The 222,189-nt window shown below is 41.8% G+C and overlaps 12 protein-coding genes and 1 long non-coding RNA gene across 23 annotated transcripts; 5 read left to right on the top strand and 8 right to left on the bottom strand.

Annotated features, from left to right (window-relative positions):
• Positions 1-21,423: 21,423 nt before the first annotated feature.
• LOC6558930 (ammonium transporter Rh type B) lies at positions 21,424-30,914 on the bottom strand. The gene is given in 9 exon segments (XM_032742736.2): positions 21,424-21,701; positions 21,763-21,856; positions 22,119-22,313; positions 22,951-23,141; positions 26,349-26,610; positions 26,947-27,112; positions 27,816-27,984; positions 30,449-30,554; positions 30,556-30,914. Coding segments are annotated over 9 exon segments (1,359 nt in total). The 5' UTR covers positions 30,628-30,914; the 3' UTR covers positions 21,424-21,597.
• Positions 30,915-36,476: 5,562 nt separating this feature from the next.
• LOC6558983 lies at positions 36,477-38,535 on the bottom strand. Its single transcript, XM_001983195.3, has 3 exons — positions 38,417-38,535; positions 37,101-37,184; positions 36,477-37,032 (listed from the first exon to the last, which is right to left on the bottom strand). The coding sequence occupies exons 1-3, from the start codon at positions 38,460-38,462 to the stop codon at positions 36,677-36,679; spliced, it is 486 nt and encodes a 161-aa protein (XP_001983231.1). The 5' UTR covers positions 38,463-38,535; the 3' UTR covers positions 36,477-36,676.
• Positions 38,536-38,746: 211 nt separating this feature from the next.
• On the bottom strand, positions 38,747-40,289 carry LOC6558993. The gene is made up of 2 exons (XM_032742922.1): positions 40,212-40,289; positions 38,747-40,040 (listed from the first exon to the last, which is right to left on the bottom strand). Exons 1-2 carry the CDS (start codon positions 40,287-40,289, stop codon positions 38,817-38,819), a joined length of 1,302 nt encoding a protein of 433 aa, XP_032598813.1. The 3' UTR covers positions 38,747-38,816.
• A 1,891-nt stretch (positions 40,290-42,180) lies between these two features.
• LOC6558889 (dynein axonemal heavy chain 3) lies at positions 42,181-80,519 on the bottom strand. Of its 2 annotated transcripts, XM_001983197.2 has the most exons (53): positions 80,225-80,519; positions 79,967-80,170; positions 78,547-78,588; positions 78,170-78,439; positions 77,934-78,085; positions 77,458-77,555; positions 77,244-77,391; positions 76,420-76,536; positions 75,277-75,443; positions 74,917-75,208; positions 74,286-74,708; positions 74,059-74,224; positions 73,790-74,004; positions 72,339-72,529; positions 72,003-72,187; positions 70,984-71,101; positions 70,771-70,918; positions 70,556-70,713; positions 70,059-70,125; positions 67,818-68,708; positions 67,655-67,759; positions 67,428-67,598; positions 66,904-67,051; positions 66,738-66,836; positions 66,476-66,590; positions 64,707-64,875; positions 59,925-60,118; positions 59,041-59,243; positions 57,973-58,160; positions 57,045-57,215; positions 55,762-56,970; positions 55,560-55,703; positions 55,281-55,463; positions 54,820-55,025; positions 54,436-54,750; positions 54,110-54,341; positions 52,366-52,491; positions 51,235-52,298; positions 50,868-51,179; positions 50,657-50,804; positions 49,305-49,515; positions 49,115-49,249; positions 48,824-48,996; positions 48,066-48,233; positions 47,056-47,615; positions 46,813-46,987; positions 46,559-46,731; positions 45,522-46,004; positions 45,285-45,464; positions 45,070-45,229; positions 44,355-44,764; positions 43,757-43,967; positions 42,181-42,926 (listed from the first exon to the last, which is right to left on the bottom strand). In XM_001983197.2, the coding sequence occupies exons 1-53, from the start codon at positions 80,451-80,453 to the stop codon at positions 42,603-42,605; spliced, it is 13,146 nt and encodes a 4,381-aa protein (XP_001983233.2). In that variant the 5' UTR covers positions 80,454-80,519; the 3' UTR covers positions 42,181-42,602. The 2 variants fall into 2 exon arrangements, with proteins under 2 accessions (XP_001983233.2, XP_043071483.1); XM_043215548.1 differs by lacking the exons at positions 42,181-42,926; positions 43,757-43,967; positions 44,355-44,764; ... (40 more) ...; positions 74,917-75,208; positions 75,277-75,443 and adding an exon at positions 76,278-76,373.
• A 9,448-nt stretch (positions 80,520-89,967) lies between these two features.
• Positions 89,968-92,193, top strand: LOC6559010. The gene is given in 3 exon segments (XM_001983198.3): positions 89,968-90,084; positions 90,144-91,888; positions 91,890-92,193. Coding segments are annotated over 3 exon segments (2,166 nt in total).
• An 11,148-nt stretch (positions 92,194-103,341) lies between these two features.
• Positions 103,342-105,384, top strand: LOC6558963. The gene is made up of 2 exons (XM_001983199.3): positions 103,342-103,636; positions 104,979-105,384. The coding sequence occupies exons 1-2, from the start codon at positions 103,487-103,489 to the stop codon at positions 105,288-105,290; spliced, it is 462 nt and encodes a 153-aa protein (XP_001983235.1). The 5' UTR covers positions 103,342-103,486; the 3' UTR covers positions 105,291-105,384.
• Positions 105,385-110,224: 4,840 nt separating this feature from the next.
• LOC6558961 (leucine-rich repeat-containing protein 49) lies at positions 110,225-113,872 on the top strand. Its single transcript, XM_043215506.1, has 3 exons — positions 110,225-110,248; positions 110,287-110,695; positions 110,805-113,872. The coding sequence occupies exons 1-3, from the start codon at positions 110,225-110,227 to the stop codon at positions 113,870-113,872; spliced, it is 3,501 nt and encodes a 1,166-aa protein (XP_043071441.1).
• A 176-nt stretch (positions 113,873-114,048) lies between these two features.
• Positions 114,049-117,452, bottom strand: LOC6558956 (probable leucine--tRNA ligase, mitochondrial). Its single transcript, XM_001983201.3, has 4 exons — positions 117,259-117,452; positions 115,410-117,201; positions 115,102-115,343; positions 114,049-115,033 (listed from the first exon to the last, which is right to left on the bottom strand). The coding sequence occupies exons 1-4, from the start codon at positions 117,346-117,348 to the stop codon at positions 114,542-114,544; spliced, it is 2,616 nt and encodes an 871-aa protein (XP_001983237.1). The 5' UTR covers positions 117,349-117,452; the 3' UTR covers positions 114,049-114,541.
• A 216-nt stretch (positions 117,453-117,668) lies between these two features.
• Positions 117,669-135,921, top strand: LOC6558005 (dynein heavy chain, cytoplasmic). 9 transcript variants are annotated; one of them, XM_032743442.2, is made up of 15 exons: positions 117,701-117,967; positions 119,098-119,672; positions 119,731-120,565; positions 120,792-121,395; positions 121,458-121,563; positions 122,106-122,144; positions 122,295-122,450; positions 122,509-126,567; positions 126,650-126,676; positions 126,749-127,904; positions 127,967-130,075; positions 131,150-131,348; positions 131,787-131,904; positions 131,961-135,568; positions 135,631-135,921. In XM_032743442.2, the coding sequence occupies exons 1-15, from the start codon at positions 117,724-117,726 to the stop codon at positions 135,794-135,796; spliced, it is 14,001 nt and encodes a 4,666-aa protein (XP_032599333.1). In that variant the 5' UTR covers positions 117,701-117,723; the 3' UTR covers positions 135,797-135,921. The 9 variants fall into 9 exon arrangements, with proteins under 9 accessions (XP_032599341.1, XP_032599333.1, XP_032599334.1 ...); XM_032743443.2 differs by lacking the exon at positions 131,150-131,348 and adding an exon at positions 130,239-130,434; XM_032743447.2 differs by lacking the exon at positions 122,106-122,144.
• A 1,171-nt stretch (positions 135,922-137,092) lies between these two features.
• LOC6558890 (platelet glycoprotein V) lies at positions 137,093-139,356 on the top strand. 2 transcript variants are annotated; one of them, XM_032743045.1, is made up of 6 exons: positions 137,093-137,835; positions 137,899-138,209; positions 138,260-138,408; positions 138,475-138,734; positions 138,789-139,071; positions 139,135-139,356. In XM_032743045.1, the coding sequence occupies exons 1-6, from the start codon at positions 137,126-137,128 to the stop codon at positions 139,216-139,218; spliced, it is 1,797 nt and encodes a 598-aa protein (XP_032598936.1). In that variant the 5' UTR covers positions 137,093-137,125; the 3' UTR covers positions 139,219-139,356. The 2 variants fall into 2 exon arrangements, with proteins under 2 accessions (XP_032598936.1, XP_001983239.1); XM_001983203.2 differs by having other exon boundaries at positions 138,789-139,356.
• A 7,110-nt stretch (positions 139,357-146,466) lies between these two features.
• Positions 146,467-175,540, bottom strand: LOC6558161. Its single transcript, XM_001983204.2, has 5 exons — positions 175,089-175,540; positions 150,789-153,895; positions 150,325-150,720; positions 148,601-148,828; positions 146,467-146,911 (listed from the first exon to the last, which is right to left on the bottom strand). Exons 2-5 carry the CDS (start codon positions 153,855-153,857, stop codon positions 146,780-146,782), a joined length of 3,825 nt encoding a protein of 1,274 aa, XP_001983240.2. The 5' UTR covers positions 153,858-153,895; positions 175,089-175,540; the 3' UTR covers positions 146,467-146,779.
• Positions 175,541-177,434: 1,894 nt separating this feature from the next.
• Positions 177,435-211,147, bottom strand: LOC116805536. The gene is made up of 4 exons (XR_004365232.2): positions 211,129-211,147; positions 189,769-189,809; positions 177,638-177,774; positions 177,435-177,567 (listed from the first exon to the last, which is right to left on the bottom strand). It is a non-coding gene; the product is annotated as an uncharacterized LOC116805536 (long non-coding RNA).
• On the bottom strand, positions 184,768-185,136 carry LOC6558062. The gene has a single exon (XM_001983205.2). It carries the CDS (start codon positions 185,134-185,136, stop codon positions 184,801-184,803), a length of 336 nt encoding a protein of 111 aa, XP_001983241.1. The 3' UTR covers positions 184,768-184,800.
• Positions 211,148-222,189: the final 11,042 nt, after the last annotated feature.

The following is a 222,189-nucleotide window of genomic DNA, read 5'->3' as shown; positions in this document are numbered from 1 at the left end:
ACTAAATTTCATTATTGATCGATTTATGAGGGCGTGTTGCAACTACTGCATGAGGCAGAAGAAGAAGAGGGGCATACACACACTCAACCCACACACACAGATTACTCATGCACCTCGGGAATAGGCCACCAATCGCCTGTTTGCCACTTCATAAATGGATGATTGCCTGAAGAGGGGGAGTGAGGGTTAAAAGGGCGTGGATTGTACATATGTGGGCGTGTCTCACTCTCTCTCTGTGTGTGTGTGTGTATGTGTGTGGTTATAAAACGAGCAGCAGTCTAAAGTGAAAAGTCGTCAAAGTGATAAATTGGATTCAGACAGTGGAGCAGATTTATTGATTTCATGTTCCGCGAGAGAAATCCCCGTCAAATTGAATATGCGCCAGCAGCGACAAAAATCAAAAACAGATATGCAAATACAGTTACACACACACACACAACCACACACACAAACACTTGTTAAAATATGGCGTTTACTGTAGAAAAATATTGGTCGCATTTTTTCTTATCTCTTTTTTTTAGCCAACGTGTCAAATTTTTGCCACTGATTATGCCCAGAGCATTAGAGAGAGTGTGCGTGTGTGTGTGTTTGTATGGGTGTGTGTGTGTGCGGTTGCCAGACTCGTTGCTAGACGATAATATCACATAAAACCTCAATAACAATAACAACAACCTATGTTGCTTGGTTGCTTTTGCCTCAGGATAAGGTTGAAGCTGCTTGTGGAGCGTGAATCAGCAGAGTGTACTCCAAAGAGAGAGTGAGAGAGAGAGAGAGACAGAATCATCGCCATCCTCATAACCTCCTCTCTGGCCCAACAAAACTAAAATATTCAATCATGGATCGAAATGCACTGCAAACAAAACAACAAGCAAACAAAAACCAAACTGAGCAAATCCTGGCAGCTCAACAGGCAGGCAGAAAGCAGACAGAAGTCTTCCAATTGCACACATCTTCAATAAATATCATAGTTTCTATGAAAACTATAGGCTATAGTTATTCCATGTGGAAAAAGAAAGAACTACTATCTATGGCAAGCCAATGATTAAGTAATCATATAAATCGAAGTGAAATCACTTACAAGACAATAGTATACGAAAATTGTTGGGCTGTGTGTAAAACTAGATAATGACATAGAAAATCTACCTTTAGAGAATATCAATAATTGAACAAAAAGAAATTTGGAGTTGGACAAATTTTATAATATATATGTATGTATAAAATGCCTTCCTACAAGATAATTTGAACAGGGCAAAGCACGCAGCTCATGTCGAAAACAAGTAGTTTTATTTGCGGCTGTGTATCTGTCGGGCATGTTGTTAACCTATCGCTCTTGGCCAGGTACTCCCTTCAAGGCTAGGAGAGAGGGGAAGAGGGGGAACTGATGTGGCGACTCGGTTCTCCACTCAGTCAACGAATATGATTGACAACTTCTGTCTTTGTTTTTTGTAACATCTTTTTTTTTGCCCGCGAATTGGAAATTGCAAATTGCATTCTATATGGCAGGAGTGTGGCAAGCAAGTTGCAAGTTCCAAGCTAATCAAATACAACCGACTGTCGTCATCGTATCAATAACTCTGGCGTGGCATGTTTTTGTCCTCGAGTTGGTCTAATAAAGTTAACATGGCCAACAAGCTGGCTGATGTTGAATTTTTGTCGTCAACTTTATGCGCAAGCCAAATGTGTCCTTTGATGATGCAACCAAGGATCGCAGAACGAGGCGAATCATGCTCCACCGACTACGTCCAGCTAAAAGCTTTTGGCAACAAAAACTCAGGGTGGACAGGTAAATATTGGCCAAATGTAACAGGCCAAGTGAAGCGTATCGCAAAAAAAAGAATGGTGGAAAAAACTAAACACGAATAGCAAGTTGAAAAATGTCAAGTGGAAATTTGGCTTAAAAAATCTACTGTTGCGCTTATCATTCAATTATATTCAATTATTCCCGTCGAACTTTTTCAAATCGGTTATGCCTCTAATGGACATCGAGCAAAATATCCAATTTGATTGCGATACACTCTTTGAGATTGCCAGCTTAACAGTTTAACGCTTTAATTGATTGCCAAGCACACCCAGAAAAAAGTTTATACTTTTTAGAAATGCACTTCATAATAATATTTCTAAAAAAAAAAGTATAAATGAAAACCGCATTTTTGAGATTGTCGACTTAGAGTAAGTCTTTCAAATTTTACTTTAAAAAAAAACAACAAAAGCTTTTTATTGTTTGGGTAAATTTTTTTCTGAGTGCTCCAGCTTTTGGGTCAACTTTTCATTGTATACCCTGGAAACATACAAAAGTAGAAACTTTGAATTTGGAATACAAGTTTCGGTTTACCCGAGGCAGCTCGAGTTTTTCCAATTTAATAAAATACACAGTTGCCAGCCCTTATATATTATTGATTAGCTGTAGGTATTCTACCAAGCTCTGCTCAGCAGCTCTACTATCCATTTAACAGCGTATCTCCCCATCGAACCGACTCTTGTCTTATTTTCTAGACTTTTAACGAACTTCAAACTATTAATCTTCACCTACAGTTTCTATTTTTTGGCATTCATTTTAGTTAGCTGCAAACTTTGCTCATTGGGCTTTTGTTTGAGCTGAGACTATAAACCGATTTATTTAGAAATTTGGCAAACTTGTCAAAAAACTTCACTGGAGCTGATTCGTTTTGTTTTAAATGGCAACCGCAAAGTGCTTTGGACCAAAGTCCAAATAAACTGAAATGGAAATGAATCAAAAGCAAAACAAAACACGTTCGGACATGTTTCGAAAAATGCACAAAACGACAAAATACATTTTTGACCACAATTCAAAATGTGGCCAAAAGCAACAAGCAGACTGAAGACGGACTTTCAGACGGACAGAGGACAGAGGACAAGACAGGCCAATAAATAACAATGTAAACAAAGTGTTTTGGCCACTTTACAGTTTGTGTTTATACAACACTTGCCAAATAACAATTTGTCAAAATTCTGCAATACACTGTGCGAAATGTGTGAAATTTAAAGTTTTGTTCATTATGTATACGATTACTTGATTTTGTCGCGACAAATGCTAAACACATCTCAGCTTTTTCTTCCCATTTTTGTAATCACCTTTCTCTATCTCTCTCTCTCTCTCTCGCTCTCTTTGCATATGCTAATATGGAGAATTTTGAAAATTTCAAAGTCGCATTTTATTTTAAGCTCTTTCTGACAAAATCTATATATAATTATTTGTCTTTTCATTTTATGGCTCCCCACCCCTCCCCAGGCCACATCAAAATCCGCTACAACCAATTGGCAGGTATTATTAATAACCTTCAGCTTGTTTTTCTTACTCTTCCTCTTTGCAGTTGCCAAGCAGCAAACCGAAACTGGCATCTTAATTAGACACCAACTGGGAGGACAGCTGATTTGCGCATTGGAAACGCAAGCGAAAGCAACGGCAGCTGCCAGTGTTGCTAATGCTGCCCAGTGCTGCAAATGTATCTAATGAAGTCCTTGCCTGATTGATTGCCAGACATTTCTGGCAGGGCCCTCCCAAAACTAATAGATGTGACTCAATATGTCAGTTGGTGCCCCAATTGGAGTCTTGCCGAAAACTAACAGAAAGCCAGAGAAATAGAGACAGAACCAAGAAGCATTCTCGTTCCAGTTTAATGGTCTGTTCAGTGGCCAAGTTTATTACTTTAAAATCGCAAAATGCGCCATAACATTAACTGATCTGAAAGAGGAAACGTAGGAGTGGGTTGTGGGGGGTTGTGGTGGTGCCGGGGTCGTGTCGTGAGCTTGCCAGCTCATAAAATGTCTTTAAAAGGTCATAAATATAAATTGAAATTGCGTTGACAACAAATCAAAAAAAAAAAAGATGAAAAAATATAGCAAAAGGCAAACAACAAACTTTTATTAGTCAACACTGGCGCTGTGCATGTCCTTTGACGATCGCCTAGAGCGTGACATTAAATATATATATTATATTCGTGTATATTATATTTAATTATATTTTATATTATATTATTTTGCACTCTTTTCTGCCATTATTTATAACTGAAAACCTGATTGATACAATTTTAAACATTATCTTTGCACAACAATTTAATTTTTCTATAAGTTTATGTTTATTTAGGTTAGCTTAAGCAATATTTAACTTTTAATAAGATGCGATTGTTCCAATAGTTGGTCCAATATAATTCTTTTAGCTGCTTAAGCTGCTTATTAAATCGTCTTTTAGCTAGTGGCACTTGGATTTTATTTTATTTATTTTTTCCTTATCAATAAGCCCAGACAAATAACAACATAGAGAATGAGAAAGAGAATGGTATAGGAAATGAGAAAGAGGGGAGGTGTAGGAAGAAGGCTCAAGCAGAAGCAATGAAGCTTGCTGTGTGATTTTACGCAGTTACCCAACACAAACACACCTCTTCTTACGCAGTTACCCAACACTTCACCCCCTATAAGCATCCGCAACAACTGATCCGTGGAGCAATCATTTCAACGGTCATTTGGCGACTCAGCCTTAAAATTGGAAAAAAAATGTGTAGACTCCGATTCCGACTACGGCTCTACGACTACGGCTTACTGCTCGTCGTCGCTTTTTATGAGTGGCGTTAAAAATGTGCAGCAAAGCAGAGCACAGCAAAGCAGAGTTGTTGTTGCTGCTTCGTCGGCAGCCCAAAGTGCAATAAAAGTAAAACCCACATTTTGCCATAGCGCAACTTGCAGCAATATTTGCGCAATATGGCAACTCCCACCTGCCCCCCCCACCCTTCCACACTCTGGCCTAACTATTCTTCATTCCATTGCCAGACACCTTTCCATTGGGTTGGGGAGTTTCCGTACTGTTTTCTGGCATCGTTCGGTTTGCTGCGTTCATTATTTATTTTATTTTATTAGAAATTATTTAGTGCAGTAGCAGTTCCCATCTCTCTCTCTCTCTTTATTTCTCTTACTCATTTTGGCTTTTATTGTTATCTCGGGCATTCTACAGCCGGATGAGGAGGTGGCGTCCAAAATGCATTAAAGCTGATTAATTTTATTATTCTCACACTGGCATCAACTTGAGTAAGCCAAGAGCCTTTAGACTTGCAGTTTAAAACAAGACAACAAATCAGCCTTAAATTGTCATTTTATTCTTTTGGCAAACAGGAAATCATTGAGTTAGCAACTCCCTTTATCGGTCGTCCACCATAGTATAACATAGTATCGATAAGTTATTTTAATTAAACATGTATCACAAAAAATATTTAAGATCTTAAGTTTAATATAATAAATCGTTAATATAAATAAATAATGCAAGTTCAAACCAGGACAACAAATTTATTATATAGGCAGTCAGGAAGTGATTCTTCTATTTATCGATCGTCAGCCATACACCCTTAACGAGCGCCTTACCGCCACAATTGCTTATCACACTGCCTTGCCATAAATATCGATACAGTATCTATACTCAAATATGTTTATTTTACAATTATTTCTCCGCTCAAGTTTACTTATAGACTGCTTTTAAGACTGATAATTTATTTAAACAGTAAAAATGTATTCATTTTCAGCCCATTCACGTGCATTACTTATATTAAAAAATTCTGATTGATCATATTAAATTAAATTGATACACTCGAAAATGTGCTTAAATTGAATGCATATTTGTGCACCTGCTTAACATTTAAGTATATATGAATGTTTATATATGTATTGACAGACTGACTGGGGATGAGTCGTAACCGGATCAGACCATAAAAATGCCTTTCAGTCAATTTGCTGCCTTTGAGAAATATTTAAAATGCCATTCACAATTTGCATGTAATTTTCACTTAACCGCGCAAAATCGCGTTCTGTGGAAGAAGCCCACGGCAAGTGATGCCACATCATAAAAATGCATGCAAGCAGCAGAACAGAGAGTCGCCTGCGAGTCTGGCCACATTTTGTTGTTGCTGTTGTTGTTTTCGTTGTTGTTGTGCATTTTGGCAAACGCGCTATTTTTGGTGATTGTCATCGATACGGATGCACATCATGCCGGTTGCGGGTGTAACCCCACCCTCCCGCCTGCTATATTACCCTCTCTTTGTAGCCAATCAGCTGGCGGAAACAGCAATTGCCAATTGGGCGCCATTCGACAACAACACCAACAACAACTACAAGAAAACCTCATCATTTGTTTCCATTTGTCTGTGTGATCGGGGAATTCAGGCAGAGTGGCAACGCTTATGCGTTGTTTGCACTTTTGCATTTTAAAGCTTTTTACTCTACACACTTCCCACTCTCTTCACTGCCCAGCAGCGAAAAGATCGCATTACGTATGCGATTCTTACTATGCACTTTGTAAAGTAATTACCTTATGTATTGCGTTACTTTGTAATGCAGTAAGTATGCATTGTCAAAAGCTATTTTACAATTAGTTTCCAATACGGAAATATTTGTAAAAAGACTTAGGATAGATATAGATATACTGCTAGCATTACTAGTTAATGAATTTCAAACGTATGCAAGGAGAATGCATTCCGTAATGAAATGCCAGTCAAAATTTTGCAGCTGGGTCTTTCCACGCAATCCATTGCATACATTCGCGCTGAAAAGTATGCAATACTCGTAGGCAAAAGTGGCGCCGCTTTGTTCCCCTTTTGACGTTTCTCGGTTTGGGTTTTGTTGGCTTGGGGTTTTCTGAGCACCTGAAAATGACCATAATTAATTGCATGTACAACTCCACATCGACATCGACATACAACTGGCGGCCCTTTCTGGGCACCGCCATCGGCTGCCAATTAGCGACAGTTGAGTGGATTGCTCTCCCTCCCTCTCTTTCTCTATGCGCACTGATTGATGGCTGCCACTGTTTTGGGTAGATTAAAGTTAGTCGCGACTGCAGCTGGCAACTCATTCAAATAGTATATGCATCATTAGCGTTCCCACATGCAACTAGTTAGAGTATTGCCATATCGGCCAATTGGAGCAAAGCTCTACACTCTACCACAGAGATGAGTAATTGGCTTTTTTCTTCATGTATTTTAAGTGGGTTGAGCCGAAAGCTATTAAAAAGGCTGCGTGCAGCTCTTAAGAATGGGAATTGATTTAAATCGGCTCAATGCTATAATCAGTTGACGTTTACAAGGACATGTGAGAGCTGAAATTATCAAATTAAATTTAAAAACAAACATCAGATAAACTTATGCTTTTCATTTGAGGCATTTTCACTTACAGCGTTAGCTACTTTTCTGCTTTTTCTCTCTGTTTTGGCAACACTTATGGTACGCCTTGGAGTTTGTTTTTTTTTTCGCAATGTTTACAACTTAACGGCACTTCACTTGGCCACACTTTAGTTGCCTGCATATTTTCATTAAGGCAAGTGGCTGCCACTTGGGCGCACTTTTTTGCTGTTGTTGTTGTACGTGTTGTTATTGGCAGCACTTGAGCGTTATTATCAGGAGCAGCAGCAGCAAATCGGTTTCGCATGAAACGCCATTGTCTATAATTACATTATCCCAACTATCAATTAAACCAAATTGTCTGAATGCCGCGTTGGGGCTCTCAGACCGGAACTCCGGCAGACGACACACACACACAGATACGGTCACACTCACGCATCTGCTCTCCCCAATCTCCCTCAGCAGCTGCACGCAGCCATTTAATGGTAACAGTTTTATATGTATGAGTGTGTCAGTGTTTTTGTGATTGTATAACAAGGCCCCTGTGCGTGTGTATTCTTCTGAGCTTTCCCGTCTGTCTGTCGATTGGTGCCTGTGTGTGTGTGCGTGCGTACACTCGTAATTCCCTCACACACATACACACACGCACAGACAAAAGCATTTAAATAATTTTACTGGCGCTGATATCGGAGAATTTTTCAAGTAATTGTTATAATAACAAACGCAAAAACAACAGCAACAACAATAACAACAACAACATCAATAACGGCACATTCTACAGCCATGGCAATTCACACACACACACACACAAACATTCGCATTGAAATATGGAATTTACAATTACATTTAGGCAACGCACACACACACATTCAGGCAAAAACATGAATTTTGGGTTTATGCGCTCCTTGAAATCGTGAATTAAAATTTGCAAACAAAAATATTATAATACAAATTGTAAGAGTACAATAAATGAGTTCAAATAATAAAATAAATACACACAACTGAACTATTAAGCAAACAAATATATTATTATTTAATTTTTGTTGATTGTATATTGTAGCTAAATACAACCAATCCAATTTAATTCAAATATATCAATGAATCATTAAGCATAGTTCAATACATTAATTAAATGCTTAGCCCCAAAAATATATTAGCAAAGCTTTGTTTAGTTAGATATCGATATCGATAAGCGAGTGTGGCGGTCAAGTGATCGATCGATCAATAACGATAAGGGAGATCGATAGAATCAGTAAGTCGAGCAGCTTATCTCAAATTCCAGAATTTTCAGCCGCATCAACTAAATTTGGAAAGCATTTTTCCTCGAAACTTGTCGAGTGGACGAATGGACGGAGTTAAAATTTGTTTTGCTTTCACATTTAATTGAAATTTACGCCGCTTTTGTCGGCGTCTCGCTGTCGCGACATGCGGCGACTTTTATCATTGAAAAGCGCGCCCGCCCGCTGCTACTGCTGCTGCTGCTGCTGCTGCTGCTGCTACTGCTGCTGAAAGTGCTGCCTCAATTGAAGCTGACGCTAACGGTGCCGCTGCGGCTGGAGCCGGATGAGAGAGAGAGAGAGAGCGAGAGTGGGAAAGGAAGCCAGAGGCTTGACAGCCACTTTTGCAGCAATTGAAATGCATTTTGCACACGCACGCACACTTGTACTGTATGTGTGTGTGTCCGTTTATTTGTGTGTGTATTCCAGTTTGTCATTTAATTAAAAAAAAAAACTTTTTGCCGCTCGAGCGCCCGAATGACGGAAGAGTTTTAACACACACACATCTCCCCACTTTAATTTCACTTAATTGAGAAGTTCTGTGTGTTTGTGTGTGTGAGAGAGAGAGAGAGCCTTGAGGCTTCAGGTAAGTAAATTTTGCTGTCAGCGCAGTGCAATCAATAAAATATTTGTTTGCGCCAAAATCAAATTAAAAAAAGCAAAAAAAAGAAAAGAAACCAATTTGTCCTTGATTATTTGTGAATAATAAAGAATATATTTCTATAAACAGTTACGATCGAGGCATTTAATAAAAGTATGACTACTTTTATAGTGATATGAAGAGAAATTTATTTCGGCAAAAGAAAAAATGCTCGAATACTCATCTGGGAATGTTCTAAAATACTATTATTTTCCAAATACTAAACGTGGTAAGATATAATCACCCATCATATCTAGTTTTTAGAAATATTTTGTGTTAACAAATTTCAGAAGAATCAACTCCGGCGGTCTATTTAGCCATGTCCATCATCTATCTATATGAACTCGTCGATCTCAGAGACTATCAGAGCTGGAGACTTTAAATTTTGTATTTAAGTTCTTGTATAACTTGGGCAAGCCAAGTTTTATTAACCGATAATTGTAGTAGCTTAAGACAATTAGATAAGTAAATATTTAATGTATTTATATTGGTAGGTAACGGCATCTATAGAGGGTATCTCCTAGTTGAGACTCTGTGAAGAAACACAGAACACAAAAAAATAAAGATAATTAAAGTATTTCATATAGGGTATATCCTAATTAATATCTCTCTTCATCTTCCTCTACATTTCTCTCTCTCGCTCTCTCTCTCTCTCTCTCTCTCTCCCTCGTCTCCTCTGCCTTTCCTTCTCCCTTTCTCGCTTGATGCAATTCATCTAAATATTAAATAAATATTTTATAAGCCTTTGTATTTTTCGAAATTATTTCAAGCTGTGACACCAGAGCATAAAACCACCAAAGACTGCACAGTATGCAATAAAAGTCTACACACACAAACACACTTTCACGGAGAGCAGCAGACGAAGAGGAATGCAACAAAGGAAAAGTGCAATGTTTGTGGTCAAATACAAAAAGGACTCGGACATGGTCTCCTGACTACTGACTCTGCCTGCGGGGCTTCTAATGGGCGTGGACAGAATGAGATGGGGCGTGGTAATGGCTAGCCACATTTTACGCATTTGCACCGTGAATTTATGAAATTGCAAAAGGAACCGTCCAGCAAATCAACGCACAACTCGAAAACTGAACTAAAAACAAGGACAAGGGACAGAGGACTAAGGACAATGGACATTTATTTGTTAATATTAGCCACGCAGCGTCAAATATGTGAAGTCAACAAAAACCATTGGGTGGAGGGCTGCTGGGGCAGCAGGTAACAACAACAACAACTTGCCCCAAAGCGTTTTTAAGCTACTCGTTTGTTGGTTTTGCTTAATCCGCCCAAGCCTCAGTCATGGGCTTATTTACGTCTGGAACAGCTCTCTGTCTAGCTGGGTGTGTGTGCGTGTCTGTGTGTGTATGATTGTACTCTCTAGTTTATTAGTCCACAATGTGGCACAGCCTAATGATGCCTGTCCACAACAGTGCCGGCTGCGAAGGATTCCGCTTAAGAGTCCGTTTGATTCGGTTTGTCTGTATCTCTGTCTGTCAGCCTGTCTCTCTGCCTGTCTCTCCGTCTGTCTCTCTGTCTGTCTGTCTGTTCGACTGCCTGTCTATCGAGTCCTTGTGCCGAACAGCCCTTTTGCTTAACGCTACAATGACTAAACACGATACAGAGAATACACTGACAGAAAGTAGAGTCAATTGACTAACTAATAAGCATTCAACTGTATAATCTAGATATACATATATAATTTGTGTGAATTGACTATAGTTTTCCATTACTAATCGGCTATTTTTGTGTTTATTACTTTTGGTGCAGTTTTGACAAAATGGCTAAAGAAAGTTTAGGCCAAGAATTTACACTGCCAGAAAATAGAGTCTATTCACTAGCTGATAAGCATTCAAATCTGTAATCTGAAAACACGTAAATTTATGTGATATTTATATAAATCTACATCTACAACTGCAAGTTGAGTTTGTAACTTTCCTTTGTTAATTGTCCATTTTTTGTTTTCACTTTTGACAAAGATTTGGATAAAGAAAGTTTAGACTTATATATATTGTAGATATTTTTTTGGGTAGGACTTTGAGGTGATTGTCGATCTAGCATCACGATTTCAGATCCTAAATGTCAAATCATAATCAAATATACTTCTTTTGGTTTAGATTTGAAAAAGATATGGATGTGAGCAGTTTAAACCCTTGTCAATATTGTTTTTTTGAGTTGGAATTCTTAAATGATTTTTTACCCAGAATTGCTCTTTCATTTTGACCTATATCCTTTGGCTATTTTTGGGCAGATTGCACACATTTCCATATACCATTTTAGGCTATGATCTGCGACCCAATTTCACGTTGTCAGATTTGAATGCGGCATTATTACAGAGTCCAAACCATGATCCTTTCCAAAATCGGTCCATTTTTTACATAGTTGTGACAAGTTGAGACCTATATTATATGCATACAGTTTTTGAATCACGTTTTCAAACTTAAATGCAATATTATTCTCTTTTTAAACTCTGTTCTGTTTCGACAGAGTGATATCTAACAGAATTCTGGGCTCATTTTCAAAAGCGTTTTATTCAAGTCTCTTTGGGCAGAGTAGCTCACAGCCGCAGAAAGCCAACACAATTTTTCGCCTTTCCTTTTGCTTTTTCTTATATTTTATTCCTGTTATTTTTTTTTGTTAGATCCTGTTAACAAATGTTTTAACTTGTTGCCCGTTGTGCGCTGTTTTTAATTTACATTGGCATTGCATAAATATTTAGACAAGCGCAGCTGCTAACCGAGCACCCCCATGCACCCCATGCCACCCCTTCCCTGGCTCTGGCTGATTTATGCAGACTGTGGCGGTGGTTTTGCTGGAGGCGAAAGAGAGAGAGGGGGAGAGAGAGAGAGAGAGAGAGAGGGGAGAGAGAGAACCGCAAGACTCATTCAGTCGCATCTAATGTTGATTTTGCGTCTTTTTGCGCGCTCAAGGCGAGTCCAGCACTTGCCACACTTGCCACACTTGCCCCCAGTACCACAGCCGCCCCCTTGCCTTCCCCCTGCCAGCCCCTCGCCCTACTCGATCCTTACCTCGCTGTTTGTGTGTTGTGCAAATGCTTTTTCAACAATTGCATGCCTGGACTCGCTGATCCCCCAGAGATTAACGTGACTAGCACTGCACAAACACAAATACACGCACACACCAGTGAGTTGTGTGTGTGTAGTGTGTGTGTTAGATAATCCAATTAATATGCACACAAAAACGCAGCTAGACAACACACAACATACACTTACACACACACACACAACTCACACAATAACTAAGCACGGCGAACGCCATGTTGAATACATCTGGGCAACCGGAAGCGCGGCTCGAAGGATCTGCCCGGGACAAAAGGAGTTGGCAGCGGGGGGAGGGGTTGCGACTGCGGCCAGCGGTAAAAGCTGTTCAAACATTTATGAGCACAACGCTGCTTAACGGTAAACGAGACGAGACGAGGCAACGCCTCTGCACCACACTCAGAAAAAAATCTACCAATTTTGTTAATCAGAAAGTATTTTTCCAAAAATCGGCGAAAATAAGTTTTCTTGCGTTCTGGGAAAATTTTTCTAAAAGTTTAAAAATAATATTGAATATAAAGTGTGAGCTATTATGTATTGATTTTATTTTATTTAATTAAAAACAACTTTAATGAGAAAGCTGAGCCAGTTAATGGAAAGTATATCAAAAATATGAAAAGAAAGTATTTCAAAAATAATAATAACTTCCTTAAATTCATAACCATATTTTTCTGAGTGCACTCATATCCTTGCCGCTGAGGACCTTTTGCAATGCACAAAACTAATTTGCGGCCGGGGCAATTATGCAGCTAGGCATGACTCCCACATGCGGCAGGTAAACTCGCCGCCTGCCTCATGCTGAAGTTGCAGTTGCTAGCTGCCAGCTGCTAATTTCTTCATTAAGCCACATCAAGTTGTTGGCCTAAAAGCGAACCACAGTAGCAGCGAGTACACCCCAGCGAACCACCCAATGCCAAAACAAATATCTACAAAATAAACACATCGCTAAACTAAAGCTGCACTAAATTAGGCATATTCAACTACACTGTCCGAAATTTTGCTGTTGTTAGTTATATTTTAGATATAATTACAAAAAATAGTATTAGCCGTGTTTCAATTTACGGAAAACTCTCTCCTTTCTTTGCCACATACAACAAGTTAATATTATCTAGTCGAGTAGTTCGACTTATAATCTAAATTTGATGTTTCTAGCTCTTAGTCAGTCTTTGAGATCGGTTTATTGAATACAATTTCGTTTGCATTTCGAATTTCTCACAGTGTAAGAACATCTTTTAATTCTTTAATATCTGTTGCTTCCCCAGCTACAAATAAGTCGTTCTTTTATTTAATGCAATACTCCATTGCTCGCTGCTGGCTTATCTCGGCAGAGATACACCAATCAACCACCTTTTCACACACACACACACACACACTCACCCTGCCCACCCCCTTTTCCACTAGCTGCAATCCATTCAAGAAGTTAATTTTTCTTTCATTAGCGACTGACATCGTCAGCGTCACTTAAACCCCATATCGAGTTCCGTTTCTGCCACTGCGTCGCTATGAAACTTTCCTTATTATAACTATGTGCAAGTGTCATGCTGCCACAGCAACACACCACCCCCACCCCCCTCACATAGCATTCATTGAGGCATATTCTAATATCATGTAGCTTCACAGCTGGGGATGGGGCAGAAAGTCAAATGGAAAGCCGCACACGTTTTGGCGTCGAAACTTTTTATTAGTGTCGAAAGTGGGCATTGCAAGGATGTGCCACACCCCCTCATCACCCCCCACCCACACACACACACACATCAAGAAATCACAGAGCGAGCGAGGAGTGTTTAGCACAGCATTGCGTATGATTAATATGCAGGCCACGTAAAGCTGCCAATATTGATTTTTAAATAAGATGACGCCAAGAATGAACCACTCAACCAACGGCCAACCACCCAACTAGACTAAAGCCAAAGAAGCAAACAACGAAATTATATAATTTGCTGTGTAATCAGCTAAGTTTAAATGTGAAAAAGGCGTCGTGATTTTTAGCTGATGGCTCCTGTGGCGTATGAGTAATGCCCGCCTATAAGATTACTCATACATAAAAGCACGCCAGGGAAAAAAGGAAAAAACAAACAAAAAGTGCCAGTCATGCAGGAGCAGGGAGCAGAAAGCCAGGAGTTGGTAGCTGGTAGCAAAGAGTCGCTTCCAAGAGCCGCCAAGCACTTTGACAAATGAAACATGGCTAAAAGGCGAGCATGGAACTGGCTTGGAATTGGATTCAAGTGGGTGGCTGGGAGCGGATGACGGGGGGTGCAGGGGTTTGGTACGCGGGCATAGCTGTAAAAAGTGGGCCGGGGAAGGGGAGCCGCATTGGCGACGCCATCGCCGAGTTTTAATGCCATTGATGGCTTATTTCAGGTTTACGACTTTATTTTTGCTACCTAGCCAACGTCTGACTGACTGAAACAGTCAATCTCTCAGTCAGTCAGTCCCTCAGTCACCCAGTCTGATCAACGGCATTCACTCACTTTTGACTATGGCATCCACACCAAATACATCCACAACACACCACATACACACATCACCCCACACTCACACACCACAGCAGCAGCCGGCGAAAGTATGCTTGAGTGGTTTTTAGGCGCAGTTGTTTCTATTTTTATTGCAACGGCAAATTCCACGCTTTTTATTGCAAAACTCCTCCATTGAAGTCAGCCAGGCATTGAACTAACAGTTCCTTTTTCCTTTTTTATTTTGCTTTACTGTACCATATGCCCTGTAAGCCCCGGCAGAGGTATTAAAGTTACCACACAACCCCATAAGCTTATCGGGTGTAAATTTCCTTTGAGTTTTTGAAAATACATTTGGATTAAGATTGTAATTAAACCAAAAACAATAAAATAAAATCATATAATTACACAAATTATAATATATTTATTCAATATTACCTTTTATAGTTTGATCCAAGTAGGATTAATTTTATACATTACTAAATTTTATGTTTATCAAAAATGCAGTAAATTAATAAACCCAATTGCAAACTAAGAATGATTTTATTAGTACCAAATAAGATAAGAAATAAGAATTTTCAGTCTTATAGCTCAACTTCAACTACGCATATTAAATAATACATAATATTAAAATCTGGACAAAAGTAGTTCACATTTTATAAGAACTATAACAAAGTCAGAAAGTATGTCATATGAAAAAAATATAAAACAATAATGTATAAAAATTAAACATAAAAATTGTCAAGAGAAGTTTCTGAAGAAAGTACAAATTCTTTGTCTGATGTGCTAAACAAATTCCTAATATGTTTAATGGAGACTATAAACAAAATTCTTAGATATACTATATATTATTATATTATTTTTATTTTTCATTTTAAATTCAATTTATAACTTAAATTTTAATTTTAAATTTATATACAAATTTTATTTATACATGTATATATAGCAATAGCTATATACATAAGTTTATACAGCCATCCTCAAAAAATTCTCTCGATAACAATTGGTAATTGAATCTTGCTATAAAGCGTTGGATCAGTTAAAGACTAGTTTAACTATTAACTCGAACACTTGCCGCAACAACTTTCACAAAGCACGTCTGCAAAGAGTATAAAAACTTTACTATGCGGTAGTCAACTTTACCAACCCTCCTGCACCGCAACCCCCTTCCCAAACCCCACATACTCATCCTACACTGCCCGTACAATCATCCCCACACTCAATTTTCATATGCAGGTAAACTGTATTGGCAACTCTGTCTGTCTGTCTCTGTCTGTCTCTTTGTCTATCTCTCTGTCTGTTTATGTGATAGTCTGCCACGCTGCCGGCGGGCGTGCAACAGCATGTTGCATGCTGTTGAGCCGCTCAGTCGACAACAAATTTTTATTGTCAGCATATTTTTTATGTTTTAAGGGCAAACCAGTTCCGCAAGCCGCGCAACCTCCTGTCAGGCTCCTGTATGTGATGTGTGATGAACACACGGCCTGCGCATTGACATTGTCTGCCCCAACCCCAATCCTTGGGGCAACACCCCACCCCCCTTATCTACTTGTCTGGCGTTGTCTGCCGCTTGGCGGTAAATAAAATATCGTTGCTATAAAAATACAAGCGTTGCCTGCTTCCGCACTTCCGCTTCCCCCCTCCCCCTTCCCCTTCGCCCCTTTTCCCCTCTTGCATCGATTAAGCGTATCTAACAGACCCCGGATCCCAATCCTTTCGCTTGCAGTCAACAGGGCACCATTATTTTTTTTACTTTTTGAATGTTGAATTTTATGTTGGATTTTTTATTTTCTTTATTTTGTATTTTGCTTTGCTACACGTGTTGGTAACATATTTTTGGACATTATTACAATGGTTTCTTTTGCCAGTCCGCCCCTGCCCCAATCTACCTACAAGTGCCCCCAAACTGTCGGTATGGATTTTATGGGCGTATGTTTGTGTCTGGGTGGGTGGCAGGCGCCTCAATTTTTTATAGACACTTGAATGTATTCAAGTTCGCAGCGTGTTTTGAATGTGTTTTGGGTGTGCCACGCCTCCCGCCCAACATACTTTCATAGGGAAAGAAGCAGAGAAATATCAAATGCATTTTATTTACTGCATATTTATTCGAGCCAGAAAACAGAAAAATTCCAACGAAAAGTTGAAGTCAAGTGCGAAACAGCTTTCATTATTGAAATGTGGCCCCAATTCGAATGAAACATGGAACTATTGATGGGCTATCGGATTGACATACACATCAAAAAATATTGTATACATATTTTAGTTATTTGGGAGGCTTACTTAAATTAAAAGCTTTACGGGGATTAGAATGCCTTGTTATAAACTGAATCGATTTAAAATGGATAGCAAGAAGAATATACTCATTAATATTGTATTCATCATTAATGTGTACAGGGTATCTCCCGGTCGAGCGATATCGACTGGCGCCTTTAGAAATGTTGTTGTTATTTGCTGATATATGAAAAGTGAGGCTGCAAATGAATCCATAAAATATACAATTTTATGTACACAGCCTTAATGAAAAGCGTTTCAGCAACAGCCCGAGTGGTGGTGGGATGTGGTGGAGGTGAAGGAGTGGGAGGAGGAGGATTAGCAGGAGCAGGATGAGCAGGAGCAGGACTCAAGCACAAACCAAATTTCATGCTTAAGCTCTGTAAAATTAACATTTAATTGAAGCCTACATTTCGGCGCTGCTGGCAACATTAACGGTGGCAAGGGTGGCCGAATGGCAAGCAGGATGCGAGTGCAAATCCCTGGATACTGTGCACACTTGGGGGAATACAAGACAAATGCAGCAGCGACAGGATGGGAGAGTGCATGTTTTGATAGCGTAAATTATGTTATAAAATTTATTTAATTTCGCTCAACTGCAAACAGCCATCCTTGACTGGATGTCCACACATCCAGTAAACGTTTTGTTGCCATGCAAGCCAGAAGCCAGTAGCTTGCCACCTGATGGAGGCATGCACCCACATCCACTTTGAACCACTCACCCACCCAAACCACTCAGTTACTCACTCACATATGGAGTCCCAGGAGTATTGCAAATTGTGCTTGGTTCGACGAGTGGCAAGTTCAACTGTCCTCCTTGCTACTCCTTGCTACCGTCTTCTTTCTCCTCCCCTCCCCTCCTCGTTGCCCTATCGCATATTTATGTCTTCAAGCCAAGGCAGGCGAACATGCAAACATTTCGTTGCTGGCCAAGTGGTTGGGTGGAGCAAGATGGCCAAAAACGAAATGGAAAGCGCGACCAGGTGAACACACGCACATGTGTGTGAGTGTGTGTGGCAGTATGTGTGTATCGCATATGTTGGCAATCCTTAACAGCAATTCCTTTACCTTTCACCCACAAGCCACAGAGTTGGCGTCGTGCCTGGACGCATACTGATAGGTACCACTGTACAGCTTAGACTGCTACAGTAGACACTTACATGAAAGAAGGGCTTAGGTATGCTGAAGTATACAAGGGTATGTAATCCCTCGTAGACAGCAGTCAAATTGCCGTCATCTAAATTCTACTATAAATCTAAAAAGCCTAACACATTTGAATAGAAACAAGCAGACTGCCGGATATCGGCTATATCGACTCATCATACTATGCTGATAATGAATATATATACTATGTCTTCCTCAGTGCGTTACAGTCTTCATAATTTAATATGCTTCTAAATAAATGCTTGATAATTTTTGACCAATGCAACATCTGAAAAGGATTGCTATAAATTCTGGTTTTCAATTTTGAGACTGTAGCGCAATAAATACAATTTAGATTATTGCTTTTACTGAAATTCATTTTTTTTAGATGTTAGCAACACCCCAGATGATGTTTATTGTTAACTTCAATTTTAATTATTATATTTATTTTTTTCTTGGAACTAGAAAATAAACCCATATGATTTTTAAAATAAAATGAAAATTATACCTTACCATTTTTATGCTAATTCCTTTCCTTCTTGGAGTAAAAAAAAAAAACCATAAATGGTATTCAATATAAACATAATATTTGCTGACCATATTTATATTCCTATCCAAGAGTTTATTGTCACGCGCTCAACTCTAAGCCGGGCTATCTTTCATCTTTCTGTTCGCTGCCAGGCTATTGAAAAGGGCTCGAATAGTGACGGAGTGGGGGGCAGAGGAGAGTCAGGGGTGCTCTTGAGGGATTGGTGGTGGGAGAGGGGAGGTCGCACGTTACAAACTTAAACGACTTGGGATCGCTTAAATAATTAAATACCAATGACACTTAAACGTAAATCATTAATTTTGCAAGTGCGCTGCTCAGCCACGTGCCAGGACAAAGGACGAGGGATGAGGGACGGTGCTGCCTGCTCGCTAAGACATTAAGACGAGGGGGTGCGGTGGGGTGGTACGCCCGTTTCGCCGGACCGTAAACAAAGACGGCACAAAATGTCAACGTCACCGGAAACAACACCCAAAAAATTACTGTTGCAAAATGCTGTTGCAGTTTCCGTTGCTGAGCTTTTGCGAGCTTCCTGCAACTGCCTGCAACAAATTCCACAACTTAACCTCCACCTTCTCTCTCCCTCTCTCTCTCTCTCTCTCTCTCTCTCTCTCTCTCTCCTTCTGTCTCTTTCTAACAACTATGTATGTTCAACAATTTGTTGCCGTAGACAATTCAGAGACAGAGTCAGAGTCAATGTCGGGCCAGAGTTGTCAACGCTGTTTAAAGTTGCCTTAATTGCAGTTGTTGCTGCTGCTATTGCTGCTCTTTTTATGGCTGTCGTGTTGTTAAAGTTGCACATGCATAAAATATGCTGCATACTTTGTGGCACAACAACAACAACTACAATAAAAGGGTTGCCACTCGGCCAGCTGGCGTTGCCACCCTGTCCTTGTTGCTGTTGCTGTGGCTGCTGTCTTTCATACTGTTAATTATTATAGACGTGTGAGAACGTCCAACTGTCTGTTCTGTCTGCGTAGAGATGGCAACCACATGCAATAAAACAGCACTTAGACATCGACACACACACTCGCACAGCCAATCGCCACACACACACACACACACACTCAGAGAGACGTAGTCTGGTCCGTTTCGAACCATTGCCTTCTTTGGCAAAATAGTCAAACGGCGCACCGGGGAATACTTTGCCAAATTGCACTATCCTACCAGTCTAACCAGTCTCTTCCAATCCCCCCCGTTTCACTTCCCCTTTCCACTTCCCTTTCCACTTCCAATTCCGTTTCCAATGCTCGCTCCTTGGCATCGTTGGCCACTCATTTGACTGCTCGCTTTTGTCGTCCTTTCATCTCGCTCGACCAAATAGTTTTTGCTAATAGTCGGCCCAACACGTGTTCTCCCTATCAACGTCTATACACACACCCATATATACATATACAAATGTGTATTTAAATTAAGTCTTTCGGCTTTAAATTGAGTACTTAAATATATACGAAAATAAGCAAAAATGCGCGAGGCGAGAGAGCTCGGCGAGGCTGATAACCACATTGTAATTTCTAATTAATTTAAGTCTAAATCGCTTTATAAAGTATAAAGCTGCCCTGCCCATAGCTGGCTACGGCCTTGCCATGAAAACAGCTGTTGGTTCAATACAAAATTACGCTTTGGTTAACCAAATCTGTGTTTCTTTTAAGATCTAAGCTTTTAAGTATATCCGTTTTTAAAGTGTATAAATAAACTGTCAAGGTATCTTTTATATCAATTGGAAGTCTATATTTTAACAATTGAGTAATTCAGTGCTATCGTAAATTGATTAATATCGATATACTCGATCTCTTTGCACTTATCGATCAATTTAAATAAAATTGAGGTGTCTAAAATAAACGAGATTAGCTTGTGCATATAAACTAACAAGACAGAATACATATATTGTTATTATTAAAGACCACTTCATCGATGTGTTTCACACTTCAACACTAACTTGTAGTACACTCTTTTAACTTATTCGACAACATTTTATCTTGGCGCGATTCTATATATATTTATATAGATATTCTGTTTTAATTTTGAACCCAACCCTAGCTTCCTACCCTCCTTCCCAACTTTGCCTGTTGCTGCCAATCAAATTTGATGTTCGACCTTTTTTTGTTTTCGCCACGCTCGAATTACGTCTAAGAACTTGGCCAACAGCTTAATGTAATGCAGTCAAGACAAGGGCGTGGTAAGGGATGAGAGGGAGTGCACCTGCATTTAAAAAACATTATCGAGTTTTTGCCTTTGTTGTTGTAGTATTTTATTTAGCAGGTGCGCTAATCTCCGGCTTAGCTGTCGCCCGGAACCGAGCAAGTGTCTTGGCTAAAAGTCAGCTAATTAGTTGACACTTTGTCTTGGGCCACTTAATTAGCCCCAACCAAGCCCCCCCACTCCTTCGCTTTCCCCTTAGTGCAGCACACCCCGCACATACAAATTGTTGGCGGGCACAATTGCATTCCAGTTGCGTAACAAAAATGGGCGCCAATTAAAGTTGGCTCCAACATTTGCCGGCTCAAAGTTGGCGCCAGCCAAAAGTTCATGTGGCATATATAAACTTTTTTTATTTTGGCGTGGCATGATTTCAATTCCATTAAAATAAGCGAGTGCAGTCAGAAAAAAGAGGGATAGAGAAATAGTTGTCACAAATTAAAATATTTATCATTGCTAATACAATTTACATGCGTAAGTTTTTTTTATTCAGATTTTGTTCGTTTTCTATTTTAGCGCTAATTAAATGTGTAAATTTTTCGTTTGTCAACTTTTTAATTGAATGCGACACAAATGTCAGAAAAAAAAAATTAAGTGAAACAAGTTGTCAGTTGTCGATTAGGGGCTTTACAACAAAAGCTCTTCAGTAAATTTGAGTTCACTGCAAAAGAGGCAAATAAATCAAATAATAATCAGAATAGTCTACAAACTAGTCAAACAATGTGTGCAGGCAAACATGGCAAATAGAACAGAATATAATAATAAAAACGATTACAATACAATACAATAGTAATAATGATATAATATTTAAGCAAGACATATTCGAAACGTTCTGTGTGGATGTTTATGTGTGTGTTGTACAGTAAAGTGAAGACAAGGACAGTGAATCGGGCACTCAACTATTCCTCTTTGTTCTCCACGGCGGGCACCTCCCAATACTGCTCATCCTGATGCTGTTCATCCTTTTGCAGATTTCGGAAATTGACATACTTCAGCACAGCACCTGCAAAGATTCAACAAACTAAGTGAATGCTACTGGTTCTAATAAGGAATGCGAGACTCACCCGTTAAAATGCCGCCTCCAATGGCGATGACCAGCGTCAGTGCAATGCCAAACAATTGATAGCCAGCCTGTGTGCTCGCATTGCGTCCCAATCCCTGCAAGAGTTGCTCATTAGATTAATATATACAATTACACTCAGAAAAAATTTTGAAAAACGGAAAGATTCTCCATTTTTATAAATATAATTTGATATTAATATATTTTTTTTTGTAAACCCAAGTTTTTAGAAATCCACAAACACGTATTTTGGTAATATACTTTCTGAATAATATTGTGACCAATCATTGGCAGCAAAAGTGGAGCCATTTACTAAAATTTCAAGAAATTGTTTAATGGTTGCACAGTTTGCAAACTTACACCCATTATTTTGGTATCTGTGCTATTGCTGCCCACCATGGCTGGGAATATGTCCTGCAGATCCGATTGATAATTCTCTAGAGTGACCAATGAGGCAACAACGGCTGAGGCAATGGCCGAGACTAAGGCGGGCATTCCGTGCAAATTGTGTACGCCACAAGTGTCATGAAGACGGAGACTGCTAGTCATCCAGGGCTGTAAATAGTAATTAGTATTAAATAGGGATATAAAGTAAATTTAATATAAAGTAAATTATAAATTTCTCTCTCTCCCTATCTATCTGCTGTTGCCTCAAGTGTTAGACTAGCTAATACACTGTTTTATAAAAAGTTGGTTTTGCTTAAAGTACTTTCTTCAATATAAAAATACGTTTCAGCAAGTTATAATGAACTATATTTCTGATAGGATCGAAGGTGCCTCCTTTTGCCCTTGAACAACTTCATTATACCCTTAATGCCCTTTTTTAATGAGAGTGTGTAAATTTATTTACAACTACGCAGGTGAATTTAGACTCATCCTGCACCACTCGGAAGTCGTCGTCGTGTCCGCCAAAGGGGCAGACCAACTTTACTCATTAGCGTCAAAATTTTTGCTAGGCGCACTAATTAAAACGCAGCGCGTCCAGAGTGTGCAAAGTTGGACACAGGTGCTACGCCTCATCCGCACAGACTCCTAACTGCAACTCAGACTCGGTCCATTTGAATGGAGGGACGTTTGTGTGTTTTTTTTTTTTTTTGGGTTTGGATTAGCCACACAGGACTCGTTCGCCAGGATGTTGGTCCATTAGTGTGCACCAAGAGGGGGGAGGTGGTGGTGTAGTTGTTGAACTTACGGTTAAATAGCGATAGCCGAGCACCGAAATCGTGCCGGCGATAATGCCAATTAGGACAGCGCCATGCGCTCCGAGCAGCAAGTTGCAAACGGTGCCAACGGCAACGCCGCCGGCCAACGTCGAATTCTGCACGTGCACCATATCCAATTTATTATCATGGCTGACAAGCGCCGATACAACAAAGGTGGTCACTGCAAAAAAAACCAAGAAAAAAATATAGAAACACAAATCTACAACACACAAAAATCAATAGCAGCAGAGTTTTTTTTCTTTGTTATATATTCTATTAATTATTTTTATTTCATTCATCTATTTTTTTTTTTATTATATTTAACTATTTGTTTTCTCATCAAGTTTAAGATTCTCACGGCTTTTGGGTGCCCAAATATCCAATATCGATCATTGGCATCGATGTTTGGTTAATATTTTGGCACTTAACTATACTTATTTATAATTGAGAGGCAATTATACTTCAAGTACTCCTTCTAGTTATGTTTTAAAATATCAGCAATTCTGTTTTGCATATTGCATAAATTAGTTTTATCTTTTAAAGCTTACCTATTATTATTTCATTTTTGTTAATCTAACAATCGAAAAGCTTGCCTCTTATTGAAAATTATAAAAACTAGAAGGAAGCAGGTATGACAGTAAATGTGGCTAAGTCTTGGATTGTTCATTGAACATATACATATATGGGAATAATGGAATTGAGTAAGAATATTGCGTAGCAGAAAATAATGCATCAGTTGGTTTGCAAATAGCAATCACTGTCTGTAAATCATCCAAGCGAAAGCCAAATGGGATTCACACAGTATCCACAACCGCAGATCATAAACACAAAACTAATAAAAATGTAAACAAGCCAAGTGCTCTACTGTCCCGCTGTATTGTGTTGGGTTTATTATGCGGGCAAAAAAGCATAAATCTAGGCGAAAATAACACTAAATACTTACAAAATCTCCATTTTATGGTGCAACATATGTTGCAGCAATAATAATTTGCATAAATTAGTTAATACGCAGCTACGCTCGGTTTCTGTGGCAAATCACAACTGGAAGTGGAACCCACAACAATTTCTAAAAACAGCTTTTGACATTGTGTCCAGGCACAGGCTCAAATTCTGGCTTAAAAATCAATTAAACTGTATTTTTTTACAACCAGAGGGAGTTAAAGCAAAGCCAAGCCAAAAGCAGCCGAGATTTTGAGGGGCGTCAGCTGTTTCGAGCTGGCTGTTGTTGTTCTTGCTGTTGTTCTTATTGTTGTTGTTGTTGCACATTTAACAATTTAAATTAACGCCAATGGTGTCACTTGTGTGTGTGACTATAAAATGTGTTTTGTGCTTAACGTTGTTGCCCCTCCCCCTACACACCTCCCAGCCATCCCCTTCTCAATACGGGCAATGGCCACAAGGACACTGACCAGGACCAGGACGAGGCTCGTTTCGAACTTGGTGTGAAAACAGCAACAACAACAAAAACAGCAACTACAACTGGGGCGTATTTTGGACACCATCGTCGTCTGCTTTCTATGCATGTCGCACCCGCATCTGCACAACAAGCCAGGAGCGGAGCAGGGGATTAGAAGAGGGCAGGCGCGGCTAGTTGAAGACACCCCTGGATCCGCCTCTAATTTCAGCATTGAACTGAATCCCAGCTTTAGTTTAATTAAGGCAACACAACAAGGCAGACCAGTGCTGGCCCAAAGCGAGTCGAGCTCCACGTTGACTCAACTAATCGCACATCCTTCCGCATAAAATGTCTCCCTATCTTAATACCTCCTGAAAGTGGGGCATATTGCTTAGCGAGTGCAATTTGTCTAAATTTCTGTTTGATTTATGCTTAATTAAAGCTAGAAAGATCATATTTCAACGTGCTCTATGTCATAACCTGAGTTTGCTAAAGATTTTGAAAACAACAGAGTTTTTCCTACAAGAACTCAATTTTCAACCGAAAGTTTCTTAATGGAGAAAGGCGATTCTCATTACAATAATTTTCCCACATTAGTAGAAACTAGTCTACAAATCTTAGCCCCATAAAATATCATAATTCTAGAACAAAAAAAATAGATAGATGCAGATCTATTTCATACAGCCATAACTTTCTCAAAACTCAATCGATTTTCAAAAGCAAGGGAGTTTTGATCATGGCGCTATATCTAGAACAGTACTACACTTAAAATATAAATTGTGAACAGGGTTTTAAATTGGTTATGTTTATAAAAGTTTTAATTTGAAGGTCTCTTTGGATAAGTGCTCTCCTTACAAATCGATTATTTTCTACAATAACCTTTATTGTGGTGATTGATGTATGCACTAATTGTTATAAAGTAATGTTAATATAATAATTAAAGTATTTAATATATGTGTTGGTCATTTCTGTGAATTACTGTAGGGTATTTGCAACTCGATCACTCTCTGCAAAAGATCCCTTGCTCTAATTTTAATTGTTGTTCGAATTCGATTAAATGTAAAATGATTTTCCCATAAAAGTATATAACAAACACATGCCACAGCTCTCACATGTGTATTGACAAGCTCATACCTCAAACTACCACAGGGTATTCGCTAGTCGTTTACATTCCCACACCCTTCGTGCTTTTCTATTGCGCTATTTTAGGTGATGGCTTTAATATCATGGCCCAGTCTCTCTGGCCACAGACGCCCCAGTGTCGCCGCTGCCGAGCAGAGCCACAATTTTAGTACCACAACCAGACCTGTACCCCGCTTCCCCTTTCCGATCCACCCTGCACCAGACTACGCCTCTTAACCAGTCCCTGTTTGCCGCTTGCAGTTTGGCTTATCTCAGCTGCCTGTTTTTGTTGTTGTAGTCATTGCCTTGGCGCCCTTTGTATACATTTAATTTGTGTTTTGTTATTTACATTAACCGAGCAAGCGAGGCAACTGCACAGACTGTCCCATGCCACCTCTCCCCCTCACCACTGTACACCACGCCCCCTCTCTCTATCTATCTCTCACTGGCCTGGTCTATGTGCAAATGGTAGACTTGTCTTGTTGGGTTGTTTTTGCTTTTAGCACATGTAGAAACATGGCCATGGTCAGAACACACAGTTGACCCAAACACACACACATAGATACAGCTTAATGTTGGACAGGCTGCTCCTGCCCCTGCTCCTGTTTCAGCTCCGGCTCGGTTTTTATGTGTGCTACGTGCTTAAAATAAATTTTCAAATGTGTTAACGAAACTATTTGACATTTAATTAGTTTGTGAGTTGCATGCATAAGGAACTCAAAAACCAGGAGCAACCAGCAGCAGTTGCTCCGTATTCAATCCTTATTTAATAGATGAGTCCACATTACAATTAACGCTGTGCCGCAACCCTGGCATTTAAGGGCTGCACTCCAAGCCCAAGCTAATTGCCTTCGCTTTGACGTGACTCACCTGTTGCCGCCGCTAATGATAGAAACGTGTTCAAGATTGCCCGTTCGCCGCCGGCGCCATCGGCCAGCACCGAGTTGAAGCTGGGCCAGTAGACCCACAGAAAGGTGGTGCCGATCATTGCGAATATGTCCGACGTATAGTTGGCTCCCTCATGCTTACCAGCCTCATTCTGGTCACTCGCCGGACGCAGCATTAGAGCCACAGCCAGGCCAAAGTAAGCGCCGAAAGCGTGCACCGTGATGGAACCACCACAATCGCAGATCTGTTTGCATTTGAGAAAGGAATTTGGGTTTGGGTTATGTGAAGTGATAGATACTCTTTTAAATACTCCCAATATTTATATCCCAGGAGAGGGTTTTAAAGCTGTGTCACAAATGGTGTGACCTATTGAAGGAAACAGCTTTGAGAGGCTAAGCAATTTTCTATAATGATCAGCTAATTTACCAAAAAATGAGTTCTCTTATAAAAATCATGACTGTTTATAACATATCTTAACTAAATGCTAAACAAATAACTTCTCCACACCTTTATCATTAGCAGACTATCCTTATTAAAAGGCTCTCCTCTTTTAGAGAATTTAATTAGCGGTTTAACTTACGCTTAAAATATTTAATGCCAAATATTCATTGGCTGCGAACAGAGCGATCTCAAAAATGGACATGCAAAGCAATTGAATAGGAGTAGTCCTGCCCAGAAGGGCTCCCATGCTGATTAGTGGCACAGCGGCTGCAATGTCCGCATCAATGATGCTCTCCAGCGATAGACTGCAAATAGAAGCGAGAAGCACAGATTGAATAAGTGTGAGCACAATCCGATTAGAAAGCAGCAAATGCAGCATAGAAAGCAACACTCTTTAAAACTTGAGTAGTCTGTTTGTTTTTTTGTGCTGCGCCCACTTAGTGTAAGTAGTTGAGTCGAGTATACTCCACATCCCCTTACTCTGCAGCCCCCTCATCACTTTTCGTTTCTTATCCTGCTATTGGAGTTAAAGTAATTGATGAATTCATTAAAACTTGAGTGTATTTTTTCTTAAACTTATTTGTTTGGGCAATGCTCTGGTCTCTGAGTGAGTGTGCAGGATTTATCTGAGTGTGTAGAAAACTATACCTGAAGTGTTGAGAATTGCTTAGCTTATTATGAAGAAAGTCTGTTTTTAGTCAAGTTTCTGCCTTTCTAAAATAATAAGTGTTTTTTCAAAGTTTATAAAGTGTTTTTTTTTATTTAATAATCGGCCTAAATTCTATTAAATCGCTATATTTTTCGAGCCAGTTGTTCCTAAATTTCTTAAATTTCAGCATCAGAAGATAGTCCTATATTGTCTTTTTTGATATTTGTATTATTAATAAGCATTTGTATTTTTTGAGAATTTACTAAATTATTTTTAAAAACAGTAAATACTTTATTTTTTTTTTTTATTGGCATTCAACATTTGTTTTTTTCTGTAGTTTGTTGTTTCTATTTCCTCACCTGATCTTGCCAGCTTCCATGTGCAGGAATCCCTTCATGAGGATGGACCACTGTACCACCAAAGCGGACATGAACAGAGTATAACCTGTGGCGCTGTAACCATATTTGCGCAGGAAGGTCATCAGGAAGCCAAAGCCAATGAATATCATAACCTGAATGTCCTGGAACTCTGCAAAGGTAAGAAGGGGAAGGAAGTGGGTTAAACTTGGGCAAAATAAAAGGATGTAAGGGGGTGTAAGGGGTGGCTCTTGCGTGTGTGTGAGGGGAAGGCACCTTGGCACGCTTATTAATTGAGTCAAGTCGTTTCAATTAGTTGCCCAATTGTCTGCTGCCAAAAGTCAATTGCATTCAGATTGATGTCACCAATATCGAGAGAGAGAAACAGACCCGGATACGCAGCTGTAACCGGGCTCGTGCCACGTATGTGTGTATGTGTGTGTGTGTGTGTGTGGGGGTGCAATTAGTGTGAAATACGGCTTAATTTATTTATTATGAATTGCAACAAGTTGTTTACAGACGCATTTGCATAAATTGAAATTAATGACTTTAATTATTCATTGGTGTGTGTGTGTGAGCGGCCTCGTTATGTGCCAGTCCCATTCCCATTCTCATTCCGTTCCGCTCCGCATTCGGTTTCTGGTTCGGTTTTCGCTTTTGGACTTGTCGCCTTTGGCAAAAAGTAATTAATGCAATTGCTGCCGCGGGACTTGCCAAACTATGCGAAAAATAACTTCATTTATTTATGAGCCGCCAACACTTGGCACACAAAACAGGGGCAGGGTTCAGGGAGGTTGGGGAGAGGCCATAGAGAACAAAAGTCTCAGGTTGAGTTTTGTGAATTGGATGGGGTAATAGCAGCAGCAGACCCAAAAGCTCTTTTAATATGTATTAACGGTAGCTTCTTTATATGTATAATGAAGTTGTGGAAGAGTATTTAACAGGCAGAAGAAAGCATATACAACCGCATAAGGGATATATATGCCTGATCACCATCAATATTTGACTGTCTGTCTGTATGAACTTGTCGATATCAGAAAACATTGATCAACTTTAAAAATTGCATTAAGATTGTATAAAATCCATAGATTTTCTCAATCAAATTTGCTATTGCACAAACTACCATGAGCAAGCCTATCATCTATTTATTAGGGTATCTGCTAGCCGAGCTCTCTCGACTGTATCATTTTGACGTATTTTCAGCTACGTTTGGGCTTATGTTCCATTTAGGCGTACATAATTATATTCTGAAATCAATAAATCTCGCCTTTGCCTCTCTATATATCTCTCTATCTCTGTTTATCCCGTCTTCTCCGACTCTCTCTCTCTCTCTCTCTCTCTCTCTCTCTCTCTCTCTCTCTCTCTCTCTCTATCTCTCTTTGTTCGTCTTATTTGATGACACATCAAGTCACGCACTTATAAGCTTGTAAAATCAATTGAGTCAGTCGATTGAAAAGGATCATAAATGCTTATCAGTTGTAGATGTCACGCAATCTCATCAAGACATGTGACGATGATATTCACTCTCCTCATACCCCCCTTTACCTCTTGACTGACAGTTACCCAACCGATATCAAAGTTCGTGTCACAGTCACCGAAATAATGACAATATCGTGGGCAGGTTGCCTGCTGACCGACTGTCAGTTAGTTGGTCAGTTTATCAGTCAAATGGTGATGGGCTTTCCCCGTTCAGTCAGGCTGCTTGTCAGTTAGACGTGTTGATTACATCAAATAATCCATCCCCCTGACTAAAAAAAGCCCGTCTATTTATAGTCAGAATGGTAAAAAAATATTTCATTTAATTAATTAATGTAATAGCAAGTTTAAATATGATGCATTTTAAGCAATATTTGTTCATTGATTTTATTATTTATTTTTATAATGGCTGTTTACATTGATAAAAAAGTTTGTAAACATATACCGTTGCCTTATTGACTTATTTTTAATAAAGTTTTGTTCGCATATTTGTTTTCCTTTTAAAAAACTGGTCGATGTTTGCTATAAACATTATTATAAATATCTACTATATAAATATATATTATTATAAATATTTATAACAAACAACCATTAAGTTTCTGCCAATCAAACAAGAAGGGTGTCTTTAGTCTGTCTCTTGGGATTAGTAAAGCTTTCGATTTATTTACAGCTAATAATAAGTTGATAAACACTTTTGATTGTTTTATTGCCTTTAACTTATGTTTCTTTATTTTAAGAATTTTTTAAGTAGTTGCATAACATTTTAATACCAGGCAACTTAAATTATTTGACAAAGGCACATACTCGGTATCTCCCAGTCGCTCACTCGTGCCTATAAAAGCTGTTGATTGACTTAGGGCGAATCAAATATATTTAAAAATTTTTCACGGCCTCTTTGACTTTTTTCCATTTGTTTGTTAATATTTTTAAAATACACACACACATACAGGGTATCTGCCTGTCGTTCACTCTCGACTAGCACTCACTTGATTTAGCAACAGTCTTGGTCACATTATGTGACAATTTAAAGCGCACCAACTGATTTTAGAAGCAACAATGACAAAAGTTGCACAAAAATACAGGAAGGGGGAGGGAATGGGTTAAAGGGGATGGAGGCGGGGCAAGTGCAGGAAGAGCAATAGGAAATTATAGCTACTCACGCGGATATTTTGAAACGTGTTCGTTTGCTGATCCGTCGCCTTGGGCTGTGGCATAGACGAGGGGCGCGGGAAGAGCAGACTTTTCGTAACGCACGAAAAGCCAGAAAAAGTGCCAGGAAAATGATTTGCACAATCATCAGGCAAACGTAGCCCGACACTTTGCCCGTCGGCGTATGCATTGTGAAGCAGCTGAATTAGAAGAATGAACAAAAAAAGGAGTTCTCCGGGAGTCCAAGTCGGAGTTGGTGCAGCCAAATCCTTGACGTGGTCCGTGGAGCACGCGTGGAATTATAAGCTAGAAGGTGCCACAGACAGAGGAAGTTCGTCTCTATTTTTAGCTGTTTGTCTCTCTTTTTCTACTTTGATGTGCGTAAATATTTGTGCACTTTTAAGTTTGACACACACACACTCTCACACACACGCGAAAGGGAGTTTGATGGCACGTTCAACAATAACGATCTGTTGCCGCTGAGCGCAATGCTCGAACTGATGCCCAACGCCAACTGCGAGCAACGTAAGTAGAAAAGCTCAACGACAACGGGGCGTATGTGCGATGTGCTCTATATCAACAACAACAACAACAAAGACAACGACGATTTTTTATTCGCATGATATGTGTGTGTGTGTGCAACTATTTGATTTAATTTGCCTGCTGCTCTGCTGCTGAATTATTGAGCACTGAATTTCCCCCAACAGCAAACATTTTACCATTTTACATTCTGCAGCTCGTCTGCGGCATGCGGCATGCGGCATGCGGAATGCTTGGCCACCTACCTATTTTATTCAAATTGTTTTGTTTTAGTGATATTCTAATTTCAATTTGAAAATCGTTGCACTGAGGGAAAAAAATTGTAATGCATTTTCAGATCGGTTTATTACTCAGAAAGTATATTTCTGAAAGGAAATAATTCTGAATTCTAGGTTTTATTTACCTTCAATTTTCAAAGAGTTTTTTTTATTTGTACATTCCATTCAATATGATTTTTGTTACTTATATTATAATTAAAAATGAATATCGTAAGATTTCACATCTACACTCATTTTAGATAGTTTATAAATTCATATAATTTATGATTCAAACTCAGCGCAAGTCTAATATAAAAGTCGGGGGAGACTATAGTATTACTTCTTATTGAATTTCAGAATATATTTAAAAAAAATAATCGTATTACTTTCCATTCTTCTTTAAATATATGTCTTAATAAAATGTTTCTCACAAAGAAGAAAGAGGGTTTTTCGAATATTAAAAATAATTTCCGTATATTTAGAAATTATTTCTTAAACCAGAATTTGTTTTCTGTATTGAAAAATTTTCTCTTGTCCCGTCTTCCTTAGAAGTTTCTATATCATTTCTAAAAACCAGAATATTTTTCTAGTTTTCAGGACGGTTTTCATTATGGCGAGATTTTCTAAATTTCTGGGTGATTTTTTTGCTGAGTGTACTGAACGTATTGATTACTTGCAGCTATTACTATTTGATGTGACGTGCAACCTGCAATCTGAAACTGATTAAAGTATATAATTATATTTTGATTGCTGTCGCCGATGGACAAGAATTTATTTGACCGGTTAAGCGACACACCAAAACACTTGCTTATCTACAACTATATATATATATATATATATATATATATATATAAATATATACATATATATATATATACGATACGAATAATCGCATTGTTGTCTTTGCCTTCTCGCCACAAATTAATTAGCACGCTGTCAACACCAATTGCCCCTAAAGTGCTTCCATAACTACAAGTGGAACAGCTGATCAGTAGCGGATCATGGGGTTATCTGCGCCCCGAACCACCCGCCACGCATATCACTTGCATGTGGATTTTGTAGACTCAGCCAACAATTGAGACTCATTAACAGTTTTTAGTAGTTTAGTGCGAAATTAATGGGCACAACAAGTAACGACTCTCACATCTATGCAAAAAGCCGACAAGCTCATATTGTTTGAGCTTCAGTTTTGAGTATATCGAAATTCATGAAAATAACCGAAAATATCTGACAACCCCGCAAGCTAGCTAATCTTAAATACAACTTTGAAGCACCTTAACCTATGTCCAAACATTCTCTGCTTAATTGGGCTGGGTCTAGATGAGATAAGCAACTTAAATTGTGATTACTCTCTCTCTCTTTCTCTCCCTATCTCTCTCTCTCCCCCCAAACATCACTATCTTCTCTTTTTACAGTTTTTATATGTAGATTTCCACCTCGTTATCTACTCCAAGATGAGATTATTTTTGTCCGCAGAACCCATAGAAATGTGACATGAAATTGTGCAAGAGTGTGGAGCCAGCAGGAGAGAACAGTTACCACAACATAAAGTATATATATTCTCGATCACCATCAATCAATGAACCCGAAATCATACCTTAGGCAACTCAAGCTTCTCTCATTTTATCGATAACTGCAACTGATTTGCGACGGCAATAAAAGGTACAATTGTAAAGATATTCCCTTCTAATTGATATATATTATAGTTGGATATATTATTGATCGACTGTAGAAATTTTATTAACATCGGACAAGAAAAATTGAACAAACTACCATCAGCAATTCTTTAGAGTATCTCCCAGTCACGCACTCTCGGCTAAAGAGCAGTTTCACTTGTTGATATAACAAAGTGTTGCTAGAAGCTTTTATCTCTATATTTCTCACTTGTTTTTACCGATTTTAAACTGATATTTTTAGACACAGCTCTCTTGTTAACAGAAGCTGTTGGATGTTAAACTACATTACTATCTAATCAGTTAGTTTTCTTCAAATTTGTTTTCATATATGACCGTAATGAAAATCAACAGCGTTTTTGTTAATTGCCAAACAAATTATCATACCAAATTCATAAGTGAACGCAACCCAACAACAAAAAATATGCGAACTTTGAGGTTGCTGCTGCTACTGCTCCTATTGAGGCGTATGATTGATATTTATTTTTTTAGCAAACACAAGCACCTGTGTTAAAATTGAAATTCTCATGGCACCACGACAACAAAAAGAAGGCCAACCAAAGCAGAGTAGAGGAAAAGCAAAACCCAGGAAACCGACATAAGAAAATGTGTGAAGTTGGCGCAAAAACCGCAAATGTTGCCAGGCACGCGCTGGTAAACGCTTTCAGATCTGTGCAACCGACAACAACAACAACAAGAACAGCAGATAAAAAAAGAGAGAAAAGTAAAAGGGAAGTGGCTGGGGCACTTTGTATGGCTGCTACACAGCTGCCGCCTACTCTATGCTACATACTCGGCAAAAATTTGCATCCGCAATCACTTTAAATGTTTCCGTTTGAATACGCAAATAAATCGAAAAGGATTTCCAATGAATGCTTATGAGTGTCTCTTCCCCTTTGCCACTTTCCACGTGCCCCAGCCTCAAGACCCTCGTTAATGTTGTTGTTTACAACAAGTGTACATGGCTAAATCCGGGTCAAACAAAGCACAACAAACAACAAAAAAGAAAAGAAAATATTGATAACATTGTAAAATAGCTGCCAAACTGTCAGCTGCTTTCTGCTTGCATCTTGCAAGTTTCTCTTTTCTCCACTCTTGAACTCCATCCAAGTTGTGGTCAAGCTGAAATATATATGTGTGTATATGTATATGTATATGTATATGTATTCATGTACGTATACATGCTTTGAGCTTAAGCTGAGCCATAAATAAATATGAGCGAGTGCTCTCACTCTTTGGGCCAACGGACAGACGAGCAGCAAAATGTTGACGATATGTTGATAAACTTTAACACCACGCACAACACACGACACAGCTCAACAGACACACACAAAAGCTGCCATACAGAGAAGGCACGTGTGCTCAGTTTTCATTTCTGCTAAATATCTGCTTTTTTTCAATGGATAAATTGTATTTTTAATCCACGAACCCTAAAAACAGCTACAATTTTTGTAAGAGTGAGGAAAAATCTTTGGATATATATATACTTTATACAAACTTTATACATACTTTTTTGATCATCATCAACATCCAAGTCGATTTAGCCATATCCGTCTGTAATAGTTAGAGAATACAAGCTCTCTTTTACTGACATTATGCTTAGCTATGCTGTTTTATTGAGAACTACTATCTACAATTATGCTTATCCTATCTATTACCTTATAGACTGCTTCTAATGAAATTCGACTTATAATTATATTTGATTAATAGAATTATTATCGTATATAGTCTTATTACGGTCACGAAAGTTTCCATTGTATTCTCTTCTCGATAAGAGTCCTCTTCCACTATCTTATCATTGTAAGATTAAACACAAAAAGTTCGTGTTTAAATACAAGAATTTGAAAAATCAAACACATATTCAATGTATAAGTGAAGACATTATTTAGAGTACTAGCTATCAATTATAAGAGATGAGCAACTTATGCTACTCTTTATCAAAATCCAAAATCCTAAGCGAAATTTATACAATATTCATTCTGAGCACATATTTTGGCTATTTCTTTAAAAATACGCTGCAACGTCTCCAACTAAAAAAACAAGGAAAAAGCAGCCATAATAAGAAGAGTAGCAACAACAACGACAACAAAAATATCGTCATCGTTTCTCCTGCAGGAGTATCCCGGCTTTTCTGTGGTTTTGTTATGCTAACCAAAGCATCCTTCAGTCGGCTAGCTGGCTGGCTGGCTGTCTTCCTGTCTGGCTGTCTTTGCCTGGCATTTGTATTGCCGGCTTTGCCCTCTTTTGGGTATATGTTTTGGGGAACTTGGCTCCGTTACACATATTTTGAACCGCTCCCTTTGGCCCCATCTCCCAGTGGGTGGGTTGCGCCTAAACGATTTGCTTTTTGTCTGTTTTGCGTCAATTTGAAATCCGCTTTGGTTATGCGGCTGCAGCGCCAGCTGCCCCTCCCAATTTCCCCCTCGTTGTTACGTTGCTGCGCCAAAGCTTTGCTCTGCGGCAATTGTTGGCATTTTACAGCTACTTGGCTCGCTGCTTGGCTACTTGGCTGCCATGACAGCGGCCTCCTCTCTTCTGGATATGCCAGCAGCCCCTGTTCCAGCTTCTACTCCAGCTTCAACTTCGGCTTCAGTTGTGGCTCTAGCTCAAGTGTCGTCGTCGCTGTGGGATTTATCAATTGCGTTTATAACAAATTTCGATTTGTCAGCACAAAGCGGCCAACTTACGCTTCGCAAGCCAAGTGCCATCAATATAACAGTGTAGATGTGCCACTGTTGCTGTTGCAGTTGCAGTTGCAGTCTTGACTAACAAAGGAGCCAAATGCAAAGGATTTGGAGTTGGCATTCCAGTGCTATTGAGCATAATAGATAAATAAGATTATGTATTTTATATATATTAATATATCTATTTCTATATAGCTAATAAAACCCAGCTCATATGCAAGCCATCCCCATCATAATTTAGTCAATAACAATTTGCCATAACCTAGCTAAGGTGTCAGCAGTGACTAGCTATCTATATATAATTCCAAGTGTAAGTCCAATATCTAAAGTTGATCGTATAGAGTCTTAGCTTAAGTACAACAGCTCTCAAAATTAATCATACAACTGATCAAATCCCAGCACATATGCAAACTAAAAGTCCAAAAATGTTGGCTACATCCCCGCCAAAGCGTCAGCACTGATTAGCTAGCTGGCTGGCTATTATTTACAATGTCGCTCAAAAGTCTGCTAGGAATTGGATAAAGTTTAGTGCAATTCTAGCAGCCGCCTTAAGTTATGCCACACACACTGAGCGGCACCCCAGACTCGATGGCGGTGAAGTTGAGTTAAGACCAGTTTCAGTTGACAAGCGAAATAAAAACAAAACAAATCACAACAACAAAAAAAAAGAGCAAAACGCGCCTCGATTAATAGTTAAGCAACTTTCAAACTGACTGCTTGGCGGCGTCGACACATGTGCTAAGATTTATGCATATACATCTATATTTAAAAAAAGACACCGATTGGAATACCAACTGGATCACAAAAAATGGACGCTGTTAAACAGCAATACCAATAACAATCTCTAGAAAAAAAGAACAAAAACAAAGCGCCAGCTTTTCGATATCGACGTGAAATTTACATTTTATTTGTAACAAAATAAAAGTTGTATTCGATTATTGATAAGAAGATAACGTCTAGAAGCCGAAGGGGCTTTTTTTTAAGTAGTTGCTTGGTGGACGTGGCATTTAAATTAAGTTATTGGTATCGGTTATGGCCAACTCAATGGCAATTCACAACTCAGCTGCTGGCCGACTTCCGCCTTTTTAGACAACGGATGTAGCATGTGAAGGCGGCACGGGCTGTACGCCGGGGTATTGTACGGCGGGCTGTACTCCGGGGTATTGTACGGCAGGCTGTACGGCGGGCTGTATGGTGGAATGTACATCGGATGCGTCATCAGGGTGTACGGCAGGCTGTACGGCGGGATGTACAGCTGGCTGTACGGGCTGCACATTGGTCGGTGTGGGATCATGGGTGGGTGCTGGCGTATAAGTACTAGCCGGTTCCGGCTCCTTGTCCAGGATGACCTTGTACAAGATGAAGTAAAGAGCAGCGCCCAGCAGCAGCTCAGCAACAGCCACGACCGTTACCACTGCCCACCCGGGAATGGCAAGTCCATCTATGGTTTAATTAAATTAAAAATTTTTTAAATTTCATTTCATCTTATTTTATTAATTTTGTACTTACTAAAGTATCTGCGTGTTAGAGTGCGTCGGCCGCGATTTACACGCCGCGTTGCTTCTGTTTCCTGCAAGCAGCATGCCAAAAGAACTGTAAGAGCCAAAAATAGAAGCCAATTATTTATTTAACACCTTGTGAGAAAAAACTAAAGAAAATAAAAATAACAATAAAATATGTGAAGATCGCGCTGTGTGTGGCCCATTAAACAAACAGAGCGGAACGTGGCAAGAACGGAACTCGGGCCAAAAACAAAAACGACGTTAATCATTAATCAAACAGAGATGATGAGAAGCAACGAGTTGCTTAAATATTAATAATTAATTATTAAGAACTACAAAGCCAAAGCTCAACAACAAAAGACAACAAAAGAGCAGTAAAAAAATGAAATAAAATAAAACAAAAAACAGAACTCGCGCGCGCTGCTATCGATGATAAATCAGGTAAGCACTTGAGCCATAGCTTAAGGGGTGGGTGAGGGGTCCGGAGTCATAGATTGAGTGGTTCAATATGATGGCATATTAACTGGTGCTATTGTTTCATTGCGGATGTCAGTTTCGATTATTATTACGCTTTTGTCTTGGCCGATTTTATTTATCTGGTTGATTTAGTTGACATTCGGCATTTGAAATTTTTTTTTCATATTTTTATTTTATTTTTTGTGTATCAATTGAATTATATGCGCTTCAGCAAATAAATCGCAAGGAATCCCACAGAGAGAGAGAGAGAGAGAGAGAGAGAGAGAGAGAGACCACAACACTAGCAACAACAACAACAACAACATTGGGCGACCGCTAACCGAAATCTAATTGTATTTTCCATATTTCAATAATTCATACGGTGAAATAATTATTGAGCTTAGGCCACATCCGGCATTTGTGAGACACGGCGCAAATCAAATATTTAACAAAAATTGAAATTGAAATAATATGAAAATAAACAAAAAACACAAAATGTATTAATTGAAATTATCTGGCAAAATAATAAAATGTTTGACTTTAATATTTAACATTGATAATAATAAATAAATAAAATATAATGTTAAAATTAAATGTTGACCTATTACTCATTACTGGCACAAACACAACGATGAGTAAGCCAGGCTAATCAGCAAGGCAACTACTGATAAGACACATTTTTGTAGAGTTTCCACTGTTTATGACACACACACACCCACTCAGTTTTGTTACTCATACGGCTTTTCTTTTCGATTTAATTCGAGTTTAGTCATTCAACATTTTTACACAATTTTTAGTCACTTTGTTGCATATTAAAATTATGCTCCTTGCCATACACTCTTCAACTGTTATAAGCATTAACTTTACCCAGACATATCAGAAAATAGGTGGAGCATTTCTTGGACAACTTCATTTTATTTTTTCGTTAAATTTTCGTATAGTTGCTTAATTTGTAGCGTTTACGTCGCTGACTGCAAATTGGAACTGAAAAAGTGTGCTCGATTTTTGCCGAGCCGCAGGTGCGAGTATCTTATCATATCATGTTGTAGATTAGATACGAAACTGGGCTGTGAGTTTGCGCAAAGCTAAAGATAAAAGACGGAATTGTTTTTGTTTTTTGTTTTACATGTTTTATTGTGTCAGTTTGTTTTTCTTTTCTTTTTCATTTTTTTGTACTCGAACTATTCATAACTCGTTCTCATTGACTAATACGCTTATGTGTGGGTACCTTTAGATCGGCTCAGATCCTCGGGCTGGTTGGAACTTTTTAGTGGCGACGGTACTTCAGGCGACGCACAGTCTTGTAACGGTAGCCATCATCGGCAACGACTGTCTGCTCAGCGGGCACATCGATCACGGCCTGCTCAACTGGGGGCAGGTATTCGGACGAGAGCTCGTTGACGTCACGACGACGACGACGGATCACACGGCGGACGGTCTTGTAACGGTAACCATCATCAGCAAGGACGGCGCTCTCCTGGGCAGGTGCCTCAATGGCGATTTCCTGGGTGGCCTCACCAACTGGGGGCAGATATTCGTTGGACAACTCGTTGACATCACGGCGACGACGACGGATCACACGACGGACAGTCTTGTAACGGTAGCCATCATCAGCAAGGACGGCGCTCTCCTGGGCAGGTGCCTCAATGGCGATTTCCTGGGTAGCCTCACCAACTGGGGGCAGATATTCGTTGGACAACTCGTTGACATCACGGCGACGACGACGGATCACACGACGGACAGTCTTGTAACGGTAGCCATCATCAGCAAGGACGGCGCTCTCCTGGGCAGGTGCCTCAATGGCGATTTCCTGGGTGGCCTCACCAACTGGGGGCAGATATTCGTTGGACAGCTCGTTGACATCACGACGGCGACGGATGACACGACGGACGGTCTTGTAACGATAACCATCATCGGCGAGAGCAGCGCTTTCCTGGACGGGAGCCTCAATAGCGATATCCTGGCTGACCTCAGCAACAGGGGGCAGATATTCGGGTGACAGCTCGCTGACATCACGACGGCGACGGATGACACGACGCACAGTTTTGTAACGATAGCCATCATCAGCCAGGGGAGTCTCGACAGCGATCTCCTGGGTGGCCTCACCAACAGGGGGCAGGTACTCGGACGAGAGCTCGTTGACGTCACGACGACGACGACGGATCACACGGCGAACGGTCTTGTAACGGTAACCATCATCAGCAAGGACGGCGCTCTCCTGAGCTGGAGCCTCAATGGCGACTTCCTGGGTAGCCTCACCAACTGGGGGCAGATATTCGTTGGACAGCTCGTTGACATCACGACGATGGCGCAGACGGAGGCGACGCACAGTCTTGTAGCGATAGCCATCATCGGCGAGCACACCCTGTTCAACGGGTGCGTCCACAGATTCGGCAAGTTCGATGTTATTGTCGACGGGCGGCAGATACTCGGTGGAGATGGATGTGGCCGCAGCAGCTGCGATCACAGCGAAAGCAATAACCAAGAATTTCTGTAAGAAGAACACAGTGGATAACAGATTTAGTCCTGTGTGTGCGAGTGTGTGTGTGTTGAACTCCAAGCGAGGCTGGCCAACTAACCATGTTCAAAGATGTGTTCCCAGACGATGCGTGTCTATATGAGATTAATCCAAATTTGATTCTGATTTCAAACCAGACCTTACCACACTATTTATACACGAAGAGTTTGCGAAAAAGTTCTCGCCGACAGCAGAAGCAGCAGCAGCAATCAGTACAGCCATTCACTTTAGAGACGAGACGAGTCGAGCCAATCCATAATGAAACCGGTTGCTCAGATGAGAGATATCCATGCGGCAACTACCGCATCATAGTCGAGTTGAGTAGAATGATCGACTCGTCGCTAGTCGCTCGACCGCCACATCTTCAATCTTCATTGATGGTCGGCATTAGCCGCGCTTAGTGGTTTGTCTTGTCTACTCTGATCTTGTCCAAAATGCTGTTGTCAAAAGTATATCTCAAGTTGTGCACATCGATTGTACTCTCGGCTCGGCTCGACTCAACTCGGCTCTATCTAGTCTAAAAAAAGCATACAACTAATAATACCAAATACATATTTAGAGCTAAGACAAAACGAAAGTCAACAATAGCAGCTCGAAGACGCGCCACATTTGTTCAAAAACTTTTACAAAAGCAAAAACTAAAAGCATGTAAGAATGCTAGAGAGACGGGAGTGCTCTACTGGCAGATACCCAGTCCAGCTGTTAAATAGATCATTTCTATTAAATTGTGTTAGCTGCTGTGTATGAAAATATGTATTTTGGCTAATAAAAAGCTCCGTTTTTTTTTTATAAGTTTTTAATGAAATATTTAGAGTTGATTGATAATATGTCTATAAAAAATATATTGGGTAATAAAATTATACACAAATTTGAAGGCCGTTAGAATTGCTATTGTCCATTGATTTATATCGATATAAGCAATAAGTTGCAGTTATCGATAAAATTAAATAAGCAAGGTAAACGAGAACTTTTATTCCAAATTTGTAGTCTCATCTGCCAAGAATATATATTTCTCAAGGGTTCGTAAATGCTTCCCGTGCTGCCTGTTACATACTTTTGCCAAACTTCATAATACCCTTTGTAACCATTTTGAATGGGTTGTCGGCTATAAAAAACATCACCATGTTAAAAGTGGCGGCCACGATTTTTGGATTGTTTGTCAGAATTAACAATGGTCGAGGGCTCTTTGCATTCTTCGCGTGTGCTTTGATAGTCGTCTCGATTATTTGTATCACATTCAGTATAAACTGAATGATGCTTTATTGCATATGAATAGCTTGCTGACTGGCTGACTGGCTGGCTGGGGTCAACTTTAACGATACAACGACCCAACCAAAGATCGATCGATAGATTTCAATGCTGCCTACACGCCTGGTAATTGCAAGCGGAAGTTGTCGTTGTTGTTCTCGTTGTTGTTGTCGTTAATATTGCTATTGTTGTTATCATCGTTAGATGGAGGCTTCTTCATTTTATCGACTGATGGACAGCTGCGCATCTTTTTTATTTATTAATTTATTTTTGTTGTTGATCAATTTTTGGCGACTCTCAATCAACGCTTAAGGCCAAGTTGCTGTGTGTGTTGAAAGTGAGTGCTGTGATGAACACGAGGTGTTGAGTGTTGCTATTTTCGGTTATGCCACATTAGGCTGACTATTAATAGACAGATGATATAATAGTTTCATTTGTCTGTTTTTGCATACTTCAATTTGAGTCGGCTTATATGCTTTTTAATTTAAATTTAAAGCTTGAGTTGCTCCAATTTATGCACAAAGCACACAATAAATCTTTTCAAATGTTTAGATAACCTGGCTAAAACGGACTATCAACATCATCATCAGATTATTATGTAGGCGTCTGTTATTGCTTAGAATGTATGGACAACACATTAGTTTAGATTGTTTTATAGTTTAGTGAAGCTCGGATTCAAATCGATCTCGCTCTCAGATCTCGTTTAAGGGGTTTTTTTTTCTAATGGGAAGACCTTGACTAAAAACTGTCTATTCTAAATTGATGTTATGCCTTGCAATGCATATTGTATCAAATATCTTTATATATGTTTTTATTTATATATCGTTAAATTTACAACCAGTTTGCATTGATGAAAACATGCTCCCGTTTCATTTTGTCATTTATTCATTTGTAAATGGCGCACATAAAAAATATATATACATGTATACAATCGGTATTCTGCATATTTAATTTATATATCTGGCAATCAACATCATCATCAAAATGCCACTCGACCCACTTCCCGTTGCCGCATTCTCCGAAATGGGCGAAAAAATAAATACATAGAATTGCAATTCGCTTTTGGCCATTTCCCCATTCGAGCACACAGCAAAAAAAATAATACAAAAATCGAAAGTATATCTGCATACACATATATATGTATATATGATATGTGTATAATGTGTGTATGATGATTCCATACAGTCCAGCAGTCCTCAATTTCAGTTCTCCATACCCATATTCGCCATAAAAGTCTCGTTGCGTGTTGTGGCTCATCCGGCGCGGCGGATGCCAACGGGTCAATATTCAATCATCCAGCTGACAGAGGCAGGCAGTGCCTCGATTAATCCAATGCATCGGTGTCTGGGAGCATCTCAGCTGCAGATACATCACAAAATTCGTCGAGTGCCCCGTGGTGGAAAGGATGCCTCGACGTTCGCTCGTCTTGTAAACGGGACAATCGTAAATTGCCATTGGCTCAGCACCGCCGCTGCCACGCTTCTGCTCATCAGGCAATCTTAACACCGGACGCAGATAGATTACGGGCAGAGTGTCGAACAAGATTTTGGAGTAAGATTCATCCACTTCTTTTGTCTTGCGATTCCAACGTGCACCCTCAATGAAAATGCCCTGCGAGAAACGCAAAGCAACTGTTTACAACATGGCTAATTATGATATGGGGGCAAATGGATGCAGCTCAATCTACATGTTAAGCTACTTCAAATAATAATAATTCAAAGAAGAAAGACTTATTAAATACTCAGAAATAAAATGAAAATGCTCTGCTAGAAACCTAAAGCAACTGTTTAAGGTCTGTCTTAAATGATATAAGACAAATGCGTGCAACTTAACATACAAAAAGAAAGATCTAAGTGTTAAAGTGTTATTCATTAATTCAAGGAAAAAATTAATATGCACTTAAGTCAAAAATCGCACTGAATTTGAGAAAATCATTAAACTATACGTATATTTATATTGTTTATTTAATTATTTCTGGATTGCAAGATTGGATATTTCTAAAATATGGAAAACATAAATCCAACATCCAGAGTATTTTTTTTTGGGTGTAAATTGTATTACACATAAAGATTTATTAGCAATAGAAAAAATTTCTAAATAATAAAAGATGCTTTCTTACTTAAATCAATTTTTTCTGGTATATCTAGAAATTATTTCTGAAAAAACGGAACATTTTTCTTATTTTCAAGACGATTTTAATTTTGGGGTAATTTTCTATATTATAGGGCGATTTTATCCTTAGTGTAGATTGAATAGAATTAAATTATAAACGGAAATTTCGGCTCTACAGAATTGACGTAAACACATTCTCTTTCTTACTTGTATGAACTTGGTCTCGTCATTTATAGCTTTTTGTTCCTAAAAACAATTTGCATGTCAAATAATAAAAAAATTTTATCACTCAGTTTAATTTGTATTAGCTTACTAAAGCCATATCTTACCCTGATGTATGCGCCCACATCGGCTACTTGAGATGTTTGTGATTCGAATTTTGTGACCGCAAACTCAATGAAAATCATGTCGATTTGAAAGCGATTCTTGCGCGAATAGTTTTGTAGGACGCCCGTCACAAATGATTGGGTGAAATAGAAGCCAGAGATCCAATAAACATTCGGTTCCCCATTCTCGATCCAGTCCTGAAAGAAGGCCAAGCTGGTGTGGAGAACGATGTGGCAACGATGAGTTATCTTATTTTTCAATTTTGTTAATAAATATTAAATATCTGATCACAAAAGAACATGGGAGGGTGCGGTGGATAGCAGGAGCAGACAGCAGCAGCAGCATCATCCTTTGATGTCAATGGCAAATAAGATTTTGGTCATGAATGGCAGCATTGAATAACAACAAGTGAATGGGACAAGGGCAGAGAGAAGGAGAAGGAGAGTGTGTCACATGTGCAATACACATTTATTATATTTACACAATTGCATCTAGTAGGGTGCTCAACGGAGTGGGGGGATAATGCATGGAATACATGGCAAACACAATGGCTGCCAATCGGACTAGTCGGAAAATATAAAAATGCGGCTTTGAACTTACCGCGCCAACAAGTCGTTCACATAGCTGCCCAGGGGCTTCAGCGATGGATAGCTCTTCTTGAGCCAATCCGCCGGCAGTTTGCCTATAATCATCGAGGCATGAGTGCGCTCCAGCTCCGGTATCATCGCAATCTGACCCACCACAGCCTTGCCCACATTCACCAGACTCTTGCGTATATAGGACAGCAGTCGATTGAAGCGTATCAGCTCCTGGCGCAGTACCGTATTCATCGAATTCGTATAGATCACCGGGTAGGTCTTGGACACCTCGGCGATGTCGAACTCGTCGGGCAGGCGCTTCAGCAGCTCCTTGCATATGGATATGGCCGGATCCTCTTTGGCACCGCCTGCCGAACTCGCCTTCACCGAGGCCATCAAATCCGTTTGAGTCAGGAGTACTCCGCTAATCAGCTGTTGGTACAAGAAATACATTAATTATATAAATGATAAAGTAATATCCGACCTCGATTGACACTTATTGACACTCTTATCATAACTTTGTCAAGAACTTTATACTCATATAAAAATAGTGATAGGTCTAAACTTTCCAGTATCATAATTGTTTTAATGATGATTTGACTTCTAAAACAACACTGCATTTAAATTTAAAATTATTAAAAACCTAGCCCAAAAATGAATTTGGGTTTTCAATGCGTGACCCAATTAAGATAACCCCCATAGCAAATATGAGCATAAATAGTTGAATAATGTTTTACCGCATTGGTCTCCTTCACATTGCGATTGATGTCTGCGTTTGCATGCAGGCCATACACCTCGGGTTGCGGACTGAGCGGGAATGTGGAAATGTACTCAATGGAGTTCATTTTCGTGGGACTGATGGGCACGCGATAGTCACCAGACTGGGACAAGGCATATCTAAAGGGACAAAGCATAATATACAAATAAAAAATGGGCACTCAAGAAAACGTACTCTTCTTCCTCGATGGTGTTGCTATTGTAGATCATATTGAGGAGGGAGAGTATCAGGCGACGATCCTTGTCATCGGTGACGCGTCCGCCGTAATTGCACTCGCCCGTCAGATAAACATGTCCCCGGAACGGAATGCTGTGACTCTGAGCAATAAACATTTTCAGCTGCAACAATGAGATTCTGCAGGAACACATTTATAAATAGAAGAATGTTAGGGAATCTCCATCAATTACTCACTTGAGATCGGACTCATTGAACTCGTAGGGTATATTCCAGCCAAGTGGACCAAATTCTCGACGCTCCTGAACAACAGCATGGAAGAAAACCAGGGCAAAGACACCTCTCAGCCAGCACTTGTTAGCCTGGTCCGAGAAGAGGAAGGCATTCGTGAAGAACTTGCTGCGTGTCAACGGATCCGAGGTGAACGAACGATGCATATTCGCCCGGAGACCCTTTGGCGGCTCGTTCGTCATCTTGACGGAGTTCTGGAGCACGGATACGGGAAACACGGCACTCGGATACGATGTGCACCACAGGCGATAATCGGCATGTGCACCATCTGTTAGTGTGTTATCATTGCAGATGCGCTCCAGGTCACCCATCCAGCTGAAGGCGACGTGACAATTCTGCAGGACGACCCATTGGCCGTGACGTGCCGCCTCCGTGATCATTTTTTCCGCACGCGGTCCTTGACCCTGACCCAGCGATATGGTTTTCAATCTGCCAGAGAGAGAGGCAGAGAGAGGTGGAGAGAGGCAACCAAACAAAACGCGCTTGGCATAAATTCACTTCAAAAAAGTAAGAGCAGCAATTGCGTTATTTATGCAACTTTGCTTCGCAAATTACGAGCTGAGCAGAATTACAAAATATGAATATATATAATTATAAGTAAATATGTACATGAATATATGAAAATAATATAACATAATTAACATATTTACACCGTATTTATTTATTTATTTCGTTTCATTTAAGAACGCAAATTTTGGAATGAATTTGCTGGGGGCTAAATAGCTATCCCCTCTTTTTGAGTGCAGCAATTGCTGGCTGCTATAAATTGAACACCCACACTCGATAGCGGTACAAGGCGCACATGTCGCGCTTAATCGAAAACCAGCAAGAGTCCCCAGCGCAGGCTGCTGGGCAAAGAGGGGAAAAACACCAACATTGCCGCTCAACATGGACACGGAAATATGAGAGAGGAACTTATTCATTCACTCATTCATCGACTCACCGACTGACTCACTCTTGGTTGGTTTCGTTAATTAACTTACTTGTCGTACATGTTGCGTTGTTTGGCGAACATAAAGAGGCTGGCCATGGGATCGGAGCCAGCTGAAAGCAGAAACACCAGCGGTATTTTTGGCGAGCTATCTGCAAACGAGGCGCCCAAATCGAATGGCGGCGGCTCCACAAACGACTTGTCCAGGTTTTGTGTGATGAAAGCCTGTGCACCACCCCCACCCAAAAAAAAACAGAAAGGTACACTCGATATATACTCGTACCTAGGTATGGGTATCACACTTACGCGCACTGCTGGCACCAACTTGTCCGGCCGTAGGCTCTTTAGGATTATCAGGTACAACATTTCGTTGACCTGGTCATAGGGCGTGGGCAGCGGTAGATCCTGCGGATTAATGGCATCGTAATAATCATGCCAGCTCTGCAAATTATGTCCAATTTGGGCGTGCATGCTCTTCAAGCTGACGGGAGGAAATCCAACAATGAAGAATCTATTAAAATATGATGGTTTATATCATTTTTCTATTACCCATCTAAATCACTGGCTCGGTATATGCCCTCCCAGGCCTTGTCGGGCAGCCAATCGCTAAATGGATTTTTGATCAAGCTCTTGAAGCCAATGCCACCGGTTAGGAAGAACAACAGCTCATTCTTATCGACACGGCCCTGTGAGACGAGGATGCCCAGACACATGACCAGCGAGATGACCAACTTATCCTTCTCGAAAAGCGAGCGGCAGACATTCGTATAAATTGATTTGGTAAAGTAATCGTTGAGATTGCTCAAACGCTCCGCTAGCACTGCCGACTTGGTCGCCTTCAGTAAGGTGTTCACAAAGAGATTGAGGAACCAGGCCAGGGAGTATTGATACATGGGATCCACATTGGCCAGCTCACTGATGCAGAAGAACAGAATGGCCGAGTGTTTGGACACGGGTATATATTGCCGGCGGGCAGCATCGATTTCAATCTCGGTGGCAACGGCAATAACCTGTTTCTCCTGTATATCCTCGGACAGGATTTTACTCGAGGATAGTATGTTGATGGCATTCTCATCCTCCAGCACATTACCCTCCGAGGTAGACAGCACCTGCAATCATAAAGTACGCTTTTAGTAAATTTTCCTTACTTCCAATTAATTGAATTGTCATTGGCCAAGGCAGAGCACCATAAATTGTTTGTACGACTCTAATTGAATAGCGTTGTATCTAACCCAAAAAGGATGCTCAATACAAAGCATATTTATTATAACAGCACCAAGCACACAACCAGACAGAGAGTTATAAAGAAAGAGTTAAAGAGGACACACTACACTCAGAAAATAAAATCCACTGACATTTTGAAAATCATCAAGAACAGTTCAATTTCTAATTCAGAGAGTATAAATCTAATTTTCAGGGTTTTTCGCTTCTTAATTCTTAGTTGTCTCTGCTTTTTGTTCTATATTTAGAACTTATTTCTAAGAAACAGAACATAATTTCTAGTTCTTCGGGCGAGATTTATTTTAAGACCTTTTTTTTCTCAGTGTGTAAAAACTTACCTCTAATATCTTGGATTCAATGGTGTACAATGCATCACGATTCCTTGCGGATTCAATAATCAATTGTTCCTTCTTCTCTTGCAAATCAGGACGCTCGTGGGCCACGACAATCGCCAGCAATTGTTCGCGTAATCCTTGTTCCGTTATCATGAAATTTAATACTGTTACCTAAACACGGAGTGAGAGCATCGAGGAATCGTAAAATGGGTAAAATGAAACTCAAAAATAAATACACACACACAAAGAGAGAGAGAGAGAGAGAGGAAGGAGATAAAAAAAATAAAAAAGGGAATGGAAAAGGGCCAAAAACTGCTGACAACAGTTGCTGCATAAAAAGCAATGGAAACGCCAACAGAAGCGAAATTCTGGAACATTTTATAAACACGCCAGGAGCAGCAGGACTAGAAACATATAGACTGGGACTGAGACTGAGGCGAAGACCTCGACTGGGCTGCTAGTTATGCGGACGCCAACAGACAGCAGCCAGTCGGGCACGTACATCAATAGGATGTCCTCAACAACCACGTCGTCATCCTCATCCACATCCTCATCCTCATTGTCGTCATCGAAAATTTGCATATTGCTAGCGCCTGCTGCGCTGCAGCGCATTTTACAAATATCAATTTAAGTTTGTCGTTTTATTACACAACACTCTAACGTCATCATTGGCTTGGCTTGCCACAAACTCCGTCATCATCATCATCCACAGAGCAGTCCCTTTTTGGGGCACCTAGTTGTCGCTGCATATGTCAACTTACCATAACCATCACTTCCGGCGGATAATGCGGATTGCGCAGACAGGTCGTTATGTAAAGACGAAAATCGGGATTGTATTCAATCATTGTGTCGCCACTTCTTATGAACAGCCCACCCTTATGCTTGATTATATTCTTCTCCAATATGGGCGTCAGATTCGAGTCCAGTTTTTCGCCTAAGCAAATGTTAAATGTTAAATGTTGTTAAACATTTATTTGACACTACAGCAGCTTCTTTAAATATCAGTTTCATTTTTTGCCGATTATTCGTGTGTTATTCCTTGTGACACTCACCCACATTCTCAATGAGCACGGGTTGTCCGTATGTGATTGCCAGCTCCAAGACTTGCATGTAGTTGCCATCGCTTTGCTTAATCACCTTGAGATGATTATTCTTCTCCATGTTCTTAATCCACTTGTTTGCTTGTACTAATGTGGATTGCTTTGAATATGGGATTACTAATCAGATTTCGCATTCACTCACCCTGCGGATCGATGAGCAAGGAGTAACGACTTGAGTTCGTTACAATGATGCCATTCTCCACAGAGAAGTTATCGGCCGGCAGTCCAGCCAGCGACCAGGCCCGTATCGTCATCGGGTGACCCAGTGTGGTGGCCAGCGAGAAAGTTTCACTACTGGGTATATGGCGGCGAGCGCAGATCGCATTCCAATCATCCAGAATGTTAACGCGATACTAGAATTGTTAAAAAAACAGCAAAATTCACAATTATCTATTAACTCAAGCAACTTTTCCTTTTTATACCCTTGTAGAGAGTATCATAATTTTATCGTCAAGTTTGTAACGCATTGAAGGAACTGTCTCCGACCGCATAAGGTCATTATTTTCTCTCACTATCCCAATTTGTATACCCATGTCAACTATGCTAACTATTGCAACAGCCTTGAAGCTATCTTAAGATTATCTTAGCAACATTGGATTACTATATCTTATAACTGCCATTGAAACAATCTTTTGAAAAATGAGATTTTGTGTGAAAAATTTTCGTTTACCAACTTATCCAAGCAAACTGATCTCTGAACTCTTATGCATGCTATTATGCTCCTAATATTTAAAAACAAAATTATAAAAATCGGATTATACGTATATAGATTTCAAAGCAACAATCTGCCTGTTTTTTTATTTGTATAGAATAATTGTATAGAATATATTATTATTTCAGCTGCGGCTTGCCTAAGATAGTCTTTTTCATGCTTTTTTTGGCTTGAATATTAACATGTCAGCATTTGTGCATTTATGCGAGCTGCTTTTACTGAACAAACCCCGTATACTAAATGCATATATATATATACATATTGTGTATAAAAATGTCACGTCAGCCGTAAAACTAAACGCGTGGCGGAGAAATTGAAAAAAAGCAACGTGAATAGCAACAAAATTGTGCAAAAAAAGATTAGGGCTAGAAAGCGAGTGAGAGTAATACGAAGTGCAGATACTCTATACTTTATATAGCTCTAGTTAACCACAATATCTGTTAACTTATAGGTAAATTGCGTTTTCAGACAAGTATGGGAAAATAAAGTTAAGTTTACTGATATATATAGTCACAAGATATTGAAACTTAATTTTTTAAATTTAATTCTACTTTTTCTTTTATCCCATTGTATAATTAAGATATAACATAGTCCGACACGAGTAGGACAACCCTGTCTGACATGCTCATCAACAGAGCTGCATGCTGTTCTGAGGACCTTCAGCAAAAGGAAGAAAAAAAGCGAATCAATGCAACGTGCTCATGCATATTAAAATCCCTTCTGGTCAAAAAGCAGGACCATTAGCAGGGATGCTGCTGCAAATGTTTGACCAACTAACTCACCTCGGTGGTAAAGAAGCCCAGATAGGCGGTGCAGCCACCGGCGAGCAGAACATCGCCCACAATGTTGCTGATGGATTCGTGCAGATTCTTGGCCGCCTCCGACCAGCGAGTCTTCTCCCCGCCCAAGCCACCCAACAGCTTCTCAGCTCTGCAACAAATGGAGAATAATTATTAAGATTAGAATTTAATTCCCTCCCTCTTTCTACCCCACCTTGTCAGCTTCTTCTCACAGTTCTCGATGTCGTCTTCGAGCCGCTTCTTCTCACGCGATTTCTCCGCAAAGAAATCGTTTAGTTTCTGCAACTTGTCGAGGATTACCTGCAGCTCGGCCCGCTTCGCGTTGAGCTTCTCCATTTGTGAGGAGAGATCACCCTCGGCTTCGGCCAGTGCCGCCTTCTTGGGCATCACAATGCGAGCGACCTTGTCGTAGACATCCATAGCACGCACCCAGCGACAAATGCCCTCGCAGGCCATCGAAGCAGCCTTGATTTTCTCCGGCACAAAGTCACGATCAGCTATATATCTTGTGGAATATATAAAAAATAAAAGACCTACAATTTAGAAAAAAATCCACTTACTTTTCTCTTATCTTTTTTATAATCGGTGGCGGTATGTTGTCCTTGTCAAAGGTTTTCAGTGATTCCAGAAATTTCATGTCGCTTAGCATGCGCATTGATGGGCCCCAATAGTCCTCCACCATATGACCACTGGGATCTGGCTTGCGATCCGGTTTAATGCCCTTCAAAACACACACCGCCTCCAGAGTTAACTTGACGCCATATGGCGGATTCTTCATCGATTTGACAACACCAATATCAGCTGGTTTAAGCGTGTTCAGAGCCTCCAGTGCTGCCTCCATGGCGGGAATAGCTTCAGCGAGATCCGTTTCACAATCATCTTTGATGGCCTGAGCAGCAGCAGCTGCTTCATTGGCAGCCGCCTCATCTGCACCCACCACTTCCTTCTTCTTCTCTGCCTCAGCCGTCTCCCGCTCAATATTCACCATAATGCGATCCGTTTCTTCGGACAACACTTTCAACTTGGGCTGCAACTCATAAAGATTCGTTTGCATTTCACCTACTTGACTGGCAGCAAAGTCGAGTTTCTCCAAACCAGTCGTGTATCGATCACGTAGTCTAGTAATCTCATCCAGCTTGCGGGCGTAAAAGGTGCTAAAAGCTTTCAACAGCTCCAAATATGCCGAAGGGGTGACATAATTGCGACGACTCAACTCCAGATAGCATTTCTCGCTGGCATCCACAACCGATTGATGAAAGTACATCACACAGAAGACCAGATCCTGTTCTAACTGCGTCAGCTCACGATCCACCTCACCCATTGTTTCACGCTTCTCCCCCTCCTGAGGGACTTCCTCCGCGATGCGTGGCGTCTCCTCCTCATCGTGTGGCTTATTCAGCTGCATAGATGTGACAAAATAGGTCCCCACCCTTGCCAATGCCTCCTCTGGCCAGGGCATATACCAATCAATGGTGCAGCAATTGATTAGTGAGGGATACACACGAATGCGCTCCTTAAAGGATTCCCCAATGGGTGAGAAGGCGAGTGCAACATGCAATTGTTCCCTTATCCTCTCGATATAGTAGGCATACACCTCACTCGGCAGCGAGTCCAGCACTTTGCCCTAAAGGGGAATTTACTTTCTCATCAGAGAGGGAGAGGGAGAGGGGTAGTTGGGAGAAGATGCTCACCACTTGCTTGGCCACATTTGCCATATTCTCCATAATGGATGCCTTGTCCTCCAGCTGATACAAATTTGGCAAATCACCAGTATTAAGTACACCATTGATATCCTCCACATAGCCCTCATCCGTTGCCTGTAGTAAATAAACAAGTATCCCCATTGAGAATTGTCATTCTAAATCTCATTCAATGCAAATCCAATTCATGCTCAACTCTCAACTAAATGTTTATGCTATTGTGCCAGAGGCAGGCAGAAGTTGCACCTGCGACTGGCTGCAGCAGCTGTAGATTTTCTGGAACATGCATTTTGCATTGGCTCTAAGTGCCACAGGATTTGATTCCCCTAACTGGAGTTCCAGTTGCAGTTGTATCTCTTTGAGGCATTTTAGTGTAATTGTTAATTAATATGTGCTTGGGGAGATTTGTGTGTGTGTGTTTGTGCATCGAACGAAACCTAAACACAGCATTGATTGATTGGCCAGCAGAGATAGAGATATAGATTGGGAGAGAAAGATAGTTGAATTTGCTCAACGATTTAATTAGCACAAGTCTGCACTGTAAGTTGGTTGCAGTTCTATCTATGGTAAAAGGTACACAGCATAAAGCAAATGCACTTGGATTTTAGGGGATCAACTATGTATTTAAAGTTACTCGCAAGTTTTCAAACAGCTAACGGCACAATTGTTTCATATAACTACATTTAAACAAGTTAGGGTGCACGAGTCGGAGGAGCTCGATTGGGAGGTATCCTAAATGCAGCTCGGCTTGTTGTACAATGTAAATATACATTAGATTTGAATTAAAAATGAATGTCTACAAAATAAATAAAATGTGTTGATAAATTATATATCAATTGAAACCCTTTATCTTTACAATTGTTTCTTTTATTTTCATCGGACATCTATTTATATCAATATACGCAAAACGGCTGCAGTTATCGATAAAAAAAAAAATACACTTGATTTGCCTGAAGTAAACAAGAACTTTTATTTCCAATTTGAAGTCGCTAGCTCTTAAAGTCTCTAATATTAGCTAGTTCATACAGAGATTCCATCCATGGCTAAGTCTACTCGCAGATGCTTTTTTGTACTCATTACATATTTGCACAACTTAATTATACCATTCTACCATTCCCACTCAAAAAACACGCTGTTATTCTAGCAATATAATTATACCATGATGGCAAATGGCTTTTAGCTTGTCAGCTTTTAATAATACAATACTAATTATGACAGAGTGAAAACTGAATTTTCTTAACTGTTTTATCAACGTATCGATTTGTTTCTGTCCTTGTTAATTTATTGACTTGCATTTTGAGATTTGAGAGCTGTGCACAAAATGCTCTTCATTTTCCATAATTAATAGCTGCTGCATATGCAAATTATTTAACCGCAATCAAGTTATGCAGCTCAACAATTAACCTAATTATGAATGCAAATTTTGGGCAAAACAATGAGTGTTGTGTGCCACTCAGCTACCCACTCATATCTAATTTTGTCCAACAGCCATGTCAAGAATAGATATATATATATCTATTTAAATTAATTTAGAATAATATCCAGTTCCTAGTATCACACATAACTTTATGGGTTTGTTGTACCCAATATACGCTGCTGTCTGCTGTCTATCTATTTGGAGTTTACAATATTATTAAAACGCTTTTAATGGGCCATCAACGAGTTGCTTGTTGCTTTTTATGTTGATGGATCGATACCGAACGAGTTAATTAATTCTACATGGCAAGTAACTCACCTGGGCGTCAGAGAATAGAAATACGGTGTGATTCAAATTGAAACTGGATGCCATTAGTATTTTCTTTAGATCATCTCGCCAATCGGCCAAAGTATATGACTTGGATACCTGCACTGTCATCAGACGACAGTCGGCAATGTGAGCAGCCAATCGACAGGAGCTGCGACGACCTGAACCACCCATGCCAACCATTAAGATATTACCTCTAGGCATTTGCAGCACTCGAGATACTCTGTAAAATTAGCAGGTGGATATTATAAATATAAAATATTTTATGTTATAAATATTCAATTATTAAATGATTACATATTATTAATTTTAAATACCTGCTGACATGCTCGATGGCAAACCGAAACATGACCAGATCCATGGGTGTGCTGGAAAATGAATTATACTCCCTCAGATAGTATTTCATGAGCTTCTCCAATTTCTCGTAGCTTTCGCACTCATCATAGTATTTTGGCTCTGCATCGGGTTCCATGTAATTGCCATAGAATAGATTGCGCAGATCGTTGTCGCTCAGTTTCTCGCCGGGTTCGATGCGGTCGGCAAAGGCCGATTCGAGTGAAAAACGCAAACAATTCTTGCACGCATCGATGGCCATGATGAGCAAACGGTCCCGATCCAACTGGTCAACCAGACTAGGGGACAAATGACAAATAATAATAATAAGAAAAACGGAGGCGACACAAAGTTGAGGCTATACACACCGGTCATAAAAGACACGATAAGTTTCATGGGCCCAGAGGCGACCGAGCTTCTCCGGATCCGGCATACGCTTGGCCGGCACCATGACAATGCCCTGGAAGACGCGAGTGATGTCTCGCAATGAGAAGGTGTAGTGAGATTTGGCTGGCGTTGGCAAAAAGATGCGCATCGACTCCCGATACACGCTGACCATTGCCTCCGATAAGCCCTGTGAAAAACCAGCTTCGACATGAAATGCAATCTCCAAAAAGAACAGCAGCAACAACAACAACAACAACAATAACAACAATTGCAACAAAAACAACCAGAGAACGTGGTCCGGCAGCCTCTTGTGAAATTAAGTTATAAAATACGCCATTTTAATTTTATTATTTCTTGGCAGAGAGCCAGCCAGTCAGCGATTCCCCAGTGTGTGGTTTTTGTTGGTGCTGTTGTTGCCGTGGGTGGATTGCATGCAACATACGCGGGAGAGCAGTGCCACCTTCTCTGGATAGCCCTTGGCGAAGTGCCAATCACCAATTGTCGTGAATATGCGAATGATGGTCGAATCCTCAAAGGAGTCCACGGCCACAACGAACATGTGCCGATAGAGACGCGGAAAGATAAAGTTACTCCCACCCAATGTGCCCATCGCACAGACTAGACTCTGTCGATTGTCGAGTGGTAAGAGAGAGTGTGAGAGAGAGAGAGAGAGAGAGAGAGAGGTGACTTTCATTTATCAAGTATTTGCTGGCACACTCACCATGTCGACTAGTTCAATTTTGGTTGTATCCATCAAATCTGACCAGTAGCCATGATCCAGCCAGGTGCGCAACAGTTCCAACGGTGGCTGGGAGCCATACGTATCCTTTGAGGGCATGGCCACATCATCACAGAAAACTATGCACTAAATGCGGACACCAATCAATCTTTTAAAGCAACTTTAACTTTTATTGTTGCCTTACCTTCTTGCCCAGAGCTGGTCCAAAGACGCCCTTGCGCCGTCGATCCAATTTGCTCATGATCGTATCCTGCACCATTTGTGCCGAGGTGCGAGCCGAAAAGTTGATTATATTAATGAGATTTGCATTTTTGGGCAATGCGAGCAGATTGCTCGTAACAATTGCACTCTTGCCAGTGCCAGTGGGACCGATGACCAGCATGCCATACGAATTGGCAATGCAGAAATCTTGCCAGTAAGAAATATAGCCCGTCTCCTTGGTGGGCACAATCAACTCACTAATTTGAGCATGCTCCGGAAAATGGGCACTGCCCGACGTGGGATCATCGGAGGACTTTTGCCACGTCCACCAATTCTCAGCCTCATCGAAGCGATAGTCGAGAAAGACCTGTTTCTCGGGAAACATTTGGCCACGATTCAAGGAGAAATACTTTGGTTTGGGGAACTCCTCATTGGAGCCATAGATGACCTTACGCAGCAATTGGTCAAAGGTACGTTGACCGTTGCCCGTTAGCGCCGAGCAGTAGGCCCAGGCATAGCAGAAGAGGAACATCTGCTGGAACCACGTCTGATTGAACACCTTGTGCTTCTCCAGAAAGTAGAGCAGAAAGCGCGAGAAAGTCTGATATTGATAAATGGGCGACAATTGCAACATTTGTTTGCACAGTGGCAGAAATTGCAACGCTGCCGGTATTAACCACTCGACCATGTCCTCGAACAGTGTCATATAAATATCGCTTAGTCCCACAATATTAATCAACACGTTGCTGAAACTCTTGTGAAAGGCGCGCCAGCCCAGCTGCGATGGTTCCATGTAGATCATGCCGCAACGCGAGACTGTCGCCGGCGAAGCCTGTTCGAGATCAGCGGGCTCAAACATCATGTTCATCATTTTGGTCATCTGCATAATTTCGCCGGACATGAGACACAGTTTCTTGTTGTCATCGAGCACGGTATTCAAGTTCTCAATCCACACCGCATCGACGGGACCATCGAACATGACCCAGGCACGTTCAGCCTTCGGTCCCTGCACCTGCTCCCGGAACGTTTTCGCCAGGACACCATCCGACCACTCGTGGGAGACGGGATCAAAGCGACCGTAGAGTTGACCCATCGTAATAGCCTTGGGATTAATAATGCGAAAGACCACCGGATACTCCTTGAGCGTGGCCTCCTCATCCGTGGACACATTGCGCAGCGTCAGTGCGAGCATCTATCCAACCAAAGCACAATTATTAATTCCGCGCCATTTAATTGGCAACGGGCCCGCCCCACCCACTCACTCACCTGATAAGCTGTGGTCTTGCCACCCATCGGGCCACCGACTATCATCAGGCCGTGACGCACCAGCATCATCTCGTATATCTGTAGTATTTTTTCCAAATACCAATGTGTTGCCTGCAGATTGCGCTCCGCCAGATTAATACGCAGCCACTTGAGTATGTCATCACGTTGCGGCTGCAGGATGGGAGTAGATGAGAGATGAGAGCCGGAAAAGTTGGGAGTAAGGCAAAAAAGGAGTACAGGTGTAAATGAAATATGAAAAACATGCATTGAAATATGCAACAGCAAATAAAAGCTTGAATGGGCATTTCATTATAGCCCTACAGGCTTCAACACAGTCCCCATGCAGTTGGCGACACAAAGTTGCTGCGCCGTGGGGCAAAGTTAAAAAGTCTGTTAGTACAGGCATGAATGTAGCTTTATATAGCACTTTATTATTTCTATTTAGTCGATAATTTTTAAATGATATAATAATATAATAATTTAAAATTTCGCTTCAACTAGTTTTAGTTCACATTAACTATTAAAAAAGTAAAATATAAATAAAAAATAAGTATCACAAACACAGTTTTAATAAGATTATGCATTTAATTTCATTTTTTAATTCCTGTTTTGATTGAAAACGTCACATTTATGAGCTGACTAAAATACCAAAAGCCTAATTAGCTGTTGAATAAATCAGCCCTTGCCTGAAAGAGAGAATATGCTGATTTTAATATACCTTACACAGTTAACTGTTGACTAAATAAGCTCGCCCGAAAGAGTATTTAAATGTGCGCCCTGCAAAATATGCTGATTTTAATTTACTTTTATCAGGGCATCCGACATGCCAGTTATCGCATTAATTTGCTGTTTCTTAACTGCGTCGCTTGCGCCTCATTACACCGACAATTTATGAATGTCTACAGTATATACATATATAAGGACTCACCATGGGTAGCTCGACGCCGGGGAAGAGATCCATATAGATGCCAATGAAGAGGGAAATATCCTGTTCGAAGAATTTCGGCAAATTGACGTCAACAATGGCGCGCAAAACAATCTCGGGCTCCGGCAGGTCAACGTAAAGGCGACGCAACGATGCGGACGCCAACAGCACAGATTTCACGGCGCGCATACCTAAAGATGACATAACCAAGATAGGGATGGGGGAAGGGAGTGTAAGGCATTAAGGGGTTAAGGTTGGAGGTGTGATTGAGGTTGGGGTTCATGATGGAATTAGCCATTGACAGTTATGCGGCATTTTGGTGGACAGCTCATAACTCAGCAACGGTTTGTGTCTCCGGCATGTCGCATGACGACAGACGACAGACAGATGGAGGAATGGAGGGCCAGAACGGTGAGCTTCATTATACAGGCGCCACGTGGCAAATGCAAAAGTTTTGCAAGTTTTCGCTGGACATGCAATAACAACAAGCAGTTGCAACTAAATGTACAAATAGTTTGTATTATTACTTTGCAAAAACACACACATTGTGTGTGTGGGGTGTGTGTGTGTGGGGGGTCTGTGTATGTGGCATTTGCCTCTCACACACGCAGCATAAAAGCGCTGCAAAAACTTGCAAGAAAGTTTTTCAATTTAAACTCAAAATAAGATACTGATCAAATGTACTTTGCACATAAACTTACACAGCTGACAGAGAGAGAGAGAGATGGGAGAGAGAGAGAGAGAGAGAGAGATACACACACATAGAGAGAGAGAGAGAGAGAGAGAGAGAGAGAGAGAGAGACAGAGCCCAGCCGGACACACACACACACGCACATATTGTAATGTCATATGACATGTTATGTCGTAAAAGCGAACGCAATATCTTTGCCTTGAAACAAGTGCAAAGAAAACACACAATCAGAGATAGAGTTAGAGTAAAATAGAACGGATGCACGATGCTGTTAAGCACAGGACATGGCATTGCTGTAGAAAGTTCGAAGGTTGACTCAACTCCAGTTCGAGCTTATTAGCCATTTAGCTGTAAAATATATGTCTCTCAATAATACCCACCATAGTCATAGTGCGACTGCGAGGATAACTGCTCCGAGCACAGCTTGTAGGCCTGCACAATTTTCTGGGATAGAACACGGGCCATATCGAATCCGTTGGAGTAGAGTGTTATTTCGCCGATCATTGCATAATCGGGCACCATCATGGCGACGGTGCGGAACAATACCTTCAGATTATCGGGCAGCTCGGTGCGTCCAGCGTAGCTGTGGAAGAGAGGATAAATGGCCAATCAAATACATCAAAATTGCAAGTGCTAATGGCATAAATACTAAAAACCCAGAGCCAATAACCGACATGATGTGCGAGTAGCCCAAGAGCGTCTGGGCCAGTGACAAATTGGCAGCCAAAAGAAAGAAAAAATAGGAAAAAAAACTAACGAGTTGCTTGCCAAGCGAAATGAAGACCTTTCGTAGAGAGTTGGGTTTTAGGCCTAATATGCATGTTTGTCGCAGCTGTTCCACAGGCATGCCAAAGCAATAAATATCCGCAGCCGTATGGGCTAAAATCTCCAATAACGCAATAACTACCAATATCGTGACCATGGCCCAAAGGCAAACCCAACCCAAACCAGACCAGACCAGAGCAGTCTTTGGTAACTAATAGCCTCAGCCCCCCAAGTCAGTAGCCAGAGCCCAGCACAGAGTGCTGTCAGTGACAGCGTTCCCAATGGTGAACATGGACGTCGACATAGGCCGTGTCGGCTTACAAAAGTAACTAAATGCATTTTCAAATGCACAGCTGCAAAAAACAAAGAAATAAAACTACAAAAGAGTTGGACGGAGAGGGAACATCATAGTAAAAAAGAAGAAGAAATAGGGAATAGGATGCGTGAAACCGCAGCTGCTGCTGGGTGGGAGTCATGTGGCATCTCACGTTCAACTCACCCCGGATTCATGGTTATGAATATGGAACATGTGGGATCCAGTTTGAGCATGGTATCTTCGAAAAAGAATTTAACAACCTTACGTCCAATCGCCCGCTGTATGGTCAGAATCTGTTGCGCGACCACCGACAGCACTTCCAACTCGATGCGATTGAACTCATCGAAGCAGGCCCAAGCTCCCGACTGTGCCAGACCCTGCAAAAAATAGAGAAAAAAACAAGTAAAAACAAATATACACACACGTGTGTGTGCACAACAAAAAAATACTACAGTAAATAGTACAACAAGTAGTAATGCGCTAGTCCAGAGTGATCGACTGGTAGATAAGGTATGGTATAAGCATTAATATGAGAATAACTTGCGTGTTTCTTATGCGATTCTTATGAAATGTTCACGGTTGATCAATAATATGTTAGGCTATGTTATATATTAATTGGTGTATATTTTGCGTAAGTGAGCACAGGTGCATCGAACAAGAATGCGAGTTTAGAGTGCTCGAATACGAGCTTCAGGGTTAGAGCAATATGAGAATATCATGGTTGCTTCTAATGCGACATTGCTGCAATTTTTACGATTGACAAAAAGTAACTATAAGTCATATTAATTTCGGTCAGATTGGGTTTTTCTGCAACAAATGCTGATGTTAAATGCACCCAGAAATCTTATAAATATTTTTTTTTTTTTTTTAATTAAAATATTACATTTTATTTTTAATAGAATTACCATAAAATTAATCTATTAATTATTATATCCTTTTCTCACTATTCGTGACGGAGTTCAGGGTATACAAATATGGTTATTGTGTGCCTTGGTTAGGTGGGCAAGGCAAAGGCGAAGGCAAATACCTATGGATGTATGTGTGTGCAACAAAACGCATCCAGGAGCAGAGAAATTGCAAAAATAGCAAAAGCAAACAGCAGCAAAAACATTATTTTCAGTTTCGCATCGCTCCCGTTGTACGTTGTATTCTTTTTTGTACGGTTACGTTGTATTCTTTTTTGTACGGTTCGGTTCGGTTCAGTTCGGTTTGTTTCGATTTATATGTTCACCTCCGTTCTCCATTCTACGTTCTGTTCTGTGTGTAGTTTGCCAATGCTTCGATGCTTCTACTCCGACAACAAACATTGCAATAGGGCTTACAAATGTACACGACGAGGAGTAGCAAGCTTGGGCTTGGTGAGATTGGTTGCTAGGAGTCGGGGAGTCGGGTAGTCGGGGACTCGATGCCAATGCGGCGCCCTTTGATATGCTTTTCTTTTCTGCATGTTGCAATAAATATACAGCTTTACGCAGCAGCATCATTGTGTGGCACCAAACACAGAACCAAAGTACACACTCTCATAACATATGCCAGCTGACTGCTCTCTATGCATATCTATACTGTATACTGTTGCACAATGAGCAGATGCTGCGCCAAAGCAGCAGAAAAGTGCCCTTTGAACAGATTTTATACATTTCATATGAAAGGTGTTATTATGAGATTGAAATTTCTAAATATTGCACTGCAACCGGCAATTATTTTCCCAAGCTGATTTCAAAAGATTCTCTGACGAACACGAGCTCTAAGTATAAAAGCTGCCATAAATATATAGATGTAACTTGATATGAATATACATTTTTAAGTATATCTATATATACATATTTAGTCAAGTATATGTCTTCCATAATGTTTTGCTAAATTGATTTCGGAATATTTCCTAAAGATAAAAAAGCTAAAAAAAAAAATAAATAAAAAGATTTAGCTTTTTAATATTTGTGAATACAGGCTGAAGTATAAAATAATTATTCATATATGTTTTCATACAGACTTAATTATACGATATTTAAATTTTAAATTTTATTTTTAATTTAATTCAATTTATTTTTCGTATTCTTTCGTATTTTTCTGTGTTGACTGATATTAAATATTTAAATAAATCATTAATTCACATATGTATATACATCTATATATTCTTACGAAGAATAGGTCAAAGAATAAATTATACACATGAAGCATTTTATTGTGAATATACTCTGAAATATAATCTTACTACTTACTTTAATTAAAATGGGAGCTTTACTGATTATATAATTTTTATTTTTATAACTTCTAAATGCTTATCATAACAATCTCCCAGTTCGGTAAATTAGAGGTGTTATTAAATATATAAATATTAAATAGAGGATTTATAAATAAATTAAAGATTAAAGATTCGCTAACAAAAAACAGACCGAAGACTAAATGCTAAATATAAACAATAAACGTTTTAAAGATTAGTTTATATAAGCATATGAATATATATATATATATATATGTACATATATATATGTCTGCGATTTGGCCTAAACTCGAATGTTAATTGAACTGATTATATAATTCTTATAGCTTTATGTTAATAATGACTTTTAAATGCTGCTCATTATGCAAGCAGCACAACAGTCATTTGCTCTCAGACATTTCACATGTTATTTGATGTGTTATTGAGGCTTCCGCTGGCATTGGCTTGCAGGAGCAGTAACAGCAGCAGGAGGAGGCTGCTGCCCCCATTTTTCATGCCACACAGAAGAACAACATGCAACAACTAGACTCAAAACTGTTTTACATGCTGTTGGGCGTTCGCACAGTTTTTCCTAGACATAGTCGTTGTTGTCATTGTCGTTGTTGATGTCTGTTGTTATTGTTGTTGTTCTCGATGTTGCTACTGTTCCTATTGTGCAATTAGCGCCCGAATCCATGTGTATGCGTCTGTGTTTGATCCTTGTTTGTGTAACCATTTTTTTTATGCGTTCAATTCTTTGCCTTTGCACTGCGCGTGGCATTTGGATACTTTGAACTCTATCAAAGTGGTTTGTTGCCGTTGGCAGCTGCAATACTCGCGCAGCGAATTGGCAGCTCTTTGTTGTTGCATGCCACCTCCTAGCTCTCTACTAGCGCTCATAGACATTGAGCAGCTTTTGCACTTTCATTGCCACAACCAAAGTTTTTCATGGGGCTGGGAGCTGTCATAGTTGCGGCTATTTTATGGGCGCATATTCAACAACAATTTCAGTTTGCCAGGCATAAATCGAAAACCAAAACGAAATAGTTTGCATTTTGTTTGTTTGCCAATTGCAGTATTATTTAATTGCTTGCAAAAATTGTTTAGCCTGACAAACTGCAAACTGAAATAAAGCAATGCGTTTTGCGAATGGAAGATTTACGACTTGCTAAACTATTTTTAGCAGACGGAGACGGCATAAACAGCCGCATAGAAACTACTTTCTAAAAAACTAAAGTGAGCATTAAAATACAAAAATAAACAACAACAAAAATCTACAAAAATGATCACATCAGCTTAAAGTGGACAAATAGCAATAAAACAAAATTAAATTAATCTAAATCGAAATTCGAACGCTCAATTTGTGGGTTCTTGTCTCGCACATTTTAGCTGAAGCGTTGGCCATTATTTTCGCATGCAAATTAACGCCATCGAAAGCCAGCTCATCCTCGTCCCCTCCCCCGCACCGCCCCTCGTATCTGATAAGAGGAAAGGGGGGTCTTAAAACCATTATGCAATTAGGCGTGCTGGCGAATTAAGCGATTAGAGCGCAAAATACGCATAAATTTTACTACGAAACTACAACACCCACTTAAGCTGTAGATAGAGGTGTGTGTGTATCAGTGTGTATGTTTGCATGTGCGTGAGCGGTTAACGACCTGCTAATAAAAATTTGCATAGATTTGAAGAGAGCGCACACGAAAGCTTTTTGGCTTTGCCTTAAGTTCTAACCTCTTCTCCCTCCACTCGCACCTCTAATCTCCACTCGCCCTTAACACTTGGTGTAGTTCCAACTAGTCGCCACGGCGATTACTTTCACAAACTGCCTAATTAGTCAGCCCACAGAACTGTATAAATTTCAATACTATAGAAGTGTATATATTTATAGATTTGTATGTATGTATGTAAAGATGTGAGTGGCGAGCGGCTCCACAGTGTCTGGATAGTAAGAATTCAAATGTATCTTGTATCTGTGCATCTTATATGTGTATATACATTTAGAGAAAATTTGCGCAGAATTTTTGAAAATCTATCTATTAAATATTGATGTAAAATATTTATAAAAAAATTGTTATAATGTTCCTAAATAAACACATAGAAATGAAAAATCTAATTTTTGGAAAAAATATAGGCTGGCATTATAGACAATCTACTATGGTGCCAATGTAAAGCCAGCCAACTATAAGTAAGAAACAACAGGTCTACAAATGTTTTTAGTTATTACCAACCCTTGAAAGATGTTCCTCGTAATACCTTCCAAGTTTGGTAACTTTAGTTCTTAAATTGCGGGAAATATAGGCATATCAGATTTCTGATGATCGATTTTATCGATTTCCCAACTTCCTAGTGATCGTAACCAGTATCAGAGTATAAAAAGTTAATGTTTAGAAAAATCGAGGCTATAATTAAGACGAGAAAAGACCTGGTTTAGAAAGACACAAGATTGCCTTTAATAAATATGCGTTCTAAATAAGAAGCAGAGCTACCCTTGACAATTTTCTAAAGTTGAGAAGAATGATTTTCTCTGAGTGTGCATTTTGTGTATGCCGAAAGTCATGATTGGTGCGCGCGTGCCCGTTGCCAATTGCCAGTTGCCCAGTTGCCAGTTGCCCGTTACCCGTTGGTACAGGTTCTTCTTTGATTAATGTTGTTGACCAACATTGGGCCATTAATTAGCAGGCAGGCTAGCAAGCAGGTTGAGCGGGGCAGACAGAGCGTCTCAGTTCTATGGAAATATTATTCATGAACGCGGTCAACTCACTCACCTTGAAGAACTTGCCGAGTGCTTTGTAGTCCAGGCCGTCAGAGCAATTGAAGACTACACATTTTTTGGCCACGGCCTTGGCCAGATCCTTACAGGTCTCCGTTTTGCCAGTGCCCGCTGGTCCCTCGGGAGCACCGCCCAAACATAACTTTAAAGCGCCCATCAAAGTGCTGCAAAACGAGAATTAGAAAAGAGGTTTTTTAAAATGCATGGGGAAAGGGATAAAAGGGGGCAAGGGGGCAGGCAACATGCCGTAGTATGCTTTTAATATCTGTTTTGCATTTGTTCACAATTCTCAACGCGCCAGCTTAAAAAATTGTCAGTAACGGTCATTTTTTTATTTTATTTTTATTTATTCATATTTTTTGTGTTTTGCGCCGCCGCCACGCGATGTACCAGTTTTTATGCCCTGTTCTCATATGAAATGTGTAGAAAAACAAGGGTATAATAAAGCTGTGTAAATATTATGTGACAGACAGAAGGGCAGTAGACATCTTCAAGCCTATAAGAGATGTAAATATTTGCCAGTCCTCTAAATACACAAGCATTTTTCAAACCTAAAAATAAGTTATCTAGAGAAGGAATTTGTATACACTTGTAAAGATTACCATATAGGGATATTAGATAATACTTTCAATAAATATATTTATTTGCATTTTGTTCTTTGATTGCTTATATATATATGTATAACATTGATTTCAAGAATAACAGCAACTTCAAGTTTGTGGCAAAAGCATAAAAATATTTTATATATATTTACTTCAAAATTGATAATTTTTTACTGAAAGCAAATAGGCTTTTTACAATTTAATTATACCGTATTTGTTAAGGAAGGATCCAATATTTCTATTTCTAATAAATTACAATTTATTCTGAGCATTTTTCAGGAATTCAATTTAGTCTTGTTTGTAAGTGGATTCCGTCTCAATATTTTGAAATTTAAGAGCCTAAAGGGCATTTCCTACTCCTCTGTCAAATTCTATATTCATTTGAATACAACTTGGCTGCTGGAATATTTAAATTTTTCAGTTTGTATTCTTATTATTATCTATGAATTTGTCTTTTCATATTTAATGCTAATGTTAGGGTATTTTGAAGTCGTGGGCAAGCTTTTTCGCAATATTTTCAATTTTTTGCTTGCTGTGCAGTTCATATTTTTATCATATTGGCAGCGCTGCCAGCTTCGCGTTCGTTTGTTGTATATTTTTTAGCTTTTCCGGCATATATAGCCATACAAATATATCTATACACTCGTTTTTTAACTATGCACGTGTGTGTGTTAGTGTGTGTGTATGTGTGAAAAACTGTCCAACATTGATTTATTTGTTTAATATAAAAGTTTTATCGGAAACCCCATTAAAATGTCCTTTCTGCCAGCTTGCCAGAAACCAGCCTGGCCCTGTGTCCTGTGGCCGCTGCTCGTCTTGTTAGTGTTAGTGTTGTTCTTTTTGTTATTGTTGCTTTGTTGTTATTGTTGTTGCTGTTTGCGTTTGTCGTAGGCAGCTTAAACATCAAAAAGGTTTTCAGCTCTTTTTGCTTATTGTGTTGAAAAAAATGAAAATAAATTTAAAATGCACCGAAATAAAATAAATATTTTCCCAATAAACGTTGCTTCTCATGACTTTTAGCCATGAGCCTGCAAGCGCAGTGGCTCAGCTGTTTTGCAAACGTTTTGTCAATTAATATTTTGTGTATGCTTGTGCATATATTTATGAGCGCGAGTGTGTGTATGTGTGTTCCTTTATTTATGGGCATAAAAATGTTACCCACCGATAGCAACGATCCGTTAGAGGAGTAACCACCAGACGCGGCAAATTGCCCAAGTATTCCATGCCATATTTAACATCGGTGACCACCATGCTCACACACACCCACTCCTCATTCTCTGCGGGGGGAACAAATGAAGATTGTTAAGATTACTAAGAGCAGTTAGCAGAAGAAAAAAACTGTTTTTATAAATAATTTCGATATATAAAAAAAATTTCTTAACATTAAAAAGGATTTTTATTTTGAAGACTTAGAGCGTACTTACTCTCATCGACCTTCCAATAATAGCGCAGCTGTGAGATCCAATCAAAGTCCTGTGTGCTGCTCACCTTGGTGTCTGCCAGAAACTTGACTACATCACGAGCTGGTGAGGAATCAGCAATTATACAGTTACTATATGGGATTAGAGCCATCCATCCAAAACTACTCACCATGCACATCGAGGACAATCAGTGCTTCGACAGCAATGCGAACTCCTGTCTGCAAGTCCGTGCGGACGAGTTGAACGAGGTCGCCAATTTGGCTATTGGACTTCTCCAGGTATTCGGGCAAAGTCTTCTTCTCGATGGCCTCCTCGACCTAGACAACAAGACGAGGCACAAGAACATAAAGTGCATGAAAAACAGATGCCGAGCAGAAAGCCAAGCAAATAAATGGCGAAATATGATTTTCATTTTTGTAGTCGGGGGAAACATAAAAAAAATATAATATACTGAGACTCTCAAAGCCCAGCAGGGAAATCGCTTCGCTTACAAAGAGCAACAGCAGCAGCAGTAGTGGGAAAATGGAGAAGGGGGAGATAGGGGGCGTGGCTAATCGCGCTGTCAGAGACAGACAGACAACTGCAGTGGCTTTGGGGCGCTCCTTTGTGGTTGCAATTTTTTTGCGGTTGCAAAAAGCTGGTTGCTGGTTGCTGTTGTTGTCGCTTAAATGTTGTTTTACCAGTTTTGCTTACCTCAGCGGTCCACGCGGCACAGGAGATGCCGAGTACAACTTGACCCGGCCAGGATACCACCCAGGAAATGCGATCGACCATGGCATAGTCTTCCCACGCCTCCTTCATCTGCTCCATGACGCTGTCCAGCATTACATACTCCACCTCTTTCAGCCAGATCTCAACCAAACCCTATGCAGCGTAATTATGACTTAAGAATAAAATATCTGATCAATTTTTTAACTTACATTTGCCGCCTGTGGATTGATTTTGCGCACGAGGCCAACCCGCTCGTCCTCATCGCTGATCATGTGTGTGATTTCCATGTTCTCATCAAAGGTCAGTGTGCCAATCTAGAAGAAGTAAAACGAATACTCAGCGAGTTTGAGGAGAGTTCAACTAAAAACTTACACCCTCAAAGCACTTGCGGAGATGTGGCTGCACTCGCATGGGGTCCTTGGTCTCAGAGAGAATCTCGAGCAGTTCATCGTTGGAGAGGAAGAAGAAACGGGCGAAGTACAAACGTTTCTGCTCGAGATATGTATTCAAGCCCTTCTGCACCGTCTCCAGATCCTCGATGGCCTTCGTGAAGATCTCCAGCATATTGGGATATTCGGTGGCGGCCATTACATGCTGATCCTTTAGTGTATTCTTCATAATGCGTCGCCAGATCTTGTCCACCGCCTTGAAATTACGTCCCTCCAATGGCATTTGTCGCATAATATCCTCCGAGCTGAAAATGGGCTCCAGATACATCCAGGTGACCTGCACCTGGGTCCACGCATCAATAATATTCTGGATGAGCAACAGCCGCTCCTCCCAATCATCCGCCTTGGAGCCGAGGGCCACAATGAATGGGGAACGCTTCATGGCCTGCGTTCGCATAATGTGATCATCCAGTAGTGTTTGTATATCATCGATGGTGGCCAGAATATGTGTATCCGAGTCCCGATACTGCAGCACTTCGAACATGACATCTCGCCAATCGGCCTGCATATTCTTCAGACCCATGTTCAGATCGTATTCCTTGCCCGCCGCATTCGCAATCTCCTCCAGCTCGGGCAGTATACTCATTATGTCCGCATCAATCATATCCTTCAAAGTGGGATACAATTTCGGATTGATCTGTCTGCCCAATATCTCCGATATCTTATCCCAGTGTCGCTTCTCCAGTCCATGTCGGCAAATCGAGTCCAACACCGGTAAATAGACGCGAAACTTTTCAATTTTGATACGCATCTGTTCCGCGGCGCGTTTCGCCACAGGATTGTAGGATAGCTGCCGCGACAGCTTGTGCATAATCTGAAGATGATGATGGTGATGATGATGATAATGGTGTAGATGATGATGGTGATGATAAGGACAAAGAACAAGACGATTAGCTTTGAGACGCACTAAGTCAAGTGTCAAGATTATGTGTGTGTGGGTGTCCTGCTTTGACTCTTTAAAGTCAGCTGTGCAATGCGTTGCCCTGGCTGTTAAGCCAGTTCCCTTTCCTTGCTTATAGCTACTTGCCTTTTACACACCATTTAAAAATGTAAAAGAAAAGTATATTGGTACTGAAATCACAGATATATTTTTACTCCTTCGTCTAATTTTGGATGTTAGTCTACTTATAATCAAAAGGAATCAAACCCATTCCTGACACAAAGAAAATTCATCCAACTAACATTTCCAACTCATTTTAGACTCACTAACCTTTCACTCAAATCAAGCCCATTGCCAGATATTATCAGTTCTTATGACACTAATACTAGTGTATCTCACAGTCGTTTACATTTGAATCGCAAGACTTCACATGTTTTTTGATGCTACTTTTGCAATGTGTCCCCACTTTGTTGCTTCAGCTGTGCCCAAAAAATTCAATTCAACTGGCGTTCCCTTTGCACTTTGATGTAGTTTTTTTAATGCTGCCCGACTCATACACACAACCACACACACACACACACACACCCACACACACACACAGAGACATAAGCGCTCGCTTAGCTGCCCAAGTTGCCGCCAAATATGTTGTCATTTTTTGCTGTTGCATACTTTTCGGCTGTCGTAGTTGTAATACACTCAGAAAAAACCTCAATGAAATTTAAAAAATCGCCTAGAACAGCTGACCTCATTAGTTAGAAAGCATATTTCTATTTCAATTTTTTACAAATTCATTGATTAACAATAGAAAACATTTCTAAAATAAAAATAAGATTTGCTAAATGTATAATTATTTTATTTTATATATTTTTTTAGTAGAACTACAAATCAGAAAATTTTACTACTTGTTAGGGCAATTTTCTTAATTTCTGTGCGATTTTATTTCCGAGTGCAGTTTTTGCCCTTAGGAGGCTTGAGGTTTTTAGTTGCATTTTAGCTGCTACATTGGCTTACAGACGGACAACGGACTAGAAGTGAAGAGGGGGAACAGAAGGACAAGTGGACAGGGGGTCAAAGCGACTGACAGACAGACAGAGATATGCATGACCAGTGGTGCAACTGGCAACTGCCAACAGCAACCAGCAGATATCCGACAAGAGAAAGAGAAAGCTCAAAACTTTAGTCGGTGCTCGCACTGCTCGGTTTTTATTTCCGCCTGCAATGAGAACTTGCAGCTTGCAAGTTGCAACTTCCGATTCCGAATAGCAGAGCCAGCCAACTACTTACCTTGAACATGGTCTCGATCTGTTCCCGCACGCCATCCGCATTAAGGCATTCGAAGCGCTCGAACATCCTGGCAAAAAGATGTAAATAGAAATAGAAATAGAAATGTACAAAAAAGTTGAGTAGTGGTTCAACATAGATAGGCAGAAAGAGAGAAGGAGAGAGTTGTGTGTAAAATATCAAAGAAAGCTGCACAAGTTTTCCATCCAACAACTACTCAAATCTGGCTATTTTCCTCTGCACTTCAAGTGAACTTTCTGCTGGCATTTGCATTGCGGGTTTGCCTCGTCCAGACTGGAAAATGCCCAGGAGCAACAGCAACGGCAGCAGCAGGTTAACTGCTGCCGGCCCGGCTGGCACTTCAATTTCAAATATTTTGTCATTTGCGACAAGTGGCCGAATGGAGCTAAGAGCATACTCAGCAACAGACTCGATTTGTTCGTGTTGTGCTTGTTGTCTTAAATAATTGCAATCGTTATAAAAGCGTTGCCATTGCTTACCAAATTAGATAATCCTTTTCGAATTCGTACGATGTCTTCCATAGTTTCTCAATTGGTTCCATTTTCTCAATGATTTCGGCCAACAGCGGAAAGGCGGAGACATCAATCTGCAGCAATCCTTCCTCCACATTTATTGCCTTGGCCTCTCTGCTTAGATTCTGTCGAGATATTGCTAAGTCTTATTGATCAATTTCATGACTACTACCCCTACCCACCTCTATGGTTGTGAAGAGTATGTCCACTGTATCCACCCGCTCCTTGAGCTCATCCAGTGTGAGCACATCGCGTATTTCTCGAATGCGAAAACCATCCATAGTACGCTTCTCCTGAATCAGCAGCTTCTCAAACCTTAAGCGTCGCTCCCTATATATATATATTTATTATATATATAAATAAGTGTATACTCTAGTTTTGCTGTTACATCTTACCTTAATGCCATCTCCAGGTTATCACGCACCACCGACAAACGAGCGGCGCTCAGATCGAGCACCTCTTCCAGCTCTCCGGGCAGTATGAATGTGCGGGAATTCAAATGAATTTCATCACCTGCAGAGAATACGTGGGCTGTAGTATGTCCACACCATTTCTACATTAAAAAAAATGCCCTGAATTCAATCATTATTATTATATTCACTTTAAAAGTTGAGCAAGTAAATTTAATTTCATATTTGTGAATTTCAGAAAGGAAATTATTAAAAAAAAAAAAAAAACTTTCTATTTCTATTAGAAAATTTCAGAGCGATTTTTTCTCTGAGTGCAGCATTCCTACTCTACTCTACATTGTCGTACATGTTCTTAATTAACTGTGCTTAACTCTTAATTAATTGGCTATGCGAGTTTTTCGAGGCAAACTAATTAATTATGTGTACAAAGCGCCTCACTGACAAGTTTGTCTGTCTGTATGTCTGTCTGCCGAGAACTGCTCTGCTAATGTTGCTCTCATTTTTCGAGTGACAAAAGCCACAGACAGATGGACGCACAACCCGAAAGACAGACAGACAGTGAGACAGAGAGACAGAGAGAAGTTACACACATTGTATGTTATTATATGAAAGATACACACTCGACACTCGACACTTGACAATGAATCGCAATTGTCTGGTTATGCAGCAGCTGCTGCTGGTAAAAATACATATACATATGTATATATATATGATATATGTATGTCTTCCGGTTGAGGTTTTGTTGGCATTTGTCGGTTGTCAAAGCAACTTTCACACATTCATGAATTTGTTGAGCTCATTAAGCTGCATTTTCGGTGGGTTTAGCGCAGCTAAATGTTTGGTGTCTCCACCGCAAGTAATTATAAAACCAATTAGTAGACTCAGCTTGTTAGTTGAGGTTAATTATCTTAAGCGTGTGTTCCTTGTCTAAAACACCAGGCATCAGCTGCACAAACACAGCTGCCCCAGGTTGAATCACCTCTCGCCCTCGACACCAAACTTACTGGTCAGGTATGCATGTGTCAGCAGGAATATGACACGCTTCAGCACCAGCTTGATATCATCTTTGATGGCAAATATGCGCATCTCCCGGCACTCGGTTATATAGTTCTGCAGGGCGACCACTTCTGGCGTCTCCTCGGGCCGCTCGCCGGCCTTCATCGACATCTCCTCGAGCTCTTCACAGATGCTGAAGTGGCAAAAAAAACAGCACGGAGTGTGCAAGTGCATATTAAAAGTTATACATTAAGTAAGTGCAGTCCAAGCACAATAAAAAAGAAAAGAAAGAAGAGCCAATTGCCCGCAAGGCCAGGCAAAGCGAGGGAAATTGTTGTACTTACGCTCGATTCTCGTTCAGATTGAGCGCCCTGTAAAAGTCAGTGATGAAATCGTAGATATTCTTCACGTACATCCGTAGCGATTCTTTAACATGGCGATTATCCAACAGGAACAAATTTAACGGTATGAAATCACGCAGATAATAGGTCGTATCGCTGATGGCGTTCAATTTTTTCATTAATTCCTGAACAACCTGTTGTCCGTTGGGTGTGGGTGTCATGTGTGTGTGTGTGAAAGTGTGTGTGTGTGTAACCGAGTGTGCGATGCCATCCGTTGTAAATGAATATGCATTTAATAAAAATGAAACGCGAATATAAATAAATGTAAATGTATCTATATATGTGAGTTTTTTGCAATATAAGTAAGAAAAGTGTAGTCTAGAGTGCTCGACCAGCAGATATGCTATTTAAAATACTAACACACAGATTTAATTATTTTTAAAAATAGATATGGCTCTATAAGCATCATTATATATAAACTAAAATATAAAAGATTTAATTCTTATTTTGCCACAAATTAATACTGTCAATGATACCTGCTACTACTTTGCTGTCACATATTTTGGCTCAACTTATGGCCCATTTTAATGGCTGGCAGAGCGTATAAAAAACATAAAAAAGCAGACACAAGCTTGAATTACACGCATGAAAAAATTGTAGTAACGTTCTCGCCATCGAAAGCAATTTTTATTTTAAATAAATTGGGGAAGAAAAAATTGTCGCTCGTTGCTCGTTGCTCGTTGCAGTTCAGCATAATGAATGTGTGCTGCAATCGGCTGGCATGAATGGGTTAATTGAGTGATCCATATCTGTATATATATGTGTATATATATATATATATATATATATATATATTCGAGGCCAGAGCAAATGAGATGGCAAAATATTCTTCAGTCGGCAGAGACTAGGAATTAGCAAATCGAACCAAGTTTAATTAACAATGGCAAAACGAGTTTTAGCAGCAGCAAAGGGGTCACAAATCCTACGACCCTAAAAACAGAAACACACACAGAAACCATAGATACAGATACAGATACACAGCTCTAGCTATAGCTACAGCTGCACTTGTTCAATTACACAAATTGCCAGCCGCTTGCCGACAGTCAGTCAGTTTGTCAAGTTGTCAGTCAGTCAGTCTGTCTGTCAGCAGTTTATTAATATTGCATAATGCAATTTTATGTTAATTCTACGCATCATTGCGTATAATCAAATCGAAATAAATAATTAAATTCATTTCAAGGCGAGACGCAGCCAATCGCCCCAAAGGCATTGTGTGTGTGTGCCCTTTGCTCAAACCCAAAATCGCCTACTGCTAATGACTTTTGAAGCACCAGCACCGCCTAGGTCCGCCCCGCTCCGCCCAGCTCCGCCCAGCCCTGCCCAGCAAAATGCACAGAGCAATGTGCATCAAGTATTTTAATCAGCTTTAAATTTGCGAAGCATTTCATACGCACCACTAATTCGGGCAGTGTATTATCTGTCCATATCTTCTCCACAATTGGCATTATCATCTTCTTGAATAGTCCATAGTAATATTTGTAAATAGGCTTCAAGTAGACGTTGACACCACGCCAATTGACCTTGACTATCTCCTCGATTTTATTACACAGCTCTACAAAATCCACATGATACTCATCAATGCAATGTAGTGTTCCATATGTTTCCGGCACTATTAAACAGATTAATCAATCAATCACACTCAAGAATTAGAGAGTGCTTTTACCTCCACCCGACATGATGTATTCGAGCCGTGGTATATCGTAGCCCACAGCCAGCATGCTCTTGAAGAGATCCCTAATGAGAGCTGGTAGCTCCACCATATAGGGATAGATATAAAGCTTGCAGGCATTATCCAATTCAAACGAGACCACATCATCCATGTCGACTTGCTGTGATTTAATAAGCGAAAAACTAACGAAGTTGGGCAATCAAAATTATTAAGCAACTTACAGTGTCCAAAAGTAAATTTGTTTGACCCGGTACCAGAAAAGGATCCGCATCATCCGCATCAAATACATAAATGTTCTCATCCTCCCGAATGCCGGGTCCAAAGTCAATGTGTTCGTTGTCAAAATGTGCACCCACCACAGACACCGTGAGTGTCATCAGTGGTCTGCGACGCAGTTTCGGATCGTACATGCTATACTGATCCACATTATTGCCGTACTTGTAGCCACACAGCACCTTGAACAGATACGCCAGACTCTTGTTGATCAGACTCTCCAGATGACGGGACATCAGCGCATGCACACACTGAAAGAGGGTCTGCGCCCGACCTCCATACTTGCCCGTCATGGGCACCAGATCCTTCCAGCTGTTACGCATCAGATCCATGAGATCTGCACAGCGGGGCAGCCAATCGTTGATCAGAAGCTTCACAGCGAAAAATACAAATATATATAAGATAATCATAATTAATCGCGTTACTACAGAGTTTGTCTAAGGCTTCGGTGATAACAAAGGAACCTCTCACTTTACAACCAATAGCTTCGACAATATAGAAAAGCGATAAGCACGATTCTAGGTCGAAATCATGTTAAAATCCGAACCCCAATCTGTGACATGTATCTAGGGAACTTACGTCTCTGATTTCGGCACAGCTTTTCCACACAAAGCTTTGCACAATGTCCGCATCCAAGGGTCGCTCCGTCAGCAGCAACTTGGACAGATCGACAATAACTAGATCCCCGTAGAGCTGATGCCACAGTAGATTCAGAGCCTGCACCGTCGGATGTGTTATCATGAGCATCTCACCAATGCGACTCTTGGCCAGCAGGAGACGAGAGCGCCAGGGCACCGGTGAGGTAACGGTCAGTGTGGGAAACTCAGGTGGTTCCACCTCCAGCTGCAGACGCCTGCGCTCCATTTTGGATCTGAATGGGGATTAGACATTAATGAAGTGTTGTGCTTGCGAGGTTGAGAGTTAATTTGATGCACTTACTGCAGCAGATAGCGTAGGAAGGAGCGCTTGACATGGTAGCGAAAGTCCTCCTGCAGATCGATGAGGCAAACGATGATGAGTATGGCAACGTCCAGGCGTATGCCCCGCTCGCCCACAAACAGATAATCCATTAATATAACTTCTGGCGGCAGTTTGGGCCAATGTTTCTGTAACGAGTTGATTACCCAGTGAATCACGGCAGGTGCCACAAACTTTGATATCAGCCCAAAGCGACAGCTCTGTGTGTGTGATGTGAGAGTGTGTGTGTCGGAGTGTGTGTCGGCTTGTTGCTCATTAACTTGGCTGTGCACTGATTTGCCAGTTGATGGCAAGTGCTTGACTCGAGCAGCGAACGCAGCCTAAAACTTTCGGCTGGAGCACACGTCAAAACATCAACACGCATTTTGCTCCTCTAGTATTGTGGCACTACACAACACTCAGAAAAAAATGTCACTGAATTTTAAGGATAACTCACCTTATTATTCAGAAAGTATATTTCAAAATTTTGTTGGCTTTTTTCTTAGTTAAATTATTAATAAACATTTGTATTTTAAGATTTCATATATAACAAAAATTCTATAAATTTATTTAAATAATTAAATTTAACAAATGCTTAGGATTTTACGGGAATTACTTGTTGATTACTTAAATTTTATACAAGAATATCAGGGTTTGCATTTCGTTATTTAGAAATGCATTTCTAACTAATTCAAAATATTTCCAACTGTTGGAAAAAACCCATCATATTCTTTAGGATTGTCGATTTAGGACACACCTTTCAAGTTAAAAAAATTGTTTCTTATATTTAGAGATTACTTTTAAAAACAAGAATAACTTTCTAGTTTTTAAGGCAATTTTCTAAAATTCAGGTCAGCTTTTTTTCTGAGTGTACTCCACCCCCATCATAAGTCGCTAAAATACCGCTCGACGTGCTCACGTTCGGGGAGCGTGTTTAATATGTTCTCTCTTCTCGCTGATGACAAACTTTTGGCCCCCAAAAAACTTTTGTGAGCGCGCGTTTAGTTTGCTAATAATGTTGACGCTCACGACGAGTCCCACTCCAGAGTCAAGGTGTCGAGGAGTCGGGAGTTGGGAATCTGGAGTCAAGAGTTGGGAGTTAGAGTAGAGTTGACATGAACTTACCTCTTCCTGGAGTATGAATCTGTAGGCATCCTGCAGCACTGGGTTGCGTGGATCAATGTGACGAATCGCTCGACGTATTAGGCGAGAGGGATACGTTGCCAGCTGCAGCACAGATATCTGCAAGATAAAGCCATGCATATATTTCTATATACTTTTACTTATTTTTTGATAAAGTGCAGCAGTTATCCGCTCAAAAACAAACAGCCATAAATCTCCTTCAAATCGTCACCTTTCACAGTGCTTTCCGTTTGTTTTGCGCTGTTTACTTTTTGTTTCTTTTTTTAACAACTAATCACGTTATTCATAACTTTGGCCACGCCACTGAACTGACGCCCATAATGTTTACGAGCTATGAATTATATAATTTTTATAAGCACGTTTTTGGGGCCGGCCAAAAGGAAAAATAAAAAAAAAAAGAAGCAAAAGCCAACGCAGCTTAATTTACTCGCACGCTCACGCACACATATCTACTTTGTATCAAGTTTATTATTATCATTTTTTATGTGCTCGGTCTCGCACTTAGCACTCGGACACGGACGAGGAAGAGGACTCAAACTCGGACATGGACATGGACACGGACACGGTTCTACCGCCAACGCATAAAAGTTATTTATGTTTGTCGGTGCTCATTTTTGATGAGCTTTTTATGATGAGAGCTGATGGCGAGGGACTCGACTCGACAGCACATGCATCGACATTGACATCTCTGTCAGTGTGTGTCCTTTTTTTCCATCTTGTTTAGCATATGTTTGGTCAGTTGCATAATTCAATATGTTTTGACTAGTCACATGGGAGTTTTCCGTACCGGTTAGCCATCTACTTACGGTCTTCAAAAGGCATTTGTAGCGCTTTTGTATTATCAATGTAAACTTCTGCTCGGCTGCCAAAAGTTTTTGTTGATATTTGGCATACAATTGCAGTTTCTGTTCCTCGGGCTCAACGGGCTGTAGTGGCGCCATATACGGAAAGCGACTGCAATTTGATAATACTATACATTTAATACTCTTCTGTTTGCGTTAGGGTATCGCATTTACTTACCTGGCTTCCATTCGCTTCAGGCACTGCAGAAACTCCTCATTTGTGGCAAAGTTGCGACGATGAATACGCTTTTTGAATTCCTTGCAGCGGGACTTGTTCTGCAATGATTGATTGAGGGAATGATTAGTGAATGACACTTAGAAAATATATACCTGAATTCTAGAAAACTTCCAGGATTGATTTTAATTTGTTCTACATCGAACGTTTATTGCTTATATTATTATTAAACATTTTTTAGAATTATTTCCTGCTCGTCGAGAAAACAAATTTAATTAATCCTTTCTAAATTTTTGGAAATTATTTCATTTCTACTGTGTCGTAATTGGTTTATTAATAATAAAAAATATTTCGAAAAAATAAAGAAAGAAATTATTGCTTCGTATAATTTAAAATTTCAATTTTATTTATTTACCTTTTTTTCAGTTTTCGAGACGATTTTTCGTCTGGGAGCAGTAATTATTGAGTGTATCACTTACCTTCTGGCGGTGCTGCTTCTCTTCATCGGCACAGAATGATTTACCGCTATACTCGAGCAGTCCATGTTCTTTGTTATGCTGAGCCTCCAACAAAACGGGCTTAATCATATCGTCAATGATCTTGCCCACGCGTATCAGCTCATTGCGACACTCTATTTAAAGAGGATTTTTGTAGGAGATTTTACAATAACAATATAAAATTAATCATTTATTGTATGTTTATTTCATTTATTTACCCTGTGGCGTTCGCAGCGCATAATGATCGCCGGCACTAAACTTTGACTTTTTGGTCTTTTTGTTCAAGGTCGTCACTCTCAAGTGTCGCGCAGTGGGCGTATTGTAAGCCCCAATAAGCTCCGAGGGGGTGCCGTATTGTCTTCGCAGTTGATTCGACCAGAGGGAAGAGCGGGTACCGCAGTCAAAGTAAAAGATTCGAACGCGTCTCTGGCAATAAATGTCCAAGAGCTGGTTGGTCATTTCATAAATTTCCTGCTCGCTGGGGCGTACTGTACGGGTGTGTGTGTGTGTTGGTGTATGTGTGCGGGTGTGTATGGATGGTGGTCAAATTTTTAATAATGCTGTCGCTATGTAAATATAAAGATTTATTTATTACCGCCAGTCATCCATTTGTCAATCCAGGGAAATTGATTACAAGCTGCAAGCAAAAACGAGCCATCAAAAATACACAGAGAAAATTAAAATGGAATTTAATATTTGCACATGAACTTGATATGTGTGTAAATTCCACACACACTCACTCATATGTGTATATGAAGTTGTGTGTGTTTGTGTACATTTTTCATATTTGATTCCCTTGTTATTTTTATTACACACAAATGAAATTGTTTTAAATAAAAGTCAATGCAGCAAAGTTCGCTTTTAAAATGATTAAATTCGCATTAATTTCCATTTCCGTTGGCCATTCGAATGTGTTTTTTTTCTGCCTAACTCCCAACTCTAATTTTTCCAATGGACTATTGGACCGTTGTCCTGTACAGGTTGCTCCCCCCACCAACTAACGTCCAAAATTCTGGCTGTCATAATGATTGTAACATTTTTATGCTAATGTTTATCGACAACATGCTTTTATGCCGCATATCGCATATGAATATATATATATATATATGAAATGTCTCCCCAAACGTGTCCCTCCATGTCCCCCAGAGTCTGTTTGCATTTCACATCTATCCAGGACTGATATTAAATATTAAAAAACTATACGTAAAATGAAACATTTTTATCACAGCGTAACGACAAAGAGTCACCCAAACATGTTCATTTTATTCACAAACATATTCAACAATTGTATACACTATATAGTTCAAATTGCATTTCTCACATTTCAAATATTCAACTAACAATTTAGAGCAACATTTTTGGGTTCTCATTTCATTTGTATTCATTAGCTTTACTGTTGAATATTTCCGCATACCAAATTAATCAGAAACTGGGAATGCTGCTTTTTGCAAAGAGTAGAGGCAAAAAAGTATTCCATGTAAATGCTTAATAAAATACTATGATAAACATGTTACAAGGGCCATGGTTGCCATGCAGTTCTCGCCTTTGGAGTCGGGTCCTGTACACAAATACACACACACACCCACACACAGACAGAGAGAGGGAGAGAGACACACACACATTCCCAAAGGATATTCAAATAAATGTCATACGCATTTGTTTTTTGGTTTCACGTTTTTTTTTTCTTTTGGTTTTTGGGTTATAAAATTTTATGTTTAAAGGATAATGTTTGAAATTTTTATGTTTACAGGTGAGCAATTTTCCAACGAGCTGCGTTGCCTTCAAGGGGGTAGCAAAGGGGAAGAGTTTGGGTTTTTGCCCTGTGTGCATGTTTTTCTCATTTAATAAAGTATCAAGTGATATGTTTTTGTGGTAAAGCTAACGTTGTTGTTGTTGTTGCTCATTGAATTACATTAAATGTTGTTAGGTAACTTGTTAAACGTGCCCACCCAAATTCCCTCTAATCCGCAAGTGTTGTTAAATTGTTTTCAATTTGCGGTCATTAATTAACTCACCCTGGCCATTAAAATTGTAGGCATGATCTTTGGCATCGCGTAACATTTCAAACTGTTCGGGCATCACAATATCCTCCAGCTCCATCTCCAGCAGGCTGTCATCGTCGCATTCGTCGTAGGCTTCCTTCACATTCACCAGATCGTACTGATGAAAGTCAAACTCTCGGTTGCAACGGCCCACAATCGTATCATTTTGCATGTGGGCTTTAATATATGAAAATTGAGTTAAGATTTCGTTTCTTAGACGGGACTACTCACAGATCTTCTCGAGCAGGAAGTCCTTGATCGGGTCGAGAGGAAGCTCATCGAATTTATAGCTCAAATCGAAGAAGGGGCAATCGTTGAGGGGTCGCTTGCCACTCTTCTTGGCCACCTCGACATTGCCTGGGGCTTCTTTGTGGCGGTTGCGCTTTCTGCGAAAACTGGCATCGTGCAGCCGCGGATCACAGAAAGGGCGTCGCTCCGGAGCGATCTTCTTGGAGGACATAGCAGAATTCGGTGGGCGAGTGAGCGACCACTTTTAAAACGACCTTTTTTTTTGCGTGATGGAAAGAATAAACCTACACACACACAAAAAACTGTTATTTTGTTGCTTTTATGGCTGGGTTCCTAGACTGTTCCTATACTGTTTCTATTTTTCCCTATTTCTGACATTGTTTGCCCGGCAAAAAACTGTAATAATAAAAGTTTACAACACGGACATTTGTGTGGCCAGCAGACAGAACACACAAGCCGCTCTAGCTCTCTGATATACGTGAAATGTTTATAAACAAACTTGCAACGGAGGCAATGGCAACCGATGCCGCCGCACAAACAACAACAGGCAGCAACCGTTACTGCTGGCAACCAGGCAAAAATACAAGGCTGCCCTGCCTGCCACCAATTCCCTACTCCCTGCTGGGCTTGCAAATGTGGTTATTGGAGTTAGACTAACAGCAGCTGACAAGCTGAGCGTGAGGAGAGAGTGGAAAGAGATGTGGCTGACACTCCATCAATGTTGCCTTATGCTGCTCAATAGTATTTGATATATATATATATATATATATATATATATATATATATATGTGTATATATATATATATATATTTATATGTGTGTGTGTGTGTGTGGCAGCCTTGCAACTAGGCAACAACTGCTCTCTGCGTTAGCTGCTGCAGGTAACAAGGCAGCCGCATTTCTTGAATTGCGCACATTTTTTTTTAATAAAGCGCAACAAATATGTACATCGACTCCATAAAGGATAACGTACACGTCCGTCCTGCCACACTGCCACTGCCAGCGTCTCTTACCACCGGTTGTTAACCATTTTGTGATGAGACTTCTCGCAACTCCTTTCCTTGAGAAACATTGTCGCGTTCGTCATTCAACCTGATTATATGTTGACAATAATGTAATAATACCAAGCAAAACATGACACATTCATGCTGCATGTATTGCAACCAATGTCACCGCTGTTGTTGTGCAACTTATCGCATTCTAATGAGGACGTATGCTCCCAACTCATTTTAAAGTTGTATTAGACTTGGTAAAGATTTTTACATATCACAAAACCTGTTGAGAATGCACTCCAACATGATAATTGGTTTAGAGTCGAGTTGATCTCCATCTTTCCCTTAATGAAAGCTTTCATAATACTAATTCTTTTTTATTTGAAAAATTTAAAAGGCCGACTTACGACTGCTTTCAAATATTTACATAAAATTGCGGTTTGCATTCAAAGTGTAATATTTGCAAATAAATATGTAATCAAAGTAGCTACTTTTTTTCCATTGCAATTGAGGTGGAACAATACAACACACACACATCACACAATTATCACTGCAATTAATTGTGGCAAATTAATTGGAAATTTGATTAATGGTCAAATGCTGTTGGTTGCTAGTTGCGGTGTCCTATTTACCATTTACAAGGCATTCAACTTTGACCAACTAAGTGCGCAAGTGGAATTGTGGTTTGTGAGTGCCAGTGTGTATGTGTGTGTCTGTCTGCCTGCAGATATTATATACCTATGTATTATGAATGTGCATGTAATGCTTAGTCCATTGACAAGGCGTGGGAATAGCACATTCTATCGAACCCCGGCAAAACTTCATACAATCCAATCAGCTCTCGACCTGCTGTCACGTGCATAAGCCTGCGGACTGGCGACTGCAGCAGCGAACTTTGCCAGGTGGCACAGGAATGAGGGGGGATAGTAGAATCCATCGACGGCGTACCGCTGCAGTGCGTCCAAAGCCATGCGTGACAAATATTTATTAACTGTCAGAGGCGGCGAGCCGTTTGCGGCACTTGGACAACTCAAAACTGTTGCAATGCCAGTCCAGCTGGCAGTTAGCTCTGCTAGAGCCAAAATAGAGAAATTGATTCAGCTCGTCATTTGTCACAAATAATGATTACCACGCATTTTCAGCTAAAGGAACAGGGGTTTGTTTCATGACACGCATCAAATTGCATTTAGTTTAGTTTGTCATTGGGGGTAAACAAAGGGCAGCTGCCTGTGGCATTGGATTGGGTGGTTTGGGTGGCTTGGCAAGGGAGTCACGTGACCTCAATGCTTAAAATAGGCAAGCTATGCGTTCCAGTCGAGAAGCGATTGCAACAGCAACATGAACGGCAGCAACACCAACATCAACATCATTATTAACAAAGTCAACGAGCAGAAGCGCGGCTTATTGGCAGGCATAATGCGATGGCGCTGTGTCATGCATCAGGCACGCAGACTGAAAGACAGGCAGACTGCCGGACTAGTTCTCGAGCAGCTTTAAGATTAAGTTACAAATATAGTATTCTGAATTACAAACACTTACTGCGAATTGCAAATGCCCTTTAAAGTGAATATCAAATTTAATAGTTATGAAAATGGCAAACGGTTTTTCACTTTCCGAATTTGAGTCTCTCTTTCAAGCAACGTAGAAAATGCAACATCTTCATGTATGTTTCTATCTATCTATCTATGATTTCTATCGATAAATATCAATATTAATCTCTATGCAAGAGACAAGCGTCTTCCAATATCATTATTCGCATCTCTCTTTTAAGCAACTTTCAAAATACTCGGCGAATATTTATAAGGACCATTAAGACAATCAATTTTGATAGCTCTCAAAGGACAAAAGACTTCCGCTATTGTTACTCTCTTTCAAGCAACTGTAAAAAGCTAGACATGTATCAGTAAAGATTATTGGTACTATCGATTAATCGCTCTGAAAAAGGAAATCGTCTTCCAACATTATTACTGCGTCTCGTTTCAACATCTTAACAAATGCTGACATTCGTTTTATATTTTCAAAGCAAATCAGCAAAATTAAGTTTGACTTAGTTTTTACAAGTGACAATCACTGTCCACCTGCCGATATACTCCATTGTGTAAGGAGTGTAATCGAAAAGAAGCCAACGCTGACAATGCGGATGGGCAAAACTTAGCCATTCTTTCGCTGCTTTCGCACAATATATTTTTTTTGTATTTGTGTTTTTGCATGCCGAGTCGCATTTTGTAGACGTGATTAATGGCCAACTGTAAAAGACGTCGCGACTTGAAAAATTAAACCCAAATAAACGACAGGGGCGTTGGTGGGTGGACGGACGGGCAGTCAGCCGCTTTTAAAAACAGCCTGTCACACGTGAGCCAAGGGGAAAGAAGGAGCTGGACGGCTGCTGCGTATCATTGCCGCAGGATCAACGAACAGCAGCAGGAGTCCTAGTCCTGGCGCACGTAAAAGATGCAACAGGAGCCAGAAGTAAATGCCGTGTGATTTACACGCAACAGCAGCAGCAGCGACAAAAAGGGGTTGGCTTGTGTTGGGATTGTCGTGCAAATTAGGGGTTGACGCCGGTGACCCGGTCTCTGGTCGGAGGCCAATGCGCACACCACTGCTGTCAATTGAAAACGTGCCAACAATTTGCAACGACGATTAATCGTGCGACCAAAGTCGCAGTTACAGTTGCTGCCATGCCATGCCATGGTTGCAGAATCCAGCGACTTCAGACTTTACACTCAGAAAAAAATTCAAAATACTTGACTTGAAATGATTTGTTTTTCTCGCATATTTTGATATTTTTGCGCAAAACAGAAAATTGTTCCTGTTTCTTTTACTGATAAGTAAAATATTAATGTAATTAAATGGAAATCAAATAAAATAAACATAAATAACAAAAGTTTATATAGATTTGTGGACGTATTTAATAGAAAAATTGGTGCGATTCTTTTTGCATTGATTTGGGGGCAACCCAGACAAAACACTTAATAATACTTTGAGGGCAATCTTTTTTCTGAGTGTAGGAGCAAAGTGATGCAAAGGGGTGCAAAGTGGTGTGACATTTGTGCATGTTGGTCGCATTTAACGTTTTGTTTACGACGATACGCCAGTTGGCCAAGTTGGTGGAACGAAGAGCTTGACTAATTTGTGTTGACTTTATTATGCGTAGATATGCGTTAAGGCCACGCCCCCAAATTGACGCCCACTGTCGTTGCTCTAATGAGCACTTAATTCCCAGTCGCTAATTGGCTTGAATTAGAAGTTAGACCAGCTCCCCCTCCCCATCGCTTTGTTGTTTGTTGAAGACGGAAATCTACATTATATGCACCAATTATTAGCGATGTATTTATCATAATGTATGCTATAAATTATTAGCATTATATTTATCATAATATATGCTATAAATTTCAATAAATAGATCTATATATATATTTGATTATCACGCGATAAAACAGTTAATAATGGTTGCTTAATACCTTGCATAACATCAAATGGCCAACCGATAAAAAATATGCAAACCGATTATAAAACATAATCAGTTGGCAAACTTACACACGCACACACTTGTGGCCATCATTAAAGGCTTTTGTATGCAATTACATGCCGCATTGAGCAATCATAAATTAGCCTTCGCAAAAGTGCGATACATAAAAAGAAAATCAGAATAAAAAAATAAAAAAGGTTGCATAAAAATTATATGAAATTAAAATTAACAAAAGGTATTTGGCCAGCAAACAAGTAACAATTTAATGCGCTCGCTTATATAGGCATTAATAATATAAATTTGCAACTGCAATGCAGTTTTCCATTATGCATATTTCATTAAAAAAAAAAAGCAAATTGTAAAAATAACTGGACAAATGAAGGTGAATGCTGATCCGTAAGCTGGGAAATGCCAATTTCATTTTTCGTATTTATGTTTGCAGGTTTAATGTCAACAATCATCAATTCAAATGCACTGCAAATAACTCGAGCGAATGACTCGAACTGCAATTTATTTACCAGACATGTTTTCCAAATTATCAAATACAACACATACGATTTACAGCGGCACCTGCATTCCTCTTCTTTTTTAATGCCACGCATCCCAAAGGAGCTATAGCAACGAGAGCATATTTGAACATACAAACGAATAATTTAATGCTAGCTGAGTGCAAAAATGTTTTAAAGTAGTAAATTGTGCGCTACGTGGGCATGTTTCAGTTATTTTTGATCGGCCAAATATTTGTCCGAATATCTTGCAGATACACATCAAACTATGTACACACATACACACAATGTGAGCATAAGTTTGGCAAATTTTGCAATGCGTAGCTCAACATTTTCAACGCTAAATTGTTTCTGGTCTCCGGTTGGGTTATTTGGCTTGAAGCTGAAGCAGAAGCAGAACCAGCAACGTCGTCAACTTCATTGCAAAGTTTGGCCCAAAATATGCTTGAAAATATTTACTCATGAGCTTGTTTAGTTAATCCATAAAAACTTGGCATGTGCTTGGGCCATTGTTTGTTGTTGCCTGTTGCCCGACCAAGTCCAGTGCCTCAGCCTGCCACTGACAAAGACAATGCAACATTTAAGAAAATTTAAGCCGCAAGCGTCTTAAAAACGAGATGAGTCCCTTTTTGGCTGTCGACTCGGTTATAGAGCATATGATTTACTCGTCGCAGTCAGTTGGCGCTTTGTTCTTGTTCCCTCTCTCTGTGAAGGATTTGGCATGGCTTGTTTTCCTTTTTTATATATGCTTTTTGTTGTCCTGCTTCAGTTTTTTGGGTGAGGGGCAGCTGACAAAAGGCCAAAGCCGCACAGCCAGGACTAAAGCCTCTCAGATAGATAGACAGGGCAAACAATTGCTGTTTGTATCCTGTTAGCTTTGCTACGGCTCGCACTGCTACTGCTGCTGCTCCCACTGCTACACCTGCTCCTGATCCTACTTCTGCCGGGCTGCTGTACAAATTAGTTTCTAATACCTTCAAGTCAAACAGTGGAGGCCAACAGACAAACAAATAAACAGATCTGTCTCACAGATTGGGCCACAACAGTGTCTTGGGGTCTGCAGGTTTTGCAGCGACACACGAACCTGCCACATACCACTTCATCTCTCCATCTCTCCCTTAACATTCACACAAGTTACCAAAATTCACTTAAGTGTGCTTGAGTGTGTGTGTTTGTGTGTGTGTGTGTGTGTTTAGCTGATTGTCCGTGTCTTTGTGTGTGTGTTTGTTTTGGTTTTCTAATTAGAAGCGTTGCTCGATTGATTTGCAGTAAATTGTGTTTTAAATAGTTTCATTTAGTTTTGCTTTGTAGCCAGCTGCTGTTCGAATTCTCTCTTCTAACTACTTTTAAAGATTGCATAATGATGCGATCAACCTCCCTGTCCCCTACACCCCCATCTCACCCCTACTAATGAGCTCGCTGATAGCTGATAGCTTTTCTTGCTTCCTGTTTTAGTTTTGTAAGCCAAAGTTTTAAACGATGTTTTAATTGCTTTGCTAGAAAGAAAATATCAAGCAAAATACTGCTGCAATAATTTTATCTCATGCATAATGTAAATTCAATTAAAGACTGTGCTTCCATTTGAAGTGCATTCAGCTAATACAATTGCCATTGAGATGGAGATGTGACCTTGATGTCAAGACTGTTGTATAAAGATTGTATATTTATCCATAATTTTGACAGCCGGCAATAATAAGCTACAAATGTGTCTTCGGAGTGGGGTGCTATAAACTAACAGACCTTATGGATAATAATACGGGCCACATTTGCATAACATTGGGCAAAGAGTTGATGACGAGGCGCTGACAAAGAACGTTGACAGAGGGCGAACAGCGTTTAAATCAAAAAACTTGGCACAATGAAATGGCAACGGCAACGACAACGGCAACTGCTTAATAAAAGAAAATTATGCAAATTGCTAATAAATTATAGTGGGCTCCCGCGACCGACATGTAAAATAATAATCGGCAAAGGAAGCCGAATGCTGGACGAGAATGAAGTCGGGATGCGGATGGAGTTGGCATGCGGGTGAATTGAATTACAAATGTGAGGACACATACACACACAGTGCCAGGCGAATACAATTGCAGCTGGGATTGGGGAGTAGTTAATGCAGAGGCTATGGACATAACGGCGCTGAAAAATCATTAAAATAATAAAGCGCCGCCTTGCAAGACATCAGAGAAGTCGAAGGAGGAGGAGGAGAAGGAGCAGCAGCATGAGATGGACGTTGTCGTGTGCAGGACATGCAGGCAGGAGTCCGGAGTCAGAACGCAGCGTTGTCACATTAACTGGCAAACTGGATAATGGCGAAACTTTTTGACATTTATTGTGTTTTTGTGTCGAATGCTTATTTATGATTGCATGTCGCGCATATTTACATTACAATGCCCAGCATAACTAACAACAGTTCCCCGGCAACCGGGACAAGAAATATACATATATCCTTGTTTGCGTAGGACTATATACGTAAGCGTATGCGTATTAAATTAATGATACTTTCTAGTTCATAAAATTCGTTATATGACCGGGGGCCTGACTCTCGGAATCGGATACGGAATTTTTGGTTGCAGAGTTGGAGTCCCTGCTATGGCCGTATGAGTGTCAACGTCAAACACACAAATCAAATAATCACATAAATGAGAGCACACACACATCCACACGTACAGACATGTGTGTTGGTTGTGTGCTGGTTGTGTGTCTATTGAATTGTAACAAATTGATTGTCATAAAACATCGTTTATATTATATTAGAATGTGTCATTCGATGTTCATGCTTCAGTTCAGTTGAGGCAAACGTTGCACAAGATTTCACAAGTGGCGATGTGAATGATTGCGATAAAGATGGCAAACCTATGGGCGAGAGGGCTGTGAAATAGAGAGGAGTTGCGGGGGTCGGGGTGGAGGAGGTGGTTAACAGTGATAGTTAGGGAGACTACACAGAATTTATGACTGTTTACGACAGATTGCACACTCCATTTGTTTTGTTTACCACATTCTGTGGCACTTGACACACTTCCCCAAAAACCTTGGCGAGTCAACTTTTTGCCCGGCCCAACTCTCTAACTCTCTCTATCCCCTCCCCCTTTCTTTGTCGCCTTGTGTTTTGGTCTCCTTTAATTAGTTGCCGTTGGGGTCGCATGGGGCAGCAACTCCGTCTCAGCAGCAGCAGCAGCTGTGCCACTCTGCAGCAGAATCATATGCATGATTTGTGTACAACTTTTAACTGTCCTTTACACGTGGGTGGGAGGAGAAGGGGAAGAGGGGAAGCTGCCGTCAAGCTGCTTGTTTGGGCCAAGTTTATGAATTTCATAGCCAAAGTTTTTCAGCATGCGCGCAATTTGTTAACTCTTGTTGTTTTCTTTGGACTTTTATACTTTTTTTTTATATTTTTTCTTTGGATTCTTTTCTGTTGGGGAGAGTAGTGTATCTTTGATACTAAGAGCAGAGATTTTACAAGCAAGTTATTACAAAGTTATGCCAGCCATTAAGTAGTCCCGCATCGCTCAATTAGCTGATAATAACAAGGACATGGGAATATAACCATTATTACATTAATTTCAACTAAAGCAATCCTTGTAAAGGCTAATGAAATGGAAAATACATATTAATTGTATTTGATTACTTCTTAACATAAATATATCTTTAATATTTAATTTATAGAGTTAACGAAAGGGAAAATACATATTCATTGCATTTGATTATTATTGCAAAAGTATAAGTAATTAATTTTGTCTGACGTTTTAACATAAATATATTTTGAATTTAGCTAAATATAACCATTGCAATCCAGAACAATATTTAGAGAGTAAACAAAACTTAGAAACATATTAATTGCATTTGATAACTATTCAAAATTATGATAAATGATTATTTTTCGTTGACTTCTTAACATAAATATTTTTTAATATAATTGAATATAACCATTACTATTTAGAGAGTAAACAAAGCTTAAAAAACTCATTAATTGCAGTTGATAACTGTTCCAAATTATGATTAATGATTTTTGGATGACTTCTTAACTTAAATATATTTTAAACACTGTTAAAAGATCTGCCAAAACATGTCACCCAGCAAGTACGCATTATTTTTGACGTCATGATATCATCGCTTAAAACAAAGAACAAACAGAGTGGAACACGAGCCAATCCAATCCAATCATCATCAGCACCATTCAGAAGCGACCTTTCAAAATATCGCATTTTTTGGTCAGTTCGTTGAACTAAACGTAGTACGCAAATTACCGATACACAAACAACACTCGAGATAATCAATCTTGAGAAGCAACTATTACTACTGCTAGCACTACTCTTGCGACGACTGAGCAGATCACGCCAAATGACTTTTGCTGCTGTCATTACGATTATTATTATTTCTTATATTTTTTGCATTAAATCTCATTATATGTGATGGTATCTTGACCGTGAAACATTCGAACGCACCAAACGAAAGCAAACACAGCGATTTTTTAGTTCCGCTCTCTGCCTAGTCACTAACCGGCTCCAAAACAGCTGAGACAGGAGCGAAACGGAACGCAGCGGAGGGGGGTTGGGCCAGTGGTAGGGGCAGAGGCACTTGAGGGCCTAAGTGGCACCATGTGCCAGCAAATGCTCCGTTTGTGTTATAGCGACCAGTCCGACCTGGGCTGCTGTTTATGGTTTCTATTTCTGTTACTGTTGCTGTTGCCAGGTCTTTTGTTGTTGGCAAACAAAGTGTTGGTCATTGTTTGGTTTATGTGTGTGTTTTCTTATGTTTATGCGACGCTTGGCAAACATTCGAGCGTATAAATATGCCGACAAATTGCGACTATTAATCATTCGACCCATAGATTCCATCGATAATACAATTAGCGTGGAGATCTATACTAAAATGGTATGTAATCGTGGATTTACCACCGGAACACAATTCATCTCTCAATCACCCAATTGCAGAAACTCTTCATTGCGTGCATGCTCATTGCCGCAGCGACGGCTGCAGTGATTCCTGTCGAACAAACCAGGCACCGTCGCGACATCGCCGAGATCATGAATGAGTATCTCCCACCGATGGCGGAGGAAGTTGGCGTCGATGTACCTAATGTGGACATTAACCAAGACTCCACTGCTGTGGGAGAAGATGGTTACCAATACAAAACAGTTCGTCGATTGAAGTATCGCCAGCGTCGAGATGTCTCCGAGATTGTCAACGATTACCTGCCCCCTTCCGAGGAACTTTCCACTGAAGCTCCAGTTGAAGAGGTCGCCCAGGATTCCGCTGTTCTTGGTGATGATGGATACCACTACAAGACAGTGCGCCGTCTTAAGTACCGTCAACGTCGTGATGTGTCCGAGATTGCCAACGATTATCTGCCTCCCTCTGAGGAAGTTGCCACTGAAGTTCCAGTTGAAGAAGTTGCCCAGGATTCGGCAGTTCTTGGTGATGATGGATACCAATACAAAACAGTTCGTCGATTGAAGTATCGCCAGCGTCGAGATGTCTCCGAGATTGCCAACGATTACCTGCCCCCTTCCGAGGAACTTTCCACTGAAGCTCCAGTTGAAGAGGTCGCCCAGGATTCCGCTGTTCTTGGTGATGATGGATACCAGTACAAGACAGTGCGCCGTCTTAAGTACCGTCAACGTCGTGATGTGTCTGAGATTGCCAACGATTACCTGCCTCCCACTGAGGAAGTTGCCACTGAAGTTCCAGTTGAAGAAGTTGCCCAAGATTCGGCTGTTCTTGGTGATGATGGATACCAGTACAAGACAGTGCGCCGTCTTAAGTACCGTCAACGTCGTGATGTGTCTGAGATTGCTAACGATTACCTGCCTCCCACTGAGGAAGTTGCCACTGAAGCTCCCATTGAGGAAGTCGCCCAGGATTCAGCAGTTCTTGGTGATGATGGATACCAATACAAAACAGTTCGTCGATTGAAGTATCGCCGGCGTCGAGATGTCTCCGAGATTGCCAATGAATACCTGCCTCCCTCAGAAGAAGTTTCTACTGATGCTCCAGTTGAAGAGGTCGCGCAGGATTCAGCTGTTCTTGGTGATGATGGATACCAGTACAAAACAGTGCGCCGTCTTAAATATCGTCAACGTCGTGATGTCTCCGAGATTGCCAACGATTACCTGCCTCCCACTGAGGAAGTTGCCACTGAAGCTCCCATTGAAGAAGTCGCCCAGGATTCGGCAGTTCTTGGTGATGATGGATACCAGTACAAGACTGTTCGTCGATTGAAATACCGACAACGTCGTGATGTATCTGAGATTGCCAATGAATATCTGCCTCCCTCAGAAGAAGTTTCTACTGATGCTCCAGTTGAAGAAGTCGTCCAGGATTCCGCTGTTCTTGGTGATGATGGATACCAGTACAAGACAGTGCGCCGTCTTAAGTACCGACAACGTCGTGATGTCTCCGAGATTGCCAACGATTACCTGCCTCCCACTGAGGAAGTTGCCACTGAAGCTCCCATTGAAGAAGTCGCCCAGGATTCGGCAGTTCTTGGTGATGATGGATACCAATACAAAACAGTTCGTCGATTGAAGTATCGCCGGCGTCGAGATGTCTCCGAGATTGCCAATGAATACCTGCCTCCCTCAGAAGAAGTTTCTACTGAAGCTCCAGTTGAAGAGGTCGCCCAGGATTCCGCTGTTCTTGGTGATGATGGATACCAGTACAATTTTAAATTATTTTATTTTTTTTTTTTCTCGATTTTTAAAAATTTTTTTTTCCCCTTTCGGGGAACTTTCCGCTGACCCTCCAGTTGAGGAACTTGCCCAGGACTCGGCTGTTCTTGGTGAACCAGTAAAGCGCCGTCTTAAGTACCGTCAACGTCGTGATGTGTCTGAGATTGCCAACGATTATCTGCCTCCCTCTGAGGAAGTTGCTCCTGAAACTCCCGTTAAGGAAATTACGCAGGACTCGGCTGTTCTTGGTGACGATGGATACCAATACAAGACTGTGCATCGTCTGAAGCTGCGTCGTCGTCGTGCGCTGTAATACTGCAAGCTGGTCGCTGACTGTTTACGATTAGAACCATTTGCCCCTCCCTCACCAATACCTACTAGGTCGTAAGTAAGCCGTCTGTTTTGCCATTATTTAGCGATTGAAATCAACGAAATAAATCCAACTGAAATTGTTATAATATACACATGGCGTGGGTCATTGTTTGTTTCAGAGGCTTCAGCCGCACACACCTGGTTGGCGGCTGGCTGGTGGCTGCTGGCTGGGAGTGCTCGACGTTTTCATAAATTGTATACCTTTTCGCTTAGTTATGACAGCAACAGTTAAGCTCATGGCTCAGCGCACAAGAACGCAATTATCCAAAAGCAGCGACGGCAGCCAAAAAGGGACCGGGAATGGTACTGACCCGGCCCGGACCCGGACCAACACCCGGCCTTTAGTCGGGGTAACTTCAACGAACTCCAACAAATACTTTAAGCTATGCTTTTGAAGATGTTAATCTCATGTCAAGTCCACTTTACACACGGCGTTAAGGGTTTTGTTCGGACAACACTACTAACAACACGACAAAGTTGTGTGTGAGCGAGTGTGTGTGTGCTGTTTGGTGTTGGCAGAAAAAGTTGTTAAGTTAAAAGGCATTTGAACCGCAGCGGCTCGGATTTCGGTCAGTTCGCCTTTTGGGGGTCTAACAACTTCCTTTGCACGCGCCCCCAAAACAGCTCAGCAGCGGCCGGCCAACTAATAATAATTTATCGATCCCCTAGCTGAAGTAGTCACATACGTGGCCCTTCCTATGATTTATGGCGCCCAGCAATCGTGATATATATATGTATAAGGAAAATAAAAAAGAATCCAGTGAAAGCCAAGGTGCCAGTTAGACGGACAGACGGACAGACGGCCAGACTGTGGGCAGCTTTTGTGCAGTGCCAAATTGGTTTAATGTGTGGTTAGACAACTTATTTACCGTTTTTCAAGTGGTTAGCAGGAATTTGCCAACCCAACCAACCCACTCAGGTGGTGCCCCACATGGTCACCATGCGTTTTCTTTTCTTTTTTGTTGACTCTTTATACACATAAATCATGCAATGCCAAAGAAACGGGTTACTTATTCACACACACACATGTCGGATAACATTTCATGCTTATATAGTATATATACAACTGTAACTATATCTAGCACCCTCGGGACGGCACTCGAAATGAAAAAAAAGAGAAAACGCGACCACTAGAGACATACTCATAAATCAGAGAGGGTGCTATCAAGGCGACGTTATGACATCATTAAAACAATTATCAACGCTCTGAATTATACGCGACCGATAGCTTCAGAGCAAACTATTTTAATGGCCTTGCCTACAGAGAAAATACGAGAAAAAAATGCGAACTTCAAAGCGGAAATCACATAAAATTTTATGAATTATTTCAAATATTTTCAATTACTCGATCGAGGGTCGAGTGTCCGCAGACCGAGTCGAGTCGAGTCGACAGACTCTCATCCCGTCATTGACAAAGGAAAGAGGCGAGCATAAAAAACCGCATAAAGAAATTTATGCGCCATTCAAGCGTGGCACATTAACACATCCTAACACAAGGAGAAGAAGCAAGGCCAGCCAGTCGAGAGAAGTCCTTCAAGTTGACTACATAAACAGCGCAATGAAAGTGAAAATACGAGTCTCGTAATGTGCCCAAAGTTGAGCAGAGCAAAGCAACAACTGCTTCAATATTTAGCTTGATTAAAATTCAAAAGGTCTTGAGTTCAAAAACTGAGAGTTCTTCGGTTCTTTTTCGTTTTGGTTTTTGTCTGTCATAATTCAGCATTTATTACGCTATTGCCGAGGGTGATCTAATAAGCAGCACTCGTCTCAAAACTCTCCCCTTCAAATGCTGGCTAGCAATTTGAACGCCAAAAATCAATTTTGTTCAGCTCAGCGGCTGATTAGCCGCCATGCACATGCAAATAAACGGGCGGGGAGTACTTTCCTTGGCTTGGCTTGGGTTGCTCTCAGTTGGCAGCATTACTAAGTAAGCCCAGGACCAGGATGTGTGGCTGTTACTGTGACTGTGGCAGCAGCAACTTTATGGCCACAATATAATTTATTCAATGCCATTTGGCGTTCGGGCAGAGCGCACATGACAAGCAATTGACATTTTTGTGAGTTTTCAAAACTATAAAATGTGCAGCTCTCTACCACCCAAGACAGGACCACGCCAGACCAGACCAAGTGAGACCAGTCCAAAACGTAATGATGACGGCCATAACGACCACAAGACAGGGACATATCTGTTGGTTGTTGTTGTTGGAGGCATAAAATCTAACCCACACACGATACTTTTGATGTTGTTGTTGTTCGACAAAATAATAAAGTTGCGCTCGATTATGTTTGTGCTGTTTCTCTCGAAGAAGTAAGAAGTAAATACCAAAAACGACAACAACTAAACTAAAATTGTCAGCGTCATATATATATGTGTGTAACAGGACTTACAACACATTACATATATCAGCCACGAATACACTCAGAAAAAAACTGGCTCAAAACTAGTATCATTTTCTTCATTTTTGGAAATAATTTTTAAGCAAAAGAAACCATTTTTTTTACAAATTTGAAATATGGAGATGCTTCTAAATTTGTCTAAAAATGTATATCACCGTTTTACATATGTGAATATATTAAACTACAAAAGTTTATTAAAAGTATAAGTAACTTAAAAGCTAAGAAAGCACGTAGACAACAAAACCCTGAAAATTATACATATTTTTCTAAATTTTATAGAAATCCGCTCAGATATTAAAAAACACAAATTCTGGTTTTAAAAAATCTAGAAATAGAAAATGAGGAATAATGACGAATTTCAAAAATTCAGTTCGATTTCTTTTCTGAGTGTGCAATCCACGCCAACGAAAAAGATATCAAGGACGCGGACAAGGGCGACCAGGACAAGGACTCAGACATTGACGTTGTCAGCGACGCCCATTCTTTGCTCCAGTTGCTCCGTTTTGCCATTTGCCGTTTGTGCTGCTCGTCAGTGTCGGCAATGGCCGTATGCCGGATATCCTTTTTGACATGTCATTAAATTTTATATACACAATAATTTTTCACAATTTGCTTTATGGCCATTTTAAGAGTCTGTCCAATGTGTGCGCTGAATATATTATATATACACTATATATGTATATATATATATATATATGTCTCATGTGAGGAGTGGAAAACAAACAACAGCAATAACAAGAGTTGAATTTATTGATGGCGGACAGAACTCAAGCAAAACCTGCGGCAGCATAACAAATACTGTCACTGAAATAGAAAAGTCACTGCAATTTAATTGCAAACGTTTTCTATTTATAACTCTTTCTCTCAGTGAATCTCAGAATATATGATTTTAATTAGGCCATTAAACTAACAATTAGCTAGTTGTAGCATTAAGCAATTTGCCATTTTAAGCACTCAATATGCTTTGCTCTTTATGATTGTGTATTTATTTGAATTTATATTACTTGCAATCATTTGCTTCAGCTATCTGCACTCATTGCTAATCAGCTTTAGTATCCGAATATGGAACCAACAAGCCACAATATGATTATTGTACAAAAGTCTAACCATAAAAACTAAAGACTTGCCCAAAAACAAATACAGTTTAAGAGTTGTCGCGACTCGTTCACAATCAGTTCAATTGAATGGATACTCCAAATGAACAAAACTTCTTTAATGGATTATGTTTAGAGTTATACATATGCTTATGAGCAACATAATCTATATACAGTTATACAAATGTTCTATAAAAGTCTAACTGTATATTTGTATTTTTATGTTTTCGTTAGTTCGCTCAGAAGATCGAACGAGTGAACTATGAACGATTATGTTCAGCTCTAAGCCAAATTTCAGTTTAGCATACTATATAATTTCACGGTCATTAAATATTATTTCACAATCGATGCCACACAGATAACACAGCTGGTCAGGACTTAAGCCTTTGGTTTGCCGGTTTGCTGCTCTCTCTCTCTCCCTCTCTCTCTCTCTCTCTCTCTCTATTTCTCTCTCTGTTTGTTTGTATATATTTGCATTTGAGTGTGTTTGTCCGGCAATTGGCAAAATTAGATATTTTATTATGATACAGTGACTGCTGCTGTCTGCTGGCTCAAGTGCTCTGTACTCTGTCCGCTGCTATGGTTAACAATCGATTTGGCATTATGTGGCATTATGGCAAACGAAGCCAAAAGGAACTTCGAGCAAACCAATCCTTGTCGAACGGCATGCAAAACTGAACTTGAAATGGCTTCAAGTGCTCGGGCGAGACTCGTCAGCCAGTCAATGATACCCACAGTGTGTGCCACATGAAACAGGATGGGACGTGCAAAGTTTTGGTGAAGCTGCAACGCCAACGTTTGCATGCCACAAGAAGACCAGCTAGAACTGTCAAATGTAGTTGTAAACCAGAGCCAGAGTCAGAGAGATAGAGAGATAGAGAGAAGTCCGCCAACAATAAAGGAAATCTTCTTACAAAACATTCGCTTAAGTTTATTCAAACAAACTTAGATAACATACACACACATTGTGACACACACTCACATACACCCAAACACACACACACACGCACACACGTGTAGTCACTTCCTGCTGTGGCAGAGACAAAGACGCTGCAATCAGTCAAGCGGAATAAGCAGCGCCGCACGAGCAGAGCAGAGTCCTAACTGTGGCCTGAAGAAACTTTCCACCTACATACACTCAGAAAAAAATGAACTGTATTTTTGGAACTAGGCGTACTTTTGTCGTTAAGTTTAACTCACTTTATTATACAGAAAGTAAACTACAAAAATTGACACTTTGTCTTTCTAAAAGCCCGGATTTGAATTTCTTATTTTCATAGTGGATTTTTGTAAACTGTAAAAGATGTGTATCATTTCCAGGGTGTTTGGCTTTTCATGTGTGTATATATATATAAGAACTCTTATATCAGCTTCTTTTTTACTTATATTATTAAATATTAGAGTGACTTCCTTTTGAGCTACTCATCTTCTAAAGTAGATAAAAGCCAAACTCTAATATTGCTGATTAGACTTCATTTGAATTTGCATATGTCTTTTTCAGAAATGCATTTCTTATTAATCGAAAAAATGTGTAATAAATAGAAGAAAATATTTTGCGATTGCCTAAATATATTTGGAAATCATTTCTAAAATAAATAACAACTTTGTAATTTTTAGGATGTATTTGACTTTTGGGCGATCTTTATTTTAAGACGTGTTTCTAAAATCCACGTCGATTTTTTTCAGAGTGTTTAGGACGTTGGTAGTAGAGGCATCCTAGGCATCTCTGCTGCCTTTCTCCAATTACAATGTCTTTTGTTTTATATATTTGACTCTTACCGAGGGTAAACGTTCACTTTCTCTCTCATTCTGGTCGTTGTCATCGTATTTGGCCGTTTTGTGCGTTTTGTGCTACGTTTGCTCGGATTAAATGTGTAGATGTGTATGACCAAGGAGCAGTTCAAAACCATGATTACACTTCAATCTATTTTCCTTGGCAGTGTCTCTTTTAGCTTGGCCATTTTGTTTTATATCTGACAATGTCACTCTCTCTCTCTCTCTCTCTCTCTCTCTCTCTCTCTCTCTCTGTGTGTGTGTGTGGGCGAAATGAGCAAAACAAAAAAATTGCGAAAAATGCGTTTCAAAGAGATATAAAATGTTAACATGACCAGAAGAAGACTATAGGACGGCCCACACGCCCAACCATCGTATTGGATATAAAACATTGAATTTAATCAAAAAGGATTTAGTTGGGCACAAGTGTGGTGTATCATGTGTGTGTGTGTGTATGTGTGCGTGTGTGTGGGTCTGTGTGTGTGTGGGATATACCTACTAACATACTCATCGAGCAATGGGTTACACTCTCCTCCTTGACCTTGCGCCTTGAAATTCCGCGCTGCCACGTGCCAGGGCATCTGGAATTGGCTATAAAAATAAAGAAACTACTACTCTGCCATTATATGTAAGTAGTAATATGTGGTAGTAAAGAATGCCTCTCGCATCATCCGTCCCCCGTCCATCGTTCTCTGACCTCGGCAGTAATTTAGTTGTAAAAGCGAGGTAAGCTTATGGGTTAATCACCGAAAGAGAAAGCGAAGAGATTATTGATGAATAAAAATTATAGCCAGAAGTGCAGATATTAAATCTTATTTAGTTGATACGTAATCCACCAGCAAACAAAAGAACTATTGAATTCTTCAAGTTGTGCATCTAAAGAAACTCTTTATAAAATGTGGGCATTTTTTTTCTGTATATATATGTTATAAATCTTAACACATCATAATGCTCATTAATTCATCGCCAACTTTCTAATTAAAGTCAAATTCATAAGTTCATTGCGTAGAAAATCAGTAATATTTCACTTCACCGTACAAAATTCGCTACAAAAACATTGCAAGTTTCTAGGCTTTTACTAAAAATAAATGCCAGACATTTTGAAAAAAAAATCGTTTGGTTGCAAATCGCAGCCAATGCATAATTAAGTTATTGTGTCTTAAAACAACAAAAAAGGCGTAAATGCTAACAACATTATCTAAGCGTCGAGCGGAAGCGGCAACAGACGAGGACCAGGAGTGCAAGAGCGGCGGAGGAGTGGGTGAGAGGAGAGGGAAGCACAGAGAGAGCTTAAACAACCAACCAACGAGACGACAACTCCAACAACCAGTTGCAAGCCTGATTCAGACCGTCTATGTCTGTCCGTCCGCCCCTTCGTCTATGTCTGGCCAACCACCACGACGTGGCAATATGCGTTGCGTGTGCAGCCCAAAATCTGACTACGGATTCCAGACACCGGACGACGTGCAGGAGCTAGGAACTGGGAGCTAGAAGCTGCTGCAGGCCGACCCTTTTTGCTCGTGTCATGGAATTATATTTCCTATGGGCGGTATTTTGAGGCCCGCCTCCTTGCACACACAACTGCCGGCGATGATTGCTCAGACGGTATAATTTGTAATCACGTTGAGTGCAGCAACGGCAACTTGCTCTTACCCCCAAAAAAATCAAACAAAATCCGGGGGTTGTCCGGCCTGGCTTGGAACTCCTGCTGCTGCTGAAGCGGGCTGCTGTGTCAAGTGGTTGTTGACTGCCTGATGCTTAGCAAGGTCTTAGCTGTTATTACGCTCATGTGTCCTTTTTTGAAGTGCCCACCCAGCCAGGCCATGTGCTCTCTCCTCTCTCGCGCTCCCTCTCCCTCTCCTCCTTGTGTGAGTTCATATTTTATTTAGCATCTGGCTGCTCTAGTGAATTTACCGCACTTGCTCTTTCACTTACACTCATTCCTCTCGCTCTCTCTCTCTCTCTCTCTCTCTCGCACTTTATCTCTCCCTCTCTCTTTCAGTCTCTCTTGGATTTTTTATGGCAGCTACAGACATTTTGCCAAGTTAATCTCCGGTTTGTTTTTCTGATAATGGGTTTGTCAACGCTACTTTGTGTGACCCTCTATTTGAGTACTCAGTTCATCTGTCTCTCTGCATTTGTATATATATATATATACATATATATATATATATATATATGTATGTGTATATATACGTGTGTGTGAGTGTTTCTCTGTATTTGAAAGTGTGTGTGTATTTGTGCAATTGTAGCTGTGTCTGTTGGTCTTATCCGCCTGTTGGCTGCCTTGGTTCAATGCTACAGAAAAATGTTCTGAGTGCTCTGAATAAGATTGATATAGACAGGGAAATACCCTGCAAAATGTTAATAAATAAAATGCATAACATACCCAATGAGAAGATATAATATGATATCTAGTGCAAGCTAAAACTGGATCTGTCTAGATATGCACTCCCCCTTATTATTATTCACCCATACTTAAATACTTATTATTAAAAATAATAATGCCATATTTCCCACAAAATCTAAATATTATTTTGTCTGTATAATTTCAGTCTCCTTAACTTATTTACACCTATTATTTGTTATACTTAAATACACATTATTACTAATAATGTTCCAATATTTTTAAACCTGATTTGTCTATATAATTTCGCTGTGCTTAACTTCAAATCGATTTCGATTTGCACCCCATTTACCAGCACGTTACAAATATTTCCTTATTGTCGAAGCTGCCCCACTCGCTGATGTTATTGATATATTAAAAATGGTGTTGCTTCATGCCAGCCACGCCCACAAATTTAAGCATGTACACGCCCAAAAATTAATCAAGCTGCTGTTGTAATATTTCGACTATGAATTTCCTCTGCTCTGTGGCGGCTGCTGCTGGTTTTGCTGCTGCTGCTGTGTTGCGTGGCTCAAATTGTTGCACTCAACTCCAACTTCGCCACCTGCCCAACACCCCAAATTATTTGTTGGTGGGCGTCACTCTGTACGTGACATTTTCAGCGGCAGCCGGGACATTTGGGGGATGCGCCCTGTGGCTGCTTAAAAGAGATCTCAAATGTTGTACATATATGTACAGTCGCGAGAAAATTAATAGGATCATGTTTTCAGAGCTGTATTTCTGTAAGCTGAATGAACTTTTGAATACATTTTTAAAGCAGAAAGAAGACTCGTTAAAAAAGCGAGAATGAAAAATACTATTATTTAATTCCCCGTTTTCAACCTGTTTAAATTTAGTTGAAATCAAAATTAAAACTTATAACACCTTAAATAATTGCAAAAAAAAATATTCATTTTTAAAATATGTGAAAATAAATAATTGATTTCCATAAAAAATTCATAAATGATGCTATTATTTTTTTCGTTACTTTTTGACACTTTTCCCTTAAAAAAATATTATATAAATAAATATACATATATTCTTATTCGTATATATTCGTAAGAAAAGATGTTATAGTGGTTCTATTATTTTTCTCGCAACTGTATGTATCTGCCCCACAGCTAAAGCTGAACTTGACAAGCTCAATTAGAGGCGGGCACGCCATGGAGGCTGCTGCTGCTACTGTTGCTGCAATTGCTGTTGTTGTTGATGCATTCCGCATTAATAAAAACCCTTTAAATTAATTGCTGTTTTAAGCAGATTGAAACTTGTTATACAGCAGCACAACCCAGTCGAGCAGCAGCAGCAGCAAAAAGAACAATGCGTGTGTTAATAGCTGCAGCTTAAGCAGTTGTTGCCAATGCCAAACTCATGGCTACCAACCCAAACGGCCAAATAGCCAACCCAACAAGCCAACGTTAACCTGGCCAGGCGTTGACTTCAATTGCACGCAAAGCCAGCTCAGCACGAGCAGAAGTAGCGGTTGGGCTGGGTGGTTTGATTGTCAGTACCACCCACACACGTTGCACTTAAGATGATAATCATGTTTACGTGGCGCAAGTTAAATTGCTAACGTAATGGACTAACAGCAGGTGAAGAGCTGGTGGAACCCTTTTCCTGCTCAAGCAGCTCATGCGTGCCACTCCTGCTGCTGGTGCTCCTGCTGCTGCTGTTGTCAGCTCCACATTTTGGGGCAAGCACCTACAGTGTTCCAACTTGCAAGTGGCCAACAAGGCTTGCCACAGCAACAACAAAAATATTCAAACAAAAAACAAACCATTTGTGTTTGGCCGAACGGATCGACATGTGTGGGGCAGGAAGAGAGATCCTGTGTGTAGTTGCTGCTGCTGCTGCTGCTTCGCTTCATTGGACAACTGAATATGCAAATTGAATTGAGCGTATTATCGACGAAGCTAGCGTCGATGATGATGGCAACTGCAGGTAAATTGCTTCTCCGCCCGCCTCTCGCCTCCTCTCCATGCCCAGTCATCACCATCAACATCAACATAATCGCTCAAGCCAAGCGCTTTGCAGCAAACGGGAGATTCAGTTGCCAAGATGCCAGCGCCAAATGGTGCACAAAATTAAAATTTTAATGGCCAGCAGCTGGCGCTTGCTTGACTTGTTGGTGCAAACAACGGCTTAGCCAGCAAACCAGGCTAAAAGGGCTGCTACAAAAGCACACACATGTATACTGAGTGTTTGTTGCACATAAAAACTAAGCCGTCTACGAAATGTGAGTGACTTTTACAAATTACAAAGCTGAAATAATTTAAAAATAAATATGTAACTATGTAATTGCCTTTGAGCTCGAAAAGTCAAAGGTCACTTAATCAAAAAAAGCATTAAGTTAGTGAAACAATATATGGAAATAAAACAGCCTTCATGCGCAAAGAGTAAAGGGTCACTTAATGAAAAGTAATGATTCTCTCTTAGTCAGCTTTTACTCTTTGAGTTTGAGGGCAGTTTTATTTCCATATATTGTCTCATCAACATGACTGCAATTTTAAGATAGCTTAACTTAATTCAAAGCATACTTTCAGGCTGCGGTTATAAAATTATTTGTATTAACTAATTATATGACTCACTCTCTCTCTCTCGCCCTCGCTCTCCCGCACTCCTGCTCTCTCTCGCTCTTGCTCTCTCGTTCTTAAGCACATTCTCGTTTCTCTTGAGAGTCTTCTCAGTGTTCGTGTCGTTGATTGTTGATTGACGCACCTAAAGCAAAAACTGAGCCAAGTGTTTCGGGCATGAAACCTTACTACCTATAATATATGCACACTATATCAAGAAAGTCTTTTGACAATGGAATAATTCTTAGTTGTATTATTCTTAAGCAAAAAAAAAAAAATATTCTACAATTCTGTAGAGTTTATGAAACTAGTTAAATAAATAAAAATAGTTAAATAAAAAGGAATAAGATTAAGATTCTTTCTCTAGAAATACTTAATTATTGTGTTAGTTTCTTTAACTACTTAAAAAACAAAAAGTACCAAGATTCAATAATTTAAGCAACTTTGTATTTTTTTTAACCATAACTATCCATTCTTTCGACTGTCAAGAAAGACAGCCACTGAGCTTTGTCAGATCATTTTTACATATGAAAAGAAATCATACGAAAAAATGCCAGATTGGCAAAGAATCCCAAAAATTTCAATCAGATCCATTATGAAATATAAGATAATACTAGAACGAAAGGGAAAGAAATTAATTTGATGCTTTGTCAAAACACTTTCTTGACCTAGTGAATGGGTACACTCATCCACTCATCATATTGTACGTACGTGTATATATGTATATGTATAAGCATATATGCCGTGGTGTGTTGAAAGTTGCCGTAAACCGCTGGCGAGCAGCAGCAGCAGTCAACGCCGAGCGCTGAGCCCGAGCGGCCGCGATTTTCCGTTAACAACTAACTGTAAAAGCCACAGCGCAGCAAAAGCGCGAAAAGAAACTTTTGCGCAAAAGCAAAAACGAAAAAACCAGAAGCAAATTTTAGAATTATAGCGCTATGTAAAATTGTCAAACTGAACAAATTGGAAAACTGCAAAGCGTTGGAAAAAAATACACCCACACACACACACATGACGACAGTGAGAAAGACCACGCCCACAATGCCCACGCCCACGGCGACGATGCTGCGACGCCGGCAGCTGCTGCACAGCGTTGAAAGCTTGCGCGGACGCGTTCGTCAAGTGCTAAATTGTGTTATTAATTTGCACATTGAGTTTTTGGTAATTGACAAAAACTGAAAGCGAAGCGAATATAAATCAAACAATTTGCATTTGCCATTTGAACGGCATTCATGTCACATGTCACAGAGAAAGAGGCAGAGAGACAGTGTTATTGTCGAAAGCTCTCGTCAGCTGATAAGACAACAAAAAAAACAAATCAACAACTCTTCATTTATTTGTTCATTGCTTACAAGCGACGCTCTGTTATCATTTGTTGGGCTTTCACTTTGGCTCCACAGTCAGCTACTCTTATCAGCACCAGTAAAAGTATCTTAAATGAGGCATTAAATGTGCTTCTCTTTGCTTGTCTTGTCTCTTGGCGTGTGGCTGTTGTTAACAGTTGCGACACAGATTTGCAACAAGTTAATGCAATTATAGCCTGCTATTGGGGGCAACATTCTCAGCATATGGGAAACAGTACCCGCTAACAGGCAGTAGACAATGGGTTATTATTAACAAAATATGTACACAATTTGTAAATGTGAAATGCATAAAATACTTAATTGAAGCCCATCTATGTCATAACTGTGAGAAGTCATGTGGGTTTCGAAATTTATAATTAAACAGTGGGGAAAATTACACTAGTAATAAGTATTCTTCGTTCTAGTATTAATTTACTTGGTCAAAGAGTAAATAAATTAGGCAAATGATCTTAGAGTAATAGGATTAAGTGGTCAAGTATATTATATGTAATTTCTAGCAATTCAATAATATTATTTGTTTTAAGATTCTTGTTCAAAGACTTACTCAAAAATAGCACATAAAATCTTAAGATAGGCAAAGAACCTTAAAGTAAAAGTACTGCATTTTCAAGATATATTCTAGCCTTCATTCAAAACTATTAACTACTTTAAAATCATTTACCTATTCTATGATTTTGTATGCATTTTGAGTAAATCTCACTTTAATCAAGAAGAATGTGTACACAAATGTACAATCTCGATTTCATATAGATACATATTTGTTTCATTGTGGTCTGTGTTGAGTGTTCAATTATTGTGACACAAGCTTAGTTTGTGTGACTCACAGCATTTTCTAATTAGTTGCTAATAGAGTATAGATATAAAGGGGAATCGATACAGTGCATAGATTTAGTTTTAAATGAGAATCTGAGTCGTCAACGAAGAATGAACAGAGAGATGATTAACTGATAGACAGTCAAGAATACTACTTTATTTATTCCAAGGGCCTGGCCTGAAGGCTATCAGAGAGCGTAACGCTGTAATTTGAGCCACGCCCTCAGCTCGGTTCAACGCGCCACAGCAAATCGAGCGAAGTAAGCGATTTTTCAGCTAATCTAATTTGCAGCTTGTTGTCGCTTTTGCAACACAAACACACACAGGTGCTGGAGTCCAATGTGGCCGCAATGCTGGACGAGGTGAGATGCCTCAATGATGACTATGCCGAGGTGCAGCGATTGGATACTTTGATCGAAGCGTTGCGCAACTACAATGGACCAACCATTTGCCACGAGTGGCCATATCCTCTGATCTTCAAGGGCACAATCGACGAGGCACACGTCGCACAAATACTCAACGCAGACACCAGCAAATCCAACGATCCACTACTGATGCAACCCACTGAGACGAGGAGCCTAAGTAAACGAGCAAGTAGAATGGGCTCAAGAAGAGCGAAGGGAACTATACTTAGTTGACTGTACGAAGTCTAAGTCTAATTCATATATTTTATGTTCTCAAAGCAGCTTGAATAGATAACTGTGTTCGTTCCAAGCCTTAAGTAAAGTCTAAGTCGTCTAATTCTAATTCACATATATTATGAACGGAACTCATTTTAGTTGACTTCAAGTCTTAAATTAAGTCGAGTTCTAATTCAAATATTTTATATTCACAAAGCATACCAAAAATATACGTAAGCCATAAATGTCAAGTGGTCTGTCGTCTGTTTCTGGCCGTTTAATTTACTGCGGTCAATCAACAGCTGTGCCACTAAATTATTGATACAGTCCCCATGCCCCACTCTCCCCATTCGTGCAACCGCAAGCGTCGCGTCGTTTTCATGATTTTTGCGGCATTCGTTTGACATGAGACTGAGAGCTGAAAGCTGAGAGGTGCATTGTGTTGCTGAGTTGCCGTGTTGCTGCCCCCACAGAGCCGCAACAGGTTACCGCATCTAATTATAAATGGCCTCACACACACATCCTTTGCAAGGACTTTCAAAGCAACCACATTGAAGTCAAGAATTAAATACAACAAGTGGTGTACTTGTCAGGGTTATTTTATTGTCGCACTCACGCTGAGAGTATTATTCTTTGAAAAATTGTGCTTTTCTAAGACATTAAGGATTAGTGATCAAAATTTTTATTCCAAGACTCTATCTTAAAAAATTGTATTTGGGGAGTGTTTCCCAAGATTCCTATGGCCATATCTTCTCCAAATATAAATCGATTATCAAATGTAACGGTGTTTTAGTCATGATTTAATGTCTAGAACAATATTATATTTAATTTGCAAAATGTGATTCTGGACCGAAATTAATGTCAAAATCCTAACCCAACAATAGCTGAAGGACACGGATCTAATCGTGCCACAGTATTAACTCTGTGAAAGCTCAGCCGATTTGTAAGATTAAGAGTGTTTTAATCATGGACCTCTAGAAAAATACTTCATTTTAATTTAAAACTCATAGCCCTAAAAATGCCCTAAAATGCCCTTCTTTGTAGAAATTTAATCTCTTATCGAGATATCTTACCTAATTAGTATGGTTTTATTATGCAACAGTATTTAATCCTTGTGAGCCCAATAGTTAATTTTTCAGTCTTGTAGGTTATGTAGTTGTTGGTTGTTGTTTGTTTCTTGTTGTTTTGGTTACAGCAACTGGCGCGCTATTAATTATAAATAAACCCAGACAAATAAAACAATAATAAAGAGCAAATGCGAAGCTGTTTGTGTGTGGGTGTGTGTGTGCCTGTGGGTATCTGCATGTATGTGTGTGTGTATGAATGGCTGTGCATCTGTTTGGTGTAAATTATTCATAACGGCATTATCAGCCTTTCTGCGCACTCCGAGCCTGATTAAATTGTTCGTCCAGGCGCTGGGGCCAATGAAGAGCGCCAAAAGCTAATGATGACATACACACAAATGCACACACCTACTGAAACACACACACACACACATATATATATATATATATATATATATATATATATATATTTATTTTTATACTCCTTGTGTTCTTGCAATATTTACTGCTCTGCGCTGTGCGCGCAATTTATCAACTCGTTGCTGCTTTTGTATTAAAGTGTGTGTCTGTCAGTGTGTTTCTGTGAGTGTGGTCATGAACAATTGTAACTGTGTGCTATAATTATTAAAAAGTAAACAAACAACAGCAGCAAAAGCAACAATTGAGATAATGAGCGAGAGACGACAACGACAACAGCAACAAGAGCGAGAAGCGAAAGTGAAAATACCACCAAGGTTAAAACAGACGCTGACAAAATGCACAGGAATTACATTGAGGGTGGTGGCAAGGGATGGGATATAGAAGGGTCAGAGGTTAAAGCGAGCTACCAGGTTTTATCTAGAGCAGCAGACAAACGACACGAACAGCGACAACAACAATTTAACCAACCAAAAGGTAGGCTTTTAACCATGCAAAATTAATGGCCCAAAAGGATGTCAACAACAACAAAAGCTTTAGTTAAATCGCCATCGAGAGGGATGGAGAGCGGAGGGCGACCTATCAATGGCATTGGCATACAAAAAATAACCATCGGGTGCAATTGAAAACTTTATGCAACTTTTCAACTTGAAACTTGCGTTTGTTGTGCGTAACACTTGGAAAAATAAACCCTGCTCAAGCTCAACTCAACTTGCATAGTTCTGTATTTATGTAGAATTTAACACAATTAGAGTGGCAGGCAATTGGCACTTGTTGCAGTGTAGTTCATTGAACGCAAGCAGCAAACAATAACAATTATCGTCAACGGCCTTATGCCTGGGCCAACAACACTCAGGCAGTTGGCTGGCTGCCTTGGGACTTGGTTGCCAATCAACAGTCGAGTTATTGAACCCTTCTCCACAACTACAATTAACCGTGCAGACATTGTGGCATTGAGCTCCTGTTGCTCCTTTTCTTTTGACTAACTGCCTCTTCCAACTGGCATTTTTCCGGCCAGCTGGCAATATAAAATGCCAACGCACGCACATTCTTGATGGCCTTTTGGTTTATGCCAATTTTTTATGGCAACAATTAAATTCGAATTGCTGTTGTCTGTGCTGTCTTTGATTTGGCAGCAGCTTCAGCTACACACTGTCTACTCTCTACCCTCTCCCCTCTCTCCCCTCCCTTAACTTGCCGACATGTCTCTAAGCATCTCCCTCTCACTCTTCGGTGTCGCTTGTCTGACTCTGGCGTAGACTTGACTACGATTTCGTGCGTGCTAATTGTTTGAGGCCTAGACTTGACGAATGCATATGTTAGTAGCTCTCTCTCTCTCTCTCACTCTGACTATCTCTCTGTCTCTCTCTCACTATGTTGCTGCGCTATCGTTTAACTTTTGCATATGGGAAGCAACAGCAGAATTGGAGCTGGAGCAGACAGTCGACTGGCACGTGAATCCATTATGATGGCAGCCAATTATGTGCGTGTCTTTCACTCAAAGCTACTCAGTAGGGTCGTAGGGTGTTCGGCTGGTAGGCTGGTATTGCTCACAGATTGTTAGGGTGTTAGGCTGCTGCTGCTGCCATACGCAATTGCAAACTGTTTCCTTCAGCAACAACAACATCGAAGAGACGACCACGAAATATGTTTTTAATGCAAACGACTTTGAGTGCGAGTTGCACGGCCAAGGTGAACACGAAAGACGCTAAAACGAATCTGTTAAAAGCTGTAAGCCGTAACGAAATAGCTTTTAAATCCAGTTAGTGTTCACATTTTGATAATGTGCTTCAATGCGTTTAGTCGTTACTTATTGAGTTAGTATTTGGCATTTAGATAAACCGTCATGTTTTCTTTTGAATATGAGTTTATAGTTGAGCTTAGATTTCTTTTTAATAAAATGAGTAAAAAGAGTTGACTTTACTTTTGTAATCTTCATTTTAGTTAGTTTGATATGTAAGTCCCAGTGTTGATTGTTGTCTTTAACTTTCTAGTCACTATATCTAAACCTACTACAAGCTCGAAATAGGTTTTAGCTCGCGCAACTTTCGCCCTTAATAAATTATGCTGATGGGCCGCACAGAAAGCCTTGTAGCGCTCAACGAAAATGCAAGCAATGTTTTGGTATGTTTTCGAAACTATTGAATAGTAAGTCAGTCTAACTGACTGACTGTCTGTCTGTCTATCTGTGTGTTTCTGGCAGTCGGCCGATTTGACTGCCGCCCTAAAAGCGCTTTAAATAAACAATCTAATAGCTGAAATAACGTAGCAATAGGCAAGGTAATAACTGACAGAGGGAGCGAGAGAGTGAGAGAGAAAGGGGGAGAGTGTGTGTGCAAGTGAGAGGGCCTATATCTATTGGCCTGGCCTTATGGGGGCCCTGTGGCTGGTATTGTGCACGTCTATGGCAACCGCGCGGAGAAAATCGGTATATGTATAACCCGAATAAACAAACTAATAAAACATGCTTATGCCCCGTGCCAGTGGCGGTACTCGCTACACGGTCCTCGGTCCTCGGTCCTCAGTGCCAGTGCCAGTGCCAGAGACGACAACATTCGCAAAAATACCTCAAAAGACTGAAGGAGAGACCAGGAGCTGCAGCCGAGCCAGCAGCAGCAGCAGCAGCAGCAAACTCAAGTGGAGCACACAGCCAACAAATCGAACTGTAATTGAAATCGAAACTGAACTGCAAATTAGATAACGCACAGATACAGTTGCAGATACAGATACGGTTACAAATATAAATATAGAGCTACAGCTGCAGCTACAGACAAGAGTAATACTTGCTTGTTGTTGGGTAAGTTGAGTGGGGAAAAGTGTCTTGTTGGAAAATGAAAAATTAATACAATCTTTTTTTCTGCAGGATAACTCTCGTCCCGTATTATGCAACACTGAATACCAGTTAACTGTTAAACATGTCTGCAGAGCCTGTTGTTGGCCATCAACGATTATGAAACATAAAAGTGGAAGCCATACGCCAGAGCAGGACGACGACGACGACGGCGGCGGCGACAGCGACGACGACAACGACGACAACGACGACAACGGCGACGGCGTCTTTGGCATCTTCGGCGACAATTGCCCGGCGACGTACCTTAATGTCCATGGCAAAATGTCGCGGCAGGTCCATGTTAAACGATGAGCCAACCGAGCCCATGCCGCAAACCGCAGCAGCCACAACCGCGCCACAACAACAGCAACAGCAACCGCAACAACAACAGACACAACAACAACAACAACCGCAACAACAACAGAACTATTTACCTCAAACATCCTTGCTGAAAATCGAACCGTTTGTTCCTAGTTTTAATCAACGTTTGCGCCGGCGTCCTATTGGTCGCTCCCACAGCACCCTCAGCCACAACGTTATCCAGAAACGAGCCACCCAGCATCCTCCACAGCCCGAGCTCCTGGTGGGTCAGGCACATGCTCAGCACCAGCAGCTGCAGCAGCAGCAGCTGAAACGCAGTTATGCAGCAGCTGCTCAGCTGCGCAGTCAGCAGCGTCTCCATCGTGGACCCATCACTCGACAGCGCTCCAAATCCACCTCCTCTTCGGCCGCATCGAACAGCTGTCGTCCGGCAACGGCGGTAACTTCCTCAGCCACAGCTGGTGGTGGTGGTGCTGTTGTTCTTGCTGCCACGCCCCATACACTGGTGGGCAGCACGGGCGGCACACTGGTCAGTGGCGCCATTGTCACACCCCAGCCGAATGGTATCTGCCGGATACAGCGGCTGACCAAGGAGCGCGAGGAGTTGCCCGATCGCATTAATTATGATCGACGTGGCTTGACTGCCATACCCATATTCGAGCAGGAGCCCAATCTACGGCTGCTCTCGCTGCAACACAATCTCATAAACACCTTTCACATACCCAAGGAGCTGCCAATGCCGCCAGCGCCTCCGCAGCCAACGCCTCGAGATTGCAATATCAGCAATAACAGTAAGAGTTGTCCATGGGAAATTGCCTTTATTATTGTGATTCGATTTGCATTAAGTGAACTAATTATTTATTAATTGAAGTCACTCTTAACACACTTTCCCACTTACAGATGGGAGCAGTAAGACCACAACGGAGCCTCGTCCTCCAGCGCTGCGTGGCCATCCTGTTGGGCAAACGCACTCCCGTCTGACGCGTGCCATGACCAATGTGTGCAATAATAATAATCACAATATGAGCCACAACCATCAGCACCGCGTTTCGTCCAACTCTGGCAGTCCCTGCTCCGGGAGTCCACTGACCACCCAAGCGCTGGCCATTAACTCCGGCGGCGGCGGTAATCGTTCTAAGCTGGCCAAGCGGGGATTCAACTATGCCCAGGCACAACTAACACCGCCACCTGCTCTGCGACTGCGTTATGGCTTGGAGAAGTCAAAGAGCTTCGTCTCGAACAGTCTGCAGGCCATGAAGCATCACCATCAGTTAATGCAGCGCCGGCAGTTGTTGAAGGCCAACTTTGCCGGGGGTCTGCTGGCGGGCAGTCAGCATCTGCAGAGCTGCGATGAAAGCAGCGTGCTCAACAGCAGCAATCTCTCGCTGTGCGGCGTTGGCGAGGAGGAGGAGCCCAGCAGTGCCTCGAATGCAGCCCAGCAATTGGAGCAGCTGAGCATCAAGAATAAACAGTTAAGTCTGAGTGCCTGCTACGGCATCATCTTCCATCAACTCGTCTTTCTCGATCTTTACGACAACCAGATCGAACGCATTGCCAATTTAGATGGGCTGCCAGTTCTATCGGTGCTGCTGCTAGGCAAGAATCGCATCACGGACATTGGTGGCTTGAGTTCGTTGAAGACAACGCTGCGCGTCCTCGATCTGCATGGCAACAAGCTGACCAGTCTGGGCAGTCGCATTAACTGCCTGCAGCAGCTGAAATCCCTCAATCTAGCTGGGAATCAAATACGCCAGATTAATCAGCAGGATTTTCACGGCATGCGCTGTTTGCGGGAACTGAATCTAAAGCGGAATCGTCTGAGGCGAATCAATGGCTTTCAGCATCTGGTGGCGTTGGAGCGTCTCTGGCTGTGCCACAATGAGCTGCACAAGGTGGATGACATGGCGAGCATTGCGCGCGCTGCTCGCCTCCTCGAGGTGACCATTGAGAATAACCCCGTCTCCCTGGCTGGGGACTGTGTATCGTTTCTAGTCTCACACTTGCCACTGCTGCAGTCGCTCAGCCAAATGCCCATTACGGAGCAAGTGCGTCGCGCTGCGTTGGCCTGGCGACAGCACAAGGAACAGGCGCAGGCGACGCACAGCAGCTCGGATGCCTATCATCATAGTCGGCGGGAGGAGGTCATCTCGAATGCGCGCACCAACTGGGAACTGTTGCGCTCCCAGCAAACTCTGGGCAGGCCCAAGGGTAAGCTAACAAGCGAGCTGGCCAAGATTAACGAATCCAACGAGGCGGCTGTCGCGGAGGAGCCAGAGCTGAAGATGGAGCAACAGCTGCCACAGCATCAGCAGCCACAACCCAGGGATGAGATGGCCGAGCTGCAGGCACTGTTCAAACTACCACTGATTGCACAAAAGCCACTCGCCGAGGATGATGTTTCCTCGGAAGCATCGAGTCTTGGTCCCAATGTGGATTCCTGCTCCAGCTGCTACAGCACGGATAACGAGGAGATTAGCAAGCAGCAGCAGCAGCAAAAGTTAGCAACACTACAAGTCGATGAGAATTGCAATAAGCTGCCAGCGGCAACTGCTCCGCCTCCAACTGCGCCCGAACTCGCCACATCCAATTCATCTTCACCGCCGGCGTTGACACTGACTCCCCCCGCAGCTGGAACACCTGTGCCGGCTGCTACACCCACGCCACCGCCCACGACACTAACGCTGCCACTGCCCGCCTCCATTACAGCGAGCAGCACTCGTCCAGGCAGCAGCAGCAGCTGCAGCAACAAACAACGTCTGCGCCAAACACCCATCACCCAGCTGGGCTTGCAGGTAAATCGTGGCGGTGGTGGTAATCAGCCCGGCTGTAAGCGTTATATGACGGGCAGCCTGGTGCGCTCCCAAACAATCAGCAGCAGCACAAGCGCCAGCAATAGCAGCAGCTCCAACAGCGGCGGACGCGCCAAGCAAATCTCCAACAGCAACAGCAACAATAACAACCAGTCGAGTGCCAATGTGGTCTCACTGCCACAGGGCAAGCAAGCAGCTAGCCAATCCTCACCAGCAACAGCTGCTGCTGCTGTTGCCACTGCCACGCCCACCACAGCCATCACCGTGTCCAAGCCGAGTGCCGCGGAACGTGAACGGGAACAAGGCGGAGATTACCTGATTGAGATCTGTGGTAGATATCTCAATATTTATGGACAGGGTGCATTGCGCTTCATTGACAAGCAATGGAATCCGGCCAAGGCCAATGATGTGCACACTCTGAACTTTAGCTACATCAACTTCAATAGCATTGTCTGCATGCTGGGCAGGATTAAGATCAGGTTTCCGCATGCCGAGCATTTTGTGTTCCGCGAGACGAATATCAGTTCGCTGGGACAGCTGAATGCTTTGGCGGAGTTGCAGGGATTGAGTTCGCTGCTCATCGATGCCGAGGGCAATGCCATAACTGGCAAGCATTCGTGGCGCGCTTATGCCATCTATAGGCTATCCCACTGGGGACTTAAGCAGCTCAACGGGCAGGAGGTGAGCGAAGCAGAAATGGAGGCAGCAAATTCCTTATATTCCGGCTTATCTAATCTGGTGTTGTGGTCCATGCCGGATGGCATGCTGCAGCCGTTGCTAGCGCGTCTGCGTCTCGACGAGACCTGTACGGCCAGCAAGCTGTCACCTAAGGAGTGGCTCCTCCGGGCCGAGAACAAATCTCTACGCCTCGTCGTGGGCAAGGAGGCGCTGCAGTGGAAGAAGACAACGGCGACGACGACGACGACAACGTTGAGTAACGCAGAGTGTGGAACAACAGCAATGGCGCCCAGTGCCAGAGATCGTGGCAGGCAACACTTTGCCCTGCTGCTTGAAAACACATGCAGCGCTGTGGAGAAGCTGCACAAATTGGAGACGCTGTGGCCAAGCATGCTGCTGGACATTGTGCGCAACACGCTGCTCGACTATGCCCAACTGGATGTCTATCTGCGCAATCTGATGTCCGAGCTGATGAAGTGAGATCAAGTCAGAGGATGGAGGATAGAATGCCCTTCATGGTATGTAGAGTTTTTAGACTTAATTGCTTTTAGTCCAAAACAGCACCAAGTCAGTAAATAACGTAATTCCTATGATTCTAGGCATTTAACCCCAATTAATCCAATTGTAACCAATTCTTGTAAATCAACTAGTCCAATTTTTATATATATTTAACATTAACATTAAACTTAATTAACAAATATAAATAAAATAAATAGAAACTAAGCAACCAGGATTGACTTGTAAGTTAGGATACATATAACCAACAACAGTAATCGCTCGCTAACGTTGCAGTTTCGGAAATGTACAATTTATGATTTCTGATAGATGATTTGCCTATTTGAGGCTTATATCATATAGTTTCTGCCAAATTCTAAATTTCATTAACAATTATTGATTGAAATTTTTCGAACATTAAATTCAATATTTGTATATAAATCAGAAATAACAAAAATGGAACACTAGATAATTCAATGCGAAATATATTTAAAATTACGATTCTCATTTAAGATTAGTTCAAATTACAATTTCCGAGCGACTACTTTATGAATAAATGCAAATTCTACCTTTGCTACTAGATATATAAAAATATCTACATTAACAGATAATCCAAACTCTACTTAACCCATAATCTTCACCATTATTGGACTACTATTTGGCCTGCAATTTGTCGGCGTCATTGCTACTTCCTCCAGCTGGTTTCTGCGTCTTTTGCAGCTTGTCCACATAGATGTTGAGTATGGCCTCGATTCCCGGGTAGAGCACAAAATTGGTGGTGCGTATTTTCTTATCGATGAGATACGAAGTCACCGACTGTGTGTTGAAGGCAATGTCCATGGCATCGCTATGACTAACTTTGTCTAGCTGGTTGCGTGCAACTTTAATCACACAATTCTCGAAACCATTCACTTTGATGCTCAAATCGAGCTGGTAGCCAGCATCCACATCTGGCCAGCGCTGAGCCAGCACATCCTCTGTCCAACGCAGCTCCTCACTCTCCACATTCAGGCGACCCGGCACCGCCACAAACTTGGACCATAACTCGGAGGCAAAGTGTGGCGCCATCGGTGCCAACATGATGATCTGTGCGGCAAGAGCGCGTTCAAACTGTTTGCCATGACTCTGGATATGTTTGGGTGTACGCTGAAATCGAGATTGAATTGAGAATATAGATGGGGACACATTACAAACCGGACAGATTGGCTAGTTACCCTTATGGAATTGGTTAGACCCTGCATCTTGGATATGGCTACACTTAGCTGATGCGCATGGCGATAGTTGAAGGTGGCGCCTTTCACATAAAAGTTGCGTGCATCGAATAGCTTTGCATCGTCCTCCCGAAACACCGCGCTGGCAGTGTCCACAGCATCCGTTGCGTAATCCTCGCGAGCCGCACGAAACTCTTCCATTGTGAGCCACAATCGCTTCTGCCAGTTGAGTATGCCCGGAAAAGCTAAAATGGTAAGTAGCAATCAAAGAAGATTCTATTGAATCGTTCCACTTCTCGTCTAATACTCACTGGCGCTGGACCAGTTGCGATGCGAAGTGGGCGCCACATCGGCCAGGATGATGAGTCGCGTTGTATCTGTGCCATATTCATTGAACATGTCGTCGGGTTCGACGCCATTCAGCTTCGATTTGGACATCTTCTCCCAGCTCATGACCACTGGCTCCTGGCTCCCCTTAAGCACAGCCTGATTTTTTTTCGCATTCACAATCTCCACCTCCGATTCACGGACATAGCGGCCGCTGCCCTTGACACGATAAGAGCGACCCATGACCATTCCCTGGACGAGCAGACGGGAAAAGGGTTCAGATGTGGGCGACAGTCCGCAATTGTGCAGAAAATGATTCATGAAGCGGGCATAGTAGAGATGCAGCACAGCATGCTCCTTGCCACCAATATACAGGTCAACAGGCATAAAGTTTTTCGCTAGCGTCAGATCAAAAATGCTCTCCGTATTGTGGGCATCCAAATAGCGCAAATAGTACCAAGAGCTGTCCACAAATGTGTCCATTGTGTCCGTTTCACGCTGTGCATGTGGATCATCACATTTGGGGCACTCGCAGCGTAGCGCATCCTTACCAGCGTCGCGGGGAGGCAAGGTAACTGGTAACTGTTGCTCCGGCACGGGAACCGCTCCACATTTGGGACAGTGCACAATGGGTATGGGTGTGCCCCAGTAGCGCTGCCGCGAGATGAGCCAATCTTGCAGCTTGGACGAGACACGATACCCACCAACATTAAGTCGCCTGGCTGCTTGTAGCACCTCCTTGCGCAGCTCTTCCCAGTTGCCGGGATTAAGGTGTACCTCTTGCTTGCCAGAGGCGGCAAAAGCCAAATCGCAGCTGTCCCACAGCTCGCGATCTTCGGCACGAAAACTGGGCGCAGCCAAATAAACATCACAGTGCGCTGGAAAGGTGACCTCATCATTGAAGAGCACAGGCAGCGTCCTGCCCGCAAATGGATTCTCCACACTCAGCTTAGCCGCGTTCTCCACCTTCGATAGAAAGTGTTTGCTGCGCAGCACGAGAAATGCATGCGGATCCTTTAAGTGCTCTGGGTTGGCTGTCCACACGCGCAACAGATTCGAGGCGGAAGTAAGCAGGGTGAAGGCGTAACCATTGCACTCCCCAATCCAATGGCGCTGCAGATTGATAATATCGCGCCAATCACGCAGCGTTGGATCGTCGAGGCCATCAAGCAGCTGCTTGGCATACGCACTGGTGCGTATGAACCACTGTTTGAGCAGCTTCTTTTCCACTTTGGCGCCCGAGCGCCAGGAGCAGCCATTGGCATCGACCTGCTCATCGGCGAGCACCGTTTTATCCACGGGATCCCAGTTGACGAGTGCCTCGTTCTGATACGCCAACCCCTGCTTGTGCAGCATGAGAAACAAACTCTGTGTCCATTTGTAGTACTCGGGACTACTCGTGGATAGCTCGTGCGACCAGTCAAAGGAACATCCGAGTCGCTCCAACTGTTGCTTCATTTGGCCAATATTCTGTTGTGTCCACTCGGCGGGTGCCACGCCTCGTTGATTAGCTGCATTTTCGGCGGGTAGGCCGAAGGAATCCCAGCCAATGGGCTGGAACACGTTCTTGCCGCACATGCGATGGAATCGTGCAACTGCATCACTGATCGAGTAGACGCGCACGTGGCCCATATGCAGATTGCCGGAGGGATAGGGAAACATGGACAGCACATAGTATTTGTTTGACTTCTGCCTGGCATCAAACTGCTCACTCTTTAGCCGCTGTCGCCAATGTGTCTCAATACGATGTTTCACCTCATTTGTCAGCTCCAATTGCTTAAAGAAAAGCCAAAAATAAATATAATTTGGTATTTAGTTGATTCTGTTGCTTACCTCGTTGCCGGTGTAGCTCTGCGTCAGCAGTCGGCGGCACCAATTCAATTCAATGCCCCGCAGCAGGCACCTGTGACGCAATGCTTGCATATTGTTTATTTTAATTGACAAAATTGCACATTAAAACGTCTCTACCATAACGCGCTTATTAAATAACAAATTAAAACGCAATGTGCAGATGTAAGCAGCTGTTCGCTGTGACAGCGTTGCCACATTGTTCGATTCGCTTTTGGTGTAGGCAGAAATTTTTGGCGGGAAACACTTTTGACTACGTGGCAACTTAATAATAGGGTTGTGTTTGTAGTCTTTTTCTTTTTCATCGATGTGGCCACTTAGTCGTTGCACTTTCGCCATAGCTGCACACGTAATTTTTCACAGGGCGTTTTTATTCACAAGTTTTGTGTGTGGTATTCATTTATAGACAATTTGAATTGTGCAATTAAGTACAGAAAATAGTGGAATACGATGGGTGATTCGCTGGACAACACCGACACGTCGGTGGATCCAGCCGTTAACCTGTCCATTGCCAACTATGATGCATTTGCAAATTATCTCCGGAAAGCTGTCACCATTCTACTGCCGGAGGAGGATGTTGTGCCCGAGTCCTTGAATAATGCTCTCGACGATCCCATTAATCAGGAGACTATTCGCAAGTTCCTCTCCGATCCGCAAGTGCAGGCGTTGTACGTGCAGCGGAATTGCATTAAAGGTAAATTAATTTTCAATTTGCATTTGCCAATCAGACAAAAGAGAATGAGTAAATGCCAACTGGACAAAATGGCGTCGGTGAAACGCTATAGAATGAAGAATTTCCTTGGAATATTTGGAAAATGCATTTTCTATTTCGTAAAAAAACATATTTAAGGCACCAAATATATTTTTCTTAAAGTGCACTTTGCGTTTTGGTTAAAAATCAATTGCCAACTATGTTTTTTATGTTTTCGGTGCTGGCTACTGCGCATGACGTCATGCGCAGCTGACTCACCATCAACTTTTTATGGCACAGCAAACAGGTTGTGAATATGAAATGCGTGACATGTGTGTGTGTTGGAATTATGTTTGCGGTATGTTTTTGCGTTGATTTTTTTTATTATTATAGAATTTATATAATTATAAGCATGAGAATGCCGAAAGTTTGACACGTGTGACGTCATTCTTAAGGAATAATATCGTTGCCATGTTACTCAATGCAACCCTCACGCTAACTGGCTGAGCAGCCAGCAACTGTAAAGTGTTGCCGGCTTGTTGAGTAATCAGTGTGACCAGTTGTTGCGCGCTCGTTGCCGGCAAATAAACAAACCAAAACAAAACGCCAGCTGTTTTCACTTTGTTTGCGGAAACGTGTGCGACCTTGAGCCCGCGTTGCTGCCTGTGTTGTGTGTACATTTCGTTGACTTTGCGACTGCGATGCGATGGCTCGCATCAGGGTCAGGCAATGTGAGAATGTGGCAGTCTGGGGGTATGTGGGAGCAACGCACGCTCAAGGTTCAGACCTTGAGTGGATGAAATTTGAAGGTTTCACCTTGGCCGCTGAAATTTCCAAGGTTGTCACCTTGATATAACGAATATCTGTGTGTGTGTCATTGCCATTGACCGAGGCGTCATTGAACATCATCAGGGCCAGATAATTATGTGTGTGTGTGGTGTGCATTGTGAGTGAAATGATGAGGGTGAACGTGGTAGTGCTTTATGATTGACAATTTCACTCATTCTCTCTCTCTCTCTCTCGCTCTGTCTCTCTCTCTCTCGCTCTGTCTCTCTCTCTCTCTCTCTCGCTCTGTCTCTCTCTCTCTCTGTCTCTCTCTCTCTCTCTCTCTCTCTCTCTATTTTATTTCACAGAGGATGACAGCGAACAGCCGGGGGAAGGTGAAGAGGAGAAGGAGCAGGTTTCCTATCAGATCAGTAACGATGTCCACTTCACTAACAGCCGCATGGCATCGCTGGCCTGCATCAAGCGTGGCGTTGTCGTCGAGGCCGATAAATCGATCCATTCGCAACTGCGCTTGATTAACTTCTCCGACGGCTCGCCATATGAGACACTGCATGCGTTCATCAGCAAATCCCTGGCACCGTATTTCAAGTCGTATGTCAAGGAGTCGGGTCGTGCGGATCGCGATGGCGATAAGATGGCACCGTCGGTGGAGAAGAAGTTGGCCGAACTGGAGATGGGTTTGTTGCATTTGCAGCAGAACATTGACATCCCGGAGATTACGCTGACGGCTCATCCGGTTGTCAATCAGGTCATACGCAAGTGTGCCGACGAGAACCACAAGGCCAAAGTGGTGGACTTTGGCGACAAGGTGGAGGATTCGTCGTTCCTCAATCAGCTGCAGAACGGCGTGAATCGCTGGATTACCGAAATCAAGAAGGTAACCAAGCTAAATCGAGATCCGGGCTCAGGCACTGCGCTACAAGTAAGCATATAATCCGTAAAAGAAGTCTTCAATTGAGTTAATCCCATTTATGTTCCAGGAAATCTCATTTTGGCTAAATCTGGAGCGTGCCTTATATCGCATTCAGGAGAAACGCGAGTCGCCCGAAGTGGCACTTACCCTAGACATACTCAAGCATGGCAAACGTTTCCATGCAACAGTTTCGTTTGATACAGACACGGGCTTGAAACAAGCTCTGGCCACTGTAGCCGATTATAATCCGCTAATGAAGGATTTCCCCATCAATGATTTACTGTCTGCCACAGAGCTGGAGAAGATTCGACCGGCTGTGCAGCAGATATTCTCGCATCTGCGCAAGGTGCGCAATACCAAGTATCCCATTCAGCGTTGCCTCAAGCTGATCGAGGCCATCTCTCGCGATTTGTCACAGCAATTGCTCAAGGTGCTGGGTACCCGTCGCCTCATGCACATTCCCTTTGATGAGTTCGAGCGCGTGATGAACCAGTGCTTCGAGATCTTCAGCTGCTGGGACGATGAGTACGATAAGCTGCAGGGTTTGCTGCGCGACATTGTCAAGAAGAAGCGCGATGAGCATCTGAAGATGGTCTGGCGTGTCTCGCCGGCTCACAAGAAGCTGCAGACGCGCATGGAGCATATGCGCAAGTTTAGGCGCCAGCATGAACAACTGCGCACCGTCATCCTGCGCGTGCTGCGACCCACCAAGCAAGCAGCTGGTGATGATGGCAGTGCCGTGGAGACCAAGCAGCCATACAGTCTGGATGCAGCCGATGCTAATGCCATCGAAGAGGTCAACTTGGCCTACGAGAATGTCAAGGAAGTCGATTGCCTGGACATTACCAAGGAGGGCTCCGAGGCCTGGGAGGCCGCTGTCAAGCGCTACGAGGAGAAGATCGGTGAGCATTGAGCACAAATTTAAAAATATTAAATATGTATACGGATTTGTACCTTATTTTCGATTTACCAAACCAGATTTGGAATCTGTACAACAGAATTTTTACTTTTTGATCTTATTGAGCTTATCTCCCTAACTAACTTGAGCCAAATTAATTTTTCTGTTCCCTCTGGAGACATTCAATATATTAAATTATATATTTATATTAAATAATGTATTTATACTAGATCGCGTGGAGACACGCATCACGGCGCATCTGCGTGACCAGTTGGGCACCGCGAAGAATGCCAACGAGATGTTCCGCATCTTCTCGCGCTTCAATGCGCTCTTTGTGCGTCCGCACATCCGGGGCGCTATTCGCGAGTATCAAACGCAGTTGATACAACGTGTCAAGGACGACATCGAGGCGTTGCACGAGAAGTTCAAGGTGCAGTATCCGCAGAGCAAGAGTTGCCGCCTGTCGTCGGTGCGCGATCTGCCGCCAGTGGCAGGCTCCATAATCTGGGCACGTCAGATTGACAACCAACTGACCATGTACCTGAAACGGGTCGAGGATGTGCTCGGCAAGGGCTGGGAGACGCACATCGAGGGCCAAAAATTGAAGGCAGATGGCGACAGCTTCCGGGCCAAACTCTCCATCTCCGATGTCTTTCACGAATGGGCACGTAAAGTGCAGGAGCGTAACTTTGGCAGCTCTGGTCGCATTTTCACCATCGAATCAACTCGTTCACGTGTTGGACGCGGCAATGTTTTGCGGCTGCGCGTCAACTTTCTGCCAGAGATTATAACGCTGGCCAAGGAGGTGCGCAACATCAAGAACCTGGGCTTCAGGTGAGTGAATTTCAATATTCTGTTCTCTTTTTTACTATATTAAAGTGTATTCCTTTTTGCAGAGTTCCACTTACCATTGTGAACAAGGCTCATCAGGCCAACCAAATTTATCCCTATGCTATATCGCTGATTGAGAGCGTTCGCACCTACGAACGCACTCTGGAGAAGGTAACCTAGCCATATTTAACGAATCAACTGCACAACCAACATAATCACAACAATCACCACACAACCAACCACAACCAACACCAATATTACAATAATGTCAATAATGCTGAAGCAATTGCTCTGCTTACTTTGCAACTATGTATATGTCTAATATATATCTAATGGATCAGCATAAATATGATTTATATCCATTATATATTTCTTGTAAAATTGTAGTCACAAAATGCTATTTGAAAATGGATTTAGATTTCTTACTCTTAAAACTCTTAAAAATTCTTAATTGCTATGTGCTACCAATTTTAGACATATACATATTATAATCTGTATTTTCTCTCTTTTGAGAAATTACTTGGCTTCTTTTTGTGCATTGTTTGTTCCCAGCGTGTGCAGCTTGAATTTTGTTAAAGACACTGCTCGAAAAAACACCTTACATTTCACACTCATTTCACACACACCTTACATAAGCATAAGCATAAGCATAGACACGAGTACGAGTACTTTTTTAAATCAACCGAACAACCAACAACCTTTTTTTCATGCAGCTTAATAATAGGAGTCTAGCACTAAATTCAGTATTCAAGGTAGTGTTGTCCCCCACAGAAAAGTTATTATTGCTACCCACTGTTTGTTTGTTTACTTATATCCTATCCTGCATGCATCTTAAAGATTCTACTAGAAGTCTTGAAATTTATGCAATATATATATATTAATACTTCTTGATTGTATATAAGATCGAGGATCGCGCAAGCATTGTGCCTTTGGTTGCTGGACTGCGCAAGGAGGTGCTGAATCTGGTCTCCGAGGGCGTTGGCCTAATTTGGGAATCGTACAAACTGGATCCCTATGTGTTGCGTCTTTCCGAGTGCGTCACTCAGTTCCAGGAGAAGGTAAGTGGATGATGATGATTGACTCCTTCAAAACATTATCTAAGTTCTCAATTCTCAGGTCGATGACTTGCTAGTGGTGGAGGAGCAACTGGATGTCGATGTGCGTTCGCTGGAAACATGTCCGTATAGTGCCGCTACCTTTGTGGAGATACTCTCCAAGATTCAGCATGCTGTCGATGATTTATCGCTGCGTCAGTATTCCAATCTGAGTGTTTGGGTCACCCGGCTCGATGAGGAGGTGGAGAAGAAGCTCGCCTCGCGTCTCCAGGCAGGCATTCAAGCTTGGACAGAGGCACTGACAGGCAACAAAAAGGAGGTGGACACCTCCATGGACACAGATGCACCAGTTCAGCCCACACATAAATTGGGCGGCGAACCGCAGGTCCAAAATGCAGTGCACGAGATACGCATCACCAATCAGCAGATGTATCTATATCCCTCCATTGAGGAGGCCCGCTTCCAGATCATGCAACAGTTCTTTGCCTGGCAGGCCATCGTCACCTCCCAGGTGCGACTACAGAGTACACGGTACCAGGTGGGCCTCGAGAAACCTGTCTCGCAAACGTATCGCAATCTGCTTACCAAATTGCCCGAGGGAAAGATTCTCGAAAATGCCTACGGTGCCATCGAGCACAAGATTAGCGAGGTGCGCAACTATGTCGATGAGTGGCTGCGCTACCAGAGCCTCTGGGATCTGCAGGCGGACACGCTCTATGGCCGTCTGGGTGAGGATGTGAATCTATGGATCAAGTGCCTCAACGATATCAAGCAATCGCGCACCACATTCGATACGTCGGACACTCGACGTGCATATGGCGCCATCATCATTGATTATGCCAAGGTGCAGGCCAAGGTGACGCTCAAATACGATTCGTGGCATAAGGAGGCGTTGGGTAAATTTGGCACTCTTCTCGGAACCGAGATGACCACGTTCCACACTAAGGTCTCCAAGTCGCGTACAGACCTCGAGATGCAGAGTATTGAGGCGGCGAGCACATCGGATGCAGTCAGCTTCATTACGTATGTGCAGACGCTGAAGAAGGACATGATTGCCTGGGACAAACAGGTGGAGGTGTTCCGCGAGGCACAGCGCATACTGGAGCGTCAGCGTTTCCAGTTTCCCAACAATTGGTTGCACGTGGACAACATCGAGGGCGAGTGGTCGGCCTTCAATGAGATCATCAAGCGCAAGGATACCGCAATCCAAACACAGGTGGCCAGTTTGCAGGCCAAGATTGTCGCAGAGGATAAAGCGGTGGAGACGCGCACCGTTGACTTCCTCAACGATTGGGAGAAAACGAAGCCCACCGGCGGCAAAATACGGCCCGATGATGCACTGCAACAGCTGCAAATCTTCGAGAGCAAATACTCGCGACTCAAGGAGGAGCGCGACAATGTGGCGAAGGCCAAAGAAGCGTTGGAGCTGCAAGAGTCGGCCGGAGTGACCAACAACAGTTCGGAGCGCATGAATGTCGCCCTTGAGGAGCTGCAGGACTTGCGTGGTGTTTGGAGTGAACTGTCTAAGGTGTGGACTCAGATCGATGAGACGCGCGAGAAGCCCTGGCTATCGGTGCAGCCACGCAAGCTGCGCCAGCAGCTGGAGGCGATGATGGCCCAGCTGAAGGAGTTGCCCGCCCGCCTGCGCATGTACGAATCCTATGAGTATGTGAAGAAACTCATCCAGAGCTATATTAAGGTGAACATGCTGATTGTGGAGCTCAAATCGGACGCACTCAAGGAGCGCCACTGGAAACAGTTAACCAAGCAATTGCGTGTCAATTGGGTCATCTCTGATCTGACACTGGGACAGGTGTGGGATGTAAATCTGCAGAAGAACGAGTCCATTGTGAAGGACATCATTCTGGTCGCGCAGGGTGAAATGGCACTGGAGGAGTTCTTAAAACAAGTGCGCGAATCCTGGCAGAATTACGAGTTGGATCTGATTAACTATCAGAACAAATGTCGAATTATACGCGGCTGGGATGATCTCTTCAACAAGGTCAAGGAGCACATTAACTCTGTGGCTGCCATGAAGCTATCGCCCTACTACAAGGTCTTCGAGGAGGAGGCCCTCACCTGGGAGGAGAAGTTGAATCGCATCAATGCCCTGTTCGATGTGTGGATCGATGTTCAACGTCGTTGGGTCTATTTGGAGGGCATCTTCTCGGGCAGTGCTGACATCAAGACACTGTTGCCCGTGGAGACTTCTCGTTTTCAGAGCATTAGCTCCGAGTTTCTGGGCCTGATGAAAAAGGTGACCAAGTCACCCAAAGTGATGGATGTATTGAACATACCCGCAGTGCAGCGTTCGCTGGAACGCTTGGCCGATCTGCTGGGCAAGATTCAGAAAGCCCTCGGCGAGTATTTGGAACGTGAGCGCACATCCTTTCCACGTTTCTACTTTGTGGGCGATGAGGATCTCCTGGAGATCATTGGCAACAGCAAGAATATTCCCCGTCTGCAGAAGCACTTCAAGAAGATGTTCGCTGGAGTGGCTGCCATTCTGTTGAACGAGGAGAACAATGTCATTTTGGGCATCTCGTCGCGTGAGGGCGAAGAGGTACACTTCATCAATCCCGTGTCGACGGTGGACCATCCCAAGATCAACGAATGGCTCTCGCTGGTGGAGAAACAAATGCGCTTCACGCTCGCCTCGCTGCTCGCACAAGCTGTGCAGGATATCAAACAGTTCCGCGATGGTCAAATCGATCCCCAAAAGTACATGGAATGGTGTGACAAATACCAGGCACAAATTGTCGTGCTTGCCGCTCAGATTCTGTGGTCCGAGGATGTGGAGGCTGCACTGCAGCAGGCATCAGAGAATAATGCAGGCAAGCCATTGCAACGTGTCCTCACAAATGTGGAGAGCACACTGAATGTGCTAGCGGATTCAGTGCTGCAGGAACAGCCGCCGTTGCGTCGTCGCAAACTGGAGCATCTGATCAATGAGTTTGTGCACAAACGGACGGTTACCAGACGTCTGCTCACCAATGGTGTCACCTCGCCCAAATCCTTCCAGTGGCTGTGCGAGATGCGCTTCTATTTCGATCCCCGTCAGACAGAGGTGCTCAAACAGCTCACAATTCACATGGCCAATGCACGTTTCTTCTACGGCTTTGAGTATTTGGGTGTACAGGATCGCCTCGTGCAAACACCACTTACGGATCGCTGTTATCTGACCATGACGCAAGCGCTGGAATCGCGTCTTGGCGGCTCACCCTTCGGTCCGGCTGGCACCGGTAAAACGGAGTCGGTGAAGGCGTTGGGTAATCAACTAGGTCGCTTTGTGCTCGTCTTCAATTGCGACGAGACATTCGATTTCCAGGCGATGGGTCGCATCTTTGTCGGTCTGTGCCAGGTGGGCGCATGGGGCTGTTTCGATGAGTTCAATCGTCTGGAGGAGCGCATGCTTTCCGCCTGCTCCCAACAGATTCAGACCATACAGGAGGCCCTCAAATACGAGATGGACAGCAACAAGGAGAGCATCACAGTGGAGCTGGTGGGCAAGCAGGTGCGCGTCTCGCCAGACATGGCCATTTTCATCACGATGAATCCAGGCTATGCTGGCCGCTCCAATCTACCCGATAATTTGAAGAAACTCTTCCGTTCGCTGGCGATGACAACACCCGATCGTCAGCTCATCGCCGAGGTGATGCTCTTCTCGCAGGGTTTCCGCTCTGCCGAGAAACTGGCCTGCAAAATTGTGCCGTTCTTCAAGCTCTGCGATGAGCAACTATCCAATCAGAGTCACTACGATTTCGGGCTGCGTGCTTTGAAATCTGTCCTTATCTCGGCTGGCAATGTGAAACGTGATCGCATAATGAAGATTAAGGAACAGATGCGTCAACGTGGCGACGAGAATATCGATGAGGCATCTGTCGCGGAGAATCTGCCCGAACAGGAGATACTCATACAGTCCGTCTGCGAGACAATGGTGCCCAAGTTGGTTGCCGAGGATATTCCACTGCTCTTCTCACTGCTCAGCGATGTCTTCCCCAATGTGGGCTACACCCGGGCCGAAATGAAGGGTCTCAAGGAGGAGATACGCAAGGTGTGCCAGGAGGATTATCTCGTCTGCGGCGAGGGTGACGAGCAGGGCGCTGCCTGGATGGAGAAGGTAAGTCATTCATCACTTTTTGATCTTTAAGCATTCCATAACATTGATTCGCCTCGCACACACGCCTACTAACCACCAACAGGGACTCGGCTCAACCTGGGTCGACAAAGTAACTAATTTCCATTTGTAGTCCATTCAATCTTTTTGCCCATTTATTAATCGATTTGTTGACTCCAAACAGGTGCTGCAACTGTATCAAATCTCCAATTTGAATCATGGACTCATGATGGTGGGTCCATCCGGTTCAGGCAAGTCGACAGCTTGGCGCACACTGCTCAAGGCACTGGAGCGCTTCGAGGGCGTTGAGGGTGTTGCTCATGTCATCGATCCCAAGGCCATTTCCAAGGAGGCGCTTTATGGTGTCCTTGATCCAAATACACGCGAGTGGACCGACGGTCTCTTTACGCACATTCTGCGCAAGATCATAGACAATGTGCGCGGCGAGATTAACAAACGGCAGTGGATCATCTTTGATGGCGACGTGGATCCCGAGTGGGTGGAGAATCTCAATTCGGTGCTGGACGACAACAAATTACTGACGCTGCCCAATGGTGAACGTCTTTCGCTGCCGCCCAATGTGCGTGTCATGTTCGAGGTGCAGGATTTGAAGTTTGCCACGCTTGCCACCGTTTCTCGCTGTGGCATGGTCTGGTTCTCAGAGGATGTGCTCTCCACGGAGATGATATTCGAAAATTATTTGTCACGTTTGCGCAGCATTCCGCTCGAGGATGGCGACGATGATTTCGTTGGAGTAATGATGAAACCCCCCAAGGACAAGGAGGAAGAAGTCTCGCCCTCGTTGCAAGTGCAACGCGATATTGCGCTGCTGTTGCAGCCCTTCTTCTCGGCGGATGGCATTGTGGTGCGCACTTTGGAGTATGCCATGGATCAGGAGCACATCATGGACTTTACACGTCTGCGTGCTCTCAGCTCGCTCTTCTCCATGCTCAATCAGTCCGCCCGCAATGTGCTCAATTTTAATGCCCAACATCCTGATTTCCCTTGCTCCGCTGATCAATTAGAGCACTATATACCCAAGGCATTAGTCTACTCGGTGCTGTGGTCATTTGCTGGCGATGCCAAGCTGAAAGTGCGCATCGATCTGGGTGATTTTGTGCGCAGTGTAACAACGGTGCCGTTGCCAGGTGCTGCTGGTGCGCCCATCATCGATTACGAGGTGAGCATGAACGGTGAATGGGTGCCGTGGAGTAACAAGGTGCCCGTCATCGAGGTGGAGACCCATAAAGTGGCATCCCCGGATATTGTGGTGCCCACGCTAGACACTGTGCGTCACGAATCGCTGCTCTACACCTGGCTGGCCGAGCACAAGCCATTGGGTAAGGTTTACTATAGACTCTACTCTAGCTGCCTACTCATTCGAATCTCTCTTCCCCGCCAGTGCTCTGCGGTCCACCTGGTTCTGGCAAGACGATGACACTGTTCTCTGCGCTGCGTGCGCTGCCCGACATGGAGGTGGTTGGTCTCAATTTCTCATCGGCCACAACGCCGGAGTTGCTGCTCAAGACTTTCGATCACTACTGCGAGTACCGCAAGACACCCAATGGCGTGGTACTCTCACCCGTCCAGATTGGGAAATGGCTGGTGCTCTTCTGCGATGAGATCAATTTGCCCGACATGGATTCGTATGGCACCCAACGTGTCATATCCTTCCTGCGCCAGCTGGTCGAACATAAGGGCTTCTATCGAGCAAGCGATCAGGCTTGGGTTTCGCTGGAACGCATACAATTTGTGGGAGCTTGTAATCCACCCACAGATCCGGGTCGCAAGCCCCTCTCGCATCGTTTCCTGCGCCATGTGCCCATCATCTATGTGGACTACCCCGGCGAGACGTCGCTCAAGCAGATCTACGGCACCTTCTCGCGTGCCATGCTGCGGCTAATGCCTGCATTGCGTGGCTACGCCGAACCTCTGACCAATGCCATGGTCGAGTTCTATTTGGCATCGCAGGATCGCTTCACGCAGGACATGCAACCGCATTATGTCTACTCACCGCGTGAGATGACTCGCTGGGTGCGTGGCATTTGTGAAGCCATCCGTCCCTTAGACTCACTACCCGTTGAGGGTCTGGTGCGTCTGTGGGCGCATGAGGCACTGCGTCTGTTCCAGGATCGTCTCGTTGATGACAGCGAACGTCGCTGGACCAATGAGAATATCGATTTGGTCGGCCACAAGCACTTCCCGGGCATCAATCAGGAAGAGGCACTGCAACGACCCATCCTCTACAGCAATTGGCTGTCCAAGGATTATACGCCCGTGAATCGCGAGGAGTTGCGCGATTATGTCCGCGCTCGCCTCAAGGTATTCTACGAGGAGGAACTGGACGTACCGCTGGTGCTCTTCGATGAGGTCCTCGATCATGTCCTCCGCATCGATCGTATTTTCCGCCAGCCACAGGGTCATCTGTTGCTCATCGGCGTTTCTGGAGCTGGCAAGACGACGCTGTCGCGCTTCGTTGCTTGGATGAATGGTTTATCCATCTTCCAGATCAAGGTGCACAATAAGTATACTAGCGAGGACTTTGACGAGGATTTGCGTTGTGTGTTGCGTCGCTCCGGCTGCAAGGACGAGAAAATCGCCTTCATATTAGATGAGTCGAATGTGCTGGACTCAGGTTTCTTGGAGCGCATGAATACGCTGCTGGCCAACGGTGAGGTGCCCGGTCTCTTCGAGGGCGATGAGTACACCACGCTGATGACCCAGTGCAAGGAGGGTGCTCAGCGCGAGGGACTCATGCTCGACTCCAGTGATGAGCTGTACAAGTGGTTCACGCAGCAGGTGATGCGTAATCTTCATGTTGTATTCACCATGAATCCCTCAACCGATGGCCTCAAGGATCGTGCCGCAACATCGCCAGCTCTGTTCAATCGTTGTGTATTGAATTGGTTTGGTGACTGGTCGGACTCAGCCCTCTTCCAAGTCGGCAAAGAGTTCACCACTCGTGTCGATTTGGAGAAGCCCAATTGGACGCCGCCGGATTTCTTCCCATCCGTTTGCCCACTGGTGCCAGCGAATCCCACGCATCGCGATGCGGTCATCAACAGTTGTGTCTATGTTCATCAGACACTTCACCAGGCCAATGCTCGCCTGGCCAAACGTGGTGGACGCACCATGGCTGTCACTCCCCGGCACTATCTGGACTTTATCCATCACTTTGTCAAGCTGTACAATGAGAAGCGTAGCGATCTGGAGGAGCAACAGCTCCATCTGAATGTGGGTCTCAATAAAATCGCGGAGACTGTGGAGCAAGTGGAGGAGATGCAAAAATCGCTGGCGGTCAAAAAGCAGGAGTTGCAGGCCAAGAATGAGGCGGCTAACGCCAAGTTGAAGCAAATGTTCCAGGATCAGCAAGAGGCAGAGAAGAAGAAGATACAATCGCAGGAGATACAGATACGACTGGCCGATCAGACGGTCAAGATTGACGAGAAGCGCAAGTATGTCATGGCAGATCTGGCACAGGTGGAACCAGCCGTTATCGATGCCCAGCAAGGTGAGTCCAACGGATGCCAATCCTTCTCTAAAAGGGGGCCAGGATGGGTTCGTTATTACAATTAGTTTATGTCTTGCTAAGTTTAGTTCTAAATTAACTTGAATACATACATATATTTAAATCGATACACACACACACACCAACACAATTTGCACCATGTTAGCCGTTAGCTCGATTAAAAAGAAACACCTGGCCGAGGTCCGCTCCATGGCAAATCCGCCGGCTGTGGTGAAGTTGGCACTGGAATCTGTTTGCGAGCTGCTCAATGAGAGTGCCACAGATTGGAAGGCCATACGCGGCATACTCGTTAAAGACAGTTTCATCTCATCGATTGTTAACTTGGAGACTGACAAGATCACGTACGCAACTCTCTATTTCTTAATTACACACACACATACACATATCACACACTCAACCACATACAACACTCCCCTCAGCACACTCACGTTCTCATTCGAACTGACCAAAAGTGGGTCAGTTTGTCTCTCTCTCTCATCTCTCCCTCAGAGGTTGTTGTGCCGTAATGTGACACTAATCGCATCATACGCATAACTAAACAACTATATATAATATATATATATATATATAAATAAATACACACACATACACACACACTCTGCATACGCAATGCACTGGCAAATATCTTAACTTATGATATATAAATATAAATATATATGAATAACCTTAAACTTATTGTTAATTATCGTGTGTAAACTAAAGTCAGACTAAAGTTGTTGTTAAGAGTTGTGGTTAAATCTCTAACTAGGTGTTTAGTATATATTCAAATCAGAGAGATAGAGTCTTACAACAATATTGAGACTCTTAAACATTACACTCAGTAAAATTTTTTTTTGCTGATTGAATGAAAAACAGAGAGAGGCAGAGTCTAACATCAATATTGAGACTGTGACTCGTAACTCTTAAACATTAATAGTGTTGTAACAATTGTAAGGCTAATTTATACGAGTTTAACATATAGTTAATGATGCTGTTGAGAGCTGTCTGTATATCGTTTATAATAATTCTGATCCTTCATGTTAACACAATCGAATCGAATCGAATCAAATCACACAGCTGTGAAGTCCATACGCAAACAGCAACTCGTTGAGGTGCGAACGATGGCGAATCCACCGTCTGTGGTTAAATTGGCACTCGAGTCGATCTGCCTGCTGCTGGGCGAGAATGCGACAGATTGGAAATCAATACGCGCTGTGATAATGCGTGAAAATTTCATAAATTCAATTGTATCTAACTTCGGTACCGAGAACATAACGTAAGCATGAAAATCAAATTATTATACATTTTCTTTTAATTCCACACACACTTTGTTCTCGAATGGAATTTATATATTTTTTATTGTTTTTTGGAGAGTAGAAATTGGTATTCTCTTCTTCGTTTGCCTGAGTTTATTTCTTGTAGATTTGTTGTGAATAATAAAAAAAAAAAGCGGGCTGTTTTTTTTTTGTTATTTGTTTGTATTGTGTATGTAAATATTGTTTATTATTATTTCTTAACTTGTTGTTGTTGTTGGTTAATTGGCTTTTAACTTGTTATCCACTCAATCAATATTTTTATGGTTTTGGTCAAATTTGCCGCTTTGATTCATACTAACCAAATGCTTTGCTTGCTCTCAATTCATTCAAATAACTCAACCCTTAAACAGTTATTAAGATATTTTATTAATATATAATTTACGCAACGATTAATGCAGCGATGAGGTTCGGGAGAAAATGAAGTCCAAGTATCTGAGTAATCCGGACTATAACTTTGAGAAGGTCAATCGCGCCAGTATGGCCTGTGGTCCCATGGTCAAGTGGGCCATTGCACAGGTAAGTTCAATAAATGATCAGTGATGAAACAATTGCAAACTCCATTTAATCTATAGATTGAGTATGCTGACATGTTGAAGCGTGTGGAGCCGTTGCGTGAGGAACTGCGCTCTCTGGAGGAACAGGCCGATGTCAACCTGCACAGCGCCAAGGAGACCAAGGATCTGGTGGAGCAACTCGAGCGCAGCATTGCTGCCTACAAGGAGGAATATGCACAGCTCATTTCCCAGGCGCAGGCCATTAAAACCGATCTGGAGAATGTGCAAGCCAAGGTGGATCGTTCGATTGCGCTGCTCAAGAGCTTGAACATTGAACGCGAACGTTGGGAGTCCACCAGTGAAACATTCAAATCCCAAATGTCCACCATTGTGGGTGATGTTCTACTCTCGGCAGCATTCATCGCCTATGGCGGCTACTTTGACCAGCATTATCGATTGAATCTGTTCACCACGTGGTCACAGCATCTGCAGTCGGCGAGCATTCAATATCGTGCGGACATTGCACGCACCGAGTATCTGTCCAATCCGGACGAGCGTCTGCGCTGGCAGGCGAATGCCTTGCCCACGGATGATCTTTGCACGGAGAATGCCATCATGCTGAAGCGATTTAATCGTTATCCGTTGATTATTGATCCCTCCGGGCAGGCGACCACTTTCCTGCTCAATGAGTATGCGGGCAAGAAGATAACGAAGACCTCCTTCCTGGACGATTCGTTCCGCAAGAATCTCGAGTCGGCGTTGCGTTTCGGTAATCCGCTGCTCGTCCAGGATGTGGAGAACTATGATCCCATATTGAACCCGGTGTTGAATCGCGAATTGCGTCGCACTGGCGGACGTGTCTTGATTACGTTGGGTGACCAGGACATTGATCTGTCGCCTTCATTTGTCATCTTCTTGTCGACACGAGATCCGACTGTTGAGTTCCCGCCGGACATCTGCTCGAGGGTAACCTTTGTCAACTTTACCGTGACGCGCAGTTCGCTGCAATCGCAGTGCCTGAACCAAGTGCTGAAGGCCGAGCGACCCGACATCGATGAGAAGCGTTCCGATCTGCTCAAATTGCAGGGCGAGTTCCGTTTGCGTCTGCGCCAGCTGGAGAAGAGTCTGCTGCAGGCACTCAACGATGCCAAGGGCAAGATCCTGGACGATGACTCGGTGATCACCACACTGGAAACGCTCAAGAAGGAGGCGTACGACATCAACCAGAAGGTGGATGAAACAGACAAGGTCATCGCTGAGATTGAGACTGTGTCCCAACAATATCTGCCCTTGTCTGTGGCATGCAGCAGCATGTACTTCACCATGGATAGCCTGAATCAGGTGCACTTCCTCTATCAGTACTCGCTGAAGATGTTCCTCGACATCTTCTCCACGGTGCTGTACAATAATCCACGGCTCGATGGACGCAGCGATCACTCGGAGCGACTGGGCATCATCACGAAGGATCTGTTCCAGGTGTGCTACGAGCGTGTGGCACGTGGCATGTTGCACAACGATCGCTTAACCTTTGCTCTGCTCATGTGCAAGATCCATTTGAAGGGCTCTGGCGAATCCAATCTGGACACCGAATTCAATTTCTTCCTGCGCAGTCGCGAAGGTCTCCTCGCGAATCCCACGCACGTCGACGGACTCAGCGGCGAGCAAGTGGAGGGCGTCAATAGATTGGCCACTCGTCTGCCTATCTTCCGCAAGCTGGTTGAGAAAGTGCGCTCCATGCCCGAGCTGGGCGCCTGGCTACAGCAGAGCTCTCCCGAACAGTGTGTGCCCCAACTGTGGGATGAATCCAAGGCGTTGTCCGCCATTTGCAGCTCTGTGCACCAGTTGCTGTTGATTCAGGCCTTCCGACCGGATCGCGTCATTGCCGCTGCCCACAATGTGGTCAACAGTGTGCTTGGCGTCGATTTTATGCCCAATGCCGAGCAGGAGTTGGACTTTACAGCCGTCGTCGACAAGCAACTCAATTGCAATACGCCCGCACTGCTGTGCTCCGTGCCCGGTTTTGATGCCTCTGGTCGCGTAGATGACTTGGCCGCCGAGCAGAATAAGCAAATCTCCAGCATTGCCATTGGTTCCGCTGAGGGCTTCAATCAGGCGGAGCGTGCCATTAATATGGCCTGCAAGAATGGTCGATGGGTGCTGCTGAAGAACGTACACTTGGCACCGCAGTGGCTCGTCCAGCTGGAGAAGAAGATGCATTCACTGCAACCGCATTCGGGCTTCCGTCTCTTCCTCACCATGGAGATTAATCCGAAGGTGCCTGTGAATCTCCTGCGTGCTGGTCGCATCTTTGTCTTTGAGCCACCTCCAGGCATACGTGCGAATCTGTTGCGCACCTTCTCCACGGTGCCAGCGGCACGCATGATGAAGGCGCCCAGCGAGCGAGCACGTCTCTATTTCCTGCTCGCCTGGTTCCATGCCATTGTCCAGGAGCGTCTCCGTTACGTGCCTCTGGGCTGGGCCAAGAAGTACGAGTTCAATGAGTCCGATTTGCGTGTCGCTTGCGATACCCTGGACACATGGATCGATACGACGGCCATGGGACGCACCAATTTGCCGCCGGAGAAAGTGCCGTGGGATGCACTGGTCACGCTGCTGTCCCAGTCCATCTATGGCGGCAAGATCGACAACGATTTCGATCAGCGTCTGTTGACCTCGTTCCTCAAGAAGCTCTTCACCGCTCGCAGCTTCGAGGCGGACTTTGCTCTCGTCGCGAATGTGGATGGTGCCTCGGGCGGATTGCGTCACATTACCATGCCGGATGGCACACGACGCGATCACTTCCTCAAGTGGATCGAGAATCTGACAGATCGCCAGACGCCCTCATGGCTGGGTCTGCCCAACAATGCGGAGAAGGTGCTGCTCACAACGCGTGGCACGAATCTGGTGAGCAAGCTTCTCAAGATGCAGCAGTTGGAGGATGACGATGAGCTCGCCTACAGCGTCGAGGAGCAGTCCGAACAGTCCGCCCTGGCGCTGGGCGCACGCAGCGAGGATGGTCGTCCGTCGTGGATGAAAACGTTGCACAATTCGGCCACCGCCTGGCTGGAGTTGTTGCCCAAGAATCTGCAGGTACTCAAGCGCACCGTGGAGAACATTAAGGATCCACTATATCGCTACTTCGAACGTGAAGTGACCAGCGGTGCTCGTCTGCTCCAGACGGTCATCTCTGATCTACAGGATGTAGTATTGATTTGCCAGGGCGAGAAGAAGCAGACGAATCATCATCGTTCCATGCTCTCCGAGCTGGTGCGCGGCATCATACCCAAGGGCTGGAAACGTTACACTGTCCCCGCCGGTTGCACCGTCATCCAGTGGATCACGGATTTCAGTCAGCGCGTGCAGCAGCTGCAAAAGGTCTCCCAACTGGTCTCACAGGCCGGTGCCAAGGAACTGCAGGGTTTCCCCGTCTGGCTGGGTGGTCTGCTCAACCCCGAGGCTTACATCACAGCCACCCGGCAGTGTGTGGCCCAGGCAAACAGTTGGTCACTGGAGGAGCTCGCCCTGGAGGTGACCATTACCGACGCTGGTCTCAAAACAGATCAGAAGGACAGCAGCTTCGGGGTCAGTGGCCTCAAGCTGCAGGGCGCCCAGTGCAAGAACAACGAATTGCTCCTGGCCTCCACGATAATGATGGATCTGCCCGTCACCATCCTCAAGTGGAGCAAGTGAGTAGCCATATAGAATTTGTCCTCTTTAAATTTCGACTAATTTGTCCATTTCTCTATAGGATCTCCTCGGAGCCACGTGTCTGCAAATTGACGCTGCCCGTTTACTTGAACTCCACGCGCACCGAGCTGCTCTTCACTGTGGATTTGGCCGTCGCTGCTGGCCAGGATTCGCATAGCTTCTATGAACGAGGCGTCGCCGTTTTGACGTCCACTGCTTTGAACTAAGTGCTTGAATTATATTAATCAATCTCCCTTTGAAATACCCCCAAACCCAATCCAATTCCAATTCCATAAATTTCTAATTTCTATTTAAAATATATCTACACATTTAACCACCCCAAATATCAGTATGATTCAATACAATTCCACAAGATTTGCCAAGTGCTGTGGTAGTTTTGTCTGTAGATAGCGCCACATCGCAAGTGCTGATAGATGGCGCAATGTGTTGTAGTTTTACATGTAGATGCCGCCACATTACAAATGATGATAGCAACATTTTGTTGTTTTATCTGTAGATGCCGCCACATCACGAGCGCTGATAGATGGTGCAACCTTTTGTAGTTTTATCTGTAGATGACGCTACACTATAAGTGAAGATAGATGGCGCAACCATTTGTAGTTTTATCTGTAGATGGAGGCACATCTAATTTGCGGCGAATTGTGAAAGCGCTTTCTTTTGAGTTACTTACCATGCAGCAAGGACAATACTGGGAGCAGTTTATATGGGTGACACTAAATAAAGGGATCTAACAAAGTGGGAATGATAAGTGTTTGGGAACAGTTATTATTCATATTCATAGTTTAATGATATGCCAACTGGTGGCGCTGCGCAATGCAAAGTGCTGTAAAATATTTAAAATGCAATTATGCAAGTATTTTAAAGCAAATGCCAAATATTAAGACCGTTTTATTTCAAATTGAAAATTGTAACTTTTTAGATATGTAGATAAATAGAAATATAGATTGTAGAAATACGTATGAATACACATTTGTTGGGTTCCCTCCGTCTATCTGTCTGTGTGTGCTTATTGAGGCAACTAGTATTTTTCTCTGCCTCTTCTTTCTAATGAATATCTTGCATAAATCTCTGCACAGCAAAAAACGCACCTTCATTTTCCAATGGCCATTTCCCCTGTAAATATAATCAAAGTTGCCCGAGCTAGCTGCATTAAAACGAATTTCTAATACCCTCTCGAAAACAAACTTTAGTATAATTTTGATGAAATTAAACCATAAAATACGCAACCATTTTGTGCAGAGTTTGTATATGAGAAATATTAATGACAAGCGTAGAAAGTATTCTAAGAGGTATTCCACATCTGAACTTGAGTCAGACCCAAACGCTTCATCAGCTGCTGCTTCTGCTTCGATTACGCCGGATAGTCCGGCCGGACTGTGCGGCTCCCATGCGGTGCTCTGCGCTACTTAAGGTAATTGCTGGAAAATGCAAATGTTCGTGAATTACGCGAATTATGCAGCCAAATGAATTGGGGGTTGCCCCTATAAATAAACCCAGCTTCAACTCGAGGCAAAGTCACTTTTTGCTTGGTGCTCATGCTGTCATCATCGTCATCTCTTATTTGGACTCCAGTCTGCCTGCTGCTGATCTGCTCCTTGACTACGCAGCAGCATGGCAAGGACACTCAGCGACTGGATGAGTTCCGGCAGAGATATCTACTCCCGTGGCTCTCTGCCGGAACGCGAAATTGTACGCTGAATGCCTGCGAATCGCTCAGAATCATCTCGCAGCTGCTGCTGCTGATGAAGGCGCTTCCAAATGGCACAATCAGCCCCTCAGCAATGGGAAATGATGCAGGAGTGCCTTTGTCTTCTGCTCCGCGCAGATCTGCTGCCAGCCGGGATTCATCTAATGGCGCCGCTGTCGGCTCCTCCATGTTTAATTTTCAGGATTTCGATAAGCGAGTGCGTCAAATCGAGAGCAGATTGCGCTCCGTGGAGCAGCCCATCTGGCACTTGGCCAGTGGCAGTGAGCTGGAGTGGAACCATTGCACGTCGGGCGTGTGTCGTTGTAATCCGGATACGAAGAGTTTCACCTGCTGGAACACCAATCTGAAGACGGTGCCCGTCACTCAGGTGATACCCATGAATATGGTTGCCATTGACTTGTCCCGCAATGCGCTCTCCACTCTGCACAAGGACACCTTTCGTGGCCTGACTCTGCTTAAGGAACTGGACATATCCAACAATGTGCTCGACTTTCTGCCCTTTGATCTGTTCCAGGATCTGGACAGTCTGCTCCAATTGTAAGTCCTCCTTTGACTGGCCCTTAAATATGCTAAAGACTCGATTTTCCTTCTGCTTGCTAGACGCATTCAGAACAATCAGTTGGAGGATGTTGATCCGCGCACCTTCTGGAAACTGCGCAATCTGAATCTGCTCGATCTGAGCAAGAATGAGATCGCCCAGCTGCCCGAGTCTGTGTTCTATCATGCCCAACGACTCACCGTGATCAATTTGTGCGACAATCAAATCGAGAACTTTCCGCCCAATCTGCTGCGAGATCAGCTGATGCTCGAGGAGCTGGACATGTCCCGCAACCAGATCGAGCAGCTCGTCTCGGGCAGCATGCGCTATCAGACCAAGCTGAAGGCACTCGACTTTGGCCTCAATCAAATTGGTAAGTCGAAACCAATCAAACTTCCAATATTTCTAACAACCTTCTTGCAGCCAAAATAGAGGACGACTTCTTTGAGGGACTGAAGAGTTTGCGCACTTTGATGTTGCACAACAATCGCATTACTTCCATTTCGGGCACCATTTTCAACAACCTGGTTAATCTGGTGACACTCGACCTGACCATGAATCGCATCAGTCATGTGAGTTGAAATCTGAGTTGAGATAAGTTGGGGCCTCCAGGGTTTAAAGTGGTTCTTGCTTGGCAGATCAATGGCCAGGCATTTGCGGAGCTGAAGAACCTGAATGAGCTGCTGCTGGGCCAGAATGCCATGTCCAGCATACCAGCCGATCTCTTCCTGCACGCGAGTGCCCTCACTCGCCTCACGCTCTTCTCGAACAACCTGACAACGCTGGAGGAGAATGACTTTGAGGGTCTGAGCAGCTTGAAGATTCTCATGCTGAACAACAATATATTGAAGTACTTCGATGCCAGGGCCTTTCAGCCGCTCACCCAACTCGAGAAACTGTGAGTGCAGTTGGTGAATAGTTCATTACTCACAACTAATTGCGCCCTCCTCAGTCGCATCGATTCGAACAAGCTGATGTTTCTGCCACACGGCGCGTTGCATGGCTTGGACAAGTTGGTTGCAGTTAAGCTGGACAAGAATCCGTGGCATTGCGACTGTCGTGCTCTGTATCTCGCCCGTTGGATACGAGAGTTCGTGGTGAAGCTGTGGGATGGACAGCAGCCGATGTGTCGTGGACCCGGTGATCTGGGTGGCCACGAGGTGGGCCTGCTGCGCTACGACGATCTCTGCGATGGGCAGTGGGCGAGCATGTTGTCCCTGTCGCCGCGTCTTCCGGTGCGCAAACATCGCATTTCCACACCGATGAACTATACCGACTATTTCAATTTGTACTTGAAGCACATCTACAACTCAACCACAGATGAGCAGCTCAAGGAAGCGGAGATAACCAGCGTGGCCATCAAGAAGGTTCAACTCGACTGAGATCACCACTCAATTGGAAAGTGAGTAAGCCAAACTGGCAGACAAACCACCCTAAGACAACTCTGTTCCATTTATAAGTGATTCATTTGAAAGTGAATGCAAAATAGAAACGAAGCGAAATATCGAGGATTATTCACATTCAGACCACTCTCCACAATTTATAAGTGTTGCTGCTGCTTATTTTAAATGATTGACATCCAATTGGGAAGTGAATATTATCCAAACCCAGACAACTCTGACTAATTTGTTCATTTCTTTCTGTCTGCTTATATACCAAGCAGCTTTTTGATTGTTATTTGAAATGCTAGTTTATTATCTTTTACAGTAAGCAAACCTAATTAATCTAGCTATTGCTGCAATTGCCTCAAATGCTGATTTGCCCTTGTTAGACAAGCAATTTGAATGCTTGGTTTGCCTCTTAAATTCGATGCATAATTGTTGGCGCTGTCCTTCTGCTGCTTTTGCATTGCTTCTCTATTAATTTCCAACCGCCTGCACAACTACCTTTATGGCCACATAAATGGTTTCCTCACAGGAGCATGACAAGCACCTTTCCACACCCCTCCGCCTCCACTCTTCTCCCTCGTTCACAAATTACGAGCATGTCTCGCGTGCCGGTTTGTTTTTTGCCTATGTGTCTGCGTCTAGGACAAGCTTTTTACCTAACCAATTTATTGCTTCCGCTGTTGGAGCCACCATTCCGTTGCCCTGCTTCTTCTTCAATATCAATGACTGCTCCTCCTTGGCTCGGGCTCGCCTCGGCTCGGCTGGCACTTTTTCCCATTGTCCTTGCGATTCCCATGTGTTGACATTGTCCGCGCTGCTCCATTCACTTTCCACACTTTTGTCGGTGCTGGCTGCCGGCGGCCGGCTGCCTGCTGCCTGCCACATGCCGCCCGTTTCCGGTTCCTTTTGGGTCGGATAGTCACCGACTGTCGACTGTCGACTGTAGTCTGTCCCACCCCCATCGCCAAGCAGATCCCCCACACCCCCTTCACCTTGCCACGCTGCCTTCGCATGCAGACAACAAATGCATTTTATACGAAATTTGCAAGGCAAATATTAACAAGTAAACACTTGGCTGTCGGACGTCGTCGACTGCTCAATACTCTGATCGCAATAGAAAATAGTGTATAACAAGGAATGTAACTGTAATTAATTATCAAACAGAGTCCAAACTAAACGTATATAAAAATTAAATTGTATTTAAAAATGATCCCATTTAATAATTAAGAAATTATATTTATATTAACTAATTTTTAATTAATTATAATATGCTGTTATATATGTAATAACCAGGAATGAAAACTAAAGACATGTAAAAGATAAACATAATGTATTAAAAATAGCATATTTATAATTAAGAAAACGATTAGTGGAAATGTTTTCCCTAAAAAACATACAATACATAATTAAAATTATTGTTTCAAAAATAATTGTAATTAGAATTTATTAAAAGAAAAAATCTCCAAAAATCCTATATACTCGCTTACCATTCGAAAGCAGAGTATACAAAATTGAATGCCGCCATTGTTGTTGTTCCCCCCTCACTGCCCACACCCCTCCTACTCTATCTCTCTCTCTTTCTCTCTGTTGTTGTTGTTTTTTGCGATGTCTGCGGGAGTTTTTTGGGGGCGGTGATTGCCTTTAAAGTGTGCCCTGCCAGGGGCAGGTGGAGGTAAGGCGGGGGTCGCTAAACTGTCAACCCTTTTCCTATGACACCCCCACCCCCACCCACACCTCATCCCACCAACTCCCAATATACAAAGCACAATAAGTAATCATATTTTCTTTTCTTTTTTTTATGCGCCACACACGCGTTTCACATTGTGGAGATGGGGAGGAGGAGGTGGTTCGTGTGAATCCTTGCTATCAGCGGCATCTGTTGCTGGGAGGCCGCTGCTTATCGTTGTTTTGCTTAAGGCGGAAGTAAAAGGATTTGAATTGCCTCTAAAGGAAAACAACCCCTTCTCCCGCACCACTCCCCCACACCACTGGGAAAACCTTAATGCATGTAAATTCCCTTAAGTTGAAAAATGCTGCGCAAGCAAACATTTTAACGGCATTTAGCAAAGGCCTACAAATAAATACAAAGCTTGTGGCTGTGGTGAGAAGCTCGACTTAGTCGGGTCACAAACCGAGTTGTGTTTTAGTTGCTTTTGCCTGCCGCTGCTTGAGTTTGTGGCGTTTGAGTTGCGCTCAAAGTTTTGCCACTCAAATGCTCTTGAGCTTTTTGCAGACGACTCAAATCAGTGCACAAGCGCGCCCTTTAGTCAGCAAATGTGCTCTGCGAAGGCCACTCGACTACTATCGGCTACAATCGGCTGCTGCGACGACGAAGCCATTGACACACTGAACTCGGCAATGGACTCTTACACGACTCTCTGACGTCGACGTCGCAGTCAGCAGCAGCAGCAGCTGTTGTTGTTGTTGTTTTGGCTGGCGAATGTTGGTCAAAATTTGTGATTTATTTGAAAATGTGAAATAATTTGGTTTTTATTGCGTGAGTGTGTGCGAGGGTGCAACTGCTTAAATATGATCATGGCAACAGCAGCAGCAGCAGCAGCAGCGCACAAATAAATGTAAATTTCATGCAGCCAACAACAACAACAACAACAAGAATAACAAGCAGCAAGCAGCAGCAACTGCTCCTTTGGGTCCTTTGTGGCAACTGCTGCTGCTGCTGTTGCTTCTGCTATGCCTGACCTAAGGCAACGGGCAATGGGCAACAGCAACGGCAACGGCAACTGCGAACGAGCCGCACAAAATTTGACTAAAGCAAATTCACTTAGACGTCGCCTGGCTGCCACGTTGGCCTTTACCACGGCCAAAACTTTTTGCCACACTCGAACTCATGCATATCTGTATATATATATGTATATATGTATATATATATATATATATATATGTATACATACATACACTCAGAAAAAAACATAAATAAATAATAGTAAATAAATCAAATCCATTTAAAAGAAAGCATTTTTGAAAAATCTACACCGAAATGAAGATATGCCAATCATGGTTTTTGGAAAGCAACAAGCTTCAAGTTTAGCAACTGTCTTATGCCTTGTCGGCAAAAGTATGCCGGATTTCTGAAATTCAGTCTGATTTTTTGCTGAGTGTATATTTATATATATTTAGCACATGCTGCCCAAAGCGCGCATACGGAGTGTGTGGGTGTATTCGGGTGTGTGCGTGTGTGTATGTGTGTGTATTTGGCTGCCACTTTCGCATAAAAATGCTAGTCTTTGCTTGGTCCAGTGAATACTTGTGTGTGTGTGTGTGTGTGTGTGTGTGTGTGCAGTTGGTTTTGTGGCCACGCGTTCATTCAGCTCCAGCTCCAGCTCCAGCTCAAGTTCGAGCTTTGCGTTTGTCTGTCTGCCTGTGTGTCTGTCTGCTGGCTGTTAGCTGTTCAAGCTGACTGGCTGGCAAACGTGGCGTATACTTAATTCGGTTTATGCTCGAACGTGTCGCACATTATTCTTATGAGTCGACAACGACGACGATGTGTGAAATATGCTATGCTATATGTGTGTGCACACCAATACTGATTAGACACACACACACACACACATAGCTAGAGAGAGAGATTCACAATTGACACGCGATAAGCCAAAGAATTAAAATTTTTGTTTCAATTTGTTTGATTTTCACTATGGCGCAGCAGCAAATGGAAATGCAAATGCAAAATGGTGGAAAATTTGAGAAAAGTGAGAAAAATATGAGAAAATTGGTGCCCATTGAAGGGCACTGTAAAATCAGGGCAGACAAATGGAAAACTGCTGCAAAAGGCACTAGAAAATAATGCCAAGTCATTTTATTATTATTTTTTTACAGCAACTGTGCCACAGCTGTGTAATATATAATAATAAAATATATAATTTATCCATTTGGCTTATGCTATAGAAAAAAAGTCATTGCTCGTGGCTTACATAATTTTAATCATAATGTATTTTGTATGTGCGGGCCAAGTGAAAGGGAACTGTAAAGTTTTAATTTCCATTTTTTATTACTTTAAATGTGTTTGGGTTTTTCTTGTTTTTTTTTTTTTTTTGTGAGTGGGGCCAGCTTTTTGTGGTTAGTTTTTGCAGCATTTTAAACACAGCTATGAATATGCTTTTTTTTCTTCTTACTCACCTAATGGCTTCTTTCTCTATCTCACTCTCTTTCTCTATCTCTCTCTCTGTCTCTCCTAGGCCAACTCAGTGGCCAACTCTCAACTCTTAGCTTGGTTTTTTTCCCTGTCCGCGGGCAACATTTATTGGCTTGACGACAAATTTTTATCGCCCAGTTTTAGTTGTCGGTCTGTGGCTGCATATGGCTCTGATTTCTTCTCACCTACTCTCGTACCCCCCATCTCATCCCACATCTCCTGATCCATCCCTGCTCGTGGCCTCTTTCGTGGGTTTTTTGAAGGGCAACAAAAGTTTCGGCAGGCGACAGACTTCAAACTACCAACTGCGGGTCTAATCATATTGCCAACCTTTCGGTTACGTGATGCATTTTTACAGGACCTTTAGACACAAATATATATATATATATATGTAGAAGTATATTTGTGTGTATAGTTTGAGTTGCCTCACAGCTCACAATTTGATTTCTGATTTGGGTATGCGCGAGAGTGTCTTGGCACGCCCCGCTGGCACAATGGGCGGTTGGGAAACTTTGCGCACGAAATGAGATTTAAAATATAATAATAATAAAAATATAAAAATATATAAAAACTATGGAAACCAAGCACAACTTCTATCAAATCATATACAGTTTATTGATTCAAGAAAATAAGGATTAACCGAAATCTAATAAAGATCATAGAGCAACCCTTGCTAGATTTAGTGTCAGTTGTTTTATTATAAACTAAAGCATAACGGAACTCTTTATCTATCTATTCACTACAGAATAACGATTAATCGCAATCAAATAAAGGACACAAATATCTCATAAAATCTATTGATTAAAGAAAAAATGAAGCCCATAGCATGGAGCACGTAAAGCTTATAGAGAAATCCTTTCAACATTTAATGCCGAGTATAATAACAGAAACTGATGGATTTTAAATAAACTTTTATTTTGTTCAACTAGTTCAAATTTCTATTTATATTGTTCGAATATCAAAACTAACCACAGTAGCAAATAAATCACTGCATTTTCAAATCGAACTTGCTTTTTTTTATTGGTGCTGTGTGTGTGTGTTTTTTTTTTTAGCTGTTTTGTAGCCATTGTGTTTGTGATTCGCTTTGGCGCATTCGACATGTCAGAATTTGTGGATATTCTGTTTAAATACCGTAATGAAGTCTGCTTATACAATATAATGTACCGTGTTTGTGCTACGTGCCTTGGTTATGTTATTGCACGCCGATCCCAGCTTCCGCTTCAGCATCCGTCAGCAGCAGACGGCGGGAAGGGCAGCAAGGACTTCCTCTCTGCGTCTCTCTCCCTCTCTATGTGTTGGCAGTGGCTGGTGTGTTTTTATATATTTGTGCGCCGGCAAATCTTAAACTTGTTTTACTGCTCGTTAGTGTTAGTCGCTAGCTAGTCGGCAACCAGGGCAAACAGGCAGCAGCCAGGAGAAGCCAAGAGTTGGTATCGCCACCATGACACCCTATTGTTATAACACGTTCCACGCTCGCATCAGCATTGCCATCATCAGGTTGAGGTCGGAGCATGGAAATAGCATTGGGAATGGGAATGGCAATGGCGTATAAAAACAGAGGCAGTGGCAGAGTGTGGCGAGACTGAGACCCAGACAGAGAGGCTGCTGCTGCTGCTCTTGATGTTGAGCTAAATTCTGAGTCTGTGTTTGGCAAGCAGTCAGCAGCCATGGAGTACACTGAAAGTAGTTGGTGGCTTGGCTGACTGGCTGACTGGTTTGTGTGTTTATGCGTGTGCCAAGGTGCATGCTAAGTGCCACATCCGACTAGCAACTTATGGGATGGGTTTCGATGGGTTAGCCACATCGTTTGGCGCTGGCCCTGGTAAATGTTTGTCCAGCATAATTGCGCACAGCATGCAGTTTCCTTTTAGCCATCGTCTTTTGCCGCCTCCACTTTTATCGTTTCCGACATTGGCTTTGCTTTTCAATTTGTTGCAATCGGCTGCTGCTGCTGGTCGCAGTTAACGTTGCCTGTTGGCTATAACAGCTTTAAAGGATTTGGCAACTTGTTTACGTGGCGTATTACCAATATTTTGCTAGAAACGAGTCTCTCTCTCTCAAGTAAGTGCCGCAGCCGGCATTGTAAATTATTTACGTATTGCCTGCTTCACTAACTAATTTCAGCAAGGCCACAAATTGTTGTTATTACTCTTGTTGCTAGCTGTCTCCCTTCACTCTCGCTCTCCCTCCATCGGCCACAAATACTGTGTCTGGGGTTGTTTGAAATTCAATATACTTGTATGATATATGGAGCGTTGCTTATTTTCCGCAAAAAGTGAATAATTTGTATGCATTTGAAGTACACAAATTGTCAGACATTTCCTATAATATATAACTTAAAATTAATAATAATTGCTGCAATTTGCCAGCAAAAATTGTATTCAATTTTCGGCAAATAGTTTCTTAGGCTGGCAATTTGTTAGTGTCTCAGAAAAGCGACTGTGACTGGCCATGACAATTACAGTTTCGTGTTTAACCATAATAATCTGCTCAGTTGTTTGTGTAATTAAACAAACAATAAACCCCCATGGTGGAACACACCAGTGGAAATGAACAGAGATGAGCAGAGATGGGATCCCTAAAACCCCAAAGTCGAAACCACTTGGGTGCTCCTCTTGTTTGCTGTTTGTTAAATATTATTATTGCCATAGCTGATGCTGCTGTTGTTGTTGTTATATTTGTACATTGGATGAGATTTAAAATGGTTTAATCAACTGTCTCTACATGGATATATAATTTATATATTTATATGCGTTTGGTTTTTGTGCAAATATTTTGGTTTAGTTTGGCAAAAGTTGACCCAAACTGTGCGCAGTTTTGCGGTTGTTAGTTGAAAATGTAATCAACAATATTTTCGTTTGCTTTGCTTTTTCGCCCATTTGAAATGCTCAATCCTCAATAATCTTGGGCTTAGGCACATAGACGAAAACTGTTCAGCAATTTGAAGATTTAAGCAAACACTCAATATTAAATATTGAATATTAAGTATTTTTATACCCATTTCGATGCACAACTCAATTAAGAAGCCATTTAAAAGATTAATTAATATGTAGATATTTTTATTATTTATTTATTGTTGTTTCGTTATATAGTTATATAGTGTGGGTATATATGTATATTGTGTATGGGTGTGTATTTGATATAAACACTAACTAGCGTTCGATTAAATTGTATATATCACTTAAATCATAATTATTAAATTGCTGGTTAATAACTGCATCAATACAAATTAAGCGGCCAATTCTTAAATGCACATTTGCGTAATCAAATTTTATGTATGTATATTTAATTTTGATTGCCCCTTATTCTATATGTGGCAAGTTGTTGTTGTTGTTGTTGTTGTCTGCCCACTGTTATTGATATCTATAGTTATCATCATCATCATCATCATCATTATAAGTAGGATTAAGTGCGCGTAAGCATCCCATTGATCATTATGTTGGCGAGGGCGTTGCGTCGCTTACGCCACGCCCCCATACCCTGGGCGTGATATTGGAGTTGGGTATACCACTGTTTTGTCCGCACCCCATCCTCGGCCTGTGAATTAACAACAAAAGGAGCAGCGGTTAGACATATTTGATTGACTCGCCACTTTGACAGGTGACACGTGTCTGTGTGTGTGTGTGTGAAAGTTATGCGCATGTGTCTGTGTGTGTGAAAGTTATGCGTATGTGTGTGTGTGTGTGTGTGTATGCTCAGTTGGCCGTAACTAAACGTTACAATTTATGCAGCCCCTACTCTGCACTCTGCCCTTTCACTCAGCAGCCATTTTGTTGCGCTTCTCTGCGCTCCTTTCTTATCCATATCTTCTGCTGCTCGCTGCCCCATTTTATTTTTCTTTTTTTTTTTTTAAATTTCAATAAATGTCATTCATTTTGGCAGGCACTCTACGTGCGTTGCCGCAACGCACTTCACAAAAAATAAAAATGAAAATGAATATGAAAAAGAACAATCCAATCCAGCAATGCCTCGGGGCAGAAATGCGCTAGACTAAGCCGAAGCTCGTTTTACATTAGACAGGATTTAAAATGGATTTCTGCATATGCTGCTCTTTCTTTCTTTCTGGTTTGCCAGTTTTTGTCTGTTATTAAAAATGGAATCTCTGCCAACCCCACAGGTATGCCACACACATACACACACACTCAAATTCCACCTCTCATCAACTCTTCGTCTTTGCAGAAAGAGAGAAAAACACATTTTTATTCGAGTTGCTGAATTAGCGGGAAAATGGGAAATGCAAAAGCGTAGTCAGCAAATGTAGCCCGGGGAATTTGTTATTTATATGTGTGTAGATTACTTTTGATTACAGTTTTGATTGACAAACTCATCAGTCTGATCAAAAGGGTAACGAGTTTTGGTATATTTAAATGTTGAGTATTTTTAATTGATAATTTTGATTAGAAAAGTTTCGAAAACACACATCACTCTGGAATGGAATCGGATTTTGGCATATAAGTTGTTGATTCTCTTCAGTTAATAATTTGTATTATTGATTGACTTTTTGTATATATGTTTATGTGTTGATTCCCACCAATTTTACTAGTTTCTTCTAGCTCAATGATTTGATATTTGGCTATTAGCTTTAATTATTCCAACTAAGATAGATCTTCATTGACCTATAGAATGTTAATTCTATTCAATTCCATAAATTTATTCTAGCTCAACCATTTGATACATGTCTATAGCTGTTATAACTCTATCTTAGTTAGATATTCAATAGGTGCACCTTCGTGAGAATCGCTTTTATTGATATAGCTGCTTGAATTTAAATTATTTTGTTTTTTACTTCAATATTTGCACACAAATCTAGCTTTCGTTGGGCGTCAAAAGTTGGCAGCAAGGGGTTTTGAGCTACACCAACCCAAAAGAGACTGGGAAGGTCACTAAACGGCAGGGCCAAAAACTAACGAAGCCCAAACATTTGCCGGTGTGCAGTCAAAAGGCAAACGAATGGTCTAATTCGAAAGCCAAGTGAACTGGCACACACGGCATGGAGGAGCAAGCAGTAAGGAGCAAGCAGTAAGGAGCAAGCAGCAAGGAGCAAGCAGCAAGGAGCTCCTTCAAGCCCAACCGAATCAAACCGAAACGAACCGGATTCGGAAAGGGCAAAACAATAACGGCTGCTATGAAAATGGAATGACAATGTGTTGTAGATGTTGTAGTTGTAGGTGGAGTAGGATCTAGAATCTACTACTACAACTACGACTACGACTACGGCATACTCACTTTGAATATGAATGTGTCCTTCGATGAAATTTCCTGCACTTCGAAATAATCATCCCAATCCGCTTCGCTGCACACAACACATCTGTCCAGATATAATGGCTCCCGTATCAGTGTATAGCGTCCGCACTTCTCCTTCACTAGTAGCAGGGAGGCCTCTCGGATGCCAGTGTGCTTCGGGAAATTCAGTTTATCCGACATGGCCTTCTCCTCCCTATAATTGGCACTTGGCTGTTCTCATGCCAAAGAGCAGATACAAAAAAAAAAAAAAAAAAGAAATACAGAAAAAACGTAAAACGAGAAATAAATAAAAATAGAAAATTGTGTAAAATGAAACTAAACAAAATTACAACTGGAAAATGCGACAAAAGTGTGGGCAGGCAGGCAGTGGCAGTGGCAGCGGCAAGGGCAGCCAGGGAGCCAATGGCTGCCCTCTTAGATAACGCGAGCAGACACACAAAGCTTGTCAGCCAGCCAGGCAGGCAGGAAGCAAGCAGAACAACCAACCATCCAGTAGTAAAACTACGAAGAGAGCAAAAAACAAAAAAAAAACCAACGTGCTCGTTCTTGAATTGAGCAATTGTCGGCTGAGGCTTTTTGCAACAATTTAGAATAGGGCAACAAAAAAAAAAACGAAACAAGTGACATACGCACTGCGTCGACGACATCGATGTAGCCTGCCACCTCATCCACCCCTTTTTTTGCATAGGTCCTTGAGTCCCTTCGATACTACGTTTTTGTTTTTGTCTTGTTGAGAAAATTCGTTTTGTTTTTAGGCATCAAAAGCAGATAGTTGCTGGGATAAGCACTTTTCATTAGAATGGGCCGGATACGCTTCCGTTCCACTTGATGACTCTCCATGGACACTCCATGGGTCTCTGATTTGTTGAAATCTTTTATCGCACGCCAAGCTGTTGCCATGACATCAGCATACTACCGGACTAGCCACCCTCCAGGCATCCAGGCAGGCCTGATCCTATCCAGAGGCTGGGCTATTAGGTGCAAGTGCCACTCGCTAATTGCCCACACCTCAACTCAAATCTGCTGCACGTCGATTGTCGTTTGTCGCTTGTCGCCTGTCGTCTGTCAAACGTGACCAGCCGTAGCAAAAGAACTAACTGACTCGTGGTGACTGGCAGAGACGGACTCGTGGCAATTGTGGCTGGTTAAAGCCAAGGAATACCGCAACATGGAAAATGGCAAAGCATTTGACTATCGTGAATTTTTTTTTATTTGCAACCAGTTTTATTATTGTCACAAAATGCGTGCCAAACCATGCAAAATCTGAGCTTATGCTTAAAGTGAGTCTCTACATGCAATTTGGCTTAGTTATTTGCTATAACTTTGCTCATTGCTATAAGTTGGTCAAAACTGAAGCGATTTGCAAAAGATAACGTGATTCTTGGTTGAAACTCATGTAAAACTCCTGGACCAAAAATAAAGTATGAAAATGAGTCTAAGCTTCTTAGAATCAGAACTTTGCCAAAATTGAACCAATTTTGAAATGCCTGGTCGGTTTGATCATTATTTGGCCTCTAAATTAATCCCACATTTAAATTTAAAAACGTGATTGTGAGTCGAGACTCCTCTGAAATATCCCATGCTGCTGCTGCTCCTGCAAGAGAATAATTTCAAGAGTGGCACTCGAGACTCACGCGCCTGTTTACACATCACTTGCGCAGCTCCCTCTCACTTTTCATCTCCCTCTCTCTCTCTGTCTCACTTACCTTGCCATTGGTGACGAGGAGAGCATTGAGTGGGGTCAGCTTGATAGTGCGCGCCTTCTTCCAGTTGCTGTCTGTGGGCTGCATGTAGAGCAGTTTGCCCTCCATGGCGAAGCGGACCTCATCGTGATTCCACTCGAGTATGTCGATGGCCATTTTGCGCAACTTGATGTTTATCATGTCAATTTCACAGGAGGCGCGCCGATTCGGACTGGATGAGCTGATGCGGCGCCAGAGTTTGGTCGGCACATCCTTGGCCTCCTGGTTGATGTGATTCAAATGCAATTCAATTTTCTCCTGCGCCTGCTTCAGCAGCTCACGCCCATCGAGATGTGACGGCGTCACCTTGTACAATCGTGCCAGCAGCAACGGATACTTGGTCACACGCTGCACGGGCACCTGCAAAATGGAGGGGACTTTAGAGAATACAGAAAAAGAGGAGCAAAAAGAGTTTGGCGTCTGCTTACCATGAGAAACGAGTTGAGATTCATGCGACGCAGCACAGCATTCTCCATTTGGGAGACCTTTAGAAAGATGCGCAGCAGTTCCTTCTCCTTCTCGAGATTGGCAAGGAGGAGGCTGGCGCCCGCCTGCCGCACGCAATAGCTTTCGAAGGCGTGCAGCATTTGGGTGAAGTCCAGGAAGATGCGTCCAATGTTGACGGTGAGCAGATCATCATCGCCCTGCTCCAGCGATATGTCGAGAGCGTCCCGCATCCGCTCGGCCAGCGTCTGATTATTCTCGAGCAAGTCTTCCGTGTTGAGGAAGATTGCGGAGAGCTGCTCCTGGGTGAGCAGGCCGGCCACCAGCATCGGATGGCAGAATTCCTCCAGTATTATTTGCAGATCGCGGCCATATTTCTCCTCCGTCTCCACAATTTCGGTGATTATCTCCTTGCGTTCGACCCGCTTCTTGCCACACTTGCGGCACACCAGTGGCGCATATAATACACCCGTTTCGCTGAGTTGCGTTTCGACGGCGCCATCGCAATCCTCGCACAGATGCAGAGGACTCACCGCTGGCTGGTATTTGCTGCGCGAGGATTTGCTCGTCTCGGAACCAACGCCTGAATCCTGGCGTTCCACATCACTGCCACCACAGCTCTTGCTGCAGGCCATAAAGTTGTGTGGCGGCGGCGACAGAGAGCTCATCATATTCAGGCTCTGGCAGGCATCATCGTTGCTGCTGGTGACATGGCTGACACGCTTCTCCAGTTCGCTGAGCGTATCGCTCGCCTCCTCCTCGATGATCTTCGGATTGTTGCTGTAGTCGAAGCTCTCCTCGCGCACCAATCCACGCTCCTTGGCATCCACCAGGTACGAGAGTATATCATACTTCGAGGCACCCTCGAATATGGACCGTGCCGACTTCTTATCCAGCTCCGCATCGCTGAGTGGTGGTGCAGTCAATGGTAGTGGAGGTGGCACCTCATTAATTTCCTCATAAATCGGATCCCCATTGAGGCGAATTGACTCGTAATGATGCTCCGACTCCGAGGCACTGTGCGTATTCTCAATCTCCGCAAGTGTGGCATCCACCAGTAACTGATAGAATTTGGCGCGTGTTGTGGCATCCACATCCGGATGCGACTGCGACTGCTGTTGCTGCTGCTGCTGCTGTTCCTGCTCCGATTCTTCCACAGCCAGTTCGCTGGAGCAGCTCTGATAGCAATCGGATTCATTGGCGGCGGCCTCAAAGTCAAACAGCTCATAGTTGTGGGCTGAGGCGAAGCTGTTGGCGGAACTGATGCTGCCCCGATTGGACAGACGATCCTCCTCTTTGGCATTGGACGTTCCAGGCTGTCGCTCCTGGCGCACCCGTTGCAGCGACACGCTAATCAGGCGACTCATGTCGTCGTGATCTTTGGTGCCGCTCATATCGACAGTTTGTCGCGTCTGCTGCAATCTCTGCAGCGAGTTCTCAATCAGCTCCGCTACCGTGTCCGTCTCCAATCCATCGGCCACCTGTCCCAGCATGGGATCCTGCAACAGTTTGGCTATAAAGCTACCACTACTACTAGGGGATTCCCTAGCGGGTGTTGCCTCTTCCTTGTTGGTGGTGGGTGACTCCTGCATCTTTTTGCTGCGTGGCGAGTCCACTGGCGGCACCCTCAAGCCGCAGACATGCGGCACCAAATTCCGTTTGACAGCCTCGACGGGATTACGCAAAATCTTTAACAGCTCCTTCTCGTGCGGCACCAGCGGTGGCGATGCTGGCGGTGGTGGTGTTGCTGGCGTTGAGCTGATTACAGGTGGCGGCGGCGGTGGCGATGGTGTATTAATCGGTGTCGTTGTTGTGGCAGCCACCTTTACGCCCTTGGGCAACTCCTTGTCCTTGTCATAATCGAGCCGGATGAGTGTGCGTCCGCGTCCACTGGAGCTGCTGCTGCTCGACGTCGAGCTGCTCGACGTGGACGAGATACAGGAGGCGGAACGATGTAGATGCAACTCGCTGGCATTGCTACTGCTACTCCGGATGGGTATAATGGCTGCCAGCTGCTGTTGCTGCTGCTGTTGCTGCTGACTACGCAGAGTGTTGAGCAGATTGTGCTGCTGGATGAGCTCCTCTGCGCTGCTCACACTGATGCAAACACTGTTCGCCGTCTGGCTGTTGACCACAACGGAGGATTGGTACAGTGGTTGGGCGGCATCGGTGCTGAGATTCATTGTGGAATAGCAATCGTCACCGTTAATCAATATCGATGTTTTCTTCGGTGCCACATCTACGTCAAGCTCGGAGTATCCTTGAGCGTTCCTTGAGCAGGGTGAGCGCAGCATGGCAGTGTGATCCAGGAGAAGCAGCAAAGGATGCTCGTCCTGTTCGCTGTGCGAGATTTTCAAACGATGTACCTCGTGGCCGCCGTCGCTTTGCTTGTTGAAAGGCGCCACTCGCACCACAGTCCTCTGCTGCTGTTGCTGCTGGGGACCAGTTGACTTATTGATTTGGTGTGGTTGTGGCGCTGGCTTCGTCTGCGGCTGCTGCTGCTGATGCTGCTTCTTCTCTAATCCGTTTGCGTTTGCGGTCGTCTCCGTCTTTGGGGTATGCTGCTGCTGTTGCTGTTGCTGTAGCTGCTTTGGGGGCGGTGGTGGCGGTTCCGTTGGCCGCCTTTGAAATAAATCTCTCGAGTCGTTGCGGTTGCTTTTTATGCGCAGCGCCATTGTATCCTTAAAATTTAAAATGACATTCGTTGGCGCAGACATGGGCCTAGCCTGCGACACAGCCTGGCCATGCTGTGGCCTCGCCTTGCCAATGCTGTTGTCGTGGTTGGTCACAGAGAGAGTGGAAGCGCTGTTCGGGGCAGACAAATGCCTTTCGCTATGAGCGCGTCTGATGGGATTTCGCGATTGTGTCGCTTGTGCTGCACGCTTTTGACTTGCTCGCGGCCTTACAGCCATCTCGTGCTCCTGCTCCTGCTTCTGCTCCTGTGCCTCCCCACTCTCTTTGCGCTCTCCAATCTCAGCCAGGTCCTTGCTGCTGTCGTTGTGCTCGTCATCATCGTCATAATCGCGATTTGCTGCTGTCGTCTTTTGGGCCATTGTTATTGCTGTTGCTGTTGTTGTTGTTGGTGTGGCGCCTGCAAAAGAGTAGTGGGATAAAGGTTGAGTGGCAAGTGGTGAATCGCGTGTCGCAACTAACAAAATGTTACTTCTGTGAAAGTAAGCCGAATACAGCCAAGGCAAGCAAAGAAATGGCAGAGCAAGGAGAAGTTTTTGTTTGACTGTGGCTTAGCCAACATAATGATACTGTTCAGCAGAGCACAGAAGTCTAATTACATATCAGCCAATAAATCGAAGCTAAAAACGAGACTATAAACTGCAGCTTTTAGCTGTTTTCTGGCTAAGTGTTCGTGCTTTGCGGCAGCTCTGCAACTTTCTGCATGCAGATTTCTATGCCACTGCCATAGCAAGCAGCAGCAGTAGCCAGTAGTTAAGGTCACACCCACTCAGTCACCCCAATTCCGTTGCCCTTTCTTCTCTGACAACTTCTCTGGCCCGCTCCCCCGCCGCCCCTCCTCTGTCCTGGTCACGTTGACAGCCACTTAAAGATGTGCTTGCCAGCGATAAGGTGTTTTGTTTTGGTTTTTGGCTGCGGCAGCGGCTTTACCTCACCTCCCTCTTCCCTCCTACCTCCTTCTTCCTTCCTCTTCCACGCGGCATTGCCATTCTCCTTTTCCCTTACTCGCTGACAATATGTACATATCTTTATTTATGGTAAATTGGGTGATTTACGTTGCGGCCGATAAGCGCTGCTTTCAGCGTCTGTCGCTTTGCTCCTTGGTCCTTGTCGCTGTTTGGTTTTGTTCGGTTAGTCTCGACTTGGCTTGGCTTGGCTCGGCTTCACTTCACTCTGGCTTGGTCCGTCCGTCCAATGTCCTGCGATGGCATTTGAATTGCCAGTCAGCTCAAGTCCTTGACTTGGAGGCTGCTGCTGCTCAGCTGCTCAGCGGTGCTAAATGGCATTGTGGCATTATTTGGGCTATTATTTTTCGCAAAAGTCGGGTTAAAGGCATCGCCTGCCGCCAACCAAGACAAAAAGACGACGGCTGTCACCGCAGGCAACTGCCGGCGATATTCGCGGCAGCCAAACAATTTGTGTCGGAATTAAGATAATAGATTACATTTAAATGTTTTCTGTTTTTTTAGAGAAAGATAGCAGAAAAAGGGTTTCTTTTGCACGCGTATCTTTTTGAAATTTGACGTCAGTGGCGACGATAACTACACCAGCAGAGCAATCCAGAGCCACCCATTAGCACCCACTCAGCCACACCAACCACCTGCCACCACACTTGCGTCCTTGAAGTACAGCAGCAGCAGCAGTAGCAGCAAACGTCCTTATCAGGCTCGCCTCTTGTCCATTTTAATGAGTGTGAAAAGTGAGCTGGTTTTATGGCCGTCACACTGGTTTTGGCATCAGCTCTTTTCCTTTTGTTTTTGGGCCACGTCCAAAGGTGGACGTTTTATGTTAATGAGTGTCATCAACGCTGGAGATTTGAGCTGCTCAGTGCTGCTGCACTCTGAACCCCATTCTTTGCTTCCGCTCCAGCTTCAACTTCAACTTTTATGGTAGTATAAGCTCGTATTAATGATGTACATCTGTCAGAGCGAAACCGGGGTTGTGGTTGAGTGGCATTGGCTTTGGCTTTGAAACAAATTAATTATGTTGTGGCAGCCACTTGAATTTCAATCGAACCTTTGTGCGCTAATCTCATTTAACCAACTTAGTTTTCTATGCAAAACAGCGACAAATTACAACAACAAATAGCTAAAATAATAACAAGAAGCAGCATCACCAGCAGCTGAGGCAAAACTACAATTAGAGCTGAAATTGTTAGGGCGAAAAGAAAATACGAAAAACGAAATCAACTTTTCCCATTCATTTCCTTCACTTTCCTGGTTGGCTTTCCTTTTTGCCGACTGCTACTCCTTTTTTTATTCCTCTCTTCTTAGTGCCACGCAGAGACTACTAAATGCCACCTGCTTAGCTCAACTTGAGTCGGAGCCACTTAATGAGATTTCAGGTTCAAAATTACATTCGGTTGTCTTTGCGTTGAAATATTTAATTAACACCTTTTGTTCTCGTGCTCGTTGTACAAGATATCTTTTGTTTTACAACAGGCAAGTAAGATTTGAACGTGATATTTCTTAAAGTTGTCTTGGAAATGCAATTTGTTGTTGCCAACTAGGACTTAGAACTGACTAAATTCATCTTTATCGTAGTCAGCAGAGTCTACTTGCTTTATGTCACATATGGATTTGATGGTTTTTATTTGTCATCGAATTGAAACGCTTTAATTGAATGCAATTGATATACAAAAGTTGTTTTTGGATTTTTAGATTTTGCATTTTTAATTAAATTAAATGTCCCAAAACAGAGAGTCGAGCAGTAGCCCAAAAATCAATCTCCACACAGAAATATTGTTCTTCATTCCATTATTACTATTACAAAAACAAACAAGCATACACATATACATATATACATATATATATATATATATATATATATATATAAACATATATGTTTTCTATATGTTGGAGTAAGTAAAATGGATAAGCAGTGAATCGAGTTGGGCCTAACGACCCGTATTGGTGGGCGTGGCTATGTGGGCGTTGGTCCATTACAAATGTGGCTGTGTGTGCATTTGAGAAGAAAAAGTAATTAAAAGTGTTACTTGTCGGGATTAGTAAAACATTTTAATTTAGTTGTTGCACAAAAGCGAACAGACAGCAACGAGCAGACAAGGCGAAAGGAGAGTGGAGAGTGGAAAAAGGGCAAATCGAGTAGCGAGTCAAACTGAAATGGGTCAATAAATCCGAGCTTAATTTTATTGCTCGGCGCACTCTTCTCACTACTATTTCGCAGAGGCGAACTTTGAGTATGGCAAATGGCGAATGGCGCAAACGGAAAGCGAAGAAATATAAATCGCAATGGTAAACAAATCAAAATAAATGAGTAACAAAAGCAACGGCGAGCCAAAGTGAACAGCTGCCACGCCCCCCACCCACCGCCCTCTTCAACCAACCCACACTCAACTTGCTGACAAGCTGACAAACTGACTTGAGAGTCTGAGAGCAGCTCGCTGGCAAACTGCCGAGCAGCAATTGGGTTTTGGGATTGCAATAGGAATTGGGGGAGAACGTTGGGCAGGGATTGGAATTGGTATCGGACGAGCTCTGGCAATGTAATAATATTGCTCAAGAATAAGCACTCGCTGCTTGCTGGCTGGCAGCAAACATTGTGTACATTTTGACTCATTTCAATAAGAAAATAGCACGACGAGGAAAAAATTTGCTATCCGTAAAGGCCAAAACATGTCTGAGGAGGGGCGTGACATACTAGCTGTTGTTGCTGTTGCTGATGAGAATGTTGGGAATAAAGCATATAAAGTCGCATTAGAAATGCACGAGTTGATTTGAGTTTCATTTTGGTAGTGAAATAAGCAAACAATGCCCATTGCAAGCAACAACAACTGAGCAGTAACAAAGTGCAACGTAAGGTGGCATCCAAAAAACAGAGCGAAAAAAGGGACACAAGACAAGAAGTGCTGCTTCGATTGCTCTTTACTGCTAGAGTCGTGTTGTCGTGGCACGTTTTGTCATTTCCGTACTGCTTGCAGGACTCCAGTTGCTGCTTCCAATGGTCTCCCTTTCGCCCTTTGGCTCTATTTTGTTTTGGCTGCTGCTTTTAAATGCGCGTAAACTACTTAAAGGAAGCAACAGACAACAACGTTGCCTATATTATATTTACTCCAGTTTAACAGCAGTCCGACAACAACAACAACAACAAACAAGCTGAGGCTGCTGTCGGCGGGGGGAGGGAAAAACATATTGCTAAAGCGCAAAACAGCGAGCATAAGATGCGTTGAAAATCTTTTATCAGTGAAATTATTTGCCCAGGGACAACGTGCAAAATGAATGCGCCCAAATGGCAAAAAATAAGCAGGAAAAAAGGAGAAAAATATAAATATAATGCGCTGGGAGGGCGAACACAAAAGCGAACTGGCCAAAACAAGTCTGGCCCCGAGTTGCAGGCCAAATGTGTTGGAAAATTTCTTACGGCGGGCCAACGTTATAACAACGTTGCGAAAAGCGTTTTTCCTTCGCTGTGTGGAAATCTGCGCCAGCGCCAAGAAGTATGCTACACTTTTCTTTAATGGCAGTCGCGTCCTTTTCATGTCAAAACAAAAAGAAGAGAGAAAAACAATAGAAAAGATGGGTGAACAGCAATGCGATACCCTAACAATAAATTGAACTCACAGTAAGTAGTAGCTTTAAACTGAGCTGGAAATAGTTGTTTCTTTTAAGCTGCCAAATTTTGTATTGAATTATGATTATCTGTTAGATAATCAACCACTTTTGCTAGGGTATCTGCGGCATCGAGCAAGATGTGGCCTCCCAAAGGGGAGCAGCCGTAAAAAGGTAGAATTATGTTGCTGCTTTTATGGCTGGCCAGCATTTTTTTTGGAGGCGTGGCCAGTTGTAGCTGTTGCTGTTGCTGCTGCTGCTTCTGCTCACCTGACTGCTGCAGACATGACTGCATTATTTAAAGAAGAGCAGCAGCAGCAACAACACAAAGAGTAGAAGCAGGCCAAGAGCAGCAGCAGCTCTAAATGCAATTAAAGCGCCGCTGCAAGGACGGAACCTTTCAGAAATCTACTCGTAAAATTTGCGCATGCATTGGCAGACAACAGAGATACAGCCAGGCACAACAAGCAGCAACAAAAACAATAGTTGAAGCGGAAGCTGTGCACAAGTTGCAGGCAACTTCTAAAAATACTAAAAATACTTAATTTAGCTAGAAAATGTCACTGGCTTTTGTTTCTCAGCACGCGTAGCTGCCGCACACTCCATACCCCTCTCACCCGGCAGCCCTGACCCCCGAATTGAAGCCACACCTGAGCAACCCTTCAGCGCTCCTGTTCTGCCTGCTCTTTTTAGCTGCTGTACGTGCAAGCCTCAAAGCTCTATGAGTGTGTGTGTGTGTGTGCTAAGTGCAGTCATGTCTGCTTCTATCTCTCTCTCTCTCTCTCTATGTGTGTGTGTGTGTGTGTGTGTGCATTAGAAACGCTTATGACAAACGGATATTAAGTTCAGCAGTCACGTAGCTCAGGTAAAATTCTTTTACGATAATTTTTTTGCAAAAAGCCAACAAACAAAAACAGCTACAAAAGTAGCAAACATTTCTGCAAGCTGCAAAATAAACGTCGACTTTCTTAAAGCCGAGTGCAGCTGGTCCTCGACCTGGTCCCGATTCTGCTCCTTGCAGGTAGTCTCCTATGAAGATTGCTTACAAAATTAACTGAGACTTTAACTGAAACTAAAATTAAAACTGAAGTTGTAGCTGAGCAAGGAATGTAGCGGATAAATTCACTGGCATAATTGAATAGTTTGAGTCCACTCGAATTCTCATATGCACTAATTTAAGTGGATCCCATTTGAAACGGTTTCGTTTCGAGTGTTATCCTTGTTGTTGTGGCAGGGATGTTGCTCCTGTTTTAGTTGTTGTTGCTCAATTATTTGCGATTTACATGATTACACTTTAAGCACAATTTGTGCAGGCAAGTGTAAAATGTTGTTTAGTGCATAGAGAGCAATTGTTATGTATACGTAACGTTGCACCCTAAAGAGGGCAACTTTTCGAGTTTCGTGTTCATTTGCAATTTGGGCTATGAGAAACAATTAAAGTGGTTTAAAGTGCTGTTATTGTTGCTGCCCACACACATATGTATATACATACACACATATATGTATCTCGATTGCAATATGCTGCAACAATTAACAATTACGTTAACAACTGTAAGTTTTAATTGTCGACTATTGCTGTAGTCAGTTGATGCCTTCGAGCTTAGCAGCTATTTAATAAATTCCTAATACACATAAATATTGCTAAATTAATTTTCAAGCAACTCTCTCACTAGTTCTCGAGCGTTACAGTTTTCAGTTCGTTGTTTCGGTTTTAGTTCGGTTCGGTTAGACTCTGCGGTCGTTCAGGTCTCATACCCGGACATATTTTTCGGCTTACGGTTTTCGGGTTTCTAGATTTGCATTCAGGTGTGGGTCTGCGAGTGGTTTCAATTGCAATCTGGGGCATTATTGTATATATTTATTGCTGCGGCTTGTGGACCAAGCAAATAGGTATGTTTGCACTTATTTCTCAACTCTGACACATATTAAATTATATTATATTTGCTGCAGTTGCCGCAAAAGATTCTTGGCATCAGTTTACCCCCCACAAATTGTCAGCAATTAGATGTCTTTAATAAAAAAGGGAGCATTTAACACAGACAAACACAAACACTCACATAAACTGCAGTGGGTGCTGCTGGTCTTCTTGAATTGCTGGCAATTATTTAATGGCCGTCTAATAGCCAACATCCGAGTGGGGGCCGTAACAACAAGCCGACATTAACCTGGCTACTAACAAACAGCAAACTGGACAGGCAGAAAGAGAATGCCTGGGAGGGGAGGATGCGTGGGCCGAAACAAGATGTTTGATATCCAAGTACAAATAAAAGCACACACAAATTATTACAAAACGCCCCTGGGCAATGTTTCTGCTGATTTTCTGAGCTCTTCTCTCTAATTGCCAAGTGCCATAAAAATGCGTGTTTTTTCTGGTGTCTTCTTCATCTTTACTTTTTTTGGCCCGATATGCTTTGTGTGTCCTTCACTTGGCTTGGCTCTGCTGTTTGTGTTTGTGTTTGTATTTGTGTTTTTGTCTGCAGACTGGCGCGCGATGTCTGTTTATATTTTTTAATTTGTGAGGGCAACAATAACGCGTCGAAAATACATAAATTCACGTCAATTAATAAGGAATTGTGGAGCGTGGCAAAGCGAAACAAAATGGCGCACAGCACAGATTATTTCACGTGTGTGTCCCTCCACAAAAAGGAGGGAGTTGGAGACATGAGACATGAGAATGCTGCGTACTTCGCCTTAATTGTGCACTAAAGAGCGAGCTGTGCGAACTGTGCGAGGACATTCAGCGGCAACAACGGCAGCGACGGGTCTAAATTACGATGCATTTAATTGCTCGGATTTGGCGCACAGATTTATGTCTGTGTCACTAAGTGGCCTGCTTAAGGCTTAAATGGCCGACGACGTGAGCACCAGAACGACCATGGGCACTAAAAGTGAAAGCTGCCTGCCAGCCAGCCAGCCATGCAGTCAGGCAGCTACGCATACAGCCAGCACTTGGATATGAGGCATGTGGCACCCGCATGCGGCAAAGCCACTAACAGAACTAGAACCCAGAACCCACAACACAGAACTGAGAACACAAAACCAAAACTAGCAGCATTAAAAGTAGAGGCAGCAGCAGCAGCAGTAGCAGAAACAGAGGCCAAGCACCTGGCGGTGCCAACTTTGATGTACGTGCCTCGACTTGACCATGGCGATGCCAATGTGAATGGCAATGTTTAAACCTCTAACTATGACTAGAACTGCCGGGGAACTGGCCAAAGTTTCGATTAACCCGCTTAAGGCCAACCTTACGGAAGAAGAACTTATGCGTATAATGAAGAGAATAAAGAACGAAAGAAAGAAAAGCAAAAGAAAATGTTGATTAAACAATATAATATAATCATTATAACTATCATGTTAGATTCGTTTTAAAATGATTTAAAAATCTGATCTCTTTATAAAGCGTCTCAGCATATAACCGGTGAGAAAACCAGTTAAATGATATTTATAATGACTATTTTGTATTGCTGATTATATCATAATATTAATATAAAGAAGAAAAGTAACTGTTTTAAAAATGTTGCCTTATGCAGATTAAAGAGGACATTAATATTTATGCTGTCGGACAATTCGTATTAAATGAGTTAATCAAGTTGAAAACATGCGAGCTGCATACGAGACTTTAATGTATTTAAAAACACCTTTTTTTATTTTTATTTTTCATTAGAGCACTCAGTGGGTTAAGTAGCATAGGAACATTAACAGAGTGTGTGTCTGGTGCGTAGTTTGTGTGTGTGTGGCACACGGACTGGCTAACTGAGCTTTGTGGCCGAGAGAGAGTGGTAGAGAGTGTGGCGTTGGATTTTAATTGGAGAGCGTGAAGGAAGTGGCGTTGCATGCAGCAACATAATTTTAATTTAATAATTTCCCGTGTGCATTCGCGCAGAGAGGCGGACTACACTAGGACTAGAACTACGACTAGGTCCACGACTAGGACCAGGAGCAGGACTCGGATGGCTATTACATATGCAGGACGGAAAATCAGTTTAGGAATGTAAATTGATTTTGTGGTAATATGCAATTTGTGGCTGGCTGCCGTTGATGGTTGATGGTTGCTATGCTGGGAGTTCGACTCGGGGTACAGAGTCCAACTATGCGGCCAATGGTGCGTATGCGTAATGTTGGGTCAGCAGGTTTAATGCTCAAAACTTTAAGTTTACGTAAATGTAAAAGGGACTCGGCGAATGTGAATGGCGAACAGAGGACTGAGGACATTGGACAACTTAAAGGCAAACAAAAAAAAAAAAGAAAAAAAAACACAAAACGTTCAACTACCAAAGACATTTTCGGGAGGCTGTAAAAACTTGCCAAGAATAAACAGAAATTACCAGGCCGCAAGTAAATAAAAATGTTGAAGCAGAAAAGCTGCTCAAAGGCGGAGTAGGTGGGTGGGCGGTGGGTGGTGGGTTCCTAGACGGGATAAGGCACGCACAGGACCCTTGCAGGGATGCTTGTCGCTTTGCGCATGAGATATTTTTGCTTTTTAAATTCTACAAGTAATGCAAATTAAATTTAAATAGCAAATAGGCAAGAGGCAAATGAAAACAACAGCAAATTAAATGCCGAGGCGAGCTACATAGACCGTGGTCCATGGTCCATGGTCCATGGTCCAAGGACGAAGGAGCAGCAGCCGCAGCAGCAGTTTTGTGCCGTTCAAGAAACAAATTTCAAAGACAAATAAGCGCCGAAAACAGCAGTAATTAATTTACGCCGTGTGTGTGGGGGTATTTTGGTATATATATATATATATTTATATATATGTGTGTGTGTGTGTGTGTTTGTGTGCTTAGCCGAACTTTGGGCTAAACAACAACAACATGAAACAACAAGAGCAACATGGGTGGGACTTTTAGTGGAGACAATTGCTGTACGTGAAAAGTTGAATGCTGGCCAAGCACCGCAAGCAACTTTTAGTCGCTGCTTGCCGCGGCGAGAACATCGAGAACAGTTACCAAACTGTACGGCTAACTGTAAATTGGCAACAACAACTGAAGCGACTACCACTTGAGCTCAACTCGCAACGTGGAAGTTCTTGTCTCGACCAAACACAAAAGGCACCCACAACAAACAGCAAGGGGATGAGGCGTGACTGGAGTGGGATCTAAAGTGTCGCGCGGTGAGTGGGGGATGTGTGGGGGGGGGGGGGGATTGTAGGCAAAGTGAGCGAGGGGGTCCAATTTTTGCTTCGTTAGTTGCCCGCTACACATTTTCACACATTTTGGCAGCGTACATGCGGTTTAAATTCAAATTTGTTAGCAACAAACAGACAATTAATTTCGCATATTCTCCAAAAAGGACTTTGTTACAAGCAGGCAGAGGCAGGCTGGCAAGCTGGCAGGCAGACACAACCCCTCCTCTACCCACTGCGCCCACTCGTCGACAATGAGCGTCTAAGTGCTGCAGGACGACAGACAGACAGACAGACAGGCGCTTATCTGCCACATGTGCCTTGTACTTATGCCAGTAATTTTGTTTTTGTGTTTTTTTTTATTTGTTGGCATTTGAATTTTAAATGTTATTACGCTGTTGCCAAATTGATCAGTGCGAAGATCTAAGGAAAACCAGCCGCCTGCTAATTTATTCATTGCGCATAATTGTTTGTTGCTGCAAGCAACTCAACAACTCAACAAATTTAAAGTTTGCTGGCAACTTTAAGGCTTGCCTTTTTAGTTGCCAGGCCAGTATTAAATTTCTCAATTAATTCGCAGATTGCTCTGGGAAACTGTCCGGCTGTGTGTGCTTGTCATAGTTATTGGACAGGCTAACGGAGGAGGGGAGCAGAGCAAAGCAACGCAGAGCAGCAGCAGAGGTGGGGGTCATTTTGGTGAGAGTTGATTTCCATTAGCAAGTACATAACTTAAAGCCAAGCCAAATTGCTGCTGCTTCTGCTGCTGCAAGTGCTCAAGGACTCAAGGTCTTTGTTGCGTGAACTCGCATAACTACCACAGCAATTGGGCATAGCCTCTCACTCTACATAGCCTCACTCTATGTCTGTCTCTCTTTGTCGTTCTGGCCGCGTTAAATTTCAGTGCAAACAAAGCTAAGGACATGTCAAGCGCAGCACGCGTATACAAACAAAAACAGGAAACCCACAGCGAGCAGGAGTCGACAAACGTTTATATATATATATATATATATATGTTGGAGGTGTTGGCGCCATAGACAAAGATTAAATGACGCTCATCATTCATATGCCAGCAACACAGCAAGAGCCAGAGCGGGGGTGAGGGTAGGGGCGGGTTGTAGCTGCAGCTGGGAGCCCTGCAGAGGTCCTGTAATGTAGTGCCATAATCCTTGGCGCAATTTTTGTGCACAAACCGTTTCTGGAGCAATATGTCGTAATATCCGCTGCCAGTTTTTATTTGCTCCGCATACATTTCAAAGAGAGAGAGAGAGAGAGAGAGAGAGAGAGATGGCCATACATACACACAGGACATGTGAGAATATTGTGACAGGACTCTCAGCAGCAGCAACGGCAGCGGCAGCACAACCAAAAGTACTAAACGTAGCTATGATTTAGCGTTTTATTATTTGCCTTGCCAACAGGCAGCAGCTTGAGCTGTTTAGACCAACCTGCCCAAAAACGGCCTGCTTGCCTATAAGTGTGAACGTGACCGTTTTCAGTGCCGCCGCCTGGCTTTTGTGTGAAGGCCATTGTAGCCAGGGCAGCCCAACCAGCCACTTCATCAATTATTCTTAAGCATAAAATATTTGTCACTTTTAGTAAATTTATTGTGACAAGCGTTCCACACCTATTTCGCACAGAGTATGGACAGGGGGGGGGGGGGAAGGGTGTGGGAAGGGGGAGGGGGTGTGGCAAAGCTACGTTTATAAACGACTCTGCATATGAATCACGTGCGTAATGGCAAACAAGTCCTTTTGGCCTGCGATTTTACCGTTTGCCGTTTGCCTTTGCCCTTTTTGCCTCGCTGCCTTTTGCACCTTTTGCGGCGCCTGTGGCTCAAGTGGACAGCATTTTGTTTTTAGCCGTATTTCTAGTTTGCTTGTTGTCACTTCCGCTAAAACACAGACACACACACATATATAAATATGTATATGAGTATATTTTATGTTTATTGCTGCGTATTTGTTGCTCTGCTCTGCTCTGCTCTGCTCTGCTTTATTTATGCCTCGTGACTTCCACTTGAGTTGGGTTTTTGTTGTCGCATTGAATTAAAAGTGGAAGTCGGCGTCAAGCAAACGTTTCAGCGGAAGCTTTCAAGCACTTCGTCAACTCTGACACGAATACAACTTCTCCTTCAAAGGCCGCGCCCACAAATCAGATAAGAACCAGGCGATTATATATATTTTTTTTTTGGGCGTGTTTTTTGCGCCAAATCAAAAAACTGACGCTGCTTGAAGTTTCGCCGACATGTTGCCTTCCAATTTTCATCATCATATGCAGGCAGGTGGCAAGTAGCGAGTTGCAAGCAGCAAGTGGAAGCCAGCAGGCGTTGCGGGTCAAAAGCAGTTACAAAAACCCATTTAATCCCACGCTAAATGGGCGCAATGTAAACTGTTGACATTTCAGCCTTCTGTTTCATGACACCAGCGAAGAGTGGAGAAGGCGTGGCATTATTGTTGTTGCACGTGCTGCTGTTGCTGTTGTTACTGTTGGTGTTGTTCCTCTTCCTGTTACTAGCTGAAGTGCACTCGGCTCTAAACAGCAATGTAGTCGTCGTTGTTGGCAGTGTGTTTGTTAAACACCTACACAAATGGCGATGCCCTGCAGCTTGCTTGCCCCTGTTCCTACTCCCGCCTGCCTCTTGCCACATCCGGGCAGCAGCAGCAGCAACAGCAGCATCAGCAGCTTGACAAATATTTTTGAGCCCTATACGGAAAACAGTGTAAGCGACCAGGCAACTAAATGAAATGCCAGCACATGAGAATTGCACTGCTTGGCTGGCAGCAAGGGGAAAAGGACTACCAGTAGAGTAAAGGTAGTAGTGGTGTTGGGGTGGGGTAGGGGGTGTGGGAGGGCAACATGCCGCAATCACGTGCCAACATGCAGGTGAAATGCAAATAATTTTTGTTTTCCCCCCTGAAAAAGTTGGCATTTTATTTTTCTTGCTAGCTGCTGTTGTTTTAAAAAACAAACACAATAGGAAAATATCCGAGCAGGCAAAAATGAGACAAGTTAAGGGAAAAATAGTCGACAAGTCGTGCAAAGAAATATACATAAGATAAGAACCGAATTATCTGAAACAAAATAACGAAATTCAAATGCTCTTTTTACGGTTGCAATAAATGGCTATCGAAATGGGGATAAAAGGTGACGAAATCATTGCTGATTGGTCAATGTTAACTTAAGAGTAGTCTTGAATAATTTACCTGCATTTAGGGGAAGTGCAGCTTTATCTTTTTTGTAAAGTAATTTGCTGCATACAGATTGTGTGGCATTTAAAACAAATCAATCAGCAGTTGCGATACATTCTATCTAAGCTTAGCTTGAGATCTGTTGTGGAATGCAATTGTCTCTGCAGCAAGAGCTGTCTACGGCATCCTATGGTATCCGTGTTGTTGTATTTTTTCCTGTGCCACTTGCATATTTGTAAAATGAGTTTTCTTGCAACGTTTGGCCTGCCACACACAAAGACACAATCAAAAAAACCAACCACGTCAGACAAGTCAGCTTGTTTTTATAACTTTGCGCATGTGGAAATACCTAACGCAGGGGTTGCCTTTGCTGGTGTGTGTGTATGTGTGTGGGTGTAGTGAAGTACGTTAGTTATTGTTGTTAATGTTAGCCAGGCATCCTCATCCGACAAGCCGTCCCCATGGACTCGGGAACTAGTTGCATTTTTATAAACGCCATCTTTTTTCCGCAATTTTATTTTGCACAACAGCAAGTGACGAATCGCCCCCTCCACACTCCTCCCATGCTTTCTCTGCATGTGTGGCGCTGTAATATTTACTGACGCTACCCTTCCCCTTCCCTGTCCGCTGCCCTCCAGTGCTGTCAAGTGCACTTGTTGACGTCATGGCTATTTTGTGAGGCACAAAAACCAAAAAACGAAATCATGTCAAAAATTATTTTTTTTTTGCTGGCCGAATGAAGAGTGATGAGCAGGAGCAGGGGGGTAGTTGAAGCGGTGGCAGAGGGTTTGCTGTTGACTGAGTCGATTTGGTGAAAATATTTACGCCGCCATCGGTGGGATGCATTTCTTTGCTGCGGCGCCTGCGGAATTTCAATATTAGTTGCAAAAGATATTTGCAAGCAATAGTTTACTCAAAAGCGAACGGATGTGGTTGTGGCCAGCAAAGGGTGAGGCAGGGGGCGTGTTGCTGCTGCTGCGGCTGCTGCTCACGTAGCATTTGAAAGTGCAGTTAATTGATTTTGCCAGCACAATGCGCCAGAAATTGACGTCAACACTGCACAAATTTGGCAGCAACGAAGTTTTTGACGTGCTGCTGCTGTTGCTGCTGCTACTGCAGTGAAATTGACAGCGTCTGGCGCCGCTTTGTATGCAATACAAAACAATTTTCATAGTGGGAATTTTTTGCATACGCGTTAAACCTCATAAATTGCCTTATTTTGTTCCTGCTGTCAGTTTTAATCATACCCTGCAAAAGCAAATGCCTCTCATGGGGTATAATAGGTGAGCGCATGCTTGACCTACTTAAAATATTTATATATATTTATAATATTTAGAGATTTGATAAAGAGTGTAGAAGCTGTAAGTTTAGTTATACAGTTTGCTATAGATGACATCATTTTGAGCAGAGCAGAGAGCTAATCAACCTGTCAGGGACTTTCATAGTTATGCTCAAAAATTGGGAAAAATGTCACGCATGATAAAGCGTCCGTTTGAAAAATCAACAAAAATCCGTGTTTGTTACTGAATAAATATTTGACTATGATTTTTGCCAGTTTGCACATGTTGCAAGCTGCAACAGACAGCAACAGCAACAGGAGCAAAAGCAGAAGTGTCGCGCCAGGCTGATGTGCTCAACAGACAGATGTGACTGACTGACTGACTGAATGATTGAAAGATTGATGTTATTCACGCCTATACAGTTGTCAGTCAGCACTGCTTTGCTTGACTGACTGACTGACTGAGTGACAAGCACAAAGAGCTGCAACACTTTTTGGCAAATGGTTGCTGCAAAAAATTGTCATTGCTGCATAAGTTAGTTGTTGGTGGATTGACAGCTCAAAACTGGCAATATGGCAATAGTTACTGCCCTCTCTCTATATATCTACTTTTCACAGTTAAGTCAGTTACAAATATTGATTGCTTGATTCGAGCAGAGTTGTTGTTGATTGTGATACACAAATTAAACTGTAAACTAAGCCCTCCAGGTATGAAGCTGGTCAGCAACTTTCTCACACAATATGAGTGGAACGGGAGGGAGGAGATGAGAGATGGATGCAGCAGGTCACTTCCTGTGACCTCAGGCATAAAAACCCCAACACGTCCACAGCTGCAGCGACAGAGTTGGCCAATCAAATGGCAAAAACCGCAAATGAAGGAAAAGAAAATAAAATACAAGAAGCAGAAGCAGAAGCAGAAGTAATATGCAAGCAGTTTATACACTTGGTCGAATACTGTAGTAGCAGACTGTATACTCTGCAGCTGGCTGGCTGGCTGGCTGGCTCGCTGGCTGGCCAATGTGTTTTATAATTTCTATACTTCTGCTTTGGCACAACAGTCCGGTCTTTCGGTCAGTGGCCCTTAGCTGCTGCAACAGCTACTACGTCAACAGCAGCAGCCACATTCACATTCCCATTCGCATTCACATTGGCATCCACATCTACATCAAGATGAACATATTCGAGCACTCACGTGGCGCATGCTTTGATTTGTTTCGTTACGTTTCATTACAACAATCTTTGTTGTTGTTGCGCTTTTTCTTGTCCCTAAGCCCTACAACTCTCCATCTCTCTCCCTCCCTCTCCCTCTCGCTGACTGCCTCTTGCTATCTGTCCATTCATTACAAGTGGCATTAGTTGCTGTTGGTGCTGCTGCTGCTGTTGGCAGGCCATCGAAAAATATCCATACAGGAAGAGCAAGAAAAAGCAGCAGCAAGTTGTGGTTTCGATTTGCTTGCCTTTGTCGCAAAAATTCTCAAGAGATTGCAGTAAATTTCATTTTGGCTTTCGCTTCAAAGCTGCCACAAAACAAAAGGCAACTTTTGCATGCAACATGCAGCAACAAAAATGTATAAAAAATTGCAATAGCAATCAGAAAATTGCAAACTGGCCCAACGGGCCGTTGTTGGGGTTTTGTGTCGCCTCGCATCGAGCACTTTTATTATTATGCCAAATATTTTGGCTACCTTCGGTCACACACATCCGGCACTCACTGAGAGCAACAACCACATTCGCAACAGCAACAACCACAACAGCAACAACAACAATGAGACGTCAGCTACACATTGATAGATTTTACTTGTGGACCACTTGGAAAGTATCTTTTACATTGGCATGCACACTGTGAAAAATTGAGAGTGACACACGATATTTTAGCGCAGCACTCAGCTGGCAGGCGTCGCATCCTTAATAGCAGTGCATTTGTCTTGTCCTGTCCGCTTTCATCGACATCTGTCGGTTGTAGCTGCTTCTTGTGGCTGCGCTGCCTTACATTGAGAAATTTAATTTATTTCCAAACTAAATCGATTGCAGAAACAGCAACAACACCACTATATATATATATATATATATGTGTGTATACAAGACTCGACTTGCCTTTCATTTATAGATTAACTTTGACTCTTGAACTAAATATTTCACTTTTAGTTGAACTATTTATGCCAAGAGTCAGAGTCAAATACTGCATGTGAAAGTGGAAAAACAGCTGTGAATTATTTTGTATTCAAGTGGCACCCTCCCAGTGCCCCTCTCAGCGCCTAATTGCAATCATTTTTGCATATGTTTACCATAAATTGCAGCTGAGTTGACTCTCGGCCTGACTTTGTCTCAAAAATGAGATTTGTTTTGTTTGCTTTTGTTTCTGTCTTAGATTAAGTGGCATCTTATGTCAAGATTTAATGCCATTTCCTTGCTTTCGCATCTAGCCAGGCTTTTGGGTTTTCTTTTTCTGTTTTTGACCAAATGTTTCGATGCCGAGTTGAATGTGACAGTGAAATGAATGTTTTATAAGGCAACATGACACGATTCGTTTGTGTAAAATGGAAAATGCGCATCAGGCATTTGTATGCATTAGTCGAGTGAAACGAACATTTTATGGCATTAAGTTGCCCCATCAGCAATAGCAACAGCAACAGTACCAACATGCCCAACTGTGGGTGGATGGGCTGTGGAATGGCTTTAACACAAATATGCATGTCGGCAGAGGCAAATTCTTGCATAGAATTTCACTTAAATGCAGAAAATGGCACAAGCATAAAACTGCAGCACGCAGAACAAGGATAAGTAGTAACAGCAGCAGCAGCAGCAGAGAGAAAGAGATAGAACCTAGAAATTGTGGCAAGCAGCAGCAGCAGGCAACAACAGTTCTCTGAGCGCTTAATGGTGGGGGGAGGGGGCAGCCAATCCAAAGTACGTCATGAAAATCAGGAAACAGGATATATTAAGTTTGAGGAATGGTCGCTGGGCACACCAACACATATACATATGCAAATGTTGTCGCAGCAATTGGACAACTAGCCCCAAAGCCAGCAACAGCAGCAGCAGCAACATAAAACAGTCGCAGCAGGAGCAGTAAAAACTGCCCCTTGGCCTGTCGCCTGCGACAGTTTTTATTGCAGCCCATAAAACAGGAGCAGCAGCAGCAACAATGGCAACAACAAGGATATGACAAAGTTTTGCATGCGCCTTGGATTTTTATATATAAATGTATTTTTAGTTTTTTTCTTTTTCCATTTCAATTGGTAACCACATTTTCTATTAGTGTAAATATGCAAAGTACATGAAGACATGAGGCTCCACTTCCGTTATGAGCGTAAGCGAGAAATAACCATAAAAATGTTGAATGCTGCTCAAATGTAAAATGCAAAGTATTACTTTGTTGCGGCCTCTGCAATCCATGCCTTTATAGTGGGTGAAGAAGGTGAAGGGAAATGATATTCGCATTAAGGCAATGGCTACTGCTGCTGCAGTTTCTACTTTAAAATAAACACTTAAAGATGTCTTATTTAGTATTTTGTGTGCGCCTCTCGCTTATATTTCATTCACACCTCATTTGAGGAGCGCGGAAATTTAAAGCGAATGTCATTAAATGTAAATGAAAATAGCAAACAGCAAACAGCAAACGGCAAACGGCGAGCAGCAGCAGCAAAAAATATAAAATAACAATTGGGTGCAGACAATAAATATTAGCAGCGTAATTTGCGCCCTACAAACCCCATTTGGGAATGGCCAACAAAGCGAAAAGCTTTTCGCTTTCAACTTTAAAAAGCCAAATGAAACACAGTATTTAATAAGCGAATTGTTTTGATCTGGTTCACATTTAAATAATATTTTCGCATTGGGCATTTTTGGAATGTTTAAAAAAATTGCTGTAGGCAGCCAAATATATTTTTGTAAATATCAAAATATATCAAAAAATCAAAATAAAAGAAGATCCCTCAATTTGTATTACAAAATCAATGTCATAAAGGAAAATGTAAATATTGAAAATTAAAAAAATTGATGGTAAGCCGCTAGTCAAACAATTTACACAACAAATAATCACAGCTTCAAAACAGAAGCTACCCCAGCCCCCTCCACCCACCTACCGCTCTCTTTTTATTTTCTGCAATTTCAATTTTCAGGCTTATTCAAATGAACTGTGGCAACCTGCCGTGTCCACTGCCACTGCCCCTCTTCAGTCACTGCCACAACATGGCTGCCTTTCAAAGACAAATATGAAATATTAATAATGCTCAGCAGCGCGGGGAATGGTTGGACGTGGAAACCAGCTAGGACATTAAAAATGATGGTGTTTGCTTTGGCGAGCTCGTGGCACAGAAAAATGCAAATTTTGTCGGCCTTTAATGCCTTTCACTTTGATTCGAAGCGCCAAACACGACCAAGCGAGGCGAATGCAACACGTGCGCTATAAATCAACTTGTTTACTGTTGTGGCACGCAAAGTTAGCTCTAAGCAGCGCCAGCGAGCGACCCGCGCACCCAATTCAAAAATCAAATCAAAAATAGTTTGAAAAGTTCCAAGTGCTTAACTCTTGGCCAAGGCACTCACCCACACACACACCTACACACCCAACCAACAACAAGGCGACAGACAATTGCAGAATTGTGGCACTGCCAAACTCGGGCTGGTTAACGCGAACAACGCCAACGCCAACAACACCAATGCCAAGGCAGCCAAAGCAACGCGAAGGAGCAACTTTAGTAATTGTCTAGCCCAGACACGTGGGCACCCCCTTCATGACCATTCGATGGATGGGAGGGAGCGGAGAGAGGGATTGGAGTAGAGGTATCAGCTTCATGGCAACGTATCGCATCAAATGGAGTGGCTGGCATGTTGCCGGTAATGAGCAGCCATAATCATTATCGTCGCCATTGTGGCCTCGTGTGTTGAATGCGTTTGTTGCATTGTCTTCTGTTGCTCGGACTGAAATAGCAGAGCATTAGATATGCCAGCCAAGGCACACAGACACACAAAGCAATAACACTATGCAACACAAAACAGGAACTCGAACCATCAAGTGAAAACATAACAAAAATTACAGAATTGAAATCTGTAAAAAGAGCGTAATAAAAGCGAGAGAAAAGCTAGTAAAACTGAAAGCTTGGCTTCCGAAACTGATTGCATCAGAATTTCCTTTATTATTATCGCGATTGCCCAAGGGTTTCCTTTATTACTATACCGAATTCCTGAGGAGATCCTTTGTCATTATACCAATCGCCCAAGGAGTGCCTTTATTGTTATATCGATAGTTCATTTATTATACCAATTTCTTAGGGAGCTCCATTATATTTATACTGATTTTTTAAGGAGTTTTTATTTTATTATTATACCGATAGCCTAAGGAGCTCCTTTTCTATTATACCGAATATCTAAGGAGTTCTTTTATTATTATATCGATTTTCTACGGAGTTCTTTAATTAGTATACCGACTTTCTACGGAATTCCCTGATCATTTTATTGATTTCCTAAGGAGTTTCTTTGTCATGATATAAATAGCTTAAAGAATTCCTTTCTACGACGAACCATCTTAGAATTCAATTGGACTTTAAACTGCAACTGCAAGAGGCATCTTCAATTGCCAATTAATGCTCCCACTATCGACATAGGCATCTTGTTAAGTCAATAATTGAATAATAAATGAATTCTTGTAGCAGAGTGTAAACGGTGACAATCGCGATCTCAATTGCATGGCTCAAGTTTTTCTGTTTTTCTGCTGTGTTTGACGTCGTTTGCTGCAGTCAAAATTTAATTGAATGAAAACTTTTTGTGTCGTCTGTTAATTTGCTTTGAATGAAGTTGAACATGTGTGACGCCGCCGACTCGCTGCAGGCATTTGGCCACACACACACGCAACCACACACACACACACACAACAATACACACACGTTCGACATGCATATGTAAGTACATAGTTTGGAGTTATCGCTCTGTGGGTTTGCCATTTGCGGGTACAAATGTCAACTTGACTTTAGCCACGTGCCTGCTCGAAGGGTGTGTGTGTGTGTGTGTGTGCGTGTTGGCAAGGGGAGTAGGTGTATGTCAAAGGCTCTGGCTGTGGATTTAGCTTGGCCCTGCGCTTGATTATAGTGTTAACCTGCTGAACTTGCAGCCAGGTGCGCCAATGTCAGCTTCCATTCCAATGTCGCTATTTCAATTGCCCGAATGTGTCTGAAAATGAGATAGTTGTGTGTGTGTGTGTGTATGAGTGTTTGAGTGTTTGTGTGTGGGTGTTTCAATTGTTTGCTCAACTATTTCATAGTTGTTAGAGAAATTTGTTTAATGCATGAAGTGGCGGTTACTTGGCGTATACGTAATGTGTGAAGAGCTCTGCTCTGGCTGCTGCTGGTGCTGTTGCTGCTGATGAGCAATTAACAAACAATTGCAACGTTTGTAGTCAAAAAACAAACAGAGTGCAGCAACGATAGACGAAATGCGGACAAGAGCCAAAGAATGACACTCAGCGAAAGCAATTGAAAAAAGGGCAAGCGAAAGTTGCTTGGCTAAGTAAAACAGTTTGACAAGCTGAGAGAAAGGTTGAGTTAATGTTGCTATTATTAAGGATGTAAATGTGTATTTAAATTGGGTTTGAGCTTTAATTATATAGATAGCTAATCTCAGCGTAAAATAATTAATGTGTGTAGAATTATGAAGTATTCAAATGTGTATTAAAATTGGGGTTCAACATTAATTAGATAGATAGGTAAACTAAGCGGTAGACATTTATTGTTGGCTAGAAGTATTAAATATTTAAATGTGTATTAAAATTGGGCTTCAAGATAAGTTAGTTAGATAGGCAATATAAGCGAAAACAGTTAATGTGCATTCGAATTAATAAATATATAAATGTGTATTAAAATTTGAGTTGAACTTTAATTATGTATACAGCTTCTTTATGCATAAGATAGTTAAATTTGGATTGAATTATTTAATATTTCAATCTGAATTTGAAATTAAAGACAGCTAATGTTTTAAAAATTCGGAATTATTCAAATGTGTACTATAATTGTTATAGTTCACGTTAAGTTAGATGGACATCGAATTACAACCTACGACATTTAATGTTCGTTACAATTGAGAATTAACTGAATAATTATAGAATTATTATTAAACTAATCTCAAGTTAGACAGACATCTAATCTAAGCCTTAAGATTTTTAATATACCCAGATTTGTGAAGAGAGCACATGGTAAAAAACTGCTCACATTGCATTCTTTTCGAGGCAGCGCGCGAATTTTTGCTCATAATTAAAAGCTAACAAAAGGCAAAAGTTGCCGCATCGCACCAAACAGAAATGCAGAAACTAGTGGCAGGCACTTAGGTGCAGGGGCAGGGGCAGGGGCAGGGTCATGGAGCTACAGGATAGGCGTTGGAAGCAAAGGGCTGGTTAGTTGCAAGAGCAGTTTGGTTTTGGCTGCTGTTGATTCTGTACTTACCCGCTGTTAAAGCGCTGACAGCAACTGCAGTGACATGCGGTGATGTTGCTGCTGTTGTTCCTGATGCTGTTACTGCTTCTGCTGTTTCTGGTTTTGTTGCTGCTGTTGACCCAGCAGGGTTCGGACTCGACGCCGACAATAATAATTTGGAGCCAGCAGCAGTCGTTGAGTTTGGCAAAATTTCAGATACTTGGTCAGCATCAGTCTGGTTGCTATTGCTGCTACAACTATTGTCAAATATTTGATGCACAGGCGGCTGCACATCTTCATAATGCAAACTATCTGGCGTAATATGCGTGGAGAGCAACGTTGTTTTGCTGGTAGTTGTTGCTGCTGTTGCTGTTGGCTCAGCGGAAGCAGACAAGTTATGCTCATCATCAACGTCAGATTCAAACGATGACAATGTCAGTTGTTGTTGTTGCTCAGTTGTTGTTGTTTGTTCTTGCTGCTGTTGCAGTGCGACTGCTGCTGCTGCTGCTATCTCCTGTTGTGCGGCTGCGTTGCGCTTGCGATTATAGTACTCATAGTTTGCTGGCTTTGCTGCTGGCATCGTTGTCTCATCAGCAGGAGCAACAGCAGCAGCAACAACATCATTTTCGCTGTCATCGGTTGCTGCTGCTGCTGTTGTTGTTGTTGCTGCTGTGACTATGATTTTATCCTCGACCATAAATTGCACTTTTTTGCGCGCACTCGTCGCCGATGTGGGCGTAGGCGTGGAAGATGTTATTGCTGCTGCTGCTGCTGTCGCCGGTGTTGTCGGCGTGGGTATATAAAACTGTGACTTGCCAGACGGCGTTGCAGGCCCCGTGGCATTATCTGACGCTAGCAAAGGGGCTGCTAGCTCCAGTGTTGTAGGTCGTTTCAGTATCGACTTGATGCCGGGCGAGGTTGGTGTAACTGTCAAGACTGTAAATGCATCGGCTGCGTCATTCGACTGCAGCTCAACAAAAGGGGCAGCAGCAACAGCAGTGGTTGCTGCTGCTGGAGTTTTACTAATATCCAAACTCAACAGCTCCTCGGGCTTTTTGATGCGTGGCGGTCGCCTTGGATTGCTAGCTGCAGTTGCTGGCGATGTTGCTGCTGTTGCAATTGGCAACGTTGTTGTTTTTATTGTCGCCTCAGCAGCACCAGCAGTTGCAATGATTATACGCTCGTAGCTATCGCTCACATCGCCTGCATCCTGTTCGCCCAGACTAATGCGTTGTCCAGCAATATTGCTGTAGAACTTGCCCTTCTTCTGCTGCTGTAGCTGCTGCTGTGGCTGCTGCTGTTTCTGCTGTGGTTGCTGCTGCTGCTGCTGGGGCTGCTGCTCCAAATGTGGCACATCCTCCTCCTCGTGCAGTTGCGCATCGGCCACATCAAAATCATCACTAGCTGGCAAGCATTTAGCATTGGTTGTCTTCTTGGTCTGGCAATTGACTGAGATCAGATCGTAGGGATTGACGTTGCAGCGTAAGATGGAGCGACGCGAGCTGCGATTGCTGATTAAACCACTGCTCTGCAGCAGCGACTCATTGTCCTCCATTAGCCAGCAGTCCTGGACATTCTGCACAGGCGTCTTAATCACTGGCAGCGATGCACGCGTCCTTGTCCTGCCCCGTTGCATCGAACTGCTCCAGCTGGCTTTGACAGTAGTTGCTGTCGTCGCTGCTGCTGCTGCACGTGACTTGCTGTCCTTGGTAGCAGTTGGTGGCTCCGCGCTGACAACTGGCTCTGGCGAAAGGAGACGCGTGCGTCGCATCAGGTCATAGGGATCCTTTTGTGGATCCAGTATGGTGGGACGTGACTTCTTTGTTGCGCTCACCACACGCATCGTTGCCGCCAAAGGTCGACGGTTGTGCGGCGAAGCTGATGCCGCGGCTGCAACTGTTGGCAATCGCACAGTGCCACCGATGTTGGCCAGAGGCAGGCGCGAACCTTTGCATTTCTTACATACGCTCGCCTTCTTCACGTCACGTTTCGTGCCGTTCAAATACTCTGCACACGAACAGATCACAACGGCCAGTGTGGTGGCTGTGCCCGGTTCGCCATCTGTGGCAAAAATGGCTGCCGCATGTGGATGTCCGTGGCCGTAGTAGGAGGAGTGCGGGCGTGACGGTATGCCACGCACAGTGCCATAGATCCAGGGCTCCGCATACTTCATCGAGCGCGACAAGGCGGTGGGCAGAAACTCATAGCCAGGCGGTGGTGCGGCTGGTGGCGGTGGCAGTTGATAGCCCAAATGTTGCACTAGATGATGATGGGCAAGATGTTGCTGCTGGTATTGATGTTGCTGCTGTTGATGACTTTGCTGTTGCTGCTGGTGTTGTTGTTGATGGTGTTGCTGCTGCTGCTGCATATGCAGCGCCTGTTGCAGCTGTTGCATTTGCATCGTCTGCATGCTGCCGGCAGTAGTTAGAGATGAGTTCTTATTATCGCTGCTAATTTTGAGCCGCTGACTCCAGGTTTTCTTTGATTTGTCATACATCGGCGTGGTAAGCTGGGGCAGAGAGGAAAGTTGCTTAAGTTAGTTGCAAAAAGTTTTAACTTAAGCAGATAGAGAGACTCACCTTTCATTAGTTGATGTTACTGCTTTTGTGGCTGTTGCTGTTGCTGCTATGCTCATAATCCCCAATTTGAATTAATGGCCTTGATATAGTTTGTCGCTCGGTGCTGGCCAGTCATCAACTGTTGCCTGTCAGCCTGCCTGCAAAAGATATGACAGAAAATTATTAAAGCGCAACGTCCAGCGGGAAATCCGTTTACAAAAGTTTTCATATTGAAAAAGTTTAAAATGCGATTATATGTGACCTTAAATGAAAGGCTGAGGATGCGGCTGGGGTTAAGCAGAGCGGCAAAATAATACAAAAATGAAAAAGGGTGTCGTCTCTGGCAGCAGCTGCAGTAATATTTTGAGTAATTTAATGAGACAAGCCGGCTGCTTAGCTGCTGACAAATAGCTCAGATTACACAATGCCCACGAGCTACATATATATATATATATATATTATTAAAGGGTTGTTCCACAAAGACACTTCGCTTATAAATAAACAAAACAAACCGAGTCAATATCAGCCAACTCCAACAGCTTGTATTATTTTTATTTTTTCTTTTTTGGAATCTATGCCAAAAATATTAATTGCAGCCTTGTTGCTGCTGGAACCCAATCAAGGTTACAACTCAATTTGTGCCCCCTAACTAGACACAAGAAGTGCCGAACAAATCCTAAGTAATTTTGTACAATTTTCACAGCCGAAGAAAATACAAAAAATAATAAAAGTGTTACAAAAAATGCGAAATCAAATAAACCAGTCAAAAGAATATAAACCATGCTCAGCTTCCCTATCACCCACGCTTGTGAAAGTTCTTTTTGAAGCGGTTTTCACTGACAGACTAGAGAGTGAGAGAGAGAGAGAGAGAGAGAGGGGGAGTGAGTGGGACGGATGACTGGCGCGTGGGAAATGGAGGATTGTTGGCGAGCACTTGGTCAATGCTCCTACGCGCATTCACTATTTTTGTGGCTGTTGTTGCTCAACTTTGTTTTCATTTTCGCGAGTGAATTTTTGTCGTCATCGTGACCACTTTTCACAATCAACTGACTGCCCACAAAATCTTTGCAAGCGGCTTACAGTTGAGTTCTAGCATCACTCTCTTGCAAGCGCCACAATATCAAATCAAGTTGGTCTCTGCTCTGTTCAGCTCAGCTCCTTCTGGGCAACGGAACAGGCCGCTCTCAACGCTTGCGGATATTAATCAAAATGTTCTCTGAACGCAACCTCGATAGCGTCCTCGTCTCCATCTTCAACTCTATCTGCGTCTCCATCTTGAACTCGCATCTCCGGCAGCTACTTGAACTGGCAGCTATGTTAGTGTTGCTGTGTTGTCCAGACGTTGGCATACTTTGGCTTAGTTACCGCTACAATTGTTGTTGTTGCTGTGGCTGTTGCTGTTGCTGCTGTTGCTGCTGCTGCTGTTGTTGCTGCTAAAGTTGTTCTTTTTCTTGAGGTGCTCGGCCAAAACACGTAGCCTGCGCGTTGAAAAATGTTGATAAATGTTGACAATTTTTCCGGCAACCACTCGTGATAAATCTAATTTTTCTCTTTTGCTCGCTGTCCACATTGCGTTAGCACCCACGGCATTGTTGTCAGTTAACAGTTGTTGTTGTTGCTGTTGTGACTGTTGCTCTGTTGCAGTTTTGATTACATAGCAGCATGCTCCTTGTTGCTGTTGCCAAGTTTTTGCTCTTGCTGTTGCTGTTGCCGCTGCTGTCGCTGTTGCCGTTGTGTAGGTGTGAAGTAAAATTAAAAACGTGTCATTTTTTGCTTTATCGCGTGACGCCCATTTGGGGAAAATAAAAAAAAACATAAACAAAATGTTGCCATGACCCAGCGCCAACAACAAGCGAGCAAAATGTTTTGAGTGAAATTTGAGCCACTTTGTTTGATGCAGGCCATAGTCGGTTATTGTGGTTGCAGCCAAGCAGCAATGCTGCTTCTAAGGTTGAAGGTATAACAACCAGCACAACAAACACAACAATGTGCCATGGAATTTGTTCAGGCATCCTAAAACTGATCTAACTGAGTGAATGAATGAAGCACTCGAGTAAGCCAGCAGTAAGCAGCAGCAAAGCATGCTGATGAAATGGACTGTAATTACGATAATTGGGCTTGGCGGCCCACATTCAGCATTATTCGGTTGATGTCTGCCCACTAATTGCATTTAATCTTGTTCAATTAGTTACCTATACTAATACCTATACTAATCGCTTTCTATATAACTGTAAGCACGTATTTGCATAACGTATAAATTTTCATTTAAGCGGATTTCAACAAAGACACTCAGTCCGTAATTAAGCGCTTTGATTGTCTTGCTGGCTGGGCTTAAGTCGTTTTTCTTTCACTTCAGTTTGGCACACGGAGCATCATAATTTTTCACGCTCAATTGGCTCAGAGAGAGACAGCGAGAGGGTGGGAGAGAAAGAGAGGGAGTTGCCCATTTCCTTTTGGACAACGACTCCTTTTACAATTTGTTTTTTTTTTTTGGCTTATTTCGCGCTGCATTTGTGCCAAATGCAATTTGTCATTATAAATTTACGTCAGTTTGAGCAAAGGCAACGGCAAAGGCAAAGCAAAGCCAGTCCCAAAGCAAATGAACGAAGAAGAAGCAAAACTTTTTGGCCGCGCTGTGTAAAAAGTACAACTGCATTTTTCAATATATTTTCAGCGTGACTCTTTGGACAAAAGTTTTGCTTAACTTGCTGTTGTTTTCTTTTCTTTTTTTTAGTATGGTGGCAACCACCCACAAAACTTGGCCGCAGATTGATGGTCTTATAAAAAAGTAGTTAACGCAATGCCAAAGTGGCTAAACCGACAAGCTGAGCCAAGAGTTGTCGCTAATTAAGTGACTGTCGGTTAAAGTTTAATATAAATGCAACGAATCATTTGTCAATTATCAACAGTTGAGATATTTAAAATGCAATTAGAACACACATACAAAATATGTGCACAGCACAGATGCAGCTAACCAGACTTTAGTGAAGGATGAAGCTGAAGTTGAATCTGTTTCTGTGGCTGTGCATCATACAATAAGCGGCTTAAAAAACCAGTAATAAGAAACTAATGAGTTAACAACTCACAGCTGGAGGAAGGAGCTGAGGAGTTGGAGGAGCTGCTGTTGACTCAGAGATCAAGGCAAACCAATGTGCAGCTTTGCCAACTAAATGCACATCAAGTATACGCGCTGTGTGCGCTGTAAAATTAACAATTTCATTTAGCTACTTGAGCGAGAGATAGAGAGAGAGGAAGAAAGAGGGAGAGGGAGAGGGAGGGGGAGAGACCATCTGAGTTTATTCAACAAGAAACATTGAGCGTTAAGCATCAGCGATGCAGAGACGACATAATCACCGCTTTGGAGCGCCCAATCCGCGCAAGCAGCAAGCAGCTAAGTACGGCTCAGGTTAAGTAAGCAGGGCGAAAGGGAAGAACATGAGGGAGGAGGCTAACTGCCTGAGTGAAGGGGAGCTACACTCAAAAAAATATAGCCATAAAATCAATAAAGATTTTCTTCTTTTTGGAATCTAAATAAAAGAAAAAGTTCTTCTAAAAGTCAGAAAGACCTGTTTTAAATATATAGTGATTTTCAAATATTTAGCTTTTAATATTCGAATGTTATTAGAGATGAAAAAACACACCGAAAAATAATGAACATCTTTCTCCCCTGAAATTAATAAAGCAAAAATCCTGGTTTTTAGAAATCTGCCTTCTGAACAAGAAGGTAAGTTAGCCATGTCGTTTCTTTTTCTGAGTGTAGTAGCATGTAATATTCTATGTGTGTAGCGTTAAGTGAAAATGTGCAGCAGCTGCTTAAAGTGGCACAACTGACGTATGCAGCATTGAAGCGGGTTGCCTGCCAAGCCATACACCACACACCAGAGATAGAGATGAAGATGGAGTGGCAACAACAACAACAACAATTACGACAACAGCAACAACCAACAGACTGACAGCAGGGAATCCGCTTTATTTATATTGAAATTAATTTATTGAAAATTCTAATGAGTTTCACTCTCTATTATTATTTATTTTTTGGTCAGCTGACAGACTCGGTTGGCCATCAAGTTGGGCCAAATGCTTGTCCACAAAACAGCCAACAGATTTATGGTTAGACATATTAATTTATAACAAAATTGTAAGCTAAATTTCGAGCAGGCGGCAAAGATTTATCTGCAAACAGTGGCAAGAATATGTATATATGTTTATATATGCACGTACAAACTAATTGAATCTGCTGCTTTGTGAAATGTTAACAAGTTTTGCGGGTGGCTTTGCTCGTAGGCATGCGAAACTTTGAAAGCACAACACACATTAAAGTGCAGTGACAAATGCAGCAACAAAATGAACAACAACAACAGCATCAACAGATATTAAATTTTTTCTAACTAACCAGGAAAGAGCAGCAAAAGCAGCGACAACTTTGCTAAACTAATTAAAATGCATATTCTGGCTGCACATAAATGTGAAAAGTTTCGCTATATAGTCTTCTCGTTGTGTACCTGGTGCAAAATGAACGGATGCTTTAAGCAAATATAAATGGCAGTCTCAGTCTCAGTTTAAGCCAGCTGCAGATCCCCAACCAGACAGAGACACGTTGATGACAGTTTCGGTTGAGCTTACTCTGCAATTTGTATAACATGCTGGGCAGTTGGCTGGGCTGTGTTGGCCAGGCCAGAAGAAGATAGAAGACAGCAGACACAAGCTCAACTTCAACACCACACCCTGGGCATTTGTTAAAGCAAAACTTTTTGTAAACTCATTAGAGCAGTCGGCCAAGCATCCAAACAGTGCAGAGACAAGGGGCGAAGGGCAGTTCGCAAGTTTTGTGAAAGAAAACAGGCAGCAACGGTAGCAACAACAGCCTGAGAGAGAGAGAGAGAGAGAGCGAGTGAGAGAGAGAGGAGGACCCGCTGGGCAGCTGACAAACAAAAGGCTGTGCGCCCGGCCAAGACAAACAAGGCAAGTTCTCCTTATGCTGGGCACAACGGCTTACTGTCGCTTTTCATGCGGCTAAACATGCCCGGCGGTGCAGTTGAAATTTTATTTATTGCATTAACTTGAAACCGCTCGGTAAATGTGGGCGGCAGTTGCTTGCTGCCCATAATAAACTTAATGAAAATGATGCTCATAATGAAGCTCACTAATCGACTCCCTGCTCTCTGACTGGCAAGACGCAGCTGCTTCAAGTTTACGAGCTGAGTTGCAAAACTATTTAGTGGTAACAACTAAATGTCATATATACTATAAAATATACACTATCTATACTACTATGCACTAACTGCACGACTGTAAACTATATAAAAGAGATTTCTTACACTTGGAAAAACCCTTGGCACAAAACTTTATGTTTTGCATGATAATTGACAGCAGGAAGTTTGAGCGATTAAGCTTAATGTGTGTGTGTAGTTGCATATATAAATATATATTGTAGAAATTAACATAAGTTCTGCATTGCCGATGGCAGACACACACTCACACACACACAGGCAGACGGAGAGACGGAATGATGTGTGTGTGAAATTGATTGAGTGGAAAATTTAATGTATGCAACATTTTTCATAGCATACTTTTGAGTGTTTGGCAAATTGCAACGCACAATAATTGCAGACATATTTGTTGTGGCTATCGGTGTGTGTGTGCGTGTGTGTTGGTATTTAATTGTCAAGATATACATACAAGCACTCACTCTCACTCTCTAACACGGGCAGGGCAGCTTTCAGTTATTGTTTAAACTTTGTGTTGCTGGCAATTTTAATAATAAAATTGACTTACTGCTACGCATTTAATTATTATGCCTGCAGTTATTTACACACTAGGTGTATGTATGTTGATGTGTACTTTTTTAAATATTGTTTGAGCGCAAATAATTATGTTGGCGTTAAGTTGAGCATAAAACACTTTGCCAAAATTATATGCAATTTAATTGCAGCCAATATGCATACAACTTAACGTATCAAAGTCGATATAGCCACGTTCGTCTGGCTGCCTGTCATTTTATTTGCCAACTAGTCTTTAAATGTTACAGCTATCTTACTCTTGCTGCAGCAACTGCTGCATGGAATAATAATATATTATGTGACTGCCATGGGAGCTTTTGCTGAAAAATAAAATCTCATCTTCATGTGCCATAACTTTTGTCGTAACTTGGCTTGGCTGGGCCTCAACATGAATCCCAAGTTTCAATTTTAAAACGTGAAACTCATATAAATAGAATTTCTCAAAAATAGGATACGCATATGGGTCTGAACTTCTTAATGCCATAAATCTCTCAACTATCAAAGCTCTGATCGTAGCTTTCGTTATAAGACTTCTTATCCCTAACTTGGTTAGATCTGATCCGACTTTCAAGAAGATGTGATTTGGCCTATCGAACCAAGCCACATTTACATTTGAAAACGAGATGATGGCTCAGATAAAAATACTTGTTCAAACCCAATTTTACTTATCCATATTGTTACTCTCTTGTGAATTTACATGCGTATAAATGTTAATACAAATACATGTGGCACGCCCGCTCTAAGTGGGTTGCATTTTTTATAAAAATGAAAATTGCGACAGCAAACCATTTGCAATCGATGCAAAAGTTCAAAGCACACAAATTGTGCATAAATTAAGTGGCACAAAGTGCTTTCTCTGCGTGGACTGTGGTGCTGAGGAGGGTGAGGCGGGGCAGATCGGGGCAGGACGGGGCAGGACGAAGAAGGACGACTTGACATTTCTTGGCAGTTGTGCGACTTTCATTTGACACATGTCAAAATGTTAGAGAACTCAATTAGTCGCCACCGCAAATGTCTGTCAAACTGTGGCCATAGTTTGAGGTTGCATTTGCTGAGTGCGTGTTTGAGTAAGAGTTTTGAGTTTGAATGAGTGTTTTTGAATGGCGGCCAGTTTGATGCCCAGTTTATTTAGGCAGAATATATGTAAATTATTTATGGATTTTGATATGCATATATATTTATTTAAGTTGTACTGTTGAACAAGTCTTTAAGTTCAATTTAAAACAAGCAACAGTTTTTGACTTACAATAATTAATTTAAACTAATTATGAATCTATTTCTTAAAATGTGCCCGCCACTAAACACTAATCGATGATGATGCCCCAAAAGAACGTTGTAAGCTATGCTCAGGTCATAGCCTAAACGGTGGGCTGCTGCTCCTTGCTGAATCCTTGACTCCCCCACTTATAATTCAGTGCTCTCCATGTGCGGATTGGCATTGCGAATGCCCAGATTTTGTAGTTTGCGAAGGCGATGAATTTGGTAGCGCAACTTGTGCTTGAACACAATCTGATTGTTGACCGTCTTCAGTTCGTCGAGGCTGCAACCCTTCAGATTGCGGACTGTTTTGGCCAACAGGGTTTCGGTGATGAAATACTTGGCTTTCGAGAGTCGCATATATTCTACATTGCGACGAGCCAACTGCTCGCGATACAAATACAGATGATAGCCAACATTAGGTGGCTGCTGTTGCTGCTGCTCCGAGTCGGTTTCATTGACAAGCTTTTGATAGCGTGGCATGTTGTAGTTGCAGTGACAGTTGAAGGTGCAGCTGTTGTAGGATTTTATTGCTGTTGATTGGGATTTGCGATATGTGTTTCCAAGATCGTGCCACAATTTAGCTTCTGCTGCTGCTCCTGCTACTGCTGCTGTAGTTGTTGCTGCTGCTGTGTTTGCATTCGGTTTGATGGTCAACACAGCGCTGGCTTGGCTTTTTATACAGAGAGCGGGTTATTTGCCACCCACTACCTGCCACTGCTTGCCACCCGACTGACTGCCTGTTGAGTCCTCTTTATTTTTAGGTCATTGCAACAAGCATGGTCTGTGGCGTGGTCTACCAACCAATATTGTTCTACCTGTTCGGCTGCTGCAATTTTGACTTATGAGAGCCGCCGCAATAAAAAACAATTCATTCTTAATCTGCTTGCCGGTCATAAAGTTTTCGTATTTGCAAACATTTTCATTCTTAATCCGATCACTAATCCGTTCAGGCCATCGGCAACAACTGCAAAAAATCGCGTCTGACCTATAAAAAGATTAGACGCATCAGCATCATCAGCAGCAGCTTCAGCAACGTGCAAGTATTTTCCCAAGCAGCTGACAAGCAACTGCATGATGATGTCCTGGCTGCCCACAAAAGGGTAACTAAAGGCTGCCAAGGATTAGTTGCCGAGCAGCTGCTGCAACGTCAGTTTTTCATTAATGATCAGCCTGCCAAAAGCTGAGGCGAACTGTGCAAACTATGCCACATGAAAATGTTGAATAAATTCAATTCCTTAAGATATCATTTCTTTTTGTTATTCAGGCAGCTTCTTGGCTTATGGCCTAAGCTTTGTAATCCAGCCCGATTTATGTCTTTTCTCAATTTCTATGCAGGAGTTAAAACAGTTTTCAGTTTTAAATCACAAGATAAACTTTTTTCAAACTGCAGCAGCAGCACAGCAGCAGTGGCAGAGTTGAACGAAAAGTGTCGCTGATATTTCCAACGGAAAGTTTTCATTTCCATGCCAATTTTTTCTCGCCTATTTTCGCTCTTTTACATAAACAATCATGTCAATTTCCAGATCAAATAAGACAAAGTTCAAGCCACTTTTTTCCCACACAAGTGAGCAAGAAAGTGCAGGGGGAGTGGAGGGGGGGGGGGGGCTGTGGGGGCTGGACACAGAAAAAGAAGAAAGTGATGAACCTCTCTTTGCAAAAATTATGGCAAACTTTTGCTTTTTAAATCTAACGAAACGAAGCGAAACGAAACGAGCCGGCCAACTTTTCATAACTTGAATGTTGAAATAAGCAATTTTCGCGTTCAACTACACACAGAAACACATACACACCCATACACACACACACACACACAGACAGAGACACCCTTGTGTCTGCCTTGTCTGAGACTGTGAAGGGCATAAAGATTGAAAAGTAATTGCATTGAAGGCAGCTCGTAGTTAAAAATTTATAGACATAGTATATTGAAGCAGAAGCATCTGCAGGCAGCAGTAAAAAATATGATATTGCTGCTGCACTGCTGCTAAAAATGATTGAAAATGCAATTGACCCGCATTTCTTTGCTACCTCTCACCCTTTGCTCCCTTCCCCTAACGTGCTGGTAATTGCAGTAGATATAAAAAGGAGAAATAAAAGCAACGTTTGCTTTCAAATAAAAGTAAATGAAATTTGTGCAAATTTGAAATGAAATCAGCTCTTTAGCCCATTGCTTCAAATACTCATTTGTTCATTGCTGCCATACTTTTCCATTTCTCATTTCCCATTCACATCTCCCATTAGCATTAATAATGATTAGCGGTTTTTTTTGGCTTAGCCACGTGAGTTGAATAGCATTTAATTTTGCTTTTCCTGATGCACATCTCAATTGCTAATTTTTTACTATATGCAATTTGTTCAAATCTTTGCGCTGTTTTGGTCATCGTTTGTTGCAGTTGCAAGGAATTTCCCCCTCATCGACAGCATAATAATATTTGTGTTAATTTAACACACTCTCTCCATGCCACGTCCACACAATATACACACACAAGGGTATAAATATGATGGCAAACATTCCAGAAGAGCAGCAGCTGATATTCTTGGCTTTGCCTTTTGGACCCATTTAATGGCTTTATTTCAAAGCAAATTATTTGCATTTTAAACACACTTTTATATGGAGGTGTGTGTATGTGTGTGTGCCTGAGAGAGCTTTGTCAAATGAAATTAAAACATTCCGAGCTTAATTTGTTGGCTGGTGGAAGAGTGTGGTTTAAAAAGAAGTTAACACAATAAGCTTTGCTGGGCTTCCCGCAAGTAATTATAGCTTAGGGAATTCTATATTTTGGGAAAAACTGAATTTTATTTCTTTGATTTAAAGTTTAATTGTGATCGTTTCTGCTCATAGTCCATAACTCTTACGGCAGAACTAATTGATATATGTCTATATCTGCATTCACTCCCTGCTCGGCTGTTATTCTCGATTAGTCTTTGAGTGCTGACCATCATAATGGAGAACAATCTGGGAGCAGAGAACATCGTGGCAAACTTATCGCATAATCAAAATGCCGTAAATCATGAAATTTGATATGCGGCGTTCATTTGACAGCCCCGTTCGACGTTAATTGCCCATTGTAAAGATGGAATTGGGGGGCGGTGAATAAAATCAAAAGGCAATTAAAGTGCCATTCGATGGCTGGCAAAGCCACTATAAAATGCAGGCGGCATTCGAAAATTGCAGCTGGCAAAGGCGACAATTGCGACGGGCAAAAAGGAAACCAGCGACTTGGATTGCTCCTCTTGAACGGAAGTGAAAGTAGCAGCGGGGATTACCAAAGGTGGGATGCGGCTGGTGTTGATGTTGAGGGGATAGCAATTAATTAAGGCAAACCTCAGCGAAGTTGAAAAAGTATGCAACACACGAACCGCAAAGGCAATGAAATATTGCAATCAGCAAAAGAATGAAAAGCCACCAAATGCACAGAAGAAGAAGCTCTCTAAAAAGCAGCAGTAACAGCAACACCAGCTACAACAGTACCACCAACAGCAGCAACAACCAGCCAGCAGCAGCCAAGTACTAAGGAGCCAGAAGCTGCCTGGCTGCCTGGTTGCTCGGTTGGCGGCACCCGCTTGCCAAAATTAGTTTCTGTGTCAAAAGTTTGAAATGAGCAAGCGCCCAGGCCAAGCTTCACTCAGAGAAACAAAAGACAAATTTTGTCTGGCTAAAAACTGGGGGTGTTCTTTTCTTTCCATACTACATCTTTCTAAAATTTAGAACAGATTTGTTGTAAAAATATAGGTTTTGCGTTTCCAGACTTTAGAAATATTTTCTATAATAAGAAAACATATTTCTCGAAAGAAAAAAGTTTTTATAACTTACTTTTTGTTTCCTGGATGATTTTTATTTGGAAGCGTTTAGCTTTTTATTGTTTATTTTACTATATATATGTGTTTTAAATTGTCACAAATACAACCAAGATTTTTAAATACATTTTTTTCTAAAAAAAGTGAATTTCTACTTTTAAAAATATTTTCTATTCATTAGAAATAATTTATTTCTGAAAACTAGAAAATAAACCTTTCTATCTTTTCTAGTTTTCCTACAATAAAGTGCAAATTTTTATGCGTGTACAGACATTCAGTGAGCACCGACAGCTGAGGCAAGGAAGCCAAGGAAGCTCTCAAAAAAGAATTGCAGAGAAAAAATCGTTGAGCAGGAGGAGAGACAACTCTGGCGACGAGTTGAGCAAGTGCGAGAGGACAAAGTTTGTCGCTGATGTAGTTAAGAATTGGCAGCAAATGCTGCTTAATTTCAAAAGAAACTTTACGTATTTGTCATGCGGCGCACATTCATTGCGGTGTTCATTTGAGCAGAGGCAAGCGGCAAGCTGCAACTGCAACTGCAGCGTTGACGCTGGCAAACTTGGCACCACCCTCCAAGCCTTGAGCTTTTCTCACCAATTTTTTGTCATTGCTTATATTTAATAATTCATCAAAAATCTTTGAGTCTAGCGTTTGTTGCACGCTAATTTGCGGTCATTTGGCCGCATGCGCGTTGGTGTGCCACTTGTGTGTGCCTCATTTCCTGCGGCCGACTTCCATTTGACTTGTCGTTTCCGTTTCCGTTTCAATGACGCTTTGATTGGCCTTGCGGTCGGTGCTTGCCACACTGCAACCAACAAGTGTTAATCATTATGTAGCACAGCGCTGACCGCAACCAGCGCTGACTTTGTGCAGCACTTGAAAAATTCTGATGCTAAAAATACTATACTCAGAAAAAGTCGCCTTGAACGTTGGAAATCACCCTTAAAATTACAAAGCTTTTATTGCTTTTAGAAATAATTTTAGGGGACAAAAATTGTTCATAAAATAAGAAAGACTTTCCCTAAATCGACATCCTAAAAATTCTTTCATTATTATTTTGAAGAGATTATTAATAAGAAAATCATTTCTTAAATGTACAAATTTATTACTTAAGAATATCTTAATTATTTGTTTAAATATTAACCAAAAATATTCATTTGCATATTAGCTGCTTGCAGGCAGCACTTAATAGGCACTAAGTGTTGAGTGTGGGCACGTTGCTAGTTATAATCACATATAACATTGATAAGTTGCTTAAATGTTGAGTGTTAGTGCAAACAGAAAACATTACGTGAGATTATTGCAATTGTTGCTTACCTCAGAGAAATATCTGCGCACAAGTTGAGGGTGCTTAGCTGCTGCAAATAAATAAATTAAAAATATTAATATAATTATTTGATGTGGCGGCACCAGATAGCTTATACTTAATAATGTATACTATGAATTTATGTATTTATTAATAATTTCTTCTTGTTTTTTTGGCAATTCATTTTGGGCACGTACATGGTAATCTTTACACAATTGAATGGCAATGCACACGCAAACGATTATTATTGAAAAAGATAAACCAAAACTTTGCTTGATTGCACGCCTATTGGCGGCTTCATTATCGCTTGACTGGGTGGCAGTTTCTTTTTTGGGGGCGGCGAGTTGGAGCGGTTGGTTTGGGCCGTCAAAAACATTTCCGGGCCCAAGTGCGAAATACGAATTGTGAAATGCATTCGTGTGTGAAAATGATTTTAAAATTGTTGCCTGAAATTGTGCAAAAGAGCGACGACAATCAAAAGGCATTCGAGATTTGATATCTGAATTGTGAAAATTATTATAGAGGGTATTGTGCAGGGGGTATGGGCGTGTGTGGGTGATAGGCTCTACAAACAGCAAAGCACAAAATTTGACAGCTTTTAATTGTGCAGCGAGCCGTGCAAATCTTGTGCGAAACATTCGCTCAAACAAAGCCAACAGCAGCAACAACAAACCATTTATGCAATTACAAAACGCATCATGTCAGGGCCAGAAACTCAAATTGAGATGCACTTGCCGATTGCCCGTTTGTGGGCCAGTTTTATGCCTCAGCTGGCAAAGTTGGTTCACAAAAAAAAAGTGAAAATTGTGTTTAGTACAACTTAGAAATAACAGCTGCAATTAGCGCAGCAAAATTGTTAACGACAAAAAACACTTGAGGCTGCCAGTGCCGTGTGAATTATCATTAATAGACCAAAGTGAGAGCTCTTTTTTCATGCTCTCTCATTTTTCACGTCTTTCCTAGCCGCAGCTTCCCTAATGGCAAGCGGACTGACTGAGTGACTAACTAACTGAGTGACTGCCACAGTCAACATGCAAAGCCCCAAGGCCTTTTCACACATACAGCCAAAGAGAGACACACACGCATGTGTGTGTGCCACACGTTGAGGCTTGTCAGCAGTTCATCAGAGATGCCAGGAGACGTGGCATCATCAAGACGTAGCAAGTTGCACGTTGCGTCTTTGCATAAACTTAATTAAAATCAAATTAAATTCAAGCGATTCCCTTGACTCGCTGTGGCACAACTTGAGCAGGCAGCTTGCCACATTATGCAAATGCTTAGCATTTTGAACTCAACCAGCAACTGTCAGCTGTACTAAAAACTTAACGATGTATAAATCGTTGCTGTTGCTGTTGCTTTTGCTGTTGCCCCGCTATCTGATAAGCTACAATCAAATGCAATCAAACTGAATTCAATTTTATGGCCAGCCAAAGTCAACTTGCTTAGAAGACTCAACTGAAGTGAAGTGAGCTGGAAAGCAGCCAACAACCAGCAACCAGCAAGCACCAGCAACAGAGCTTTAGCTTAACAGCTGCGTCTAAATACAAATTAAAATCCAACTGGGCCAACAGAGCGAAACGTTGCCCCAAAAATCTCAGCCACGGCTGCAACCAGCAATTGCTTACCAAATAATTTGCAAATCTGATTACAGTATAGAAAAGGAAATAAAATTCGTTTAGTAAAAAAATCACTAGGAGTTGCCAATGTGGCTAAAATTTGGCTATTTGCAGTTGACAACCACAAGGCTGACACATCTCTGACAAGAATCAGAAAGTCACCGAGAAAAAACATCAAAGTCGGCCTCAGCAACAAGAGAAATGCAGCGAATTGTGACGCTCAAAGTTGCGGAAATGAAGATGACGACGACGACTGGATGTCTGTCTATCTGTCCGGATGTTGTATGTGAATACCTATACATATATATATATATATATATATATATATATATATATGCTATAGCTGCAGCCCCTTAGCAGAAGTTCAATTGAAGCGTAGCGAAAACGTTTTACGCTGCATGCGATTCATGCAGTTTTGTTAGCACACAAAAAAACATCTGCCCTTGCCACACTTGCAACGCCCGCTGTTTGGGCAACGCTTAGTGGCATCATTGAGTTCGACAACAGGCGGTGGCAACACCGCAGCACTGAGCTGCCGCCAACCGCCAGACGCTTTGTCTGTTTGAACTGTCGGCATTTTATTTTTTCTTCTTTTTTTTCTTTTTTATATCCAACCCTGCATTTTTTGCCTCCATTTCTTGCGCAAGCGGAAACACAACTTGCCAAATTTGTGTGTGTGGTGTCTGTGTCTATGGTGTGTGTGTGCCTGTTTGAGTGTTTGCTTAACATTGTTCGATATTTGGTTGGCTTCTGTTCATTTCTTGACTCCGATGTTTATCTGCAATGATTTGCGATTTTCCGGCAATTTACGCAAAAATATGTGACGAAATTTCGGCAACTTCTGCTACTGCTTCTGCTTCCGCTGCTTCTTCTTATTTTGTGTTTGTGTTAGTGCAACAATTTGGGTTTTTTATTTTTTTGAAATGTCTATCGTGCCACCAACATCCCCTACCCCTCATCCTACCCTTCTTTATGCGTTGCGCGCGTGATGTCAGCCCGAAATTTACCAAGAAAATTAGCGTACAAAAATGTTGATGGCAAATATTTGGATAGCAGCAACAGCAACAGCAACAAAAACAACTAAGACAACAACAACGGAAAAAGAGCATCCCACGCTTTGCAATTCGTTTTACAAATTTTGGGTGATTGGCTTTTTCGGCATTCGCTTGCAGTTAATTGAATTTGAAAGGTGAAAGGCTCTCAGACTGAGGCCTCTCAGTCGCATCTCCGTCCAAAAAGTGAATTTCGATTGCGATAACAATGAAGCATTTGATTCACTGATTTATGGCGCCAAAGCTGTACCTGAATGCCGAACGAACTCCAGGTAAAAGGGCTGCAATTTGATTAGTGCATAACAGACGAACTTTTTTTTTTGGGAAAATTTAATTCAAACTGAGACGAATTGCATGGAAAATAACTTAAACAAAACAATTAAATTGGCTAATTGCACATAATAATAATAAAAAACAAAGAGCTATACAGCCACTTTCATTCTTATTGAATTTAATAAATAAATATAAATCACACTTGCATTTAATTGCAAAAATTAAGTGAATGCAAAATGTAAATCGGGCAGCGAGAAGATAAAATTATTATATGTAAAAAATAATTACTTTAAACAACAGCAGCAGCCGCAACAAATGGCCAAAAGGGAAATGCTCTCAGCTTGGCATCATCATCATCATTATCGTCATCATCACTTTTGTCAGTTGTGTGTAATGATCATGTGATGATTTGATAATTAAAAGCAAACATAAAGCGAAAGAGAAAACAAGCTGAAGCGTTCAAGAAATGAATGCCATAAAAATGCTACACACAAACAAGCTCTAATATTTACCTATACATATATGCATATAAAATATATATATATATAAATATTGTATATATATATATATATATACATAGATATTGATGTCGCACAATTTTTAAATGCCACAAGACAGAAGCTGATGCTGGACAGGATGATTGTGGCTACTGGCCGATAGCAGCAGCAGCAGACTGTGTCCTACGTATCATAGACACAGTTAACAGTAGCCAAGGAGCCAGAGAGCGACGGAGAGGGAGAGATGGATAGTCTGATAGAGAGGGAGAGAGAGGGCAACACGTTTGCTGGCGACAAGGTTTCGCAGTTGATGAACTCAAACAACTCGCAAGTCGGACACGACGCGATGCCAACGCATTTATTACAAACAACAACCCAAAGAGACTGTGATCCGCTTTGCGAGGAGGCCGTTACACATACGTTTACCATTATGCCATATATCTTATTTGTATCTTTGTATCTGTGTATCTGTAGCTTTGCATGTGTATCTGTGTAGCTGGCTACGCACGCAACCGCAACGAAACCAGACCTTGAGCCAGTTTACGATTGCGCGCAAGAATATATATATATAGATATATATATAGACTTATATATATGCGTAGTATGCGTATATATAACCAACAAAAACAGCAAGCGACTCTCAAATTGATTAAACGCTAATCGCAGCCATTTTCTGCAATTATGTGAGTGGGCAGTACACTCAGAAAAACAAAGAGGAATCCATAGGAAATTTAATTTAAAAAATCTGAAATGTTGATATGAAAACTGTTATTTGTAGATAAATATTTTCTAAAATTGAAGCCCTGAAAATTATACATATGTATTTTTCTATATTTTACAAAAATCAAATCTGAATTAAAGCAAAGAAAAATCACATTTTTAAAAAAAGCCGGATGCTCCATTTAAGCAGGGGATGAAATGGGCGAGGCGCAGGTCGAAAAATTTTTGGTGAGTGTGAAAAGAGGTGAGGTGAAGGTGGTTGTGGTTGTGTTGCTGTTGGTGATGAAGAGGAGTAAAGTGGTCAGTTAAGCTTTTGGGCAAGTTTTTGGTTACTGGTGCTGTTGCTGTTGTCGTCTGAGCAATTACGTTGGCGTTGGCGTCGTTCATTGCCTCGTGGCAGCTTTCGTTGCTGGGGCGAGGTGCGTGCAACTGTTAATTGAGTGATGGCCGAGACTGCAGCATTAACAGCAACAACAACCACAACAACAACAACAGCAGCTGATTGCCCAAGCTGCCCAAGCAACATCAACTCAAAAATCTCGTTTGCCTAATAGCCGAGTTCAAGTTGAATGGCTCAATCTCTCAATCAGCCAATCTGGCAATTGATGTGTTTGAGTTTGCGCTTGTGTCGACGTTTTTTAATTAACAAACTGCCATCTAAATTAATCACAAAAATCGCCAAAAATCACAAAAGGAGAAAGCATTAATATTTATACATATACTCGTATGTATATAAATAAATATTCCAGTTAAAATACTTGAATTTTTGGTCAAGTGAACCTAAAAGGCTTGAGGCAAGAAAAACAAAGAAACAACAAAAATCTCAAGCTACATCCGTTCATTAATCTACGTATTATTACACTCGAATTTAGAACACTTTGTTGAAGATAGCCCCAACACAATGGAGCAAAGCAAAAACACTTTCAAGGCTCATATACGTAAAATGTTTATGGCCACTTTGGTAGACATAAATGGTTTGTTTTAGTTGTTTTTTTGTTTTCTTCTTTTTTGTGGCTACCGATTTTCACTTGACTGCTACTTAAAATCACTCAGAACGAGGCGCATCCTAAAACTTTAATGAGCTGAAGCTAAAGTTCATGAACCCGTCGTCCCGTGTAAAACAGAAAATTCTCACACAGAACGCGACGGCGTCAATTCCACGCGACACGAAGTTGATACCATTGGTAAAGGGGCAGAGAAGAGGTGTGGTGGGGGAAGGGAGTTGGGGAGTGTTGGGCAAAGGCTACGAATTGGCCATGGCTAGTTAGATGTGGGCAGCCCGGACAGGCTTAACTTTTAACCGCACACAGCAAGAAGCCGACGTCGACTTCGACATCGACATCGACATAGACGTCAGGGTTTTGGCCACTTGACTTGACTTTTGCCGTACGGCGAGCCAAGTAATTAAAAAGCGCTAGCAACAACAAAAAGAACAAGAACAACAAGAACAGCAACAAAAAGAACAAGTAGCAAAGCGGAAAGTGGAAAGCGGAAAGCTAAAGAAAAAGGGAAAATAACAGCTATGGCGTTGAATCTTTCTTGCCACACGTATCTAAGGCTTTCACAGGAGCAGCTCTGCCTGCACTCGCAAAAAACAAAAATGAAATTTCTTTTGAGAAATAATTCTGAAAAGTAAGTAACAAATTTAAAAATTGCAATTAAGTGGTTAACTCGAAGATACTATTAGCTATTATCAGTTGCAAGATGATAGTTTGCTTTACAGAATCCTGGTTTTTTATGCACTCTTAATGAAAGTTTTATAGTCGATCTATAAGTCTGTGTAAATGTTATATCAATTGTGAATTTTATTGCTATCGTCAAGCGATTTGTATCGATTTACGCAAAGCTTGAGCTGCATGTGGTAAATGAGAATTTTTTCTCCTAATTTGAAGTCCCTAATTTGATGGCCAGACTAACTTGGCTGAATTGACTCGACTTTTGATGCTCACCGAGAATATATATACGTTATGGAATCGTAGATGCTTTCTTCTATTTTTTATTTACACTTTACTAGACTATCGACTCGGATTCAGGCGAACAACTCAAATATATTTCATTTAGTAAGCAAACTGAACTCTATTGGATCTATTATTTTTCTCGCAGTGCATGCAACAGAGAATGCTGCAGCTAGAGTTTGTTCTACGCTCAGACAGTGTTCATTTCGTCGTTTCGTAATTAATTAGTCTTAAAAGTTAAATAGCCCAAATGATTTCGGACAAGCTACAAAGGCCGATGCGAGCAGCGAGCACCGAGCAGAAGGCAGTGAGCAGGCAGCTAATAGAAAGAATGCCAAGCTACAGATACAGATACAGCAGCGGATGCGGATACAGATACAACAGTAACAGCAAACAGCATACAGCAACAGCAACAAGAGACAGCAAAATATTTACGAGTAGTTGGAGTTCAATGCGGCTCTGGTCGCTTGGCAAATGAAGATAAGATACGCGTTTGACAGGCCGGCATTGCCAAAGGCAAAGAAGGCGTTGGAGAGAGGGAAGAGGGGGATGAGTATATGTGTGTGCATCGCATATTTGTGTAAATTTCGTATTTTTATACAGCAATTGAGTTGGCTGTCAGTTTGGCACACCATTTGCTATACACACTCACATGGAGTGTGCATAGCCAGTCAAGAATTTATCTAACGCCAACGTGAGAAGAAGCAGCGACAGAAACTCGCTAACGATGTGTTTGTGTGTGTGTGTGTGTGTGTATGTATGACTCCTGATTCTCGGATTCTGACTTGCCAGTTTGCCTTATTGATTGAGACAGAATTTATTGGCAGTGCTTAACGTTTTAAGCAAACATCGTTGTGACTTTTTGATATTTGCCAGGCCACTAAAAATGGCACTCGATTTTGAATATGAAATGGCAGGCGATTTAAGCTGCCGAAGCATAAGTGCAGCACTCCATACATACATATATATATATATACATATATATATGTATATATAAATATATATATACATTTTCATGTTGCAATATAAATTGGCAGAAATCAACTATCACACAAAAGGCCACCTCAAATTCGAGCCCAAAGTTGCAATAGCTGCATATCAATTTCATTTTGCTTTCATACTCGAATCATATTTGCCAATTTATTTTACACTTCTGCTGCAAATTGCCGAGCACTTTAAGTACATACTCCACAAAAAATAAAAGGTAAATAAAACCAGCATGTTTTTTTGCTCTCTTTTTATTTCTTTTCAGCTAAGACGAGGAACAGATGCTCTAGCCTAGAATGAATATTGATATATGCATTGCAAGGGTATTCAATGGCCAATATGTATAAATATATGTACAGCTGCGGTCAAAATAATAGTAGTGAACACATTTTAAATCATATTTTTAAAAAATACTCAAAATATAGTTCAACAACTATGAAACTTGCATTTAAACACAAGCAATCAATACTGAAGTTTCCCAGCGGCGAAGTAATACTTTTAATAACTTGAAGAGATGGGTGGGTAGATTTCAGTACGTTTAGTATTTGGAAAATAATAGTATTTTAAAGCATTCCCAGACGAGGTCTTGATTTGACATATTATTGAGTCATGTTTTTATTAAATGCTTTGAGAAGCAGCATATTCTTATGACCGCAACTGTAGATACATCGTCAAAGCGCACTCTTAACCCATTTGAATCGCTTCGTCGTTGAACTGGGCCAAGTGCAGTGTGAAGTGTGTGTTCCCAATGGCAGGAGTGGGCGAGGGGGGAGAGGGGGTTATTATGCAAGAAGAGAAGCTCTTTCGAGCCCATTTGACCAACGCATGCAATTTGCAACTGATTCAACATTCGAGTGCTTTTCCAAAAATGGCTGCAGAAATTGCTGCCTAACAGCAGGCGCCGCCGCCGCCGCCGCCGCCGCAGCAGTCGAGGCCCACAGTGCACAGTGGGGCCAGGCCGATTTTGTGACCAGGCTAAAATTATTTATGGCTAAGTCTAGACGAAAGTGGCATATGCGTATGCTTGCACAGCTTTAATTATTTAAGAGAGGGGGCTGGCTGCATTGGCCTCAACACAACATTTTTTGCGATTTTTATGGTTTATTTTTATTTTATATTTGGCCAAGACAAATTGCACTAAATTATTTGCTGGCAGGTAAACGAGCCGGGCCAGAACGAAAGGCCTCAAGGCCTGCTGCAATTATGGTGCATAAGCTGTGTGTGTTGTGTGTGTGTGTGTATCTGCACTTGACCAAAAAGCAGTGAGAGCAGATGCAAAGTTCATGATAAAATTACCAACTTAATTGCCGAGACGGGGCACATAACTTCAAGCCAAAAGAGAGGGAGATAGACAGAGAGTCCAGCACTCAACTAATTGGTGCAATATGAGAAACGACCAACAACAGCAGCAGCAGCAGCAACAACTTGAGGCATAGATAAAACCTGAAGTTGAGTCAGCGACGCTTTTTTTTGTATGCTATGCTGCAATCGAACAAATAAAACAAAAACGAAACTAAGAAACCTAGCCTGTTAACAAACTTTTTGAACTGGTTTTGTTTCGATGCGGCTTATTGTTGTTGTTGCTGGCTAGTTGGCCAGCGAAAGCAAAAGTTGCAATCTGTCTCAGTGCCACAATGACAAAAAAGCATTAAAAAACGCAGCAAGAAGAAAAATGCGAGACAACCAAGTTGGCATTTGCATGGCACTGCTTTGCCCAAATGCTTTCAAATTGGGTTAACGACACTTCAACTTGGCAAAAATACAACAGCAACAGCAACTGCAACAACAACTGCCTCAAACGAAAGAAAAAATAAGAAAAATGCACTTTCATTGCAAGTGTCGCCTCCGCTTGCCGCATAGAAAGTGAAACTGCAATCGCACAGTTGTTACAGATACAAAAAAAAAAAGAAACACTAACAACAATTACATGAGCAAAGATTTGGTTTAGTTTGTTTGGTCAAAGACAGCGTTTTTTTCTACTTGGTTTATTGCTGTGTAAAATCAGAAAAGTGTCAATTAGTCGACTTAATGGAGTTTTGTGGCAGCTACAAAACTCAAAAATTATGTCAAACTCGCAGTAGATGATGATGATGCCACTTGGCCAAAGATACACACACACACACACATGGCTCTTTAAGCCTGGCTAAGCAAAAAGTTTCATTAGCTTGGACAAACATTAGGAGCTCATTAGATGCACAAAAGATGCACAGAACTTGGCGCATAATTCAGCTAAAGTACAACTGCGTGTGTGCAACTGATGCTGATTGCATCACATGAGGGATGAAGTTAGAGAGGGGAGTGGAGAAGGGGGAGGGGGATTCACCTGCACACACACACACACGCAGACAAATCAGTGGAAATCAACGTTGGGTCCGCTGTTGGCTGCAGAGCAAGTAAAATTAAATGGAGTCGAGAAGACTGGAAGACACAACTCAAAAGTCGTCGCGGAGTCAAGGAACCCTTAAGCACATATGAGATACACGCTGACAATACGTTTGGAGAGCATGTTGCAGTTGCCACTGTTGCAACGACTCAGTGCGTAACGGCAGCGAGTGAGTGCGAGTGCGAGTGAAAGAGGGAGAGAGAGAGAGAGAGATGTGAGAGGGAGGTGAGGGGGATCAGAACATAAGCCAGCGAGTTGCTAATTATGCTATACTTATGCCAGCACTCATATTGCACTGCAACAAACTTGCAGATTTTAAAATTATTTCGAATAACTTGGTTGAATTAATGAATTACAGAATTGTAGTGAAACAAATTATAGTTTCAAAATCAATTGGAAATTCTTTTGGTATTTATTGAGCTCCAGCCAAAGCATCAAGATACATTTATTAACTTCTTAATTGAAATTCATCAAGAAAATTATTTAACCATTTCCACTCTAATAAAAACTCTTGATTCCTGCTGCTTGCAGCAGCAGCTTGCAACATTTATCATATTTTTTATCAAAATTGCTGTCAATTAAACTGCAATTATTTACGGTGCATGCTGAATACTGAAAACGCAGCCGGAACTATGGATGTGCATTGAAGTGCATGAAACTGCCGGTTGAGGCTTACCTTACCTTAGACCTCAACTCATATACCCTTATATCCACCCCCCCCCCCTCCCCCCACAAGTCCCCTTCCCCTACCCCACTTACCATATGCTTTCTCAGTAATGTTGCCATTTTGCGTTGACTTTGACAAGAACGCGACCATCATGGGCCATTATTGTGCGCCTCATCAGCAACCTCAACAACAACAAGAACAACAACAGCAACATCTACCGCCAAAGTCATTAAACTCGCGCTTCGCAACGGCAACAGCATCGTGAGTTTCAAATGTCGACTAACGACTAATTTGCGCATATATGACAGAGCGGCATGCAGCAAGTCGTTCTGGGAGATGGCATATGGCATATGGCATCAGGAGCAGACACTCTGTGGGCATGGCGAATATGCGGAACTGTCAACGTTGTCGCTCTGTTTTTGCGTGCCCCATCATCGTTCTCAATTGGCAGCTCTTGAACTCGAGCTGGGATTGCGTTGGGCCGATGCTTCCCAGTGCTCTACCGTGATTTGTTATTGTCTGCCCCCCTCGAATCACTACTCCGCCATTCCCATTGCATAAATGCGCCTCTGGGCTGTTGGCCTGTTGGCCTGTTGTCTGGGTATTTGCCCTCTCGACTGGGCTTTAAGCGAGCCATAAACGGCTCGCTATGCGTTTTAAATGATAAGAAATGTACCGTCACTTTGGCTTGACTCTGGGCGGGCTTGGCCCATTAGGCCGCCACATTTTCAATGCGATGCCAAAAAACAAAAAAAAAAAAAACAATGGATGTAAAAAAAATAAAAAGAAAAGCGAAACAAAATGTGTGCACTTTAAAATCAAAATGATAGCACACGCGACGTATGCGCAACGCCCGTGGCGTTATCCAAAACACAACAACAACCCAACACGCCGCTAATGCCACTGTATTATTCATTAATAAACATATGCACGCCTCACTCTCACAGGCGAACACATTTTGTTAGCTTAATAATAGTATATTGTTGCGTGTAACTGTAATCAAGCCAAATAGTCAACAGTTTGACTTACGTAAAGTGGGCGAAAAAAAAGTGTGAAAACTGCAACAGTGGCAAGCACAAAGAGCACTTAATTGCTACCAAATCATGCTTCAACCCATACCTATATAAATATATATTTATATATATATATTTATCTATATACTGTGTATATATCGTACATCGCACTCCATCAATTGTACATCATAACTACTACGTGTAACTACTACGAGTTAAGCTAAAAATAATTAAGCAACAGCCAACAGCTGCCTCTGAGTCAAGTCGAATAAAAGATACACTTGCACATAATATGGGAGCTAGATAGATCATATCTTCTCAATAGAATCAGATTATTCGATAGCAAAGTAACTAATCAATTTCTAAACCCAATCTATAGTTAATAATATACTTGCAAAGATGTCTGTAAAGCTGAGAGACTTGTTTGCATAGCAGCTGACAAATAAATAGATAATTCATCGTTTAATCACCATTTAATTGTATCATCATTTAATTTGTAAATTTAATATTAATTTAAAAAAAAAAACATTTAATTGAATTTACTTCGGTACTGTTTAAAAAACATAGTAAATATTTAAAAATGTTTCGATACAATAGTTGCGTGCTTATGGTTGCAGAGGTCTTCTGACAGTAACAAAATAAGCTTTGCAAAGGTATTTAATTTATTTTATGTCACCTAAAAGCAGTTCACAATTTTTAAAAATTATACAAAAAAAATCCATCAGAAATGTAGATTAAATTATAAGTTAAATTATATAATTTGAATTAAACATTAATTTGCGAGGGATTACGAAAACAAAAAAAAAAAAATCAAACCGGAAACTGTAGCTGAGTAAAATGGTAAGTACAATGTGAAAAATGCTTTGAATATCTTATAGTTTAGACAACTAACTAAGAATAACTAAGAATACCTGCTAATCAACTGAAATAAAGAACAGGGTATTTAAGAAGTGTACCAGATTGGAATAGGGCAACTAATTGAGTGCGCCATGAATAACGGAGCAGATGTGCAAATGGCGCTGTGCTGTGCACCTTCGGGTCACTCTAATTAAACACAAAACTGAAAATGTGTCCTCTGCTGTCATTGACACGTGTGCACAACAGCAATACCAACAACAACAGCAACAGGAAAAGCAACAGCAACAGAAACAACAACGAGAACAGCGAAAAGCGGTGGTAGCAACAACCATAATAATAATAAAACTGAAGCCGGTGTCCAGCCGGATATGCAGCAGCCGATAGGCCGTTAATACACACACCCACATGTATATATATATGTATATATATATATGTGTATATATAAATATATACATGCTTTCATGTATATGTATATATATATATATATAGCAGAAACTGCGTCGGCTGATTTTCCGTTTACGAAATCCACATCTGCAGAGATTCACGCACGTGATTTATGTGCGTGGGCGCGCATTTTAACGCGGCAACAAAACCAATGGACGCGGGGAGGGGAGTGCAGGAATGCGGCATGGTTTGTGCTGCCGGCAACAGCAGCAACACCAACAGCAACAGTAACAACAACAGTAAAAGCGTTAGCAACTTTATTGGAATTCGCATATTTTACGTGCGCACGCGACTCGATGCTGGTCAATTCAATCAGGATATAATTTTATGCGTTACTTAAACACGCAGGATATGTTAATATTGTGGAGCAAACAACAACAACAACAGCAACAGAAGCAAACCAGAAAAAAAACAAACTGTGCACGCTTGAAATAACAATATAGTTGTTGTTGTGTGTGTAAATAACTGTGTGTGTGTGTGTGTGTACTTTGATGATTAATTAATTGTATTTAAAGCATAATTGCCTCTAGCTTTCATTTGATTAAATTTCCGAGCGACATAATCAGCAGGTCAATTGGCTTTCTGCCTTTTTAAATGCAGCCTGCTGCAAATATTTATTGTTCACAATTACATTTAAATTTAATCGACTCGAAAAAGTATGCAATGCTAAATGAATGGCAACTGCCACAGAGAAACAGATAGAGATGCACAAACCAAATACAATTCTAATTATGAATTCTACAGTGGGCTATAATTAGTACCTAAACTAATTGATAAACATGTTTCGTTATTTTAGTTACACGATCTAAAATGACAGTGTATTATTAGCAGAGCCGAGGTAAGCATTCGCTATAAATGACCTGTGCTTCGACACATAACTAATCAGTAGTTTTGTGAAGATTACTGCATAATGATGTCCTTCTTCCCGTTGCCGTTGATATTTTCCGACGGATACGGTGAGTTCCCAATGCTATTCCAAAGCAGACCATGGAAATGGCTTTCAGAAAGCTCAACCCTGAATTCATATACAGCAATTTGCATAGCTGCTCAAACCTGCCGAATTTGACAAGTGAAAATGGGATGCCGGTGCCCAAGGGTGTAAACTGGACTGGATGGTGTCAGATGACTGATGGCAATTTGCCAGAAGTGATACTACCTGGTTTCTACAGGATTGACTTGTATTTTCAGGGCCAGGTCGATTGGGGCTTAACAATTGTCGCCCAAAATAAAGACAAAACTAATCTAATTCATTCGTGAATTAAAAATTGAAATAGAAGGAAGAAGAGTAATACAAAATTGAATTCCCATTGCACAATTAAATAATATATAAGCCAATCCAAAAAACACAGCAAATACGTATATAAATCATCAACCGAAAACCCATTCCGAATGAAAATCGGTTCAGTTATGCGAGTTATGAAACATCAAAGGAGTATTCGTAACTTTTGTTTTAACAATTTAAATTTTTTGTATGCTTTTTGTTTGCAGCAAGCAGCAGAAAGTAATTAATGTTTATCTGTGTTTTGCTGTGCTTTATTTCTTTGTTGTTAAACTTTACTAATTGATTAATTGCGTTTGGCGGATTTTTAATTGTTTCATAACTTTTTGTGCTTTATCTACGCTGTGTACAAGTATACAAATATATATATATATATATACATATGTACGTTAATAAATATATGTATGTAGTCGTGTATATATATTTGATTAATTTTGTAGCTAATTTGGTTAATTAAATTTCGTATTTCTGCTACGTGACGTGCCTAACATGATGGTTTAATTATTAATATTTATACATATACAGATATTTCCCCTCTGTTTTTGTTGCTGCTGCTGCTGTTGCTGCTGTTTTCACGCCCAGAAGTTGACGTGCCAACTGTCGCTGTCCATCTGTCTATCCCTTGCCCCATCCATCTTCCAACGTCCTGTGCTGTGCATAATATAATCGATGCCAGACAACAACAGCAACTTTTTGGCAGAAATTTCAAGACTCACACGCACCACTTTTTGGCCTGGCCAAGACTCTGCACTGAGTTTTTGGCAGCGCTGGGCAAAAACTTATGAAACAAAATGCGTAAATCTCTTTAGTTGGCTCATAATTATGACATTAAGCGACGATGCGACTTGAATTTTAATTGCCAAGAAGAATGTGAGCAGTAGAGGGAAGTAAAGCTTGAATTAGGGGTTTCCCCCTCACAGTATTTATTTTATTGTTGCTTTTTCTTTATGTTTATTAATAAATAATTCTTGTGACTGGCTCTCGCTGTTGTTGCTGCTGTTGCTGCTGCTGCTGCTGTTAGCCAATTTGTGGCTATTCATTGAGCGCTTCATGGCCCGATACATATGTTTTTGTTAAAACCGTTAACAATGATGGCCTGTTAATTGCCTGACGACGACGACAAGAAACATAGCTGATTCTAAAATTGTCATTTTTCATTATTAGACTTATGAAAATAAGTGGCATGCAACCTCAACGAAAACTGTTGCCAGCCAACTGAGATTATTTTCTTTTTGTTTTTCTGCTGGTTTCACTGAGTATGCGCTTATAGCAATTCCTTTGAGCTAAAAATATTTAAAAAGTAAGCTAGAGATTTTGAGGGCTCTGCCATCCTTGTCCAGGAGTAGGCTATACTTCCTGGGATTGATCTTTCTTATCCAGGAGAAGATGGCAATTTCTGGTGAACTCGCAATTATATAATATTCAATAAGCAAGCAATCCAATCTTCAAACTTGTTGTAGAGTTGCAGGAGTAATATAGCTAAAGGGGATTAGGTCAACCAGCCATGGCTCAAGTGGGTCGAGGGGATCGTTTTTTCCCACAACAATTAGCCCAACGTTAACTAGCCTAAGCCAGAATATACAGCTTTAGTTCAGATCAGCAACATCACAGCCGAATCGATCTAACCATTTTCGTCTATCTTTCTCGAATATTATCAGCTTTTTCTTTAGTTCATCCGCTACCCAAATGAGTAATAATATATCTGCTTTGTAATCTTAACCTTATCTAACCTAAATGGACAGTTCCGACCCTGATCAGCAACCGCAGCCAAATCAATCTAACCGCATCTGTCTCTCTGCGTTTCCAGCTGCCCAATGAGCTTTCTCGAGTTTTACTAGCGTTTTTATTGCGCTTCCGCTACGCAATGTAATAATAATATATTTGCAATCTACGCCAAAGTTGATGTGCCAACGAATTTGAATTGAATTACCAACAACCGCTTTGGCCAACCTTTTACGCCTAATCCGCTAGCCAATTGACCCCGCTCCAACCGACCCCGCCCTGCCCTTTATCTATCCATCTGACACACAGTAAAGACTTGCTTTTTTATGACATTTGTTGTTGCTTACACTCAAAATTAAATTAAATCGCCATGAAAATGCGATAATTTTCGCTGTTTTTTTTTTGGTTTTGCTACCGGCCATCATCAGTGTCATTGTCATTGTTATTGTTATTGTTGCTGCTGTTGTTGTCGTCACATTAACGCAAAATTCACAGCTATTCAAGTGTGAGTGCTACTATGAGTGTGAGTGTGAATGTGAGTGTGAATGTGAGTGTGAATGTGAGTGTATTAGATAAGAGCTGTTGTTTGCCCTTCGCACGCATGAACTCTGTGTGGCGAGTGTGACGTATAAATTTATTTAGTTGCTGCATAAAAAGTTCGGTTCGTTTGTGGTTGCCGGCAATAAATGTAATGCTTGTAATGATAATAAGCTACAACAAAAACAGCAACAAAAACAGCAACAGCAACATCAACATCAACATAAATAAACAACAACTTCATTAGTAATTTCCGTGCGATTGTCTCAAGTTGGTTGCTGTTGCTGCTGATAGAAATCTGAGCCAAAAGTGTTGCAATGCCAACAGCTAACAACAAGTGAATAAAGTTATTAGCGCATTTAACTAAGCCAACAACTGCGAACAACCAAACCGAAAACCAGCCAACCAACCAGTCGGGCAGCATCCCCAGCATAGCTCAGCTCTTTCATTATGTGATACTCGTTCGCACATCGCATCGCATCGCATTCATTGTTTGTCTGGGCCAAAACAGCAAATGCAATTTTAATTACAACCAAATAACACCAGCAACAATAACAACAGCAGCACCAGTGATATGGCAACATTGGCTATTGGGGCTGGCTCTGAGTCGATGGCCAGACATTTGCCAGACAAACAACAGCAAAAGCAACAACAATAAGTGCGACTGAAAAATGTCGTAAATTAGTCACACATTGCATGCAACGTTTTAAATACACACACACACACACACACATCTGGTAACACGTGAATTGCATTAAGAATTTAGTCAAAAGCATATAAAATTCAAATTCTTGTTTGTTTTTTGGTGCATTTAATTTTTAATTAAAAACAAGTTCGAATGCCGTAGTCGAGAGCGCTCGCCTAGGAGATAACTTCAATCCAGCTTTTAAATAGATAAGACCTGCTAATTTTAGTTTGTTTAATATTAAAATATGTTTTGGTCATCAAACGCTGATTTTCTAAATGAAATTTGTACAGTTTGTATTGATATTCGCCAAACGCTAGCAGTTATCAAAAAAATGTAATGAAGTTGATCTGTATATGATATATGAGAAGTTATAATTCACATTTGAAGCCTCTACTTCTTATAGACGGTCAGAATGACTTGGCTAAATTGAATCGCTCGTTGTTAGATTAAGAATGCTTTATAATTCATTCAACTTCATTAAACCTATATTTAATGGAAATAAATATAAGTAATATATGCAAAATATTTCTACTAACTAGAACTCAATTATATAAACCATTTTGCAAATATTAAATTGCAGTTAAACTTATGCAGAAGCTGTAAAGGGCAGCAAAGTTGAAGAACTGTCTCCAGAACAGTTCTGCTGCACCTGGCCGCCATTTAAGTTAGTAAGTGATTAAGCCAACCGTTTCTAGCCCACCACCTATCTCAGTAGGCAACTCTAGGAGAAACTAAAACTAATGAATGAATTAATTAACGCATCCGATTGGACGCCAAAGGTGAGTTGCCTTTATTAGATAACAACCGTCTGAGCTATACCTTGATATAATATAATTCATACATTTCAGGCGACCCTCGCGAATTGCAAAAATAACATAATACTCCGACTCAGAGTCAGATTCAAGAGTTCGCTGCGGCTGTCATTAAAAATGCGAATTAAAATTCGACTTGTTGTCGTTTTTTTCTTTGTTGTTGCAGCTTGGATTGGGTATCATTGTCGTTGGCATTGTTATTGTTGATGTTGTAGTACTGTTAGTGTTAGTGTTGGTTTTTTGTCTGCTTTTGTTTTTGTTGCTGTTGTTGCTGTTGGTGACACTTGTCGTTTGCTGGTTGCTGCTGCTGTTGTTGGCCTCTGCTGGTGTTTTGTTTTTTGTTTCAGTTGCCTTTTTTCTCTATTTGTGCATTTTCTGCATAAATATTTCAACACTTTCGCTTTTGTTTTGTGTCACACACACATACACACACAAACACACACACACTCAAATTATGTTAATTATTCCGCCTCCCCTTCCCTCTCCCCCTCACTCTCATCACCTGGCTTGCGTTTTCTGCACAGGTTGCTGTGCATTTTAATTGCATTTTGATTTAATTTCAGTGTGTGCTGCATCTAATTTGTTGTCATCGCTGCTGTTGTTGCGCTTTTTATTTTGTAATATTTGTTGTTTAGCTCTTTTTTCAGTTTTACTCTTTTATATTCGCTACTGTTTTGTGCTTTTGTTTTTGACCATTTTTTTTTTGCTTCTTCCCACGCACTTTGCGGCGACTGTCTGCAAATGTTGTTGGCCCATTGTTGTTGCTAATTTGATTGTTATTGTTGTCACTGTCGTCGTGAATTTGTTTACGTAATTGTTAAAAGCAAAACAAAACCACAAAAAAAGAAAATAATAATAATAAAAATAATGATAATTTCGTCATGGCGATAGTCTTCTGTTTGCGAGCTGATTAGCACGATTTGTTTTGGGATTACCGTTAAAGTTATGTATCTATCTATCTTTTATCGGGAGCATTGCACAACACTGGGTTATTGTGTGGGTAGAATAGAGTGTGAAGAGTTCTTTTTGGATTAGAGCTGATTTAATTAATTATATGGAAACTTATATAATACTATAATGCTGTGGATCAGTTTGCGAGTTGACTAGCACTTGCCCGATTTATTTTTGTTTTCCCGGGCGGGTAGAAAACTGGAGGAGCTCTTTTATGGACTTGAAGTGACTTACGGATTGAACTACTTTATTTTGTGGAAAATATAATAGAATAATAACATAGAATAAATTCAGAATCTATGCTGAAACTCAATATCTATTGCAGAGCCTGTTACAAGAAGCGGTTACAAGAAGTACCATAACGGAAATGAATACCGAACAAAATTTGAAACATACTTATAACCTTTAGCGGAACCTTCGTAAGCAAAACCGGAAACTAAAATTAGTTTAGGGTTGACATCATGCCATAGAGACAAATAAAAAGAAGAATATTTCTATGCTATTGTTAAAAAGGTATAAATGCGAGTGTAAGCTCAATTCTTGCTACTCAATATTTATATATTCATATAGAATATAATGAGAGCCGTTCTTTCAAAATGTTGTATATGTTATAGTTTTTCGCACTCTATTGACCCATTTTCGCAAAGGCTTACAAATCTTTCGGATATCTCTGTCTCTATCTGCGGCACAAATTTATTTATTGTTCGAGCCGGGGTCATGTCTAATTTATGGCCACGTCTGGCTGGAAGGTGGGCGGTGTTGTGGTTGTTGTTCCATATTGGCATGGTTCAATCGTCTGATTCATTGTGGACTTAATTGTTAGGTAAGCTTCTTGTCTGTATGTTGTTCGCTTTGGTCGCCGCTCTTTGTCGGGGCTGTGTAAGAGGCTTACGAAATTTCCATATGGCAATTATGGGCTGCCCAATTATAATGGCTGTTGTTTGCCGTTTGAAAAACAATATTGTTAAAGGTGAAGTTGAAACAAATGATTTGGACATTAATACTAACTGCCAAATTGACTCTCTCGGACTGATTGGGATGAAAAGTCTTTAGCAGAGTCTCGACTAACTGTTGTTGTAGTTGTTGTATTTGGTTTCTGTTCATTTCACTGATTGCATAAGACCAAATTAATATGCAAAACGTACACAAAATGTTATTAGTAAGACATCAAAACATCACATCGATGTCATAAATTAATTAAAATTATATCAAAACGAAAGTCGCCCGAGGCTAGAATATTTTCTGGCTGCGAGAGGAGACAGTGTGAGACTCCGTCAATTGGCCGCGAGCGTTTGCCCGCCAAAAAAATCAAGCCAAAGCAAGCCCAGTAACAGTAACAGTAACAAATAATTAGCTTGTAAACTAAAAGTCATCATTAATAATGATTACCGTTGCCATCGCCTTGCTGTTGTGTGTGTGTGTGTGTGTGGGGGTGTCTTAGTCATAACCGTCTTTGGCAGAAACGTCAACATAATTAAGTGAGCGGCTTCTTCTTCTTCTTCTACTGCTTTTTCTTCCTTTTACACTTCTCACTCTACTCGCGCTCTCTCCCACTCTCTTCGAGACTTCTTTCTACAACTGCTTGCAGAGGTTTTTCTCCAGCTGATTCGACTGCTGCGATTTATTTCGCATTAACGCTCAATATTGCTAGCTAATTAACCACAGCCAAGTTCGCCGAAAAACTGACACAACAACAAAGAGCGCTATAATGACGACCGATATGTATATCTATATATATGTATATATATTTGCACATTTGCCATGGCAGCCCAAATGATGAGCATGATGCGTCAATTTTGCGGCTGCTAATTAGTGGCAAGCAAAAACTTCTTTAGCCGATCCGCTTAACGTTTACAGTTACTGCCAAAAGTCTGCTCCAAATAAGTATGTATATATACATATACATGTTTGTATTTATATGCCTAACTACAGCTTGGCGTGACAAGATGCCGTTAGACGCATCAATTTTTTGTGCACCGTCATCTATTCCTACTTACAAACGGCAATCCTCAAACAAACCGAAACCGAAACCAAAATGATTCTAAATTCCAGCAATTTAAACGGAAATTCCGCAATGGCAATTGAGCCATCAGTTTGTGCCAATTAAAGGTCATTTGGCACGCTGAATGTTTGCAGATGGCTTACAACTCATTACACTATTGAGAGTCGAGAATCGAGAATCGAGAATCGGAGCTTTTTCCATTTTTTACTTTTTATACTTTTTCGTAATGAGCCACAGCGACTATATTTCATTTTGTGTCGTCCTGCGGCGTAATTTGCATGTGCAAACATATTTATTTACAATCATATTGCCATCGTCGGTCTGTCAAACAAACAGAGGCATGCATAAATAATCGAACAAACTATGGCAAGCCGTAAATATTGCAGCTCGGCGGTGGGTTCTTGCTGTTCTGCTGTTATTGCCTGCCTTGCCTGTCTGTCTGCCTTTCAACTTGGCCAAAAGATGCACAGCATACGCTGCTCTGGCTTTGACTCTGGCTCTGCTCGCTGAGTTCACACAAATTCCATGCAGCCAACAACAACAATAAAGCGCAATAATATGGCCAACAGCAGCAATGTGGCAACAACAACAACAATAAGCAAGGAGCGCAATTTCACTGACTACTGAGAATTTTACGTACTGTGACGTTCTGCTGAAGGGTAGCGCGGGGGGAGTGGCAGGCAGCTCGAGGGTAAACTTCAAATAAGTAAATACACTGCACGAAACGAACAAAATGTGAATGGAAATGAGACGTCAACTTTAAATGCAACTGCAACGCATGTTGCACTCGCTAATGGTGCATAGGCGTATACGCAATCTGCACGCTTATTAAAACATGAAGACCCACTTAAAGCTGGCTAAAAGCACCGTCTTAAGAAATCAATTTGAACTTGCAGCAAGAGGCAAGGAGCTTACCTCAGAGTTTACAGTTCAACATTAAATGGCATTGTTTTGGGTTGCTCACCTGCAGGGAAATAAGCAAATAGTTCGTTAGAGTAATGCAATCATTTATATGCTCTTATACAAATTAAATTATAAGTATACAAAATATATAAAATGTAATAAAATATAAAACTATGCAGCACAAATTAAATTTAGACACGCGATTCTAGCTCGAAATCAAATCAAAAAATCAATTCAAAATCAAAGCCTAAAGATCTAAGCAGCTCAGTGTAATAACTGTCAAAACTGACTCGATTTTCAAAAGCAAAAGTTCTTTAGTCATGAGCACTCTAAATATAATAATAATGTAAAATCGTAGAACAATAACCGGATACCGATATGGTTTAGCCTTACAGTAGCATATTTCAGAAATTATATATCTTTTCTAGCCTATAGTCTGTGATATTCAATTGTCTCTTAACTCAGTTCCACTTTTCGCACAGTGTATTTCTCTCTACTTGTGTCCACCGCTGTTATTATTTTTGTTGCTGTTGTTCTTGTCGCTGCTCCTGTTGCTTTCAGTTATATTACCCTGGACCCCAAACACCAACGCCATCATATACCAGTTCCCCTCCTGCCAGTTACTTATACTCTTCCTCGCTCCCTCCCTCACTCCCCCATCCCCCTTCCCACTTCCTTGCACCATTTTCATTCATGCTGTGCACTCATTTACCCTTTAACCAAACGCTCAACATGAACTGAACACCTACCGAAACTCACTCCCCTCCATTAGCCCAGCCCAGTCACGTTTGCATATCATTTGCGCGCATCTTTGGGAAGTCGACTCCTCTCTCTCTCTCTCTCTATCTCTCTCTGTCTCTCTCTATCTGTCTCTGTCTCTCTCGCACCCTTAAGTGCATTACAATGAAGTACGTAGGAGCTGCTGCTGCTGCTACTCTTTGGCCGCCCCGCCGTGACTCGTAAATAAGTTTTATTGTGTTTCGTTGCAAACGCCCACGTTGCTGCCCCTCCCAGTGGGACTCTGTCTCCAACTCTGACGTCCTGGTTGTTCTGTTGCCGCACTGTTGCAAGTTATCGCTTCCTTTGTTTTGGTAATTTAGCAAGAGCGCCAACGATGTCGTCTAAATTGCTGGCATACATTTGCTCTGTGCTGCCCACTGTGGCAACGTTTTTATTGTTGTTGTTGCAGTTGCAGTTGCAGTTGCTGTTTGTTGCAGTTGCAGTTGCTCTTGTTGTTATTGTTGTTGCTGTTGCTGTTGCTGGTGTTGCCAGGCAAATGACTACAAAGTGGGCTCAGTCCAAGACTTGCCAACTCGAGCTCTACACAGCTCTTCGGAGCGCTTTTCGGCTGTTGCCGCCTGAATTATGGCGATTCTAGTATGAAGACTACACTCATATAAAAAAATGTTCCTAAAATTAAAAACCTACCGAAAACTAGAAAGCTTTCTTGTTATTAGAAATAATTTCAAATCAAAAAAATATTTTTCAACAATTCAGTAAGGCTTGCCCCAATAGACAAAAATGTAATGATTCCAAGATGTAGAATTCTAAAATGAATTTAAGAAATGCAAATCCTGGTTTCTAGAAAGCCCCAAGCTTTAATTTAGAAAGTTATTTTCTGAATAATAATGTGTGGAAAATTGATGCCAAAAATTTTTTTTTTTAGTGCAGTTACTCTCCACCCACTCCATCCACTCCTTGCTGCTGCTATTGTTGTTGCATATTTAAGCGAGAAGTGGAGCAATTGTTGCGCGTTTTATTGTTTTGGGAATAAGCGCGGATTTATAGAAATTTTTAGCTCAACACAGCACAGCACTGCTAAACTTGTTGTCGAGGGGCGGGGGCGGGGGCGGGTTCTTATTTGGGCATTGTGGGGGAGATGGGGGTCAGTTGAATCGTCGAAACAGAGCAACAATATTTCAAGCGCATATATCTGTATATATATACAGTTAAAGGCCATCGGCACAATCTTGGCTGATAATGAAGCCAAGATTCAGCCATGACATGAACTCAATTAGCCCTCCCCTCCCCCTTGAGTGTGGGCATATGGGGGTATGGCAATACACACACACACACACAGTCGGAAAGATACTTTGTTAAGAGTCCACAAATTAGAGAGACGCGTCCGCCGACGAAGCCCGCATTGCATGTAAATGTGCAGTTTGTACTTGGACTAGAACTGCTTGGTCTTCTTGGTCTGCTTGTTGTTGGCCAGCATCTAAAATTAATATGCAGACAACTGAGTCGGCAATTGTGTGGGGGAGGAGCAAGAGGAAGAACTGGCTGGCAGGCAGGCTGGCAGGCAGGCGGTGCAATAATCACAATGAAAATGCACAGAATGCGCCTTATAACGATAACAAATTGCCCATTTGGCATAGAAGATGATGAGACAGTTAAAGGCGGGGCAGTGCTGGGCGGGGGAAAGGGGGGGGGGGGGGGGGGTCGACATGGAAGACATTAATTGGCTGCCATGTCATTTTGTTTATGCAGCGCACTCAACTCGCTGTCAACGCCACAATCGCCACAAACACACACACAGACAACAACCGACAACTGGGCGGGGCAAATTAGAAAATAGAGCAACCCAAGTCGATGTCATCGTTAGCACTGCCAATAAAATACTGAAGAAAAAACAAACCAGAGAGTACATTATGTGGGAGTAAATGTTAGTCAAATGCAGTCGAATTCAAATTGAATATTTGAACACAATTAGTCTGCACTAAATGTGCCATCAACGGAAAGTAAAACAACGCATTAGAATGTTGTAGGCGAGAGTGTTCGACTGGAAAATGAAGAGAACTCAGCTGTTAAATAGATAGTACGCCTATTGATAGTATTTAGTTAGAGTGCTCTAGTCTAGAGTGCTCAAGCTGTTAAATAGATAGTACGCCTATTCATGGTAGTTTGTTCAATATAAAATAACGCGTTGTTTAACAAAATTCGTGTTTTTTTTGAGATCACGAATCAAAAAATGTAAAAGCTGAAATGAAAACAACTTAGAAGGCGCTATCTAGATTATATATCAATTTGGAGGTTATATATATTACAAATTATATATATACAAATAGAACAAATGTGCCTGAAGTCTATAGCTTTTCTAGTCTTTGAAATTGGCTTGGAAATATACTGACTTGACTTAATCACCTTGACTGGGGTCCAGACATACTTTCTTCTGTCTGCTACTTATTTTTTCACAGCTTTATTATTTCCTTTGATGCCATTTTGAATGGAAGCCAAAAGCAGCTTTAGTTATCTCTTCATCAAAACAGATAGACAGTTGAGAACTGCCAGTTGAATTGAATTTCACAACTTTAATTGTTATTGCTAACACAATTGAGCTCAAGTGTAAATTCAAACTGGTTTTATTTCTCAAAATCCTAGTCTTCATTGCTAACACTTTTCACTTTTTATTTGTCTGGTGCACAGACATTGCAGGGGATTCACCTAAGCCAAGCAAGAGATGTTTTACAATTTATGTATTTTTATTTATATTTATTCTTGCGATGTATTTGAGTGATTGCTGCTGTGGTTTCAGTACCTTTTAGCTGGAGACCCTATTTTTCATTACTTAGCATGTGCTAATAGATTGCGGTTTTCTTAAAATATTTTTCATAGAAACCAACTTTAACACTAATTCATTTAACACACTAGAATTAATGGCAATTTGCTGCAAAGCGATATGTTCTCATTTCGCTTAATCGACAGTTAGCAACAAAGTTGCATACTCAAACAGTTACCTTCACACACAGAGACACAAGCACATATTACGCATACGCCCCATATGCGGCAGCACCCCCTGTGGCTGTGGCAAAGAGTCAGACACATTTGCGTATGTCAGATCCAGTAAGGTAGCTGATGGCTGCCGGCTAGAGAGGCATATCATTAATGCAACAGGAACAGCAGCAGCAGTCGCTGCTGAAAGTGTTGCAGTTGTTGCTAGTTGCCTAGTTGCTGTCGGGACATTTGAAATTTAACGGCTCGCATGTGCCACTTATATTTGCAAGAAGTTCGCTTGGCTGATTCGACTCCGACTTCGGCAAAACTAAGCAGCTATCATGTTCAAGTGCTTAGCCCCAAAATAGAAAAAGAAAAAGAACTCAGCAGTGGCAACGAGAAACCATAGCATGGCAATGTGTGTAGGGCTTCAACTGTGTGTGTGCAACTGTGCAACAACTGTGTGTGCAACAACAACAAGAACATCAACAGCCTTTGCCATTTCCACTTGAGCTAACCGGGGGGTGTCACATTCGTCGTCACTCCGTCACTCACACTCAGCAGTCAACAGTCAGCAGTCAGCAGTCGGCAGTCGGCAACCGGCAGTTGGCAGTTGGCAGTCAACAGTCAAACTCTATTCCGATGTTGGCTGTTGCAATTCTTGTGGTATTTGTGGCATGAAATTTGCAAATAAAACGAAATGAGCTGCAAGACGAAGGCAGCCAAGCAACACTGACACAGACACCATTCCTATTCTGTTGCTTGTTCTTCTCATATTGAATTCCAAGCTAAAAGCACCTTGAGGTGTTCATTTTCATGCCACAAGAAAATGCGCGTAATTATGTCGCTGCCACCACGACTAGGAACAACAGCAACAACAAAAACAATCACAAAACGCTAATGCAAATGTCGCTTTATTTTTATTTTGGAGGCCATCCACAAGAGATGTCTTCGGATGTCTTCTGTGCAACTAGAGACACAAATGTGTCTCAAATTTTGCACATAAAGAACAAAATCGAAAAACGCAACTTACCCAAAGGGAGAGATAAAGAGAGATCGTATAGTAATATAAAGTGTTGCAAGTGAAATTATTGCTGCTGCAGCTATTATTTAGGGCTAGCGAATATATGAATGAATATTTTATTGAATACAGACTCACACTCATACTCACATTGATATTGTGCTGAGTGATAGTCAGCATGGGCAGGCTGGACAGGCTGTGGCGGGTTAACCGAGAAGACCGCAACTGACAGGAAACCATTAAAACTGACCTCAAACGGCAGCAGCGACAGGACCCCCATACACACATAGCACAAATGAAAAGCAAAGTTGCAAATGAAAAAAAAGAAAAGTATATATATATCTATATATATATATACATATGTATATGGATATACCCTAGATGGAAATTGCGAGACCAACAGCAACAGCGAAACGAGCAGCTAGCCACAAACAAATTGGCAGCAATTGAAAGCAGGCAGGCTGGCAGCCAAAAGGCGACAAAAGCCCGCATACAGCAGATCCGAGCAGCTGCAGCGAATTTTTATGGATAGTCCCTGCGTAGGGAACCAACCTACAGATCCCCTCCCCCTGCATAGCCAGGACTCATGACGAATGTCGTCGTAACAGCGAAAAGAGAAAAAATGTTATTCAAATACTATATGCATACAATATATATGTATGTAGACAAACAACAAAATGCAAATAGACAATAAATAACAGCAAAGCCAAGAAGCTGAATTCTGTTATACCCTAGACACAGTGCTTGTGAGCGATGCTGGATAGGTTAGAAATCATTGGTTATAGCAGGAATTTTCACAGTAAATTTTATTATAATGCCAAGGTGCATTTATCTATTTCTCAAGTCTAGTTTTTTTTTGAGTGTTTAAGAAAATAAGAAGTACAAATTATTCTTATTACTATTATAGAATACCCTTGAGATGTGGAAAGAATTTGAAAATAATTCGCATTTATAGAAAACCATATGTCTTACATGAGTTACATATAAATATTTCTCAAATTCAAGTTATTTGATTGTTTAAGAAAAGCACACATTAAATTAGATTTTTAAACAAAAATATGAATTTATTATCCTATTTATTATTCCTATTATTGTTATGGACTGCCCTCAATGTAGATGTTTTAATATGGTTTGCTGAAGAGGTAAGAATTGCTTTGTGGTAGAAGGAATTTTAAGAATAATTCTAGGTTAGAAAAATTATATGTGACTAAAAACAATATTTGTAGACCAAATAGTTACATATTGCTATTCATTAGGAATAATTTTGCTTTCTTGCGGAAAAGTAGGCAGAATCCATTCTTTAGGTTCGCATTACATTTTCTCACAGCAAATTATTCTAAGTGCTGTCTGAAGTATCAGAAAGAAAAGAAAATGCAAATTGCTGTTCCTATAACATTTCAAGTTGAATACAATGCAAAATTGGATGGATAAGTTATTGTTGCACTGAATGAATGCTTTAGACCATAATTGAAGACTACAGCAGCATTGGCACACATTGCCACACAGTAGCTGAGAATTGGGGGGACTTTGGTTCTTGCTGTGTCAACACAAATTGCATGCCTGAGTCATAATGCCATCTTGCGCAAGGGCGCATCAGGTAAGCAACAAACAACTTGGGCTAGAAAAGATTGTGGCCAGCGAGCCTGCGACTGAAACTGGGATTCCGTAGGTGCCTGGCTTATAGACATGATGACAACAACTACAATGCAACTGCAAGCGATCCCCAGTCGCCAGCACAAAATGCAATTTAAGCTTTCAATTGGCCGTGCTGGACACTGGACGCGCACACACTGAGAGAAAGGTCGGCCTGAATTTTAGAAAGAGTTTCTCTCCTTTGAATTCAGAAAATAAATTTCTAAAATTTAATGTTGTGGCTGGCTAAAAGCCAGGGTTTGCATTTCTTAATTTCAGAGTGGACGTTTCCAAAATTTAGAAAGTATGTGTCTAATTTTCTGAGTGATTCTTTTTCTAAGTGTGTAGCTAGAGTATTGTTTATATTAGCTATTTTGTTAATCATATATTATTGATAAAAATTTGTATTTTAAGATTTCACAGATACAAACAGTTGGGAGAGCAAATTTCATTACTATTTTCTGAATACCAGAAAGGATTTTTTCTACATTTAGAAATGCATTTCTTAATAGAAGACCATCTCAAAATTATGGTTTATTTTTTATTTTAAATGTTTTCTTATATTTGAAAATTATATCCAAACACATGAGAAACCTTCTAATTTTTTGGGCTAGTGATTTTTCCGAGTGCAGCAGCCAGCCAAGCCAAGCAACCAAGCTAACCAAAGTTGTTGTTGCACTTCTTTTTATTGGGTTGCTGCTGCTGTTGTTGCGGCTGTTGTTGGTGGACTGCATTCGTTTGCCGCACAATGGCAACGATAACTTCGCATTACAATAGTATATTCGCAACTGCTGTATCCGAGTGTGTGTGTGTGTCGGAAAGACACAGTTCAGCAGACAACAACAAACTGGTTTCGGGGTGCATTTGCAACAATTGCAACAGTTGCTACAACAAGAGCGTTTGCTATGTTTATTTATTATTTGCGCCAACAAACACAAAGTCAATACATTTCTTTGTATCTCTGCTTTTTTCGCTCAGTGTGGGTGACGCTGCAACTGCTGCTGCTGCCACTGCTGCTGCTGCCACTGCTGCTGCTGTCCAACTTTGAATGTCTGCCATTTTTGGTCGCATATGTGTTCGATACAAAACTTTACATTTAGCTGTCAGCAGCAGACAAAACCAAACAAAAACTCAACTCGTTGTTGCTGTTGCTTCAATAATGCATTTCAATGCAAATCAACTATTGCCAACTATTTTCCTTTACTCCAACACCCCCCACCGTTTTTTTGTCTGTGTGTGTAGCAGCAGCTATTTTCTATATTATCAAATTATTATGAGTTTGACCATTTGGCTCAATATGGGGTCATCTGGTCCGCTGTTTGGCTGCTTTCAGTTGCCACCTGCTCATCAGTAAATAAATCACTTTCACCACAAGTATCAATCTCTTACTTAATGCACACACAAACACACACACACTTATACACAAACACACACACATCATCATCAGCCTCCTTTGACTGCACAGCAAAAAAAATAACAAAACAAGAATTTGCAAGAATATAGTATGTATAAATTACAATTAATTAACGGGCGTTCTCAATCTAAGCATAAATATTTTTGGTTTAAGAATCTCATCGCTTCGTTCACTTTTAAATCGTTCCAGGGACACTTTTAAGTTCAGATTTCAAGTGATTTATCTTATTGAGCTTCTAGCTAAAAAATTTTCGTGCTGTGTGCTTCGCAAGGAAAATACAGGGAAAAGCAATGAAAAGCGACTGTCGCGACAGACAGTTTGACACTGAAATGCGGATACAATAAAAGTTTATATTTTCTTTTTTCGTTTTGGGTTTTTTTTGCACTCAGCGTCTCGCTCAAAGTGCACCCTGTGGAGCAATCACTCGATGCCGGCGAGCAGGCGGAGCAAGGAAGAAACCCATCAAGAGTATTGAAAGAAAGGGGCGGGTAAGGGGTGGATGAGGGTAAGGGACTGGCAGGCCACGCATTAATGGCAGCTGCTGTTGCTCAGAATTCGTCTGCTTTGTCATCGCCATTGTTGTCCTTGTTGTTGTTATCCTTGTTGCTGTTGTTGTTGGCGACCCGACACACGCATCTATAAAAGTTTATTAAATTTATAAGGAACTTTTATGCAGTTACTTTTTGACATGGTCGCCTTTTCTTTACTTTCATTCATTCTTCTGCCTCGGCTGAGCCATAAAATTGACAACGACTATGTAAATATGCCACACACACACACATCGAAGCGAGAGAGAGGGAGAGTCCTTGCAGGATTTCAATTTAAATGAACCTGCAGACGAGCGTTTTATTTTCTTTCGCATTCAATATTTTTTTTGCCAGCTTTTTTTGTTTTGTGTGTGTTTTTGTGTTTTTTAGCAGCTCATATGGAAAATTACGGTTACAACAGCAAAAGGTATGCAAATAAAAGGCTGTAACAACAACTACAACAATAATGTGACATTGAAATACAACGCGCCACTTGTCACATGTCACATTTTGTGGCTGATTTGGTTTTTGAGAATTTCTCGCCCCAGCAGCGGATGAACTGGGCATGTGCACGACGAGAAAGGGGGGGGGCTGGGTTAGAGCAGGAATTCGAGACGGGGACTGAGACTGAGACACTGAGATGGAGATAGAGACGGAGACTGAGGCTGTTATCAAGTCTCTCGCTGCTGGCGTTGACGCCAACGCGTCGCCGGTGAAAGGAAGTTGACCTCTAAAGTTTAATGCATTTAAATAAATCTCGTACAAAACGGCAACAGCAACAACAAAAGCAGACAAAAATACACGCATTAAGCGCCGAATCTGAAAGCGAAAACAGCAATATATACATTTATATTCATATTCATATACATACACATACATACTTACATACAACCCACTTACTAAATACACACTCAGAAACCAATCGAAATTTAGAAAAATGCCCTCAAATTATTATCGTTCTGAAAAGTGGACAAATTTTCTGGTTTTTATAAAGAAATATGAAATCTGAAAGCAAAAATAGCAATACATATATACCATACATAATACTACATACACACACTATGTACACGATACACATACACTCAGCAAAACCAATCGCCCTAAAATGAAAATCCTGAATTATAGACAAATCTTCTGTTTATGGCAATAATTTCAAAATACACGAAAAAATATTTTTAAATCGTTTTTCTTTTCATTCTTAGAAATATTTGCTATGTGTAAGAAATGTATTTCTAAACATTCTAAGAGATCTAATTTCAAGAAATTTATTTGTCAAATTGTCATCATAGGTTTTTTCAAATTTATTATATTATTATTATTAAATAATATGAATTATTTAGAATGTAAATTAAACAAAGAAAAATACTGGTTTTCAGAAAGATCCAAACTTACACTTTGTTCAAAATATACTTTCTGAGTAATGATAATGAGCTGCCCTTGGCGATTTTTTTCGAGTGTATACACACTATATACGCATGTATATATATGGACACGTCACGACACGAGACTGTGAATTGGATTTTATACATTTAAATTTTTGCAATTTTTAGTCAACGGCAATTAAATTGGCGACGCGTGCAACCTAGCCGTAAAAAAAATAAATAAATAAAGTTGGCTAACTGAAAACCAGTCAAGACGGACAGTCAAAACGCAGCGTGTCTGACTCAGTTTGAACCGAAACCGGTATTGTCTTGAACCAGCTGAACAAAACTTTTGCATTGGCAATGGAAATGTGAAAATGCGCTATTCAAGTGTCTTCTCAAACTTTTGAACTCAACATGAATTTACTTTGTGCCACAAGCTGTGCCTCAACCAACAATTGTCAAATCTCAATTTGATGTCAAATCCGCAGCAGAACTTTTCGCATATCTGTGACACATTTGTAATTTAATTTAGTCGCCTTGAAGAAGACGTCTCTCTGAACCCATAATGTGTTTACTGACCTGCCAGGTCTGTCTGAAGATATCTTGATCTAACTTGGGCATGTCAAATTGTGGCTAGCTGTTCATTTGAAGTTGGCCATTGCCATTGTCTGACCGATGACCTTCTACAGATCAATTTGCATACGTGTGTGTCTCAGTGTGTATGTGTAATGTGTGTTTACTCGTATTTCATGCACTTATCAAGTGGAAGGCATCAAATGTTCTTCGTGTAAAAGCATAACACTTCCGTTTTGCTTTCATTCCCCAAAGTTGATAAAACAGAACAAAGACTCTCAGGTGACACCAAAGCGACAACGCAGTTGGCTCATGTGACACAAATTACTGTTATATTCGTGTCACATTTCAATACGCAACTTGTGTGTACTTATATCTCTCCCTCTCTCTCCCTCTATATGCATCTGGCCTGTCAATGCTTATTTCCCAAAGAGATCAAAAATTATGCACGCAATTAAGTTTCAATTTTCGATAGCAACCGCAATGTATAAATAGATTGCTTGAGCTGTCAAAATGAATTTCAGATATTTTCTTATTTTTTTTCTTACACTCTGCACTAATTGTCGTTAATGATCAAATTATTGGACACAGCACCACACACACCAGACATACACAAGAACAACAACAACCACAACACTGCAAGACGCCATAAAATGACATACAAATTTGCTTAATAGAGCTAAATGCCAAAAGAGCAAGCAAAACCACTCGAAATGTCAATCAAAATTTGATCAATGAGTCGAGCTGAGCTCGTTTTCGATTTGGTTGGTTGTGTGGTTGTGTGTGTGTGGAGCAAGGCTGTTTGCCGCCTCTAAATGAGTGATGTAA

The sequence above is a fragment of the Drosophila grimshawi genome, unplaced genomic scaffold, assembly GCF_018153295.1.
Source record: "Drosophila grimshawi isolate 15287-2541.00 unplaced genomic scaffold, ASM1815329v1 contig_44, whole genome shotgun sequence".
Lineage (NCBI taxonomy): Eukaryota > Metazoa > Arthropoda > Insecta > Diptera > Drosophilidae > Drosophila > Drosophila grimshawi.
Note: the sequence above shows the minus strand (reverse complement) of the source record. Positions and strands in the feature narration are given on the sequence as shown.

What these genes read in the sequence shown, in the direction of transcription:
- LOC6558890 (XM_001983203.2), top strand. Translation starts at nt 137,126, where the DNA reads ATGCTGTCATCATCGTCATCTCTTATTTGGACTCCAGTCTGCCTGCTG. An exon ending in CTGGACAGTCTGCTCCAATT is followed by an intron (nt 137,836 to 137,898) that starts GTAAGTCCTCCT and finishes TCTGCTTGCTAG; the next exon opens with ACGCATTCAGAACAATCAGT. An exon ending in CTTTGGCCTCAATCAAATTG is followed by an intron (nt 138,210 to 138,259) that starts GTAAGTCGAAAC and finishes ACCTTCTTGCAG; the next exon opens with CCAAAATAGAGGACGACTTC.
- LOC6558889 (XM_001983197.2), bottom strand. Translation starts at nt 80,453, where the DNA reads ATGTCCTCCAAGAAGATCGCTCCGGAGCGACGCCCTTTCTGTGATCCG. An exon ending in CGTGCTCATTGAGAATGTGG is followed by an intron (nt 48,997 to 49,114) that starts GTGAGTGTCACA and finishes ACATTTGCTTAG; the next exon opens with GCGAAAAACTGGACTCGAAT. An exon ending in CGCCGGAAGTGATGGTTATG is followed by an intron (nt 48,234 to 48,823) that starts GTAAGTTGACAT and finishes CTCCGTGTTTAG; the next exon opens with GTAACAGTATTAAATTTCAT.
- LOC6558983 (XM_001983195.3), bottom strand. Translation starts at nt 38,462, where the DNA reads ATGAAGTTGTCCAAGAAATGCTCCACCTATTTTCTGATATGTCTGG. An exon ending in CTATTTTCTGATATGTCTGG is followed by an intron (nt 37,185 to 38,416) that starts GTAAAGTTAATG and finishes TGGCTCTTACAG; the next exon opens with TTCTTTTGGCATGCTGCTTG. An exon ending in TCTAACACGCAGATACTTTA is followed by an intron (nt 37,033 to 37,100) that starts GTAAGTACAAAA and finishes ATTAAACCATAG; the next exon opens with ATGGACTTGCCATTCCCGGG.
- LOC6558062 (XM_001983205.2), bottom strand. Translation starts at nt 185,136, where the DNA reads ATGCCACGCTATCAAAAGCTTGTCAATGAAACCGACTCGGAGCAGCAG.
- LOC6558993 (XM_032742922.1), bottom strand. Translation starts at nt 40,289, where the DNA reads ATGGCTGTACTGATTGCTGCTGCTGCTTCTGCTGTCGGCGAGAACTTT. An exon ending in CTTCGTGTATAAATAGTGTG is followed by an intron (nt 40,041 to 40,211) that starts GTAAGGTCTGGT and finishes TTCTTCTTACAG; the next exon opens with AAATTCTTGGTTATTGCTTT.
- LOC6558963 (XM_001983199.3), top strand. Translation starts at nt 103,487, where the DNA reads ATGACGACAGTGAGAAAGACCACGCCCACAATGCCCACGCCCACGGCG. An exon ending in ATTTGCACATTGAGTTTTTG is followed by an intron (nt 103,637 to 104,978) that starts GTAATTGACAAA and finishes AAACACACACAG; the next exon opens with GTGCTGGAGTCCAATGTGGC.
- LOC6558961 (XM_043215506.1), top strand. Translation starts at nt 110,225, where the DNA reads ATGCAGCAGCTGCTCAGCTGCGCA. An exon ending in AGCAGCTGCTCAGCTGCGCA is followed by an intron (nt 110,249 to 110,286) that starts GTCAGCAGCGTC and finishes ATCACTCGACAG; the next exon opens with CGCTCCAAATCCACCTCCTC. An exon ending in TTGCAATATCAGCAATAACA is followed by an intron (nt 110,696 to 110,804) that starts GTAAGAGTTGTC and finishes TCCCACTTACAG; the next exon opens with ATGGGAGCAGTAAGACCACA.
- LOC6558956 (XM_001983201.3), bottom strand. Translation starts at nt 117,348, where the DNA reads ATGCAAGCATTGCGTCACAGGTGCCTGCTGCGGGGCATTGAATTGAAT. An exon ending in AGAGCTACACCGGCAACGAG is followed by an intron (nt 117,202 to 117,258) that starts GTAAGCAACAGA and finishes CTTTTCTTTAAG; the next exon opens with CAATTGGAGCTGACAAATGA. An exon ending in GTCTAACCAATTCCATAAGG is followed by an intron (nt 115,034 to 115,101) that starts GTAACTAGCCAA and finishes TCTCGATTTCAG; the next exon opens with CGTACACCCAAACATATCCA.
- LOC6558161 (XM_001983204.2), bottom strand. Translation starts at nt 153,857, where the DNA reads ATGGCCCAAAAGACGACAGCAGCAAATCGCGATTATGACGATGATGAC. An exon ending in TCCTCGTCACCAATGGCAAG is followed by an intron (nt 148,829 to 150,324) that starts GTAAGTGAGACA and finishes GCATGAGAACAG; the next exon opens with CCAAGTGCCAATTATAGGGA. An exon ending in AGGACACATTCATATTCAAA is followed by an intron (nt 146,912 to 148,600) that starts GTGAGTATGCCG and finishes GTTAATTCACAG; the next exon opens with GCCGAGGATGGGGTGCGGAC.
- LOC6558005 (XM_032743442.2), top strand. Translation starts at nt 117,724, where the DNA reads ATGGGTGATTCGCTGGACAACACCGACACGTCGGTGGATCCAGCCGTT. An exon ending in GCAGCGGAATTGCATTAAAG is followed by an intron (nt 117,968 to 119,097) that starts GTAAATTAATTT and finishes TTTATTTCACAG; the next exon opens with AGGATGACAGCGAACAGCCG. An exon ending in TCACTCAGTTCCAGGAGAAG is followed by an intron (nt 122,451 to 122,508) that starts GTAAGTGGATGA and finishes CTCAATTCTCAG; the next exon opens with GTCGATGACTTGCTAGTGGT.